We start from the raw sequence: 288358 nt of genomic DNA, 5'->3' as shown, positions 1-288358 counted from the left end.
AATTGCTGCTTGTCCTAAATCCCTCCAGTTGTTTGAACTGAGTGGTCCTAAGCTTTGTTACTGTAGATCCCTGAAGAATTGTTTATCAGAGTTGTAGTTGACCCCACTGTTACAAGGGACCCAACCCTTGTGGAAACTGGACATACCTTGAGCTTTGTTTTGGGCACATCCCTTATTTGCTTTTAGTGCATTTTCCTTTTGCTTTTTTTTTTTCCTCTTATAATCTCTAAGCTTCTTGCCTTTACTTTAGCCTTTTATCTTAGTCTTTTGACTTTCATTTTAATATTTTAATCTCATTAACTGCTAATCTCCTTCCCTTCATTTTAAAGCCCAACTATTTTGTGTTATTATTTTTAGCCCAAAGTTTGGGAATAAAAAGTTGACTTCCCTGTGGGCTAGTCTTTCAGTTATTAGTTCTCACCAAACTCATTTGTGAACAGAACCATGAGGAGCTGAATAGGAGACAGTTTACTTGAGAAACCTTATACTCATTGAGGTCTAAAAATAGTATTTGTTTGTCTTGTATCTGCTGCCCACTGTTCTCTAACCCCCTCCCTGATAAGTAACAGAAATTCTAATTATTCTTGTATGTGTCTGGTTAATATTCAATCAATCAATCAAAAATATTAGTAGTCATATGTACTCTTTGATGTTCTAATCCCTTTCCTTAATTTCCCTATTTTGCAGATGAGGAAGTTTGGGTTAAGAAACCTGCCCAGGGTCGCCCACTAGAAAGTCATAGAGGTAAGGTTTGAACTCTGGCAGTTTGACTTTAGAGCCAATAACCATTATAAAAAGCTCATTGAGAGAAACCGTTACTTATGTAAGATAGCTCTTAATATATTTAGTATATTCATTTTTCATCAAGGGCTTTTAGCTAACATACTTGAATAGGCCTCATGACTTCATAAAATCCTTGAATTTGAAGGAGACTTCTATGTGTATACAGTTCAATTCTTGATATTTGCAGTAGTTGTGCTTTATAAAGTGACCATGAACACAGAACTAGCAAATACTGAATCATTGCTCCTAGAGGAAATTTAGTGTTATTTTCCTTGGAAAAATACAGAGATAAGCTTTTGCAAGCATCTGGGAACATTTCTTATCAACTGATTAATACATAACCTTGTTTTATTGTGTTTTTGTTTAAAGACATCATATTTAATATTTATTGTTAATTTATTACCAATGAACTCATGGTCAACATCACTGTAAATCATTCCTGAATAAAGCGTATCTAACATACATTTTCTGCATAAGGCACATCCCAGCCTTCTCGTGCTTAGGAACATTAAACAGCACTTCAGCACCATGCTTGGGAGCATTTTAAATAGAGAAATCATTAAGAAAATGCACAAAAATGTGAAAAAAAATGTGGCACTAAAGGATACTCATTTACAGTTTGAGATCAGAAACAAAAAATCAAAGTGTCACCCATTTCCACATCAGCTGGGAATGTGCACATCAGGAAATTCAAAGTTTCTGATGCTTTGCACATGCATACATCTGAGAATGACTTTGAAAGGACCTATGGTCTTTGAGGTTACAGGTACACATTAGTGCGTAGGTAAATTCACAAATTGAGAATCTGTGAATAATGAGGACCAATTGTATATTATCTGCTGAGAAGGAGATGCTTAGTGATCAGCAGATCCTTAAAAAAGTCTGTGACCTCTCACTCCTTAAGGCCAAAACCAAGACCCGGAACAAGTTAAAGTTACTAGATTATTTGACTCAGGCTAAGCGTATTGAGGATATCACGAGTGAACAGTGTTATATTTGCACTTTGTATAATTCCTTCTACAGTATTTTGCTGGAGAGCAATGTTTCATACTGAGGACTAAGGAACTACCTATGTAAATACACCCTCATTTACAGGTGAAAACTTGAAATTACCTAGTGACCAAATGACCTATTATATTAATGTCACTCATTGACATTTGTCAATTTTGTCAACTTTAATCAGTAGAATTTCTAGGTTCATTGTAATGATAAGGATAAGGGAAGATTTTATTCCCATTGTTGTATAGAATCATATTTGTAAGAACACAGAGAAGATTTTCCTCTAATGCCAGGACAAAGTAAGCATTTTTATCTGAAGCTACTGGCTTAGTTTTATCAAGGGCACATTATAAATCTCACAGTGATTTTCTTTCTCTGCTTAATGTTCACTGCTAGAAAACTTAGCCAAATTTATGGTCCAACATCAGCATATGTATATATGTATATTATCCTTTTGATTTTATCTTTTCAAGTATTATTTTACATATGTTCAAATTTTCTCACTTTTCCTTTTTATATTTTATTTTATTGCCCCTTAAATCATCTCTTAAACAAGAATGAGTATATATAAATAAGTTCTGCATATAGAATTGTTTTCATTTACAATATTTTAAAATTCCAATGGGGAAATGATAGGTACCAGTATAAATGTGACTGCTGATAATTTCTGTCCAAATGAAAGGATCAGATAAATAAATTTCTTAGGCATGACATCAGACCTAGGGAATCAGTAACCCTGAGGGAGGGGTCCAGCAAGCTGGGTTTCAACAAGCCCTGTAGGTGTTGGGATGCACACTCCACATTACTCCATGGGAAAATAGGTATCACATGGGTCTCACTCACACTCTCTTTTGCCCTAAAAACAATCTTGACTGTGTGTGGGCAAGTTTTCAACCTTGATTGTGCACTGTAATCATCCAGGAAGATTTTTGTAATCATGATGTACCCTAGAGCAATTACATGAGGAGTTGAGAACCAGTTATCAATATTTTTTAAAGCTCCCAGGTGTTCTGATAGGCAATCAGAGTTGACAGCCAATTCTCTGACTCTAAAGACAGGTTCATAGTTCCAGTCATAAAATTAATGAATATTTTCGGCATCTCTGAGTAGTTCTTCAGGCTTAATCTCCCTCCAAGAAATCCAAACTGCTACGTAGCTGTGTCATTTTGAGAAATTAATAAGCTGCATTCCCATCTCACTGCAACATAAATACCATGCTAGTCAAAGATTTAAATGTTTAAAATATTGAGTCTATAAAAGTACTAGAAGAAAATATGTTGAAATTCTGCAAAATCTTTAGGTAAAAAAGGCCTCAGAATAAATAACCGTGGCATAAACCAGAAGCAGCAGCAGGAGGCCAGATAAATCCCACTACGTAAAAACATGGGTACGGAATGATAATGATATCAAATATGAGCATGCAGATTATTTCCTATGTTCCCTTTGACTTCTCTACAGTATTAACTTAAGCATGAGAACTGAACCTAGTCTTCATTGATACAAAGTGAAGAGACACCTCATGTTAGTCAAAGATAATTATGTCAGTTTCTTGGCCTTTCTGTGGCCCAATTTAAATACCAAAAAATTATGGTAGATAACTCTGAGCCAGTTTTAGTCTATCTAAAAGGAAATAAAAATTTTCTCAAAGGTAGGAGAAGGAGGTTTGGGGATCTAAGAGTGACGGGAGACTTGTACCCTCATTCTTGTCTGGAACACCAGGAGGGAAGTTCCTTCACAGGAGTTGCGATTGGCATCACAGCATCATGGGACCATTGAAGATGCAGTAGGAGAGCTGAGGCAATCCCACCAATTTCCTGTAGCTCCAGAGAGTAACGGAGGAGAAGATGAAATTACCTTGAAAAGTACATAGCTGTAAATTCTGAGAGAGACCTATGGGACCTGAAGAGATCTCATTGGTTGTAACAAGAGCATACACCAGCAGATGGCAGCAGATGGTTGTAACAATAGGAAACTAGCAGGTGGCTGCCACAGGGTTGGGGAACACAGCCATTTTAGTGAGGCCAGTCATCGGTGGATGTAATGGCCACCTCAGCAGATGCAAACAGGAGCAGAACCCAGGTGAGGGACCAATCATATCCCCCCAACACCATGACCCTCAGAGAACACCCAGAATTTACAGTATCCCCAGGGAGAAATAGAGGTAGAGGAGTAGAGGAAATCCTGAGTTGACCTTGTTTAAACTTGAAATGGATGGAGTTACACACTGGAGTGAATGCAGTTCACCTGTTATCACGTGAAACAGAGGAAGGGCTAGAGGAATGCCAAGAATATGAACAAAATTGAAGTACTCAGAAATGAAGGAAAATGTTATTTTTAATTTTTTATATACCTGAATATAGCCTGAGAAAATGATACCTTAGAAACTTCTGCAAAGCAAATAAATTATAAACTGTCAAAAGACAAACTTATAAAGTGAGAGCAAATATTTGCAAAACAAGGGGCTAATTTTCTTTTTCTTTTTTTGACAGAGTCTTACTCTGTCGTGCCCAGGCTGGAGTGCAGTGGCATGATCTCAGCTCACTGCAGCCTCCGCTTCCCAGGTTCAATGATTCTCCTGCTTCAGCCTTCCGAGTAGCTAGGATTACAGGCATGTGCCGCCATGCCTGGCTAAAGTTTGTATTTTTAAAAGAGATGGAGTTTCACCATGTTGACCAGGCTGGTCTTGAAATCCTGACTTCAAGTGATCCATCCAACTGGGCCTCCCAAAGTGCTAGGATTACACGCATAAGCCACCATGCCCGGCTAATTTTCTTGGTATACAAAAAACTTTCAGTACCTTTTAAAAAGTTTACTTTTTATTAAACAAGGAGAACTATGCAATAAGTACTGTGCAGTTCACCCACCTGGAATATGCCCTCATTTCTGGAATTTTACACTGGAATAAAGAGAGCAAATAAAGTGGTCAAAAATTCAATCTGTGTAAAGAAAAACATACCTAATTGACACTTCTATTACTGAGAAAACATTTGGCTGAAAGATCTGAATTTACAATATATTAGTTAAATCTTAGCATATCATCCTTTCTTCTTCCAAATTGCAGGGTCATAGAATTGACATACTAGCTGTCCTTTCCTTCTTTGCCTAGGTCATGGGAAACTCTGCATGCAAATCATTCTCTGGTTCCAAGAGTTTCCCCTCTAATAAGTCAGACTACAAAGAAACCCATTCTACCCACCCTTCCCTCCTCTTTCTCCCATTAATAATCAATATTAGCCAACCCCATTTAAGTTTAAAGAATCACCTTTGAATTATTTTTGAGGAATAGACAAAACCAACGGTAAGAGGACAACATCCTCAAAGCTACTGTTACATATTCCAGGCTTTAGGACATTATTCCTAAATGGCGTCCCAGAAGTCTAGATATTTTCAACTTAGGATGAATTAATAAACATTAATAAATTTTTTAGCCTAGTGTGGTGGGGTGTGCCTGCAGTCCCAGCTACACAAGAGGCTGAGGAAGGAGGATGGCTTGAGCTCAGGAGTTAAGGGACGTAGTACGCTGTAATCCCACCTGTGAATACCCACTGTGAAATAAAGAAAAAGTAAAGAAATTAAAAATTTTAAATTCATTATTACATATTTGCACCCATTCTTTAAATTATCAAATATTATTACTGTGAATGTATCATAATTTATTTATCCAGTTATCCATCAAACATTTAACTGGAATGTGTTTTTTTCTCGTTAATATACTGCTTAAAAAGGGGTAAACTTTTTTTACATATATTAATATATGTTATCTACATTTTTTCTATTTTTACCTTATTTTAACGTTGATATACAACTATACCCCTTTGTCATAGATTTAAGATAGTTCAACTTTTTCCCTGCATCCCTTACACCCTCAGTATATTCAAAGACTTTGCCCCTGCAATTATCTCTTCTCTCATTTGTATCATTAATTTTTCCTTCTCTATTCTATCATTCCCATCCTCACAAAATAACTGCTGTAATAACTCCTTTCTTTAAAAAAGAAAGATTAAAACTCTCTCCACAATTACACTTTATTGCTTCTAATTACACAACCACTCAAAATAATTTTCTTTGTTCCTTTTCCACATTTTCATCTCCCTCCCATTCTCTTTTGAATCCACTCACACTACCGCTTTCAGTCTACTCTGGTTAACGCCACCCATCATCTCCATATTATCAAATCCAGTTCTCTGAGTTCATTTACTTAAGAATGGGCCAGTCTTCAGTAAAAAAAAAAAAAAAAAAAAAAATCTTTATTTAGCTTCTGGGACTCCTAGTTTTCTTTGTATGTTGCTGTCTCCTCCTTCTTGATTTTCTGCTGGATTCACTTTCTCATCTTATATTAATTGTGGAGCCCCCTGAGGCTCAATCTTTTGGACTCCTCTCTATTTACACTCACACCCAGGTAATGAATTGCAAATATCATCTATAAGTTGGTGAGTTCAGTAGTTTTTATCTCAAGTCCCAATCTCTCCTCTAATCTCTAGAAACTTATAAACACAGCTTATATATAGATTGTCTCTCTTAGATGTCCTAGTAGGAATAACAAAGTTGAGATGCCCAAACAAGAACCACTGATAACTCCCCAACCATTCCAAACTATCCCCCAACTTGCTCTTCCTCCAGTATTCCATATCTTGGCAAATAGCACCAACATTTCTCAGGATGAAAACTTTGCTCCTTTCCTTGATGTCCCTTTCTCTCACAGTACGCATCCAATCCATCAGTAAATTCAGCTGGACCTACTCGCACAATTCAGAATCTGACCACTTAGCACAATCTTTACCACTCTCAACATGATCAAAACCATCAGTTTCTGTCTCTAGGAATTTTGCTAGCCTCCTAAATGATCTCCCTCCTTTACGACATCACCATGCCTCCCCTTCATTGTTTATTGTCCATTTGAAAGCCAGAGTAATATTTTTCCAGTGAACTAGGTACTCTCCTTCTCCAATAGCTTTTTATCATACTTATAATAACATTAAAATCCCATACAAAGGTTTACATGAGCTGGCCCCTGGCCAAATTACCAATTTCATTTCCAATTTATTCTTCCTCTCTCTCTTTGCTCTAGCCACACTGGTGTTTTTGTTTCTCCCAGACATAACCAGCATGTTCCTAATTCCAAGTCTTTTCCCTTACTATTCCCTCTACCAAGAATGGTCTTCTCCCAGATGTCTTTCTGGCTTGCTCCCTGGCTTCATTGAGGTCTCTGGTCAAATGTTCTCTTCCCTTACTCTCACTCCTCCCTATCCCCACATCAAACACAGAATCTTCCTTAACTTCTATCATCTTCCCCTACTTTAATTTTCCTCTTGATTCTTCTGACTACATGGTATTATTTCTATATCTACTTCTTTGTTTATTTTCTTTCCTCCACTGATCTTGAGAGATAAAGAGTTCTACTTTATTTAATCCTTTATCCCAAGCATCAAGACTAGAGTCTGGCACATAATAGTTATTCAATAAATATATGTTGAATGAAAGAAAGAATATTTAGCTCTCTAGTTTCACTGTAATTTATTTTAGTGTATAGTGTATTAAAAGAACCTAAATGGTGTTATTTCAGCATAGCTAACTAGGTTTATAAAATCCATTTATTATACACATTTTTCCTTCACAGTTGTTTATAATACCTCCTATATCATGTATTAAATTACATAATAAGTTATCTTTGGGGGCTGTTTAATATATTTCATTGTTTTCTATGCCAGTAGAACTTCTAAAAATAGTTATATGATATATTTTAATATTTGATAGAAATAATCTCTCCATATTATTCTGATTTACAAAATTTCTTAATTATAATAGCTTTTAATTCTTTCAGAGCACTGTTAGAAACACTTTACCAACTTGCAAAATTATTCATTGGGATTTTCATAAAAACTATAATTGATTTTGAAATGGTTGATAACTTAAATGTATTAATTCTTCCTAATATGATAAGCATCCCTATTTATTAAAAACTATCTAAGTGGAGCGTTATCGTATTCCTCATAAGAGTTTCACAGATTGTTCATTAAGTAGTTTCTTTGTAGTTTATTTTTAATGGCATTGAAAATGAATTTTCCACACTATATACTTTTTATTTATGTAAATAAAAATAAAAATACTTATTTACTTATTTTTATTATTAAAATATATAAAGGCTATTGATTTTGCCTTTTAAAAAGATTTTCCTTTGTGTTATTTTCATACCGTCAGTTGACACCAACCAATGAAAATAGAATTAAATTATTAACCATATCTCTTCATCACAGATGAGGCCTATTTTTAAATCAACTTTCTGGTGAAAAATAATAACAACAACAACAACAATAATAATAACCTCCAGTTAGCCAATGTGACAAAATAGCAAAAGAACTCAATTTTGGAGCTTCTTTAAACATTTTTTTCATCTTAAAATGCTACATAATTAAATATGATTGGATTGGACTTTTATGGCATAAAAATTTCAAAGTCAAACTCTCAATTCCTACTTGCTGGATTATCTGGAGAATGCTTTTCATATTCCACTTCCTTCCTTCCCCCTCCCAAAGCTCGCTGCCCTCTCTCCTAACCATTCTGCAGCCTGATGATATGCTCTTGATGATTCCAAACTAAGGCCAAACCAAGAAGTCAGGGACAGACTTGGGGGCAAGTGTGTTGAAAGCATAAGTGGTGGTGAGAAGTCATGGAAAAGCAGTGTGTGCATTTTTATTAGAATGAGCTTTTTGCTGAGTCTCTCCATTAAAAAAATAATGTTACTACTAAAAATGTCCCTCCCATGATAGATGTTGTTTATTTTACACAGAAAAACATTTCCTGACAGCTGTTTTTCAACATTTAATCTTGTGACAATAAGAAAACATGAGGTAAAATATCTTAAATACACTCAATATGCATTACACATCTCTGAATCACTATTTAATTTTACTAAGTGAACGCACAGTAATTAGTTTGATCCTCTTTAAGAGAACAAAGCACTGACTGATTTCATTGTGCTGGGTAAATCAGTCACTATATGCCTTTCATTCATGGTTAGCACATCTCATGTTGCCAGAGTGGAATTTTTTGGGGGCTTCTGAGTCTGTTCATCAATCTCATGAAATTGATGGGTTGAACAGCACTGAAGACAGGGAAAGAAAACTCTGAAGTCAATGAGCAATGTGGTGGACTACTCAGTGGAGGTGACTACAACCCCCACAGTTCTGGGCTCCAGCTCCCCAAAGGCAAGCAATGATGGGCAAGGGAGAATGACTTGGTAATCCAGTAACACGTGCCAAGTCTCACAAATAGTCAAAATTACCTTTGCAACCTTTATTGTAGTATTATTCATAGTTCCCCTTGTCATTTAATAAAGACAATTTTCCTCCCACTCTCAACCGCACCCCAAATAATTTACTGCCCATTTTAAACTGTCTAAAAGGTTTGCTGTCCACGTGTGTGTGTGTGTGTTTATGTGTGTACAGAGAGGGCTAATTTAAAAGCAAGACCTATAAGATGTCAGCATCATTAAATTCCTTTTAAACATAATTAAGATACATTTAAACTTCAAGATATGACAGCTTCTTCAATACAAAGTTTTGTCCTTTGCGTGCTGTCTCTACAAGTGATTTTCCTTAATATCTCCCAACAATAGAGAAGGAAACCCCCAGAGCAAGGAGCTATGGCTATAGCAGAAGCTAAGGTGTTGCCCTGCTCTTTCTTCTTCATTTGAAACTCATCTTCTTTTGATTGTTTGTTTTCCTTTAGTCATCTCTGAACTTCACCAGCAACCTCCTAAGCCATCTCGTAACTTCTGCATCCTCCAAAGTTGAAGATCTCAGATATTTAGATACTTTTGGTGTATCTGTCTTTGACCCAGTTGTGGTCGTATTTTACATATTTCTACATCATGTGTAGTCATTTCTGCTGGCAAATCAAACACACCTAAGTTTGAGATCTATTTCTTCTGCTTTTGCCTCCTGACATATTGCTTCCATTTGTTCATTATCAGAAGGTCAGTGGGAGCAAATGCAAAACCGGACCATAAATGTGTCTACTTTTCCGATTAGGATCCAAAGTAAAAGGCTATAATTTTGCAGATGCATCAACCCACCATTCTACATCAACGTGGTACCAGGATCTTCACTTTAATCTGCCAAAATTCCAAGTTTTAGGATGAGGACGACAACTTTGATGAAGGGAGTTCAGAATATGAGCTCACTCTGTGGCATGACACTCAGGACATGATCCATTTTCCCATGTTTACCACTAGTAGGAGCACCACTGGTGGGTGAGGAGTCCCCTAAGAGCTCAGTTTTCATAAAGATGTAACAGTAACAGTAAAAAGGCTTGTCTGGGTAGGTAACTTGTAGGATGGGACAGGAGGGCAACTGTGTATTCATCTGGCATTGGTACATCTTATTTTAGTTTCTTATTAATTCTTACAGTTTTTTGGTCATTTTTTTGTGTATATATTTGTAAGTAATTATATCATCTGAAAATAATAATAATCTTGTATTTTCCTTTCCAAAAATTATACCTCTTCTTTTGGTTTTGTATCTTATGGCTTTAAGGATTAGTGTTCTTAGGACAATTAGATAGCAGTGATAATAACAATTATTTTGTTTTCCGTCTGATTTTAATTGGATACTGTTAAGAATTAAGTCAGCTATTGATTTGAGATGAATATTGTTATAGAAACGTGTTAAATTTCATGTGAGTTCTAAAAATTTTTTTTAAATAAGAGTATATACTTTTTCTAGATTTTTTCTCATTTTATTGAAATTACCCAATTGCTTTTCCTTTTCTGACCTATTAGTAGGAGGTAATTTACTAATTGTTTTCTTAATATTCAACTTTGTATAATGCATGTGATTTTTAAATACAAAATGGAAAAACCAGACCACCCTCTGAGAAATGTTTAATCACTAAACACGTTGTATACATTTCTGTCCTATAAGAGATTCATATTTAATCAGGATCCCAGTCAGCAAGTGTCTCTTCCCACTAAAGGGAACAAATTATAACTTTTTACTGCTGCAGTAAACAGCAAACAGATTGCTGTTTACACAGAAAGAAGAAAAATAGACATAGGATAGAGCATGAAGATTAGAAAGAAACTATTCCCTCCTTAATACTAAGTAAATAGCAGCAGGCATTTTACAAAGCACATTAAAGGGAACAGACTGCTGCAGAAATCAATTGATAAAGACTTGTTAACTGAAAGCAAACTCTCAGCAATTATATTAGCAAGCAATTAGAATAATCTGTAAATGGTAGTAAGGACCCTACAACAAAGAAACCACATGGATTGCTGCCCCTTCCTTTTGTGCTCATAGTATTATTGGCTCGTTTCCATTAAACAGTAATATATTTAGTATTGAAAAGGAAATAATGGGACAATAGGACTTATGAGCTGCTGTTATGGCATTAAACAGAAAGTGCCCTTATACTGTGTAGTCAGAGAAAATTTGTCTCCAGCTGAGACTCCAGCAAGTAAATGACTATTCTTGCCAAGAGGAGATCTATTTAACTCTCTCTGTGCTAAAAGCATAACAGAGAAATTCGCAAACAGAAAGAACTCTGATCATAGCCAAAATGCAGCAGACAGACACATTGTGTAAAGCATGAGTGATTGGAGAGTACTGCATGGCACCAGCACCCTATAGAATATACTGAAGGCCAATTTCACAAGAAGTAAGTGATACAGATTTGGGAAGGGGTATCTTTTAGGAAAAATATGGTGGGATATAACACCAGAAAATCCTTGGTCTGAATCTTGGTCAAGATATACTATGTGGCCATTAGCAATTTTTTGAGACTATTTTTGTTTTATCTGTAAAATGGAAATATTAATAATCACCTTGAGAAGGTATCAGAACTGCATGAAATAGATGTGTGTGGCACAGGGCCCACATATGGTAAGGGTCCACTAAGAGATGGTTTGTGACTTTATTATTACTGAAGGAAACCTTGAGTAATATGACAGGGAATTAGAATAATATTTAGATAGAAATAGGGACCCTGACATAAAGAAGGGAAATTTTCCTGACAGAACATTGTGGGGCAAGAATGATGTAGGACATAGAAAAAAATGAATAAAACTTGAGAAAAGAGGACCCCAGTATGCATACAGGTAAGGTGTGTCTATCTCCTAAGCTTTGCTAACTCAGTCAAAATTGGTTCCTTAGGGAGAATGGAAATGTATATCAGAATCTACTTTTTTAGGTAATATGGTTTTATGTTCAAGTTAAGGTATTATGCATTATTTCATGTTGAACTATGAATCCACCATTCTCAATAAATCCTCTTTTGGTCTTTATGAGATTCCATGGAAAGTAATCATGTAAGAGATAACCTCAAAGAGACTCCAGAAATCTTGGAGATCAGCATGGGTGTGATGGATACTTTTCTGTGCCCGTTTAACTGGACCACAGAATACCCAGATTAAACATGGCTTTGGGATATGTCTGTGAGGATATTTCCAAATGAGATTGGCATTTGAATCAATGGACTTTGTCAAGGAGATTGCTCTCCTCACTGTGGTGAGCATCATCGAATCCTTTGAGGGTCTGAATAGAACAAAAGGTGGAGGAAAGAGGAATTTGGGTTTTTTCCTTCTACATCACTGCGTGAGATAGGACATCTCATCTCATCTCATCTCATCTCATGTCTTCTCCTCCTGCCCTTGGACATCAGCGCCCCAGGTTCTCAGGCCTTCTTAGTCAGACTGAATGACACCACCAGGTTTGGTGAGTCTCCAGCTTGCAGACAGCAGAGTGTGAGACTTCTCAGCCTCCAGAATTGTATAAGACAGTTTCTCATGATAAATCTCTCTTTCCTCTCTCTCTCTCTCTCTCGTGTGTATGTGTGTGTGAGCCTATGTGTATACAATACTGACTTTGTTTCTCTGACTAAAACAATGGGCAAACTAAGTAAGTCATACCTCTTACAAAATTATGCTTTAACAGTATTTATTTTTGCGTGGACAGATTATGCATCTTCAGACTTGCCCCATTATATCTTACATGTTTGCTTCTGTACTCGTGACTCTCATTTGACTATAAGTTCCTCAAAAGCAGTTATAGTTTTTTTCTCTTTTGTGTTCCGTAGCACCAAGCATGGCACACAGAACTGCCTTAGGGGCATTGCAGGGCTTAGATATTTTGTAGCGGTCCCACTCCATATCATTTGAAGCATATTAAATTTTAGTAGCCAGATTACGGCTCATTAAAAGATTATTTTTACCATAACATTTTAAAGATATTTGTAATTTTGGTTTTTGAAACTTGGCCATGAGCCAAATATTTTATTATTGGCTCTGACTTCTCCACAGTCTTAGCTTCATAATGCAGTCTTAGAAATTCTTGCAAAGGAAAATAATCCAAATTACACTTTTTTTCATTGGTCATGAAATGGTAATGGACATGAAACTTAACAATTCATGAAGCTGAAACAACATTAAAATTTGTAGACACTTACACACTGATTACTTTTACTTTTTTAGGCTTATTTTCTTTTTATAATTCAGAACCAATGGTATTTTCTTTCAGTTCTTAAATTGTCAATGGCCTTTGAAGAGTTCAAGCCCTAAGCACTAGGCCTATGGTGTAACATGAATTTACCTGCCTTAATGGCATACAGTAGATGGTCAATTAGTGCTTGTGAATTAGATAGGTAATTTGAGAGTAGACATATGCCACTGGGTAGGAGCCAAAGCATTAGCATAGTTTATGGTGCAGCTTTATTTTAATGGTGATGCCACTAAGCCATTTGACACATAACAGTGGCTAACTTTATCAGTCTCGTTGGAAAATTGGAAAAGTGGCATTTCTGGAATTGGAGGATTAAGCTGGTATCCAAAAAGGTGCCATCCCATAGTCTAAGTCATCCTATAGTCTAAGGACTATGATCCTCAGCAAGTGCAACCAATCTGAAAGCAGGGAAGCAGAAGTCAGACACCCTCAGGACTTCAGAGAGAGAAGTTAAGACTCACACGTGTTGGCAATATTAGAACCAGGCCATGTTGCTGAGTCTCATTAAGGGAGGGGATGCTGAAAAATGGGCTTAAAAGCTACAGATTCCTCTGACTCTCAATTCCCTAGAAAAGCTATCTTAACAAGCCATCTTCCCCAAACTGTGTGTGAATGTCTATAGTGAGTAGATAATCCTGAGCACAGGAGGACTTCTTATTCTTTTGATGTTATAGGAAAAAAAATTAACAATAACTTTAAGTAGTTGAGATGGACAGAGAACAGTTGGGTTGGATTCTTTTTTTATTATTATTATACTCTAAGTTTTAGGGTACATGTGCACAACGTGCAGGTTTGTTACATATGTATCCATATGCCATGTTGGTTTGCTGCACCCATTAACTCATCATTTAGCATTAGGTATATCTCCTAATGCTGTCCCTCCCCGCTCCCCCAACCCCACAACAGTCCCCGGAGTGTGATGTTCCCCTTCCTGTGTCCATGAGTTCTCATTGTTCAATTCCCACCTGTGAGTGAGAACATGCGGTGTTTGGTTTTTTGTCCTTGCAATAGTTTACTGAGAATGATGGTTTCCAGTTTCATCCATGTCCCTACGAAGGACATGAACTCATCATTTTTTATGGCTGCATAGTATTCCATGGTGTATATGTACCACATTTTCTTAATCCAGTCTATTGTTGTTGGACATTTGGGTTGGTTCCAAGTCTTTGCTATTGTGAATAGTGCCGCAATAAACATACGTGTGCATGTATCTTTATAGCAGCATGATTTATAGTCCTTTGGGTATATACTCAGTAATGGGATGGCTGGGTCAAATGGTATTTCTAGTTCTAGATCCCTGAGGAATCGCCACACTGACTTCCACAATGGTTGAACTAGTTTACAGTCCCACCAACAGTGTAAAAGTGTTCCTATTTCTCCACATCCTCTCCAGTACCTGTTGTTTCCTGACTTTTTAATGATGGCCATTCTAACTGGTGTGAGATGGTATCTCACTGTGGTTTTGATTTGCATTTCTCTGATGGCCAGTGATGATGAGCATTTTTTCATGTGTTTTTTGGCTGCATAAATGTCTTCTTTTGAGAAGTGTCTGTTCATATCCTTTGCCCACTTTTTGATGGGGTTGTTTTTTTCTTGTAAATTTGTTTGAGTTCATTGTAGATTCTGGATATTAGCCCTTTGTCAGATGAGTAGGTTGCGAAAATTTTCTCCCATTTTGTAGGTTGCCTGTTCACTCTGATGATAGTTTCTTTTGCTGTGCAGAAGCTCTTTAGTTTAATTAGATCCCATTTGTCAATTTTGGCTTTCGTTGCCATTGCTTTTGGTGTTTTAGACATGAAGTCCTTGCCCATGCCTATGTCCTGAATGGTATTGCTTAGGTTTTCTTCTAGGGTTTTTATGGTTTTAGGTCTAACATGTAAGTCTTTAATCCAGCTTGAATTAATTTTTGTATAAGGTGTAAGGAAGGGATCCAGTTTCAGCTTTCCACATATGGCTAGCCAGTTTTCCCAGCACCATTTATTAAATAGGGAATCCTTTTCCCATTGCTTGTTTTTGTCAGGTTTGTCAGAGATCAGATAGTTGTAGATATGCGGCATTATTTCTGAGGGCTCTGTTCTGTTCCATTGATCTACGTCTCTGTTGTAGTACCAGTACCATGCTGTTTTGGTTACTGTAGCCTTGTAGTATAGTTTGAAGTCAGGTAGCGTGATGCCTCCAGCTTTGTTCTTTTGGGTTAGGATTGACTTGGCGATGCGGGCTCTTTTTTGGTTCCATATGAACTTTAAAGTAGTTTTTTCCAATTCTGTGAAGAAAGTCATTGGTAGCTTGATGGGGATGGCATTGAATCTACAAATTACCTTGGGCAGTATGGCCATTTTCACGATATTGATTCTTCCAACCCATGAGCATGGAATGTTCTTCCATTTGTTTGTATCCTCTTTTATTTCATTGAGCAGTGGTTTGTAGTGCTCCTTGAAGAGGTCCTTCACATCCCTTGTAAGTTGGATTCCTAGGTATTTTATTCTCTTTGAAGCAATTGTGAATGGGAGTTCACTCATGATTTGGCTCTCTGTTTGCCTGTGATTGGTGTACAAGAATGCTTGTGATTTTTGTACATTGATTTTGTATCCTGAGACTTCTAAATTGAGATTTCTTACTTTTGCTTAGTGACCGCCCCCCTCCCCCACTCCCGTGGCAATCATGTTAGTCCTTAAAGAGCCTTTGCCTGTCCACTCCTGGACCTATAAGTCTCAGTCAGGTTACTATCTGCCTAGGAAACACCGACGAGTCCAAGGCTGCACTCTCATTTCTAGGCAAGCTGGGAATACAGTTGAAGAGCTTTAAAGCTTCAGTCTGGATGGATATCAATTCCCAAAAAATGTCTGAGATTTGCACATCACACTATTTTTTCAGGATTGTTTCTTCACTTCTGTCGAGGGTGAAGATTCTACATGCTAGATTTGGGACAGAGACTTTAGTAGGTGGTCATTTACAATTGAAAATTGGATTTGCCTTAATGATTACCCAAAACAGTTTAACAGTTGTATATCTAACTGTGAATTATGCATGTATTTCATCAAATATTCAACTTTTTTATTAAAATGTGTTGGATACAGAATTGTCAGTCATTTGTTGGTTTAAAGTTAAAAGTTGTACAAAGTACATCTTTCTTAGCAATATTGCCTCCAGGAAGTTGATAATGACATTCATGTCTGGATATTCTCTCTCACCAAGAGCTTTTGTGAGATGGAAAAATGGCAAGTATTATGTTAGAGCTGTTCCACTTTTGAAAAAATGACCATGTGCGGAAACAAATCTGACTAAAACAAAATCTCAAAGCCTTAGTGAGGAGGGTTGGAAGCTCACATATAATATCTATTATGTACTAACTTTGAATACAAAAATCTCTTTTAATAAGCATTGCTTTTGCAATGGTGTTTATCAGATTCATAACTCTGCCTTTTTTCAAAGCAAAATCTTGTAACATGAATTATATAAGAAGGCCCTGGATGACTTCAGAGCCCTTTCTTACCTGCTCAGTCATCCTCAATGGCACCCTATCTCCCACTGGGTCAAGTTTGAACAATTCTGAGGGCTTTCAAAGTCTTTGCTAATTTCTCTACATAACCAGCCAATTTCTCCTTCCTCCCCACAAATTTCCTCTGAACAATGTGGGTCATTCTTCTTACTAACCTGAAATATATTATGCTCATTGCCACCTCCAAGCGCCTTTTGTTCCTTTCTGTTCTCTATGCAGATGTCACCAATTTGTCAAGAATCCTTTCACAGTTCACATTTTAGCAGAGTTCTATGGCGAGAAGTGCTACAAGAATGTTGTTAAAACATAATCTTACCTATGGCACAGTCATTCACAAGTATGGACTTAAAATAATGATAATATAAAGAAGTCAGTAGACATGTATGGGAAAAGAAGCTCTGATGTTTTATCTCTGTAAAATGAAGTGTGTAGCTGATGTTGGATTGCAACTTCAAACTCTAAGTCCCTTGGAATACGAGAAGTGGCATTTTCCCTGGGACCTTAGGTCAACATATGGTTTTCAGTCCTCCCCTGAACTACTTGATCATAACATTGAAAAATTCAATTTTTAATAATTATCACGTTCTAAAGCACAGTCACAGTATTTGGTAGTGATACCACCTCCATAATAAAGTACCAGAATTGAAGGATAAATAAAATACCCAACTTCCTTTTATTTTCATGAAAGGAGACAGCTCTTCAAAAATGCTCTGTGCTTCAAAATAAAACTCATAGAGACTAATCATAATACTTTAGTTGATATTTTCTGTATAAGCAGGACAAGTAACCATAACTATCAGTCATACAACTCTCTAGGCTTGAGTAATGTTAATTGTTCAGCAGAGGTTTTCATGCTATGGTTTTATGAAAATAGAGCAGTTGTCAGGATATTTTTCTGAAAACTTTCTTATATTTAGGGTTTTTATAAGTAAAATTTTTAAAAAGTATTATTTTGAGATTAAAGGTAATGAGGACCAGATGAGATACCACACTTTTGAGGTAAATAGAAAAATACAGTACAATTACACATGTGAAATGGTCAGGTCAGGTTAAAATCATTGCATTTAATCTAAGATTGTTGATCTGATAAGAATTTCCTTTTATATAAATATATTGGTCAGGGTCCTCCAGAGAGACAGGACTGATAGCATATAGACAGAAATGTGAAGGAATTTATCAGGAGAATTGGTTCACTGGATTATAGAGGCTGAGAAGTCCCATAATAGACTGACTATAAGCTGGAGAACCAATGAAGTTAGTAGGTGGCTCAGTCCAAGTCCAAAGACCTAAGAGCGGAAAGCAAAGGGTGAGAGGTAGCATGGGGTAAAGAAACTGCTGATGCAAGTCCTGGAGTCCAAAAACTGAAGAACCTGGAGTTCTGATGTCCAAGGGCAGGGGAAGAAGGGCATCCCAGCTCTGAAAAAGAAACAGCAAGAATTTGCCCTTCCTCTACCTTTTTATTCAATCCGCATCCCCAGCCAATTGGAAGGTACCTGCCCACATTGAGGGCAGATCTTCCCCCACTCAGTCCACTGACTCACATGCAAATCTCCTCCAGAAACACCCTCACAGACACATCTGAGGCAGCCCACTCATTCTAATCAAATGCCAAACCACTTGGGCTTCGTTTTTAGCAAAAGAAGGATGGGCTCAGAGCCTACTAAAACATTGAGGATAATTAATGCAATTATTGAGAATAAATAATGTATTACCAGCTATCTGGATATGCCCTAATTCAGTTAAATTGATACCCAAAATCAATCATCACAATAAGCCAAAGCTACTTTTTGGTCAATAAAATCCAACAAGTATGCATTGCATATTTATTATGTCAGACCCTGTGCTAGGCTTTAGTGGCCAAAATCAAACATGGTTCCTGTTCTTATGGAGATTTTAGGTTTGTAAAGGAGACAGACAGTCATTATTCAAATGATCACACTAAGGATTGAATAAGCACAAATTGAGATAAGTGCTCTGAAGGAAAGGAAGAATGCTGTATGAGAAATATTCCTAAGAAACTCAGTTCTGAGATTCCAGGTTTACTTCTAGGCACCAAGAATGCAATAGTGAAAAACAGACATGTTTCCACCCTCAAGGCACTGAAATTACAGTTAGGGGGCAGACACTGTGTAAGTAAACAAATAAATCATTTTAATCATAGTTGTTCTCATGGAGAAAACATAGTGCATGGTGATGAAGAACAACATGGAGAGGGGCTGATTTAGATAAAGAGATAAGAGGAGCTTTTCTTGGGAGAAGCATGGTTGATATCTTAGAGATGAGAAGGATCCAGCTATTTCATATGATGTTAAGGGCCAAGAAAGCACATAGAATGGTCCTGAAGCAAACAAAAAGGAGATCTGTTTGATTAAAGGTCACAGGGTAAGCCACAGTAGCTGGAACAGAGAAGGGAAGAGAAGAGAGACATGAAATAGGATTATAAAAAGTAGACCATGGTGAAATCATCAGAACTTCATAAGAAATGGTAAGTTTGGATGATATCCTAAGTGCAGTGGGAGGGCACAAAAGGGTACTGAAGTGATTGAAAGTTTAATATGTTCCTTTTGGCAACTAAATAGATTGTTAAAGAAGGAAGTTTGGTTGGATACTAGTGCTATTCTCCGAGCAAGAAGGGATGGTACCAGAGCGCTGGCAGGGAAGAGAGAGACAAGTAGAGATTTGAGGTATATTTCAAAGGGTAGACACAAATAATATGTTGATGAATTAGTTGTAGGAAGGGAGAAGGATTAGGAAAATTAAACTAATGATGACTTCCACGTTCCTGGCTTATCAACTGAGTGGACACTGTTAACCTTTACTGAGATGGGGAAGTTTGGAAACAACAAGTTTGAACTGAGATGGGGTGGAGTGAGGTGGAGATCTGAAATTCATTTGCATTAATGTGGAGTTTGAAATGCCTGGGAGACAGCTTATTTGAAATGTCAGGTGGGCAGTGAAATATGGATAAGAAGAGACATTTAAAATCGGCATCACTGAGGGGTCCTCAGTGTGTAGGTGTTACATGAAGTGATGGTAATAAGCATTATTACCAAAAGAAAGAATGCAAAGAGATAAAAGAGTGTGTAAAACCAAGCTCTTTGGAAAAAGTTAAAACTAGCAAAGGAGACTGACAGGAAGTGACCAGTGAAATCTGGAACACCGGACATATAAAATTTCAAACAGAGAGTGTTTCAGAAAATGTGTTTTTTTGTACTCTAGGCTTTTGTTCATCTATTGACAAATACATAGGAATTTATTTTAAAGGGTAAATGACATATCAAAATAACAGCATGTCACAGCAATAATAATTCATAATGGATACAGTTTATAAAGTATTTCTGCATATCTCATTTCATCTCAACAATAAGTATATTTTATCAGTGATCATATTATGAATTTAAAGATATTGGAGCTCATGGGAGCAACTGAAATTTAGTAATTCATTTATTTAATAAGTATTGTGAACTCCTGCTATAAGAGACATTTTCTAGACACTACGGATATAGATGTGAATAAAAGAGAGCATGTCCCTGAACTCATGACACTTACTTTCCAATGGATATTGTACTGTAGTGTTCATAATGTGCCATACAGGGCTAACACTTATTCAGAGGTGCAGGGTTTTGACGCAGACATTAATTAAAAAAAAAAACTTAATTGCTTAGTGTTATTTTAAACAATTAAGTAGTATTAAGTATATTTACCTTGTGCAGGCAGCTCACTTATTTGAATTCTTACAAATGTGATGTATCTAAACATACTTCTAATTTAATGAGTTTGGGGACATATCACATTAAGTAGACTAACCATACATGGTCACTACATATCTATATAAATGACATATTGAGGGGTCTATATCATAAACCTTTCAAAAATCTACCTATGATCTGAGATTCTTTAATAATATCAATGCTTGCCAAGGAGTTAAAAAGCATGAATATTTGTACTGTTTGTATCTAATAAAGTTTTTTGTTCACTTGGGCATACTACTAATATTCTATAAATGTAGTCATTGCAGTATATGAGTGTCCTGATATCCCATACATATTCTCTATTTTGTTTTCACAAATAAAGTAAGGTTTAGTACTGCTTTGACAAAACACAAGGTCGCCAAGTTTGCACTTTTTCAAATAATACAGAAGAAAAGAAATCTCAATGTATTTAATAGCACATACTTTATCTTCTTTTTCTTATTCTTTTTTGCTCTAGGAATTTATTTCTGTCTAAAGTAATCTATGGATGCCACAAAAAATGTGGCATCTTTATCTGTGAAGGAGGCAGATAACATTAGTGCTTGGTTGATTTATCAATGTGTCTGGCAGTTAAAAGATTTGTGTGTGGGTCATTCTGAAAGAACGTATATAATATTGATTTTTGTTGCTAGATTCATGCTAAACAGACTTGACTGTATAATCTTTGTAAGAGCCACTGACCCTCTAAAAACTGCTTTGCATTTGTGCTTGTGTTCCGTATAAAATCCTTAGTTTGGATTCTTTTACTCTTCAAAATGACCATGATGGTCCCATGCTTATTTTTTTTCTTTTTTCCCTTTTGGAATTTACACTGGCTGAAGAACACATTCTTTTTAAGAACTGAGCTTCATTATTGCCATGGCTGAATCATTCTTAAAGCAACTTCGGTTTTAGAGAGAGATTTGTATTTAATGTCCTCCCTGGCGTTTCATAAGGTTAAAGAGGAGCTTAACCATAACCTTCATGTACAGCAGGTAGAGTCTGTAGTCATTGCTATATGAGTGCAGATGAATAGCTATATTATTTCCACTAAAGAGAAGAGAAAAAAATAAAACTTGACTGAAGCAAGTTTGAGCCAGACTAATGGTTCTCCATGTGGTGATGCCCCCCTATAGAAGGGATTTTGGAAAGGCATGGGGTATTTTTGGTTATCATAAGAGAGGGCACCACTTGCTTTTCACAAGGGAGGACTACATATTCTGCAGTGTGTGGAGGAGGCCTACCGACCAAGAATTGTCCCAAATGACTTTTAAATGTCCTGCTGGTCTCTTGTGTGGATGAAAAAATATTTATAATCTGAGCTTAGAATCTAACCACATTTTACAATAAGCATAGTTTTCCCTAAGATAATTTTTCTGGGAATGCCAGTCTTTGCCAAATGGTGGGAAGATTTTACTTTGCTTTATCTGGATTTTAGCCAAAATTTGTTTGCAATTTTGTAAAATCATGTCCCTGACAGCAGTGTCACTTGGTGAGGGTTGAGTCACCCTGTACAACCAGTTCAATACACCTACATCAATCTGGATTTGGAACAGTCACATTTCTGGAATTCTATGTGTAGTTGCAAGCATCTTACAACTTCACTTTATTTTCTTGTGTGGTCCTGACTGAATATTTACCTACTGAAATGTGTATTACTTCATTTAAATTTATTTCATTGATTTTTTATTTTATAATGAAATCAGATATATTGATTGTTAACAGCTTTACTGAGGTATAATTGATACCCAAAGAGCTGCACATATTAAGGAGTACAATTTGATGGGTTTGGATATATGAAAAACACCTGTGATACCATCCCCACTCTTATATTGATCTTTATACTACAAGTAAGATATAGTATCTAAAATTTCATCTTAGAATTAAAAAAGGGAGCACTACAAAATATTTGTTATAAAAAGGATCATTGACTAAACCCTAGAAAGAACAACAGTCTTCTGACTTCTAACACTTATGAGAGAAAGGAAATTGTAATATCTCCTCTCTAGAGGATTTAGATTGTGTTAATTTGGACCTCAAGTACAGTGACTTCTTTAGTCAACCATTTTGAAGAAGCACTGACTAATTATACTGGAATTACACAGGCCAGTAATTCAGCCTTCAACATCACTGTCTATTCAAATGCAAAGGTTTGTTTCATCATGGTCCTTAGCCTGAGAGCCCCTACCCAGGGCCCTTAGAACATATCATAGGATCTTCTTTGTGATAGAGTGAGTAAACATATCAGATGCAAAATTCAGGCTCATTCATTCAGTCCCATATTGTTCCCTGAATTGTACCTATTCCCCGTGTAGCCTGATGATCCTGTTGCCTCAGATGAGCCAAAAATAAAGCCTTTCTTCATAGATAAACATTATGTCCCCCCCACCCCACCCCCATAGAAAACTTGTACCATTGATTTGTGAAGCTTGTAATCTGTTGGCACTTCCACTGGGGCCCAAGCTGGTATTCGTGCCCAGGAAAATTCAGCTAGGCCATGTACTCTTAGCTCCCCTCTTCCTACACCCCGTCCCCTCCCTCCAGAGGTTTTCAAGACCATAGACAAATGTGCCCTCTGGTGGCTGATGATCATCTCATTGTTTTTTGACCTAGGCTCAGCTTTTCACTATACACATTGAACTTTTGATAATCTGAAATGCGCATAATAAGAAGTAACTATCTTTATATAAGGCTGTGGTAGCATCCTGGCCAGAGACAAGAAAGACTTTTTTAAAAATCACCCTAATGCATCAAGGCACTCTAGTGTGTTAGTTTTTTTGTAGACTCTGGACCCAGAATTTTTTGGTTCAAATACAAGCTGTGCCATTTACCAGCTCTGTGACCTTGCTCTGTTATTTAACCTGTGTGTCTTAATTATTCTGTAAAATGGTGATAATAATACTACCTACCAAATAGGATTGTAATGAGTATTAGATGAGTTAATTAATGCAAAGGGCTTAGAACAACACCTTGCATATAGTAAGCACTCAATAAATACTAGTTATTGTTCCTAGAGTTGTGCTTCTATTTCCAGGGCTATTCACTTATACTTGAAAATACATATACTTTCCCAGGTGTTCAAGTCAGAAAGTAATCCAAATGCTCATCCTCAATTTCCTCTCATGCTTCATAAAAAGTAAGTTCTTTCTCCAAATGACAAGTATGTGAAAATTAAATACTTTCTCATGATCTCATGTACTTAAAAACGTGTAATATGCCTTCTTTACTGTAAAATTTGAACCAAGAAGGGATTTGGGCATGGCAAGCCGGAATAGGTCTATTTAGGGGTTTAGTAATTCTTATTCAAGTAAGTCCTGACTTCATCTGCAAACCAAGTAACACTGCATAGACTCTTGTAACCTTGCAGCATTTTTCTTCTTACAATTTTGAATATTTGTTTCTTCTTTGTTGGAGAATAACATTTCAGCCTTCTATTCACATTATTATTCTGATGTGTCTAATACCTCTTCATTACTGTTCACAGCACCAGTGATTACCACCTTGTCCAAACATCAATTAATGTCTGATTATGATTATGATGTTGATGTAGCCAAAATAGAGGAGCCTTTGATTACTCTGTCTCTGTGTCAGATTTCCAGGGTATATATAAATGAAATATTGAGATCATTCATTTTGATTGAATTACCTAATAATCAGTAAAACTGACTCCTCAAACTAACCGGAATTTACTAACAACTTTTGTCTGATTGAGGAGACACAGCCAGAAGGTCATAAAGATGCTACACTTCTCTCTTCTGTATAAGGTAAAAATACTAGGGTCGCCCTCTCCCCTTCTATATTTACGTTTAAAATATCTGACATGAAGATGTGGAAAATTCAACTACATTTAATTATTCCTCTCAATAGTTTACATTTGTTTATATTTACCTTTTTTTACAGCAATCACTGTGTGGTCTTTATTTCGAAATAATGTTATAGGCTGGATTCCAGTCAATTGGTTAGAACAGAGGGTTTTGATGACAGGTAAAGATAAGGGCTGCAGGGCCTGAAATCCTGCCCTCAGCAATTTTTCTCTTGTCTCTTAGGATCTATTATAAGACAATACCATTTCATAAAGTGTCTTATAATTTGTTAGATAACACTAGAAGTACACATTTAAATGTTTAAAAAGCTAAAAATAAATCTTTCATCCATATAGACATAATTAGAATGCTACATTTTTATGTCTACCCAAGTCCCTAGGATGCAATTGCCACATTTCCCAATAGAAAAGAAAACGAATCCTATAAAATCTGGCAGGGTGTCCCCAAAGGACATTCTGCTGCCTCCTTTGAAAGCATCAAATGTTAGAGAAGCTTCTAGCCTTCCATAGCTCAAAGAATTCCTTGCTTACAGACTAACACTATTGCTGCAGCACATCTCATGATTTTCTCTAAAAACAAAGGATTCAAAAGCAATGGAGAGGGCTCAGTAAGTTAGCATTATTTTATGATCAATTTTAATTAATCATTTAAGTAACGCAATCTGCACTACATACATCATATGGAAGAATTCATCACAGTGTCACTTGCTTATAATAAAAAATAACCCCCATTTTCTTAAAAGCTTCTTAAGATGGAGGAGGGAAGCTGTAAAAGAGGCTAAATGGAGAAAAAAGGAAAAGAGATGGATGGAAAGAAAATACATGATAAGACAGGGAAGCATTGTAATATTTAAATGCTAACAGTGTGTCTATCTTTGTTCACTTATCGTGCTTGACAGTGCAAATGAACAACAGAGTAGGGAAAGGCATGGTATGGTAAATTATTATGGATATGTCAGATAAGCATTTGTCGGATGTTTCCATCTCTGCTGGAAGGCAGGCTTAAAACTGTGTGATCTATTCTTTAGAGAGTCAAAGATAAACTCTACCAATTGTATAATTCCTCCTACTCTGATAGAGATAAATATGTTTGTATTTTTTCCAACTAATCTTCCTTGTTGGCTGATAAAATAAGGCTGCATCCACATGACATACAAAAATTAAAGATATCCAGACAAGTATCCAGCCATCTGCCCATTGGATCATGTTGTTATCAGGGTTTCTTTTGGATTAAACAGGTGTGTTGTAAGTTAATACAAAAATGAATCCAAAAACCTGGATCCTCTAAGGTAGTGGTGCCAATCCTTTGTTGTAAAACAAACAAACAAACAAAAAAAAACGCAGGGGAAAGTTTTGCAAAGTGCCAATATTCAGGTACTATTGAATACATATTAAATCATTCTCTCTGGGTATGACTCTGGGCATCATTTCTTTTAAGTTTCCATAGGGATTCTAAAAGTGCAAGCAGTTTTGAGAACCATTTTCTTTAAGCTTTAAAGAATACTCTTGGCCAGGTGTAGTGGCTCACGGCTGTAATCCCAGCACTTTGGGAGGCCAAGGTGGGCGAATCACCAGGTCAGGAGTTCGAGACCATCCTGGCCAACATGGTGAAACCCCATCTCCACTAAAAATACGAAAATTCACTGGCTGTGTTGGCACACGCCTGTAGTCCCAGCTACTTGGGAGGCTGAGGCAGGAGAATTGCTTGAACCCGGGAGGTGGAGGTTGCAGTGAGCCAAGATGATGCTACTGCACTCCAGCCTTATGACAGAGTGAGACTTCATCTAAAAAAAAAATGAAAATAAAAAAGAATACTCTTAACATGCTCAGGCACTCTTAATCTTAATACTCATTATGGTCAGAGTATTAATCCTAAGATTAAGGTTCATTTTAAGATTAATACTCTTGATGTGGTCAAATTTCAAGCAAATCTCATATTTTGTAAACTTTACAGGGCATTTTCAGTGTCTCAGAGATTGAGTCAAAAATATACGTATTAAAACAGACCAATAATGGGTTAGGAGATTAAACCAATAACCAAAAACCTCCCACCAACAAGAAAGAAAACCCAGGAATTACTGACTTCTCTGGTGAATTCTAACAAATATTTAACAAAAAATTAATGCTGATCCTTCTCAAACTCTTCCAAAATTTGAAAAGGAAGGAACAATTCCAAATTTAGTTTTTAAGGCCAGCATTACTCTGATAACAGAGCCAGGCAAGAATATGACAAGGAAATAAAATTACAGGCCAATATTCTAGATAAACAAAGATGCAAAAATGGTCAACAAAATACTAGTAAACTGAATTCAACAGCATATTTAAAGAATCATATTCTATGATCAAGTGGGATTTGTTCCAAAGATGCAAAAGTGGCTCAACATATGTAAATCAATAAATGTGACATACTACATGAAAATAATTAAGGATGAAAATCATATAATCGTCTCAATAGATGCAAAAATTTTTGACAAAATTCAACTTCCTTTCAACAAATTAGTTATAGAAGGAATATACTTCAACATAATGTAGGATATATATGAAAGCCCATAACTAACATCATACTTAATGGTGAAAAGCAACAAGTTTTTCCTGTAAGATCAGAAATATGACAAGGATGCCCAATCACATCACTTCTCTTCAACATAATACAGAAAACATTGAACAGAGCAATTAAGCAAGAAAGATAAATAAAAGACATCCAAATAGAAAAGAAGAAGTAAAATTGTTGCTGTTTGCAGATGACATGATCTTATGTGTAAAATATGCTAAGGAGTTCTTCAAAAAACTGTTAGAACTGATAAACCAATTAAGTAGAGTTTCAGGAAAAATATCAACATGTAAAGATCATTGCATTTCTCTACATTAACAACAAACTATCCAAAAAACAAAATTAAGAAAATAATCTCATTTACAATAGCAACCAAAAGCAAACTACTGTGGAATAAGTTTAACAAAGGAGGTAAATGATCTGTACACCAAAACCTATAAAACATTGATAATAGAAATTGAAGAAAACACAAGTAAATGAAAAGATGTCCCATGTTCATGGATTAGAATAATTGATTGTGTTAAAATGTTCATACTACCCAAAGCAGTGCAATGCCTATCACAATTCCAATGACATTTTTCACAGAAAAACCAGAAGGAAGCACAAAAGACCTTGAATAACCAAGGAAATATGGAGAAAGAACAAAGCTGGAGGCATCCACACTACTTGATTTCAAAATATAATACAAAGCTATAATAATCAAAACAATAGAATACTAACATAAAAACATATAAACCAACGGAACACAAAATAAAGCACATATACACAAATTTCACTCATATATGGTTGATTAATCTTCAATAAAGATGGCAAGAACACACAATGGGGGAAAAACAGCCTATTCAATAAAAGGTATTGGGACAACTAAATATCCACATGCAAAAGAATAGAATTATCTCACACCATATACAAAAATCAACTCAAAATGAATTAAATATTTAAATATAAGACTTGAAACTGTAAACTACTAGAAGAAAACATGGGAAAAAAGCCTCTTGAAATTGGTCTGAACAATGATATTTTGGATATGACCTCATGTATTATTCTGTTCTCATACTGCTATAAAGAACTACCTCACACTGGGTAATTTATAAAGAAACAGGTTTAATTGACTCACAGTTTCACAGGTGTACAGGAAGCATGGCTGGGGAGGTGTCAAGAAACTTACAATCATGGCAGCAGGCAAAGGGGAAGCAGCCATGTCTTACATGGCTGGAGAGGAGGAAGAAGGTGAAGGGAGAGGTGCCACACACTTTTAGACAACTAGATCTTGTGAGAACTCACTCACTATGAGTGAGATACATCCCCATGATCCAATCACCTCCCATCAGGCCCCTCCTCCAACAAGGGTGATTACAATTTGCCATAAGATTTGGGTGGGAGCACAAATCCAAACCATATCACTGTATGGCCTCAAATCACAGGTAACAAAAGGAAAACATAGACTGATAAGATTGCATCAAACTGAGCCTTCTGCACAACACGGGAAACAACCAAAGAGTGAAAAACAAACTATGGAATGGGGTAAAATATTTGCAAACCATACATCAGATGAGATGTTAATATAAAGATATATGTAAGAAACTCAAACAACTCAATAGCAAGAAAACTAATAACCCAATTTAAGAGAGGCCAAGGGACCTGCATAGACATTTCTCAAAAGACGATATGAAGATGACCAACAAGGATATAAAAAATGCTCGACATCACTAATCATCAGGGAAATGCAAATTAAAACCATAATGATATATCATCTCATACCTGGTAGAATGGCTTCAAAAAGGCAAAAGGTAACAAATATTGATGAGGATGTGGAGAAAAGGGAATATTTATACAATGTCTGTAGAAATGTAAATGTGTATAGTCATTATGGAAAATGTACGGAGGTTCTTCACAAATAGAAAGACCAACATGATCCAGCAATTTCACTTCTGGGTATATAGATATACATGTTTTAGTCCATTCTAGCATTGCTGTAAAGCAATTACCTGAGACTAGGTAATTTATAAAGAAAAGAGATTTAATTGCCTCACAGTTCCACAGGCTGTACAGGAAGCATGACTGAAGGAGGCCTCAGGAAACGTACAATCATGGCAGAAGGAGAAGAGGAAGGAGGCACAACTTACATGGCTGGAGCAGGAGGAAGAGAGAAGGGGAGGTGCTACACACTTTTAAACAACCAGATCTTGTGAGAACTCACTATCATGAGAACAGCAAGGGGGAAGTTTGCCTCCATGATCCAAGTCACCTTCTACTAGGCCCCTTCTCTAGCACTGGGGATTACAATTTAACATGAGATTTGGGTGGGGTCACAAAATCGAACTGTATCATTATTCAAAGGAAATGAAATCAGTATCTCAAAAGGTATCTGTATTCCCACTTGTATTGCAACATTATCCACAATAGCCAAAATAAATAAAGAAAATATGATATATATGTAAAATGAAATACTACTCAGCCATAAAAAAGAATAAAATTCTGTCATTTACAGCAATCTTGATGAACCAAGAGGACATTATACTAAGCAATATAAGCCAGGCATAGAAAGACAAATACTACATTATCTCACTTCTATGTGGAATCTAAATAAGTTGAATTCCTAGAAGTAGGGAATAGAATGGTGGCTTCCAGGGAATGAAGAGAGGGAAATATGTGGAAATGTTGGTCAAGGAGTACCAATATACAATGAATAAGTTCTGGAGATCTAATGTATACCATGGTGGATATAGTTAGTCACACAATACTGTGTTGTAGACTTAAAATTTACTAAGAGAATAGATCACAAATGTTTTTGCCCACACACACAAAGTAAAAACATTAACTATGTGAGGTAATGGGTATGTTAATTAGCGTGATTGTGGTGATCATTTCACAGTGTATAATATATCAAAACATTATGTTGTGTACCTTGATTATATACACTTGGGGGTTTTTTTAGTTTTGATTTATTATTTTTGGGATGAGTTCTCACTATGTTGCCCAGGCTTGGTTCCAGCTACTAGGTTCAAGGAATCTTCCTGCCTCAGCCTCTTGAGTAGCTGTGACTACAGGAAAGTGCCACTGTACCCAGTTTTCATTTGTCAATTATATTACAACAATGACGGGGGGATGTATGTTAAAAAGTGAGACATTAAACCAAATAGCAAAAGTAAAATAATTATAAAAGAAACAACTGTGAAGACAGGACATTGAGTTCAATTCAGCAAATGATTACTTGAGCACCTACTAAATGCAGCAGGTTCTATTTCAGTTGAATGATAAATGGAGGTAAATAAGGTAATTAAATGATCTCACTAGATAGGATTATTTTACCAAGAATAGTGACCAACATTTACATACACCTCCTCAACATAGGATGAAATAAGCACAGTATATGTCATAGGGAATGTAGGCAAGTGTTAACGAAAATATTTGGGGTGGAAGAATCTTCAGCCCTTAAATAGAAACTACTGAAGATTGTGACTCTCCTGAACTGGAATGTTTAAAATCAAGTACAAATGCATCTGTCTGAAACCACAGTGTGTTACAGCTTTACCATGCTGTGATTTTTGTTGTGGTTTCTGCTCCCAAGTTTCTTCAATTTCCCCAAGTCCTCTAATTATCTAGTGCTGCCCCCTGCATTGTTAAGAAAGAAGAAATTCTACTTGGTAAGTCTGAATCAGGACTCTGGGCTATTCTTCCCTCTGCACTTCATGCTGTTATCCTCAGGACATTTAGCCCTGAGCTAGAGCTAGAAACTGTTGTTGTTGTTCTTCATGTTTACCTAGAAGCAGAAATATAATGAAATGACATTTTTAAATTTTCTTGAAGAACGTAGCGTATAGTTTACTTCACCTACAGATTAAAGTAGATTTCATATGGTATATTGGCAAAACTTTCATTGCAATTGAGGCACTTTTTTCAGTCTCTAATCTTTAAGGAGTTCAAAGGACCTTGTAGATAAATTAGCCCTTATCCCCACAGAAAAGAGGGTGTAGATGTTCCATTGAATTTCTTCGTTCAATGGAACATCTTATCATGTGTTTCTTTCTCATTATTCACTCATTCAAAAAATGTATATTGTGCTACGAATGTGTGCAAGAAAATTGATTCTTGTTAACCATTACTGCTATAATTGCTTCTGGATTAAAAGCCCAATAAAATATAAATGAAATACAGTCTGATAGAGGGTGCTAGTGTTTCTCTATTCGCGTCTCTCCCTCAATTCCAATTCACTTCTACTTGTCTCTATGCCTGCGAATGTTGAGCCCTGCAGAGTGAATTGATGATGAAAATACCATCATGAAAAAATATTCCAGTAAAGATAAGCATACTTGAAACATGTAAATAAATAACGTTGGTTGAAAATAAGTCCAATGATTAAACTTAACCAGGGTGAAGGGATAGAGGGTCTGGAGTGGAAATTTTATCTGAAGCAAAGAGGGCCTGTATTAGTCCGTTCTCACACTGCTATAAAGAACTACCTGAGACTAAGTAATTTAAAAAGAAAAGAGGTTTAATTGGCTCATGGTTCCATAGGCTCTAGAGGAAACATGGCTGGGGAGACCTCAGGAAAGTTACAATGACGGTGGAAGGCAAAAGAGAAACAGACACATCTTTCCTATATGGTGGAGCAAGAGGAAGAGAGACAAGGAAGTGTGACACACTTTTATTTTTATTAATTTTTTTTAGACAAGGCCTCACTCTGTTGCCCAGGCTGGCGTGCAGTGGTGCCACCTCAGCTCACTGCAACCTCTGCCTCCCAGACTGAAGTGATCCTCCCACCTCAGTCACCCACAGTGCTGGGATTACAGGCGTGAGCCACCGTGCCTGGCCTACTACACACTTTTAAACAAGCTCTCGCGAGAACTCACTATCAGGAGAATATCAAAGGGTAAATCCACCCCCATCACCTCCCACCAGGGACCTCCTCCAACACTGGGGATAAAAATTTGACATAAGATTTGGGCAGGGACACAAATCCAAACCATATTAGCGCCTCTACGAGAATGTGAGCTTGGGCATAATGCTGCAGAAGTGAGGAGGCAAACAAACACTATTCCTCCAGACATTTCAGAGAAATATTTAGAGGAAAGAGCAAGAATGAAGACCCGAGGCAGGGGAGTACTCACTGTACTGGATAAATAATGAGAAGGGAGAATGCTGCAGAGGTGCAAGCAAAAGGGTTTGGTGTGGTGGATGGTGCAATAGGAATCTCTTTTTGAAATACTTCCACATGAAGAAATCAGCCCTCTTTCCTTCTATACTCTGTACCCTGACCCTTTCTGCTATAAGCAGGCATTTAAGAAAGACTGAGATTTCCTAATTTTAACCTAACAGAGTCTGAATAGAAGGAGAATTCATATATTAGTCAGTGGCCTGGCAAGAAACAGGACACACTCCGCTAGGATTGTTAGGAGGATTTGAGTAAGGGAGTATCTACAGAGGAGTGGGCAGCCAGCAGCTAGGCTAGCACAGCATGAAACCACCGCCTGCAGGGCAAGAGGAGGAAATGATATTATTATACAAGAGTCTCAAGAGCTGCAGCCATGCAACAGGAGTCAGTTGCTCAACAGGACCTGTAGTTGTTGATTAGGCAGCCCCTACCAGACTGGAGATACAGAAAGAAAGGAGAAGGGGATGCAATGCCCAGCCTCTCTCTCCCGACCCTCCTGTTTCCTGTGAGTTCCTCCTATTGGCCCAATTCACCTGGAAGCCAGAAGACAAGGAGCCCCGGTAATTTACACTGCAGGGCTCAACATCTGCAGGCACAGAGATGAGTAGAAGTGAAATGGAGTTGAGGGAGAGATGCAAATAGAGAAACACTAACACCCTCTATAAGACTTTATTTCATTTATATTTTATTGGGCTTTTAATCCAGAATCAATTATAGCAGTAATGTTTAACGAGGATCAAATAAATATGTAAGCACGTTCCAACTTGTAAAGAGTCAATATGATATTTTTCAATTCATTAAAAATTCAAATGCCTGTGAAGCTTCAAAGCAATTTAGATGTTTTTAATCTACCATTCCAAAGAGGGGGTTTGCATGTTTGTACAGACCATTTTTTTAAAGTGTACATTTATCTATGTCTGTTATATTGTCTTGAGGGTTTGAAGAAATTGCTATTCTATTCAAGTGAGTAGTCTCAAACATTACTTGCTGGTCTTTATTCCAGATCTCAAGTACTTTTTGGAGGGCCAAGATGCATGCAACTGTGCCTCATTGTTACTTAACAAGAAGTCACATACCTGACTATCCTGTACCTGATAGAGATCTCTGTACATTTCTCACTGGCCTACAAGTTTGCTGTGTTGTCTGAGATTGTGCTTGGAGCTTAGAGTCACAATTTCACTTCAAAACTCTTACTGGAAATTGCTAAAAATCGGAGATGATGTCAATTTACACATCTTCACAATACTCACTAGAGACAGTTTTGGTTGATAAGGATGTGAGGTGAATTGTACCATTATGCCCCAGGCTGTGACTTTAGTCAGACAGCATAGACCTTGCTTTAGCAAGAACGCATCCAGAAGGTTATCTGTCTTGCTTTTAAGAACATTCTTCTAATGTTTTTCTAATATTTTACAATCCTGTGCATGGATGTTAATTCAGATGATTTGCTGAACTATTTCCCAATCAAAGGAGGTTATTTTTGTGCACGGTTTAATAATTGTGCAAGATAAGAAAATAAGGTGAATTGTTTCTTCTTTTCCAGAGTTAAAGAACAGTTGAGATGAGAACGCTTACCTGCTTCCCAGTAACAAGGCCAATATGCTGGCACATATTCCTGGAGTTAGGAATCATTAATAGATTTATAGCCGCATTGCTTTAAGTAATTTGTCTCCCCATTCCAGTGCATGTACACTCAAAGGCAAAGGAAAACAATAGCTAAAGAAGAAAACTGGAATTGAATGACGACTTAGTTATGATCAGCCTGCATCAAATACCAAAAATGCCCAACATTAAAAAACACACAGAACATCTGAAGCAGAAAGAACTTACTGATAAAAATGATCCAATGGTCTTGACTACTCCAAAACAGAATTTTAGAGCTGGAAGGAAACAATGAGTGTCACTAATCTCCCTCATTTCATTAGAGAGGACAATGAAGCATAATGCCTATTACAGAATTGACCCCAATTCAAGGAAAAGGGGCTTGACTTTTGTATGCATAGGTCATTGTATGTAGGCCACCTGGAGGAGGAGGATAAGCATAACTTCCTGGGTGAGGCAGCTTTCAGGGCAGCTGTGAGCCATTTGCAGCCAACTCTGAAATTGAGGGCTGGTATACCAATCCACTAATGAGATTCTGGGCAGGCCACCAACAGCATCTTCCATGGAGTCAAAATTTAAACTCATGTCGCCAGACTTCTACAAACTTTCTTTATAGTATGCTATGTTCTCCAAAGGATACTTTCCCCTCTCCCCCTTCTCATTATACCTTAACTCAACCTCTTTTGCTTTCTCCCCTCTCATTTATTGTAATAGTAAGCCAGGCAAGACAAATTGAACCACATTTATTTCCTCTTGGCTCTTTGTTTCTTCAGCTGCTCGTAATTGTGAGAAGTGGTGTTGAGTGTTCCTGACAACATCAGGGCACTGCTTTGGCATGCTGCACAATTTTGTGTCCTTGAAGAAGTATAGATTTTAGGATTATGTCAATAATAATAGATCTAAAATTCACATTTTCAGCCTAGGACCTGGTCTCTTACTTCTTTCTGAACAGAAGGCAATAAACAAAGTATTTAGACCAAATGAATCCACTTGTAAACAACATATTGAAAATGTAAAGATAATAGAAATAAAAAGCTGGACCACAGGGGAAGATTCAAGTAATCACACACCTTCAATAACAGAAGTCTGTGAATTCATGCTGGCAGACCTAAGTAGGTCACCTAATCAGTTGTTTACTGTGCTGTTGGATTGGAAGCATGATAAACTAAGCAGGGAGGAAACTGTATGAGTTCCATCTCCATAACAACGAAGATGAGAACAATTACAAGAGACTCTTGCCAGCCACCTCCACAAAATCAGTTTTAACCTCAGAGCAATGAGGAGTGACATAGTAAACTACGTCTGATGTCTGAACAACACAGGGCATTGGGCCAGGTAAAAACTTGCCCTTTTCAGAGGAGTGAAGACTTTGATGCACAGACACATTTGCTGAACCAGATGATACCTTGAAAGGACTGAGCAAACTAATGCAAGAATAATGTAAAACAGGAGAATGAGGATTTTAAAAGTAATTTAATTTCAGTATATACTATGTAAAAGATGAGACAACAAAATATTATAGTAAATATTAAGAGATTGGTGCATTGTCGAGACTTACTATATTATCAAAGATATGTCTTATCTTAGACATGGTAGGGTACATGATAACTTGATAACTTGATATTAAGGTCTAAATAATGTTTTGAAATTAATTTTTGTTCCTTTTATCTATCTTACTGAATATTAAAAAATCTAAACTGAATTAAACCCTTACCTCTGTTTAATCATGACCTCAAGTCATGATTAATCTCGTTTAGTGTTTGCAACAGTTTCCTTCAACAAACTTTTCAAAGCAAGCCAGATAATTGTCTTATGTTTATTTTTTAAATGTACAAAAGCAACTTGCTTGAGTGATTTATTTATAGAAACTTTTGCCAGTGGATTAGGAATTTTATCTTTTCACATAAAATTGTCCCTTGCATCCAACTAATCTGCTCTTTAGAAACTGACCCTGAACATTTGGACTTGATCTTTGATTTCACATTTCTGGACATTCTCCAGATAACTTGGTAATTCTCTGAGGAATTTTGAGTCTGGATTATTTTTTCCAATATAGAATATATCTAAAAGGATTGCTAGTAGCAAATCCAATGTATCAGTAATTACTTCTCAATCTCGAACAAATTATTGCCAACAGGATTTGAACTTCTGATAATCACTTTCTCTCCTTCCTTCCAGCCCTAATTCTTTATTCCTTGAATTTCTTTAGGCAGGAAAGTGTCACTGTATTGAGCAGCAGGGACTGGTCATCTCCAACTGCAGCCAAATTCTGCAGATTATCGAGAAAACAGTTTGCAAAGGAGTGAGAAAATGTCATTCAAGAAAACTTTCCTGGCTTGGGTGGACATAGGCGAAGTGGATTTGAATATCTGTCTTTACAAGTCAAAATTTATACCAGGAAGCTCTAATGAAAATGGTGTCACTCAACAAATCTATATGTAAATTCATTCTAAACACTTAATGAATTCATTCCAAACATCTGGAACATTATTAATTTCCTTTCATTCTTTGCAACGTACATAATTAAATTAAGAAATTATAATTTAGGTCAGCCTGTTGTGAAGAGATTTTACTTAATCAGTCTTTAGAAGAGCCTGTTCCTAGTCACCTTTGTTGCCCTCTCAAGAACATCAAAGCACTATCTAGAGTGATGAAAAGCATGGCCTGTGATGCTGGTTTGGAAGCCCAGCCCAGCCTGCCCCTCCTATCACTATCTATGTGTGAATTTGGTAAATTGCTGAAACTCTAAGCATTGGTTTCTCTATCTTTAAAAAGGGGTCACAAGAATAGTAATAACCTCACTGGGCATTAGTGAGGATCTGATGAATTCGTGTGAGCAATGCCCTCTACCCAGTGCCTGACACAGTAACTGGTCAATAAAAGATTGTTTGCCATGTTTGAAAAGTAAGCAGTATAATTTTTTTACTATATAGTACTCTGTTGCCAAAATGTAACTATGTAACTAGAGTTAAATAGAAATGCTCCTATTGACAAAGAATTTTGAAATTTCTAGGATGTAAAGCTGATTCTACTTCGTTCTATAAAATCCTTCAATGGTTTCCCATAATTTTGCCAAAAGTGTGCAAAACCCTCATCGTGATACACAAGTTATCTCATCATATTCCCTGCCCTCACTCCATATTTTCCCAGCTTTGTTCACTACCACTCTGGGCTGGAATAGATGCATTAGACATATGACACTGCTAACTGCCCCTTGTCCATGGCCATGTTCCTTTGTCTAAGCTGTTGGCAACCCTCTCTTTGCCTTCCTTTACCTTCTGCCACACTTGTGCTCCTCTTTATTGACCCCAAGCATCTTTTCTTCTGGGTAGTTTGTGTTAATGCTTCCCATTCCCTAAGCAAAAGTAATCATTCTTTCCTTTTTACTCAATTCAATTAGCATACAAGAAATTAAAACCGTGTTTACACATCTGCCCCCATTAAGCTATGCATTTACTGATGGCAGGCACGGACTTTGTCCTGTTTGTTATTTCCCCAGCATTGAACACTCTACTTGACCCATGTACCTGCTAACTAGTATTTGTTTTAATGAAAAAATTCATAACCAAATATATTTATTGACTTTTTTTTTTTAACAGTTCTCACCACTTACATTGCTCCACCTTGATCCTAACCATCATTGCTTCCTAGCTGGTTTCTCTTCATCCATCTGCCTTCCCACAGTCTGTTACTGACATGGTTTGAATCCCTACCCAAGTCTCATCTGTAATTGTACTCCCCATGTGTCAAGGGAGGAACCAGGTGGGAGGTGACTGAATCATGGGACAATTTTCTCCATGCTGTTCTCGTGATAGTGAGTGAGTTCTCACAAGATCTGATGGTTTAAAATGTGGCACTTCCACTTCTCTCTCTCTCTCTATCTCTCTCCTGCTGCCATGTGAAGAAGGTCCTTGCTTCCCCTTTGCCTTCTGCCATGATTGGAAGTTCCTGAGGCCTCCTAGCCTTGCAGAACTGTGAGTCAATTAAACCTTTTTTTCTCCATAAATTACCCAGTCTCAGGTAGTTCTTTATAGCAGTGTGAAAATGGACTAATACAGTTACCAAAACACCAGGGATTTGGTCTAGGCCCTGTTGCTCATCAAACAGAAAGCCAGTCACTGAGACAACAAGTATTGCCAAGGAAGAAGGCTTTATTCAGGTGCTGCAGGCAAGGACATAGAAAATCAGTCCCAAATCCATCTCTTCAACTCACTAAAATTAGAGGTTTATACAGCAGGGAAAAAAAAAAAAAAAACGTAACCATGTGTGGGAAAATGGGAATTAGGGAGGGGTATGGAAGTAATCATGATGAATGAAGGGTCTGGAGTGTCATTGTCCAGATGCAGTGATCTGGTAAATTTCAGTTTCTTGATACTATCTGGGAGGCCTGATAATTGGTTTCCTGAGAAAGGAGCTCAGATAAGACAAATGTTAACTTTCTCAAGCTGTGAAACTCGGAGGGTCAATTTCTATGTTAATTCAAAATAAACCATGAGCATCTGTTCCATGGGACATTTGGGCTGGTTTTAAGTCTAGTCCCAGCAAAGCAGCCAGACTAATATACTTTACCCTCCAATGGCTTCTCAATACTTTCAAAGTAAAGCTCAAAGTCATTACAGTGTCCTCAAGGCATGAGTGATCAGGAGCCCATTGCCTCATGAATCTCATTTCCTCCAGCTCTTGTCCTCTAATACATCACTCCATTTGCACTGACTGTATTTTCATTCTTTGAATACACCAAGCATGCACTTGCTTCACAGCCTTTGCACTTACAGTTCTCACTGCCTAGCAATCTATTCACTCACACATCTGCACATCAACCTCTGCCACTTCATTTAGGTCTCTGCTTCAATACAAATTGATTATAGAACCCTCTCTGGTCACTCCATTTAAAATAACTCCACCATCAACAATATACTTCAGCTTTATTCTTTTTAATTTCCTCTCTAGCAATCATCTCTATCTCCTTTGTATGCAATCTATTTAATTTTGCATTTACTTATTACTTGTCTTTCCCATTCATATATATGCACTTAATAAATATGTTGTCTGAATTAATATTATATTTAATGTTATGCCCTTTATAGGAGAATAGTCTCTTCTTTTGGCTAATTAACAGTTTTAATTTACCTCCTGCACCCCTATCCCTATAACTTTTCTCTTCCTTTGTTATCAGGGAAAACTTGAAATGGGACAAAACTGATAAATACATGTAAGTTAAAGAGTCATACTTAGTAGGTTATTCTGTTTATAGCATGAAGGCAGGGGTCCTAGGAAACATTATAAAGTAGGAAATTGGTTTTTGAGCATCAGTTTTTTATTCCTACATACATCACCTTAGATACCTTTTTCATTTCCTGTAATCAGTACTCTGTATTCTTTTTCTTCAGTTTGATATTCTTAGTGAATCCCTTTCTGCTCACTGGCCCCTTCTTCTATATTAGACACTCATGGAAATATTTCTTGCTTTCTACCTACTGTGGAAAACTCTCAGAAAGCATCAAACATTCATGCATGCTAAATCTCGAGAGGATTTGAATTTTCTAGAGATTAAAATCTTAAAATAGAACACTAAAATTCTGCCATGGATTACAAAACATCAACAGGAATGAACAGGAGCTAAATTTTTTTAGGTTAGTCTTGTTAACCCTGAAATCGCAGTTCTAGGAGGTCATCTCCCCAGTGCTAGGTACTAAACAAAACCAAAAACTAATTAACCTTCTCAAGAGATGAGACCTAGCTTTTGTTAAATACCTAGAAGAGTGTCAGGCATATAGTATGCATTATGTAAATGTGTATTATTTCTTTTTTTTTAGATTAAAGATTTTTGTGGCTCTGTGGAATCTAATAAATTTTAGAAGAAAATTTTACAGAATTTCTACAGTTATAATTTTACTAAGCTAAATAGTTTCCTTGTTATTTTTCCTATGATTTTCATGTCTTTTTCTAGTACAAACTTCCTAGTAATTTTCTGCATATGTATGTCATAATAAAATGGCACTCTCTTCCTAAGGCAATGGGTGCATTTTTTATAGAATTTTTGAAAGTACTTTCACATGGTAACCTCAAGTTTCTCTTGGCCCTCATGTAGGGGAGTTGAGTGATTTGTCCAAGGTGACAGAGCAGGTTAGTGATGAATCATACCCAAGAACCATGTGGGAGGGCTCTTGGTGCTATATCGGCCTCATATGGAAAGGTGATGTTACTCACCTACCACTTGCAGGACTTATATTTTGATTTCCTTTTCCAGGAACAATGATGGATTTGCTTTGATCCACCCACAAATCCCTAGCTTCATTATGCCTGCAGAATAAGGTTTTTTTAAAATATTCAATTGATTATGTAAGATCAGCAATTACATAAGACCTAGAGGTGACCAAGCGTTTTGATGTTCTACAATAAGATGCTTTAACCAACTCATCTGAACAGAAATCTGGCATGCAGGACAGCAATCAACAGAGTACCCGGTAATTAGTTCTAGAAATACCTACCAATTAGAAGGGTCTGAACTTACAGTCCTAACAAATGTTTGGTTTTAGCTTTGGTTTTGCTAATTCTAGTTGTCATTCCTAAAATTTTTTAAAGTTATAATGTATTTTTATTACACAAAAGTTTCTAGACGAGGGGCAAAGATTTTCTTAAAGCAATTAATAAATGATGAAATTGTCATAAATATTTTATGACTGAATTTGATTAAATCAAAATTGCATTTATGCATTGTGTGTTTTTAAAGCAGTTTTTTTGAAACCCTAATTTAGTGAAGACTATAGGAAAATAAAGTGCTAATGAAATAGGGGAACTGAGGCAGAAAAGCTAATTCAGTGCTAAAAGACTCCTGATTGAATCACTGAACAGGTCAGAGTTAAAATATATTTTTCCTTCTCAAATCCATCCTTTACACAAGCCATTCATTAACATGGGACACTGATGTCACATTAGCCATTGTAGATTATGACTACTATTGGCAGCTTGAATTAAATTCCTATCAAACTTTAATTTAGAGATTTGTATCATATATTTTCAGATCTCTGGAGTTGCTCCTAGAGGTTCTCTTCTGTAATTTGGGTAGGTAGGGATACAAATGGCCCACAAAATGTCTTTATTTTAGGCAGTATATCTTACAGATAAGATATGCTGTGTTCTCAAGAAATACTTTATAACCAAAATATAACTTTCCCATTATTTAAATAAAATTATATTGAATTCTCAAAATACAAGAAGTACATAGAGTATTTGGAGGGGAGAATATTAATACTCAAAATAAATTGCTACATGCTTTTCTCTAACTACTCTACCCTGTTCTTTTACATTAAGAAATCAGGAGATGGTAAACACGCTATGGATGCAATCATTTCTTGATCATTGACAAAATATAACTTCAAAGTAAACCAATCTGTTCTTTTCTTACTCCCATAGCACTTAATTTACTTCTCAACTGACATATCATGCATTGGAATTCCTTTAGAAGACGATATTGTGATGCTAACTCAGTACTGAATACTGTGAAACACTGTATTGCAAAGTGTGTTCCATGGAGCAACAGCATCAGAGTCAGCTGGAGTAGCTATTAAGATGCAGGTTTCTGGGTCCCAGTCTAAGCCTTCTGCATCAAATTCTCCAAGGCTGGAGCCCAGCAACCTGCATTTTTAAAAGCTCCAGGCTGATTCATATGCTAGGGAATTACTAACTTGCTGTTATAACGCTCATTCAGTTCACTGCCTTAGAAACAGTAAAAAAGGAAAATGTTAGAGTAAAAGAAACCCTTCAACTATTGGCAAAAGCATTAGATAAGCAATGTTCAGTGTAGCAAGAGCCTAAACAATGTAATAATATTACAGGTATAAAGTAAGGCAACACTTTCTATAGAACATTGTTAAAAACATACACTTCCTGGTATAAAATACCTCCCTGAGAAGGGAAAAAATGAAAATGGAAAAGGTAGTAAAGAAATAAAAAAGCAATTGATCATTGATCACACACATACCAGCGATCACTTCCCCTACACATTTTTGTAAGTTTCGCTTTGTATAAATCATGAATGTCCTTTAATCATTGTATATTTTTTAAATTTGATTCCTGAATTTTTAATTGAAAATTCTAGCTGTGAAAATAATTAATATTTAATTGGAAAAATTCCCCATGTTACATCTTCAGTTAAGATAATATGAACACTTGGGCTGAGTTAAATTAAATACTGTGCATGAACAAAACAAACAAAGCAATGTGAGGGAGAAAAAGAGAGAAGCAGATTGAAAGAAACATAGACAGAAGTAGAAGAGTAAGCTTCCTTGAAAATATGTAACTCACATTGACCTGGCATAGGTTTTCAGAGCAATGTTTTTCAAAGATAAAACAATCCTCTTGAAATCTTTTCCACAACGAATGACACAAAAGAAAACTATGTGTGTGCATATAGGAGTGGTGGTCACCAGAAAACATCTAAGAAAATGAAACACTTTACTAGTTCTAAGCTCCTGCTGTAATGAAATCGTGACATTTATGGATTTAACATTCATAGTTTTGACTATTGTTGAGTGATGTGAGTCCCTGGCATGCAGTAATCTGTAATTTTAATAAGGCACTATTTGAATTGCATGTGTTGAAACACTGAGGTGTCAGACACAGTCCTGCAGTCTGTTTGAGCACCTAAGCACTGCCTGGCAATGATTGTTGCTACACATGTGTAATAATGCTTATGCAGTGATACAAACTGCACCACCTTTCCTGACACCGAAAAGTTAGCTTTAGAGCTGGTGACAGACATAAAGAAAAAGTCAAAAAAGCAAAAGAAACAGATAGCTCTATGAGAAAGCAGAATTTCGAAATTAAAGAATTGCATATCTTTCTCATGCCTGTAATCCCAGCACTTTGGGAGGCCGAGGCGAGTGGATCATAAGGTCAGGAGATCGAGACCATCTTGGCCAACATGGTGAAACCCCGTGTCTACTAAAATACAAAAAAAAAAAAAAAAAAAAGAAAGAAAAAAAAACTTAGCCGGGTGTGGTGGTGCATGCCTGTAATCCCAGCTACTTGGGAGGCTGAAGTAGGAGAATGGCTTGAACCCGGGAGGCGGTGGTGGCAGTGAGCTGAGATCGCGCCACTGCACTCCAGCCTGGTGACAGAGCAAGACTCCATCTGAAAAAAAAAAAAAAAAAGAAAGAAAGAAAAAGAAAAAGAATTGCATATCTTTGATAAAAGGAAACTCAGTTTGTGATACATAAAGAAGAAAAGAGCCTACCAGTTAAGCATATGAACTTTGGAGCCACACTTCTTGATCCTAATCAAACTGATTTCTGATAAATTCTCAGAAGTGAGAGCCTTAGTTTGTTTCTCATCAGTAAAATGAGGATAATGATAGTGTATCTCTCAAAGGCTTATTTATGAGAGTTTAAACCAGTAAACATTTATAAAGGACTTATAAATAAGTACTTACAAATAAGTAAATATTTATTTACTTTATTTATTTGGACTTTAAACGAGTTAATATTGGACTTATTTGGACTTTAAATGAGTAAATATTTATAAAGGACCAATAACGTTTGGTGCAAAAGTAATTGTGGTTTCGGACCATGAATTTTAACTCATTATAACTAGGCTCAAAGATACCTTTATTAATCAAAATAGGAACCATTACAATCAACACATTTTTGCCAATAAGAAGTAAATTTGTTTATTCCTGTAGCATAGAAATCTGTGCTTCGGGATTCAATGAACTCTTGGAAAGCATTTTCTGCATTCTGCTGTTTGTGGAAGTGTTTTCCCTGCAAAAAGTTGTCGAGATGCTTGAAGTGAAGAAGTGGTAATCGGTTGGCCAGAGGTCAGGTAAATATGGTGGATGAGGCAAAACTTCGTAGCCCAATTCATTCAACTTTTGAAGCGCTTGTTGTGCCACGTGTGGTTGGGCATTGTCCTGAAGAAGAATTGAGCCCTTTCTGTTGACCAATGACAGCTGCAAGCATTCCAATTTTCGGTGCATCTCATCGATTTTCTGAGCATACTCCTCGGATGTAATGGTTACTCTGGGATTCAGAAAGCTGTAGTGGTATAGTGAATCAGACTGGCAGCAGACCACCAAACAGTGCAAGGCTGTGTGTGTGTGTGTTTGTGCACGTGCGCTTTTGGGAAGTGCTTTGGAGCTTCTTCTGGGTCCAACCATGGAGCTGATCATGGCTGGTTGTCTTATAAAATCCACTTTTCATCCCACATCACAATCTGATTGAGAAATATTTCATTGTTGTTGCATAGAATAAGAGAAGACAACACTTCAAAACAACAATTTTTAAAAAAAAATTCGGTCACTCATGAGGCACCCACTTATTGAGCTTTTTCACCTTTACAATTTGCTTCAAATTGCAAATGACCACATAAAATGGTAGACGTTGAGTCCTTCAGCAGCTTCTCATGTAGTTGTAAGAGCATCGGCTTTGACGATTGAATCACCACTGCACTGTACATTCATTAGCGGTTTCTGGACCAAATGTGTTGTTGATGTTGTGAGTTGTCTCTGCTGCTTGAGGACTCATTTTCAACTTGAGTAAGAAAATCACTCAAATGGCCGGGTGCAGTGGCTCATGCCTGTAATCCCAGCCCTTTGGGAGGCTGAGGCGGGTGGATCACCTGAGGTCAGGGGTTTGAGACCAGCCTACCCAACAAGGTGAAGCCCTGTCTTTACTAAAAATATCAAAAAAGTAACCAGGTGTGGTGGTGGGCACCTGTATCCCAGCTACTCAGGAGGCTGAGGCAGGAGAATTGCTTGAACCCAGGACGTGGGGGTTACAGGGAGCCGAGATCATGCCACTGCACTCCAGCCTGGGCAGCAGAGTGAGACTCTGTCTCAAAAAAAAAAAAAAAAAAAAAAAGAAAAGAAAGAAAGAAAAAGAAAATTACTCGAATTTGCTTTGTGTCTAACATCATTTCCATAGTCTAAAATAAACATAAAATAAACAGCAAGTAATTAGTCATTAGCAAAAAAAAAAAGCAAGAAATGCCCATTAAAATTATATATAACATAACCACATTTATTTAAGAATGTATTCCAATATCAAATGGCAAATTCCAACAAGGCAAAAACTGCAATTACTATTGCACTAACCTATAGAAGTGTCAGGGACATGGTGCCGCATCAGTGTTTATTTAAATAAATTCAGATAGAATTAGTATGACTGTTTCAGGGCATGTTCTAGAAAGGGCATCTAGAGAAAGACAGATGTTCTCTCTCTCATCAAGTGAGAGAGAAAGACTTAGTAACATTTGCAAAGACAATTTGTGTAGGAGGCATGTGTATCTTGAAGGAAATATGACTTTCAAAAATGACAGGAGTGAATAGACAATATCATTTTTCTGATTCTGGAAGTTTTTACAGGAAGAATCCTCTCTGAAGAACAAACATTTACTTTATTTTATGTTGAATTGATAAGGACAATCAATGATTTCAATTGAGAAAAGTTTTATGTGCTAAAAATTATGAAAAGAACTTCATGGAATACTCAAGTTGATTAAAAAATGCATACATCTGCCTTGAGGATGAATAAACTTTATTTTTTATTTTCCTGGAACAACATTATTTAGGAGACACACATATTGTCTTGAGCTTCCTCTTTTTGCTTTGTCAAGTGCATTCCTTGGCACTTGACAAATAAATGAAAATAACTATAATAATAACTTGACGCTACACAGTCCATTTTTTTCAAGAAGCTGTATGAGCATAAAGCATACATTCTCCCCGTCCATTCTGCCAGCAAGTCAGTGAGGCTGGCCTTTAAATAGGACTCTGGTGCATTCCAATTTGCAGGTAAGCATTACTTGTTGTTGGGAATGCTCTCCAGAGATGAAGGTTGCAGGTCCTGTGCTATGTGAAATAATAAAGCAGATTTCAAAGAATGGTGATATGATCCAGCAAACCGACTATCATTAGACTGAAATAAATGGGAGCAGTTCAATTAAACTCACAGTCTGAAAGGTAATTTAAATTCCTCTTTCTCCAGATTGCTGTGTATAAATGCTCAATTTTTATTCTTAACTTTGCTAGGATTAGTAACATCAATACATAATAGAGGTGGCAGCTAAATGCTTCATTTGTTCAGGACAGAGCTCTACATTCATAAACCACTGCACCGAGCCCCCCATGTCCAAATGCAATTTCCCTCTGAAGCAGTTCACTTTAAGATAATGATTTCCCTGCAGTTGTGTTTAAATCCTAGTTTTAACAGGTCCATGTGGCTTGTTCTAAAAAAATATGTAACTTGAGATATAAATGATATGTGGTGGCTGATCTCATTGATCTTCATAACCAAGGTATCTCATTGCTCTGTACAAGGAAATGTAAACGTCATGTGAGATCAGTCACCCTAGATTCCCCTCAGCAGTCAAGGGATGCATGCTGTTCCTGCTCCTTCTCTTCTCCAGGACTGAAATACTTTTAGGAGAATATTCTGAGTGACATACAATCAGAAAATGATTCAAGCTGTGATCCCTGGCTAAATTCTTGTTACCATCTGTATGCAGTTTAATAACTAGCAGCAGGGCCCAATAGCTGTCCTCTCACCGGGCTGTTGGCCACCTACCTGATTCCACTATTGCCAGTAATATGCTGTTGGAAAGACCAAAGTGGTAGCCAAGGCCACCCTCTCCTTCAAGATTTACATAAAATTAAAACTGAAATTGAATATTTTCCCTATATTTCTGAGAATTTCTAGGGCCTAAATCTTTGTGGCCACTTCCAGCTCTGAATTTCTTGTTTCCTATTGGTTCCAAGACTTATGTCTTGTAGGCATTCCTTCTGCTCTGTGAAGGTCCAGATATGGAACTGAGACCCTTTCTCTGATTTGTCCCAACCTGTTGCACTAAAGGTTTGCAGCACCAGGGGTTTTTATTCAATTTAGAATGTTTACATTTTAGTATAGACACTTAGACACTGCTCAGCCTCCTCTCTTTTAGAAAGCTCTCTCCTTTCTCAGATGCCCCTGTTTATTATGTACAGCGTTTAGCTTACCATTCTGACTCAATCCAACATCTGACACTAGATGTCTACCAGTCCTGCTAAGTGTCTTCCGCTCCAAATAACGCAAAAGAACTAGTAGATGGTTTGAAGTTTTGGAATTTCCTTTTTTTCATAGTAGTCTCTGTACATGTTTCCCTGATTACTTCTCCCTCCTATACATATTCATACTGAGCCATTTACAGCAGGGGTAATAAGTAATACCCTTTAGGGACATTTGAACTAACAAAGAGTTTTGAATCCTTTGACTTTAGTGTCAAGTCTGCTGTAAAAATATTTTAGGTGGTCCAAACTAATTGAGTCAAACAACTGACTACCTTCCTTCCTTCCACATGTCCTTTTTCTTCCTTCCTCCTTTTTTTGCATAACCACTAAAACCACTTTTCAAATTTTATTCCAATTTGTAGGAGCGGAGGAAATCTGGGTCATATAAATGTATATCTATAATTTCTAAAATCCCAGATCCTTTCAAGAATATTACTGTAAATGTGTTTCTGTAAATGTATAGAGCCCAGCTTTTTGTTATTGTTTCATGTGTGTTTGTGAATTGAACTTCAGTTTCTAACTCCAAACAGACAAAATAGAATTGGCATTGTTCACACATATAATAAAGTATTCAAAATTGCACATAAATTTAATGTCTTATATCCTATGTTTTCCCAGGCCAGGGCCAACAAAATGGGATCACAGTAATATTGGCAAAAATATAGTATCTCTAGTTCTGCTCCTATTTGCTTGACAAAAACTCTGTGTATCTCAAATGCCTCCTAAATAATTCCTAAAGTCATATCTCACCTTTTTCTCAGCAACTACCTGAACAGGGACCATTTTCATCCTCTCCTGCTCAGGTCTGGGTCCCTGAAGCAATGTCTGCAACTGAGGATCCTGATGCTACAACCAAAGGTACCATGACTTGTGCCTTGGCTTCTTGCTCTGCTCCATCTTCTTTTGATTCTAAATGGAGATAAGCAAGGCTTCCCGTTCAGGCTGTCCTGAGCTGTACTCCTTTTCCTATCTTTAGTAAGCCTTTGTGACATGATCAGCAAGTCAGGTTTATTGCCTATGTTTTCTCTGTCTTGCTGTGATTTTAGTAAAACAGCTCTCTTTTTATTATTATTCTCACATGTAATCTCCTCCTTCCAAAATGTACAGTGTATTAGACTGGAATACAGGTATTGGTCCTGTTCTCAGCTCCAGCTGGCCCACTGCTTATTTTGCTGCTTCTCTAGGAAAGTCTTCTGCTCTTCTGAGGTCCCTAGAGATCCTCCTCATGGGACTTTAAAGATGTCCAGATCTTGAATTAATGAGCCCACAGAGCAAGGCTTTATTACCTTTAGCACCGCAGGATTAGAAAAAATGGTAGGAACACTACCATTTGACCCAGAAGTAGCATTACTGAGTATATGCCCCTGCCAATATCTAGATAGATAGATAGATAGATAGATAGATAGATAGATAGATAGATAGATAGATATGTATAGTTCTACCAAAAAATGCACTTGTATGTTCACCACAGCACTATTCATAATAGTAAAGACATAGAATCAACCCAGATGCTCATCAATGGTGAACTGGATAAAGAAGATGTGCTACATACACATCCTTGAATACTACACAGCCATAAAAAAAAGAATGAAATCGTGTCCTTTGTAGCAACATGGATGCAGCTGGAGGCTAATTTCCTAAGTGAATTAACGCAGGAACTGTAAACCAAATACCATATGTTCTCACTTATAAGTGAGAGCTACACATTGAGTACACACCAACACAAAGATGGGAACATTAGACACTGGGGACTACCAGGGCAGGGAGGGTGGGAGAGGGTGAGGATTATAGAAGGTGGCTTGGCAATCTTAGGTGGTAGGTCACAAATTCTTTTTTTAAATGTTTAAACAGTATTTAAGTATTGTTAAATGTGTAAATTTATTAAAATGTTTTACTTCTAATTTCTTATATTTTGGACTATGCTCACTACCTGGGTGACAGGATCATTCATACACCAAACCTGCATATGTGCCCCCTGAACCTAAAAGTTGAAAAAAAAAATCATAGGAATATGAAGTTGCCTCACACCCGTTTTCAAACTGTTTCATATAACCTCAGCATCATTGTGCAACTGTTTAAACCACTGAAGTTATGAGGGAGGTTACCTTTGTGATGCTATAAGGTGTCTATATTTCTTCTTCATGGTCAATGTACATTGAAAATGTTTTAAAATAATGAAATGTTAGAATCATAAAAATGTTTACTATTTTATTTCATTTTTTTCTGTTTTCATCTTGGCAATCTGTTCAGTGCAGTGTGGTCTCTGCATATTTACAATATCCATTTACAATATCCTTGCTTTTCTCTTTAGTGTCCCAAGATACTGTAATAGAGCCTATGTCTACACACACCAAAGTAAGTGACAGATTAAAAGACAAATGTTATCAGATGTTTGAACAACTGTTTACCTGTGCCAAAATGAACTGATTAAATGGCCATGTTCTTTAAAAGAAAAAAATGCCAAAGTACAAAAGCTAAGAGAGTCATAAAGAAAGAGCCATTTTCTATTTCCTAATATTGCTTTATACACATAAGCAGTGGTAGGACAAAAGATGTGTCAAAAAGATGATTTCTATGTAACATTTTAAAATGTAAATCTGGGGATTATCTGAATATTCAATTTTTTTTTTTTTTTTTTTTTTTGAGACGGAGTCTCGCTCTGTTGCCCAGACTGGAGTGTAGTGGCACGATCTCGGCTCACTGCAAGCTCCATCTCCCGGGTTCACGCCATTCTCCTGCCTCAGCCTCCCACGTAGCTGGGACTACAGGCGCCTGCCACCACGCCCGGCTAATTTTTTGTATTTTTAGTAGAGACGGGGTTGCACCGTGTTAGCCAGGATGGTCTAGATCTCCTGACCTCGTGATCCGCCTGCCTCGGCCTCCCAAAGTGCTGGGATTACAGGCATGAGCCACCGCTCCCGGCAGAATATTCTACTTGTATGTTCAGGAGACAAAGAATTATTTTCTCCACATTATATGCTTTTGTCAATGCCATTAAAATTGATCTCCTCCTGTTCACCTAATGTGACTAATAATTTAAGGTAGCTCGATAATAATTACTTCTCCTATGTGTAACTCCTGAATAAAAGATATACAGATTTTCAAAAAGATAGGTAATAGTAAGTTTATGGTGGAGAAACCTGGCAGACAGTTCCTTAACCAAGTAATAAGACATCCGACAGCATATGTCCCCTGATATGGTATGAAGCAAAGGGCACAACACCTGTGTGGCTTTCTTCTTCAAACTATAACTTCAGAACATTCATGAGAAAATATAAGGAAAAACCCAAACTGAGAGACATTCTACAAAATACTTGACCAGGACTCTTCAAAAGTACCAAGGCCATGAAAGGGAAGAGCAGGAAATTGTCACGAATCTGAAGAGACTAAGGAGGCATAATGACTAAGCGCAATGTGGTGTCCTAGCTATCTAGGAAAAGAACACGGTGGAAGAACTGTGAAATCTTAATGAAGGCTAGAGTTTGGTTAACAGTATTGTGCCAATGTTCATTTCTTAGCTTTTATAAGTTTATCAAGGTTATGTAGAAAGTTAACATTAGAGGAAGCTGGGTGAAGTGTATAGAGAAATACTCTGTGCTATCTTTGCAACTCTTCTATAAAGATAAAATTATTTCAAAATAAAATGTTTATTTTAAAATGAACTTGTAAGTCTGAGAGATTATTTATAAGTTTGTTAATTCATGATAACTAAGTAAAATATCAAGAGTGGGATGCAAGAATTTCAGTTCTGGTATATATCTATGTCTATATCATCTATATCTACCCCTAAAGATAGAGATAGACACACACAAATAGTCACACACACACACATGAGCTTTTTTAATAAGCATGACATGGCAGGGATGGGAAGTGTGTTCTGCTTTAGTGCAGGCAATAAGATGCACATAAACTTTAAAGTCCTGATGAAATCTAACATTTCTGTGTAATATTTATGATAATTTTTTCTTTCCTAAGCCCATTAGCTCACTTCTCCATATTGCATCAGTTCAGAGTGACATCTATAAAAGTGTTTCTTGCCAGATTTTTCCCTCTAAAATTCTTATTCCTTATCCCATCTGGCTTTGCAAATACATAAAATATATATGTTGCATCGCATTATTTAAAGCAGCTTCCAATGACATTCACTGACTGCAAGCATGGCTTAACTGTTCCAACATCTGATGCAAATGGCTTCTTTAATTCTCCTTGGATCAAGCCACTCATCTTTGGGTCTGATTGTTGCTTATCATCATCTGTGGAGCAGTCTGCTCTACTTTTCTTCCGTCTGTTCAGGCTTAGGCAAGCTTACTGTTGAGCAATTCCATTTCTTGCCATTGCCAAAATGGGTTTTATTTTATGTAATTTTACACAGCCGAACTGCTCTCCTGACAGTAGCCACCCCACTAGATCCAAGCCCGTCAAACTCACTGTAATAGCAATGGAAGAGATAAAGCCAAGACTCTTTAAGTGTTGATGTCAGGACACAAAGATGCAAACCCTCAGAGTACATGTTTCTGTTTGCTTACCATCCAGGATTAGATGACCAGTGCAGAAAAAGTGGAGGTACCACATTATCGTCTGTGATATTCATTCAGTTAAATTTAAAATCCCATTACAAAGATAATATTTGATCTTAACCATAAATACCATATATCTCCTCATGTTTGGGGACTATGAGGTAGTAATGGTTTTTAGGATATACAAATCTCTCGATGAATATCAATTTAAGATGAGCTTATATCTTTTTTTTCCTTTTGATGGAGGATGAAAGTGACTGCTCACTTTTTGCATTACACTTTGCAGCTTTCAAAGTGATTTGATAATATGTATGCATCCAAAAAATTGGGAATAAAATATTTTAGGAATTTACCAAATGACTAGCAACTTTGAGAGAACATACTGATGTATGGCTGTTCTCTTGTACTGATATTTAAAGGAAGAAAAATGGGGCAGTTTTGTATTCTTCTCTGAGACTGGGAAGGAGACATTGCATTATTCCTTGTTTTCTCTTAATAAGATTATGTGGGAAGTCTGAGACCAGATAAAAATATGATATTGTCATTTGTGAAATATTCTTTTCCTTTATCTACATCACATCTGAAAATAATGATACTGTGAATGTTATTTGTTTTGTGTTTTGTCTTATATTTTTCTCTTAAACTCTCATGTGATTTTGATCTAATAAAAACATAACTCAGGAAAATAAATCAATGGCAATATTCATTTCATCAAAATGAACTTGTGATACTTTACATAATTCAATAACTTTCTAGTCAACCGCAGAAAGACATAATATTCCCATGGGCACAGATTCACATTCTTAGAGTAAGTGCTCACATAACTGATAGGCAACACAAAGAAACACACTAAGAATGTTCCTGGGGAAGAGAATATCCCAGCGGTGTATGGTCTTATGCACTTGGCCTGTTTTACCCAGAAGAAAACAAAATGGGCCTGATGTGCCCAATATATAATTCATCAACAGTGAGCACTTCATTTCTAATCTCTGCCAAAGCAGAAACAACCAATCTGACTACCATTCCTTGCTATGCCTTATAACAGAAACAGGGTAAAGTAGTCATCTGTCCTCTAAAGAAATGATATAAGAGGTAAATTAGAAATAATATAAAGTTATTAGGAGACTGGTAGGAAAATGTATAAATGTATTGTTGACATTAAATAAAAGAAGCTTAATATGTATAGATTGTTATGCAGAAATTACATTGAAGTAATGAAGTGCATATTTCTGTTACACTGTAGGTTAATGTGGCACAGATGGCTAGTGTCCAACAAAACTTTATACTCTTTTCCATATGGAAAATTCAGTACTATAAGCTATTGGCTCACCAAAACACTACATTTTCAAGACTGCCCTTACATCCAAGAATCATATAATTAGTTCTCCCCAGTGGAAGTCACTTCCATGCTGGGATTAAAAAACAAAATTATCCACCATCTCTGTCTCTTGAACTAAGAGTCCCCAAGTGATGTCAAAGGCACAAAATGGAAGGAACCTAGATCCCTGATTTACTACACGGAGGAAACTTCCTACCTCCAGGACCACCAATGTAGAATTGTTAAGCTTGTTGGGAATAAGCTTTTATCACATTAAAATGCTAAATTTACAGTTAAGTGTTACAGCAAAAATCATTACCCTATCTTACACAGTCAGGTATTGAGATAGGTATAAAAAAGTCAGCATCATCGATAATTATATCCTATGAAAACTCCAGTGTAAGGGAGATATAATAAGCAGAAGACAAACTCTTTTAATTTAATAAACATATAATTAAATATAGAAGCAAGAAAGATAAAAATGCCATTAATAAATATGCCATCACATGAGGAAAGTGCTTAAGCAATATGACATTTAAATGTGGGTTCATAAAAACCTTTGCCTTTTTTGAAAAGAGATGTCTAAATTATCCTTTATATGGTGGGAAGAATTGTAATCTTGGACTTAATACCTAATTGCCTGATGCAGACTTGTACCAGATACGATATGCTATTTTAAGGATCAATGATAGAAGGAGCTGGACTCCCACTACCTAAATCAGCCCTCCTAACTATTCTGAATATTTAATTTGCCACCTGGCCACTGTGATTAATCCCCCAGCCCACAGAGTGTCACTAATTTGGCTACTTGGTAACAATCTGGCTTTCTGTTTCCCAAACGATCATTTTGGTCATTTAACCCACACTAAAAGACAGAACACAGATCTCTTTGTCATTCTCTCAATATCACTGTCCTCTTTTCTCACATTTTCTGCAGAGACCATTGTTGGCAAAGTCACCTAAGATCTCCAGGGTCTAAAGCAAATCCCTTATTAAAAAATCTATTAAAGAACAATTGGGCAGAAAAATATGAACTCGATGTGTAAAAGATCATGACTTCCATTTCTTGAACTATGAGGACTAAGCACGAGGTGTAATAATTAATCTTTCTTGTGGGATCTCTCTTTGGTTACTCAGGTTCCTACTTTAATTTTTCTTCTCTGATAAACATCAAGAAACAATTCAACTCAGATTTCCCTTAACCTAGCAATTTCTAATTCCGCAGAGACTACATCCTTTCACACAGGCCCCAAACTCTCCCCATAGGCTTTAGAGGGCCTAAAACATGCCCAAGGCTCCCTGGAGTCCATCTTGCAAAGGAGAGAGGTTATTTCAGAGTTAAGGGGCCAAGATGGAAGCAATGCTTTAAATAGTGAAAAGAAGGACCATCACCCCATTCTCCCTACCATACTCTGCTCTTTCTTTTCCCCATCGCATTGATCATATTGGATCACATCACACCATGCTGTCTACTGTCTCTTCCCCTACTGGAATGCTAACATTATAAGGGGAAACGAAACATCTTACTCCGTTTGGTTCACTTACATATCCCAAGTCTCAAGTGTGCAGATTTTCCCTAGCACATAGTAGACACTTAACAAATGTTTTCAGAAAGAATAAATGGATGAATGTCAAAGCAAGCACCATTCACGTCACCACAATTTCAAGAAAGGGCAAGTCATATTCCCATGAGCAGGTCTATTCTAGTCTTATTAAGACTAATGTGGTAAGATGTTTATTGTTGTGTCTCTGAGTTCCTCCTCCACCTCTTATTTCAAGCCAAAAGAAAAACTTCGTGATCTTGCTTTCTGGAATTTGGCACAGGAGAAGGCAACAAAAGCCTGTAGTCAATAGCTTGGCTTGTTTTTTGAAAATGCATCAGGGCCATTGAAGAGAGTAGGCCAGATGCCCCGGCGGAGAAGGTCAGAGGAAGGACAGCCTCAAGGTAGAACAAAGTGAAATTCCTTAGGTTGAGAAGGGACTAAGTTCTGCGGGTTCTAGGATAAGCAATGACAAAAGAGGTTCACTCAATGGCTTGGCATCTCTTAAAACACTGAAACATTGGCACAACATAAGAGGGTAGAGGCACACCAGCTGCATTTGATTTTTCCCTTTAGTTGAATAGAGATTTAGAGCTAAGCTTTTTAAGTAAATAATATGAGATTTTTTGCATACCTGAGATTATGAGCTCTAAATTCTACTACACAAATATTATGCTATCTTAGCTCTTGAGAACCTAAGAACTCAAGGTTGATTTGGCTATTTTCTGGATTTCAAATGATTTATCAAAGGCTAATGACCTAGATAAACATCTAATGACCTTTTGGTCTAAAAAAGCCCCTTGCATTTGTGATTAGCTGAAATCTATGACCTGGAAGTTCTAAAACTAGCTTAATCCCTCCAGCGTAATTAACCACAGAAAATATCTCATGTTGGCAACCAGAAGACATTAACAATACCATCTGCTTCTCTTTACATTCTCTTCTCATTCTGGTACTCAAGGTTCACTAAACTGGCCTGGCCTAAAAGGAGAAAATTAGAAGTACAGTAGCAGACACTAAGAGGAATGAATAAGACTCACAGATAACTTTTCTTTTTCTTTCTTTCTTTTTTTTTTTTTTTAAGATACAGTCTTACTCTGTCACCCAGGCTGGAGTGCAGTGGCATGATCTTGGCTCACAACAACCTCCACCTCCCGGGTTCAAGCCATTCTCCTGCCTCAGCCTCACGAGTAGCTAGGATTACAGTCGTGTGCCACCATGCCTGTCTAATTTTTATATTTTTAGTAGAGATGGGGTTTCACCATGTTGGCCAGGCTGGTCTCGAACTCCTGACCTCAGGCGATCTGCCCACTTTGGCCTCCCAAAGTGCTGGGATTACGGGCGTGAGCCACCACGCCCAACCAGAAAACTTTTAATTATATAATCAGGTACTTGAATTTAATGCCAAAAACAACTCAAAATGTTTAAAAAGGATACTGATATGTTTAAGTGGGAAAAAGATCTTTAATATATATTCAGACCATTTTGGGGAAATGTACAGGCAGTTGGACTGGTGAGAAATATTCTACACAAGTTCTTACAAAAAATGTTAATGTTTGTAAAATATATTAGCAGAAAGAGTGAGGAAGAGAGAGTGAGAGAAAAGGTGAGAGATAGAGAATGGGAGAGGAAGGAAGGAAGGAAAGAAGGAAGGAAGGAAGGAAAGAAGGAAGGAAGGAAGGAAGGAAGGAAGGAAGGAAGGAAGGAAGGAAGGAAGGATCTTAAGGGACTAGACTCAGTTTTATACCTGATTTTCCAAGTAGAAGAAAATGTATGAGTCCACAATTACTGGACCTGAAAAACATTTGAAAGAATGTTCTTTCTGAGACAAGAAGGAAAACCAAATGTGACGTTTTCAGAAGGGAATAATTTAATTACATTAGAAATAACAGCTGCCGTCATTAGGAAATTTCTAAAGGCAAGGAGTATTAGAGAATAATTATGGAAGAGAGTTTAGAATAACAAGGACTAACCCCTGTAGTCCATCCCTGTAGATTTCACCACCTACTCATATATATTCCCAGGACCAAAGGAAGCGTGGGGAGCCAGAAAGGGGAGGGTATCCCTGATTCCTCTTAAAGACTGAATCTCAGTCAAAGAGAACTTTCTTTCCTATTAAAATATCAGCTCATGGGTGAAGCGTTCCTAATTTCCCCATATTTTTCCATGCACTCCCTCCTTCTACACACTTTAGGTTCCTTGGTCATCCATGGAACTTTGTGTAGGCCCCTATTCAGCAATAGCAATTGTGGATAGGCCCTCTTCTAGGGTTCCTCTCTCACCCAGCGGTGGAAGCTTGAAGACAGGGGCCATAACTTATTCCACTCTGTATTCCCAAGAGCCATTTACTTATAAAATACTTATGAAGCATCGATTATGTGCCAGACCCTCTGCTAGGTAGGGACAATGGAATGGCAAATAAGACCAGCAAGATCTCTGGCCTGCTGAAGATTACATTCTACAAGGAATAAACAAAAAAAAAGAAAGAAAAATAAAGAAAAACATTGAATTATTTTGAATTACAATAATTTGTATGATTTTTTTTTAAAAAGGCCTGGAGTGTTGGCTTGGTGGCTTACACCTGCAATCCCAATCTTTTAGAAGGTTGAGGCAGGCAGATTGCTGGAGGCCAAGAGATTGAGACCATTTTGGGCAACGTAGCAAGACTCTGTCTCTACAAAAGGTGAAAGAAAAAAAAACACTAGCTGGATATGATAGCATGCACTTTTAGTCTAGTTACTCAGGAAAATGAGTCAGGAGGATCACATGAGTTCAGGAGACTGAGCTGCACTCCAGGCTAGGTGACAGAGCAAGACTCTGTCAAAAAAAAAAAAAAAAAAAAAAGGAGAGAGAGAGATAGAAATGAGGAAATGAGGAATTGCAAAGGAGCAGAGCAAAGGACCGACTTCTTTAGGTAGTATAATCAAGGCAAGTCTCTCTGAGAAGGAATAATTTAAACTGAGATTTGAAGAAAGAGAAAGAACTGTCTATGCAAAAGGTGTGTGCACGTGGGTGGTGGGGGGCATCTAAGCAGAAGAAAGAGCATGTACAAAGGCTCTGAACAAGATAAAACTTGATGTGCTTATGTAATTAAATGCCAGTGAATATGATCAAGGGGAGTGAAGAGAGCAGGGCATGGGATAGGGTGGGGAGGTAGACAGTCTTGGAAGTCATGGTAAGAAATTTGGATTTTATTCCAAGAACAATGGAAGACCATTGCAGTATTACAGGCATGAAAGTGACATTATCCAATTTGGATTTTGAGAAGAGCACTTTTGTATGAAGAATAGATTTGTATGGGAGGCAGATTTAGGAGGTTTTTAAAAATATCCCAAAGACAAATGTTAAATTTTTGAACCAACAGGTAAATAACAGAGATGGAGATAAAAAGGCAAATCCAAGATATATTTTAGCCATTAGCTTCCCAGAGTGTCCTGAAGGCCTGAATATAAGCATTGACAGAAAGAGTAAGGAATCCAAGATGAGTCTCAGGCTGAGCAACTATTTAGAACATAGAGATGGGAAGACATTTTTATGGTAGTAGAAGGAACAGATGGGTACAGGCTGGGGAGGGTAGAGTGGAAAGAAGTCAAGAGTTCCATTATAGTAATTTGACAAACATGTGAGCCATCCAAGCGCAGATGTCAAGCAAACAGTTGCATAGGCTGGTTTGGAGCAGGGAGGAAATTTAGCCTGGGTGGAACATTTGGGGTCACCAGCATAAGATGTAATTGAATTTATAGCAATTACCCAAATATAGAATATATGAAAAGAATTCAGTATGTTTCAGCTTGCTTACTGCACATTTGTTGAATGAGGACAAGAATCTGGACCAATAAGGTAAAAGTTCCTGCCTCCATCCCTGGCCTTCTGCAACCACCCTCCATTCAACTTTCTTCATGCCAGTCACCTACCTTGATTTCCACATAGTATCTGCTACTTAACTTCCCAGATATCCCATTAATTCAGTTCAACTCTTTCATATCATGTCCTAAGGAGACCCTGCAGAACAAATAGCCTTACTCCCTAGTGCCAGGATTCCTATCCTTATATTTTGATCTATCTTGCTGACAGTGGGTTTGTGATTCTTATAAGAACACAAGCAAAAATATATTTCCAGATGGTTCTTGAAATTAAGGGAGACGGTGAGACCATTGGCAAGTATGTTTAAAGAAAAATAGATAAATAAATAAACAGTCTAGAATAGCCAGGCATTTGCGTGTGTTTAGATAATTAAAGGAAAAAATATTTACAGGTCAAAATATAATTGAATATACCTAAAAAATTCTATATGTTGTCATTTTTTTAAAAATTAAGGATTTTGAGATCTTAAAAGTTGTCCTCCACTTCCCAATCAAACATACTATGTGTTTAAGGAAACAAAATATGATGCATGTAAATTATTTAATTTAAAAGAACATCTCATTCTTTACTGGCATCATACTTCTTGTTAAAAACTTCACTGTAAGTGATCTGAATTTTCGAACATTAGCTTTCCCTCATTACCATAAAATCATGATCTTTTAAAGGCAATTGAGAGCACAATTAACCTTAAGCAAAAGATGTCATCATGTTCTGATTGATTATCCCAGCTTTCAAGAGTCAGTCATCCAGAACCAGTGTTTCTAATAAAATAAATTTTTCAGAAATGAGATGTGATCTATATTTTCTTGGCTCTCTGAATACAGAACAGACCTTGTGGGATGCATGCCTAATGAGTCATCCTTGTTTTTCATGAAAAACATGATTTTCCAGTACTGTAGCATTTTGCTTTTTACTGATGCATTTGCATAAAATGAATATATTACAACTTGGATGTTGTAATTTAGTTAGTTTAATTATGAAAGTCACACCCATGCCTTGATAATTTCATGAGTCTGGAGGGTGCCCAAGTTTTTTACGGGTCTTATTCTGATATTATGTCTCTGTAAAGTGAAACTTTCTTAACTGTATTTGATTATGTTAATATTCTCCGAGTCTTGGAATGGGCACATGTTTACCATGAATACAAACACAAATGTACAAGGTCTCACTTTAGCAGCAATTCTGCCATGGATGAATATAGAGCACACACAAAAGAATAATATGAACTAATTAAACATACTATTAGATTACCCTTCCCATTGAATATGGTTTAATACTCATACATTGGTTTTCATTTAAGGCACTTAGAATTAGTAGTCACCAATTCACAAGTTCAGTATTTTTATACCATGTGTGTCCATAGGCACTTACAGAGTAAAAAATGAAGTCACTGACCCAGTTGTTAGTATCATCAGTATGCTTGGAATATCTCTCCAAGACCCACTTACCTCTGTGTTCACCCAATCACATATTCATTCAGTTAACATTCTTTCAGTTATATACTATGTTCTAGGCACTGCCATAGGACTGAAAGTATAACAAAGAATAAGGCAGCCACAGTGCCTTCTCTCATGCCACTTATATTCTAGTGGAGCAGACAGAATACACAGCTTAACAAATTAAGTAATAACTACTTTTATAAATGTTATGAAGGAAATAACTGGAATGCTGTGATGGAGCATAATTGTGGCCAATATCACCTTAAGATTTTCTTCAGCTTGCCTGAACTTTACACGGGTTTCTGCCTGATTATAGGTCCCCTCCCTCCCTTTCCTTAGAGCATTTACTTGAGAAAACTTGCCATTGTAATTACCTTCTCTACTTCTTTGAGATGCAATCTTCCCCCAGCCTTTTGACAGTTTACTACCCAGGAATATCTTTCTGAAGGACCTGGGGCAAAGCTTTGAAATGTAATAATCAAGGACGGTAGGGCCCCTATTTCCCAGTCTCTATGGGAAGGTAGGAGCCTAACTTAACCAATTAGTAAACATAGACGATCTAATCACATTGAGAACCTCCCCCTCAACACTCTATAGGACTTTTCCACTAGCTCACCTTAGTGCTTAAACATTCTCTGGATTTTTGTTTCAGTGGTGTTGCGTTCAGTCTGTCTCCTCTATTGCAATAGTCTTAAATAAGTCTTCCTTGTTTAGTATATTTGCCCAGGGCATTTTTTCTTTGACAATTGAAGAAAGAAAACCCTGCCATTTTACCTTAGGTAGGGGTGAAGAAAAGGCATCCATTCCATAAAGAGATGGCATTTAAGTTCCAACCTAAATCATAAGCAGAAGCAATGAGAAGAATAATGAAAGAGTACTTCAAGCAGAGGGAGCAGTGAGCACCATAGCCCTGTGGCTGGAAAGGGCTTGCCATGTTCAAAAGACCAGGGTGACTGACATGGGATTGAAGAGAGAGCATGAGACTGGTACACAGGCAGGGCCAGGTCATGCTGCCACTTGTAGGCCAAGGTTGGACATTTATATTTTATTACAAGTGTAATGGGAAACCATCACAAAGTCTTGAGCAAAAAAAAAAAAAAAAAAAAAAACTATGACCTGGTTTGACAAAGAAAAAAATAGTCCAGCTGGAGCTGCTCTAAGGACTGGATGGGGTTAAAGTGTGATTCCCAGACATGAAGTCAGCTTATCAATCTTCAGTTTGAAAAACAAGTGTTTGTATTTATGTGTTTACTTATTTGACCTGAGATCTTGCTTTGTCACCCAGGCTGAAGTATAATGGCACCATCATAGCTCACTGCAGCCTCAACCTCCTGGGCTCAAGCAATGCTCCCACCTCTGCCTCCTGAGTAGCTGGGACTAAAAGTGTGCACCACTATGTCTGGCTAAGTTTTTAATATATTTTTAGAGAAAATGTCTTGCTACATTTCCCAAGGTAGTCTCAAATTCTTGGGATCAAGCTATCCTCCTGCCTCAGCCTCCTGAGTTGCTGGAATTATGGGTGTGAGTCACTTTGTCTGGTTAAAACAGGTGTTTATAAAGATTCCAAATTTAGGAAGTATAGATTTGGTAACTGGGTATATTAGCCTGTTCTCACATTGCTATAAAGAAGTACCTGAGACTGGGTAATTTATAAAGAAAAGAGGTTTAATTAACTCACAAGCTGTACAGGAAACACGGCTAGAGAGGAATTAGGAAAGTTACAGTCATAGCAGAAGGCAAAGGGGAAGCAGCCATGTCTTACATTGCTGGAGAAGGAGGAAGAGAGAGAAGCAGGAGGTGCTACACACTTTTAAACAACTAGATCTTGTGAGAACTCACTCACATAACGAGAACAGAAAGGGGGAAATCGCCCCCTTGATCCAATCACCTCTCACCAGGCCCCTCTTCTAACGATGGGGATTATAATTATAATTTGATGGGAGATTTGAGTGAGGACACAAATCCAAACCATATCACTGGGAGTCCTGAGAACTGAAAATAAATGCAAGATTAGAGTATTTCCCTAAAGAAAATATACTCAAGTACATTTGTTCTTCTAGATAAAAGGACAGAGAACAGGTATAATAATTAAAAGTTTCTTTTCAATGCAAGAAACCAAATGCATTGATAAACTACTCCAGTTACTTTGCCTGCCTGCCTCTGTAGACTCCACCTCTGGGGGCAGGGTATAGCCAAACAAAAGGCAGCAGAAACCTCTGCAGACTTAAATGTCCCTGTCTAACAGCTTTGAAGAGAGTAGTGGTTCTCCAAGCACAGAGTTTGAGATCTGAGAATGGACAGACTGCCTCCTCAAGTGGGTCCCTGACCCCTGAGTAGCATAACTGGGAGGCACCCCCAGTAGGGGCAGACTGACACCCCACATGGCCGGGTACCCCTCTGAGATGAAGCTTCCAGAGGAATGATCAGGCAGCAACATCTGCTGTTCAGCAATATTTGCTGTTCTACAGCCTCTGCTGCTGATACCCAGGCAAACAGGGTCTGGAGTGGACCTCCAGCAAACTCCAACAGACCTGCAGCTGAGGGTCCTGACTGTTAGAAGGAAAACTAACAAACAGAAAGGACATCCACACCAAAACCTCATCTGTATGTCACCATCATCAAAGACCAAAGGTAGATAAAACCACAAAGATGGGGCAAAAACAGAGCAGAAAAGCTGGAATTTCTAAAAATCAGAGTGCCTCTACGCCTCCAAAGGAACACAGCTCCTCACCAGCAACTGAACAAAGCTGGACGGAGAATGACTTTGATGAGTTGAGAGAAGAAGGCTTCTGGAGCACTAAACATGTATTACCTCAACTGATTTTCAGTGTTGATGGGGCTTTGTCAGAGGATTATGGACTTGGCTGAGTCATGTAATTGTGATTTGCCAGAGATTCAGACATACCTCTCTTTCCAATTTCCTCTTAACCGTATCACTAATCTTACTAACGAAATATAAAGGAGTAGGCATTGTTAGCACAGCAGGTCTATATAAACTTATTCATTAATTTAAGAACTGTAAACAGCCAATCAGCTAAGACTTAAAACAAATGCATCAAAGCTGTGGTCTATCCTGCCTTATGATGCCTTTCAAAGTCTCATTCAAAAGTATTTGCAAAAGGCAAGATTTTCCTTTATGTCATTGCCTCTAAAATTTAGACCTAAATTTGACCATTTTAATTTCTCTAGTTGAGACAATAAGCCATAATTGTATGAAGTAAGAATTTGATGACAATTAAGTGATTAAATGAATGAGTGAGTAAAGTAAATAATACCGTCTTTCAGATATTGGGAGTATAACATCCATCCTCTATAATTAGAAATTGTCAACCAACATCTACTGAGATTAGCCACTCACAAAGAGGTTTTAATGTATTAAAGAAATATTAATTGTCTACTTCAAGATCAGCAAACCTTTTCTGTAAAGGACCAGATAGTAAATATTTAGACTGTGAAAACCATGTAGTCTCTGCTGCAACTCCTCAACTCTGTCATAAATAACTGTACTAAATGCATTCCAATAAAACTTTATTTATGGACACTGAAATTTGAACTTCACATCATTTGCACTTGTTACGTAATATCCCTTTTTTTCTATTATTTTCAAACATTTCAAAATATAAAAGCCATTCTTAGTTTGCAGGCAGTACAAAGCAGTCTCTGCCTAGGGTTAGCATGGCCCCTGTTTGCTGACCTCTGATTTCCTGCATGTCAGGCATTGGAGAGACCAGGATAAGAAAGAGAGTTTTATAAAGTTGTTGATGATGAAACTAAGGGATCCACCAAATCCAATTTACATGACTAAGGATGACGTTATGGAAGACCAGTCTAATGTAACCTTGAAATTTTTGCATGAAACTTGTCCAGCATGTGACATTCTCTTCTTTTCTTTCTTTTTTGTTGGGACAGGGTCTCACTATGCCACCCAGGCTGGCATGATCACAGCTCACTGCCACTTCAACCTCTAGGTCTCAAGCAATCCTTCCACCCCAGCCTCACAAATAGCTGGAAAGTCAGGTACACCATTACGCCTGGCTAATTAAAAATTTTTTTGTAGAGATGGGGTCTCACTATGTTGCCCAGACTGGTTTTGAACTCCTGAATTCAAGCAATTCCCCTGCCGCTGGGCTCCCAAAGTGCTAGGATTACAGGCATAAGCCACCATGCCTGGCTAGTCATAACATGCTTGAAGATCAGGAATAAGTTGGAGAAAATTCATTTTCATGGGCCTCTTAAGGAGAAAGCGCCCTTACAAAAGAAGTCCTTTTTTAGAAAGGAAAGATATAGAGTAAGCAAAAGCAAGTCTCCAGGCAGTTCTACTTATGAATGAAACATCCCACAATCTATTCAACTCCTTTGGCTCTGGCGTCATGCTTGTTAGGAAACTTTGATTTCCCATTCAGTTTCCCAGGTACTTTGATATTTCAAAGGTAATGTCCTGAGTAGCAGATATAATTATTCCTACCACAGGAAATGAAGTTCCCCACTATGAATTAATAAACTGGTAAGCTTAGATAGTTTCAATCAATTCCCCAGAGTCTGATAAATAAAAATAACTTTCTGAACAAGGAAAACTGAGTACCAGACCTGGTGTCTTGCTGAGCCCCCCAAGGTAGAGGCTTCCCTTGAGGCTCTGACTATACCGCAGGCACACAGTTCTTCACTGCCAACTTCTCAGTCAAGCAGTTTGCTTCTGTCCTGCCAAACTTTCTCTTGAGCACCTTGAGAATGTATATATTTATTTTTTATTTTCTCTGTGAATATTTCAGTATATTCTCTATAAGGACTTTTGTTAATGCCACAATTCCATTATTATCCTTAAAGTACATTTATATTAATTCCATAATATCAACAAATATGCAGCTAATGTTAAATTTTCACCATCTCACAAGCATTTTAAATTTAGAGTTCTGTTTATCTTTCTTTTTATCATTCTATATCTGCATGCATTTACTGGGAAGCAAATGATTACTTTCTATGGTAGAAAATAGAGCTTTTAAAAATTCAACCTAAAGCTTCCTTTTCAAACCTTAGCAAGAGCCTCTCTCTATAGTAAACAGAGCACTGGATTGAGAATCAAAAGATCAATTAAGTTGTGGATCTTTCTCTGCCACTTAAGTGATAAGACAGGGACTCCACAGAACTTGTCTGGGACACATTTCTTCACCTGATGAAATAAGAAGGTTGAATAAGTGAATGCTCTCCAAAATCCTTTTCCACACCACAATTTGTGAGTTCTATAATTCTATAAAGGTACCTTGTCTGTATCCTTTGTAATCATTTGGATAGGTGATATCTTCCTCAAGTCCAGAACTTAGTCTATTGAAAAATGCAAAATTGTGTGATCAATCTTTAAATGGAAACAGTCACATTCATTTGAGAATTTAGGCAATTCACATAGACTGCATATCTTTTCCAATTTATCAGATAATTATTCCTCTTGCTCCTTTGTTTAGACAACATACAAAGATCTATTCTAACAAAAACATCCAGTGTTCATGCTTAAAATATTTGAATCCCTTTCTTAAAAGTAAAGAATCTTTCAGCTTGATGATTTTTTTTTAAAAAATAGTGTTAGACAATATCTGTGTTGAAGGCCTTCCCTTTCTTTGAACATTACTAGGTTAAATAAGTAGCAGCCGGTTGTATAAAATAACAATGATGTATGATGCATCACAACTAACTTAGTACTTGCTGAATTTGTATTTAATATAGACGCATCAAACTGATGTTTCTCTCTTGTGGTTTAATATTCTTCTCTATCACCTTCTTAGAAGGTAAAGAAATTTATCTTTTAAATGTAAAGGTCACTGGTAGCCCAGAGGCTTCAAGAAATCAATGTTCCAATGATAATTAAAGGTTACAATTTAGAAGAAGACTTACAACATAATAAGTTAAAACCCAGTAATGACGGTATGAGAAGTGGTCTAGATAATAATCAAAGCTAACATTTATAAATGTAACTAATAAAAATAGTTTTCAGGCCGGGCGCGGTGGCTCAAGCCTGTAATCCCAGCACTTTGGGAGGCCGAGGCGGGCGGATCATGAGGTCAGGAGATCGAGACCATCCTGGCTAACACGGTGAAACCCCGTCTCTACTAAAAATACAAAAAATTAGCTGGGCGTGGTGGCGGGCGCCTGTAATCCCAGCTACTCAGGAGGCTGAGGCAGGAGAATGGCGTGAACCCGAGAGGTGGAGATTGCAGTGAGCCGAGATCGTGCCAGTGCACTCCAGCCCGGGGGACAGAGAAAGACTCCGTCTCAAAAAAAAAAAAAAAAAATAGTTTTCAAAGAGCTTCTAAAACATAAAAATTTTATTATGATTTAACATTAGATATAAATGTCTAATGTTAGTCTTTAAGTCTCTTCCAATCACTAACCGAATTACACATGTATTTAAAAGTGATCCCAACCAATTGTCCATGTGTATTTCTGTGTTCATATAGAATATTTTAAAAATGACATCTGCTTTTTTTCTCATAAAGTTGTATGCATTTTTTTCTTTCTTTAACATAGTCCTTAAATTTAGAAGATAAACAATAAAAACTTGACTAAAAAGTAATTTGGCCAATTTGGTACAATACAAGCAAGAACAAAGAAACACTCTAAATATATATATACATATTTGCAAGGTGGAATTCATTCCTCTCCTGTATTAAGTGGGACAAATGGCCGTAGAGAAACCATACTCTCCATTAATCTAGAGAGAGACATCATCCTTCATGATCTGCTGCAACTACATCTGAGCAAATATATATGACACAAAAATGTGGCAAGCAGAGACAATTTAGGATTAGATGGACAGAGCCAAATAGCATTCATCAATGAATAAATAGTAACCCTATAATTCCAGAGTCATTGTGGTGGCAGGGCAAAAATTAAGAATAAGGTTATTCCATCCAACAGCACAGCTCACAAGAAGATGAAATATTAGCAGAATGATGAAGTTCAAAAATGTCCCTGCATTTTCATTTGCTCAATAGATGTAAAGCACATCATTTGCCTACGTCCATATTTTCTATCATATGATTCCAATTCTCATCACCCCCAATAAATTATAGGTGACCACAGAGGGATGGAAACCTAATCCAAAATAAGCCATTCTATAGGCTGGTAGTGACTTATATCTTAAGAGCCACATAGGGTGGTATGAACAATTGAGTGAAAAAATTGTTTTTTTTTTTTTTAGAAATCTGGAATCGAAAACCAGGATCGTGAGGAAGTTAACAATAAGAGCACAAGCCAAAAAATTGCATCCAATGACGTCCAGCTGTAGATTCTGTACCAAATGAGCTGTGGCAATCCAAAGTCATAAGGAAGATGGAATTCTTTGAGGCCTATGTGGAATCTAGTCCCTGGAGCTGTTTTTGTTCTTGGTGCTTTTACTTAAGCAGCTAGAGTGAGCCTCTGTTCCTAGTAACTGTGTAAAACTCACAGACACCCAGCAAAGCTACCCCTCTCAAAGTCATCTCCTCTTAGGTTACCTCTAGTTTGAAAAAATCTAATGGTTATTCTATTTTTGTTCACTTGACTTATTGGCATTTGATAGGGTTGAGCATTTCTTCCTCCTAAAAGCATTTCTTTCCCTTGTCTTCCAAAACCACCGTCTCTTGGTTGACCTCCTCCCTCACAGGCATTTCCTTCTCAATCTCCACTGCCAGTCTCTCTGGCTTCTAAACAAAGATGTCCAAGGTTGGATTCTTGGTACTTGCATTAATTCCTTCTCATACTGCTACAAAGAAACACCTAATACTGGGTAATTAATCAACAAAGGAAGTTTAATTGGCTTACATTTATGCAGGCTGTACAGGAAGCATGGTGGTGGCATCTACTTGGCTTCTAGGGGGGCCTCAGAAAACTTATAGTCACAGCAGAAGGCAAAGAGGGGAGCAGCCACATCACATGGCCAGAGCAGAAACAAGAGAGCCAGAGAGGACGTGTTACCTACTTTTAAATAATCAGATCTCATGAGAACTCTTTCAGTATTGTGAGGACAACACCAAGGGGGGATGATGTTAAACATTCCTGAGAAATCCACTCCTGTGATCTAATCACCTCCCACCAGGCCCCACCTCCAACATTAAGAATTACAATTTAACATGAGATTTGGGCAGGAACACAGATCTAAACCACATCAGTTCTTTCTTGTATCTACACTTACTCACTTGGTTATCTCATCTAATTTCATGGCTTTAATTTTTTTTTTTTTTTTTTTTTTTTTTTTGAGACAGAGTCTCGCTCTGTCATCCAGGCTAGAGTGCAGTGGCAAGATCTCGGCTCACTGCAAGCTCCGCCTCTTGGGTTCACACCATTCTCCTGCCTCAGCCTCCTGAGTAACTGGGACTACAGGCACCCGCCACTACGCCCAGCTAATTTTTTTTGTATTTTTAGTAGAGACGAGGTTTCACCATGTTAGCCAGGATGGTCTCGATCTCCTGACCTCGTGATCCGGCCGCCTCAGCCTCCCAAAGTGCTGGGATTACAGGAGTGAGCCACTGCGCCCTGCTGGCTTTAAATATTTTCTATTGGCTCATAACTCCCAAACTTATACCTCCTGCTAGAAATTTTCCCTGAATCCCATACTTTTATTCCAACTGCCTACTTGGTACCTGTACATATCTAAAAAGCATCTTATACTATTCAGAGCTAAACTCCCAAGTATCCATCCAAAATGTGCTGTACTGGTGCTCATCCCCATTATGTAAATGACAATTTTATTCTTCCAGTTGTACACACCAAAAATCATGGCATAATTCCTGACTCCTCTTTTTATATTGTACCTCATATTCAATCCACCAGCAAAATTTGGCCTTATCTTCAAAATATGTCTAGAATTGGACTACATCTCACTGTGTCCAAATTATCACTTTCATCCGTGTCATCATCATTTCAGTACTTTAGCTTCTGAACTGGTCTCATCTTATACCATTGCCCCTTACAATATATCCCGAGCACAGCAGCCAGAGTAATCTTTTTAACAAAGTTTGGTCATGCCATTTCTTTACTCAAAATCCTCCAGTGGTCTCCCATATTACTCAAGGTAAAAGCCAAAACTACTTGGCCAAGTATACCCTGGATAGGTCTTTGACTCCATCTCTCTACTTAGGCACTGTGAAAAAAGAGAGTTAATATAGCAGGACTGAGACTGTTATCCTTAGAGACACCTGCTTGCGAGGTTGACCCTCAACTGGCATCTGGGAACTTAGATTTGGGGAAGATTCTCACAACCCTCCCTGATAAAAGTATCTCACTGTGCATAAACTGACTGAGCAAACAATATGATTTATGATAACCATCTACTTTCATTATGGAAGTCGGGAATGCTAGGCAAAGGTTGCTTATATGACAAACCTCCCAAAAAACCCTGGGAACTGAGTTTCTAATGAGCTTCCCTGGAAGATGACATTTTACACATTACAATTCATTCCTGGGGTAATTTAGCATGTCCTATGTGATTCCACCTGGAAAGGACTCTGAAAACTTGGGCTGAGTTTTCTCCAGATTACACCCCATACCCTTTTCCCTTTGCAGTTTTGGCTCTGTGTAGTTTCACTGAAATAAATTGTAGCCATGAGTAAAACTATATGTTTAGTCCTATAAGTACTGCTAAAAAATCATCTAACCTGGGAAGAGGTGTTTTTGGGGGGCCCTGATTGAGCAATCATTGAACTCTTACTGAACATCTACTATGCGCCAAACATTGTACTTCAATTTTATTGAGCCGAGTTAGACCATATATGACTTTGTTTAGCCCCTCTTCTTTAGGATATGGGGTGTCCCCCACCCCAAAACTGATCCAACCTGCATTCCACTCCATGACTCCTTCCTTAGAGGCATCCCCTTACCAGGAAACACTTCTAGGCACAGTCACATGATAGAACCGGTAAAGAAAGAAACCCTATGGAAGAGAAGAATCCACAGGAGCCCAGAGCACCCAGGCTCCGAGCTCCCTCCATTGTAACTTCTTTACAGCTTTCCAAAGTGAACAAATCGGAGACTCTTGACATAAGACTGTAACTCTTTTCCTGAGACGTAAAGAGATGTCTTTTCAAGGTTCTAGTACTGGTTTTTGGAATCTGCTATTAATACTGTTTCTTGGATTAGAAATATTCAATTGTAATATAAGGAAGAGAGCTTGCATATATAAGCTATCCTACCAGAAGCACAATAGTAAATGTAAAAGGCATATACCACAAATAACCTCATGCTGCAAATAACAACTTATGACGTAAATAACCACGTAAAGCCTCATTTCTACTTTGTTCACTTCGGAAAACTACACTACCTTTGTCTACCACATGCATTCCTATTCAAGTCTAATCACTGTTCTTCAGGAAAAATGTTTTTAAAAGACCAGCAAAAATAATCAAGGAGGGCCGGGTGCGGTGGCTCACACCTGTAATCCCAGCACTTTGGGAGGCCTAGGTGGGCAGATCACGAGGTCAGGAGATGGAGACCATCCTGGCAAACACAGTGAAACCCCGTCTCTATTAAAAAAATACAAAAAATTAGCCGGGCGCGGTGGCGGGCGCCTGTAGTCCCACCTACTCGGGAGGCTGAGGCAGGAAAATGGCGTGAACCCAGGAGGCGGGGCTTGCAGTGAGCCGAGATAGCGCCACTGCACTCCAGCCTGGGCAAAAGAGCGAGATTCTGTCTCAAAAAAAAAATAATAATAATCAAGGAAGTGGACTCACTGCCATATGCAAATGGACTAAAGTGATTAGGATCCTTGGGACTAAAAGTATAAAGGTTTAACAAATATATTAAGTGCTATGAATAATTCATTTACCAAATTCCTAAGCAGTTAGCAGTGATCACATGAATTAAAACTAAGAGCTAAGTTTTGGATAAAATAGCCTGCTCTAAATTCTGTAGTATACAATCAACTTTCGAAAATGATCACAATAAGTAGTACAGGTTGGGATTTTTCTATTTCTTAAAAAATCTGTATTCAGTTTCTGTTGCTGTGTAACAAATCACAACACACTTGGTGGCTTAAGGCAATATCCATTTATTGTTCCCATTTCTGTGAATCGGAAGTCCAAGAGCAGCTCAGCTGGACTCGCCACTTAGAAGTTCACACTCAAGGCATCAGCCAGACTGTGATTTTATCTGGAGGCTCTGGAGAATAATCAATCCACTTCCTAGCTCACTCAGAATGTTGGCAAAATCCAGTTCCTAGTGGTTGCAGGACTGAGCTGCAACCTAGTCTAGCAGTTGCTCTAGGGTCCTGGCTGTAGTCTAGCAGTTGGTCTAGGGTCCTGGGCCATTCCCTGCCAGGTAGGCCCCTCCACTCTCAGAGCCAGCCACAGAGAATCTCCCTTGCATCAAATAATTCTCATGCGTCCAATTTCTTTCCAGAAAGAACCCACTCTCTTTTAAGGGCTGGCGTGATGTGATTACAACCACTGATTAAAATCTCCCTGTCTTAAGAACATCTTAATATTTTCAGACTTAATTACATCTGAAAAATCCCTTCACGTGAGCACCTAGGTTCGTTTCTTTGAGTAACTGGGAGAAGATACACATACCGCAGATGGAAACCATCCTAGGGGTTATTTTAGAATTCTATCCACCACAAAATCCTTATATACATTTCAGAAAGTTGGGGTTTTGTCAGTGTTTCTAATCTTTGAGATTAATATCAAATAAGAATACTCTCTTTACTCATCATAACATGGCCCTGTGTCTGTGTTAAAAACAAAACTGGGGCTGGAGAAGGCACAGTGGGAATGATTGTTCATGTTCTCAAATTTTCTCCTAACTCTAGTAACTTTTCTTCACATTTTTCTTAATGGCTTTATCAGCTTTACCAATAATGGATGTCTCTTTTCCTTTCTGTATTCTTTTCTCCCCTGGTTTAGTTAGTAATCAAACTTAATTGACCAAAATTCATATGGATAGCTATCACAAGCATTGGGAAGAGACATTTTCCAACAAAATAAAGGTGTAGGACATCCTAATGAAGTTAGAGCTGTGGTAGGCAGTGAGGAAGATTTATTCAGAAATTACAGTGACAAGTAGACTGCTCTTGGGGAGGACAACTCAACTATTCCTCTTAGTTTCAGAGAGGAGCTTTAGGTACTAGGTTTTGACAAAATTATAGAATAATATTAGAGAAACACCCAAATACTGATTTCTCCAATCTAATTATTTTGACAAGCACTTAAAATAAAACACCGTAATTTTAATTTTTCAACTAGATCATGACATGTTTATTTTCTAGCTATGTCAGATAGATTTGTGCCTTCACTATAAAGCAACAGCAAGGACAAATCAAGAGTTCAAGTCTTTAGTCTCTTCAATTTCATCACCTTTAAATCTTCAGTAAAGACTAAAATATTCAGCACAGTTTGACTCACCAGAAAGCCTATCCTTTTTACCTAACTTTAAATTGGTCAGTCAAAAATTAAGTTGATTGGTTTGCCAATGGTCTAATATTTGATGTCTACCCCACCATAACACATGTATAAAAATATGACCCATCTATGTACCTGTGGACTTGAGAGCAAGTGAAGTCTAACAAATTATTTTGTATGTTAATTTAAAAATATATGCCATATAGATAAATTCTCACATGCCATAGCAAGGCCTAAAGCAGAGTTTGCTGCCAAATTTTAAACTCTTGAAGGTAGTCTCTTTTGATAGAATCTAGGACACAGAGTACCATTTTGTTCTGCATCTTCCCTTTTAATTCAATGTCCACAGCAAAAACTTCAAAAAGGACCCTTTCTCCTAGAATAGGTCATGTTCTGCAAAGGAAAGCAGAGCAAAAATCAAGTTTCAGTGATTTTTATGCAGAAGTACAGATATGCAAAAGCAGCAGTAGAGTCGACCCGATTATTTTAAAGATTAAGAGAAGAAACTTGATGCTGACAAACTAGCTTTCTACAGCTTTCATTAAGGAACATGGACCTCAGGGCCAGATATTCCAACCACTGACAGGGACCAGTTTACTTAAATTTAATCTGTAAAATGGAAATAATATCTCTTATGTATTAATGTTGTAAAATGAAATAAAACATGAAAAATTCTTCACTGTAGTTTGTGGTACAGTGTAACTGCTAAATAAATATTACTATCCTTATGTTATTAGTAAAGAAAATACCCTTAACAAATTGACACATAAGTTGCAACATTTTGTGGGGCAGCTAAATTTAACTATATTGCTAGGTAGTGACCTGTAGTTTGTAAGCAGGTTAGCTGCCATTTTTCCTGAGCTCGTATTTTCACTTCAAAGTATACATAAACCTGCTAATAATTTATGTGCTGATCATTTACTATGAGCTGTAAAGTCAAGGCAATAATTCAATAGGGGAAAAGTGGATTTGCGAAGGTTAATGTTGAAGTAGCTGTTTTAGTTTACCCATTTAATATGCTGGGCAGTGTGGAATGATCATCTCTATTAAGGAGTTTTGGTACTTCATCCTTAATTCTGTCCCAGTTTAGAACTTCAACCTCTAGTTCCCTTTATTCATTTCCTAATGCTGCTATAATAAATTACTACAAACCAGGAGGGTAAAACAACACAACCTTATTATTTTGCAGTTCTTAATGTCAACAGTCTGACATGGCTCTCAGCAAGCTAAAATCAAGACGTTGGTAGGGCTGGCTTTTTCAGTTTTTATTATTCTAATATTAGAATTGTTTTCTTTCTATAAGCAAATATCAACAAACGGGCTGGAGAAGAAGTAGAGATGCTTCCCAAGCCTTAGAAAAAGACATACATCTAGACTAAGCATTTATTAAGATGGTTGTTCATCTCTCCATGGGCAAGGGCTCACCATCATATTTCAGTGGAAGAAATTGGTAACTGTCTTTGTGCTTGAGAGTAACATACTTGAACTATAATCATGATCTCTGAAAATTGCTATTTTTTTCTTCATTTACGAAAAGAGGTTTCTGTAATTTCCACCTTAGATTCTTTCTTCTCAGCTATAGCTGAAGTGTAGCTTCATGTGTCGACACCGCATGTTAAAGACATAAACAAAACCGAGCTTTTGCAGTAGAGTATTAATAGGGACATGAAGAGACTCAGAACACAATTATATCTGGAGAAGTTGGAGAAATTTTGAATATTTAACCAAGAAAAAAGTACTTAATGAGTCTGGAAAGCAAGAGAATGAAAATAACTTTTAACTGATTCAATATAAACTTTATAGGTGCTTACTATGTGCCTGGGATCCTGCCTCAGCTGTGAGAGTACTACAGTACTTAAGATCCACAATCCTCTCTCTTGTGGAAATGGAGACATAATTAGATAATTTTAAAACAATATATCAAGACCTGATTTCAAGTTATGTTTATGACAGTTGCTTTGGAAATTTACGTTCAGACTGTCATGAAGGTGCAAGATTCATTGGCTTAGTGCCACTGTAATTTTATGATCTCTAACCTCAAAAGGATCTTTCCACCAGTTCTCTAAACCCTTTTGATTTTCTCTTTGGAAATGAATCACCTTTGATCCTTTCATCTCAGCATAATCTTTCCCATCAACACGTGAACATGTTCAAGTCCCACCCTTCTTCAAACAAAATCCTTTCTGAATTCATATTCCTCTAACTTATTGTCCTTCTCACTCCCCTCTACTTTATACACCAAATTCTCCAAAGCATATTCTACATGCCATGTCTCTATTTTTCATCTCTGATTCTCTGCTTAACCCATCACATTCTGGCTCCCAACCTCAGCAGTTTCCACAAGAAATTGAGCCATTACCACACTCATTAATAATTATCTCATTGCAAAATGCCATGTTTAAGTTTTAATTTTTACTGTATTTGACCTCTTTGCAATAGTTGACACAATTATCTACTCCTTCCTTTATAAAAACAAAACAAAACCAAAAAACTCTTTTCCCCTTTATTGCATGACATCACCCTACACGGAGCTTCCCCCTCCCTCAGTAGCAGGATCGTTGTCTTCCTTTCCATCTCTTAAATTGGGCGTCCTGGCCCTCCACTTCTCTCACTTTATAAATTATCCCAGAAAATGCCCATATATTCTTATATCTTTCATTACTATCTATATGCGGAAATTGCCAAACCCAAAGCTAATGCCAAGAAAAATTCTATGAGTTCCAGACTCGTATATCCATCTCACTACCTTTGATATCCCATAGATAACTTGAAATCAGTATGTCCAAAAATGAACTCATTATCTTCTTCCCACCTAATACCATATCTCCTCCTGTTCTCCCTAACTCAGTGAACAGGATGACCATCTACCCAGTAACTCAAACCAGAAACCTGAGTATCATCTTTGAGGGCCCACTCTGTGGCTTGCTTATGGCTATGCAAGGACAGTCTCTCCAGCTGTGCAGTGCACAATCTGCCTTCCATTCCCATAACCCCATATATCCTCAGACTGTCATATTGATTGTCCTCCCAAGTATCTTCTGCTTTCCTTGCATCCCGTTACCACTGCTCTGGTATTATTTCCCATCATTTTTTGGCTGTATCACAGTGAATCATAACTGGCTATTCTGCTTCCTTTTTTGCACTCAACTAAACTTTCCACTGAAATAAGTTTGTTTCTAAAATGTAAATAAGATTATGTCCTCTTCACAGTGATATTCTCCTTTAAGTGGTTCCCTGTTTTCATAAAAATATAGTCTGAAATCCATCAAGACCTACCTCTCTTTGCTTCTCTGGTCCCCAACTCACATATTCGGTCATGGGGAACATTAGTTCACCATACTTCCTTTTCTCTGGACCTTTGCATATTTTCCTCCATTTCATCTGTCTGCAGTGCTTTCAATTGCTCGGCTATTACTGCCTTCAAAGAGCTGAAGGACACTCCCTATGATTATCCTTATATTATTACTATTAGACTCTGTGAGGGCAGGAAATTTGTCTGTCCTTTGCATATTGTGTCTCCAGTGTTTAGCATAGCCTGTGGAATTTAATATATGTTCTGTATATAGGTATGTATGTGTGTGTATGTATATATATATATATACTGATTTTAGAAAGCGAGACTCCATCTCAAAAAAATTAATTAGTATATAATAAAATATGTATTAATTTTTAAATTACATATATAAATATAAATATATTATCTATTTATATAATATTATTATATATTATAACATATTTAATATATTTATAATATATTCAATATTATATATATACATTTTTAAAATTAAAAAATATGAACCCAATAAGTGAAACAAAAAATTACAAGTTTATATTATGACAGACATTCACTGGCTTAATATAAGAGAATTGGGTTCTCTTGAACAACTCAATTGTCCAATACTGGCATAAATAAATAAATGGATAAGAGATAATGTATTCAACACTTTAACTGTTGCTGCACACTTCAGGATCACCTGGGAGAAATAGAGGCCTGGAGAGACCTCTTTCTTCTATGAATCAATCGTTCTAAGTTAAAAGGTTTACTAGCTGAATGAATGTATGTTAAAACTTTATAGTCTTTATAGTCTATCTTTAATTATGAATTATAAATATGTAATTATAAATTTCCAGAGGGCAACTGAAAATCAAATGGGCCCTGTGTAGTCATTAAATTTATGACATGGTTAGTAAGCATTTTAATGCAGAAAATGTGTTTAATGCATTTTAAAACTGGTCCCTAGATTCCACAAATAAGAGAACATACAAAGTTTGTCTTTCTGTGTCTGGCTTATTTCGCTTAACATAATGACCTCCAGTTCAATCCATGAAACACAGACAACTATAAATGAAATTGTCTAAGTTCTAAATTCTCAATGTTGAGAATAAGTCTTTTAAAAAAGCTTTTACAAGGTAGATGTAAAAGTTAAGGTAGTCTCTGTCTCCTTGTAATAATAAAAATTGCTCTATTGCTTCCTAATATTTATATTAATAACTAAGATATTTTCATAAAGAGGACAATTAGATAGGAGTCAGACCTGGAGGCAACTTGTGAACATGCTCTGCATTATCCTAAAAAAAAAAGTTTTATGCATGTTTAGCAGCAACTACTGTAATTTATAGTATATGGTTTCAAAAGAGCTTTTGCAATTTTTCCTCTGCATGATCTCTGTTGAGTAATTATTTACTTACATTAAAATGGTCAGAGGATAACACAAGTTAACAAGTAACTTGCAAGGATAAAAAAAGAAGTGGAAGCTAACAAAAATAAGATTTTCAGGTAGAAAATATCATCTTTTTTTCCCCTTTCTCAATAAAATATAGTACAGATCACCCCACTGTCACTGTGCAAAAAATTAACGCATTGACTTAATTCTTTTCAAGCACAGAATGTTCTGTGCCTAAACAAGTGACTTGAGCATTTTTACTCTAAAGAGTCAAAATGGCATGACTTTAGCAACTTTACAGATTTAAATATATATATAATCATTTGCAAAGATAGAGATAATTTTTCACTAGTTCAAATTTTTTGTTCAATGAAAATGAGTGAACTTTGCTTTCAGAGAAGCAGTAACTTTGGGGGAATCAGGTGTGGGCTTAAATAATAGTCCATCTTCTCACTGGCTCTGCAGGCAGAGATCTTAAGTCTGATTCTGGGAGAGGGTAGGCCTAGAGGTCCCCAGCAAAGGGTGAAGGGATGCTGATGTTTACTTCTTCTAGATGTTGATGCCTAGAGAAGCAAGAGAAAACTGGAATATTGACCCTGAAGGTCCTTTAGAGGGCAAATTCTGGAATCAAACAAAAGTAAATGAATCAGAGAACCAGCCAAAGATTTGGAGATTCCTTAGAAGGATCATAGAAAGATTTTTGAATTATAACTATGCCTACATAAATAGCATAGTGTGGAAGGCTGCTATTGAGGATGAAGATGCAAAGAAGGAAGAGAAGTAATGCCAAAACTTCAAGACCAACAAGAAGTAAGTATACAAAGAAGAATTCAAGATGCCTGGCTTAAACAATGGTGCAGGTGATGAAGTCACAGTGGGATACAGAATAATGAAGAGAAACATACAAGGCAAGAGAAGGAAGTGAGTTTAGTTTGGTTAAATAAAGCCTATGCTTCCTCTAAGACAAGCAGGTAGATTCCTAAGGGATGATAAAATTTTGGGATCAGTAAAGGCAATAACAGATACTGAAATTGTTGAGAAAGGTAAAGTAGGCATAGGATACTAGAGACTCAGTAGAGAAGCCATGTGAAAAAAGTTTGTCCAATGCAGCAGAGATGATTGGCAGACTTCAGATTATAAGAGGTCAACTAAATTGACACAGGCTGATCTCTAGTGACTTGTGAGAGCAGTGACAGGACAGTGATGAGTGGCAGTCAATCATACTGTGGTGAAGAGCAAAGGAGGAGCTGAAAAGTAGGGGCAAAGTGTGCACATTGTCCATTAAGATGATTGACAGGAAAGAGGTGCCTTGGTAGCTTGAGATATTGACAAAATTAAGAACATATCTCTGAAGACTGACAAAATTTCTTGAGCAGGTTTTATCTTAAAGCTCAAGAAAAAGAATAGGTAGAAAAAAATTAAGGTACAAGAATATGATTGGCAAGTCTCAGAGAAATGTAGAGATTGGTAACAAGAATCTAGCAAATGAGGTCAAGATAGAATAAGACTAGGAGAAGCTCCTGCCCTGAGACCAAAATAAATGTTACAGAAATATATGTAAGTGTAGGATCAGCCTCTTATTCTTTACAATGATTTGTCAGTGATAAAGAATATCCACAATGTTTAATTGATTTAACTTTTTTATTTGTTCCTTTATTAACTAATAGTTTAGACATACTATGTTTTATTTCAGTTTAAACAATGAACATATTAATAGATGTATGATTTTATAATGGTTGCCATAGGTTAATTTTCCAAAATAAACAACCATTCTGGAATCTTTGAAGTTATTTTAATCTCAATAGTTCGAGGCTTTTAGAAGAATTTACCAGCTATCCCTTAAATACGGTTTTTTTCTGTTAATGCAATAGAATTTTAAAATAAAGAATAGCTTCACTTCCATAAAGATTGCAAAACTAATTTCCTCATTACTTATTGCCATTAAAAACTCTCATTCTCCTATATCTTAAATTAACATTTTTTCCAATAAAAATACAGATAATGAGCAAGACTTTATTACAAAGTACAAATATCAGGAAAACAACCTAATGCTGAACTCTACTCACTGCTGCATGAATTTATTCAGCCCTGGCTAATTAACAGATGGATTTTCTATTGTCAATGTTTGTTATAATATTCTGTGGGCTAAAATGGGTCAGTATTTTACATGCCATTCCAACTAGAAATATAACCAAAAAGTAAAAATGTACTTAATTTATAGTTAATTAAAATTCCACACTAACACTCACTTTCTCATTTTTAAGAGTAAATGAACATTTTAAAGTCTATATGGATTAAAATTAGCATATTTCCCAGGCATGTTTTACACGTGTTTGTTCCATTAGAAAGCTCTTAGATGAAATACTACATAATCAGATTCTAGAAAATATTTTTAAAGCTTATATTTGCCAGGCACTTTACTCATTAACTCGCTTATTCTTCACAAAAAAAGACCTGAGGGAGAGCCTATTACTATCTCCATTTTACAGATGAAAAAGTGAGAAAATAAGGTAACTTCACCAAAGTCACACACAGCTGGGTGACAGAGGAAAGATTTGAAGCCAGGCTATCTGGCTCCCAAGTCCAGCATCAGAACCACCATGCTATTCTGTCTTCACTGGTTTTGACTAAGGGTGGAGGTTTCTGGCTTAAGTTATTCTCAAATGACATAAAAACAATGCATTAACAATGGAATATTTAAATAATTAAACAATCTTGTCTACAAAATTTCAAACAACCTGTTTGAGTCAAATTACCACATACTCTGAAATCGTGTAGACAAGACTTTTTCTAGACCACAACCAGTGAAGGAAGGCTTCCCATTTCAGTAATTTTGTGTACCTGTGAGAATTGCATTCACTCCTTCAAAACCTAAGGAGTATCATTTAATAGGTGAACATGCTAGATCAGTAATTTACCTTCCCTGACTTTTTATTGATCACCATTCTAACTGGCATGAAATGGTATCTCATTGTGGTTTTGATTCGCATTTCTCTAATGACCAGGGATGATGAGCTTTTTTTCATATGTTTGTTGACTGCATAAATGTCTTCTTTTGAGAAGTGTCTGGTCATATCCTTCACCCACTTTTTGATGGGGTTGTTTGCTTTTTTCTTGTAAATTTGTTTAGGTTCTTTGTAGATGCTAGATATTAGCCCTCTGTCATATGAATAGACTGCAAAAATTTTCTCTCATTGTGTAGGTTTCCTGTTCACTCTGATGATAGTTTATTTTGCTGTGCAGAAGCTCCTTAGTTTAATTAGATCCCATTTGTCAATTTTGGCTTTTGTTGCCATTGCTTTTGGTGTTTTAGTCATGAAGTCTTTGCTCATGCCTATGTCCTGAATGGTATTGCCTAGTTTTTCTTCTAGGATTTTTATGGTTTTAGGTCTTACGTTTAAGTCTTTAAGCCATCTTGAGTTAGTTTCTGTATAAGGTGTAAGGATAGGGTCCAGTTTCAGTTTTCTGCATATGGCTAGCCAGTTTTCCCAACACCATTTATTAAATAGGGAATCCTTTCCCCATTGCTTGTTCTTGTCAGGTTTGTCAAAGATGGCGATCATTAAAAAGTCAGGAAACAACAGACATTGGAGAGGACGTGGAGAAATAGGAACGCATTTACACTGTTGGTGGGAGTGTAAATTAGTTCAACCATTTTGGAAGACAGTGTGGCAATTCCTCAAGGATCTAGAACCAGAAATATCATCTGACCCAGAATTCCCATTACTGGGTATATACCCGAAGGATTATAAATCATTCTACTATAAAGACACAGGCACACATATGTTTATTGCAGCACTGTTCACAATAGGAAAGGCTTGGAGCCAACCCAAATGTCCGTCAATGATAGACTGGATAAAGAAAATGTGGCACATATACACCGTGGAATACTATGCAGCCATAAAAACAGATGAGTTCATGTCCTTTGCAGGGACATGGATGAAGCTGGAAAACGTCATTCTCAGCAAACTAACACAAGAACAGAAAACCAAACACTGTATGTTTTCTCTCATAAGTGGGAGTTAAACAATGTGAACACATGGACACAGGGAGGGGAACATCACACACTGAGGCCTGTCACCGGGAGGGGAACTAGGGGAGGGATAGCATTAGGAGAAATACCTAATGTAGATGACTGGTTGATGCGTGCAGCAAACCACCATGGCATATGTATACCTATGTAACAAACCTGCATATTCTGCACAAGTACCCCAGAACTTAAAGTATAATAAAAAAAAATTACCATCCCTGTCCTCAGAAGTATTTGAAGAGAAAATCTAAAACCTAGTTCATTGTGTATCCACACCATCGTAACTCCTTTCTAGGGAGAAGCTTTTGAAACTCTCAAACACTATCAACTTTCAATGGCGGATTTTTTTTTTTTTTTATGTACTCAAAGAAAGATCCCAGCTGGGGGGGTGGAGCCAAGATGGCCGAATAGGAACAGCTCCGGTCTCCAGCTCCCAGCCCGAGCGACACAGAAGACGGGTGATTTCTGCATTTCTGCTTGAGGTACCGGTTTCATCTCACTAGGGAGTGCCTAACAGTGGGTGCAGGACAGTCGGTGAAGCGCACTGTGCTCGAGCTGAAGCAGGGGGAGGCATTGCCTCACTCAGGAAGGGCAAGGGGTCAGGGAGTTCCCTTTCCTAGTCAAAGAAAGGGGTAACAGACGGCACCTGGAATATCGGGTCAGTCCCATCCTAATACTGCGCTTTTCAAACGGGCCTGGAAAATGGCACACTAGGAGACTGTGTCCCGCACCTGGCTCGGAGGGTCCTATGCCCACGGAGGCTCGCTGATTGCTAGCACAGCAGTCTGAGATCAAACTGCAAGGCAGCAGCGAGGCTGGGGGAGGGGCGCCCGCCATTGCCCAGGCTTGCTTAGGTAAACAAAGCAGCCAGGAAGCTCGAACTGGGTGGAGCCCACCACAGCTCAAGGAGGCCTGCCTGACTCTGTAGGCTCCACCTCTGGGGACAGGGCACAGACAAACAAAAACTCAGCAGGAACCTCCACAGACTTAAATGTCCCTGTCTGACTGACAGCTTTGAAGAGAGTAGTGGTTCTCCCAGCACACAGCTGGAGATCTGAGAACGGACAGACTGCCTCCTAAAGTGGGTCCCTCACCCCTGAGCAGCCTAACTGGGAGGCACCCCCCCCAGTAGAGACAGACTGACACCTCATTTGGCCAGGTACTCCTCTGAGACAAAACTTTCAGAGGAACTATCAGACAGCTGAATTTGTGCTCTCACGAAAATCCGCTGTTCTGGAGCCACCACTGCTGGCACCCAGCCAAACAGGGTCTGGAGTGGACCTCTAGTAAACTCCAACAGACCTGCAGCTGAGGGTGCTGTCTGGTAGAAGGTAAACTAAGAAACAGAAAGGACATCCACACCAAAAACCCATCTGTACATCACCATCATCAAAGACAAAAAGTAGATAAAACCACAAAGATGGGGAAAAAACAGAGCAGAAAAACTGGAAACTGTAAAAAGCAGAGCACCGCTCCTCCTCCAAAGGAATGCAGTTCCTCACCAGCAACAGAACAAAGCTGGATGGAGGATGACTTTGACGAGTTGAGAGAAGAAGGCTTCAGACGACCAAACTAATCTGAGCTACGAGAGGAAATTCAAAACAATAGCAAAGAAGTTAAAAACTTTGAAAAAAAATTGGAAGACTGGATAACTAGAATAACCAATGGAGAGAAGGGCTTAAAGGAGGTGATGGAGCTGAAAGCCAAGTATCGAGAACTACGGAAAGATTGCAGAAGCCTCAGTAGCAGATGCGATCAACTGGAAGAAAGGGTATCGCTAATGGAAGATGAAATGAATGAAATGAAGAGAGAAGGGAAGTTTAGAGAAAAAAGAATAAAAAGAAATGAACAAAGCTTCCAAGAAATTTGGGACTATGTGAAAAGACCAAACCTACATCTGATTGGTGTACCTGAAAATGATGGGGAGAATGGAACCAAGTTGGAAAACACTCTGCAAGATATTATCCAGGAGAACTTCCCCAATCTAGCAAGGCAGGCCAACATTCAGATTCAGGAAATACAGAGAACGCCACAAAGATACTCCTGGAGAAGAGCAACCCCAAGACACATAATTGTCAGATTCACCAAAGTTGAAATGAAGGAAAAAATGTTAAGGGCAGCCAGAGAGAAAGGTTGGGTTACCCACAAAGGGAAGCCCATCAGACTAACAGCTGATCTCTCGGCAGAAACTCTACAAGCCAGAAGAGAGTGGGGGCCAATATTCAACATTCTTAAAGAAAAGAATTTTCAGCCCAGAATTTCATATCCAGCCAAACTAAGCTTCATAAGTGAAGGAGAAATAAAATACTTTACAGACAAGCAAACGCTGAGTGATTTTGTCACCACCAGGCCTGCCCTAAAAGAGCTCCTGAAGGAAGTACTAAACATGGAAAGGAACAACCGGTACCAGCCACTGAAAAAACACGCCAAATTGTAAAGACCATCGAGGTTAGGAAGAAACTATAGCAACTAACGAGCAAAATAACCAACTAACATCATAATGACAGGATCACATTCACACATAACAATATTAACGTTAAATGTAAATGGGCTAAATGCTCCAATTAAAAGACATAGACTGGCAAACTGGATAAGGAGTCAGGACCCATCAGTGTGCTGTATTCAGGAAACCTATCTCACATGCAGAGACACACATTGACTCAAAATAAAGGGATGGAGGAAGATCTATCAAGCAAACAGAAAACAAAAAAAGGCAGGGGTTGCAATCCTAGTCTCTGATAAAATAGACTTTAAACCAACAAAGATCAAAAGAGACAAAGAAGGCCATTACATAATGGTAAAGGGATCAATTCAACAAGAAGAGCTAACTATCCTAAATATATATGCACCCAACACAGGAGCACCCAGATTCATAAAGCAAGTCCTCAGTGACCTACAAAGGGACTTAAACTCCCACACAATAATAACGGGAGATTTTAGCACCCCACTGTCAACATTAGACAGATCAACGAGACAGAAAGTTAACAAGGATATCCAGGAATTGAACTCAGCTCTACATAAAGTGGACCTAATAGACATCTACAGAACTCTCCACCCCAAATCAACAGAATATACATTTTTTTCAGCACCACACCACACCTATTCCAAAATTGACCACATAGTTGGAAGTAAAGCTCTCCTCAGCAAATGTAAAAGAACAGAAATTATAACAAACTGTCTCTCAGACCACAGTGCAATCAAACTAGAACTCAGGATTAAGAAACTCACTCAAAACTGCTCAAGTACATGGAAACTGAACAACCTGCTCCTGAATGACTATTGGGTACATAATGAAATGAAGGCAGAAATAAAGATGTTCTTTGAAACCAACGAGAACAAAGACACAACATACCAGAATCTCTGGGACACGTTCAAAGCAGTGTGTAGAGGGAAATTTATAGCACTAAATGCCCACAAGAGAAAGCAGGAAAGATCCAAAATTGACACCCTAACATCACAATTAAAAGAACTAGAAAAGCAAGAGCAAACACATTCAAAAGCTAGCAGAAGGCTAGAAATAACTAAAATCAGAGCAGAACTGAAGGAAATAGAGACACAAAAAACCCTTCAAAAAATTAATGAATCCAGGAGCTGGTTTTTTGAAAAGATCAACAAAATTGATAGACCGCTAGCAAGACTAATAAAGAAGAAAAGAGAGAAGAATCAAATAGATGCAATAAAAAATGAAAAAGGGGATATCATCACCAATCCCACAGAAATACAATCTACCATCAGAGAATACTACAAACACCTCTATGCAAATAAACTAGAAAATCTAGAAGAAATGGATAAATTCCTCGACAAATACACCCTCCCAAGACTAAATCAGGAAGAAGTTGAATCTCTGAATAGACCAATAACAGGTTCTGAAATTGTGGCAATAATCAATAGCTTACCAACCAAAAAGAGTCCAGGACCTGATGGATTCACAGCTGAATTCTACCAGAAGTACAAGGAGGAACTGGTACCATTCCTTCTGAAACTATTCCAATTGATAGAAAAAGAGGGAATCCTCCCTAACACATTTTAGGAAGCCAGCATCGTCCTGATACCAAAGCCTGGCAGAGACATAACCAAAAAAGAGAATTTCAGACCAATATCCTTGATGAACATTGATGCAAAAATCCTCAATAAAATACTGGCAAACCGAATCCAGCAGCACATCAAAAAGCTTATCCACCATAATCAAGTGGGCTTCATCCCTGGGATGCAAGGCTGGTTCAACATACGCAAATCAATAAATGTAATCCAGCATATAAACAGAACCAAAGACAAAAACCACATGATTATCTCAATAGATGCAGAAAAGGCCTTTGACAAAATTCAACAACCCTTCATGCTAAAAACTCTCAATAAATTAGGTATTGATGGGACGTATCTCAAAATAATAAGAGCTATCTATGACAAACCCACAGCCAATATCATACTGAATGGGCAAAAACTGGAAGCATTCCCTCTGAAAACTGGCACAAGACAGGGATGCCCTCTCTCACCGCTCCTATTCAACATAGTGTTGGAAGTTCTGGCCAGAGCAATCAGGCAGGAGAAGGAAATAAAGGGTATTCAGTTAGGAAAAGAGGAAGTCAAATTGTCCCTGTTTGCAGATGACATGATTGTATATCTAGAAAACCCCACTGTCTCAGCCCAAAATCTCCTTAAGCTGATTAGCAACTTCAGCAAAGTCTCAGGATACAAAATCAATGTACAAAAATCACAAGCATTCTTGTACACCAATAACAGACAAACAGAGAGCCAAATCATGAGTGAACTCCCATTCACAATTGCTTCAAGGAGAATAAAATACCTCGGAATCCAACTTACAAGGGATGTGAAAGACGTCTTCAAGGAGAACTACAAACCACTGCTCAATGAAATAAAAGAGGATACAAACAAATGGAAGAACATTCCGTGCTCATGGGTTGGAAGAATCAATATCGTGAAAATGGCCATACTGCCCAAGGTAATTTATAGATTCAATGCCATCCCCATCAAGCTACCAATGACTTTCTTCACAGAATTGGAAAAAACTACTTTAAAGTTCATATGGAACCAAAAAAGAGCCCGCATCGCCAAGTCAATCCTAAGCCAAAAGAACAAAGCTGGAGGCATCACCCTACCTGACTTTAAACTATACTACAAGGCTACAGTAACCGAAACAGCATGGTACTGGTACCACAACAGAGACATAGATCAATGGAACAGAACAGAGCCCTCAGAAATGATGCCGCATAGCTACAACTATCTGATCTTTGACAAACCTGACAAAAACAAGAAATGGGGAAAGGATTCCCTATTTAATAAATGGTGCTGGGAAAACTGGCTAGCCATATGTGGAAAGCTGAAACTGGATCCCTTCCTTACACCTTATACAAAAATTAATTCAAGATGGATTAAAGACTTAAATGTTAGACCTAAAACCATTAAAATCCTACAAGAAAACCTAGGCAATACCATTCAGGACATAGGCGTGGGCAAGGACTTCATGTCTGAAACACCAAAAGCAATGGCAACAAAAGCCAAAATTGACAAATGGGATCTCATTAAACTAAAGAGCTTCTGCACAGCAAAAGAAACTACCATCAGAGTGAACAGGCAACCTACACAATGGGAGAAAATTTTTGCAACCTACTCATCTGACAAAGGGCTAATATCCAGAATCTACAATGAACTCAAACAAATTTACAAGAAAAAAACAAACAACCCCATCAAAAAGTGGGCAAAGGACATGAATAGACACTTCTCAAAAGAAGACATTTATGCAGCCAAAAAACACATGAAGAAATGCTCCTCATCACTGGCCATCAGAGAAATGCAAATCAAAACCACAGTGAGATACCATCTCACACCAGTTAGAATGGCCATCATTAAAAAATCAGGAAACAACAGGTGCTGGAGAGGATGTGGAGAAATAGGAACACTTTTACACTGTTGGTGGGACTGTAAACTAGTTCAACCATTGTGAAGTCAGTGTGGCGATTCCTCAGGGATCTAGAACTAGAAATACCATTAGACCCAGCCATCCCATTACTGGGTATATACCCAAAGGACTATAAATCATGCTGCTATAAAGACACATGCACACGTATGTTTATTGCGGCACTATTCACAATAGCAAATACTTGGAACCAACCCAAATGTCCAACAACGATAGACTGGATTAAGAAAATGTGGCACATATACACCATGGAATACTATGCAGCCATAAAAAATGATGAGTTCGTGTCCTTTGTAGGGACATGGATGAAACTGGAAAATATCATTCTCAGTAAACTATCGCAAGGACAAAAAACCAAACACCGCATGTTCTCACTCATAGGTGGGAATTGAACAATGAGAACTCATGGACACAGGAAGGGGAACATCACACTCCGGGGACTGTTGTGGGGTGGGGGGAGTGGTGAGGGACAGCATCAGGAGATATACCTAATGCTAAATGACGAGTTAATGGGTGCAGGAAATCAACATGGCACATGGATACATATGTAACAAACCTGCACATTGTGCACATGTACCCTAAAACCTAAAGTATAATTAAAAAAAAAAAAAAAAAAAAAGACAAAAAAAAAAAAAAGAAAGATCCCAGCTCACTGTTGCTCTGGTAACCACGGACCCCAATGCAATGTATTCTTGAGGAGAAAGCGCAGTACTCTGTGGCATTTCCTTTAGCTGGGATAGTGTTGCACTCTCTGAGCAAGTTGACTCCCATTTGCATGTGGTCTTAAGAACATGAGCAACCAGATTTTCTAAGAATTCCCAACCAAACAGCTCTGTCTCAGATCTCTATTAGTCCTGCACATGGGTTCTATTATTCCATTTTCCAAGAGTCCTGAACAAGGTCATTGTTATTTAATCTTTACTCCAGCTGTTTAAGGAACATGAAAAGAGCTGCCATGTGTCTTTAGCTCTTAATCATTTGATTGAATTTCCCAGGCTTTTTTCTCTTATCTTCCCCATTTATGGTCTAATATTGACAGCACTACCATCACTTCAACTAATACTATTTAATACAACAGAAACGTTATTAGGTTGGTACAAAACAATTGCAATTTTTGCCATCAAAAGTAATGGCAAAAACCACAATTACTTTTGCACTAGCCTAATATTTAAATCTATGAATTTCCCTGTAGTAATTCTCTCTATTGTGGGAGAGAATTTAACTCATATTAATGGCATAAAATCTCTACATGCTCCTTTCTCTTTATAGAGACAAATAGGAAAGAAAGAAAATAGGGGGCTCAGGGCTAAAAAGCTGATGTTGAGCAAAGCATTTCACCAAATCTGAATATAGTAAAAGAGGTCAAAACTGAGCTTGAAGACTGGGGGTTAAGGGTTCTGAGTTACTCTAATAAGAATAAATCAGGCTAGATAACAAGTTGGCAAAAAAAAAAAAAAAAAAAAAGACTGCTTTTTAAAAAAGATAGAAATGTCTGGTGCTCAAGCCCTGTGGTTTAAAACCCTTTCCACCTCTTCAAAATGTCAGTGTTCACTCTCTACCTCTAAAAACCTCATCTAAAGAAAATATGTTAATGTATGTGTGTAATATAAGGAAAGGGATGAATATCTTTCTGGGCATGTCATACAGCAAAAAAAGGAAAGCATATGTGAGATTTCAAATAATCCTGAACAGAGTAATCCATTAAGAAAAAGATCTTGCGAGGGCCGGGCGCGGTGGCTCACGCTTGTAATCCCAGCACTTTGGGAGGCCGAGGCGGGAGGATCACGAGGTCAGGAGATCGAGACCACAGTGAAACCCCGTCTCTACTAAAAATACAAAAAATTAGCCGGGCGTGGTGGCGGGCGCCTGTAGTCCCAGCTACTCTCGGAGAGGCTGAGGCAGGAGAATGGCGTGAACCTGGGAGGCGGAGCTTGCAGTGAGCCGAGATCGCGCCACTGCACTCCAGCCTGGGCGACAGAGCGAGACTCCGTCTCAAAAAAAAAAAAAAAAAAAAAAAAAAAAGAAAAAGATCTTGCAGCCAGAGATGTCTAAGAAAAAGATAAACAGTCCCTTTGGGATTCCGGCACATTAAATTTGGATTTTAAAGACCAGATCCTCTTGGAAGTTATCTAGGTGACCTCACAAAATTCTATGTTTATAGCTTTACTGTCTCACCTGCTACAAATTCGAACTACAAAAATACCTGTGTGCCCAACAGCAGTATGACAAACAGTTATATTGTATTTGTATTAATCAATTCTGATTGACTATATTCTTAAAAGAACACAGAGCCACATTATATAAGAATAAAAATATAAAGTTATATTACATTCATTTTAAAATCCATCCTTATTTCTCTAGCCTTTAATATTACTTCTTTCTTTCATATAGAGTATTAGAATTCAGAAACAAATAATCCTGTTATATAATTTTAACTATTTTTAGACAAATTAAACACATTCCTTCTGAAGCCTCAGCTTAATTCACATATATTTATATGTGTTGAAAAGCAAAGCTTGGAGTGATCTAAGCACTAGTAGCCCCATCCCCTAGGTTTTTTTTTTTTTCTGTTTCAAATACATATATTTTGTGTTTTTTTTATTTTATTGTTATTATACTTTAAGTTTTAAGGTACATGTGGACAACGTGCAGGTTTGTTACATATGTAGTATACATGTGCCATGTTGGTGTGCTGCACCCATTAACACCTCATTTAGCTATTTTCTTATTTTATTGTGGAAATACTCATTAACTACATACTATATGTCAGGAAGATTATACATCACTGTAAAATAGATCCAGAATGGGTTGTCACTGCGTATAACCAAGACAGAACTTACCTCCCTCTCACAATCTTGACTCTACCCAACTCCATCAAGGTGGACCTCACACCTCCTATACATTAATCTCACGTTGTGTTAGGTTTCCACAAAAATTTCTCTAAAAGAGACTATTGGAAGTGTCTTAAACTATCTTTTCCACCTCCTCTGCTTAACTATGATAAAGATTTAATACTTTTGTGTTTAATCTTTATGAAAACGTACCCTTCTTATGGCCTTCATTTCATTTGGTTCCCAAAATCATTGAATTATTTTAGTACATACTTTCAGATATCATTTCAAAACTGAACAGTGACAATAGAATAATTACATGTTTATATAAGAGAGCCATTTAAAACTGTGGACTATTTTACTTCTAGATAAAGGAAAAAGTAAAACTCATTAATCATGTTCTGTAGAAGGTCATTATTACAGATGCTGCAGTGAGTTGCCATAGTGGCAGAGATATTTTCAAGGTTTTTGAAAATACCAATTACAAGATATAGTTGGATCATTTAAAAATGTTGTTTGGAACATTTTCAGAGGGCTGAATGTTTTTTCTGGTTCATGTAATTACCCGAGGCAAGTGCTTCCTTTAGTGGTCAGTCAGGTGAGCACAATCCTGCCCACACGAACAGGGTGGTTCATGTGTATAGGCCTCCATTAAGACAGAAAAAAGTCAATGTTTTACAAAGCCGAAATTACACTCATTTCTCTCCCTCTGGAAGTAGTCAGCCTGTGCAAGTGCCTTTTGCTTCTAGTCATTGTGTAAAAAAAGTGACAAACTTTTCCTTTACGATTTGCAAGGCCTGGAATATGCTAACATAATTATGTCTTTTTTCCCTAATCTTATTCAGCAAGATTGATTTAAATAAAATTGCTTTTGCCTAAACTTGTTACTACGATGGTCTCAGAAAAAGGAAAAAAAAAAAAGGTTTTTACATTTTGACTACTGTTTTTGACATATCAGTGGTGATCATTTGGAATAAGTTTCCCACTTAAATTTAGTGTTATCCATGGACACATAGTGGTAAATAACACACACTGGGGACTACTGAAGGATGGAGGGTGGGAGGAGGGAGAGGATCAGGAAAAAATAATTAATGGATACTAAGCTTAATACCTGAGTGATGAAATAATCTGTACAACAAACCCTCATGACATGTTTACCTATATAACAAACCTGCACATGTACCCCAGAACCTAAAAGTTAAAAAATATAAAAATACTAAAAAATAAAAAATGTTATCTTTTATAAACATATATTTTTATTACCATTGTGGTAGACAGAATAATGGCTTCCAAAGATGACCACATCATAATTCCAAGAATAGGTGAATATCTTACCTTACATGGCAAAAGTGACTTTGCAGATGTAATTAAGTTAAGAACCTTGATATGGAGGGATAATCCTGGACTAGTCCAATAAAATCACAAGGACTTTCATAAGAGGAAGGCAGAGGATCGGAATCAGAGAAGGAGATGAGATAATAGGAAACAGAGGTTGGGGTAATACAAGTACATGAGCCAAGGAATGAGGGTGGCATTTACAAGAAAAGTCAAGGACAAAGATTTTCCTTTAAAGTCCCAGATGGAACAAAGTCTCACCAATCTCTTTTACGTTTCTGACCTCCAGACCTATGAAAGAACAACTTTGTTCATTTAAGCCATTAAGTATGTAGTAATTTGTTAAAAGCAGCCATAGAAAACTAACAGAACCATACTCAATATTTTTTTTAAATAAAAGGATGAATTCTGCTGTCACATTTCTAGGAAAATACTATAGATTAATATTTATGACAGAATAACTATTGACATCATAGTGGGTAAATTAGTTTTACCTAGCCTAATTTAATAAATCATCTGATCATCTGTATCAGTCACAGAAATACAAGTCCAATTGGTACCATTTCTCTTCATTTTAAAGAAGAAATAATAGTAAACTAAGAATTTCTGATGGCCTATTCCTTTCCCCAGGTCTAGTAGTAAAAAAAGGTTTTCATTTGAAAGGAGGGAAAAATTTATGATTCATTGGGGAAAAAATTAAAGCATTTGTATATGACCACTTATTTCTTTAGAATGAGTGTAATAGACTCTCATGAACACAGTAAATGCATAAATATGTCTTCACAAAAGGAACCAAGATTGGTAGCCCTTCAAAAAAGTCTGTATTTATTGCAGTGACGGTAAAATGTTGCCTAGACTTGTAAGAGCTGGGATAATATTGCTTTACATATGTATGTTAAAGCGCTGTGAGCATGGACAGCATGAAGGGAGTCACAATCACAAGAGCAGACAGCATTCATCCCTCAAATGCTCCAAGTAAATGAAAAAGAAAAGAGATTCTAATATCTTGAATGTGTAGGGATATTTTTTCAGGGCAGCATTGGAAAATGTTAGAATGATGATACAAACGAACAAAGATGGAATAATTCCTTGCCATTGGTAAGGGAATTAAAAAGTACTCGGTTAAGAGAAGCAAGTGTGTTTCCCAAAGTGAATAATCACTCTGAAATTTCATAGTCAAGCTGGCAATAACCAGAACGGGTCACAGAGAGTAGGCAGAAAATTAGCAATGCTTTGAAAGGCTACTATATTTTTCTGATTTTTAAAACTAAATGTAACTCAGTGCTTTTATAACTATTTCTTTGGTAGCAGATATACTGTTGCCACACAGGGCAATGCCGTTATGTTTCTGCAAGTGGAGAATACATTCTCTCCCTAGTAACCAAAGAAAGAGTTGATCTTTAAGGTTCTTTCCTTGATTGACATTCTACAATTCTATGCTTCTAAGTTACCAGTTAAGCAAAGAGCATCCCAGTTGAAATATATTACTTTGGTCAAACAACAGAATTTGAGAGTGTAAGTTAGGAAAGGCTTAGCCATAAATATTCTTTTGTATTTACTCTTATAGAATGGCCCCTTTTTTGTCCTTAGTCCCTATTAGAAGGAAATGCAGAGATAATCAGGACATTTGGAATAAATATGGAACTAACATGGAAATCAAATTCTACAGAAAGGGAAAAAATCTAAAATCTTAAATTGGTATATCGCCATTACAGAAACTGTTTGCGACCCTGAGCAAATTACAAATCAATTATCGGGAATTCTCTCAATATACCTCAAAAAGTGCATTTGTACGTGAAATACAGGAGTCAACCAAGCTGCTAAATATAATTCTTTTGTTTACACAGCATTTTTGCCTACGTGATTTCAACAGATTCTCATAACTGCCTTCTTAAATGAGTATTACTAAACTTAAAGAAACTGAGACCCCAAGATCCTAAACAAAAGTCACACATCCAGTAATTGGAAGAATCCAGAGGTAAACTCATGTCTTTGTACTTCGGGACCAGTCTTCAACTTTCAACTATTCTTTTCATTTGACTAATAGGTTATTTTGATTTTGAGGCATATAGCCAGAACTACCAAATGAAAATGCCAACAAAAACCACACAATCCCAAAGTTACTGAACCTTACAGAAACACTGTGAGAAGTAAACAAAAGAGGTGAAAATGATGTGAACGTTACAGTGCCTAACATTGTAGCCCAACTGTCAGATGGACTCAAGATCAGAAGCAGAAAATTGATTTGAATAATTAAGACAGGTTGCTTTTTCATAGGTGACCTGAGAAGAATGCTATATTCTGATATCACAATAGCTCTTCACCATAGCCTTAAGCCCCATCCATGACATTGGTAATGGCACTGAAAAGTGAAAAACAACAGAAAAAGTTTGTTTTATGGAAGAATATATTCTACTGAGTAGGACTGATGCTCTGTTATTAATAGTCATTGGAAGGTGAGATGGATCAATTGTGGAAAATTTTGCTGTGGGTCAGCACCAAACCTGCCAGGTGACATTGAGATAGTGACCAAAAAACTTCACAAGAGGGAGTACAAACTGTGATTGGAGATGGTGAGGGGGATAGATCATTTAGAAATATAGTTATTTCATCTATTTGTCTCCATGCATTGTTAGGATAAATAAAAATGAATGTCACAACTGATTTTACTCAAATAGTTTTAAAATAAACACTCTATTCTGAAAATACTTGCAGAAGGAGCCTGCCAATTAGTGAAAAAGAAAGAAATTAAAAGGGTCATTTGATAGGAAAGCATTGCAGTAATTATCACAATGCATAAAATTATCTTTGTCCATTACTAATCACTGTTCATTCTGGCTGGTTCACTTAACTGGCTATATTCAATCACTACATCTTTTTTCAAAATTAATTTAAGTAAATGTAGTGACGTCAATTATAAGCAGTGAATCAGGGAGAAACTAATGATTATAGATAATGCAATTGTCCTGGTTAGTTGCTCTAAGAGAATATCCTAAAGCTTATAAAAAGGAAAGCACGAAGGCAACAGTCAGTGGACATAAATATGCTAAAAAGCCTTATGTTTTATTTAACATTGATTAAGTGTACAGAGGGTACTAGTATCTGGTCAGAACATGTAAAATTGCACAATCTTCACCAGTAAGGACCACAAGGTGCCTAAGTCACAGATAGCTATCGGTTTTAAGCTTTTATTTCTAAAAGTTAATGCAGGCTGGGAGCGGTGGCTCACACCTGTAATCCCAGAACTTTGGGAGGTCGAGGCTGGCAGATCACCTGAGGTCAGGAGTTTGAAACCAGCCTGGCCAACATGGCGAAACTCCCTCTCTACTAAAAACACAGCAATTAGCCAGGCGTGGTGGCAGGCACCTGTAATCCTAGCTACTTGAGAGGCTGAGGCATGAGAATTGCTTGAGCCCAGGAGATAGAGTTTGCAGTGAGCCAAGATCATGCCATTGCATTCCAACCTGGATGACAGAGCAAGACTCCATCTCAAAAAAAAAAAAAAAAAAGAAATAAAAAGTAAATGCAGTTAAAAATGTCTGTCAGGTGTGGTTAGCAAAAGAGCATAGTGACATTAGCATAAGATACTACTAATTAACAAGGGCATCTGGCATAAGTATGGAGCTGAATTTTTCTGAGAGAAAAAAATATTTTAATACACTGGCTTCAGCCACCATACAGATTCTCTCTGTTTTTCTACTTCAATAACTTGCCTCAAATCTCAAGTTAATCATTTGATAAAAGGGGGAGTCCCCACTCCCTGCTGTCCTGATAATATTTTGCCAGAGCTGGGGGTAAGGTTGGCTGAGTCCTCTGTAAGTTGGATTCATGCATATATATTGGCTCCAATAAAGCCTTCTCAGTTTGAGTCATTAGTAGCATCCTGTCCTTTATATACACAGCTGCAGTTCTGATTATATATCAGCAGAGCAAGCTCTCAGAATCGATTTTCTAGTAGAGGCAATACATTTGTATTAACCCTGACTATACTTTCTCTCCCAAGCAAGGCAGCCAACCAGGGTTGGAAATCCAATTCGTGGTTTGCATCAAGCCAGCAAATATGTTTTGACTGAAGTGCCAACTGCAACGACTCAATATCAAGCCCAATTGGAAAATGCTCCATAACTGATTATCATTGTCTGACAGAAGCTCAGGAGGGGTGAATGATGGCAAATGTACAGCACAACTTTTTTACCATTCCTGCTGAGAACCCAGATTGCTACACTGATATTTTTATACAGTTTTAATCAGCTGAACGTAACAGTAACTTCATGAAATAACCAACTAACCAGGAAAAGACAAGAGGGATCCCCGAGAATATTGAAAAACTAATCATGATTTTTTATATGTTAATTTAACATTTTAAACAACTCAAAGGAGACATAACCTTAATTTTCTTATAGAAATACTAGGGAAAACAAGAGTTAATTTTGATCAAATGGAAAGAACAATCAAATTTAGTCCTAAAGATTACCCTTTCATTAACAATACTAGCATTACTAATCTTTTTTTAATTACTTTAAGTTCCAGGATACATGTGCAGAACATGCCGGTTTGTTACATAGGTATATGTGTGACCTGGTGGTTTGCTGCACCTATTGACCCATCCTTTAAGTTCCCTCCCCTCTCCTTCCACCTCCCAATAGGCCCTGGTGTGTGTTTTTCCCCTCCCCATGTCCATGTGTTCTCATTATTCAACTCCCACTTACTAGTGAGAACATGCAGTGTTTGGTTTTCTGTTCCTGTGGTAGTTTGCTGAGGATGATGGCTTCCAGCTTCATCCATGTTCCTGCAAAGGACATGATCTCATTCCTTTTTATGACTACAAGGTATTCCTGGTGTATTACGTATCACATTTTCTTTATCCAGCCTATCGTTGATGGGCATTTGGGTTGGTTCCATGTCTTTGCTATTGCAAATAGTGCTGCAATAAACATACCTGTGCATGTGTCTTTACAGTAGAATGACTTATAATCCTTTGGGTACATACCCAGTAATGAGATTGCTGGGTCAAATGGTATTTCTGGTTCTGGATCCTTGAGGAATCACCACACTGTCTTCCATGGTGGTTGAACTAATTTACATTCCCACCAACAGTGCAAAAGTCTTCCTATTTCTCCACAGCCACACCAGCATCTATTGTTTCTTGACCTTTTAATAATTGCCATTCTGACTGGCATGAGATGGCATTTCATTGTGGTTTTGATTTGCATTTCTCTAATGAACAGTGATGTTGAGCTTTTTTCATATATTTGTTGGCTGCATAAATGTCTTCTTTTGAGAAGTGTCTGTTCATGTCCTTTGCCCATTTTTTGATACGATTGTTTGTTTTTTCTTGTAAATTTGTTTAAGTTCCTTGTAGATTCTGGATAGTAGACCTTTGTCAGGTGGGTAGATTGCAAAAATTTTTTCCCATTCTGTAGGTTATCTGTTCACTCTGATGATAGTTTCTTTTGCTGTGCAGAAGCTCCTTAGTTTAATTAGATCCCATTTGTTGATTTTAGCTTTTGTTGCAATTGCTTTTGGCATTTTCATCATGAAGTTTTTGCCCATGCCTATGTCCTGAATGTTATTGCCTAGGTTTTCTCTAGGGTTTTTATGGTTTGGGGCTTTATATTTAATCCATCTTGAGTTATTTTTTGTATAAGGTATAAGGAAGGGGTCCAGTTTCACTTTTCTGAATATGGCTAGCCAGTTTTCCCAGCACCATTTATTGAATAGGAGATCTTTCCCCATTGTTTATTGTCCGGTTTGTCAAAGATCAGATGGTTGTAGATGTGTGGTGTTATTTCTGAGGTCGCTGTTCTGTTTCATTAGTCTGCAAGTCTGTTTTGGTACCAGTACCATGCTGTTTTGGTTACTATAGCCCTGTACTATACTGTGAAGTCAGGTAGCATGATGCCCCCAGCTTTGTTCTTTTTGCTTAGAATTGTCTTGGCTACTTAGGGTCTTCTTTGATTCTGTATGAAATTTAAAGTAGTTTTTTCTAATTCTGTGAAGAATGTCAATGGTAGTTTGATGCAAATAACATTTAATCTATAAACTACTTTGGGCAGTATGGCCATTTTCATGATATTGATTCTTCCTATCCATGAGGATAGAATGTTTTTCCTTTTGTTTGTGTCCTCTTTTATTTCCTTGAGCAGTGGTTTGTAGTTTTCCTTGAAGAGGTCCCTCATGCCCCTTGTTAGCTGTATTCCTAGGTATTTTATTCTCTTTGTAGCAATTGTGAATGGGAATTCATTCATGATTTGGCTCTCTGCTTGTCTATTGTTGGTGTAAAGGAATGCTTGTGATTTTTACACATTGATTTTGAATCCTGAGACTTCGCTGAAGTTGCTTATCAGCTTAAGAAGATTTTGGGCTGAGATGGTGGGGTTTTCTTTTTTGTTTGTTTATTTGTTTGTTTGAAGTTTTATTTTACCTTTAGTGGACACATAATTGTGCATATTCATGAGGTACAGTGAGATGTTTTGATATATATATAAATTATGTAATGATTAAATCGGGAATTAGCTTATCCATCTCCTCAAATTCTTGTCATTTCTTTGTGATAAGAATATTCAAAATCCTCTCTTCTAGCTGTTTTGAAATATATATTATTGTTAACTATATTCCCTGTTGTGCAATAGAACATCAGAACTTGTTCTTCCTATTTAACTGTAATTTGTATATTGGCCAACCTCTCTCATACCCCCGCTTTTCTCCCTGGTCTCTGAAAACCACTATTTTAGTTTACCTCTTATAAAAATCAACTCAAAATGGATTAAAGACTTACATGGAAGACCTGAAACAACTATGAAACTACTAGAATAAAACATACCGGAATGCTTCATGACATTGGTCTGGGCAAGAATTCTTTGGATGAGGCCTCAAAAACACAGGCAACAAGAGCTAAATAGACAAATGAGGTTACATCCAAATTAAAAAGCTTATTACAGCAAAAGAAACAATCAACAGAGTAAAGAAACAACCCACAGAATGGGTTGCAAACCATGCATTTGACAAGGGCTAATATTCAGAACATGTAGGGAACCCAAGCAACCCAATAGCAAAAAAACAAATAATCAGATTAAAAAATGGGGAAAAGATCTGAACAGACACCTCACAAAATAAGATATTTAATTGGTCAAAGTATATGCAAAAATGCTCAACATCACAAATCATCAGGGAAATGCCAGTCAAACCACAATGATATATCATCTCACTCCAATTAGAATGGCAATTTTCTTTTTTTTAATTATACTTTAAGTTCTAGAGTACATGTGCACAACGTGCAGGTTTGTTACATATGTATACATGTGCCATGTTGGTGTGCTGCACCCATTAACTCATCATTTACATTAGGTATATCTCCTAATGCTATCCCTCTCCGGTCCCCTAATCCCACGACAGGCGCCAGTGTGTGATGTTCCCCAATGATGGGGTTTTCTAAATACACAATCATGTCATCTGCAAACAGAGACAATTTAACTTCCTCTCTTCCTATCTGAATATGCTTTATTACTTTATTCTTGCCTGATTGTGGTTGCCAGACTTCCAATACTATGTTGAACAGGAGTGTTGAGAGAGGGTATCCTTGTCTTGTACCAGTTTTCAAAGGGAATTCTTCCAGCTTTTGAGCATTGAATATGATATTGGCTGTGGTTTTGTCATAAATATCTCTTATTATTTTGAGATATGTTCCATCAATACCTAGTTTATTGAGAATTTTTAACATGAAGGGATGTTGAATTTTATCAAAGGTCTTTTCTACACCTATTGAGATAATCATATCTCAATGTGGTTTTTGTCATTGGTTCTGTTTATGTGATGGATTATGTTTATTCATTTGTATATGTTGAACTAGCCTTGCATCCCAGGGATGAAGACGACTTGATCATGGCGGACAAGTTTTTTGATGTGCTGCTGGATTTGGTTTGCCAGTATCTTATTGAGGATTTTCACATCAATGTTCATCAAGGATATTGGTCTGATGTTTTCTTTTTTTGCTGTCTCTTCCAGGTTTTGGTATCAGGATGATGCTGGATTCATAAAATGAGTTAAAGAGGAGTCCCTCCTTTCAACTGTTTGGAATAGCTTCAGAAGAAATGGTCCCAGCTCCTTTCTGCACCTCTGGTAGAATTCGGCGGTGAATCTATCTGGTCCTGGGCGTTTTTTAGTTGGTAGGATATAAATTACTGCCTCAATTTCAGAACTTGTTATTGATCTATTCAGGGATTCGACTTCTTCCTGATTTAGTCTTGGGAGGGTGTAAGTGTCAAGGAATTTATCCGTTTCTACATTTTCTAGATTATTTGTGTAGAGGTGTTTACGGTACTTTCTGATGGTAGTTTGTATTTCTGTGGGGTCAGTGGTGATATCCTTTTTATTATTTTTTATTGTGTCTATTTGATTCTTCTCTCTTGTCTTCTTTATTAGTCTATCTAGCATTCTATTTTATTATTTTTTGTAAGATACAAGCTCCTGGATTCACTGATTTTTTGGAGGGTTTTTAGTGTCTCTATCTCCTTCAATTCTGCTCTGATCTTAGTTATTTCTTGTCTCCTGCTAGCTTTTGGATTAGTTTGCTCTTTCCTCTCTAGCTCTTTTAATTGTGATGTTAGGGTGTCAATTTGAGATCTTCCTAGCTTTCTGATGTGGGCATTTATTTCTATAAATTTTCCCCTTATCACTGCTTCAGCTCTGTCCTAGAGATTCTGGTAAGTTGTCTCTTTGTTCTCATTGGTTTCAAAGAACTTATTTAATTCTGTCTTAATTTCATTATTTACCCAAGAGTCATTAAAGAGCAGGTTGTTCAATTTCCATGTAATTATGTGGTTTTGAGTGAGTTTCTTATTCCTAAGTTCTAATTTGATTACACTGTGGTCTGAGAGACTGTTTATTATTAATTCCATTCTTTTGCATTTGCTGAGGAGTGTTTTACTTCCCATTATGTGGTTGATTTTAGAATAAGTGCCATGTGGCACTGAGAAGAATGTATATTCTGTTGATTTGGGGTGGAGAGTTCTGTAGATGTCTATTAGGTCCACTTGATCCAGAGTTGAGTACAAGTCCTGAATATCTTTGTTAATTTTCTGTCTTGTTGATCTGTCCAATATTGATAGTAGGGTGTTAAAGTCTCCCTGTATTATTGTGTGGGAGTCTAAGTCTCTTTGTAGGTCTCTAAGAACTTGTTTTATGAATCTGGGTGCCCTGTATTGGGTGCATATATATTTAGGATAGTTAACTCTTCTTGTTGCATCGATCCCTTTCCCATTACGTAATGCCCTTCTTTGTCTTTTCTGATCTTTGTTGGTTTAAAGTCTTTTTTGCCAGAAACTAGGATTGCTTTTTTTTTTTCACTTTCCATTTCCTTGGTAAATTTTCCACCATCCCTATATTTTGAGCCTATGTGTGTCTTTGCATGTGAGATGGGTCTCCTGAATACAGCACACCAATGAGTCTTGACTCTTTATCCAGTGTGCCAGTCTGTGTCTTTTAATTGGTACATTTAGCCCATTTACATTTAAAGTTAATATCGTTATGTGTGAATTTCATCCTGTCATCATGATGCTATCTGGTCATTTTGCACACTATTTGATGCAGTTTCTTCATAGTGTCATTGGTCTTTATATTTTGGTGTTTTTGCAGTGGCTGGTATAGGTTTTTCCTTTCCATACTTAGTGCTTCCTTTAGGAACTCTTGCAAGGCAGGCCTGGTGGTGACACAATCTCTCAGAATTTCCTTGTCAGGATTTTATTTCTCCTTCTCTCATGAAGCTTAGTTTGGCTGAATATGAAATTCTCAGTTGAAAATTCTTTCCTTTAAGAATGTTGATTATTGTCCCCTAATCTCTTCTGGCTTGTAGGGTTCCTGCTGAGATGTCTGCTATTAGTCTGATGGGCTTTCCTTTGTAGGTGACCTAGGCTTTCTCTCTGGCTGTCCTTAACATTTTTTCCTTATTTCAACCTTGGAGAGTCTGATGAGTATGTGTCTTGGGTCAATCTTCTCATGGAACATCTTAGTGGTATTCTCTGTATTTCCCATGCCTGGAGATGTCACTCAAGGAGACTGGAGAACAGCAAAGATAGGTGCCTGCTCCTTCTTCTGGGATCTCTGATCTCAAGGGACACCAACCTGATGCCAGTAGAATTGCTCCTGTAGAGGGTGTCTGACAACCCCTGTTGGAGGGTCTCACCCAGTTGGCTGGCATGGAGAGCAGGACCCACTTTACGTAGCACTTTGACTGTCCCTTGGTGGAGGGGGCGTGCTTTGCTTGGGGGAAACCCACTCGTCTGTGTTTCCCAGATTCCTCAGAACTACCAGGAGGAAAAGCTAAATCTGCTGGTCCACAGAGACTGTGGCCACCCCTCCCACTGGGGGCTCAGGCCCAGGGAGATCAGGGCTCTGTCCCTGAGGCCCTTGCTGGAGTTGTTGGAGTTCCTGCAGGGAGGCCCTACCCAACGGGAAAGGATGAGTTAGGGTCAGGCTTGAAGAGGTACTCTGGCCACGGTGTGCCACAGCTAGTATGTTGGGCTGTGGGGGACACCTCTTGAGACCAAGCTGACCTGCCTCCCTGGCTCCAGCAGGGGGAAAGCATGGCCTGGAGCTATAGAGATGGCTGCCGCCCTTCCCCTGCCCAGGGAACTTAGCATATTGGGCAGTTATCAGTCCCAGTGCTGGCTGCTGCCCCTCCCCCAAGGAGCTCAAAGGGCTTAGATGGCAGGCAGCCACAGCTGTGCTTCTGGTCACCCCTCCCACTGGGAACATGATAGGCTCAAGCAGATTCTAGCAGAGAGGCTGTTGAGAATCTGTGCAGCTCCAGGGTTGGGACCCTAGGCCTCAGTGGCATGGGTTCGCGAGTGGGATTTTCTGACCTGTGGGTTGCACAGTTCTGTGGAAAAAGCATGGTTTCCCTGGCTGGGTAGCATGCTCACTCACCACCTTCCTTGACTTGGGGGTGGGGGCTCCCCTGCCCGGTGTGGCTCTCAGGTAGGCCGCTGTACCACACTGTTCTTCCTTCCTGTCCTTAGATCATGCCAGCTGCCTAGTCAGTTCTGATGAGAGGACCTGGATACCTTGGATGCTGGTACAGTATTCATACACTATTATGGTTCTTTTCAATGGGAGCCTCTGATGATGGCTGCTTCTAGCTGGTCATCTTGGCCCTGCTGTGCTAAATTTTTATTCTTGTTTGTGTATGAGTGTCTGTGTGCTTTTCTAACGCTCAGACCATCACAAGTAGCACATATCACAGTCAAATAAAGTATTATAATTCAATTCTAAGTAAGGATTTTGAATTCTTAGGAATTAAAAAAATCGTAAATGTTATTACTGCACCTGATAAAAGTATACAATCTGAAATGGAGAAATATAACAACCACCCAAGGGTAGTTTTCTAAATGCAGAATTATTTTTGTAACAAAATACAGATAATACAGATAATTTTAAATACCTGCTTTAATTTAAATTTGAGAAAGAAATAGAAATTGGTGTTTTATTTAAAGCTAAATGAGTCTTTTGGGGATTTAAAACTTTCTCTGCTGCCTTCCTTTGTTGCAAACCATGTAAGTAGTTGCTGCGTGTTTTATTTTCCAGTTATCCATTTTTTTTCAATTTCCACAGCCCCATAAAATTGCTCAAGGCAAACAAGATCTTTGTACATCCAAACAGACCTCAATTCTCAAATTTTACTCCTAAGACTATCATAAATTAAAAACTACAGTCTGAGGACCTAAAGAATTTGCCAGTACTCTAGTTTGTTTACATGAATGATTATATGAAAAATATAACATAAAAACATGTATCTTGTCTATGATGACAAAAAAGCATAAAAGCATATTTAGTAGAAAAAACACTAGGAAATATACAAATGGCATTAGTTGCATTAGATATTAAGATGTAACACCTTAAACATGTCTTGTCTTTGTAAAGCACCTGTTACACAGATTTCTAATCTTCCAAGACTCTTCATCGACAATTAACTGAGGTGTGTAGCTTTTGATGTAATTAAACTTTCTTACAATGATTGAATCATCGACAATTAACTGAGGTGTGTAGCTTTTGATGTAATTAAACTTTCTTACAATGATTGAATAAAAACAAATTTCATTAACATGCCCATATGTATGGATGCATGTGTGTTTGTGTGCATGTGTAATTTTCTATTTCTACAATATTTTCAAGAGTTTGGCAATATAACCACATAGGCTATCACCTGTAACAATTTTAGCCAGACAATACAATGTCTAGTTGAAAAAAAAAGGCAATATGAAGATACTGAATGTTATTATATTTAAAGCCATTCACTCCAAGGAATTTGAGACTCTCTAGATCAGTAACTTTTTAACCTGTTAGACCACCTTATAATTGATTTTGACTTTTTTTCTAAAGCAATTTGACTACTAAAATTGCAATACTGTGTTACCAAACACATTTTAAATTGTAAAATACATTCTAGGTAACATTATCTCAGAAATCCTGTCAAGTTGAGTCTGTTTGAGTTTCTTTTTTGTACATATTGACTCATTAAAGCGACATACTTTTGCTTCCCCCTGACCTCACCATTTAATATACATGCTTCTCAACATATAATGGGCATCCTGATAAACCCATTATAAGTACAAAATATTGTTAAGTTGAAAATGTTTTTAATACACTGAATCTACCAAACATCATAGTTAGGCTAGCCTACCTTGAATGTACACTTACATTAGCCTGCAGTTGGGCAAAATCATCAAACACAAACTCTATTTTATGATAAAGTGTTGAATCTTATAATTTATTGAATACTATACTTAAAGTGAAAAGCAGAATGAGTGCATGGGTACCCAGTTCCTATTGCATGCTTATTGCTCTCACTCCACTATAAAGCCAAAAAATTGTAAGTATAAGCCATTGATAAGTTGGGGACCATCTGTATTGTTCCTTCCTATCCAAACCAATGTTATAAAGTCACCAGATCTCAATTGGAAGCAATTGAGTTAGTTGACTGTCAGAATAGGCTCTGCTGAAAAATTAGGATGGATCTATAAGCTCTTAACTAACCACAGTCTACCTACAAGGACTTTTCTACCAGAAAAGGTATCACACACTAAGAGGAAATGAGAATTATGAGGTAACTAGCTTTCATTGCAGGTCAAGAAAACCACATCTCTTTCCAGGGAATGCCCAAGTCCTCCACTCATTTATTAAACAAACTTTTCTTAGAAACTTACTGTGTGCCAGGCAACATGCAAGATACTGATGAACAACAAAACTAAGACTGACACAGTTCCTGCAGCAACACAGGTGAGACTAGTTGAGAGAGACAGACATAGGGAATAAGAATATCAGCAGATGCATGAAATAATGAGGGTACACGGTAGGCGCATCTTACTTGGAATTACAGAGTTACCCCATCCTAGAACATTTTTAGATGACTAAGCTGAGAATTAAAAGATAAGTAAAGTTAGCCAATCATGGAAAAGGGATAATTGTTTTCAGAGAAAAGAAACAGAATATCCAAGGGCCTAGATAATAGAGAAAGAAAATGGAATCTCAGGACTCTAAATGCACTATGCCAAAGGGAAAGTTAAGCTTGGGAACAAAATCTTGCAAAAACTGCTTACCTTTGTCCCCAAACAGATAGCTATAATTTCACATGTTTACTTTATCTTATGTAAAATGTGGATGTACCGTGTGCAAGATGACTGCATGATTGACTTTTTCCTGTACTTTGTCTTTTCACATGTAAAATGTAGATTTGCTGAGCACGAATCAGAGCCTCTCAAGAATGCAACCACTTGCCTCATTGCCTACCCTCACTCCTTTTTCTTCTTCCCCTTCTGCTTGCTCTTTCTCATTTTTAAATATTGAAGTTCCCAAAAGTCTCTTTGGAAAAAGCACAACTCACAGATCCTCCTGTGATGTGTATTTCTTTTTCCTCGATGTGTCTACAACCTTGGCAGAATACACCTCGAATTGATTGATACCTGCTTCCAACACTTTCTGGTTTACAGGAGCATGGTACAATCAGGAAATTTCCAAATTCTAGAAGAGCTCATGAAAGTGGGCCACCCAGGTTTTCATCATATTCAGGGGTTTGTGACCTGATAGATTAAACAAAGAACTAGGCAACCATGCCAAGGCTGTGGATGACACCTGACCCTTCCGTATCCCACTAATTAGAACAAGTAAGGCTCTTCATTGCAGAAGCAATTTTTTATTGGTTCAAGAAATAAAAGGAAACAGCCTAGAGTTGTTTAGTAAAGGACCATGGCTTGGGTAAGTACTAAGGAATGACAAAAAAGCAACATCAGCAATCATCCATTAACCAAAAGATTCAAGTCTTGCTGGTGTTTTCAATACTGAGGCAGAAATTTGAGAGGTACAGACCAACTATCAACATGCCCCAAAAATATGAGTTCATTTGTTCCTTTAAAATACCAGAGTCCTTACAGAATCCCTTAGCTAGCCTTCCAACAGCTAGGTTAGTTTCAGAAGCCGTGGCATTTCAAACCTTGATAGGTCTCAGAAGACAGGATGAAGCCTCTTTTCTTCCCTAATATTTGGAATCACAGACTTGTAGGGAAGCTATCAAATTGTAAAAATTAAGTATCTTATGTTTAAAAAAAAATTGATCGGCATACTAAAATCATTTCCAGAATAAAATAGTCCATTACAAGGAAAAAAAACACAACATATTCTCTTTGTCACTATTTAGCAACGAAAAAATAAGATAGTGATATATTGAGGTACAATTTAGGCTTTGGGTTTTAGTCATCTAAATAAATATATGAATATAAAGTATAAATATAAAATATAATAAAAACATACATTAAAATATAAAACAATACTTCAAATTTATTTTTATATACACCATGTAGTTATTAAAAACATTATCAAATAAGACGTCTTCATAAACTTTTATCACCTCACGGAAGTAAACCAAATACTTTAGTGACGTGTTTAGCTTCTGAGAGATGATTGTTAAATTTTAAGAGCTTTCGCATGCTGGTTAACATCAGCCATAGTGGAGCAAAATTGTCATATGCTACAAATCAGAATTTTCTCCACCCTGAGAGCCACATATTAAACATTTACTAGCACATCACTAGTAACATTCATGAAAAAGTATAAAACAAAGCAAATCACTTCAATATTATAAAGTTGTTTATAAACACATGTTAGTGTATAAAAAGTGTATTCTCAATATCTTTCTGAGGTCACATTGTAAGATGGAATCCAATTATTTTCTTATTGACTAATGCTCCCCCCCATAATTGTGTGATATGGAAAATAGATGATGATAGTTAAAGCTAAATAGCTTGATGCTCAGATTTGTTTTTTCCAAATATTGGCCAATGTGATTATCACAGTTTTGTGTAGTTAACCTATGTTTATCTATAGTTTTAAAGCTATTTAACTGCCTATGAAATAAATATGAGCTCAGGAAAGAACAACAACTTTTTTGCCAGCTTGCCATATATATGTATTTGTGTGAGTGTATACATATATATTATTTTATAGATATTCAAAATTATATGGATATACACACAACTAAATTTTATAGATTTAGAGGTTATTTTATATATATATGTATATTTTTATATACTCTATATATGTATGTTTTATATATAAATATGTATATTTTATATATATGTCTTTTATATACATATATTATTTCATATATATATAAAATAACTTCTAAAGCTATAAAATTTCAACTTGGCAGTTCTTCAGATCTCAGTGAGTAAAGAAAATCAAGCCAACTCTTAGTAAAGCAGTTGAGTAATTTTTAAGCAATGGAGTTTTGAAATGATGAGATGAGCTTATAAAACTTTTTTGCTAAGTTTCAAGGTCAGCCAAGGAGGTAGCATTGCAGTTGAAACATACATTATACATAATAACACAAAGCATAGAAAGACAGCTATTCAGCTCCCCTGGACTCAGGCTAGTTAGAAGTTCAACAAATGTTTGATGGAGAAACTCAAGTCTTCATTGCTTTGGTTCCATTCATTCCTCACAAACTCATAGTGTGGGGCTGAGATCAAGCTATCAAGGTCACATTCAATAGATATATACCAATTCTTAGAATTATGAGCTTTAGAAATTCTCCTGGAGATGAATTGCCCCTGGAATACAGTGAATAAAAGTTAAGTGCCTTGCTGCCTATAATTTCAAAGGCTCCTTTTCCTACATGAAGTTCTTTAAAGAAAGGCTTTTAAAAACATGATACATTTAAGAAGCCACACCTATACTGCCCTGTAATACTGACACTGGATGAAAAGGTCACCTTAATATATACCAATGTTCAAGGATCGGCTCCCGTGAGACACATTTTGCACACACATTCTCATTCCTTTGGTACATCTTGTCAACAAAGAAATGTACAGGTCTTCATGGCAGGTCTTTATAAAAACCATGTAAATATAGCAGTAACCCTGTCTACAGGTTCTCAGAAACAAAGGGAGCACTTACAATTTGACCCAGATTCACTCTTCAAGTATGAATGCCATTTTAGGGAAAAAAAATCCACCTAAACTTTGCTGAGATAAAATAAAATGAGATTGACAAGTGTGGAGGAAAGGGTTAACATCAGAAATAAAAGGGAAAATTTGTAACTGTTAATGTATATATTATTTTCTTTAGTCCTCACAACAACCTCATGAAATAAGTATTTTATTACCATTTAATAGATTTTAATAGGTTTAATAATAATTAACAGTAAAAATACTGAGGCTCACAGGCTTTGGGCAAGGTGACAGAGGCAATAAGTGAGGAGCCAGGTTGAGCCCAGGCCTTTCTGTCTCAAAAACCTGGGCTCTTTCCACTATTGTGCTATGATTTACAAACAAAAGTGAATGAGGAAGTAAATATCAAGAGTTATTCTACGAGATTTTTAAGGAACTCCCTCATGTTTATTATTTTCCTTATTCTATTTGTTTCCCTAGAATAGTTAGTAAAAAAGTCCCTTAGAAATCAAAACATATGACCTTTGTTGTGATTACAATAAGAAATCTTTGTTTTGCAGCCTAGGTACTATTCTGTAGTTAAGCTTATAGAAAGAGGTCTTACCAAGGTGAAAAGCAGATGATAGTATAAATGAAGAGGATTTTTTAAAAGTAGGCCCATTTCTTAGGGAGTATAGCAAGGAAGCAGAAGAATGTGGGAATTTCATTGGGTCCTAGATAAGAAACCGAGTCAGGAATTAAAGTCCTATGTAAATTCCTCAACATAAACTTTACTGGTCCTTGTTTCAGCATCTCAGTCTATATTTAAGCTATTGATTTATGATTTGATCTTTGCATGTATCCATTTCTCCAAATCATTGCCTCTGTTACCCTCCTGATGAATTTATGTGTCAATTAGGCTTCTTACAGCCTTGGAAACCTCGCTTACAAAATTATTTCCTAGGATATCCCTCCCACCAAGTCTGTTCTGGATTCACAGCTGGGATACAAACAGATAGGTAGTAAGTAATACAGAAAATCTGACACTGGACTAAGGACCCTGATCCTCAGAATCTTAGGATTAATACGTTTCCAATTAGCCACATCTCCTGCTTTCCTCCCTGTACGTCATTCCATTGCAACCTGTTGGAGGAAAGGTAGAAGAGAGGAGATGAGAGGTAAGAGAATAAGAAAGTTAAAAATTCCTTCTCTATTTTAGCTGCTGTGCTAGACATGTTTATGGAATTTAATTTCATTTAATAGTCACAAAATCTCCCAGACTCCCCTTTTGTAATTTCCTTCCCTTTGTCTTCAAAATTGACTACAGTTATTTTAAGCACACCCCTGTTGTATAAAAAGTGTAAGTAGGGTAGGTGCTGATCAAGATAATAGAGTAAGTTTTTGCTTTGATAGTCCCCTATTCTATAATTACATAGCAATAATGGGTAAACTAGAAAGGGAAAATTGAAAGACATAACTGAGATCAATTAAAGGACAAACATCTCTGTGATAAAAACATAGAGCAGAAACACAGTGAGACAGGACATGTAACCTGCAGAGTTATAGAATTCAAAAACAAGCAGGGTTTTCCAAAAGTTCTATTCCCATAATAGGTACAGACCAACACGGGTAAAGCCAGAGGCATTAATGGAACCCCCATTATTCAAGAAAGGGAACTAGGAGCCAAAAACCTGCTTCCAAATACTGCCTAGGCCGGTGGCTCCTGGCGAGCTCTTTTCGTCTTTAAAACCATGCATTTGATAGGTCTCATTGTAACATTGGCTTAAGCTTCACCCTAAATAATACTGCAGTGGAAAATTATTCAAAATACTAAAGAAAAACAAAATCAACCAGAAATGTTATACAATGCTAAACTCTTGAGAGTGAGAGAAAATTAAAGACATATTTAGATATCAAAGACCAAACTGCTCACCACACACAGCCCTCCAACTAAAATAAGTTTTAAAGAATGAACTTCACCAAAAAGAAAAATAAACCCAGATGATAGAATGTAGTAAAAAAAGGCATTGATTGCTCAGACAATACATCATTTTGCCTCTTAAAAAAACTGATGAAATATAAGTTTTATTTTACTTTTTATTTTTATTTTTTAAGTGGTAGGATATTTATTTTTTAAAGTTTTTTAGGATCATGACTGAGGCCCAAGGAGGCTAAAAATACTATAAAACTTTAAAATTTGTTGGAAAGAATTATATAAGTATACATATTAAAACTTTAAAGACAACCACTATGCCTAGAAGTACCATGTATTTTTTTCATATCACCATGGGGGAAAGAAATGAATAAAATGATATAAATCAAACATTTAGCAGGAAATAAGTGGCAAAAAGCAAAGAAGAAGCATGGTAAATAGAAAACATGAGCAAGATGGTTGAAAGAAATCTCAATATATAAGTAATTACAAAAATAAAAATCACTGAAATTTATTTATTAAGAGGCAAGGACTATCAAATGGTATGGGAGATGCAATTTAGCTTACTAAAGACCATCCAAAAATAAAGGAATGAAAATGAACGAATGGAAAACATCTATATTTAAAAAAAGAAAGCTGTTATAGCAAAACCAACATCCCAGAAAATTGAATTTAAGGCAGAAAGAATTAATACAGATAAATAGGGATACCACATAATAATGATGGGAACAAGCCATTGAGAAGATATTTAAACTTACACATAGCAAATAATGTATCTTCAAAATATAGGTTGCAAAAATTTTTAGAATTATCAGGAGAAATTTATAAGCCCATAATCATAATGCATTATTTTAACTTATTTCAGAAGATAACTCAAGCACACAAAATGACTAAGGTTATAGTAACTTTACACAACAAAATTAACATGTGTGATCAAACAGATAATTATAGAACACAGTATCCCAAAAATACAAGATACATACATGTTTTCTAAGTACTGGAATGTTTTCAAAATATGATTATGAAATTAATTCATAAAGAAACTCCCAATAAGTCTTAAGGAAATACTAATAGTATATAAAGTATTTGGAAGCTTAAAAATGACTTTCTAAATCGTTATCAAGTTAAGGTAAAGTCACAATAGAAAACGAAACTATTTGGAACCAAAAGACAATGAAAGTACTGTCTATTAAAATTTATAAAATGCATTTCATACAGTTTTTGGAGGTGAATTTATACCGTCAAAGGCAATTTTTACTAAATAAAAACCACTGAAGATAGAGTTAAATATACATCTCAAAACACCAAAAAATATATTCAAAGAAAGTAGAAAAAAGAAAACTAGAAGGATATAGTAATAAAATAGAAAAGAAAAATCCACAAGAACAAATGCTAGTGCTGTCAAAACATAAAATAAAATCAACTTACCTCTGACAGATTAATGAATTTAATGTCATAAATAACTAATATTAAAAACATAAAAGAATATTACACATGCAGTAGTGATTAAATGTAAGACTAATACTATGAAATATTTTATGTAAAAATTGAAATTGTAAGTCAACTTTATTATTTTCTAGAAAATTTTAATCAACAAAATTGACATGAAAAGAAATTTAAAAAAATGAATAAACATAATTGTCATGAATTCTCAAGTATCTGAGCTCTTACCCTATTAACAAGCTAATTAGTTAGCCTGCCAGAGTTTCATAAATGTTGGCAAAAGACATGAGACTCCTGAGTCAGAGACAAGGGACAGTTCATTGCTCATAGCAATAGTAGTAGCCAAAGCATCATTATTTTCTTGCACAAGTTTCTTGAGTGACCAATTCCCACAGAACATCTAAAGACAGCTAAATAATACCTGTGTATGCCATTAGTTATCAGGAATGAACCCCTAGCTTAGGGAACCTGAAACTTATATAAGGGTTGCAAAGCAGGCTAACTCATGGCTCTGGAGGGAGACATGATTGTTACTATACTTGGAAGTAGAAAATGTGAACTTTGCTCCAGAGGAAGACAATATCTCTGCCTTCCAAAGATGTTTGCTATATAAACATCCATGAAAATATAGTCTGGGAGAAAAGGATAGTCAGTGTCTCACTGAAGGATGTACAAACACATGACAACAAAGAGGGGAAGCAGACCAAATAACTAGTCCACTGAAGGCAGCTGATGAATCCGTAAATATGTAACAAGGCTTCTCAGGGTAATGTGGGCCAGAGTGATAAGAATCACCCTGAGTTCTACCCGCTTAGTAGAACAACTACATTCACTTTTAGCAGCCACTGAGATTGAAAAGGAACAGCCACAGCAGCCCAGTGGACAATATTGAGTTGCAGCTTAGCTGAAACACCAGTCAATCAGGCTCAAGCTTTTATCAAAAAACCTGTCAACTGATGACTCCACCCAGTGAATTTGGTTCAAATGGTTGAATGAGGAATAAGGTTTCCTCCACAGCGATCTCTGCCACTTTCATGTAAAGACAAGATGGTTCCAAGGTCATCTAGCTATGCTCTTGATTGTATCATTCCCGTTTGACAAGCTAGGTTTCCTTGGCCCTTGCCACATTCTTATTTGATGAGTTTGAGTTGATCCACCCCAAAAATGGTAACATGAGGCCAGAGAGTTACCAGGCCTCCATAGCCAGGCATTCAGTTTCAATAAGAGCCTAGCAGAAAGCTAATAATTGCTTTTCAGAAATGGTGAACCTGATGGTCATATCAGGGAGATAAAGATTTCAAACCCCAAGATGTGCCTCTATTTGAAATCTGCCTCTTTTTTACCCAAGATTTTAATCAGCAAAATCATCAGTCCCAGTAATTTGTAGTTCAAAGGAGCCATTGCAGTTGTGGGAGCTCCCAATATAGAGACCATGAAACAATTCACAGGACAGCTTCCAATACAACCTGTAGTTTGGGCCCCACTTAAAGGATGCTGATCTGTGTGATAGCTGATATAAAATACCAAGTAGAATATCTAAATGAGGTATGTACTATTTCCAATATCCAAATTGTTCAATAAAGTGCAGGGCTTTCTTTTGGAAGAGTCTTCTTTCAAAGACCTGAAAAGACTGCAGTTTTTTCTTGAATGTTAAAGAAATTGAGCATTTTGAATCTACTCAGACAGTCTCTATAAACGATTTGGGAAGAAGATCCCTGAATTTTCTCAGGCTTTATCACGCTGGCAGAAGTGTGATAATACTATATAGTCTGGGGCATTTAGGCTGAGCCCTCTTACTTACCAACCAACACAATGTCATCTATACAGTAAATGTTTTTTGACATTAGAGAGGAGAGGCAGTCTTGCTAAACACTCAACTACTCACTGGTCACAAACCACAAGGGAATTCAGATGTCCCCAGGGAGTACTGAAAACATATACTGGAGACCTTGCCACATGGCCATGAATTGGTCTTGGTCCTTTGGTCACATCTGTGATGACATAACATATGCCGTCGGTCTGTGCAATGGGTCTGGCACACCTGGGCATTGGGAGCAACAGATGAATACAGTTGGTGATAAGCCTCTACCTCCTGTTATTCTTTTTGAGTGGCCACGTAAGGCTGCTATATTGATATATTGCATTTCTTGCTTTCAATGTACTTTTTTACTCTTAATTAACCAAAACCTTAATTAAATAAAGGCTTCCCTTTATCTTCCTAGGATTCTGTTTCCTTTGTGTTGGACCACAATGGAAGGAACAAAAAGACAGTTTGGAAAATGGTTTAAGTGCCAGAGTGTCAACATTTTTTGTGCTGGTTCCCTGAGCTCAGATGTTAATAAGGCAATGCAAAGACTGCCAGATAACACTTGAACATACAATGGATTGCATTACAGGAGAGGTGTAATTGCTTCACAGGGAAATGGTGTCTGTCTTTTAAGACTGATCTTTACAAACATCTTTTAAAGGAGAGTCCCAAGCAAAGACGTCACAGCCTTGCTTGCAGGATATTCAAAACATGAGGATCTTTGACTCATGTAGAATTTTCTCCCAACAAATATATGAAAGTTTCTCGATATCTCAGAACTTGTTGGGTAAATGAAAATAGAATAATATAATAATAATATAATACCCATTGGGTTAAAATAATAGAAGTCTAAAAGTAGGAAGAGTTGGCTAAGATATGGAGAAATAGAAACCCTCAAACACTGCTGCTAAGAATGTATATAGATCCTCTCACATTGGAGAGTAATCTGGCAACATTTAATAAAGCTGAAGATACTCATATTCTAGGATCCAGGGATTCCACCTCTTGATCTATATGTCTGTGAAAATCTTGCACATGCTGACAGTAAAAAAAAGTTGTTGTCAGTGTCCCTTGTGTGCATGACAGCATTGTGTGTAATACAGAAAAATTAGAATCAACTTATTTATCATAGGTAAGTGATTAGGAAAATTTTGGTCTATCCATAAAATAGAATACCCTACAGAAATTAAAATGAATAAACAAGCACTATAGGGAAAATCATGTACACTCCTCAAAAATATTTTAAGTTTAGCATGCCATTTATATAATTAATAATATTAATTTATATAAGAAATTCTAGAAGGTTTTAACTATACCTGTAATATTTTCTTTAGTTTTGAAATGACCTAAAACAAATGTAATACAGGATTAAATTTTCCAAAGCCTGGGTATAAGAGTAATTATTAAAATACTCTGTATTCTTGCTTGTGCATTTGAAATATTTTATTCTAAGAATGATTAAATCAGTGTGAGTTAATGGGTGCTAATTATTCGTTATTCGTATATACTATCATTTAGTCTTTTAGTTGAGAGAAGCAGTGTAGCTTTATGATTAAGAATCTGTACTCAAGCTAAAAATGCCCGAGTTCAATTACCAGTTCTATTTCTCCCCATTTTTGTGACCTTTAGCAAGTTAACTAACATTTTTTTCAGCTTTGGTCTACATGTAAAACTGGGAAAATAATATGCCTTACATTCTGTGGTTGTTAAAAAATGCTACATGAGGCAATAAATGAAAGTGGCCTCCCTAATCTGTAGAAAGAACTTTAAAAATTTTGACTGATATTTGACATGGGGAACAATTTAATGTATATTTCATCAGTTCCCTCTTTTATTTTTGGTCATAGCCATCTAATGTATCTTTACAACCTCTTTAGAGAAAAGATCTCTTTAATCAGAGGTGTGGCATATATTTTCTCACTTCTTTCAACACATTTTTAATGCCAGCTGTCCATTCATCTCACTGTCCCCCAAAGACAATCTGCTCAGTTCAGCCTAAGAGGCTATGATTATTCTGTTTCCTCAACATTTAATATCTTTCCATTCTCTGTGGTTTATCCAAGTCTTATTCTCCTTTTTAGCCTACCTCAGGACCCAGGTCCACAGTGAAACTTTCCTACATCTTACCACTATATTTTGCTCTAAATAGCCTTGTCTGAACAAAAACACAATACTATTAATAACCAACAATCATTTCTATGTTCTAAATTTTATGGCACTCTATAATTTTAAATCACTTACCTATTATGTCACTCAGGATATTCAGGTGAAGATGAGCTACTGTGAAGAACTAAGATTATATCTGCTGACTCCAGGCTTTGCATCACTTCACCTGTTAAGTACTAAGACCTTTTCCAAAAGTTCATTTTTAAAGATATACCTCACTACTGTTTTTAAATAAATATTTCTTCTATGTAAGACTTTCTTAAAAACTGAAACCCATAAACTGTTTTAATTGCAAGCATAAACTGGCTAGTAATAATAAAAGTGAGCTATTAACTATCTTATGTCTTGTCTGAGCACTGGGTTCAGAAGTTCTATTCTGTCCAGATACAACAGAATTCTGTTTTCTAATAGTGAATAAATGTGTAATAGATAGTTTCCATAGAAAAACTTGGAGAAGGTAAGAACATAGAAAATTTGTAAATGTATCTATGCTGCACCCCCTAACATCAAGAAATGATCACTCAAGTAAAATGTCCATGCAAGCTGATGGGAAGCTCCTATATAGAAGGATAACAGAAGCCTCTGACTCTCCAAGGGAGACCTGTTCACATTTAAATCAACTTGTAAGCCCGTAAAGTAGACACTTCGCATCAGTCTCGGAAGAACTAATCCTCTCCCTACTCACTATTTCTCTATCTGTTGGACTCACGTGACCAAAAACCCTGACCTTGGGGAGTTCTATTTGGCCTAGGATCAAAAAGTGGAGGTGATATGGACAAGGGAGAGATGAGAAAACCAGAACCAAAGTCTTTCTTTGTGGTTGCTTAAACCCTGCATATACACTTTGGTTGTAAGGCCCACATGTTAAGCCTGCTTAATTTTATCAATTCTATGTAGGTCAGGACAGACATTACAAATTTCAGCAAGTAGAGAGACCTAAAAATTTCCATTATCAATAAGGACCTAGCCAGGGGCCATTTCTTAAAAATATCTATTCCCTATTCTGCTTTACATTGTTGTTTGCCTAATCAGTGTGTTTGCTTTATTCTATTTCTAGCTAGTTTGCAATTTACTCAACGGTAAATCATATCCTTTATATTACATTAGCATCATCGATATTGCTAATGTAAAATTAGTTTAAAATGTGTAAATTTTTAAAATCTTTATTTTGTCTATACAACTTTCATTGTAGGAAGAGCATGACAATGTTTAATGTCAAATTAGCCATTCTGATGGTTAATTTGGTCTATCCATAAAATAGAAAACCCTGCAGAAATTAAAATGAATAAACAAGCACTATAGGGAAAATCATGTACACTCCTCAAAAATATTTTAAGTTTAGCATGCCATTTATATAATTATATAATTAATAATATTAATTTATATAAGAAATTCCAGAAGGCTTTAACTATACCTGTAATATTTTCTTTAGTTTTCAAATGACCTAAAACAAATGTAATACAGGATTAAATTTTCTAATGGCTAACTTGTGATGATTAAGAGTGTGACAGACGCCATTGCACTCCAGCCTGGGCGACAGCGAGACTCTGTCTCAAAAAAAAAAAAAAAGAGTGTGACAGAAAAAAATGAAAAATGAGTGGCTATCAGGTTTAATCTATGTCCCAGTGAAGGAGATAAAGTAAACAGTAAAGAAGAAAAAGGGAATAGGTAAGCCAGGAGGAAGAAAAGAAATAGCAGAGAATTTAGTGAACAGAACTGACTACATAAATGGATTCAGCCAAGTTAGATGTAAACACAGACCAGAAAGCTGAGAAATACTCTTTTGATAAATTCTTCATCTTGAAACAGGAAAAGTGGATCCAATTATGTCTAACATACTCAAGTACAGTTGTACTCTTACCATAAGTGATAAAGATTTGTGAACTATCCTTTCTTTAAAAAATAACAGATTCTAATGGAGATGAAGATATTATGTATATAAGAAGGGAATTATTCATAGAAGGACTATTGGAATACAAACACCAGGCATAATAGGCTTTTCTCAAAGTCCATAGATTAGAATTATGGCAAAGATAATAAGATAAGAAAATTCACTTTTGGGGAGCCACACAAGCATTCTGAACTGAGATCGCTTAGCCTTGGGATACTGAACAGAGCCACCCACAACTGAAAAAATCTAAAACTTACTTGAGAAGCTATACAAAGGTGAATTACATAACTATGCAGTTTTCCAGTCCCTTTCTCTTATTTTTAGATTGTAACTTATGATTCCTTTTTTCATGTGATTCAGGGTGTGATGATATTTACAACTGTCTGTTATGGAAGGAGCAGAGAGAAGTGCCAAATGATTATAGTTCTAAGCACTCAAAGAAGCTTCACCCACCTCTGTCTTCACCTCATTTTGAGTCTCTGGTTTTGGCAGAAGAATAATGAAAAATCATTAAATTAGTATGGTGTTGTTAAAAAAATTATTAAAAGATAAGGAATTTGGGTTTTAATGTATGTAGAGGTCCTAAATACACCTATTTCCTGGTGCCTGATGGGTCTAACACTTTAGAGAAGAGACTTTGATGAAAGGGGAACTCAAGGACACCAGAAAATAGACCCATCTCCTTCTGAAGAATGTTAACATTACCTACATTCAGTGATAGTGTCCATGAGCTTCCCTGGGAGTAACAGGGCTCAGTCTTTGGCATGGCTTCAAAGGTAAAGTTATCAAGTTTGCCTCCATATTAAAGGAGGCCAGTGACACCAACAAAACAGAACTTTCCATGGCCCTGAATTTTCACAAAGTCTCTACATGCAGTATACCAGGGATGACTGGCAAACTAAAGGGATAGAATGTACAGAAGTTAACAAATATGACAAATTGTGATAATTTAGGTAGGAATATAATCATAAAAAGTAGTAAAGATGGAATGGGGGATATGGTAAAATAATTTCGTTTCATACCAGGAAAATATTTTTTTCCTGTAGACTCTTAGGGGTTAGTAATTATTCTGAGTAGAATTACAGTATGATAAAAGCGGCATTTTTTAATGTTTAATTTATTGATGATATGTAGTACAAATTGATAATTATGTTTTAAATCACATAATTTATAAAAATATAACCTATTTTCAGTAGGACCTTTATACACATCAACTTTTGTCCCTTACGAGCCTGGAATTCATCCACAAATGTTAAACTTCCAAAGGATTTGTTTTTGTGATATTCTTACCTGTGCGGTCTCAAATTACGTATCGCCAATGATACTTGTACTTAATAGTATTAAAATTATTCACTTTAGTTTTATGAGATTATTACAAAGTGTTTCAGAGTATATTGACCTGGCATAAAGATTAATGAGGATAAGGACAGATATATAAATAGACATAAATATGCATATATATGGATATATCACTTATGTTCCTTATAAGTGAAAGAATTAAATTATCCATGTATTTGTTTTATAGTGCTGCTTCTCAAAACTTGGATAAAAAGTCAAGAGACGTTTTGGCAAAGTTAAAAAATAGTGATCATGAATATCTCTTTTTCTGATCTAATGACAGTTTCTCCCTTAGCTTTGGAATATTTCATAACTGAGTCTTTGAGGGAAAACTCTTAATTTGAAGAAAATGTCCTTTTCTTACTTAAGATTGCTTAGTAAGTCAACCAATCCAGACACTGTAAGGATGATGTGATGTCCTTTATTTGTTATATAACGGCATACATGTGTGGCAATGAATTCATCTTTTCTAAATTTCAAGTTTCGTTTCAGTAGATAAAAGTCTGATTTGGGCAATGTTCCCAGAAGTTCCTTTGGGGAAAGTGACACATTTCAAAACTGCAGAATTCCAGTTGTAATTGGTTAAAATAATTATTTTGAAATGATGGTTTTCTGTGTCTGTGTTTAAAGAATTGTTCTGTGTACATGAGCTGGTATTTGAGAGATGACAAATTATGTGGACCCCAGGATGTATAAAGCTGCAGCTAATAATTAGCACAGGTGTTGAGTCCTAACATCAGCCAAGTGTATCACATGACCTTATTTGACTTTAGGACACTACTCTGCTTATCAAAGATAACATAAACCAGATACCTAGGAAGCACAGCTGGATCTAGGACAAATATGGCACTGAAAAATACCTGCTTCTATCCTGAAGTGGAAAGTAATCTCTTCTTAAAACTAAAAGCCTCTTATAGCAACAAGATGTATAATTATATTGTGGTCTTAGTGCTGTATCCACTTCCACAAATGAGTTAAGTGAAACAGGAACGACTCTAGACTGAATATGATAAGTGAGAAAGATATAATTGTCTTTTTACATGACACGAGCATTTTTCACAGAAAAAAATATTGAAATATTTGTCAAAGATAAACAATGTTGGTTTAAATTCAGTGTTTGGCCCAAAATTGTTTTCTTTAAAGTTATGTGTAGAGTGTGACATTTCCCTGATAAAGTGGAATCATGATATTAGAAACACCCTTAAAGGCTTTTACTACACACACATAAACATCACTTAGAATGTATTATTAAACTTTGAACTCTTAACAGGTTCCAAATAAAACAAAAGTGGCAAAGCATTAGATTCATTTCTATATCTACTTAATCAAAATTCAGTTAAAATTATATTCTCTATTGCCAAGGGAAAAATGATGGTAAAGGAAAACGTGAAAAGAATGGATGACTCATGATGTCTTAATGAACTGTTAGCTCCTTAGACATAGTTTTAAAAAAATGCAGCTAAGAGGAGGTTGACACCAAACTTCATAGTATTAACAGTGTTACTCTTCCCGTTATGGATTCTGTTCCAACATTAGTGACGTTTTTCAACTACAAAATAAAGGCACTATTGACACTGAAAAAGAAAAAGAAAACTTTAAATAATTTTGACTTTTCTGTTTGAAATAATAAGCAAAATAATTATATTATATACATCCTTCTCTATTTCATACAATTAATACAATGAAAATCTTAACTTCACTCAAAAGATTTTTTTAACCAAGCTCAACCTCAGCATCAGTTCTCACCAAAGTGTGGATTACACACGAAGATCAAGCTTTCTTTTTTTTTTTTTTTTTTTTTTTGAGGCAGTATCTCACTCTGTCGCCCAGGCTGGAGTGCAGTGGAGTGATTTCAGCTCACTACAACCTTCCTCTCTCAGGTTCAAGGGATTCTTCTGCCTCAGCCTCCCAAGTAGCTGGGATTACAGGCATACACCACCATGCCTGGCTAGTATTTTGTTTTTACTAGAGATAGGGTTTCACCATGTTGGCCAGGTTGGTCTTGAACTCCTGGCCTCAAGCAATCCTCTCACCTAGGCCTCCCAAAATGCTGGGATTACAGGCGTGAGCCACCACACCTGGCCAAAATCAAGCTTTTAAGTACATATCTATTCAACTTTATGCGTTTTATAATTTATTTTTAAAAAATACACCTTGTTTCAAATACAGTAAATTTGGCCTTCATGATTTTATGGCTGTCAAAATTAATTTGGGTTGTATCTTTTCCATTCTGTACTATAGATTTTTAAAATACATTTCTCTTTCCAACCTTTCTACTACTGGTGTCTCTGGAAAAGGTCAATAGATATCAGTATAAAACCTTGTCAGTACAGGCTAAAATTATTCTGTCTTTTATCCTCTCAGTAAGCCCTAATAGTGACAGGGAAGTCTATTTATTAGTAAAATTCCAAATGGAGATATTTTGGTGAACTTTTTACACATGAATCCAATTAGAACACATTCTATTTAGAGTAAAACTTTGTGAAAGGTGTCATGAACATTATGGTGATCAAGCAAACATTTGTTGACTATCTTTTATGTGCCTTGCCTTGAAGGAATCACAAAATGAGTAAGATATAGTCACCGCTGTCTGGGGACCAAAATATTCTACAGACCTAAGAGAGGTAAAAATAGTTTTAAATAACAATGTTAATTTTATTAAAGAGTGTTTTTACCTATAATTCCCAAACATTTTAGACATGGCAATAGCAAGATTTTTTTCTGTTTCTATTAATATTTAGATATATTTTAAACATTCCTAGCAGTGGAAAAAAAATAGTGGTCATCATTTGTTCATTTTAACATATCTTTCAAATTATTGGAAAAGCCAAGGAGAGTTTTTATTTGACTTTGTTTCTCTTTACCATTCATCTCCCAGAATTAAGGCATTAATTTTAATGGGAATACCCCACTAAACACCAACTCACCTCACTAAACAGCATCTCAAAAGAGTATTAACAGCTTATCCTCTTTCATTAACATTTAAATTTATAAATGTAAGCTTTGTTTTTTTTTTTTTTTTTTTTTTGAGACGGAGTCTTGCTGTCGCCCAGGCTGGAGTGCAGTGGCGCGATCTCGGCTCACTGCAGGCTCCACCCCCAGGGGTTCACGCCATTCTCCCGCCTCAGCCTCCCGAGTAGCTGGGACTACAGGCGCCCGCCACCTCGCCCGGCTAATTTTTTGTATTTGTAGTAGAGACGGGGTTTCACCGTGTTAGCCAAGATGGTCTCGATCTCCTCACCTCGTGATCTACCCGCCTCAGCCTCCCAAAGTGCTGGGATTACAGGCGTGAGCCACCGTGCCCGGCCAGCTTTGATTTTTAAACATTTCTTGAAATCACTGAAGTGAAAACATGCCAAGAGATTTTGGTCCTTAACACAAATTATAATGCCAATAAAAACTACCAATGTGTTAACTAGAAAACCCTGTTAGAAATGATTACCATATGAATCCCATGTTAGATATATATACACGTCGTGGAACCTGGATCACTGAAACTTCTTGAACTGGATGAAGGTTAGGATTATCTTTCCCCTCTTTTTTATCATGAGATGAACTTTTAATTGTACACAGATTTGTTAGCTTTATTCAGAGCAAAATAAGCCCATGTTTCCAACTGCATTTTTGATGTTAGCCAGTAAATTAGTTTTCCTTAGGGAGATCATGTACAATATTCATTGCTAAATAATCAGTAGTTAAAATACCAGAAAATTACTATGTGTCACAGACTGTGCCAAGCATACTTTGTGGATTATTTCATTGAAATCTTAACAACCAGCCTATTTTTAGGTAGCATTTCTCTTCCTATTCTAAATGTGAAGAAACTAGGACTTAGCAAGTTTAGGTAACTTGTCTATGGTTCAAGCTAACAGATAGCAGACCCAGGATTGGAACCCAGGCCACCTGAGAACTGAGCTAACACTCCTAACCGCTATAATACAATATTTCCCCAGTGAAATGAGCATCCCTTTAATTGAATAAGCATTGACTATTTGCCAGTATATCATGCAGGAGTAGGTATTGTTCTTATTTCATTACAAAAGAGGTATTGCTTACTTTGTGTATACAATTGCTATAGACTCTAACCAATCCAGGTAAATTGGTGGAAGATTCCTTGGAATAATTTTTAAAAACAAAGATTTAGTTGAGAAAAACAGATCCTACATTATATAAATCTATATTTTATAGTTTTATAATATATAATTGAAATACACATGTACACACATAATAACATTTTTGAAAATAGGCTGTGATTCTGTTCTGAATCATAAGTTAATGGCTGGAGAAGCTTGTAAAATGATTTTTCTGCTCCCTAATGGAGACTCCTTAGTGATAGCTATTTCTACACTATGCCCAGATCCACTTCAGTACAACATACTACCCCATGGCTCATTGTAATCATTGCCAGTGCACACAGATCTAGTTATTCTGTTACATGAAACTTCATATACTAACTACAGTGAGGTATCATTCTACTGCTTTGTGATTGCTCTAACTTAAGTCGTTAACTACAGACTTCAGTGATTTCTGTTCCTGTTTGAAGAGCCATAAAAGTGCAATAGCTTCCAGAGGTATTGCTCTTATCCACCTTAAGTCTTGAATAATACTTATTGCAAAAATACTTCTTTGTATAATTGCAGTGAAACAAGTTTTTTAATCTTCTTGGGTAAGGGATGTAAGAGAACAAATTCCACATTGAACACTACCTGAGAGTTCCTCAGCATTCACAGCTCAAGTACCATGACTACCTGATTGTGATAATCAGTTGTAAGGTTTGTCACAAGCAGTGTGTAATTCTTAACAGTGAAAATTCTCAGAGAGTCCTTTCCTAATCATTCTAGCTGACACTCTTCCCTTAATTCAGTTTGCAAACTCTGGAGTATTTATTTGCTTAATTTCTGTGCATCTGTTCCATTAGACTACACTCTACTAGGTAGGAACCTGGCTAGCCCCTTAGTAGTATACACCTAGTGCTCAACAGAGTGCCCTTTCTCTAACAGTGTTCATGGAATAAAGAAAGAAAGAATAAATCTTGTGCCTTCTAGTTCTACCTTTCACAGTGAAGCCACAGTTGCATTTTTGAAATGCAAATCTAATCCTTTGGATTTTTCTTTAAACTTTCCAATGGTTTCCTGCTTTCTAAGGTTGAAGCTTTAAACTTTTAGAAAAATATGTAAAATCTTTCATTACTCTCTATCCTTTTCTCCCAGCTCTGCATACAACTTCTGCTCCATGATTACAGAAACACTGGTGATTCCCCCCAGACTTTGAACATGCTATCCCATATACCTTGAAAGTTTTGCTTTCCACCCAACCCTTAGCCTCTGACATGTGACTAGCAGATATCTACTCCCTCTTTAATAGGTCATTTAATAGTTCTGTGCTAATCCTCAAGGACCTCTTCCCTAGTATTTTGTCTTCCCGAATACTCCCAAGTAGAATTACATTATCCTTTGCCTATGTTCTCACTGCATTTTGTTCATACTCTCATTATGACGATTATTATATTACATTCATTGTTTATTTTGGCTTCTGGCTTCCTACTGGACTATAGTCACCTTAAGATCAGGAATGAATTTCATCTATGTATTTTTAGTTTTTAACAGAGAGCCTACATCAAAGAAGGCCCTCTATGAAAATGTATTTAGTGAGTGAGTGAATGAATAAAGGAATAAACGAATGCCTCATTGTTACTTAGTGCCCATGCTAGGATAGATGAAAAAATCTTTCTTTACTAATTTTTCTCTGTAGGATGGAAATAAACTCAACCTAACTCAGAGTATTATTCTAAGAAATGAATTTAAATGCACCCTCTAAATTGAATGTACTACAAATGCTTGTTCAAGACATTTACATATTAAAGGCAATTTATAGACATGAATTCAGCTTAGAATTCTAAATCAGAGAGCTTGCAAACAGTATTATTTTTAATTGTTCATCACACTATACAATACAGAAATGATTCTATTTTTTCTTCCAGAAAACATGCTACAAAAGACAGTGAAGCTTTATCACATTTCACTATTCTTGGTTCCATGCTGGGGAACTGCCACATACTAATACTTCAGTTAGAAAATCTTCTGGGATGGGATTTAAGATAAATTCTTCATCTACTAACTTCTTTAAGAAAACTGATACCAAAGAGTCATTGAATTTTACAGCTGGAGGGGTCTTTTAAGAGAAGGGCAAGCTTCCAGTATTCTTTCTTAAAGACATTCCAGAATTTGAAGGAAAAAACCCAAAGACAGTTTCTTTTATCTTAGGCAAGGAGTGGTGAATGTAAATACTCTGTGAGAATTAAACTGTGAGAATTAATTATATCAAGTTCCTTATCACAACTGTCAACTTATCTATACAAAAATGACTTTGTGGTACTGTAGCAACACATTTCTCCATTATTCCCATAACAAAATGGCCTCAAAAAAGGAAATTACACTCACTGTGTTTTTGAGCTGTGTAGCACAAACATGAAAGTGTAATAGATTTTCATGGCACTTAAAAGCAAAGTTCAGAAAAGATATTTTTTTCCCCTGGGAAAAAAGTTCTAAAACATTCTTCCATTCAATAGAATAATCTGCCGTTAATGTTGGATTTTTTTTTAACTAAATGCTCTTGAGGGGCTAGTGGTGAATGAAAACACTAGTAATGATTAGCCTAATCAAAATGCAAGTCCATTTCTCCAGTGTAGACATTAAGGGAAATGAAAAACTTCTTCACAGAAGAAAATCTTGTATTGTTCTCTAGAAAAATCTGAATTTAGAAAATAAATAAATAATGCAGAGTGTTTCTATTCAAGACGGTTCTCTGAAATAGCACATGGATTTTTTTTTTTCATTTGATGAAAAGTAGTGTCATTATGGACCTTGCCTTTAGTTAAATTAGTCCAATTCTGTGGGGTTATTTTTCTCTAATGGTTTGGAAATTATACTGTGTTATTTACAATGCTCTGGTGATTATCCTTAAATATTTAACAATCATATTTAAATATAGAGTTTTCCTACCAAAATCCCCTGAAGACCTTTCTATGAAAAACAATTAAAATTCTAGATTAAATAAACAGAAAATATGTTTAATTCTTCATTAAGATTGCAGAGAAATAAGCATCTATCAAAATTGATATGATTTCACTTGGGATGAGGATGTAAAAAGCCACAAAAGAACGCTGCTTTCACACTAATAATGAGGGAAAGACAGATCATCAACAAAATCATATTTTTTCTAGAGCCTTTCAGACAGCTGAGGTCTCCAGGCAACCAAGAAAACTGAATTCCATAGAATGACAAGCCTATAAAAGGAGAGACAGTGCACACAAGTCATTTCACTTATGTCAGGGCACAGGAGAAAGTGGTGGCCATCAAACACACAGACAAAAATAAATGAGCTAAAATGTTAACAAATTGTCAAATAACTAGAATGTCAGTGGTAATACTCAATGTCCCCAGAAACAGGGGTTTCTGCACTGACTCATAAGCTCTTTTCCATGCCCTTCCCCCACCACCCAAGTGCTCATAAAAAAAGACTGGTGCAAGAAAGGAAATGGGAGAGTACCCTCCCTGCTAAGCTTCTTTGCACTTTTTATTCAATAAATGAAAAGTTTTAAGTCATTTGAGGAAGACCAGCAAACTCTCTCATTCCCCAGAACCTAGGTAAAAATCTATTGTTTGGGTACATGTGTAGAATGAAAACTCACTGCCACTAGCACTGGGGCAGAAATAGTCATCAGCTTCAGGATACAAGCTAAGGTCCTTTGCTGCTGGGAGATGTATATAAGCAAAAACTCTATGCCCATTGGGAAAGGACAGAAAACCTTCTTGACTCCAGGATCCAAAACCAATAGCAAGCATGATCAGCTAACACTATGTTCTCTCTCATAATCTCATGAGAACAGTCTGTTCTCATGCTGCTAATAAAGACATACTTAAGACTGGGTAATTTACAAAGAAAGAGAGGTTTAATAAACTCACAGTTCCACATGGCTGAGAGGCCTCACATCATGGCAGAAGGCGAATGAGAAGCAAAGTCATGTCTTACATGGCAGCAGTAAATAGAGAGCATGTGCAGGGAAACTCTCCCTTATAAAACCATCAGATCTCATAAGCCTTATTCACTATCACAGGAACAGTACAGGAAAGACCCGTCCCCATGATTCAATTACCTCCCACCAGGTCGTTCCACGACATGTGGGAATTGTGGGAGCTACAATTTAAGATGAGATTTGGGTTGGGAAACCACCAAACCATATCACACTAGATAAAGGGCAAAAAAATTATCCCTGCCCTAGATCAACCACAAACACAATACAGAGTTCAGCTACCATGAGAGGGAAGGGGAAGGAATGCAAGCAAAGCTCCACCTTTGAGGCCTAGGAGCACAGAGCTTTCCAAATATTGAAGATAGACAAGAAAAGAGAGGGGGCAGGGGAGGAGGAAACATGACTTAATTCTTAACATGAGACTAATACCAAGTAATAAGCAATAGCAGTCTACTGCTAGAGAAAGAACAAGAGCATCACCCAAGTCTCTACTCCTTGGCTCAGATGTGAAGACATCTGTAAAGGTGAGAGTTGAGTAAAAACACTGATCAAAACACAAGGTAACCCCTGCAAACCACTGGAGAAATGTGAAGCCTGTGATGCACTGAAGGTGAATTCCAATATTACCACTACAAAACCAAAACTCTGCTCAATTGATGATTTCTTTGATTCATACTAATGTTCTGACAGAAGAACAGGCATTTCCACCACAAATATTGTTACCCTAAGGTTCTACTATTCTATACATTATGTCAGTATTTAATAAAAAATTATAAGACAAACAAAAAATGCGAGAACAATGACTCATTGGAAAGAGATAAAGCAGTCAATAGAACCAGACTTAGAATTGATCCATAAGTTGGCATTACTAGACAAGATATAAAAGTAAACTTAATATAATAGATATGCTAAAGGATCTAGAGGACATGATGGACCACATGCATGAACAGAGAGTGGATTTGGAATGGAAACTATAAGGAATGGAATGGAAACTATAAGAATTAGTGATAGCAGATTTCATCAGAGGAATGGAAACTCTAAGAATTAGTCTAATGAAAATGCTAAAAAAAATTTAAATCCCATGGCAACAGAGACAAAAAATTCCTTTGATGTTCTCATTACAAGACTGGAAACAAGGATTGAGTAAATTTGAAGATAGAGCAAAATAAATTATTGAAACTGAAATAAGAAAAGGAAAACAAACATGAAAAAAATACAGAATAGAGAAATTAAGAGCTGTGGGAAAATATCAGACAAACATACATTCCAAAAACAAAACAAAATAAAACTGGAAATATTATAGCCAAACTGCTGAAAATAAAAGATAAAGAGGAAACCATGAAGTCAGGCAGAGACAAACAAAGATAAGATTGACCACAGACTTCTTATCGGTAGCTAAGCAAGTCAGAATACAATGACATAATATCTTCAAAGTGCTGAAAGAGAAAAACCTCTTGATTCTGAATTCCATTCCCAATAAAAGTGTTCTTCAAAAAGAATAGCAAAATAAAGTACTTTTTTAAGGCAAATTAAAGAAGAATTCATTGTCAGCACGCATATACAATAAGAAATGTTAAAGGAAATTCTTCTAACAGAAGAAATATACCAAATGGAAATTTGGTTACACAGAAAGAAGAGAAGAGCGCTGGAAACAGTAAAGTAAGGGCAAGCATAAAATATTTGTTTTCTTATTTTCAATCGCTGTAAAGATAATTGGCTGTCCAAAGCAAAAAAAAATAGTAACACGATTGTGAGTTTATACAATGTGCAAAAGTAAGATGAATGACAATTGTAGCATAAAAATGAAAGGGAGCAATGTAACATATGTTGTAATCTGCTTAAACTATACACTAATTGGTACAGTAATATTTGGAGATTATCTGTGATAAGTTACAGATACACATTGCAAATCCTAGGAAAGTCACTAGAAAATAAGGGTATTACTAATATGCTTCCAATAGTGGAAATAAAAATAAATAATAAAAATAATGAAAGAGAAAGAAAAAAGCAAAGGACAGATAGGATAAATGGACAATCACCACCAGCATGGTAGATTTAATTTCAAAAAAAATAAATAACAGCAATTGCAGTAAATTCTGATGATCAAAAAATACTACTTAAAAGGCAGAGATTGTCAGATTGGATTATAGATAAGGACGGCAGTTTAGGTAAGAACCAACTATAGAAATTGGAAAACATTTCAAATATGAAGTCATAGAAAGGTTAAAAGTAAAAGGATGAAAACTATATGTCATGGAAGCAATATGCAAAAGAAAACTGAGTGGCTTTATTAATGTCAGATAAAAATAGACTTCAGAACTAGGAATATTACCAGGGCATACATAATTATAATTTATACAGAGGACATAACATTCCTAAATGTTTATATGTACATAAAAATAAAACTTCATAATACAGGAAGGAATAAGTGATGGAACTGAAAGGAAAAAATGGACCAATCAGTTACAGTGGGAGATTCAATACTCTTCTCTAAGTAAGTGGCAGAAAAAGTAGATGAAAATCTATAAAAATATAGAAGACCTAAAGAACATTATCAACTAAGTCAACCTAGTTGATGTTTGTAGAGTACCCTTCTAGTCAGAGCAGAATGCACATTTTCAGGTGCAATGGAATATTCACCAAGATAGATTATATTTTCGGCCATGAAACAAACTGCAATAAGTTGAAAAGAGTTAAAATCATACAAGACATATTTTCAGACAACAAAGGAATGAAACTACAAGTAAATAACAGAACCATATATAAAAGTCTTCCCTAAATATTTAGAAATTAAACAACAGACATGGGTCAAAGCACTCTATGGCTCAAAAATAAAATGTTTAGAATATAATGTAAGTAGAAACCCGATATATCAAACTTGTGGGCTGCAATAAAAGAATAAATTTATAATATTAAATGCTTGTGTCAGAAAAGAAAAATGGCTTAAATAATTAATCTAAGTTTTTATCTTGAGATAAAAGAGCAAAATAAATTCAAAACAAGTACAAGAGCAGAAATAAAAATAAAAGCAGAAAAACCAATGAAATACAAAAAAGAAAAACCACAGAAAACTCAGTGAATCATATTGTGGCAAAAAATAATTTGTTTTTAATATCATAGTGCTTAAATCAAGTTTGCACTTTACTACTGGAAGCAAGACTATAAAATGACATAACATTAATGTATTATTTTAATTTTCACTTATACTAGAATGTGCTATTTCTGCAAGACATACTTTGCAGCAATGTCTACTGACATTTTTCCAAACAATTATTTTAAATTGCCTCCAGATAACTTATCTTTTATCAGCTTCTTTCCACTGCTTTTATAATTACAATGTATAACACAAAAATAAATATAGCATCCACCATGTTTTATTGATAGACAAATTGGAGTTTATCTATCAGTCATCTCCTTTTGCCTTGATTCATTTAAGTTTTTTCCTTCACCCTCCTTTAGTCTTTTTACTTTCCTTTTTCTCTCTCTACTTTCAAGTACTTCCTCTCAAGTAGTTCTGAAGTTGACTCTTTCTTGGCTCTGAAATTATAATACAGCATCATGAAAATAAAAGGGTGCTGGTGCCTAGGTTTCTCCTTTACTAGTTCAGAGAATTTCTCTGAGCAGTCAACTGTTAATACCTCTGATAATGATTTACATTTATAATTCACTGTCAAGAAACAACTGTAACCATTGTCTACAAAGATTGATGCTGTGTGCCTGAGCAAAGCAAAGCAAGTGTGCATATTGGCTCTTTTTCCAAACGCACTGGAATTTTCAAGATATTTTCTTTCTCAAAGGAAGACATACATATAATACATGTGACCAAGAAACATATTTAAAAAGTTCAACATCACTAATCATTAGACAAATGCAAATCAAAACCACAATGAGATACCATCTCACACCAGTCAGAATGGCTGTCATTAAAAAGTCAAAAAATAACATGCTAGCAAGGTTGTGGAGAAAAAGGAACACTTACATACTGTTGGTGGGAGTGTAAATTAGTTCAATCATTGTGGAAGACAGTGTGGTGATTCCTCAAATACCTAAAAACAGAAATTCTATTTGACCCAGCAATCCCATTACTGGGAATATACTGAATTCCAGAAATTCTGTTTCACCTAGCTATCCCATTGCTGAGAATACATCCAAAGGAATATAAATCATTCTATTATAAAGACACATGTATGCATATGTTCATTGCATCACTATTCACAATAGCAAAGACATGGAATCAACCTAAATGCCCATTAATAATGATACACTGGATAAAGAGAATGTGGTACATATACACCCTAGAATACTATGCAGCCATAAAAAAGAATGAGATCATGTCTTTTGCAGGGACATAGATGTAGCTAGAGGCCATTATCCTTAACAAATGAACACAAGAACAGAAAAACAAACATCACATGTTCTCACTTATAAGGGGAACAACACACACTGGGGCCTATTGGAGGGTGAGGGGTGAGAGTAAGGAGAGGATCAGGAAAAATAACTAATGGCCACTAGGCTTAATACCTGGGTAATGAGATAATCTGCACAACAAATACCCAGGACACAGGTTTATCTATGCAACAAACCTGCACATTTACCCCTGAACTTAAAAGTATTTAAATAAATAAACAAATAAATTTAAAAATTTCAAAAAAAGAAAATGTAAATGATGGTTCACCTTGTATTTGATTTTCATGAGTTTGATTATAACATGTCTATATATGGCTCTTTTTGTCTTTACCCCACTGAGAAATATTTAGAGCCATTATATATGTAAATCTTTTTCTTCTCCTTTCTGTTGTTTTCTTCTTGGAATCTCATTACATATATGTTGGATGTTGAATGTTTTCCTACATGTCTTTGTATTTCTACTTTATTTTCCTTAAACTTTTTGTCTCTGTTCTTCAAACTGAATAATTTCAATTGACTTATGATTGAAGTCACTGATTCTTTTGCCATCTTACATCTGTTTTTCAGTCTATCTAGTGAGTTTTTCATTTTCAAGAATTCTTTTTTAACTTTTGAATCACCTCTCTCCTGGAGACTGCTGCTAACCCATGTCACAGCAGTCAATCTGTTATTTTCTACCACCGTCTTAGACAAATAGTAACTTCTCCAAAGTAAGGGTTATATAAGTCACTTTCTTTCATTAAAAAGAAAATTAGTAAATTTAGAATAAACCTAAATTCTTATGAAAGAAAAGAATCTAATGTTTACCAATAACCAATTATGTGTCACACATTTAGCAAAGCCCATCCACAAGCTTCCTTTTAGAACGTATCCTAAAAATAAAGGTCATCTACAACTGGCAACTCACTTGCCTTTCTTGCTTTGGCTTTAGCTACTTCCACTCTTGAAACATGACTTAAAACTAGACTGGGTTTCTGCTCACCCAAAATTAAACGTTATATCTTTCTGACTCTGGTCAGGATTCAGTCTTTCATATTCTTCCTCATATTTAAATGCTCATGTTTGTGTCTCTATACTTTCTTATTTATTACCTTCAGAATTAATCTCTATTTTTTGAATCCCCAAATCACAGTTTATATCAGCCTTACAAGGAGTAAGGATGTTCTTCCTTGTATCATAGTCATTTTTCAACACAAGTTGTATAACCCTTGTGGCAATATTCTCCCCATCTACCTTAAGTATTATGATATTTGAATGGATTATATTAATCCCAGCTAAATATTGCTTTCCCATCTTCCATTGACTATAAGGGTGGTCACGTGACAACCACCTCACCAATAAGATGTAAACAGAATTGGTGTGATAAATTTCCAAGTCATGACCTTAAAGAAAGTAATGTTCTCCTTCTGTCCCTCGTTTTAGCCTTCCATCACCCAGAATGTGATGATATTTGAGGAAGACTTTGGTCCTAGGATTGGTAAAGCAACTAGATGGAAGAAAAATGGGTCTCTGACATTGTAAATTCACCATACCAACCCTGAATTGCTTGTATTATATTGTAACCTGAAAAAGAAATGCTGTTTTATCTTGCTTCAGCCACTGCTATTTTGGTGTTTGTTATAGTACCTAAATCTCCATTAAAATTAATATGACCCAGATTTATAAATTCTTTGGGAGCAGGAATCACAGCCTATCTTTGCATTTTTTTTGCATTTTTTATATTCATCACATTGCTTAACCAAAAACCTTGTATGTATAAGAACTTAATAAATGTGGTTGTATTGAACACATTTCCCAAAAAGTACATTGAGTAACATCTTATGTAAGGGAACTGGCCTACAAAAGGATAAAATGAGATATTTTTTCTCCATGTAGTAGAGGAATGGAGATAATCCTTCTCTAAGCCTTGCCCAAATTGCAGATTTGACCCGGGGAAGGGGGTAGAAAAAAAAAAGAAAAAGAAATGATTGCTGTTTTAAGTCACTGAGTTTGGGGTGATATGTTAGGCAGCAATATATAACCAGAACAATCCTAATATTACCCCTTCTTTTTATCTTATTAAATAAGGTGACTTTTAAACATAAATACAAATGAATAATATGATTATTTTAAAGGTTTGTAGTCTACAGTTCAAAATCATGAGTTTGTAACAAGTGGTTTCCAGGCATGCAGAGGGAGGGGCAGGGTTGAACAGATGAAGCACATGGGAACTTTAACTATTTTGGATGACGCTGTTGTGGTGGATATATGACAGTACACATTTGTCAAAACCCATAAAGCTTTTCAGTACCTTAATGTATGCTACTTAAAAACAAAAACAGAAACATTTAAGAGGTTGGAAGATTCCAGGATAGAATGCAAAATGTGACAGAAGGATCCAGCTGTATTACAAATGTATGAAAGATGCATACTGAAAAAGGGGCAAAATGTCCTCACTTAAGTAACATTGGAAATGGGTGTAATCAGAAAAATTAAAGGCAAAAGATATTATATACAAGAACTATACTTTGTCGATAAATTCATATTCCACAGTAATACAGGTTAACAATTCTGAAACTACAATACATGTATACTGGAATCGAATAAGTAAATGGATAGTGGATGTTGCGAGCCAGGTTTCTCCCTGTTGGAGTGGGAAATAACAAAGGGAGACAGCTAGAATGATCTATGTGGTTGGTATGTGGTAATGAATTCAAGGTGGAGGCATTAGTGTGAACTCATGTATAACTTAATATATAGATAGTTGTTTGTACATAAATATACATAGATTTGTATATATACATATGTTAGTACACACACATATATTTCCTTGCCCTATCAGCTGAGAGGGCCTAGAAGCAATGACACCCCAATAGCAATGAGTGCACCTGACACCTAGATCTCGGTTTCTAATATATTCTCCAGTAAGGGAATTAGAGCTCATTAGAGAAATGGCTGATTCTAGGACTAGGGCAAGAAATAAAAAATAAGCCTAAAGCATTTTGCAGTGCCAAAAAGTAAGAAAGTGCTAAAAACAAAAATGATAAAAATATGTCAAAGACACACAGGACCCAGCTGAAGGAATTCCCAACAGCTAAAGCCAGAACAATTTGAGCAACAAAAATATAAAGTAGTATTAGATTTTAACGCAAAGTATAAAATAAATGTTCATCAGTTCATACAAAATAAATAAATAAAGATAAGAGACAAATGTCTCATAGAGAAGAATTCCAAATAATTTATGTAGACACTCTGCCCTTAAGGATGTGAAGTATAACTCCTCATTCCTTAAGTGTGGGCGGCACATTGTGGCTTTCTTCCAAAAAGTACAATATGAAAAGGAAGAGAGAAGAGTAACTTGACAGTGGTACAACTTCATGAACACTTCCCTAGCCTGATAGTGAAGCCTAACATCAACTGTGATAAGTCATGTTCATCATATGTATCCTTCATATGCTGTAATGAGAATTGCACTGTTCCTCTGGCCTTCCTCCCAAAAGTCCGTAACACAGTCTAATCAGAAAAAAAAAAAACTATCAAATCCATCCCAATGAAAGGACAGTCTTTAAATATGAGTACTCCTTCTAAAGTGCCAAGGTCATCAAAAACATAAAAAGTAAGAGAAATGGTCACATGCAAGAGAAGCCTAAGGAGATGAGACAACTAAATGTAATGGTATCCTGGGTGGGATCCTGGCACAGAAAAAGGACACCAGGCAAGAATTTTAAAAAGCTAAATAAAATGTTGACTTTAGTTAATAATAATATGTAAATATTGGCTTGTTAATTTTAATAAATGTACCAAAATAATAGTAACATGTTAGTAATATGGGAAACTGGGTGTGAAGTACATGAAAACTGTATTATCTTTGCAATTTTTCTGTAATTATAAAATAATTTTTAAACAAAAAGTGGATTTAAAAATATTACAATCATTATTGTCTCTTCTCTTATCCTCCCATCCCATATCCGATCCATCAGCAAAATCCTGTTCATTCTACTATCAAAATATAACCAGAGCCCAGTCAATTTTCTTGGCTTCAATGCTTCTACTCTGACCAAATCCTCTTGCTCACAATAGCTTCCTACTGATCTCTCGAACCATGCTTTTTTGTTCTCATTTGGTCTATTCTAAACATAGCAATAATGAGGATTTTTCTAAAGCTAAAAAAGTAAAGTGAGACCATGTCATTGGACTACTCAAAATCTTCAGTGTTTCCCTATTTGCCAGGGCATAAGCCATGGTACTTATAAAGATGTACTAAATCCCATGTAATCTGATCTAGTTTCTTTTTAAATCTTATTTCTTTTATTTAATGCTCAAAAAGTGATTATATTTTTATTTTAAAAGGTTATATTTCATGTCTTCTTTTTTTGAATTTTTCTTTTTTTTATTATACTTTAAGTTTTAGGGTACATGTGCACAACGTGCAGGTTAGTTACATATGTATACATGTGCCATGTTCTTATTGCTCTTCCTCCCATTAGCCCTACTCCTCATAATAGCACTAAATTCCGAGTAAGCTGCTGTCTCAAGATCCTGACACTTTCTGTTTCTTCTACTAGAATGTTCTTCTCTAAGAATTAGCATATTTTATTCTCTTTCTTCCTTTAAATTTTTACTCAAATATTGCCCCATTGACAAGTCCTTTCCTAGTGACCCCTCTAAATTCCAACCCCCTAAAACACTTGCCATTGCCTTTTTGTACCTTGTCTCCTTAGCCCTTTTGATCATCTATCATACTATTTTTACTTATTTATCTTGCTTATTATCTATGTCTTTTCATTAGACTGTAAAGCCCATGAGAGTCGAAAGTTTGTCAGTTGTGTATACACCTTTATCTTCCTACAAGAGTGCCTGACGTCCAAAGGCAGTGTTAATATTAATATTTATTGAATGAATTAGTGAATGAATAACAAATATACAGTTGGAAAGAAAGGTATGCTTCAGTGCATGTGACTGGCATATCTAACTTTTGAGTCCATCCTAGTCAAAACAGCTGATAACAGTAACAAGTATTATGACAAAAACATGTTTTTCTAGAGATCTATGTTTCATTTATTTTTGTAGATGGAGATTATTTTTATTTTAAAAGAATCATTTTAAGATACAGTGAGACCTCATTCATTTGAACTACACGAATTTAAAATTTATATTTAAACCTGGGATGTATACTAAGAAAAAGTGATTGTGAATCAAATTAATAATGTAGACAAAATCATTGAAGATATTGGATTTCTAAATAACCTAAGAATCATTTTTATCAATTTTTAACAAATGTTTATACAAATGCGTGTTCTTAATTACAAGTCAGTTTCATTAATGCTTTTAATGAAAGCCTAAGGAGCTCTTCTTGAAATAGTTCGAGAACAACTTGTTTAAATAACTGTGTGTACTTAAGAAAAACAAGACTGTATGTCTTCAAGATTAGCCTATTGTCCAGGCTTTTTATGAATACAGGGTAGCTGTTCTTTCTAATTAGTCCAAAATGTTGAGCCTTAAAACATTTGTCTGATTTTAGTTTCTCTGTTATGTGTTTGTTTTTCAATTTGCTTGTGTTGTAAAATGAACCTCCTTATGTTATTTTCATGACAAGATATTAACAACTCTCAAGGTACTGAAAGAGTCTAGAATTGATAAAGAAAAATTGCATACAGCATAACAATACTTTTTTTCTTCTTGTTCTCTAATTGCTCTTTACTTCATATCTACATAGAACAAAGCTTTGAAAAAACTATTATTTGTCGAACTGTTTTTAAAGTTATTTTCTAATGCTTCTTATTGATAGACAATATTGTACATATTTGTGGAGTACATGTGATATTTTGTTACATATATAATATGTGCAATGATCAAGTCTGGGTATTTGGAGTATTCATCACCTTGAGTATCATTTCTATGTGTTGGGAACATTTTAAGTTCTTGCTTCAAGCTACTTTGAAATATACAATACATTGTTGCTAACTATAGTTATACTACTCTGCTACTGAAATTTAAAATTTATACCTTTTATCTAACTGTACCTGTGTACCCACTGATCACCCTCTCTTCATCTCTGCCTCCCACCAACACACCCTTCCCAGCCTCTATTATCTATTATATCACTCTCTGTCTCCATGAGGTCAGCTTTTTTGTTCCCATATATGAATCGGAACATACACAATTTGTCTTTCTGTGTTTGGTTTATTTCACTTAACATAATGACCTCCAATGCAATCTATATCACTGAAAATGACAAAATTTCATCCTTTTATGGCCAAACAGTATTCAATGTGTATATATGTCACATTTTCATTATTCATTAGTCCCATTGAGGAACTCTTAAATTGATTCCATGACTTTGCTATTGTGAATAATACTGTAATAAACACGTGAGTGCAGATGTCCCTTGGATCTTTCCTTCAGATAAATACCCAGTGCTGAGTTTGCTGGATCATATGGTAGTTCTATATTTCATCCTTTGAGATAGCTCCAGACTGTTTTTCTTAGTGGCTATACTAATTTATGGTCCCACCAACAATGTATGAGTTGCATTTTCTCCACTTCCTCACTAGCATTTGTTACTTTTTTGTCTTTTTAGTAATAGCCATTCTAACTAGGGTAAGATGATGTCTTATTATGGTTTTGATTTACATTTCCCTGATGATTAGTGAGGTTGAGCATTTTTTTCATATACTTGCTAGCCATTTGTATGCCTTCTTTTGAGAAATGTCTATTTATGTCCATTGCCCACTTTCTAATGGTACTATTTGATTTTTTTAACTGTTTAATTGTTTGAGTTGCTTTTATATTGGGATATTAGTCTCTTTTCAGATGAATAGTTTTAAATATTTTCTCTAATTCAAGAGCCTGTCTCCTCACTTTATTGATTGTTTCATTTGCTATACAGAAGCTTTTTAATTGAATATAGTCCCATTTGTCTATTTTGTTTTTATTATCTGTGCTTTGAGATCTTAGCCATAAAATCTTTGCCTAGACTGATATACTAAAGGATTTTATGTTTTCTTTTAGTTGTTTTATAGTTTCAGGTTTTATGTTTAAGTCTTTCATACTCTAGATTAAAGTATCAATATATAAAAGAATTATACCACGAGAAGAGTCTAGTTTTATTCTTCTGCATGTGGATATCCAATTTTTCCACACCATTGATTGAAGAGGGTGTCCTTTTCTCAGTATATGTTTTTGGCATCTTATTGGAAATCAGTTGGCTATAAATACATGGATTTATTTCTAGATTTTATATTTTGTTCCATTTATCTGTGTATCTGGTTTTATACCAATAACATGCTGTTTTAGTTACTGGAGGCTTGTGATATATTATAAAGTGAAATAGTGTGATGTCTCCAGCTTTGTTCTTTTTGCTCAGGATCGCTTTGGCTATTTGGTCTACTTTTTGTTTCCATGCAAATTTTAGGATTGTTTTTCCTATTTATGTGAAAAATGATATTGATATTTTGATAAGGATTGCACTGAATCTGTATATTGCTTTGGCAGTATGGTTATCTTAATGATATTAGTTTTTCTGATCCATGAGTTGGGAATGTCTTTTCAATTGCTTGTGTCCTCTTCAATATTTTTATCAGTGTTTTGTAGTTTCCTTTGTAGAGGTCTTTCACCTTCATGGTTAAATTTATTCCTAGGTAATTTTTTGTAGCTATTATAAATGGAAGTGCTTTCTCGATTTCTTTCTCAACTAGTTCATTATTGGTGTATAGAAATGCTGCTAATTTTTGTATGTTTATTTTGTATCCTGCAACTTTACTGAATTTGTTTATCAGATCTCAGAGTGTTTTGGTTGAATCTTTAGGTTTGTCTAGACATAAGACCATATAACCAGCAAAGAGGAAAAATTTAACTTCTTTTCCAATTTTGATGTCTTCTATTTCTTTCTCTTGACTGATTACTTTGACTAGGACTCCAGTACTATGTTGAATAGGAGTAAAGTATTTGATTCTGAGTACATGCAGTATTGTAGTCTCTGTACTTGGCTATAAACAATGTTAGTGGTGTCTGTGATTTCCTTGGTGGGTTAGGGTTTGTTTATTAGTGGAGGTTATGATAAAGTTGTGCTGGAGACTGGGATGCCAGGTAGGCAAGTCTTTGGCCCAGTGGTGGTATCAGTGGCTGAGCATGCATATCTTTTTGCCCTACAGTGATGTGCACTGGCACTGGTGTTATCAGGTACAGGCAAGTTGATTCTTGGGCCTCCAGGTGGCTTGCTCAGGTTCCAGGAATGGCAGTGATGGTCTAGGCAGGTGGGTGGGTTTTGAAGTTCCTGGGCAGTGGGCATGGCATGAGCAATGGCAATCAGTGGTGGGACAACTCTCTGAGATCTAAGCTGTCCATGCTGGTTTTATTGATGGCTGCAACAGGCTGGGCAGGCCAGTCCCTGTGGCTACTAGTGGCCCATGCCTGTCCGTGATAGCTGTGGAAGTAGCAGCAAGTTGAGTGGACCCAACCTCAGACCTCAGAAGGAGTGCTCAGGTGCCAACCATGGTGAGCTGGGCTGGAAGATCACTAAGATCCTTGATGGAATGCTCAGGTGCGAGGTGGGGCTGGACCAGGCAGACCTGCCCTCAGGCCACCCTGTAGCACATGCAGCTGCTGTCTGTGGTAGCCAGGGGCAGGGTAATCCCCAGGCTTCTGGTGGAATTCTCAAGGGGAGCCAGTAGCATCTACACTCTGGTCCTGCCACGGGGGAGGATAGTGTTGGTTTCAGTGGGAGCAAACTTAGGCAAGTGGCTGGGAGGCATGTACTTCTTTTCTGCCTTCGCTCAGCATCAGACCACAGTGGTAGTGGTTGCAGGCAGTAGAATTTGTCCTCAGGGGTATATGAAAATTAGTGGCCACCCTTCTGCTTGTGGGGAGGGGTTGCTGCCAGTGGCTCCCACCTCAGCCCCAAGTACAGCAGCTGTGAGCAAGAAATGTCAGTGGGGCTCTATGAGTGGGGGCTTCGCTCTCAAAACGTCGCTGTGCTACAGCTGCTTAGGACTGGAGGCTTGTGAGACCCAGTGTGAGCTCTTTCTCCGGAGCAATGTCTTTACACAGTCCCCAGGAAGCTCCCTATGTTAGTCTCAGGGCCTGTGAGGGTCAAGGGGCTCCCCTTTAGCCAGGATTGCAGGAGTCTGTGGCAGGAATGTGGACTTCTGGGTGTATTTCACTTACACTTTGCCTGCATTAAGGAGCCTCTCCAGACTCCCAGACAATCCAGGCTGAACAGGCTGCCTTGCTTCCTTCTCCTTTCTTGCTTTTGGTGCTTTCCATCACCTCTCTGTTGAATCACAGTGTTTTCTTTTAGATGATCTATTTGAAATGTAATTATCTACTTAGTATTTTGGTTCCTCTCCTTGGAAGAGGCAACCACTATACGCATCTTACTCATATTAAAGCCCCTATCACAAGTTTTTTTTTTTTTTTTTGAGATGGAGTCTCACTCTGTCATCCAGGCTGGAGTGCAATGGCATGATCTTGGCTCACTGCAACCTCTGCCTCCTGGGTTCAAGCAATTCTCGTGCCTCAGCTTTCCGAGTAGCTGGGATTACAGGCACGCGCCACTACATCCACCTAATTTTTGTATTTTTAGTAGAGACAGGGTTTCACCATGTTGCCCAGGCTGGCCTCAAACTCCTGACCTCAGGTGATCTGCCCACCTCAGCTTCCCAAAATGCTGGGATTACAGGTGTGAGCCACTGCGCCTGGCCCCTCCCCCTATTTTCTAATATTTTAAAATTATTTTAGTTATTTTAGTGTTAGTCCAATCTGTTCTGCAGGTGAATCATGGAATATGAAGACCACCAACAGATTCATACTTTTAAAGACCTAAATAAATGGAGGAATATGTCATATCCATTAATTTTAAAACTCAATATTGTAAAGATTTCAAGTATTCCCAAACTGATCTATAAATTTAGTGATATTCCAATCAAAATCCTAGCAAATTTTTTTTAATTGGCAAGATAATTTCAAATGTTATTTGGAAATGTAAAGGGGTAAGAATAACCAAGACGATCTTAAATAATACATAGAACAAAACTGGAGGATAAACTAGATATCAAGACTTATTTTAAAACTATAGTAATTAAGGCACTGTGGTATTAGTGCAAGAATAGGCAAAACGATCAACAGCACAGAAGAGATAGTCCAGAAACAGACCTACACTTAAGAGTCAAAAGGTAAGCCACTGAGAGAATATATTTGTAACATTTATCTTATAAAGGACTTGTATCCAGAACATATATAGAACTTTGACAAATCAATAATTAAAAACAAATTAATCATTAGAAGAGACAAAATACTTGAAAAGGGACTTCAAAACAACAACAACAAATAGCCAATAAGCATTTGAAAAGGTACTCACTATTATTAGTCATCAGGGACATGCAAATTAACAGCACAATAAAATACAACCACACATCCGCCTTAATGACTAAAATGAAAAAGGATATCAATATCAAATATTGGCAAAGATGTAGAACAATTGATATTCTCAAACATTTTATGTAAGTGTAAATTGGAATAATCAGTTTTGGAAACTTTTTGGCAATGTAAGGGAAGTTGAACATATGTTTCCCTATGTTCCAGTAATTCTTCTCCAACAGAAATGCACACACATATGCAAACAAAGACATATAACAAATTTCATGGCAGCATTATTAGTGTCAGCCAAAAACTAGAAGCAACCCCCAAAACACTCAATATTAAAATTGGTAAATAAATGTATATGTTCAGGCACTGGAAAACTTTACAGCAAATGGAAATTTAAAATCCACTGCCACAAAAAAAATGGATAAACTTCATAATTATAGTAGTGAGTGAAAGATGCCAAACACAAAAGAGTATCCTACTATTTGATTCATTCTATTTATACAAAGTTCAAAACTAAAACAGTCAAATTAACCACCAAAATAATAGTTAACTTGAAGGAATGACTGAAAAAGTATACAAAGAACTTCTGGAGTTCTATAAATATTCTATTTCAGAAATATCACAGGATCCTTGGGTTGTTACTTCACTAGCTGGAAAAATCTGTGGCCAGTAGCACCTTTGCCCAAGTTTTGCTCAGGCCTGTTGGGCTCTGCCCACTCAGTCTGGTTGGCTATGCTCAGCTTGTGCTGTCAGCCTGGATCCCACACCTGCCGAGGATGAGCCAGGAATGGAGTGGCAAGGGGTGCATAAGCGAGCAAGCACAGGGTTGGCTACTGCACACAGCTAGGCATGCCGGCTGTGGTGGGGTGGGCAGCTCCAGGATCTCGCCCAGGTGTTAGTTCTGTGCAAGGCTGCAGCTGCACCATGTGTACCACAAGTGGCTTCCACAGTGGGCTCCAGGGAACACAGTGGCACCTGAATGCTTGGAGACACCAGGAACCATAGAGCCCCAAAGAGGGCGTCACAGCTCTGGCTCAGGAGACCTAAGGTCTGGGCTCCTCTCTGCTTCTTGTTACTTGCAATGCAGTGAGCAGGGGGGATGTGTTTCAGCCCTGTTTGTGTTACAGTTCTTTCAGTCCCACCATTTGGTGGGTCCTGTGTTCTTGTCCTGTGTCCAAGAAGAATTAGGTACATGAACAACAAGAAAGGCAAATAAGTGCTTTACTGAGTGACAGTACACCTCTTAGGAAACTCGAGCTCTTTCTGCAGACAGGTTGTTCCTATGTTTGTGCAGCCATCAGTGGACAGAAGACCCAGAGTGGGTAGCTCCTATCCACAGGAAGGTCATCCGAAAGTCTGCTCCAGTCTGGCTGAATCCAGAATTTTTATGGGCTTCAGAGGGGAGGAAGTGCATGCTGATTGGTCTATGGGTGGTCATGGGTGGACCTGGAAAAAGGCATCATAAGTCCTCACTCTGGTCTGCGGAACTGGTGGCTAGGCCCCCAGGCCTCAGGCCATCCCTGGCTTGAAGGTGGGGCTTCACCGGGAACCCTCTCTGTGAGGAGCCTGTCTGCCTCCTGCCATCATCAACCTAATGTTTAAGGCACCCAGGCTGTTCATGTCAAGGGGCACCTACAGGTTTACACCAAGTCATTTTTAGCCCCCTCATCAGCTTCCCTCCCATGCTGGTCAGCACCCAAAGTCGAGAGGATGCTGATGTGGCAAGGGGCTGGTATGTCAGCATCTCCCTGAGCACACACACACACCCAGCTGGGATGTGACAGCGCCCAAGCTTGCCCACAGCTGTGCTCTGAAATAAGAGAGGACTCTGGGAGCAGGGAGAACCCAGGCAGTGGGACCAGACACTTTCAAGCCTGGTTGGGCAAGGGGCTTGCTGGGCCCCTGAGAGCACAGTGATGCCTGGTCCACAGCCATGGCTGGGCAGCTGCAGCTTAGCCTGGAAGGGTGGAGCTTCTGCCCTTCCAAATTGGAAGGGGGCAGGTGGGGATCCCACCGGCTCTGTGGAGTGCAGCCCTGGCTGCATCTCCCCTACTGCAGCTGGTATCATGGTAGCAGTCACTTCAGACAGGGCGCCACTGCCATCAATATTATATTTTTGATCTGAGTAGTGATTACACACCTGTGTTCTCTTTGTAAAAATCTTTGTAAAATTTAATTGATCTGGAAACTGAAGATAAGTTTAATTTTTTCTATTATGTTATTCTTCAACAAAAAGTTTAATAAAAATGGCAGCAATTAAATGCTAAATAAGAATGCATGGAAGATAGACAAATATTTAAAGTTATACTATTCTAATGTGTTTTTGTTATCCTAAATGAGAACAGATTGATCAGTTTTCGATATTGTTAAGTATGCATATTAAAATTTAAGGATAACAACACCACCAAAAGAATAAGAATGAAATGTAAAACTTCCAAGTCTGGACTATACAGGGATAAGAAGAAAGTTCCATATGTACAATAGAAGAAAGAGAGCAGAAGATAGTACAACAGCCTGTAGGTGAACAGAGGCAATGATTTGAGCCAGGGTAAGGTGAAAACTCTCAAAGCTACAATCTCAAAATGAAATGATAAACTGGAAAAATATCTACCTACTGGCAAAAGTAAAGAGCAGGAAATCTATTCAGTCTTCTTGTGAATTTTGGGTCCAGGGTGGGTGTGGAAGAGGTCTCCCTTGAGTATTTTAGCAGTAGGTTTATCCTTATTAGTGGTAATTAATTTCTTTTTGTTCTTTTGATATGGAGTCTTGCTCTGTCGCCCACGCTGGAGTGCAATGGCACAATCTCAGCTCACTGCAACCTCCGTCTCCCAGGTTCAAGCAATTCTCCTGCCTCAGCCTCCTGAGTAGCTGGGACTACAGGCATGTGCCACCACACCTGGCTAATTTTTGTATTTTTAGTAGAGACAGGGTTTTGTCATGTTGGCCATGCTGGTCTCCAACTCCTGACCTCATTTGTCCACCTCAGCCTCCCAAAGTGCTGGGATTGAAGGCATGAGCCACTGCGCCAGACTGTGGTAATTAATTTCAAGGGCCACAGACTTGGGGTGCCCCAGAGAACCTTACTGAAGCAAATGTAAATACATTTTAGAGGGATTATCTCAAGCTAGGTCATTGCATCAGACATACTTAAACAGGTACTTACATTCCAAAATTACAAGACACATGAGGAAATCTGGCACCATAAGGAAGTGGCAGCAGAGAAAACATACTATGAAATCTCGAAGAATTCAGATATTAAAATTTTCAGAGACAAAATGTTAAATATGTTTAAAAGTATTTTAAAACATAATGGATGAAGTTCAAAACATAAAGAGCAGGAGGCTTTTTAAAAGATGTCTGGCAGATTTGAAAGAAGAATAAATGGAATTTCCAGAAAAATATAATTGTTGATGTTAAATATTTAATCAACTGAAACAAACACAATAAAAACAGCTGAAAAGAAAATTAGTGAATGAAATAATGGGATACGGTGAACCAAAAAGATGGAAAAAAGTAAGTAAAAAGAATTAAATACAATGTGCTTCAAAGAAGAAATAATTGGAAATAAACTCTCTTTGAATTTTATGCTACTTAAATAAGTTTGATGATGTTAAGGAGGGCTAGAACCAGGAGGACTCCCACCAAAATACTACACAAGCTAATAAGCTAGCCTTCCATAGTCCTATGGAAGGTAATAGAAGAATGCAAGACTCCTGGTCACAGAGAAGAACTTTAAGGCAGCACAAACAATACAAGTATTGTCAGCATAGTTGTATTGGTTTCACTGAACCCAAAATTGCACAGAGCAACAAAGAGGGCTAGGTGGAGCTGCACACACGGGAGTGTGCTGCATAAGGGAAGCTTGAGCTTAGAGAATCCACTGATTTTAGAGCAAGCTTGCCCAACCTGCAGCCCGTGGGCCACATGCGGCCCAGGACAGCTTTGAACGTGGCCCAACACAGCTTCGTAAACTTTCTTAAAACATTATAAGGTTTTTCTGCGATTTTTTTTAGCTCATCAGCTATAGTTAGCGTTAGTGCATTTTATGTGTGGCCCAAGACAATTCTTCTTCCAGTGGGGCCCAGGGAAGCCAAAAGATTTCACACCCCTGAGCAAAAAGCAAGACTATTCTTTGTCCAAAGGAATACCTGGTGTAGTGCAAGAACTGTTATGTTTTACCTCACATTTCAAAATTGCCTTGAGCATTAACAATTCTAAGAAGTGGCTTAATGAAAGAACAGCCAAAGTATATTAGACCATTTTCACACTAGTATAAATAATTTCCCAGAGACTGGGTGATTTATAAAGGAAAGAGGTTTAATTGACTCACAGTACCACACGGCTGGGGAAGCCTCAGGATACTTACAATCATGGCAGAAGGCAAAGCAGGTACATCTTACATGGTGGCAGGCAAGAGAGAGAGCATGTGTAAGCACAGGAAAAACTACCATTTATAAAACCATCAGGTCTAGTGAGAATTCACTCACTCTCATGAGAACAGCATGGGGGAAACTGCCTCCATATTCCAAACACTTACCTCCCTCAACATTTGGGAATTACAAGTCCCTCCCTCGACACATGGGGATTACAATTCAAGATGAGACTTGAGAGAAGAGAAAGAGCTAGACTGTACCACAAGGTCTTACAGTTTTGGACCATTGAGCAAGAGAATTAGATACACAAGAGGTCCAGAGAGGCAGATTCTCCATATGTCATTCTAACATGAAAAGAATTTGCCAGAAAATAAGGCACCATTCCTCTAATACAGCAATCATAATGAATCTTGGGAGTTCTGTTTCCATTTAGTCTTTTACCTACCTGTCAAATCTTAAGTTTCCTGTGAGATCAAGGTATTTTGTTTTGTATTGTTTAATCAAATTTTTTGGCATTTTTTGTTTATAATATTGTTTAAATAAACTTTTCATTTAATAACTTTTAGATTTACAGAAAAATTGTTGAAATAATACAAGGAGTTGTATCATTTTTGTACCTTTGTATTTTTGTATTTTTTGTTTATTTGTATTATGGTTCCTATATCCAGTTTTCCCTATTATTAATATCCTACATTAGTATGGCATACATTTTATAATTAATGAACCAGTATTGATTTATTCCATACTTTATTCAGTGTTTTGGTTTTAACCCAATGTCCTTTTCCTTTCTAGGATCCTATCGAGTATACCACCTTAGGTTTACTCATTGTGTTCTCTTAGACTCCTCTTGGCTGTGACATATCTATTAGATTAGTTAAAATTAAGGAAAATAAAATATTTAAATTTATTTTAACTTATTCCTTGTCCAGTGTTTTTCCTTTCTTTACATAGATTTGACTTTCTGACCTATATCATTTTATTTTTCCCTGAAAATGTTCTTTAAACATTATATGCAAGGCAGGACAGCTAGCAAAAAAATTCTCTCAATTTTGTTTGCCTGAGAAACTATTTCCTTCGCTTTTGAAGGATAATTTCACTGCATATATAACTCAAGGTTGGTGGTATTTTTTAACATTTCAAATATATTACTTCAGTCTCTTCTTGCTTACAAGGTGTTGTGAGTTGAATTATACCCGCTAAAAAGATACACTGAACCTCCAGTACCTGAGAATGTGACCTTATTTGGAAATAATGTTTGTGAACATAATCAAGATTAAGATGTCATAATGACATATGTCCTTATAAAGAGAGTGATATGAAGACACAACAAACACAGGGGAGAAGGCCATGCTATGGTGGGGGAAGATATTGGAGTGATGCAGCTGCAAACCAAGAAACCCCAAGGATTGCCTTCACAGGAAACATAGTCCTGTTGACATCTTGATTTCAGACTTCTAGCCTCCAGAACTATGAAAGAATAAATGTCTGTGATTTGAAGCTACCCAGTTTGTGGTACTTTGTTACTGCAGCTTTATGAAACAAATACACATGGGTTTCTTAAGAGAAGTATGCTGTAATTCTTATGCTTGTTCTTCTGTAGGTGAAATTCTCTACCCACACACCTACCCACCCCTCATGCCCTTGGCTTCTTTCGAGATTTCTCTTTGTCTTTTGTCTTTAGCTCTACAATTTGAATACAATATGCCTTGGTGTCAATTTTTTTGGTGTTTATTCTTCTTGGTACTCTATGAGCTCTCCGGTCTGTTGGTTTGGTGTCTGTCATTAATCCTACAAAATTCTTGGCCATTATTTCATTAAATGTTTCTCCTGCTCTATTATGTCTTACTTCTCTTTCTGGTATTTTGTCTTGTTTTGTCTTGCCTGTTGTTTTGGGGCTTCCCTAAGTACTCCACTCCCCCACCTTAAAGACAGTCTGCAACTCTCATCCTTTACAATTTAATCTCCTGTTATTACACAAGATCCCTCTTAGTAAAGTAGTAAGGTGTAAGCAAAAGAAGGCATTCCATAATGTTATCATTAAATATCCATTTCTTAGTGGGCCGATGTATCAGAGCCGTGACTTTCATACATGCTTCTTAGCTTTTTTCACCCCTTGGGAGGGACAGGAAATCTAGAGTCTTTTCTGGCTTTCGAAGGAAAAGCCTGGAGTGAGAGCCCTTGTGGGCTGGGATTTTTAAATATTGGCAACTCATTCAGATTAGTTATCTATTTCCAAACTGTTCGAATAACTCCAAATGCACTTTATTTTCGACCTGTGTTATAATCTATCAGTTGATTATTTCCCCTCTAAATTTTTCTACAACCACTCAAGTTGTAGCAACTTGGGGCCATCTGAAAATGTCTATCATTTGAGTAACTAGATACATATACAATACCAGATATATGGTCAATATCAGTAAGACATTACTTAATATTACTTTCTATTAAAATGATAAAAGATCTAAGTCTAAGATAAGTCTCTCTTGCTAAAGTTGTTAAGGTTTACTAAACCTCTAGTCAGTCTTGTGGCAATAAAAAATAGTTTACTTTATTCAAGGAACTGTTTATATCCTTAAAATAACTCAGTAACTCCTCTCTAAACCACAATCTCTTTAACTTTTGCGTTACCAATCTTTTTCTTCTACTTTAACAATTTTGTACTTCTTAGTAAGAATCCTTCTCAGTTCCTACACAACTCTTTCTAAATAGTGAGCTCAAGCCAGAGAAAATGGGGAATGACCTCAGGATTCACATTATGAGTCCCTATTTTCCAGCCTAATACTGATAGCAATAGGAGACAGACAAATTCCTACGCAGACAAGGGCTGGTCACCAGTAAGGATCAACCTGAGGAATGAGCTGCTTGTTCCACATAGAGTCCGCGACCAGAGTGAGAACTTCTATCCCCATCTTACTCACCCTCTCTGGACTAGCTCCTTCTGGACGATGCCTTTTAACCAATCAAATGCTGCTTTTTCCAAGACCACCCATGGACCAATCAGCATGCACTCCCCCATTCTAAGCCCATAAAAACCCCAGAGTCAGCCTCACAGAGGGCAACCCACTTTTAGGGTCCCCTTTCACAGCTGAGAGCTTTCCTTCTGTTGCTCAATAAAATTCTTCTCTACCTTACTCACTCTCCAGTGTCCACGTACCTTATTCCTCTTGGCCATGGAATAGGAATGCAGAACTTGCCAAGCTGAGGTCAGCGGGAGCAAAAAAGCTCTAACCCTCATGTTCGCTGAGCTGTGGGTGATGGAAGTAAATGGGCTATAATCCTCCCATTCACTGAGCTGTGGGTGGTGGGAGTAAAAAGAGTTGCAACCCTCCCTCCTACTCACTGAACTACAGGAGTTGCAACAATACCATAACTGGTTCTATATTGCAATGCTTTTAACCATACCATATATGTTTTAAATAAGCTGATACTGGACTTCAAGAGACAGTGAGAGAGCATCTTTATGAATAAATGAATCCTAGCAACCTTAGCAAGAGAGACTTATTTTTTATAAAGGTGGGGTCCTACTATGTTGCCCACGCTGGTCTCAGACTCCTGTGCTCAAGTGATCCTCCCACCTTGACCTTCCAAAGTGCTGGGATTACAGGTGTAAGCCACCACACCAGGCCAAGGGTATAATCTTATCTAGCTCTTGACTCTTAAGTAAAAAAAGGCAGACTAGTATGGTGGTTATATGCAAGGGCTTTGGAGTCAAGCAGGCCTTTGTTATAATCCTGGGTCTGAGCCTGGGCAACATAGTGAGACCCTGTCTTTACAAAAAAATAAAAATATAACAGAATTAACTGGGCATAATGGCAAATGCCTGTAGTCCCACCTACTCAGGAGGCTGAAACAGAGCCTTGGGCTGAGGATTGCCTGAGCCCAGGAGTTTGAAAATGCAGTGAGCTGTGACCACACCACTGTACTCCAGGCAGGGCAACAGAGTGAGACCTTATCTCAAAATACAGCAAAAAAAACAAAAAACAAAAACCTGGTTCTGGAGAATACTAATAAATCACCTTCACAAATTAATTAACTATATTCTCTTCCCTATAAGATGAAAACATAGACTTGTAGAAAAGTATATAAATGAATTAGCAGAGACTCTGGCCCATAAATACATAATAAATGAATAATAGTTATAATTAGTTATAAGAGTTTTCTTTTGTCCATAAATTTGTATTAAGCTGCTATAGGGGACCTCTGTGAATTTTAATCTGATTAAAGAAAAAGAACTTGCTAATTACCTTCTGTTTTCCCCCAGTGACATATATTCTATTTAATGAGTATGGATTTTGAATATTGGCTCTACGCTTAAAATTTTATTGCCTTGAGAAAGTACTTAACCTCACTGAGTCCAAGTTTTTTCATTAATAGTAAACATTACCAACTGATTTCCTATGTTTAGATTAGAGATAGTGTTAATTCATTTATTTTATATAAACTTATTTTTATTTTTCCACTATGTACCAGACTTTATTTTAGGAAATTTTGATACAAAGGATATCAAAATAACGAAGGATTCTAATGTCAATGAGCTTATAATCTAGCTATAGGAGAAAGACAATAAATAAGCAAGACAATTTCAAAGTGGGGTAAGTAATAGGAAGGAAGAATGATATTAGAGTATGACTGGGAGTGGAGGAGACACTTAGGTAAAGCAATCTGCAAATACCTCCCTGAGAGGAAATTTTCAGTAAATCTCCTAAAGGAGATTTACTAAAGAGTTAAAAAGGAATCAGCCACTATAAAAACAAGTACTTTTTTTTTTTTTTTTTTGAGACGGAGTCTCGCTCTGTCGCCCAGGCTGGAGTGCAGTGGCGCAATCTCGGCTTACTGCAAGCTCCGCCTCCCGGGTTCACGCCATTCTCCTGCCTCAGCCTCTCCGAGTAGCTGGGACCACAGGCGCCCGCCACCACACTCAGCTAATTTTTTTGTATTTTTAGTAGAGACGGGGTTTCACCGTGGTCTCGATGTCCTGACCTCGTGATCCGCCCGCCTCGGCCTCCCAAAGTGCTGGGATTACAAGCATGAACCACCGCGCCCGGCCAAAACAAGTACATTTTTTTTAAAGATGAAGAAAGCTTTTTAGGCAGAGGCTACACCAAGAAAACCCAAATGCTGGAAATATCTTGTATGTTTAGGAACAGAAATGAGCAAGGGCTTTGGAATGTTTTCAATGTCAAAAGAAGACTTGTCAGCTGGGCTGAAGTAAAAGAAACTCAGAAGATGATGGGGAGAGGTAGACAGGGCCATATGGCATAGAGCCTTGGCAACAGTTGTTACATTTGATTCTATTCTAAGTACAATGAAAAGAGTTTTGAGCAGGTGCCTTTAATGATGGACCTGTATTTCTAAATGTTCTCTGTATGGATAACAGACTAATGGCAAGAATAAAAGCAAGACCAGTTACAAGGCTGCTGAAGGAGTTCAGGCAAGAGGTGGTGGTGGCTTTTATGGGAGTGGTAGCTATGGAATGAAGAGAAGTGAAAATATTTAACGTATTTTGAAGATAAGATTAATAGCATTTGCTGGATGGGAAACAATTAAATCAAGGATGACACTTAGGCTTTTTGATAGATGGTGGTACCTTACATTGAACTGGGAAAACAATGAAAGGAGTTAAGTTTGGGGTGAGGAGTAACGAGCAGTTCAGTTTTAGGCATGTTGAGTTTAGATGCTTAAGACAAACCCAGATGGAAATATCAAGGAGATCCTGTATTTCTAAAGAAAGACCTGTACTGGAAAGACACTTAGGAAGACTTTGGCACATAGATGATATCTAAATGGTGATAAATGTGATCAATCACCTAGGAATGCATGTTGCTCAATAAAGAACTAGTATGACTTGCATCCAGAACTTTCATCCAGCATTTGGAGCTCTCGTAAGGAGAAGGTGCAGCAAAGAACATTGTGAAAGCGCCACAACAAAGAGCAGAAGGAAAATCTAAGTGGCTGATGTCCTGACAAATGAGAAAAAGGTGAAGAGAGGTCTCCTGTATGGAATGCCATTGAGTGGTTTCCACTGAATTAAACAACTAGGAATCACTGGGACATGGAAAAAAACAGTTTCAGTGGAGTGATGGGGCCAGAAGATGCAGTGCAATGAGTTGAGGAGCAGTCATAGACAGAGAGTAAAAATACCTCTGATCTCTATTCCCAGTAAACTTTCATGTCTGGAGAACACTTTGTACTTGGCTTCAAAATTACTAACCTGGTACCAATTCCACTACAGTAGATATTACAACTGAAAATATATGATCAATTTCTAAATTCAAGATGACTCTCCTTATAAGAATTCTAATTCTTCTCGTGTAAACCTTATTCATTACAAATAAAAAGAGATTTTTAAGGAGTCTACAATCCTATTATTCTATTTTTATGAGGTACTATATTCTAAATTAGAAATATTGCTTCTTCCTGCAGGGGGTATAGGGTGGGGTGAGAGGAGATATAAGTTATTCTTGAAATCTTGTCATCTCTGAAATTCCTTATCACTTCATTTGTGTGAGATTAAAGCAAATATTGTAGTAGGTTAAAAAAGTCATTATTGCTTTTAGTAAAGAAAGCAATAAATGAATGCTGAGATTAATTAAGAGCAGAAGAGAAACTGAAGCATTTAATCAAGATCTAGGGTTACTTGATGTGAATATATTCCAAAATGATCAAAATCATGCAAACCAAATGCTAGAAAAATCATTCTTGGTCTAGCAAAATCAGAATATTGTACACTGTTTTACCAGGATTTACCCAGGATTTAGAAGTTTGATGGTGTTTCTTTGTTTTACTGATGGGCCAGCAATGGGGTAACTAGAGGCAATGACTCTCCTCTCTGAGTCTTCTCCAGAAGATGGAGTCCTCACTGCCACTTAATCTTGTATAAACTTAAGCTCCTTATGTAATCTTTTTGAGCCTCAGTTTCCTCAGTTAAAATGTATATTTATGCAACAGACATTTGTTGAGTCTCTACAATGGATCAAAAGTTGGTATCTACATCATCATACTTATATCATGGGGTCATTGTCAGGGTAAAAGCTCATGACTCAGTACTCAGGCATCATTATCACCTCTTATTTCGTCCCTTTGCAAGGTCTTTGCTCATGTTTCCTCTGCCTGATGTACTCTTCCTCTCCTTACCATTCAATTTTGCTGGGCTAACTCCTAGGTATCCTCCTGATCCCAGCTTTCCCTGACCCTCTCACACTCTATGAGGCCCCTCAGTTTTACAGTCTTCTAGCATCCTATGCTTTTCCTTCATAACATTTACCACAATTAAAATTATTGGGGTGAATGTTTGCTTATTGTCTGCCTCCTCACTATTTTGTTGACATTGCTGAGGACATTATCTGATACCTAGAAGATGTTTAATAAATATTGTTGAGTGATTAAGTGTATGAATTGGAATTTCGTTAGAAAAAAAAAAAGGATAAAGTGGGAGAATTTAAAGATGACTCCAAGATTTTTAGATTGAATAATGGTGCCATTAATAAAAGAAAGCAGCAGATAATGGAGAAAAAAATAAAGAGTTTTTGTTTTAAGCATGTTGGAACTACAGGTATTGCAAGAGATGAGAACTGAAGATACATGTTTAAAAGTATGTATTCATTATGAGGTAGATCAGCCTTGGCGATAGCTGAGGGGAGCTAAGAACAGTATCCTGAAGAAAACAATAAAGTATAGGGGAAGAGCTATGTGATAGTTAATTTTATGTGTCAGCTTAGCTAGGCCACTCTAACCAGGTATTTGGTCAAACATTATTCTAGCTGTTTCTGGATGGGTATTTTTTTTATTAAATTAACCTTTATATCAGTGGATTTTGAGTAAATCAGATTGCCCTCTGTAACGTGAGTGGGCCTCATGCAATCAGTTGAACCTCTTAACAGGAACAAACTGACCTCCCCAGAGGATGCGAAAATTCTACCAGTGGACTGCTTCGAAATTGAACTACAATTTCTTCTCTGCATCTGCAATCTCCAGCCTCCAGCCTGCTGGTCTGTCCCATTGTGTGTGTGTGTTCATATCTATACACACACACACACACACACACACACAACCAAAGATTGAAAATAAAATAAAGGGATAATTGATTTAACATAATTCCAAATCACAAAAGAGGCAGAAAATAAAATTCAAAACATTGACAATTAACCCTCTGTGGCCTTGCTGAAATAAATCATGATTTTCTATGCATGTTTTCTATACCTAAATGCTTTTACTTTTACTGCTTTTGTGTAATTTAACATGAATTTGCTTAATCTGTCAAAATGATAAGACATTACAGAAAGCATGAACAATAGGCATAACAGGAAATAGGATTGTGATAGTTTAGGAGTCACGGTTCTTTCAAACACAGAATGACTGTTTCTTAGAATCTTTCTCGTTTTACCCTCAGAAAGTTATCTGCGGTTCCGAATTTTGATTTGCTGATGGTCTGTATCTGTGATAACATTAGTATGTAGGTGCTTCTTCAACAGGTCTTTCATGAAAACAGAAAAAAAGAAAAAGAAAGGGTTAAAGTGTTAGTTCGAATAATGAAATATTTACACACATCCCTGCAAGCCTCAGGCAAAAACAAGCAAGAATCCTGAAGACCACGATATAGAGTACTTTGTACCAGAATCTGTAATGTGAAGATAAACTGGACAGGAAAGCCAATAATGGAAAAATCTCAATTCCATTCAGCCACATTTCAACAGCAAATGCTGAGTCTGAAGGTCCTTTCTGTGCTGACCTTACCAGATTTCAACACGAAGAAGGAGGTAGGTGAATGTGGTAAGCCATTTTAAGACTAGAATGGAAGTTAATAATCATCTAATCTAACTCTTTTACATTCCTATAAACTAGTGTCCCAGAGAAGTTAAGTGACTAACCCAAGGTCTGACAGGTAGAACTTTTAGAAATAAAATATAGGATACTAGCCAGATCTTCAAAATAGCAGCCTTATATTACCAATAACGTCAGGTCAATCCCATATTAGCCACCACAGCATACAACTAGAAGAATTTATTTAACATGTTGTTAAGCCTAAAGCCCCAATGTCCTAATTCCATTCCAGTACTTTCATTGGGAATAGTTCGTTGCTTTAATAATATATACCTATTCTCTACTATTGAACAAATATATAAATGTATAATCTTCTACTTTACGAAAGACTTTATTTTACTTGATCTCATAGCAACATCCTGAGGTGACATATAATGATTCTCTTTCTAAGGTCACACAGTTCCTAAGAGCTGAACTGGAACCCAGGTTTTCCGACCTTTTCCAGCACCTTTGAACACATTCTTCTTTAGTCCTGAAGTTATATAATTAATTGGTATGTCAGGATAAGAACTCAGGCTTGAGCAGTGTCGGCAAGTGGTTTACCTTACTGACTGATTTGATAAGAAGACACAGATAAAAAACTACAACCACCAGTGAGTTTCATCATTTGGGTTTTGAGGTCTTCAACATCATCAAACAATTAAATACAAGACCCAAGCCTCTGTGTTTCTGATTATAAGAAGCCAAGGAGTAACTTAAAAAAAAAAAAAAGGTAATGAATACAGGCAAAAGCAAATTTGTGTCATGGAAGCATGCATTTATTATAGCATTCAAAATCTCATTTCAGGTTACTAGGAAATGTGAATTCATTTTTTAAAATTTTATTTAAGTTCTTCCTTTGTTTCCTAATGAAGCCATAAATCCTTTGGGACAAGGCATCCCCACAGATTATGACACATTGCCTTCAGACTCCCTGGCATTCTGATGAAACTGTCAGTATGTACAGTGATGACAGATGTGATAAAGAGATCATCGTGGCCCTCACTGCCTATATTTTATTGTTTGTTACAGCCATCTTCTATTTCTGGAAAACACTCCCAGCTGCCTGCAGCAGAGCTAGGAGCCAGAGATGGAAAATATGTTGTTTTTCTCACAGTTTACAACCTAACTTGCCTACCACTAATTATGCAGTACAGGTAGGTAGAAATAATACTAGAAAACATGTCTTGAACACTGGTTCCATTAACTGGTTTCATTACAATAACCTTATTTCTGATCTTTTCTATTTCAGGATTCTGGAAGACTCATTAAAAACGTTTTCTCTGCAGTGTTTTATAACCTTTTGACATTTTCTTCTTATACAAGTCATGCCAATTTTTTTTCTTAAAATCTATAAATAGGAAGAGTGAGTGGGAAGAAATGGATACATTAACCCCTTATACATCTATAGCCTGACAGATTTTAAGTGGATAAGTTATACCAATACCTTTGTTATTATTTTATTTTGATGATATGTTGTACAATAACTAAAACATTCTACATGAATTTTGTTATCTACTTTAATTACTGGTGAAGTAGCAAGCATTTAATATTTAATGTATCTACAACTGATATGAAAATAATATGGAATTGTGTTCTTCTGCATGACTTTCTGAGGACAATTTGGGCTGCTTTAAAAGAAGAGAGGAAGCCGGGTGTGGTGACTCACACATGTAATCCTAGCACTTTGGGAGGCCGAGGAGGGAGGATTGCCTGAGCTCAGGAGTTCGAGACCAGCCTGGGCACATGATGAAACCCCGTCTCTACTAAAATACAAAAAATTAGCCAGGCATGGCAGCATGCACCTGTAGTCCCCGCTACTCAGGACACTGAGGCAGGAGAATTGCTTGAACCTGGAAGGCAGAGGTTCCAGTGAGCCGAGATTGAGCCACTGCACTCCAGCCTGGTGACAGAGCAAGACTCCTTCTAAAAAAATTAAAAAATAAAAAAAAATGTCTCCCATTATTCTACGCTTTCCCAGGGCCAGGGAAGATGAAGCTATGTATGACTCACAGCCCTGGACCTTTTGATAACCTCTATATAAATCTAGTATACTCTTGTTAATTACTTATAATTGTTATTTTATATTTCTATATATTTCAGGGTTTATTTTTCCTTTTCATCAAATGATGACAAAAAGCACTATAATAATTTTATTTAGAAATTATTTGAATTTATTTGTAGTGTTTATAAATTTTCTTTTATGGTATAATAGAAATTATTTCATAAATAATCTATAAATTTAATGATAATCAATAGAATCAATAGTTAAAACCTCCAACCATTCATCCTTTACCATAACTACTCTCAAGTTTTAAAATATGCTGATTAAAATTTACTTCTTTTTATATCCATTGGCCACCATTTCTTAGGGGTTATATCTGATCAGACAGATGAATGAAAGAAAAATAATGAAGCAAAATACTCACACACTATTTAATAATCCCTGGTAAAAAATTTACTTTCATATAGAAATATATTAATTAAAAATTTATATTTATTATTAGGGTAACTTCTTTCTGAATATCACATTCTTTTCAAAGATTATCATATTTATTATAAGAACAGTATATTTTGTATCTTATAAATCATCCTTCTTGAGAAATAGAATGTGATAAAAGGTATCTATAATCTTCTTTTATAAATAGAGGCACTTTGACATATAAGAGTAAGTGGTGGTTACACATCAAAAAATGTGTGAAGAAGCTGGTATCAGAAAGTTTACTGAGTCTAGTATTTAAGTAATATAAACTGCTGCCTCAAATGATGAACCAGCCATAATTTAAGTTAGCAAATCTACACCAAATGTCATGCATGTGGTGGAAAATAAAAGATATTGCCATTAAGGTGGTGGTCTGTGATCATTTAAAGGTCTCTAGTATCTAAAATAACTGCCAAATTAATTGTAGGGAAGACCTCTCTCAAATTAACAGATAACAAAGAATGAAGCTTCTTGTGCATTTAAAATAAAGCAGTATTAAACTGAGGTCAGTAAAGGGATCAATTACCAATTTTTACTCTAAAAGAAAGCATCATTTAATATTCTATAATAGGTTATGGAATAATCTCTGAGCCCACCACAAAATATGCTGGAATTCTTTCCAGTATGACAAATTTGACAAACTTCCTTGTCAAATATACTTGTTACTTCTATCCTTACACTGAAGAAACAATGGTGGTTAACACCAGTTCATATTTCAACCCAAGAATATCTCTATTTTTAAATTTAATTTAAAAAAATTATTTTAGATTCAGGGGGTACATGTGCTTGTTTTTCACATAGGTATATTGCATACTGATGGGGATTTAGTTTCTAGTGTACCACTACACAAATAGTGAACACTGTACATGACAGGTATTTTTCAGCCCTTGTCCCATAGAGGTTGAACTAATTTACATTCCCACCAACAGCGTATAGGTGTTCCCTTTTCTCCACATCCATGACAACACCTGTTGGTTTTTGACTTTTTAATAATAGACATTCTCACAGGTATAAGGTGATAACTCATTGTGGTTTTGATTTGCATTTCTCTGATGATTAGTGATGTTGAGCACTTTTTTCATGCGTTGGTTGGACACTTGTATTTCTTCTTTTGAGAAATGTCTGTTCAGGTCATTTGCCCAGTTTTTAATGGAGCTGGGTTTTGTTTTTGTTTTGTTTTTTTTTTCTCTTTTTGAGTTTACTTGAGTTCATTTCAGTTCTTCGTAGATTCTGGATATTCGTCCTTTGTCAGATGCATAATTTGAAAATATTTTCTCCTATTCTGTAGGTTGTTTGTTCTGCTGAATATTAGTTTTACTGTGCAGAAGCTTTTTAGTTTATTTATATCCCATTTGTCTATGTTTATTTTTGTTGCATTTGCTTTTAGGGTGTTCTTCATAAATTCATGCCTAGGCCAATCTCGAGAAGAGTTTTTCCTAGGTTTTCTTCCAGGAGTTTTATAGTTTCAGGTATAACATTTAATTCTTTAATCCATCTTGAGTTAATTTTTATATATGGTCAGAGATAGGGATCCAGTTTAATTCTTTTGCATATGGCTAGCCAATTTTCCCAATACCATTTATTGAATAGAATGTCCTTTCCCTATTGTTTGTTTTTAACAACTTTATCAAAGATTAGTTGGTTGGTTGTAGGCATGTGACTTTATATGTAGGTTCTCTATTCTGTTCCATTGATCTATATGTCTATTTTTATACCAATGCCATGCTGTTTTAATTATGATAGCCATATAATATAATTTGAAGTCAGGCAATGTGATGCCTCTAAATTTATTCTATTTTCTTAGGATTACTTTGGCTAGTCAGAGTTGATGCCATATGAACTTTAGGATTATTTTTTCAAATTTTGGGAAAAAATAATGTTGGTAATATGATAGAAATTGCATTGAATCTGTAGATTGTTTTAGGCGTATGGTCATTTTAATGACATTGATTCTTCAAATCCACAACCTTGGGATGTTTTTCCATTTGTATGTGTCATCTACAATTGCTTTTATCACTGTTTTGTAGTTCTCCTTATAGAGATCCTTAACCTCCTTGGTTAAATGTATTCTTTGGTATTTTATATTTTGCAGCTATTATAAATGGGATTGAGTTCTTGATTTTGTTGTCAGCTTGAAAATTATTGGTGTATAGAAATGCTACTGATTTTCATACATTGATTTTGTATCATAGAACTTTATTTATCAAGTCTATGAGTCTTTTGGAGGAGACTTAGGAGGTTCTAGGTATAAAATCATGTCATCAGTGAGCAGAGATCATTTGAACTCCTCTTTTACAACTTGGATGCGTTTTATTTCTTTCTTTTGTCTGATTGCTCTGGGTAGTGCCTCCAGTATGTTGAATAGGAGTTATGAGAATGAATAACCTTGTCTAGTTCCAGTTCTCAAGGGATATGCTTTCAGCTTTTTCCCATTCAGTGTAATGAGGATGTGGGTTTGTCGTATATGGCTCTTATTATTTCAAAGTATGTTCCATTGATGCCTAGTTCGTTGAAGGTTTTTATCAGGAAAGGATATCAGATTTTATTGAAAGCCTTTTCTGCATCTATTGAGATGATCATACAGTTTTTGTTTTCAGTTGTTTCTGTGATTAATCATATTTTTTGATTTGCAGATGTTGAAACATCTTTGCACCCCCTCTTAAAGCCCACATTATCATGATGAATTATCTTTTTGATGTACTTTTCCCCCCAATCTTTTCTGGTTTGTAAGGTATCTGCTGAGAAGTCCACTGTTACTCTGATGGGATTGCCTTTATAGGTGATTAAATGCTTCTATCTTGCTGCCCTTAAAATTTTTTCCTCTACGTTGACTGTGGACAATCTGATTTGGTTTACTAGTATCTTATTAAGGATTTTTGTATCTAAGTTCATCAGAAATATTCACCTGTAGTTTTCCTTTTTATTGTGTTCTTTCCCGATTTAGGTATCAGAGTGATACTAGTTTCATAGAATGAGTTAAGGAGGAACCCCACCTCCTTAATTTTGGGGAATAATTTCAATAAGAGTGGTACCAGCTCTTCTTTCTATGTCTGGTAAAATTTGGCTGTGAATCCATCTGGTCATGGACTTTTTTGTTGTTGTTGGAAGATCTTTTCTTACTGATATGGTTTGGCTCTGTGTCCCCACCCAAATCTCATCTCAAATTGTAATCCCCAGATATCAGAGGTGGGACTTGGTGGGAGGTGATTGGATCATGGGGATAATTTCCTCCATCCTGTTCTCATGATAATAAGGAACATCTCATGAAATCTGGTTGTTTGATAAGTGTCTGACACTTCCTTGCTCGTTCTCGCTTTCCTGTCATCATGTCAGATGTGCCTCTCAAAGTGCTGGGATTACAGGCATGAACCACTGCGCCCAGACATTAATTTTGTTCTTTAAAAGTATTATCTCCAAATACAGTGACATTCTGAGGAAATGGGTGTTAGGGCTTCAACATATAAATTTTGGGGAGACACGATTCACCTAATAAATAGAGCCATATATTTTTAATATCAGTAATAAAAATTGTATTGTTTTTCAAAGTATTTCTTGAACTACTTTTTCAAATGATAAAATACTGGGTATGTAAAGGCATTCTGCAATTTTATTTTTATTTATTTTTCTTTTTGAGACAGAGCCTAATTCTGTCACCCAGTTTGGAGAGCAGTGGTGTGATCCAAGCTCACTGCAGCCTTAAATTCCTGGGCTGAAAGAATCCTCCCACGTTAGCCTCCCAAGTAGCTAGGACTACAGGCATGCACCACCATGCCCAGCTAATATTTTAATTTTCTCTTTTGTAGAGATGGGGTCTTTCTAGATTGCCCAGTCTGCATTCCACAGTTTTAAAGGGAAATGACTGCATATAGCAATAGGGTCAAACTGCAACACCATTACACAAGCACAATTTTCATCAAATTTTTAATTACAGGAGTTTTTTGCAGGTTTTTGTTTTATTTGCTTTCATTTGAGTATTTGGTCCCTTTTACAAGTTCCCATTATGGAATTATTTCCAATTTCAATTATTTCCAATATTTTTTCTAATGGTCAAGCATTATAAGTTCTTCAGTTCTTTTTCTTAAATGAGCATTCCTTTGCCACTTTGCAGGATGTCTTTATCTTTGACCTATAATAATGAACCTTTCCCATGGTCTGCCAGATGATGTTTCTCACCACCATACTTCTTATATATGACAAGTTTTCAGTGACACATTCTCAGAAGATTAGAATTGCTTGGCCACCTTACTTACTTGGCCTGTCCACTTTTGGCTACTTTCTTTTATGAGCTTTATGGAATTTATAGGTTATATATCAAAACTTTATTATGTGAATGAATTCAGGATTATAGGTGCAACATTAACTTACTACATTTACAAAAGAATATTTTCATTGGTATGAAAAATCAGATTAAATCCTGTATAGCTGAAGATGCCCATGCATTTGATTTGTATTGCACTTAAAGCTATATAAAATTGTCTTTCTGTGTTATTTACAGTGATTTGTTTATGTGTGGCACAAAGCATTTAATAGTACTTACAAGGTATGATTTTTTTACCTAGAAGATACAATTTTTTATTTATTCTTTGCCTGAAATTTCAGAAGTCACATTTGTTTAACCTCAAAACCTCAAACCATGTGACAGTGGAGTACACAACTAATTACTTTTTTTTTTCTTTTGATGGAATTTCGCTCTGTCGCCCAGGCTGGAGTGCAGTGGTGCGATCTCGGCTCACTGCAGCCTCTGCCTCCTGGGCTCCTGCCTCAGTCTCCCGAGTAGATGGGATTACAGGTGCCCACCACCATGCCTGACTAATTTGTGTATTTTTTTTTTTCAGTAGAGACAGGGTTTCACCATATGCGCCAGACTGGTCTCAAACTCCTGACCTCAGGTGATCCACCCACCTTGGCCTCTCAAAGTGCTGGGATTACAGACATGAGCCACCACGCCAAGCCGACTTTGTATATAGCATTATAACCATAATTTTGAGGGCCAGTGCATGAAATAAGAAAGGAAGGAATAAAAACCCTTTAACTTCCTGTCTGGTTTGTGATCTATTTGATTCTTCACTTCAGGATAGATTTGCAGTCCAGCAGGGTAATTGGAATTGATACTATGTTACAAAGTCAGTGCCAAACAAAGTCACCTGTGTTTTTCCTGCAGGTTTTGCCACTTAGAAAAAAAAATAACTATCTCCTTAAGTACTGGGAGATAGACTCTTCTAACACCATATGGCAAAGTATTTTTTATGAGTGAGATATTTCCTCTGAATGGCTATGGAAGTGTACAAATAAAAGGGGCTTCAGAAATATTAGTTGGAGGATACAGAGCCAATAAAATTACACTATAAGAAAAACATTTTATATAAGACCATTCTTGCATTGCTATAAGGAAATACCTGAGACTGGGTTATTTATAAGAAAAGAGGTTTAATTGACTTACAGTTTTGCAGGCTATACAAGAATCATAGCAGCATTTGCTTCTTGGGAGGCCTCAGGAGGCTTCCAATCATGGTGGAAGGCAAAGGGGGAGCAGGCACATCACATGGCGAGAATGGAGAAAGGGAGAGAAAGGGAGGGAGAGAAAGGGAGAGAGAGAGAGAGAGAGAGAGAGAGAGAGAGAAAAGGTGCTGCACACTTTTAAGCAACCAGATCTCCCGAGAAGTCACTCACTATTGTGAGGACAGCACCAAGGGAACAGTGTGAAACCATTCATGAGAAATCTGCCCCCATGATCCATACCCAAACTATATCACATTTTAAAGATTTTTGCAAGTCCTAATTACCTTTTCCCATGAATGATTTTGAAACATGAGAAAAATAAGCAAGAAGCAGTATGTGCTATGAAGACATGCATTTTAGAAGCTGGAACATGGTTCTGTCGTTTCTGCTTGACAGAATTTGTAATGGTAGAATAGCTAGGAATTTGCAACAACAAAAAAAACAATTTTGTTGTGATTTGTTTATTTTTGTTTGTTTTTGAATGTTTGCAATTAGAAGCATTGAGTTTTCCTTGCAACCACAAACACACAACCTAAAGAAATGGATAGCCAAGCACATTATAGTTTTAAGGGTGCCCAGTGGTGCTTTCCAGTCTAATGATTAATAAAAAGAAAGGATTCTCACCAAAATTTCTAATTTTTAAAAAATCTCTCCTGAGTTCGAATCAAGTGATAATTAGTTGCTAAGAGTTAACCCTTCCAACTATTTTCCAGAGTAATAGTTTTAAAAACTGTAAATTACTTTATTCTTTAAGAAAACATCCAAATTTGAACATTAATTTAAAATTCATTGTGTATCATTTCTATGTGTTCATAGGACCCTTGTGGTCCAAAGCATTTTAAAAAATTTCAATTGATCTTGACAGGTTCATATTTCTCATGAGACTCCAAAAAAAAGATGAAGAGCATCTTTTTCAGGAAAAGCAGAAGCAGATGCAGATCTGGGCACCAGCCTAGTGATGTCTATCCCTACTCTGGTGTGTTCTCACTTAACTACTCAGCTTCCTCATAAGACTTTGCCCCAGTGTTTTTTATCCTGTGTTACACCAAAGACACCAAGTGAAAGATATGATCCCCCTTGAGGGATGTACATAAACTTTTGCACATAATTTTAGGAGTTTGTTGAACTATAACCTCTAATCATGGGCAGCTCTCACTGGTTTCATGTTAGATATTCCTTTAGATTAAATTACTTATAATAACTGGTAACTTCTCTGTGTTTCAACTCAAGATTTTGATCAAAAGTAAGTTTCATTCAGCTTTTCTCTTCAAGGCAAATTCTTGAAATTCAAGATTATTGAGCAATCTCATAGCTTATTGCATATGTCAGGATTTCACCTCTAACCCAACAAATGATACCACAAAGTAGGGTTATATGGTGTTCCACCAGCTCAGTAAGGGCAGCGAGTGGTAGCAACTTTGCCAAAAAGGGGGAGAGTAAAGTAGGCAATACTGCCATCTAAGAGATGTTATTAAAATATCTATGATATAAAGTATTTTTATATACAAAAGAAAGTAGAGAATAATAAGTTATTAAACAACGATAAAAGACACCCATGACTCAACATGTAACTTAAGAAATGGAATATTGCAGATACAGCAGAATGTGTTTCTTGATCTTTATTTTCCAGCCTTCTTATCCCAAATTGTGTCTTAATAAATCCCTGAGTTTTAATTATAATTTTAACAAATATGTACATGTTTAAATATTAAGTTGTAACTCTTTTTGAACATATACATGTATATAACATGTATATGCATACATATTACAATACTGTGTGCCATGTTTTGTCCTTTTTATTAGATATTATGGTTCCAAGAGTAAACCATGTTGTTCAGGTAGTTGTAATTCATTGATTTTCACCATTGTACAATATACCACTGAATGAATACATGGAATTTATTTGTCTAATGTCAATAGACAATGAATCATTTTTACTTTTATCCTGTTAAAATTGCTGCAAAAATTATTTTTCTATAATTTTCTATATTATTGCTGCATATAGAAATAATGTTAATTCTAAGTACATAGAACCAAGATATTTTCAAATTATAAAATGAAGAGCAACATTACTGGATTGTAGAATAGGTACATCTTCATATTTAATAGACAATGACAAATTGTCTTCAAAGTGGTTGAACCATTTTACACTACCACACACTGTACAATACAGATTACATTGCTCGACAACCTCCAAACTTGATAATTTTTCCAATAAGTTTGAAATAAAATGGAAAATTCAAATTCAGGTTTATTGAGGTACAATTTACATAATGTAAAATTCACCTTTTTTAGGTGTACAGTTAATGGGCTTTTCCAGATGTATAATCACTACTTCAGTGAGACATAGAACGTTTCCATTACTCCTCCAAAGGTTCCCGTGTGTCCCTGGACTCATACTTCAAGCTCCTGGGAACCACTGATCTAATTTCTGCTGTTTTAGTTTTGTGTTTTTCCACACAAAATGTGAAATATCATGCACATAGAATCATACAATATATAGTATTTTTTTGTCTGGTTTATTTCACTTAGCGTAATGTTGTTAAAATTCACCTAGGCTGTTGCATATGTCAATACTTTGCACCTTCTTACTACGAAGAAGCACTCCATTGTGTGAATTAACACAATCTGTTTATACATTGGCCAGTGGATAAGTATTTTGGTTGTTTCCAGTTTGGGGTCATTATGAGTAAAGCTGCCATAAATATTTACACTGAGGTCTTTGTGTGGATATATGTTTTCATATCTCTTGGGTAAATACTTAGCAGTAAAATTGATAGGTTGTATGTTAAGTATATGTTTAGTTTTATTTAATGAAAAAAATTGCCAAAATGTTTCCCATAGAGGAAAACATTCCCACCAGGATCCTATGAGAGCTGCAAATGCTCCACATCCTCAACAGCAATTTGGTTTTCTTTTTTTTTTTCTTTTAATTTTCAGTTGTTAAACTTTTAGCTCTTCTAGTGTGCATGTAGTGTAGTGGTTTTAAAATACATTTTCCTGATAACTAATGATGTTGAATGTCTTTTCATGTGCTTATTTTTCACCCATATATCTTTTTTGTTAAAGTGTCTCTTCAAATATTTGGCCCATTTTAATCAGAATGCTTGTTTAGTTATTATTGAGTCTAGAGAGTTCATAATATATTAGAAATATTTTATATTCCCAATAGAATGCATTCAGATGAAAGTCTGTTTTCGGATATATAATTTGCAAATAGTTTTTCCCAGTCTGTGGCTTGTATGTCAAGTTTCTTAAACATACCTTTCAAAGAGCAGAAGTTTTACTTTTTCAGGAAATCCAAACTAACAGAATTTTTGTGGTTATTGTGGTTAATGGTTCATGCTTTTTGGAGCATATCTTAGAAAAAAGAAAAAGCAAAAAACAAGCTTAATCCAAGGTCACAATACTTGTTGCCTGTGATCCATTTTAGAAATTTTATGTTTAATTTTTACATATCATTTTATGCTCCACTTCTATTTTCATATGGTGCAGGTTAGAGTTGAGATTGATTATTTCCTCATGATGTTTAATTATTTCCCTATTGTCTTTGTTCATTCAGGCTGCTATAACAGAACACTAACAACAGACATTTATTTGTCACAATTATGGATGCTGGGAAATCCAAGATGAAGCCACCAGCAGATCCAGTATCTGGTGAGAGCACTCTTCCTGGTTTGCAGATGGCCATATTTTTGTTTTATTTTCACATGGTGAAGACAGATCCATCATCTCTCTCCTTTCTCTTCTTAGAAGGCACTAATCCCACTCACGCGGACACTATCCCCTTGACCCAATTACCTCCCAAAGGCACCACCTCCAAATATCATCATAATGGGGATTTAAGCTTCAAAATATAAGTTTTGGGATGACGAACATTCGAGGACTATTTTTTGAAAAAGAAAACTATCTTTTCTTTATTGAAGTATTTTGGCAACTTTGTCAAAAATTAATTGACCAATATATTGGAGCATGCTTCTGAATTTTATTTTCTGCTCCATTTATCTATATGTCTACCTCGAAGCCAACACTACACTCTCTTGATCTCAATGAGCCCACCAACTGTCTAGTCTAAGTTTTTTGTTTTTCCATATAACATATAGAGCCAGCTCTTAATTTCTACAAAAGAATTGTGCCAAGATTTTATTAGAATTGTCTTAAATCTGCAGATCGATTTTGGAAATATTGACATTTTAATGATAATGTCTTCTGATCCATGACCATGGTGTATCTCTTCATATATGTTTTCTTTAATTTTTCTCAACAATGTTTTCTACTTTTTGGCATCAAATTTGTATATATTTTATTAAATTTTCTCTAAATTTTAAAACTTTTTAGGCTATTGTAAATGATGTTAACTTTTACTAAATTGCTTATTGCTACCTTATGGAATGGAATTAACTTTTCTATAGTGACCTTCTATCCTTTGCTTTGCTAAACTCACTTCCTAGTTCTTGTACATTTTTAAGAAACTGTTCAGGATTTTCTACACTGATGATCATGTCTTATCTTTATTGACTAATCATGTTTATTTTTTCTGAAATGTCTGTTCACACACTTTGTGGTTTTTTCTTTATGTATTTTTTTACTACATTGATTTTATTCACATTGAGTTTTATGTATCTTTATACTAATTTTGTGGATCATAGAAATAAAATTGCAAAACATTCGCACAGTGGTGGACTCTTACTATGGTACTTTTAATGAACAGAATTTAATTTTTTCCAGCTTTTTTGAGGTATAATTGAAAAGTAAAATTGTATATATTTAGAGTGTACAATGTGATGTTTTAATGCATGTATACATTGTGAAATGATTATCAGAATCAAGTTAATTAACACATGCATCACCTCACATTGTTATCAATTTTGTGTATGTGAAGTGAGAACATTTAAGTTTTACTCTCTTAGCAAATTTCAAGTATACAATACAGTACTATTAACTATGGTCACTATGTTGTACATCAGATTTCTAGCAAAAGTTCTTAATTTAATATAATCAAATTTAACAATATTTTATGTTAAGATTTACTTCATGTGTTTTCTTTAAGAAAGCTTTATCTTTTAAACGTTTTTTAAATTTGCCTTTCATATTTAAATCTTTTTTCCACCTGAATTTGATTTTTATACCACATGAAGTATTGAAAAATATCATTTTTATATATAACCCATAACTATTTCTTGAATAGCTCCTTATTTTCTCATTCATCTGCAGATCCACTTTCCTTATATGCTTCATCATATAGAAATACATACCTGTGTTTTTGTCTTTTCTAACTATTACATTACATTCCTTTTATTGTGTTGATTTCTGAAAAGAACACCACATTGCATCAATTATTCCAGCTAGTTGTTGAAGCAAGCTCTTCAAACTTACTCTTATTTTCTAACGTCTTATTATGTCTTGAGCTTCTCTTTTTCATTGTAAGTTTAGAATTAAGTTGTAATATCATGTCTTTTGCAAGGACATAAATGGAGCTGTAGGTTATTATCCTTAGTAAACTAACACAAACAGAAAACCAAATGCTGCATGTTCTCACTTACAAGTAGGAGCTAAGTGATGAGAACACATAAACCCTTAGAGGGCAGCAAAACACACTGGGGCCTTTCGGAGGGTGGAGGGTAGGAGGAGAGAGAAGATATGGAAAAATAACGAATGGGTACTAGGCTTAATACACTACTGATGAAATAATCTGTAAAACAAATCCCCATGACACAGGTTTACCTATGTAACAAACCTGCATTTATACCCCAAACTTAAATAAAAGTTAAAATAAATTAAATAAATAAATTTACTCTCAAGTTTCACAAAGTGAAAAAAACAACATTAAAGACATTCGTTATTGTGATTGCACTTTTCTAACTTTTTAAAACAATTTTAGAAAATTTACCAACTTTATAGAATTAAATCTTTTATCCACAAACATGGTATATGTCTCTAGCTGGACAGTTTCAATGTCTTGCAGTGATACATTGTTACTCTTTTACTTTATAGTAAAAAGTTATTAAAATAAGAAAATGTTTTTATATTAACCCTTTTTGCCATTTCCAGTGCTTTTCATTTTTTTGTGTAGATTCTGCCTAAACATGTTATTTAATAATTCATATAGTTCATTTCTACTGGCAATGAATTTTCTCAGTTTGTTGGTAGAAGTATTTATCTTACTTTCACTTTTGAAAGGTATTTCCTCTGAGTATAGAATTCTAAGTTGAGAGTACTTTATAGATAACACTCTGGGCTTGCAAAATTTCTAAGAAGTTAGCTGTGTATAATATATACTTTTTACCTCTGTCTGCCTTCAAGATATTGTCTTTAACTTTTCAGCATTCTATAATATTTCTAAACATCTTTCTTTCTTTCTTTCTTTCTTTCTTTCTTTCTTTCTCTCTCTCTCTCTTTCTTTCCTTTCTTTTTTTCTTTCTTTCTTTCTTTCTTTCTCTCTCTCTCTCTTTCTTTCCTTTCTTTTTTTCTTTCTTTTGCCTAGGGTTCTCTAGACTTCTTTGGTCTTGGTTTTCTTTTCTTCAATTTGTTTTAAAAATCATCAGCTATTAACTTTTCACATATTCTTTGGCCCACTTCCAAAGTGTCATCTCTTTTTGAAACTGCACTTCCATTTTTGTTAGACTTGTTGACATTTCCTAGAGTTCTTGGATGTTCTGCTATGTTTTTATTTTTAAACTATTTTTTTTCTGTTTAGATCAATTCTATTAGTCTATCTACAAGTTTATTATTTCCTCAGCTGTATAAGCAGTACGTATAAAAATTTGTGGTACTCATTTAAAGCATTTCTTAAACAGAATTTGTCACCTATTTACATAATATTAAGATCTAAATATGTTCTCATTTTTACTAGAATTTATTGTTTTGATCTATGAATTACTAGCATGACATTTCTAAAGTATCAAATATGGAGATAATTTTAGCTATCTTCTTATTGTTGGCTTCTAACAATTGTCCTGGAATCACAGAATGTAATCTGAAAGGCCAATCCTTTGAAACATGTTGAGACTTACTATATGGCCTACTTTACAGTCAATTTTCCTTAAAGTTTCATGTGGGTATAAAAATAACATGTATTTGCTAACTTTCATCTGTAGGGTTTTATACAAACCTATTTGGTAAAACTTGTTAATTTCATGCTCAAGTTTATAACCTTATTGATTTTCAAAATTTTATTTGTTGGTGCATGTTCAATCTCCCGAATACTAGAAATAGAAACAGGTTTCTCACTCTTATGGCAAATTTATAAATTTATCTTTTTAGTTCTATAAATTTCTGTTTTATGTATTTTGAAGTTATTTTTGACATATATGTTCATAATTTTTACATATTTTTTAAGAACTGAAACTTAACTATTAAGTACTATTCCTTTTGTCACTATCAGTGTTTTTGTTTTAAAGTCTATTTTGTCTAATACTGATAGAATTATACTAGCTTACTTTTGGTTAGCATTAGACTGGTATCTCCTTTTCCATCCTTTGCCCAACTGTGCCTTTAAGTTTAGAGCATATATCTTGTAAAAAGCTATATAGTTTAAAGTCCAGTCACTTAATCTCTATGTTTTAACTTATATTTTATATAACTGTTATCTAGAGTGTGATTAGTGATATTTGGAATAGATTTCTGTTACCTTATTTTGTTCTTTCTGTTCATCCCACTTGTTCTATTCTTTCTCTCCTCTCTTACTTTTGAATTGATTTTTATTATTATTCATTTATTTTCTTTTTATTGATTTAAAAGTCATATGTCATAGCTTTATTATTCTAATGTTTACTCTTAAAATATTAATATGTAATGTGTGATTCTGGAATATATTTTTAATTTTGCTAAGAGGACATTTTTGGGACAATTACTAAACCATAATAAGATCAACACATTGGATAATGACGTTGTATCAATGTTCTGATTATGATACATTTTTGGAAATTATGTAAAAAAGTATCCCTAATCTTTAAAGTATATAAATATTTAGGGGTAATGGAACATTACAATACAGCTTCTTCTCAAATTATTCAGAAAAAAATAATAATAATATGTATTGGGGTGTGTGTTTGTGTGTGTGTGTGTGCGTGTGTGTGTTTTATGTTAACCAAGATCAAAATGTGGCCAACCTGTTTTTTCCTGTTTGTCAAATGACATCTGATAACACAGGCCCTGAAGGTTTCCTGAGCTGAGAATTTTTAAAAGGTTTAAAGGATTTGGAAGAAAGGAAGAAAAATAGAGAGATGAGAGAACAATTTTAGCATGTCATATATCTTTCCAATTTTACTTCTAAATTTTGGCATTTTATGTCAAATTTTAAAATTTATATATTAGCAATATAACCCCTTTTTCTTTAATGTACATTGCAAATATTTTTTCCGAGTTTTTCAATTGTCTTTTAACTTTACTTAACCAACACAAACATAAGTCAAGCCAGATTCACTATTTTGTCTTTATCGCATCTGAATTTTGGGTCACAGTTAGAAAATGTTTCTCTAATATCAGTTTATACTGGAATTTATTCTTATAGTACTTACATGGTTTTATTTTTTATATTTAGATTTCCAATGCATTTTAGTAATTACATATATGGGCCGGGCGCAGTGGCTCACGCCTGTAATCCCAGCACTTTGGGAGGCTGAGGCCGGCGGATCACGAGGTCAGGAGATCGAGACCATGGTGAAACCCTGTCTCTACTAAAAATACAAAAAATTAGCTGGGTGCAGTGGCGGGCGCCTGTAGTCCCAGCTACTCCGGAGGCTGAGGCAGGAGAATGGCGTGAACCCCAGAGGTGGAGCTTGCAGTGAGCCGAGATCGCGCCACTGCACTCCAGCCTGGGCAACAGAGCGAGACTCTGTCTCAAAAAAAAAAAAAAAAAAAAATTACATATATGTGTGGTATGAAGTACTAACCTAGTGTTATCTTTTCAGTAGTTTTTTTTTAAAGAAAAGATTCATTTATTGACCAAAAACTCAAATCTAACCAGTGTTTTTTATATTTTTTTAATTTTTAAAGTATTTTAAAAAATTCTTGTGGGTACATAGTAGGTATATATATTTATTGGGTACATGAGATGTTTTGATATATGCATGCAATGTGAAATAAGCACATCATGGGGAATGGGGTATCCATCTCCTCAAGCATTATTTTTTTGAGTTACAAATAATCTAATTACATTAAGTTATTTTCAAATACACAATCAAGTTATTATTGACTACAGTCACCCTGTTATGCTATCAAATAATAGATTTTATTCATTCTTTCTATTTCTTATACCCATTAACTATCTCTACCTCCACCCAAACCTCCCACTATCTTTCCCAGCCTCTGGTAATTATCCTCCTACTCTCTATGTTTATGAGTCCAATTGATTTGATTTTTACATCCCACAAATAAGTGAAAACATGTGATGTTTGTTTCATGTGCCTGGCTTATTTCATTTACCATTGTGATCTCCACTTTCATTCATGTGGCTGCAAGTAACTGGATCTCATTCTTTTTTTATGGCTGAATAGTACTCCATTGTGTATATGTACCAAATTTTCTTTATCCATTCATGTGCTGATGGACACTTGGCTATTGTGAATAGTGTTGCAATAAACACGGAAGTGCAAATATCTTTTCAATATACCAATTTTCTTTCTCATGGATATATACCTAGGAGTGGAACTGCAGGATCGTATGGTAGCTCTATTTTTAGTTTTTTTGAGGAACTACTAAACTGTTCTCTATAGTGATTGTAATAATTTACATCCTTGGCAACAGAGTACAATGGCTCCCTTTTCTGAAATTTCTCAGCTGCATTTGTTATTGTCTGCCTTTTAGATAAAAGCCATTTTAACTGAGGCGAGATGTTTCATTATAGTTTTGATTTGAATTTCTCTGATGATTAATGATGTTGGGCACATTTTCATATACCTGTTTGCCATTGGATGTCTTCTTTTGAGAAATGTCAATTCATATTTTTGTCTATTTTTAAATTGAATTATTAGATTTTTTTCCTATAGAGTTGTTTGAGCTGCTTATATATTCTAGCTATTAATCACTTGTCAGAGGGGTAGATTGCAAATATTTTCTCCTGTTCTGTGATTGGCTCTTCACGTTATTGGCTGCTTCCTTTACTTTTACTTCCTTTACTTTACTTTTACTAACTTAAAGTGCAGAAACTTTAACTTGATGTGATCCTGTTTGCTCATTTTTGCTTTAGTTGCCTGTGCTTGTTGTATATTACTCACGAAGTCTTTACCCAGACCCGTGTCCTGGAGATTTTCTGCAACATTTTCTTGTAGTAGTTTCATAGTTTGAGGACTTAGATTTAAGACTTTAATTCATTTTGATTGTATTTTTGTATATGGTGAGAAATAGGGGTCTAGTTGCATTCTTCTGCATATGGATATCCAGTTTTCCCAGCACCATTTATGGAAGAGACTGTCATTTCCCCAGTGTATGTCAAAATTAGTTCACTGTAGGTTTGTGGATTTAATTCTGGGTTCTCTAGTCTGTTCCACTGGTCTATGTGTCTGCTTTTATGCCAGTATCATGCTGTTTTTGTTACCATAGCTCTGTAGTATAATTTGAAGTCAAGGAATGTGATTCCTCCCGTTTTGTTTATTTATTTATTTTGCTTAAGATAGCTTTGGCTATTTTGGGTCTCCTGTAGTTCATATATACTTTAGGATTATTTTTTCTATTTATGTGAAGAATATCATTGGTATTTTGATGGGGACTGCATTGAATCTGTGGATTGCTTTGTGTCATATGGACATTTTAACAATATTTATTCTCCCAATTCTTAAACATGGATTGTCTTTCCATTTTTTGATGTCCTCTTCAATTTCTTTTATCAGTGTTTTGTAGTTTTTATTATAGAGATTTTTCACTTATTTTGTTAATTCCTAGATATTTAATGTGTGGCCATTATAAATGTTATTACTTTTTAATTTCTTTTTCACATTGTTCGCTGTTAGCATACAGAAATTCCACTTGTTTTTGAATGTTGATTTTGTATCCTGTGACTTTACTGAATTTATCAGTTCTAATAGCTTTCTTGTGGAGTCTTTAGCTTTTTCCAAATAAAACATTATATCATTTGCAAACAAGGATATTTGACTTCCTCATTTCCAGTTTGTATGTCATTTATATCTTTCTCTTTTCTGATTGCTCTAGCTAGGACTTCCAGTACTATGTTGAATAACAGCAATGACACGACATCCTTGTCATGTTCCAGATCTTACAGGAAAGGCTTTCAGTTTTTTCTCATTAAATATGATACTAGCTATGTGTCTGTAGTATATGGCTTTTATTACATTGAGGCATATTCCTTCTATCCCCAGTTTTTTAGGGTTTTTATCATGAAGAGATGTTAAATTTTATCAAATGCTTTTTCCAGTATCAATTGCAATGATCATTGCAATTGTCCTTCATTTTGTTAATTTGATGTACCACACTGATCGATTTGTTTATGTTGAATTACTCTTGCATCCCAGGGATAAATTCTACTTGGTCTTAATGAATGATCCTTCAAATATACTGTTGAATTTAGTTTTCTAGTATTTTGTTGAGGATTTTTGCATCAATATTCATCAGAAATATTGGCTTGTAGTATTCTATCTTTGATGTGTCTTTGTCTGGTTTTGATATCAGTGTAATACTGGCTTCATAGAGTGAGTTTGGGAGTATTTTCTCCTCCTCTATTTTTTGGAATAGTTAGAGTAGAATTGCTGTTAGTTCTTCTTTAAATGTTTGATAGATTTCAGCAGTGAAGCTCTCAGGTCCCAGGTTTTTCTTAATTGGAAGACTTTTTATGGCTTCAATCTCATTATTTGTTATTGGCCTGTTCAGGTTTTGGATTTCTTCCTGGTTCAATCTTGGTAGGTTGTGTATATCTAAGAGTTTGCCCATTTCTTCTAGATTTTCCAATTTACTGGTATATGGTTGCTCACAGTAGCCACTAATAATCCTTTGAATTTCTTCAATATTAATTGTAATGTCTCCATTTTTATTTCTGATTTTATTTATTTGGATCATCTCTCTTATTTTTAGTTAATCTTGTTAAAGGTTTTTCAATTTTGATTAACTTTTCACAAAACCAACTTTTTGTTTCATTGATCTTTTTTATTGTTTTTTCATTTTAATTTAATTGATTTCTGCTCTGATTTTATAATTTCTTCTCTTGTACTAATTTTGGGTTTGGTTTGCTCTTGCTTTTCCAGTTCTTTAAGATGTATCATTAGATTGTTTATTTGAAGTCTTTTTCTTATTTGATGTAGGCACTTATAGCTCTTAACTTCCCTCCTGAGTACTACACTTTTGCTGTATCCCATAGGTTTTCATATGTTGTTTTTCCATTATTATTCATTTCAAAAAAAGTTTCAATTTACTTCTTAATGTTTTTATTGACCCACTGGTCACTCAGGAGCAATTGTTTAGTTTCTATTTATTTGTATAGTTCACAAATTTTCTCTTGTTATTATTTTCTAGTTTTATTCCATTGTGGTCAGAGACAATGCTTGATATTATTTCAATTTTTTGAGTGCTTTAAGACTTATTTTGTAACCTAACACATGGTCCATCCTGAGAATGATCCATGTGCAAGGAAAAGAATGTGTATTTTGCAGGTCTTGGATGAAGTATTCTGTAAATATCTATTAGATGCATTTAGTGTATGCAGCATATTAAGTCTGATGTTTCTTTGTTTATTCTCCATCTGGAAGATCTGCCCAATGCTGAAAGTGGGGTGTTGGGACCTATCTCTCTCTTTAGCTCCAATAATATTTTTTTAGAAATCTGGGTGCTTCACGTTTAGATACGTATATATTTAAAACTGTTATATCCTCTTGCAGAATTGACCCCTTTATCATTATGTAAATGACCTTGTCTCTTCTTACCATTTTTGTCTTGAAATCTGTTTTGTCTGATATAAGTACAGTGAATCCTGCTGTTTTGGTTTTCCATCCCTTTGTTTTCAGTCTCTCTGTGTCTTTGTGGGTGAAGAGTGTTTCTTGTAGGCAACAGATCAATGAGTCTTTTTTTCATCCATTCAGTCAGTCTGTGTCTTCTGATTGGAGAGTTTAATCCATTTACATACAATGTTATTATATTATTGATAAGCAAGGACTTACTCCTGCCACTTTGTTAATTGTTTTCTGGTTGTTTTGTGGTTTTCTCTTCCTTCTTTCTTTTCTTTCTGTCTTCCTCTAGTGAAGGTGGTTGTCTCTGATAACATGAATTAGTGTTTTTATTTTTATTTTTTTCTGTATCCATTGTATGTTTTCTTGTTTGAGGTTCCCATGAGGCTTGCAAGTACTATCTTATAACCCATTATTTTAATCTAATAACAATTTAACACTATTTGCATAAGCACACACAAAATAAAAACTAATAAAAACTTGATGCCTCAACTTCATCCATCTGGTTTTTAACTTTTTATTGACTTTATTTATATCTTCTTGTATTTACATGTCTAGAAAAGTTGTAGTTATTATTTTTGATTGGTTTATTTTTTAGTCTTTCTACTTAGATTAAGGGTAGTGTACACACCACAGTTACAGTGTTATATTATTCTGTGTTTTTCTGTGTACTTACTATTACCTATGAGTTTTGGACCTTCAGGTGATTTCTTATTGTTCATTAATGCCCTTTTATTAATATTTCTTATTGAAGTACTCTCTTTAGCATTTCTCATAAGATAGATCTGGTATTGATAAAAATCTCTCAGCTTTTGTTTGTCTGGGAAAGATTTTTTGGTTCTGACTGAAGTACTCCCTTTAGCATTTCTTGTAGGACAGGGCTGGTATTGATGAATTTCCTCAGCTTTTGTTTATCTGGGAAAAGTTTTTATTTCCCTTTCATGTCTGAAGGATATTTTCACTGCCAATACTGTTCTACAGTAAAAGCTTTTTCCTCCAGCATTTTAGATATGTCACTCTCTTGGCCTATAAGGTTTCCATTGAAAAGTGTGCTGCCAGATGTATTTGAGCTCCATTGTATGTTATTTGTTTCTTTTCTCTTGCTGCTTTTCAGATCCTTTCTTTATTCTTGACCTTGGGGAGTGTGATCATTGAATACCTTGAGGTAGTCTTCTTTGGGTTAAATCTACTTGGTGTTCTATAACTGTCTTGTACTTGGATTTTGATATCTTTCTCTAGGTTTTGGAAGTTTTCTGTTGCTATCCCTTTGAATAAACTTTCTACGACTATTTCTTTGTCTACCTCCTCTTTATGGCCAATAACTCTTAGATTTGCCCTTTCCAGGCAATTATCTGGATCCGGTAGGAATGCTTCATTGTTTTTTACTTTTGTTTCTTTTGCCTCCTCTGACAGTCTGTTTTCAATCTGTCTGCTTTCAAGCTCTCTTTCTTCTGCTTGATTCATTCTGCTATTATAGAACTCTGATGCATTCTTTAGTATGCAAATTGCATTTTTCAACTCCAGAATTTCTGCTTGATTCTTTTTAAGTATTTCAGTCTCTTTGTGAAGTTTATCTGTGAGACTTCTGAATCCCTTCTCTGTTTTATCTTGAATTTCTCTGCATTTTCTAAACATGGCCATTTTGAATTCTCTGTCAGAAAGGTCGCATATCTCTGCTTCTCTAGAATGGTCCTTAGTGGTTTATTAAGTACATTTGGTGAGGTTATGTTTTCTTGGATGGTGTTGATGCTAATAGATGTTCTTTGGTATCTGGGCATTGAAAGGTTAGATATTTCTTGTGGTCTTCACTGGTTGGACTTATTTGTAGATGTCCTTCTTGGGAAGGATTTTCAGATATTTGAGAGGACATGGGTGTTGTGACCTAAGCTGTATCTGCTTTAGGGAGCATCTCAAGTGCAGTAATTCAGATAATTCTACCAGATCTTAAATAAATAGGGTAAAATTTGAAGGACAAAATTTGTGATGTTAATACACTTCTACCAGATCTCGTCCAAGATCATCAAGGTAGTACCTCTGCAAGTCTGCAAGAGTCACAGCATTACTGGATGGATCTTTTTGTTCTACCATCTTGCTCCACCCTCTGTCTCCCCAGTTATGTTTTATAAATGTTAGAAAAAATACACCTCTTGGATTTCTCTCTCCATCATGTATAAAAATAACCCCATATAATTAGATTCTGAAGTGAGATTATGAGGCTTGAATCCATGGATTGAAATGTTAGGGACATTCAGGATCTCTCTATGCTTTTTTTCTAATAACTGATTAAAAGAAAAATTAGGTGAAGTTATAAATTCTTTCTCAGAATGAGGTTTTTTACATGTATTTTAATACATGTAATACATTTATACATAATACATTATGTATAAAATAAAATACATAATATATGTATAAAATAAAATACATAAAATTAAAAAATAACCAGATAGATTGAAACATAATTATGAAATATTTTCAAAGTCATTTGTGACAAAGTATATATCCATCTTTTTTATAAAGGCATTAAGTAACCAGACCCAGTGGTAGGCCTAATAAGCACCACATTTTAAAGTAGTAGTGAATGTAAACAGTATTTTGTGATATTTGTACCACCTATAATTTGATACAAAAACATCTCTGATTTACAATGGTGAGAAAAATCATAATTACTGCTAATACTATTGTGGTTGATTACCCTCATTCACAATTTAATACTATATTATTAAAAAAAAAAGGTTTTTTTCCACCCAAATAAAGATGAATCCTATCTCTGGACCCCAGGTTAGTAATGTGTGCTCTAGATAAAGCACAACTAGCAAAATGTCAGCTGATAAAACAATTTAACCCAGAGATCATCTTCTTTAGACATCAGAATGTTGAAAAGTAAATACATTTTTAATGACTCTAGGTGAGTCCTTCACACTTCAGTATCACAACCATTCCTCCCTATGTAGTAGAATGCCTTATTTGCATAGCCTCTTACACTTTATATTTGAGTATAATATTCTTACTCCAGAAGAATATGGCACCATAGAAGCAATGGTGTCCAGTAATAAAAGGAGAGACAGCCTGACAAAAGTGAGTAAATATACACAGAATAATGCTAAGAACAGAAGACTAAGCAGTGGTTAAAGAATTTATTGATTGAAGAGACAACTAATCTTTTCAATTTCAATTTTTTCTTAGAAGTAAATTATAAAAATATAAAATGTTTTAACTTAAAATAGCATTGCAATATTTAAGAAAATATTGAAAAATTTTAAAGTGAATTAACCTTACAAATTTTGTCCTTCAAATTTTAGTCTATTTAAGTCACATAAGCCTTATATATAACTTCTACACTTTTATTACTTATATTTTTTCTTTTTCATTTGTATTTTTTACAAACAGCAATAAATGGAAAATCAAAAAAGGAACTAAAGCTTCTATAAAGTTAGAAAAATAAAAGCATTGCCTTAACTCAGTTACATTTCCTGAAAGAAACTATGCAAAGAATTATAACCTAGTTTTTCTTTATGCCCAAGGCTGAGTCATCAACTATTAAAAATACTTCTCTGCTATCTAGCCCATCAGTTGTCCTGAACAAAGACATCTCTTTCCAATTAAGGCTTGATTCTAACAATGATAACAGAAGCAACTTGTTTAATAATAGAAGTAAAAACAATGCTTGAAGTGATATTGAAAAAAGTCCACAACCTTAACTAAGCTAGAGAAAGCCAAATATTTATTTAGTATTCACTTTAGGTCAAATCTTCTAAACAGATAATCTAATTTCTATGAATTAGGAAATGTAATTTTTCTACTGTCATATTGATAGTAAGTAGCACAGTTGGGATTAGATTTATATATTATTTTGGAGTCCACTCATCTGACTCTAAAATCATTTAAAATCAGAATGGTTCACTTTAATCACTGTGTAGGAAATGAGAATAGAAAAACAAGATACAGCCCCTGTGCTAAGTCCATTACACTATACAGGAGAATAGTCAGGGAAACAGATCCTTTCAATATAAGCTCAAGTTGCTATGGGAACACAGAGCTTCCATATGGTTCTCCAGAGTCCTGTTTCTCTACATTATGCTGCCATTCACCAGAGAATATGCCTGCTAATGTATGCACTACAGAACACAGAGAATAAAAATAATGATGCCTCAGTCATAAGGTTCCTCCATAAGGTGCTATTCTTCTTAAGAATATAACACTAGTGATGCAAAATAGAAGATATGTACATTTTCATTTATCTCATGGCCATGAATAAATTTAATCAAATTTCTGATAATGCTTGAGAATAACAGCAAAATTAGAACTGTAGCTTACACATTTGCTAAAAGCTTTTTGTATAGGAGGCATTACCTAATAGTCTTTAATCATGGCAGATGTAATTTCTAAAACTGCAAATGATTCCATAGAAACATAATCTTTTTTGACATATCTTGAAGTATAGATTGTCTCCAAGACAGATGTCATACATGGAATCTCAAGTAATTTATATTCTAAGTAGTCACGCCCAATATTGTTATAAATGTATTTCCCTCTTTAATTTATAAATGATTATACTTTGATTTTCTTCCATTAAGAAGGTCTTGAGCCGGGTGCAGTGGCTCACGCTTGTAATCCCAGCACTTTGGGAGGCCGAGGCGGGCGGATCACGAGGTCAGGAGATCGAGACCACGGTGAAATCCCGTCTCTACTAAAAATACAAAAAATTAGCCGGGCGTGGTAGCGGGTGCCTGTAGTCCCAGCTACTCGGAGAGGCTGAGGCAGGAGAATGGCGTGAACCCAGGAGGCGGAGCTTGCAGTGAGCCGAGATTGCGCCACTGCACTCCAGCTTGGGCGACAGAGGGAGACTCCGTCTCAAAAAAAAAAAAAAAAAAGTCTCGAGATAATTGGCCCCTTTCTTACTCCAGTACACTAAATGGCATTTTAATTGATTTTGTTTGACATGTGAAATTAAGAAAAAGAAAAATGTACTGGTATTTGTTACAGATTGCCTTTCATCTGAGCATAGTGTCAGTTTATTTGTTTTGGCACAATGTTGAATTAAATGGAATATCTGAAAAAGCATTACCAATACTCCAGGAATTAATTTTATATACCAATAGAAGAGATTTCCTAGCAAATACATTTCTTCAATTAACTGAAAACCATACTTTATTCAAATTTTCTTAGATTTTACCTAATGTTCTTTTGCTGTTCTAGGAATCTATCCAAGATATCACATGACATCAACTTGTGATTTCTTCTTAGGCTTCACTTGGCTGTGATAGTTTCTCAGTATTTCCTTGTTATTGATGACCTTGATAGTTTGAAGGAGTATTGGCCAGGAATTTTGCAGAATTTTTCTCAGTTGGAATTTTTCTGATGTTTTTCTCATGATTAGACTTCGGTCATGAGTTTTAGGGAGAAAGAATAGAGGTAAAGTGCCATTCTTTCCATGTCATATCAAGAGTACATACTATCAACATGTCTTATCTCTGCTGACTTTATCTCAATCACCTGATATAATGCTTCTCAGGTTCTCCTTTGTGAATTTACTACTTTCTTCCCTTTATTATGGAAGAAAGCCATTATCTGCAGCCCACACTTAAGGAGTAGAAAGTCATGCTCCACCTTTTTGAAGGTGGAGTATCTACATACTCATTTGGAATTCTTTTACAGAGATCTGTTTATTCTCTCCTTTTTATTTATTTATCAAACATTTATTTATATTGGCATAGACTTATGAATGCTTCTGCAATCTTCGCGTAGTTCTCGATACTTGGCTTTCAGCTCCATCAGCTCCTTTAAGCCCTTCTCTCCATTGGTTATTCTAGTTATCCATTCGTCTAATTTTTTTTCAAAGTTTTTAACTTCTTTGCTATTGTTTTGAATTTCCTCCCGTAGCTCGGAGTAGTTTGATCATCTGAAGCCTTCTTCTCTCAACTCGTCAAAGTCATTCTCCGTCCAGCTTTGTTCCATTGCTGGTGAGGAACTGCGTTCCTTTGGAGGAAGAGAGGTGCTCTGCTTTTGAGAGTTTCCAGTTTTTCTGCTCTGTTTTTTCCCCATCTTTGTGGTTTTATCTACTTTTGGTCTTTGATGATGGTGATGTACAGATGGGTTTTTGGTGTGGATGTCCTTTCTGTTTGTTAGTTTTCCTTCTACCAGACAGGACCCTCAGCTGCAGGTCTGTTGGAGTTTGCTAGAGGTCCACTCCAGACCCTGTTTGGCTGGGTGTCAGCAGCAGTGGCTGGAGAACAGCGGATTTTCGTGAGACCACAAATTCAGCTGTCTGAGGTACAAGGAGGAACTGGTACCATTCCTTCTGAAACTATTCCAATTGATAGAAAAAGAGGGAATCTTCCCTAACACATTTTATGAAGCCAGCATTGTCCTGATACCAAAGCCAGGCAGAGACATAACCAAAAAAGACAATTTCAGACCAATATCCTTGATGAACATTGATGCAAAAATCCTCAATAAAATACTGGCAAACCGAATCCTGCAGCACATGAAAAAGCTTATACACCATGATCAAGTGGGCTTCATCCCTGGGATGCAAGGCTGGTTCAACATATGCAAATCAATAAATGTAATCCAGCACATAAACAGAACCAAAGACAAAAACCACATGATTATCTCAATAGATGCAGAAAAGGCCTTTGACAAAATTCAACAACCCTTCAAGCTAAAAACTCTCAATAAATTAGGTATTGATGGGACATATCTCAAAATAATAAGAGCTATCTATGACAAACCCACAGCCAATAGCATACTGAATGGGCAAAAACTGGAAGCATTCCCTTTGAAAACTGGCACAAGACAGGGATGCCCTCTCTCACCACTCCTATTCAACATAGTGCTGGAAGTTCTGGCCAGAGCAATGAGGCAGGAGAAGGAAATAAAGGGTATTCAATTAGGAAAAGAGGAAGTCAAATTGTCCCTGTTTGCAGATGACATGATTGTATATCTAGAAAACCCCATCGTCTCAGCCCAAAATCTCCTTAAGCTGATTAGCAACTTCAGCAAAGTCTCAGGATACAAAATCAATGTACAAAAATCACAAGCATTCTTCTACACTAATCACAAACAAACAGAGAGCCAAATCATGAGTGAACTCCCATTCACAATTGCTTCAAAGAGAATAAAATACCTAGGAATCCAACTTACAAGGGATGTGAAGGACCTCTTCAAGGAGAACTACAAACCACTGCTCAATGAAATAAAAGAGGATACAAACAAATGGAAGAACATTCCATGCTCATGGGTTGGAAGAATCAATATCGTGAAAATGGCCATACTGCCCAAGGTAATTTATAGATTCAATGACATCCCCATCAAGCTACCAATGACTTTCTTCACAGAATTGGAAAAAACTACTTTCAAGTTCATATGGAACCAAAAAAGAGCCTGCATCGCCAAGTCAATCCAAACCAAAAGAACAAAGCTGGAGGCATCACCCTACCTGACTTCAAACTATACTACAAGGCTACAGTAACCAAAACAGCATGGTACTGGTACCACAACAGAGACATAGATCAATGGAACAGAACAGAGCCCTCAGAAATGATGCCGCATATCTAGAACTATCTGATTTTTGACAAACCTGACAAAAACAAGAAATGGGGAAAGGATTCCCTATTTAATAAATGGTGCTGGGAAAACTGGCTAGCCACATGTAGAAAGCTGAAACTGGATCCCTTCCTTACACCTTATACAAAAATTAATTCAAGATGGATTAAAGACTTAAATGTTAGACCTAAAACCATTAAAATCCTACAAGAAAACCTAGGCAATACCATTCAGGACATAGGCGTGGGCAAGGACTTCCTGTCTAAAACACCAAAAGCAATGGCAACAAAAGCCAAAATTGACAAATGGGATCTCATTAAACTAAAGAGCTTCTGCACAGCAAAAGAAAATACCATCAGAGTGAACAGGCAGCCTACAGAATGGGAGAAAGTTTTTGCAACCTACTCATCTGACAAAGGGCTAATATCCAGAATCTACAATGAACTCAAACAAATTTACAAGAAAAAAACAAACAACCCCATCAAAAAGTGGGCAAAGGACATGAACAGACGCTTCTCAAAAGAAGACATTTATGCAGCCAAAAGACACATGAAAAAATGCTCATCATCACTGGCCATCAGAGAAATGCAAATCAAAACCACAGTGAGATACCATCTCACACCAGTTAGAATGGCCATCATTAAAAAGTCAGGAAACAACAGGTGCTGGAGAGGATGTGAAGAAATAGGAACACTTTTACACTGTAGGTGGGACTGTAAACTAGTTCAACCATTGTGGAAGTCAGTGTGGCGATTCCTCAGGGATCTAGAACTAGAAATACCATTTGACCCAGCCATCCCATTACTGGGTATATACCCGAAGGACTATAAATCATGCTGCTATAAAGACACATGCACACGTATGTTTATTGCGGCACTATTCATAATAGCCAAGACTTGGAACCAACCCAAATGTTCAACAACGATAGACTGGATTAAGAAAATATGGCACATATACACCATGGAATACTATGCAGCCATAAAAAATGATGAGTTCATGTCCTTTGTAGGGACATGGATGAAACTGGAAAACATCATTCTTAGTAAACTATCGCAAGGACAAAAAAGCCAAACACCGCATGTTCTCATTCATAGGTGGGAATTGAACAATGAGAACTCATGGACACAGGAAAGGGAACATCACACTCCAGGGACTGTTGTGGGGTGAGGGGGAGGGGGGAGGGACAGCATTAGGAGATATACCTAATGCTAAATGACGAGTTAATGAATGCAGCAAAACAACATGGCACATGGATACATATGTTACAAACCTGCACATTGTGCACATGTACCCTAAAACCTAAAGTATAATAATAAAAAAAATTAAAAAAACCTCTTCAACTCTCACCTGACCTAAAATCTAAGCATCTTATTTTCTTCTCCAATGCTGCTTGACCCCAATACAAACTCGACAGTAGTTCTGAATAGCCAGAAAACGGCACTTTCAATTTTTCCATCCTGCAAGATCTAAATAATTCTTGTCGTAAAATAGGCAAACGGTCTGAGATGCCTGACGTCCAGGCATTCTTTTACACATCGGTCCCTCTCTAGTCTCTGTTCCAAATGCAATTCCTCCCAAATCCTCCTTCTTTCCCTCCCACCTGTCCCCTCAGTCCCAATCCCAAGCGTTGCTGAGTCTTTCCAGTCTTTGTTTTCTACAGACCCACCTGACCCTCTAACCTCTCCCCTCCTCCTCAGACTGCTTGTCACCAGGCCGAGCTAAGTCCCAATTCTTCCTCAGCCTCCGCTGCTCCACCCTATAATCTTTTTATCACCTCCCCTCCTCACACCGGGTCCAGTTTACAGTTTCATTCTGTGAGTAGCCCTCCCCCACCTGCCCAGCAATTTACTCTTAAAAAGGTGGCTGAAGCTAAAGGCATAGTCAACATTAATACTCCTTTTTCTTTATCCGACCTCTCCCAAATCAGTTAGCATTTAGACTCTTTTTCATCAAATATAAAAAACCCAGCCCAGTTCACGGCTCGTTCGGCAGCAACCCTGAGACGCTTTAGAGCCCTAGACCCTAAAAGGTCAAAAGGCCGTCTTAATCTCAATATACATTTTATTACCCAATCTGCTCCCGACATTAAATAAAACTCCAAAAATTAGAATCTGGCCCTCAAAGCCCACAACAGGACTTAATTAACCTCACCTTCAAGGTGTACAATGATAGAAAAAAGTTTCAATTCCTTGCCTCCACTGTGAGACAAACCCCAGCCACATCTCCAGCAAACAAGAACTTCCAAACGCCTGAACTGCAGCAGCCAGGCATTCCTCCAGAACCTCCTCCCCCAGGAGCTTGCTACAAGTGCCAAAAATCTGTCCACCGAGCCAAGGAATGCCTGCAGCCCAGGATTCCTCCTAAGCCATGTCCCATCTGTGCGGGACCCCACTGAAAATTGGACTGTTCAACTCACCTGGTAGCCACTTCCAGATCCCCTGGAACTCTGGCCCAAGGCTCTCTGACTCCTTCCCAGATCTTCTAGGCTTAGCGGCTGAAGACTGACGCTGCCCGATCGCCTCAGAAGCCCCCTAGACCATCACAGATGCCGAGATTCAGGTAACTCTCACAGTGGAAGGTAAGTCCGTCCCCTTCTTAATCAATATGGAGGCTACTCACTCCATATTTCCTTCTTGTCAAGGGCCTGTTTCCCTTGCCTCTGTAACTGTTGTAGGTATTGACGGCCAGGCTTCTAAACCTCTTAAAACGCCCCAGCTCTGGTGCCAACTTAGACAATACTCTTTTAAGCACTCCTTTTTAGTTATCCCCACCTGCCCAGTTCCCTTATTAGGCCGAGACACTTTCACTAAATTGTCTGCTTCCCTGACTATTCCTGGACTACAGCCACATCTCATTGCTGCCCTTCTCCCCAACCCAAAGCCTCCTTCGTGTCTTCCTCTCACATCCCCCCAACTTAACTCACAAGTATAGGACATCTCTACTCCTTCCCTGGCAACCGATCACATGCCCATTACCATCCCATTAAAACCTAATCACCTTTACCCCGCTCAACGCCAATATCCCATCCCACAGCACGCTTTAAAAGGATTAAAGCCTGTTATCACTCGCCTGCTACAGCACGGGCTTCTAAAACCTATAAACTCTACTTACAATTCCCCCATTTTACCTGTCCAAAAACCAGACAAGTCTTACAGATTAGTTCAGGATCTGCGCCTTATCAACCAAATTGTTTTGCCTATCCACCCTGTGGTGCCCAACCCGTACACTCTTCCGTCCTCAATACCTTCCTCCACAACTCACTATTCCGTGCTTCATCTTAAAGATGCTTTTTTCACTATTCCCCTGCACCCCTCGTCCCAGCCTCTCTTTGCTTTCACTTAGACTGACCCTGACACCCATTAGGCTCAGCAAATCACCTGGGCTGTACTGCTGCAAGGCTTCACAGACAGCCCTCATTACTTCAGTCAAGCCCAAATTTCATCCTCATGTGTTACCTATCTTGGCATAATTCTCATAAAAACACACGTGCTCTCCCTGCTGATTGTTAATCTCCCAAACATCAATCCCTTACAAAACAACAACTCCTTTCCTTCCTAGGCATGGTTAGTGTGGTCAGAATTCTTACATAAGAGCCAGGACCGCACCCTGTAGCCTTTCTGTCCAAACAACTTGACCTTACTGTTTTAGCCTAGCCCTCATGTCTGCGTGCAGTGGCTGCCGCTGCTTTAATACTTTTAGAGGCCCTAAAAATCACAAACTATGCTCAACTCACTCTACATTTCTCATAACTTCCAAAATCTATTTTCTTCCTCATACCTGACACATATACTTCCAGCTCCCCAGCTTCTTCAGCTGTACTCACTCTTTGTTAAGTCCCACAATTACCATTGTTCCTGGCCTGGACCTCAATCTGGCCTCCCACATTATTCCTGATACAACACCTGACCCCCATGACTGTATCTCTCTGATCCACCTGATGTTCACCCCATTTCCCCACATTTCCTTCTTCCCTGTTTCTCACCCTGATCACACTTGGTTTATTGATGGCAGTTCTACCAGGCATAATCGCCACACACCAGCAAAGGCAGGCTATGCTATAGTACAAGCCACTAGCCCGCCTCTTAGAACCTCTCATTTCCTTTCCATTGTGGAAATCTATCCTTAAGGAAATAACTTCTCAGTGTTCCATCTGCTATTCTACTACTCCTCAGGAATTATTCAGGCCCCCTCCCTTCCCTACACATCAAGCTTGAAGATTTGCCCCCACCCAGGACTGGCAAATTAGCTTTACTCAACATGCCCCGAGTCACATAACTAAAATACCTCTTAGTCTAAGTAGACACTTTCACTAGATAAGTAGAGGCCTTTCCTACAGGGTCTGAGAAGGCCACCACAGTCATTTCTTCCCTTCTGTCAGACATAATTCCTCAGTTTAGCCTTCCCACCTCTATACAGTCTGACAACAGACCAGCCTTCATTAGTCAAATCAGCCAAGCAGTTTTTCAGGCTCTTGGTATTCAGTGAAACCTTTATATCCCTTACGGTCCTCTGTCTTCAAGAAAAGTAGAATGGACTAAAGGTCTTTTAAAAACACACCTCACCAAGCTCAGCCACCAACTTAAAAAGGACTGGACAATACTTTTACCACTTTCGCTTCTCAGAATTCAGGTCTGTCCTCGGAATGCTGCAAGATACAGCCCATTTAAGCTTCTGTATAGACATTCCTTTTTATTAGGCCCCAGTCTCATTCCAGACACCAGACCAACTTAGACTGTGCCCCCAAAAACTTGTCATACCTACTATCTTCTGTCTAGTCATACTCCTATTCACCATTCTCAACTACTCATACATGCCCTGCTTTTGTTTACACTGCCAGTTTACACTGTTTCTCCAAGCCATCACAGCTGATACCTCCTGGTACCATCCCCAAACCGCCACTCTTAACTCTTAAAGTAAATAAATAATCTTTGCTGGCAAGGCTATGCTGAACCTCCTTAGGCATGCTCTAATTAGATGTCCTAGGTCCTCCCAATTCTTAGTCCTTTAATACCTGGTTTTCTCCTTCTCTTATTCCATTTAGCTTTTCAATTCATACAAAACTATATCCAGGCCATCACCAATAATTCTAAATGACAAATGTTTCTTCTAACAACCCCACAATATCACCCCTTACCACAAAATCTTCCTTCAGCTTAATCGCTCCCACTTTAGGTTCCCACGCCGCCCCAATCCCGCTAGAAGCAGCCCTGAGAAACATCGCCCATTATTTCTCCATATCATGCCCCAAAATTTTTGCCATCCCAACACTTTACCACTATTTCATTTTATTTTTCTTATTAATATAAGAAGACAGGAATGTCAGGCCTCTGAGCCCAAGCTAAGCCATTGCATCCCCTATGACTTGCGCGTGTGCATCCAGATGGCCTGAAGTAACTGAAGATCCACAAAAGAAGTAAAAATAGCCTTAACTGATGACATTCCACCATTGTGATTTGTTTCTGCCCCACCCTAACTGATTGATGTAATTTGTAATCTCCCCCACCCTTAAGAAGGTTCTTTGTAATTCTCCCTACCCTTGAGAATGTACTTTGTGAGATCGACCCCTTGCCCTCAAAATATTGCTCCTAACTCCATCGCCTATCCCAAAACCTATAAGAACTAATGATAATCCACCACCCTTTGCTGACTCTCTTTTTGGACTCAGCCCACCTGCACCCAGTTGAAATAAACAGCCATGTTGCTCACAAAAAAAAAAAAAGAAAAATTTAATTTAGGAATCAAAATAATACTTTAAGAACTGTAAGGCAAAACTAATTTCAATTAACTACTAATATTTCCTACTATCCAACATTTATAAGATATAATAAGAAAGCTAAAAGACAAACTACATAGCCTCAAGTGGTGATATAGAAATCATCTAGCAAATCCAACTGGTGTGTAAGAAAAACACGTGATTCAAAGGTCAGAACAGAGGTTTGAGTGTGCTTTGCAAGTTTTGCCTATTTACTAATCAAGTTAACTTAGTAATTATCAATTATAACATTTATTTGGACAGCGTACAATAGATCAAATTCTATTTCATAACATTCAAATGCCACAAAATTTTACTGATTCAGGAAAGAAAAAGCATATCAAACATAATACGAAGGGGGCAGATCACGAGGTCAGGAAATCGAGACCATCCTGGCTAACACCATGAAACCCCACCTCTACTAAAAATACAAAAAATTAGCCGGGCGTGGTGGCGGGCACCTGTAGTCCCAGCTACTTGGGAATGGCGTGAACCTGGGAGGCGGAGCTTGAGCCAAGATCACGCCACTGCACTCCAGCCTGGACGACAGAGTGAGACTCCATATCAAAAAAAAAAAAAAGAAAAGAAAAGAAACTCACAGAAAACTTTAAAGTGTTATGTTGCTATTTATTTCAAAGATAGCTTGTATATTAAGTGCAAATGCCCATTTTGGGGTAAAACTACAAATTTCACTTGTTTCAAAGTATATATCTGTATATCCTAGAGAAATGTCTTAAAAAATAAAAAATCAATTGCTTGACTCAGAATTTGAAATGTTGTTGAAGGAATAATTACACTTTTGACCTTGTTGTTTTTTGAACTACTCATATTAGCCTGCCTCTCCTTTATGATTAAAATGCCAAAAAATCTGAAAACAAAGACATAATATATAATGTCCTACTAAATAAATTGCATGTTAAATTCAAATCTGAAATGGGATATCTTTTATAATGAAGGAACATGTGAATGACTAAAATTTGCCTAAAACATACATACATACCTCACTGTATTGTACATGAGTGCTATGTTGCTTACTTCTTATTTTAACTAATTTAAAACAAGTATTAATAGAGCACTGTCTACTATCACAATCACTTGAAGTAAAATATGAAGTAATGCTGAAAAGCAATTCTGAGGTTGTATGAACACTAGATGCTATACATTTCTGCAACACTCACTTTTTGGCCTCAAAGCATTTGTGCATCAAGGCCACAGTGTAAAATAAACAGCATCACCAGGTCCTCAAATCCTCTGTCAGCCTCAGCCCATGTAAATGTTAACTAGGATTTTTGCGTACAAGATGACTTAGCTGAAAAGCTGAGTTTTTTCTCATTCAAGACCTTGAAGACATAACCCCTTAGCTCTTTTGTCACAAGGCCTAGGCAAAAAACTGGCTTAAACAACCTTTTCAGTGCCGTTTCTGTTGGACCCCAACTTAGCTTTGACTCTCCAAAACATATCACTCAGATGATAAGGGGAGAAAAAGGAAATGTGGAAGATAATTTCTAACCTAAATATCCTGAGTCTCACACTATTTCCTTCTTCATCCTCACTTTTATCTCACTTGGACTTTAAGATGAAGAGAATTTTCTGAAATTAGAGGAAACTCTAGATCATTTAACCATGCTAACAGAATTAATATTTGAAAAAGGAGAAGAAAAAATGCTGGGAGTGGAGCCAAGATGGCCGAATAGGAACAGCTCCCGTCTACAGCTCCCAGCCTGAGCGACACAGAAGACAGGTGATTTCTGCATTTCTTTTTGAGTTACCGGTTTCATCTCACTAGGGAGTGCAAAACAGTGGGTGCAGGACAGTCAGTGAAGCGCACTGTGCGCAAGCTGAAGCAGGGCGAGGCATTGCCTCACTTAGGAAGTGCATGGGGTCAGGGAGTTCCATTTCCTAGTCAAATAAAGGGGTAACAGACGGCACCTGGAAAATCGGGTCAGTCCCACCCTAATACTGCGCTTTTCCAATGGGCCTGGAAAACGGCACACTAGGAGATTGTGTCCCACACCTGGCTTGGAGGGTCCTATGCCCACGGAGTCTCGCTGATTGCTAGCACAGCAGTCTGAGATCAAACTGCAAGGCGGCAGCGAGGCTGGGGGAGGGGCGCCCGCCATTGCCCAGGCTTGCTTAGGTAAACAAAGCAGCCAGGAAGCTAGAACTGGGTGGAGCCCACCACAGCTCAAGGAGGCCTGCCTGCCTCTGTAGGCTCCACCTCTGGGGGCAGGGCACAGACAAACAAAGATTCAGCAGGAACCTCTGCCGACTTAAATGTCCCTGTCTGACCGACAGCTTTGAAGACAGTAGTGGTTCTTCCAGCACGCAGCTGGAGATCTGAGAACGGACAGACTGCCTCCTAAAGTGGGTCCCTCACCCCTGAGCAGCCTAACTGGGAGGCACCCCCCAGTAGGGACAGACTGACACCTCACTCGGCCGGCTACTCCTCTGAGACAAAAGTTCCAGAGGAACTATCAGACAGCTGAATTTGTGGTCTCACAAAAATCCGCTGTTCTGCAGCCACCGCTGCTGACACCCAGCCAAACAGCGTCTGGAGTGGACCTCTAGCAAACTTCAACAGACCTGCAGCTGAGGGTCCTGTCTGGTAGAAGGAAAACTAACAAACAGAAAGGACATCCACACCAAAAACCCATCTGTACATCACCATCATCAAAGACAAAAGTAGATAAAACCACAAAGATGGGGAAAAAACAGAGCAGAAAAACTGGAAACTCTAAAAAGCAGAGCACCTCTCCTCCTCCAAAGGAACGCAGTTCCTCACCAGCAACGGAACAAAGCTGGATGGAGGATGACTTTGATGAGTTGAGAGAAGAAGGCTTCAGATGATCAAACTACTCTGAGCTACGGGAGGAAATTCAAAACAATAGCAAAGAAGTTAAAAACTTTGAAAAAAAAATTAGACGAATGGATAACTAGAATAACCAATGGAGAGAAAGGCTTAAAGGAGCTGATGGAGCTGAAAGCCAAGTATCGAGAACTATGCGAAGATTGCCGAAGCCTCAGTAGTAGATGCAATCAACTGGAAGAAAGGGTATCGCTGATGGAAGATGAAATGAATGAAATGAAGCAAGAAGGGAAGTTTGGAGAAAAAAGAATAAAAAGAAATGAACAAAGCCTCCAAGAAATTTGGGACTATGTGAAAAGACCAAACCTACGTCTGGTGTACCTGAAAATGATGGGGAGAATGGAACCAAGTTGGAAAACACTCTGCAAGACATTATCCAGGAGAACTTCCCCAATCTAGCAAGGCAGGCCAACATTCAGATTCAGGAAATACAGAGAACGCCACAAAGATACTCCTCGAGAAGAGCAACTCCAAGACACATAATTGTCAGATTCACCAAAGTTGAAATGAAGGAAAAAATGTTAAGGGCAGCCAGAGAGAAAGGATGGGTTACTCACAAAGGGAAGCCCATCAGACTAACAGCTGATCTCTCGGCAGAAACTCTACAAGCCAGAAGAGAGTGGGGGCCAATTTTCAACATTCTTAAAGAAAAGAATTTTCAACCCAGAATTTCATATCCAGACAAACTAAGCTTCATAAGTGAAGGAGAAATAAAATACTTTACAGATAAGCAAACACTGAGTAATTTTGTCACCACCAGGCCTGCCCTAAAAGAGCTCCTGAAGGAAGCACTAAACATGGAAAGGAACAACCGGTACCAGCCCCTGCAAAAACATGCCAAATTGTAAAGACCATCGAAGCTAGGAAGAAACTGCATCAATTAACGAGCAAAATAACCAACTAACATCATAATGACAGGATCAGATTCACACATAACAATATTAACTTTAAAGGTAAATGGGCTAAATGCTCCAATTAAAAGACACAGACTGGCAAACTGGATAAGGACTCAGGACCCATCAGTGTGCTGTATACAGGAAACCCATCTCACATGCAGAGACACACATTGACTCAAAATAAAGGGATGGAGGAAGATCTATCAAGCAAACAGAAAACAAAAAAAGGCAGGGGTTGCAATCCTAGTCTCTGATAAAATAGACTTTAAACCAACAAAGATCAAAAGAGACAAAGAAGGCCATTACATAATGGTAAAGGGATCAATTCAACAAGAAGAGCTAACTATCCTAAATATATATGCACCCAACACAGGAGCACCCAGATTCATAAAGCAAGTCCTGAGTGACCTACAAAGGGACTTAAACTCCCACACAATAATAATGGGAGATTTTAACACCCCACTGTCAACATTACACAGATTAACGAGACAGAAAGTTAACCAGGATATCCAGGAATTGAACTCAGCTCTGCACAAAGTGGACATAATAGACATCTACAGAACTCTCCACCCCAAATCAACAGAATATACATTTTTTTCAGCACCACACCACACCTATTCCAAAATTGACCACATAGTTGGAAGTAAAGCTCTCCTCAGCAAATGTAAAAGAACAGAAATTATAACAAACTGTCTCTCAGACCACAGTGCAATCAAACTAGAACTCAGGATTAAGAAATTCACTAAAAACCGCTCAAGTACATGGAAACTGAACAACCTGCTCCTGAATGACTATTGGGTACATAATGAAATGAAGACAGAAATAAAGATGTTCTTTGAAACCAATGAGAACAAAGACACAACATACCAGAATCTCTGGGACACATTCAAAGCAGTGTGTAGAGGGAAATTTATAGCACTAAATGCCCCCAAGAGAAAGCAAGAAAGATCCAAAATTGACACCCTAGCATCACAATTAAAAGAACTAGAAAAGCAAGAGCAAACACATTCAAAAGCTAGCAGAAGGCTAGAAATAACTAAAATCAGAGCAGAACTGAAGGAAATAGAGACACAAAAAACCCTTCAAAAAATTAATGAATCCAGGAGCTGGTTTTTTGAAAAGATCAACAAAATTGATAGACCGCTAGCAAGACTAATAAAGAAGAAAAGAGAGAAGAATCAAATAGATGCAATAAAAAATGAAAAAGGGGATATCACCACCAATCCCACAGAAATACAATCTACCATCAGAGAATACTACAAACACCTCTATGCAAATAAACTAGAAAACCTAGAAGAAATGGATAAATTCCTCGACAAATACACCCTCCCAAGACTAAACCAGGAAGAAGTTGAATCTCTCAATAGACCAATAACAGGTTCTGAAATTGTGGCAATAATCAATAGCTTACCAACCAAAAAGAGTCCAGGACCTGATGGATTCAAAGCCGAATTCTACCAGAAGTACAAGGAGGAACTGGTACCATTCCTTCTGAAACTATTCCAATCGATAGAAAAAGAGGGAATCCTCCCTAACACATTTTATGAAGCCAGCATCGTCCTGATACCAAAGCCTGGCAGAGACATAACCAAAAAAGAGAATTTCAGACCAATATCCTTGATGAACATTGATGCAAAAATCCTCAGTAAAATACTGGCAAACCGAATCCAGGAGCACATCAAAAAGCTTATACACCATGATCAAGTGGGCTTCATCCCTGGGATGCAAGGCTGGTTCAACATATGCAAATCAATAAATGTAATCCAGCATATAAACAGAACCAAAGACAAAAACCACATGATTATCTCAATAGATGCAGAAAAGGCCTTTGACAAAATTCAACAACACTTCATGCTAAAAACTCTCAATAAATTAGGTATTGATGGGACATATCTCAAAATAATAAGAGCTATCTATGACAAACCCACAGCCAATATCATACTGAATGGGCAAAAACTGGAAGCATTCCCTTTGAAAACTGGCACAAGACAGGGATGCCCTCTCTCACCACTCCTATTCAACATAGTGCTGGAAGTTCTGGCCAGAGCAATGAGGCAGGAGAAGGAAATAAAGGGTATTCAATTAGGAAAAGAGGAAGTCAAATTGTCCCTGTTTGCAGATGACATGATTGTATATCTAGAAAACCCCATCGTCTCAGCCCAAAATCTCCTTAAGCTGATTAGCAGCTTCAGCAAAGTCTCAGGATACAAAATCAATGTACAAAAATCACAAGCATTCTTGTACACCAATCACAAACAAACAGAGAGCCAAATCATGAGTGAACTCCCATTCACAATTGCTTCAAAGAGAATAAAATACCTAGGAATCCAACTTACAAGGGATGTGAAGGACCTCTTCAAGGAGAACTACAAACCACTGCTCAATGAAATAAAAGAGGATACAAACAAATGGAAGAACATTCCATGCTCATGGGTTGGAAGAATCAATATCGTGAAAATGGCCATACTGCCCAAGGTAATTTATAGATTCAATGACATCCCCATCAAGCTACCAATGACTTTCTTCACAGAATTGGAAAAAACTACTTTCAAGTTCATATGGAACCAAAAAAGAGCCTGCATCACCAAGTCAATCCTAAGCCAAAAGAACAAAGCTGGAGGCATCACGCTACCTGACTTCAAACTATACTACAAGGCTACAGTAACCAAAACAGCATGGTACTGGTACCACAACAGAGACATAGATCAATGGAACAGAACAGAGCCCTCAGAAATGATGCCACATATCTACAACTATCTGATTTTTGACAAACCTGACAAAAACAAGAAATGGGGAAAGGATTCCCTATTTAATAAATGGTGCTGGGAAAACTGGCTAGCCATATGTAGAAAGCTGAAACTGGATCCCTTCCTTACACCTTATACAAAAATTAATTCAAGATGGATTAAAGACTTAAATGTTAGACCTAAAACCATTAAAATCCTACAAGAAAACCTAGGCAATACCATTCAGGACATAGGCGTGGGCAAGGACTTCATGTCTAAAACACCAAAAGCAATGGCAACAAAAGCCAAAATTGACAAATGGGATCTAATTAAACTAAAGAGCTTCTGCACAGCAAAAGAAAATACCATCAGAGTGAACAGGCAGCCTACAGAATCGGGAAAATTTTTGCAACCTACTCATCTGACAAAGGGCTAATATCCAGAATCTACAATGAACTCAAACAAATTTACAAGAAAAAAAACAAACAACCCCATCAAAAAGTGGGTGAAGGACATGAACAGACACTTCTCAAAAGAAGACATTTATGCAGCCAAAAAACACATGAAAAAATGCTCATCATCACTGGTCATCAGAGAAATGCAAATCAAAACCACAATGAGATACCATCTCACACCAGTTAGAATGGCCATCATTAAAAAGTCAGGAAACAACAGGTGCTGGAGAGGATGTGGAGAGATAGGAACACTTTTACACTGTTGGTGGGACTGTAAACTAGTTCAACCATTGTGGAAGTCAGTGTGGCAATTCCTCAGGGATCTAGAACTAGAAATACCATTTGACCCAGCCATCCCATTACTGGGTATATACCCAAAGGACTATAAATCATGCTGCTATAAAGACACATGCACACGTATATTTACTGCGGCACTATTCACAATAGCAAAGACTTGGAACCAACCCAAATGTCCAACAACGATAGACTGGATTAAGAAAATGTGGCACATGTACACCATGGAATACTATGCAGCCATAAAAAATGATGAGTTCATGTCCTTTGTAGGGACATGGATGAAACTGGAAAACATCATTCTCAGTAAACTATTGCAAGGACAATAAACCAAACACCGCATGTTCTCACTCATAGGTGGGAATTGAACAATGAGAACTCATGGACACAGGAAGGGGAACATCACACTCCGGGGACTGTTGTGGGGTGGGGGGAGGGGGGAGAGACAGCATTAGGAGATATACCTAACACTAAATGACGAGTTAATGGGTGCAGCAAAACAACATGGCACATGGATACATATGTAACAAACCTGCACATTGTGCACATGTGCCCTAAAACCTAAAGTATAATAATAAAAAATAAATAAATAAATAAAAAAGAAAAAATGCTAACTCTGTTGTCACCATTTATTATTCAATTAATTATGTTTTTATTCTTTCTAATAAAAGCTCAAGTTCTTAGTAAAATTACTTATGTCTGAGTTATTTAAAAATTAATTTTGTCTTTGAATAATATCAGAGCAATATCATAGAAAGAGGTTTGGAAATGTTGATTTTTTTGTATACGACCAAGAATATCAGCAACATTCCTGATTCCTGTATCCATTGCTTATATACACTGTATGGAGTAAAACACTTAGTTAAAGAACAACTCATGGTAGTTTCTTCAAGAAAACCCACAGTTATTTAATGCTATTGTTGCTGTTGTGGTGGTGATGGTGGTAACAATCTATTTAAACAGGCATGTCCTACATTCACCTTATCCACGAAAATATATCTAAATAAAAGATCCACAAAATCATCAGTGTAACTCTCTAGTATGTCCTCCAGGATAAAATGATTACAACTAAATAAGATACTTGGCAGAACATAATTATTAGTGTTGTGTAACATCTACTATAAATGATTGTTTAGTTCTAAGTATATCTGAGATGCTTCTAGTACTAGCTAGTATTAAACTAGTTTTTACTTTGTGAGGATAAAATGAAATGATTTGTACATAAAATGATGTTGAATCTTCTCTTCCTTAAACCAAGGTGATTTATATTTCACACAGAAAAACAATAATTTAAAAATAAATATTTCATGGTAGCTTCAAATTCTAAATAATTTTTGAATAAGACACTTTTAATAGGTATGTGCATGCAATATAGACGTATTAGTTCATTTTCTTACTGCTGTAAGGAAATACCTGAGACAGGGTAATTTATAAATAAAAGAGATTTAATTTTCTTACAGGTCTGCAAGCTGTACAGTCTTCTGCTTCTGGTTAGGCCTAACGAAACTTACAATCATTGGAGAAGGTGAAGGGGAAGCAAGCATATCTTCAAATGCTGGCAGGGGAGAGAGGGCATAAAGGGGGAGGTGCTACACACTTTGAAACAACCAGATCTTCTGAAAATTCTATTAAGAGACTGCACTAGGGAGATGATGCTAAACCGTTAGAAATCACCTCCATGATCAAATCACTTCCCACCAGGCCCCACCTCCAACACTGGGGATTACAATTCAATATGAGATTTCGGTGGAGACCCTTGCCCCATCAAAATCTCATGTCCTTCTCACATTTCAAAGCACAATCGTACCTTTCCAACAGTTCTCCAAAGTCTTAACTCATTTCCAGATTACCTCAAAAGTCCAAGCCCAAAGTCTCATCTATGACAAGGTAAGTCCCTTCAGTCTATAAGCAAGTAAAATAAAAAACAAGTTACTTACTTCCAAGATACAACAGAGGTACAGGTATTGGGTAAATGCTCCTATCCAAAAGGGAAAGGTTGGCCAAAACAAAGGAGCTACAGGTCCCATGCAAGTCTGAAACCTAGCAGGGCAGTCATTAAATCTTAAAGCTCCAAAATAATCTCCTTTGACTCCATGTCTCATATACAGACTGCACTGACACAAGAGGTGGCCTCCCAAGGGCTTAGAGAGCTCTGCCCCTGTGGCTCTGCAGGGTGCAGGCTGTGTGGCTGCTTTCATGAGCTGGTGTTGAGTGCCTGCAGCTTTTCCAGTTATAGGGTGCAAGCTGCTGGTGGATCTACCATTCTGGGGTCTGCAGGACAATAATCCACTTCTCACAGTTCCATTAGGCAGTGCCCCAGTGAGGACTCTGTATGGGGCCCCAACTCCACATTTCCCCCTTGTGCTGCCCTGGTAGAGGTTTTCCATAATGGTTCTGTCCCTACAGCAGACTTCTGCCTGGACATCCAGGTATTGCCATACATCCTCTGAAATCTAAGTGGAGGCTCCCAAGCCTCAACCCTTGCCTTCTGTGCACCCACAGGTTTAACACCACACAGAAGCCACCAAGGCTTGTGGCTTGTACCCACTGAAGCAGCAGCCTCAGCTGTACCTTGGCCCCTTTTAGCCATGGCTGGAGCAGCTGCAATGCAAGGCACCATGTCCCAAGGCTACACAGAAAACTGGGGTCCCAGGCCTGGCCCATGAAACCATTTTTCCCTCCTAAGCTTCCAGACCTGTGATGGGAGGGGCTGCTGCAAAGGTATCTGAAATGCCTATATTAGTTTTTTCTCACATTGCTATGAACAAATACCTGAGACTGAGTAATTTATAAAGGAAAGAGTTTTACTGACTCACAATTCCAAACTGCTGGGGACCCTCAGTACACTTACAACCATGGTGAAAGGCAAAGTAGAAGCAGGCACCTTCTTCCCAGGGCAGCAGGATGAAGTGAGTGCAAGCAGAGGAAACGCCCGATGCTTATAAAAATACTGGTAGAACTCGCTCACTATCATGAGAACAGCATAGGGGAAACTGCCCCTGTGAGCCAATTATCTCCACCTGGTCCTAACCTTGAGACGTGGTGATTATGGGGATTACAATTCGAGGTGAGATTTGGGTGGAGACACAAGGCCAAACTATACTGATGCCTTTAAGGCATTTTCCCCATTGTCTTGGCTGCTAACATTCAGCTCCTCATTATTTATGTAAATTTCTGCTGCCAGCTTGAATTTCTCCACAGAAAATGGGTTTTTCTTTTCTACCACGTGGTCAAGCAGCAAGTTTCTCAAACTTTTTTTTTTTTTTTTTGAGACGGAGTCTTGCTCTGTCGCCCAGGCTGGAGTGCAGTGGCGCAATCTCGGCTCACTGCAAGCTCCGCCTCCCGGGTTCACGCCATTCTCCTGCCTCAGCCTCTCCGAGTAGCTGGGAGTACAGGCGCCCGCCACCACGCCCGGCTAATTTTTTGTATTTTTAGTAGAGACGGGGTTTCACCATGGTCTCGATCTCCTGACCTCGTGATCCACCCGCCTCGGCCCCCCAAAGTGCTGGGATTACAAGCGTGAGCCACCGCGCCTGGCCGTTTCTCAAACTTTTACACTCTGCTTCCTTTTTAAATATAAGTTCTAGTTTCAGCTAATCTCTTTTCACACACATATGAGCAAATGCTTTTAGAAGCAGCCAGGTCAGAACTTGAATGCTTTGCTGCTTAGAAATTTCTTCCACCAGATATCCTAAATAATCTCTCTCAAGTTCAAAGTTCAACAGATCCCTAGAGCAGGGGCACAATGCTGCCAGTCTCTTTGCTAAAGCATAGCAAGAGTGACCTTTGCTCCAATTCCCAATAAGTTCCTCATCTCCATCTGAGCTGCCTCAGCCTGGACTTCACTGTCCATATCATTACCAGCATTTTGGTCACAATAATATAACAAGTCTCTAGGGAGCTCCAAACTTTCCCTCGTCATTCTGTGTTTTTCTGAGCCTTCCAAACTGTTTCAACCTCTGCCCATTACAGAGTTCCAAAGTCACTTCCACATTTTTGGGCATCTTTATAGAAATGCCCCACTCATCTGGTACCAATTTTCTGTATTATTCCATTTTCACCTTGCTCTAAAATATTTGAGACTGGATAATTTATAAATAAATGAGGTTTAATTGGCTCATGGTTCTGCAGGCTATACAGGCTTCTGCTTCCGGGGAGGCATAAGGAAACTTAAAAGCATGGCAGAAGGTGAATGGGAAACAAGCACATATTCACATGGCCAGCAGCAAGGGGGTTGAGGGAGTGAGAGAGAGTGAGAGAGAGAGAGAGAGAGAGAACGAGCAGCAAAGGGCAAGGTGCTACACACTTTCAAACATCCAGATCTCATGAGAACTCTATCACAAGACTGCCCTAGGAGAATGGTGCTAAACCATTAGAAACCACCTCCATGATCCAATAACCTCCCACCAGGCCCCACGTCTAACATGAGGGATCCAAATTCAATATGAGATTTGGGTGGAGACACACAGCCAAATCATATCAATAGATGTACTGAGAATTAAACATTGACAGTAATTTATGCAATTATGGAGAATATGTAATATATTCTATACTTTGAAGAAATAATATAGAATTCTATGATGGAGTGGCAAGGATGAAGGGAGGAATTATATTTACAACTCATCCAAAAATGGCATCATGACAATTTATAAGCAAAAAAGTCTAGACCATGTATCTATTTTAACCCATCAAAAATTAATAGCTGCTTTGCCAAATACTGTTTTTACTGACATTCACTCTGGCATTAAAGAAAATGCAGGTTCATCTAAACATTTTTAATCCTTAATAAAGAGGAGGCCTGAACCGTGTTTACTACTGTATCCTATAAACTGTATTTCTACTATAAATAAACTCAAAGAAAAGATAGTAAACCATTATTTTGTTATTAATGGTGACTTATTTTTTTATAATCCTGTCTCTTTTTGTCTGTTTTGTAAATTAGATTTTTAAATATGGCCTACCTCTTACTATTTAGGCATATTTAATATAAAAATTATTTCAATCACTTTTAGGTTCCTTTGTTTAAATTCTGCCATTTTCTTTGAAGAACACACAAGTCCTTCATAGTATTAATCTGGTTGAAGGATTGTCCTCCCATATATTTACCAATAAAGACCACTGTAAGCTTCTCCCAGCTTCTCTATTAACTCAGGCTGCATATATACTAACATCTATACTAACAAAATGGCTTAACTGAGTTGGCCCGCCGGACTGAAAACTTTGTATGTAACTTTTTTGTAACTCAACCAGTTTACAATGAATAGTGCTTAAGTAGCAATATGAAGTTTATGCCCACACATACAAAAAGAAAGAAAGAGAACAGAGCCAACCCACTTATTACCCAAATAATCTAGGTAAAGTTTGAGGGAAGTCCTGACTTATTCAAGTGGAAATATTTTTTCTTCCTTTATAAGAGATAACTAAAACTAAGTTGGTATAGCTTTAAGAAAGTTTCAAAAACACGGAAGACATGGAAGTTATAATTCCTGTAGGGAGCAGTTTTTATTGACTATGCTTTTAAATCTAATGTTTGTAATAAGTCAAGAGATGTTAAGACTATACAACCATTAAAGAAACAATATAACATGATGTTTTTCTAATACCTGCAGTTTGAAATCCTGCATTTTTATAGCACATCTTATTGAAAATAACAAATCAATTTTCTCCAGCTCAAACCTTGAGCTTAAGATGAAACTAAATAGTTTGAGAAGTAAAATATGCTTTAATGTTTTATTGTATTTAAGTGGAAGCAAAGGTATATATCAGGAATAAGAAAGAAAAATAAATCTCTGTACAGTTAGGAATTAAATGAAATTTTCAAATTTTACATTGAATGAAAATTTAGATGTAATATATGCAAAGGCCATTAAATTTTTCAGTTAAATTCATCATATCAGTTTTAGTTTACCTTATTTCTCTGCATATCTTTTCTTTTTCCCTGTCAATGAGTTGGTAAGAATATTGCATCCATTCTGATTAGCCAGCAGATAAGCAATGTGGAAACTGATTTAAAGTCTCTACCACTGGAGATGTCAAAACAGATGTTACTTTTCTTCAGGATGACAGCGCTGGGCCTGAAATGTCAAACATAATTAAAAATTTTATTTTCAAATGTACTCCACAGTTTATACATACTGCAAGTATGTCTTACCTTTTGAACTTGTAGAGTGCTGTGCTCTGCAAAATGCGAGACGCTTTATTTTACTTTAGATGCCATTTGGGAATGAAATCATTTCATCAATTGGTACCCAGAGATTTCCTTCAGAATTTGGCATGAAAAGACTGGCATTTCATTAAAATGTGCTGACAACTGAAAAAGCAGTTTTAGCAGGACTGGTTTCTCTCACCCTTCTATCTATGAATATCAAGGTTTTTCCCAGTGGGTTATCCAAGTTAGAGAATAAATTAAGGTCTTTATCTTTAGGATGATATTGCTTATTTCATTCCCTAAAAGGGAAAAGTTTGGAAGTCCTATGTTACTTAGTCATATTTCTTTATTGTTTATTTTCTGTAATTTTTTGGAAACTTGAGTAATAAAATACCTGGGAAAAATATCTTTGTGTTTTCATGACGTATGTTCAAAACTACCAGTAAAAGTACAGAACTCACCATACACATCGAGAAAATAAGCATAGATTTGTACTCTAATAGCTATAATGAGGAATCCCAAAAGCATGGGTTCTCCAAAGAAGATTCTCTGCCACAAAATGTAAGCTGAGGGGCCCTGACCCACCCATAACCACAACCAAGTACCCTATATGCAGCCTTGAAGGGTCATTTGTTATTCCCATGTTCATCTCCTTTAATGGACAATAAGTTTCCCAAGGTCAAGAAAAGTGTCACGTTTATGTGTTTATCAACTATAGAGGCTTCATGATGCTTTGCACACCGGTAGCTCTCAGTAAATGTTTTTTGAATAAATGTAGTTGGAATGTTGGAAAGCCCTCTACACAGGACTTCTGCACTCTGAGAACAGGATAGTGTGCATAGTAGTTCAGAGCAGCAGTTCTTTTTTTTTTTTTTTTTTTTTGAGACGGAGTCTCGCTCTGTCGCCCAGGCTGGAGTGCAGTGGTGCAATCTCGGCTCACTGCAAGCTCCGCCTCCCGGGTTCACGCCATTCTCCTGCCTCAGCCTCTCCGAGTAGCTGGGACTACAGGCGCCCGCCACCACGCCCGGCTAATTTTTTTTTTTTTTTTTGTATTTTTAGTAGAGACGGGGTTTCACCGTGGTCTCGATCTCCTGACCTCGTGATCCGCCCGCCTCGGCCTCCCAAAGTGCTGGGATTACAAGCGTGAGCCACCGCGCCCGGCCTCAGAGCAGCAGTTCTTGCACTTAGCTGCTTGATTTTAATCTCAGCTCTACTGCTTACTAGTTTCTGATGTTGGGTAAGTTATGTCACACTGCTATACCTCTGTTTCCACATATGTAATATGGTTATTGTGAGGATTAAATGGGATCATACATATGAGATATTAGAACAGTGCCTGGCACATGGTTTAAGCACTCAATAAATACTAGCTACTATTGTCCCCCCTTAATGTGTCAGTGATATGATAACCTAGTAAAAGAATCACCTTGTACCACCAAGGTATATGCATAAATGCTTAACTTCAAAAGATCTCTAGGTAGTGGAGTTTCAAGCAGTGATTATTATGAGCTAAGGAATTTGGAGAGTTACCTGTTGGAAATCAAAGAGATGCAACAACTTTCATCATCCTGGATTAGAAGGGATTGCTGGGTTTGAAAGTGTCCTGGGCAAATTTTTGCCTAGTCACTGTTCAAAAACGGTTCCTAAATGCTCATCTGGCCCCAAATAGCTCCCAGGGTCTCTCTTTTCTTTCTCTAAATATGGATATTGTGCTCCTTCTAGATCTTCATGCCCTGAGGATTTAGGCTGTTTATTATTAGTAAACTGAATTCCCTCTTGACTTTTCCCTGATTTTAAAGAAAATACCACTAGGGATCTATTGTTAATACTAATATAAAATATTTATATTACATTATAATATATACTAGTGTATATTCTAATATGCATTTTGTTTAATATCCTAAAATTTTTTATAACAAATTTTTTACAACAATATTGCCATGTGAGATTGAAATTGGGCAGTAGGTTTCTTTTTTGCATGATCACAGTCAAGCATAAGTAGCAATATTATGATGGTTTTTCAAAACAGATCAGAAGGTTTTCTTATTCTTCAATGCTTTCAAAAGGTTTGAATAATGTCAGAGTTATTTTTCATTAAAAAATTAAAATAGATCATTCATAAAATTATCTCAGTCTAGAGTTTCTAAGGTACAATTTTGGACAATTTTCCCAATTGTTTATATTTATTAATATATTCGTCATTTCTATCTTTTCTTGAACCAATCTTGCTATTTTTATTTTCTCATTTCTTTGTATATTTCACTAATATATTCAAAGTTATACTATTGAAAAATTAATCTTATATACTTAATTTCCTCGTTATCTATGGTTACTTTGTTTTTACTTATTGCTACATTTATCTAATTATGGCACTTTTTTCTTCTACTGTTGTTTAATCTAGCTAATTCCTTTTTATTATTTTAAGTTTTTTAGACCAAATCTGTAACTAGTTTCTTAATTTTACTTTTTATCAATCTACCTTTTTTGCTTAACAACCCTCCTTCATAAATTTCTTTTTAAACATTTTATTTTAAATTGACAAATACAATTTTGTACATTATCATGTACAACATAATGTTTTGAAATATATAAACATTATGAAACAGCTTAATTGAGCTATTCTTCATCTAACATCTGCATTACCTCACATAGTTATTTTTGTGGTAAGAACATTTAAAATCTACTTGTAACAATTTTCAAGAATATATTGTTTTTAACTATAGTCACCATGTTGTGCAATAGATCTTTTGAACTTTTTCCTCTTCTCTAACTAAAATTTTGTATCTTTGGACCAACGTTTCCCCCATTCCTCCTCGTTCTATCAGCCAACCCCTGGCAACCACCATTCTATTTTCTACTTCTATGAGATCAACTTTATTAGATTCCACATATAAGTAAGATCATGCAGAATTTGTCTTTTTCCGTGTGACTTATGTCACTTAACATAGTGTCCTCCAGGTTCATTTATGTTGTCGTCAATGACAGGATTTCTTTCTTTGTAAGCAGTATAGTATTCCAATGTGTATCTATACGTGTTCTTTATCCAGTCATTCGCTGATGGATGCTTAGGTTGATTCTATATCTTGGCTCTTGTGAATAACGCTGCAATGAATATGAGATTGTGGATAATTTTCAACACGCTTATTTCATTACCTTTGGATATATACCCAAAAGTGGGGTTGCTGGATCATATGGTAGCCCTATTGTTACTTTTTCGAGGAAACTCTATACTCTTGTCCATGCTGGCTGTACCAATTTACATCCCCTTAAACTGTGTGCAAGAGTTCTGTTTTCTCCACATCTTGGAAAACACTTATTATCTTTTGTCTTTTTGATAATAGTCATTCTAACAGACATGAGATGGTACCTCATTGTTTTAATTTGGATTTCCCTGGAAAGTCAATTCTCTTTTAACTTAATACTTTCTCCTACTTTCCTTAGTTTAATTCATTGACTTCTGCATTTATCTTTGACTCTTTACTTCTGCTTTCTTAGATTTATTTTGTTCTTTTTATAACTTCTCAAAGGAGTGCTTCATTTATTGTTTTTACTTCTTTTTTATGTATTGAAAGTATCTAAAGTTATAAATATGTCCTCTGAGTATATCTTTCCTAAAATCCCATAAATTTTTATAAATAATTCTCTCATATTCATATACTGCATACAAGATGACATCTAAAACAATGTAATTCATAGGTTGAAAATAAAAAGGCAGACAAAGGACAACTAGAAATATACAAATAAAAAGAGAATAGAGAAATATCAATATTGAGCAAAAGTGAATACAATGTGTGGATCACTAAACAAAACAGAATATTGCTTTGTATGTGTGCATGTGTGTTTGTATGTGTCTGCGCACATGCATGAATGATTCCTTCTTCAGGTAGGCTTCTTAGAGAAAACACATGGGTGAAATATTTTGGGATCTCTGCATATTTACATTTATTTTTAAGGTACCTTTACACAAAAATGAAAATATAGTAAGTCAAATCTACACTGAGATAATAGTACCGACATGCCAGAATGATTCAAATGAAAATAACAGACATTACCAAGAATTAGGGAGAGCGTGGAGCAACTAGACTCTCTTATATTACCTATGGAAAGATAACCCTTTACCAATATTTATTAATACTGACCTTGCAGTTCCTCTTCTAGATATATATCTAACAGAAATGCATACATATGTGTCCTAAAGATGATAGTAGAACTATTTGTAATAGCCCAGAACTGGAAACAACCCAAATGTAGTAAATGGATAAATAAATTATATTTATATGTATATTTTCAATTATCTATGGTTGCATAAAAACTACTGTAAAACTTGATGGCTTAAAATGCCAATCTATTTTCTAAAATTCTGTGAGTTGGTTAGGACTTTCTTCTACTGTTCTTGTCTGAACTCACTCATGTGACTACCGTCATCTGATGTCTTCCCTGAATCTGCAGGCTGAAGATGGCCTTTGGAACATGGTACCAGCTGTCACCAGAGTACCTCCATTCTTCTTTCTGCAGAGACTTTCATATTGAGTAGATTAAGTTGGGCTTTTTCACAGCATTATGGTCAAATGGTCTAAGAGAACAAGAGACAAAATTGCAAGGGATTTTAGTGCTGAGCTGTAGAACTTGCATAGTATCATTTCTATCACAATCAATGTCAAAGAAATCATAAGGCCAGCTTAGATTCAAGATGATGAAGAAATAGACTCCATCTTTTGATAGCAGGAGAAGCAACATCACATTGCAAAGGGGTGTGTACACAAAAGGGCATGATATATTGGGAGGCGTTATTATAGCAATCTACCACAACCAATATACAGCAATGACAGTGAATGCAACAACAGGGGTGAACCTCACAATGTTGAGTGGAAGAAGCAAGTCACAGAAGAATAAATGTTTCATGTCCCATTTATATGAAATCCAAAAATGGGCCAAACTAATACATAGTGTTAGAAGTCAAGAGAGAGTATAAGAAGCACTTCTGCAGTACCATTAATGTTTTATTTCTAGACACAGGCAGTGGTTACATGGGAATTTTCACTGTGTAGTAGTTTGTTGATTTTTTGTTCTTTCAATTTATGCAGTTTTCTATATGTATATTTCAGAATAATTTTTAAAAGAAAACAAAATAAAAACAAAAACAAAATAATTTAGAAATCATGCCAGTATATTCTCATTAATTTAATATTTACCTGGGTACTATTCAATGCCTTTCCTAGAAAATGCACTAATGGTTACTGTATTAGACCACTTTTTGCATTGCTATAAAGAAATGCCTGAGACTGGGTAAAATTTAAGAAGAAAAAAAGGTTTAGTTGGCTCATGGTTTTGCAGGCTGTGCATGAAGCATAGTGCTGGCATCTGACTCTGGTTAGGCCTCAGTAAGTTTACAATCATGGCAGAAGGTAAAGGGGGAGTAGTAAGTACATCACATGGCAAGAGAGGAAAAAAGATAAAGTGAAGGAGTTGGTCCCAGACTCTCTTAAACAACCAGATTTCCCATGAACTACCAGAGTGAGAACTCATCTATCACTAAGGGGATGGTGCCAAGCTATGCATGAGGAATCTGCCCCCATGAGCTAATCACCTCCCACCAGGCCCCATCTTCAACATTGGGAATCACATTTCAACATGAGATTTAAAGGGGCAAACATTGCAACCATAAAATTCTGCACCGGCCCCCCAATTCTCATGTCCTTCTCACATTTCAAAATACAATCATGCCTTCATAATAGTCTTAACTCATTCCAGCCTTAACTCAAAGATCCTCAAGTCCAAAGTCTCATCTGGAGATGAGTTCCTTCCACCTATGAGCCTGTGAGATAAAAATCAAGTTATTTATTTTCATGATACTATGGTGCTACAGGCATTGGGTAAACATTACCATTCCAAAACATCAGCCAAAAGAAAGGGGCAATAAGCCCCATGCAAGTCTGAAACCCAACAGGGAAGTCACTAAATATTAAAGCTCCAAAGTAATCTCTTTTGACTCCATGTCCTGTATCCAGGACACATTGGTGCAAGGGGTGGTCTCCCAACGCCTTGAGCAGCTCCACCCCTGTGGCTTTGCAAAGCGCAGCCCCCATGGCTACTCTGATGGGTTGGAGTCAAGTGCCTACATCTCTCCCAGATTCAAGATGCAAGCTGCCTGTGGGTCTATCATTATGAGGTCTGGAGGACAGCAGCCTCCTTCCCACAGCTCCACCAGGCAATGCCCTGATAGAAACTCTGCGTAGGATCTCCAACACCATGTTTTCCTTTGGCACTGGCCTAGTAAAGTTTCTCTGTGGGGACTCTGCCCCTGTGGCAGGCTTCTGCCTGGGCACCCAGGCTTTCCACCACATACTCTGATACCTAGGTGGAAGCTGCCCAACCTCCTTCACTCTTGCATTCTGGGTGCCTGCAGGCTTAACACAATGTGGAAGCTGCCAAGGCTTAAGGCTTGTGTCCTGCAGAGCAGCGACCTAAGCCGTATCTAGGCCCCTTTGAGCCGAGCCTGGAAACAGAGTGGCCAGAATGTGGAGAGCTGTGTTCTGAAGCTGAGCAGGGCAGTAGTGCCCCAGGCCTGGCCCAAAAAACTGTTCTTTCGTTCTAGGCCTCTGGGCCCATTAGAGGAGGGGTTGTCTCCAAAATCTCTGAAATACCTTTGGGTCTTTTTCCCCTTCTCTTGGATATTAACACTTGGCTCCCTTTTAGTCATGATAATATCTCTAGCAAGTGGTTTCTCCACAGCCTGCTTGGATTACTCTCCTGCCACATGGCTAGGCTGCCACATGGCTACTCTGCAAATTTTTCAAACTTGTATGCTCTGTTTTCCTCCTAAATATAAGTTCCAATTTTTAAGTCATTTCTCTGCTACAGCATCTGATTTAGACTGATAGAAGCAGCCACACCACATCTTGAACACTTTGCGGCTTGAAAATTTCTTCCACGAGATGCCCTAAGTCATCAGTCTTAAGTTCAAATTTCCACAGATCCCCAGAGCATGGATGTAATGCAGCCAAGTTTTTTTTGCTAGAGCACAACATGGGTGACTTTTACTCCAGTTTCCAATAAAGTCCTCACTTCCATCTGAGCCCTCATCAGCCTGTCCTTTACTGTCTATATTTCTTGAGACAGCCTCCTGTGTCCTGTTCCCACCCCAGTATCACCCCTGCCCCCATTACTGTCCATATTTCTATCAGTATTTTGGTGACAACCATTAACTAGTCTCTAAAAAGTTCCACATTTTCCCTCATCTTCATTTCTTCTTCTGAGCCCTCCAAACACTTCCAACTTTTGCCCATTATCCAGTTCCAAAGCTGTTTTCATATATTCAAGTATCTTTATAGCAACATCCCACTCCAATTTTCTTTGTTAGGTTATTTTTTCATTGCTATAAAGTAATACCTGAGACTGGGTAACTTTTTAAGAAAAGAGGTTTAATTAGCTGATGGTTCTTCAGGCTATACAAACATGGCTCCAGCATTAGCTTCTGGTGAGGACGTCAGGAAGCTTACAATCATGGCAGAAGGTGAAGGGAGAGAAGACAATGTCACATGATGAGAGAGGGAGCAAGAGAGAATGGGGGAGGTGCCATGCTCTTTAAACTACCAGATCTTGCATGAACTGCCAGAGTGAGAACTCACTCATCACCAAGGGGATAGTGCTGCTGCCATTCATGAGTGATCTATCCGATAACCTAAATATTATACCTCCCACCAGGCCCTGCCTGAAACATTGGGGATTACATTTCAACATGAGATTTGGAGGAGACAAACTTCCAAACTATATCAGTTATTCATTCCCCCTGCTGAGGGAATGAGAAAGATCCAAAAGCTCTGGAAGCCAGTACTGGGTAACTTCGTGTCTATTCTTTTTCTCATTTTGTTTAAACTCTTATATCAGGATCAGTTCACAAGTCACCACTGTCTTCTGATTAGGTGATTATTTTCTTCTATTCAGATCCCCTTGTTTACCACTGCTAGTGCTGACCAAAGTAGTCATTCCTAGATTATTTCTTGTGTTTTCCTATTTTATCTATTGCAAAGTTGGAGCTTTCCAACCTCAGTCTTCAGTCCTGATTATCTAGGGAATTGGGAAACTTTTTTTACATTTTCCCTGGCAAGTCCGGTTTTTTACATGCTCCTAATTGGGGAATATTAATGGAATTTTCCAGAGATTCCTCCACCTAACTGCCTGCAATACTTGGTCACTCTTCCCAGAAATGCAAATTCCTACTTCCTCTCCCTTCCGCCAATTGGATTAAATTGTTTTTATGTATAGCTGATATTGTGATTAATAATATGGACTGTGGAAATTAAATGTCTGAGAATGTAACCAGAACTCAACTTTGCATTGGTTTACCTCCCTCTATGGGCTTCAATTTCCACATATATAAAATCGAGATAACAATAGGTCCTACCTCTTGAGTTGTAGTGAAATTTATATAAATTAATTCATGTAAATTAAAAGTATGCCTAGTACATCAAATACTTCATAGGTGTTTGCTCTTATTATTAAGACATAGCTATTAATGTTTAGGGTAGAACATTGACAAATTTTCATAATTTTCACACTGATGACTTTAGTCTTTGATATTTTACTTCTCTTTTAATCATTTCTGTTAGTTTTGTAAATCCAGATCCTACATTTTGGGGAGAGGAGGAAATCTGTTGCCATTTATTCTTAAAATAAAACAACCAATTTTAGGAAAAAGGTTTTATTGTTAAACTAACATTATGAAGTAAGATGGAGATGAGAGGAAAAAAGAATGAGATGATATGATACATGTCAAGATGTATTTGTGTTTTTTCCCATTCACTCTGCCTCAGATCTGATCTACATTTCAAAGCCAAAGCTTCTCCCTGGGTAACTCTTTGCTCCCAGTCCTTCTAGGTGCCATTCTGCTAGTCCTTTGTGTAGACTAACGGCAGGAGTGGAGAAAGTACACACAAGGTCATCCATTAGGAGTCAGCCCTAAAATTGTCCTTCTCTTCTTCATCCTCTCTACTCTTCTCCATCCTCAGGTACTACATGTATCTCCAATTGCTTATTTCTCCATTTTCTGAAATGGGGGTATGGGCGGAATACTTTTCAAGGAAAGACATCACTAAATATGAGTTTAAAAAAAATAAGGTGACCCCATATTCCTCGGGTTCCTCTAGAACTTTTGATTCTTCTCTTCTCTTCCTCTCCACCACTATTCTAACTCCTTAAACCACTCTAGATATGGTGCAAATAATTGAAACTCTCTAATGACAAGAATTCAGCCTTAAGGGTTTGGTTGTTTGATGTTTTTCAAAGCATGGGATGGGGTTCATTAAACTGTGATTCAAACATTTATTCTGGTATATGATACATTTTGTGACGTGCTCAGAATAAAGAGCTGCATCACACAGCTCTGATGAGTCTTACAGTTAACATGTTCCATGATTCTAATTAAATACAATCATGGATTATATATAATTCATCAGGCATGATGGAAAGGTTAATTACATAGACTATGTAATCAGTATATATCTGCATGTTTATCAATTCAGATGTTATCTGTTGTGTGTGATAAGAAAGAAAAAAAGATTCGTTGATGGAAGGATGGACTAAATTTATTACTTTGGCCAGCTATCATCTTGTTAAACCCTGCTTCTCTCCTAAGAAAATAAACTAAACTTACTTCAGCTTCATACATTATACAGGCATACCCTGTGTTGTGCTTTTTGAGAATTGTCCCATTTGGGGGAAAACAAATGCAATCAAACAGTGGTTATTAAACTTAGATGCAAATTAGAATCACTTGAGAAGCTTTTTAAAAAATCCTATTACTCATGCCACACTCCACACTAGTTAAATCAAAATTCCTGGAACTGGGGCCAAAGCATAAAGAATTTTTGAAGTCCCCAGGTGATTCAGAAGTGCAGCCATGGTTGAGAACCACTGAGTCTGAGCCTGTTAACTCCACTACTGTCCTTTGCAATTTTCAGACAGATTACTGATATTGATCAGACACTAGTCAATTAACCACTCAACTGACCAAAACGATACATTACTTCGTGTTATGTAGATATATTTTTAAGTTATTAAAAAGACTTCATGAAGTATTTGTTCAAAAAGTGTTTACTCAAGTTGGCTCTGAGTAATTTAAAGTAATTAAATATATATGTTTATATATACACACACAAAATTAAGTCAAATACCTAGGTATTTTTGGTAGTCCAATTCATTACTGTAAACATGATAAGAAACCATAACTTGTTAAGATGGCCTCTAGGAAAATAGAATTCTTAAGTGTTTCAATCAAACTTTTCTTTACCACATAGACCCAATTACTTTTATGCATTTTTAATAAATCTTTTAAAAGGAAATATGCCTTGGGTAAAAGATTTTGAAATCAAAAGAACATACAGCATTAGCACTAAAATACACATAGTACAACCTATTTTATAAAACTGGCCTTAAAGGACAGAATCAGCATCTACAAGGCAGTTGTCCATTTGAATAGGGACTTAAGGTTTGGGATATTTTAAAAACCCTTGTAACAACTTGCAAAAGTATGTAAAGCATGTGCGTGTAAGGGGCTGCCCACTGATGTGCATTTTTCTGGAGAGAGGAATCATGGCTTTGATGAGATGCTTACACGCAGTGAGGGGAATCCGCTCTCATTAAGGGTGGGATGTTGTTCTATAATTCATCACAGTTATTAAGCAACAGAGGTGGCAGTTGATATGCACCACATCTCCATCTCCATGGAGACAGCTGAGCATAATGCACTGATTCTAGGCTCAGACAATTTGGACTTAAGTGCTTGCTCTGTAACTTACTTGCTGAGTAAATGCAGCTTTTCAAGTTTCAGGTTTCTGGTCTATAAAATGGTGGTAATATCCATCCTACTTACCTCATAGGATTGTTATAGAGTTTAAAATTAAGCAACTGTTTGTGAATGCTAAGCTTCAATTCAAAGACAAGGAAAAGATTAGCAAAAAGTGCAAGTCCTGTGTTGAATAGACTGAGAGCTTCCCGGCCAGCACCCATGAAATCTTATTTAAGCCCAAATAAGAGAGATAAATGTTCAAACAATTGCTGAAAAAGGAGTTTGCACATGATGTAAGTAAATCTTTGAGAATACTATTGGCATATATTTGGGACCTTCTTGACAAGGTGTGGCATATAGATGTGTGTGCATTTCAGAGTATCCTCCTCTCTTGAATAGAATAACTTTAGTCCAGAGAAATCTTGCACAGTGGTGATTAGCAGAAGCAATAGGAGACAACTCAAGAATCAGAGAGGGCAACACACCTTTGTAAATCGTCTTGGTGACATCTCCAAAAGAAACATGGGCCGAAAGAAGAAGAAACATGGTGACTCTATGCAGTGGCTGAGAGGATCGATTCAGGAAAACTTATGAGATTATCTCTTGGGATTTGCAGAAACAGTTGAGGGCACTTTAAGTGTGTCTGTGGAGTGATGATGGTTTGTACTCTTTTACCAGGAAATGAGAGGGAGCAAGAAACTCTTGCTAAATCTGGTATTATCACTGAAGAAACAACAATTAGAATGTACTTTGTTCTATTTGTCTTTGACTTCATATCATTGGTGCATATATTTTTTTTCTAAATAAATTCGGTTGTTTATATACTTCCACTATTTACAGCCTAACCAAATAATTATGCATTTTTATACACAGTGAAGTTTATAACCTTGTGCAGATTATGCATGTTATATCTGCCTATCTCCTTCTTAAAAGAATATTTCTAAAATATATCTCTTTCATTTCTCTCTCTCATACACATACACACACACACACACACACGCACACACACAATTGAGTAAAGCACTAAGACGTTTGGTGATTGATTTTATATTCCCTAGATTAGAGCAGGATTTGTTAATAGCCATATTTTTAAACAGTATCTCTTTCTCACATTGCAAAAATGTCTAAGTTAAATGAGGTTTAATCTTTTTTTAAAATTGATTTTTTGCTTTTCTCTCAGGAAGAGATTTTTTACATAATTATTTTCATGCTTATAAATACTTTTGTTTTTCCTCCCTAATGTTTGGTAACAAAGATTAGGGAGGAAATGTTTGTAGGTGCTTTTACAAGATTATTATCAAAAATGTTGTAGTACCCATGTACATAGCAATCAAAAATGGTTCAAGAGCAAATGAATATGACTTGAAAATCTTAGTATTATTTTTGATCCCATTTTCTCCTTCCACCTCTGATTCATCAAGCATTGAGGATCTTCTGTCTTGACCTCTAATCTGCCTCATCTTTATGTCCACACTGAAACACTGTCAGTTATCCAAACAAACCACACTGCTGTGCCTTGGACTAACATTGCATCCTCTATGATAGAATTCCTCCCTTTGCCTGGTGAACACCATATCATGATTCAAAACTAAGTTTAAACATATGTCTTCTGTTGAGGTTTCCTGAATTACCAATTTCACTCCCAGGTCAGATTAATCACTCCTTCATCTGTACTTCTTTGTGACTGCCTAATCAGCAGGTGTCTCTGGTACAGGCAAAGCTATAGGAATTCCATAAGATGTCCTTGTTATCACACTGAAATATATTAACCTTCAGAGCCAACCAATAATTTGGCACTCCTTCAAACTGATATTATTTAAATATTTACTTTAAAAGAACAAAACTAAACTAATTTTCTATTAATAAAAATTGAATATACCTTTCTTGAAGTTCAAAATAAGTATACGCACATCAAAATTTTACTCTATTTCAATTGTTTTTATTTAACCTTCTCATCATTTATAATATTAGGCACTATACTAAGAATAGAGTTTACATCTAGATAAAATAAAATGCCTTGTCCAAAATATCTCTTAAAGACTTTTGTTCTAGCTTCTGTTCTGTTTTTTCAGCATACTTTCTGACTAGCCCATTTTTTTCAAAGTTGCATATTCAATTAATAACACAAAAGAAGATAAATAATTAATTTTTTATCAATAGAATAAATAAATAAATGGTTTTGATTTTATATACATAAAGAAGTTATGTATGCCATTATTTTCAGGATTCTTTCTGAAAATACATTTAGGTATTCACAGTAAGATATAACTCATACTTCACATACTGTTAAATGCTTAGATTTTTATTTAACAGTTTTCAGTACTGTTAAATCGAAGTGCTATAAATATGTAAATTAGTAAGTTATTCTGAGATAGTTACATCTTAAACATTGCCTTAGAGAAATTCAACTTTTTCTAATTGAATTTAACCTGAAATGTTGAAAGTCAATCTAAAAAAATTCTTATAGTAATCAGAAAGTTCATTCTATTCTGCGAAGTTTTCCATTTCACACTCCCTTGATGACCTTCACCTATTTCATCTCCAATACAAGTCTGGACTTAGACAACCTTGTGACAAGGTGATTAAGCCCTAGTGGCTTTCTGGGTTGGGGAGGAAGAGGATTCAGCAAACTTCTGTATCCTTCTGCTCCTTGCCTCCCATGACTCAATCATTCAATAATCAGGTGCATAACCAATCAGTATAATTCTTAGACTGGCACTTTCAAGCTTGCTACCATTGCTTTATTTTTCCCAGTTTAAACAAAAATAAGTATAATGTTTACTAGTATTACCTATTTATTATCCAGAGTCCTTCAAAATACAGCAGTCTCTCTCCATCTATTGATGAGTTCATCATCATCTTGATAGTTGCAATGTTAGAAATCCTTAGTGGCAAGGGCAGCCTCGCATTTGGCACAGATCCTGAAAACACCAGAAGAACCGATGCAATGGAAAATTACCTAAAAATTCAAAAGTACAAATCATAGAATTTTCAAATGGGCCTTAGTGCTTATCCAGTGCAATTCTGTGGGATATTTTGAGGGTATGAGGGGGGCAGCATCTGTGTCATCATTAGACTTTGATAGAGAGAAGGAGAGAGTGGTTGGAATGCACAGTTTTGAAAAAGCAGGTTCTAAAGTGATACAGTATTTTGGTTTTAGACACATAGTATTTTTTAAATATCAAAACAATGTTGAAGATGTACAATGTATATGTTTATCACTAGAGGTTTTTTTAAATTGGTGATTTTAAAGTTCAGTAATTTGGGGGAGCTTGTTTAGCTTAAATCAATATTATAGATTAGGAGACCAAGGCTTTGTAAGATCACAGCTTTCTCTCCTGAGTGATCTCAGAGATGCTAAGGACTGCACACCTGGGCTCCAGGAAGTACTGAGGAATGAATTACTCTGAGGAATGGATCTGCATTTTTCATCTTTCAACAGTCCTCTTCAATAGGTAAGACAATATGATTTTACAGATAGTACATTGTGGCCCCAGAGCAAGTAGACTATTGGTATATAATCAGAAAATGAATAGCAGAGCCAAGGATAGAACTCAGATTTAATGAGTCATTGTCAAACATCTAAAGCATAACTTTCCAATATAATAGTGACAAACGTAGTTTACACTAGATGTTAATGAAGATTCTTCGAGGTAAAAACGATTTATTATTTCTCATTTTGAAGACAGTAAAATGTAATCTCAATAGATTAATAAACGAAACGTAGCATATATATGTATCTGTATATATAGATATATATATATATCTATATATACAATGAAATATTATTCAGCCTTAAAAAAGAAAGTAAATCTTGTCACATGCTACAACATGGATGAATCTACAGGACATTATGCTGAGTGAAACAAACAAGTCACAAAAAGATAAATGCTGTATGATTCTTTTTATATAAGGTACCTAGAGTGGTCAAATTCATAAAAACAGAAAGTAGAATGGTGGTTACCAGAGGGTGGGAGAAGGAGGAAAGAGGAGTTATTTAATGGATATAGAGTTTCAGTTTTGCAAGATGAAAGAGTTCTGGAGATCCATTGCATAAAAATGTACAAATGTAAAAATTTATGTATTTTTATATATATATAAAATACATATATATAAAAAATACATATATATAGTAGATATAATATATAATTATATATATTATATATTACATATAATTATATATTATATCTACTATACATAATATATGTATTTTATATATTATATATAGTATATTTATATATGTATTTCATATATAATATATTTTATATATATAATATATATAAATTGAAATAATATACTGATTACTGAAAACAAGTAATCAGTCTGGTGTGATCACAAAAGCCGTCAGCCCACCAACTTGATCATTTTACTTTAAAATGGTAAATTCTTGTCATGGAGACATAAACATGGAAAGATAACACTTGCTAGGTACACAGCCATCACTGAGAAATAAAGCCTAAGAACAGGATTGACTCATGTGGTGAGAAAAAAAAAAAATTCTAACAGCCCTGAACTCACACCAACACTTTATCTGTTGGCACATTTACAAGGGAAGTTGTATTTATTATATATTTAATATATATAATATATTATATATAATTTATTTATATAATATATTATATATAATTTATTTATATAATATATTATATATTAATAATATAATTAATAATAATTATATTAATAATATAATTAATAATAATTATATTATTAATATATTATATATTATATATTGTAATATATTATAATAATATATTATAAAAGTCATGCTTCAGCACTCCTGTCGGAACAACCAGGAGTGAGTACAGGGTCCTTGAAAGACAGAGATTGAGGAAGAAGATCCCCCATCTTGTCATACTTGGAATCCAACATCCCAAGGGAAAACATTGAAACTACCAGTCTTTCCATGTTTATGTCTCCATGACAAGCCATCAGCCCACCAACTTGATCATTTTATTTTAAAATGGTAAATTCTTGTGATGGAGACATAAACATGGAAAGATAACACTTGCTAGGTACACAGCCATCACTGGGAAATAAAGCCTAAGAACAGGATTGACTCATGTGGTGAGAAAAAAAAAAAAAAAAAAAATTCTAACAGCCCTGAACTCACACCAACACTTTATCTGTTGGCACATTTACAAGGGAAGTTGGAAACCAAATAAAGGATAATTGCCTCTTCTCCACAGGATGTGGCAACTTTCATCTGTAATCCTTTATTTTGAGGCAGTGACAAGGCTTCCCAAATGAGCTAAATGAGGAATGATTTTGAGTGAGGATGATATTAAGGTCCAAGTTTGTGTTCCTCTCAGATTCTGGATTAATTACTGTAATATAAACCCACAGCATGATGTGTTTTACACTATCATCCACTTATCTGCAGGCCTGTCTGTGTTAACTTCCACTAATAGCCAAACTGTGCCCTGAATAAGTCACTGATTTGCACAAGATTAGTGCAGATTTGAAGAAAGCTTGTATCTGCTAAAGTTAAAGCTGAAACTATTGAGATTATTCCAATAAATGCTAAATGGATGCTGACAGTTTTCTCCATTCAATAGTAGGAGAAACTTGTTTAATCTGTCTAGAGTGCTTAGGTAACCTCACTTTTGTTACCAAGATTTGTCTTTGAGATCCACAGATTTTCTAAATAAGAGAGTAGGTCATGGTATAACTTTTGTGAGGACACAAAGTACTGTTGTGTGTTTTTTCATTTTTTTTCTAAAGAATCTCTACTTAGGACAATTTTCCCAAAAAACATTGCTTTAGTTCACGAAGCTGGGCTAAAAAGAAACCCAAGTAGCATGTATATGTTACATTCAAAATCAGCCTTCATCTCCAGCATTCACCCCATATTTTTGGACCAAGCTAGTGGGATGAAATTCTTTTTTATTTTATTTTTAATTTCAATAGACTTAGGGGTACAGGGACTTGGTTACATGGATGAATTGTATACTAATCACATCTGGGTTTTTGGTGCACCCATCACTGAAACAGTGTACATTGTACTCAATAAACAATTTACAGAATGGGAGAAAATATTCACAAACTATACATTTGACAGACGACTGACAGCAAGAATCTAGAAGGAACTCAAACAAACCATCAAGAAATTATCTTTTTAAAAGTGAATCTCTTTCTTTGGGAAACTCAGCTCCTCAAATAAATCTAACAACACTAAGCCCACCTTGCCAGACCTCTAGATATGTGAAGTACAAATACAGGACTTCTTTCTGGATGCTTCAGCTAATTTTTAAGCATTAAGAGGTTAATGAGTTTTTTAAGGCAGGCAAATCTGCTAGGAGAAATCAGAACTGATCAGAAAACCAAAAGCCTGGAGGTAAGGAGGCAAGTTAGTACTTTATAGTAGTAGCTCAAGAAAATAAAAATAGAAGCCTGAATTTAAATAGCGACAGTGGGAATGGAGAGGAGTAGATGGATAAAAGGGGTTATGGTAGAGAAAAAATTAATAGCCCTGGGCAAGCTAGTGAATGAGAAGGGCAACAAGTAAAAGAAATCTTGTCAGCATCATCTTCCTAAAGTGAAATTAAGATCTATTATTCACCTGCTTGAATACCTCTGATAGCTTCCCGATATACTTACAACCTCAACTCCGTACAGTGATTTACATGGCCTCATATAACCTGTCTCTGCTTTCTTCTTCAACTTCATTGCTATCCAAATTTTCAGTATAAAGCTCCAGAATTAATGGATTTCCTTTTCCATCTCAGAGTCTATGCACTTGCTAGTCCTGCATGGAACTCCATTCCCCAGACATTTGTGTGACTATCATTTTTTTTTCTCTACTGAGAAGAGCCCAGCTGGGTTCTTCTTCCACCTCCTTGTTGAAATGTTTCCTGGCCCATACCAGCAGTCATCCTCCAACCCCCAATAGTCACGCTTTAAATCACCATATTTGTCATCTTAGAAAGCACCTATCATCACCTGAAATTATTGTTTGTTTTTTTACATGACTTTTCCTTCTCTCTGCTGGAAGCTCAGGTCCCTCAGGGTAAGAATCCTCTTTATTACTAGTGCCTACCATGTAATAGGCTCTCAAATAATTACTTATTAATCAACTGATATCACAGTGTGTGTGATTTTAATAGAATTTTTCGGTTGTTGCAGGGAAAATATACTCTATGCTAAAAAGTTATGGTTTGAGATTAAAACTATTAGACTCAGATATCTTGCTACATCCAAGTGTGTTTCATGTATTGAGGTAAGAAGTATGAATTTCTAAGTCTAATGGTGGAATCATTACATAGTGAACCCTACAAGAGCTATAAATACTTTTGATAAGGGTGTATTTGATTGAGATAAGTATTCATTAGAAATATATTTCCAATTTTCAGCACCTAAAGAGAAACAGGCTGTGTCTCAATTTTATCCCAAGACTTTGGAAATTAAAAGTCATATTTTAGAGTCATCTTACGGGAAGAAGGGAGCTGGCATGCTCATTCCATTGATGCTGCAAACTGTTATAGTATTTGGTTGTATTGTTAAGAAATTAGATTTTTTTTCTAATGGAAATGGTAAGTATGTTTCAGATGAGACTAGAAAAATAGAAATGGCAATTACTAATAAAATATGAAATTATGAAAATTTATGCAAGGAGCTTTAATAAATGTAACACAAAATGCAAGAGTATGAAATGTATACTTCAAAAGACTGTATATATGTGTGAATGTTGTCTCAAGAAAGGCAGTTGTAGTGCATTTTTTCTGTCTTAATAGGAAGTATATGAATTGTATGCTGTATACTATTCAAAAGACTGGTGAATGTATACCCTCTAACGAAGTTAAATATAGCAAAGAGGAAAAAATAAGCTGTCAAAGTGCAAATATAGATAAACAGCGAAATTATTTAATGACAAAAGAAAGAAAAACCTTGAATCATATTTAAAGAAAGTAGAATGTCCCCACTTATAAAAATAGCATTTTTATGTTTCCTGTGTCATTATCTAGTACATTTCATCTTTTTGTCATAAAAGATTTTAGCTAATGGTTTTAATCATCTGCTCAATATTATGGTTCTGTGTTTGAGGCTGATTCTGCCTTGGAGAGGGAATAAAAGCGTTTGCTACTCTATAATATAAATGCAAGATAAAATAGACTAAATCTGTTGGGTCAAGCAACAATATTCATTAATAACTACATTATGTTCCCAACACAGGGACCTGTGCAACATATTTACTTAACATTTTGCCCCTTCCTGACTATTTTTGTTTTTACTACTCAGACTGTGAAGTATTAAATGGCCTCACAAAATAAGACATTCACATTTTTGAAAGCAAAAGAATCTCAAAACTATATATATATATATGTTCTCGAAACTATATCTATATATATGGATTATATATATATATATATATGTTGCTAATGCAACAGCCATATATATATTTCCCATCAATATTATATGTGATTTGGGGCCAATGGTTGCACAAAATCCAGCTCTGTTCAACTCCTAATGTTTCTCATTATAGGAAGACTTGCATGGCAATAGAAAAGTTATTTTTTTCCTATTGAACGCATACACACAGGCTAGTGATAAACTATTTAAGTTAAAATATTTCTCTTCTCTGGGTATATTGATCAGTTGAAAGAAAACAGTGCACAGTTATCATAACTTTCAGACTTTATCAGCATAAACTTAATTACATAAAATAATTCTAAATTTGGGTTAGCACCATCAAATCATATTTAATCCAAACTGGGTGATCATATTTATAGAAAGGGTAAAATTTATATTTATTTTGATAAAAGTGTGGTGGTTTTAGATGTTAGTTGTGATATTTAGAAATCATGATAGATGTTGCCAAGGCTTATAGGTTACAGGTTTTTCACAGAGGAAGAGAAAATTCACCATTATTTAGACCAATCTTTATTCCTCCAAGCAACAAAGAGTAAGTTATTATTACCTTGCTTTAAGTTGGCCCTTTTCTTTATACATCAAAGGATACCATGTCTACTTTCTCTAGACTAGAGCCTCCAAGGACTCATCTCAAAGGCTTCTGTCTACCTTTTCCTGGAGCTCTTATATAGTGCATTAGTTTCCTACTGCTGCTGCAATAAATTATTACAAATTTAATGGCTTAAAACAAGACAAATTTATTCTCTCATTCTGAAAGTCTGACTTCTGAAAGTCAAAGTTCCAAATAAAATTTATAGAGCTTAAGTCAAGGTGTCTACAGGGCTGGCTGGTTCATTCTGGAGGCTCTACGAAATAATCCATTTCTTACCTCTTCCAGCCTCTAGAAGCCACATTCCTTAGCTGCATTCTTTAGCTCATGGCCTCATTATTCTAACCTCTTGCTTCTGTTATCACATCTACTACTCACTCTGATCTGCTGCTTCCCTGTTGTAAGGACCATTGTAATTAGAGTGAGTCCACCTGGATAATCCAGGATACCCTCCCCATTTCAAGATCCTTAACATAATCACACCTGCAAAGTCCCTTTTAAAAAATTATTGTGGCAAAAGACACATAGCATTAAATTTATCACCTGAACCAATTTAAATGTACAATTCAATGGTGTTGATTATATTCACATTGTTGTTAAACAGATCTCCAGGACTTTTCCATCTTGCAAATCTGAAACACTATATCCATTAAACTCCCTTTTCCCACCTCTTCCTTGCCTGTGGTAACCACCGTTCTGCTTCTGTTTCTATGAGTTTGACTAGTTAGCTACCCCATATAAGTGAAATCACACAGCTTATGTCTTTTTGATTGGCTTATTCACTTAGCACAATCCCCTCAAGGTTCATCCATGTTGTAACTTGTGACAGGATTTCCTTTCTTTTTAAGATGAATAATACCCTATTTTATGTATGTATCACATTTATCTACCCATTCATTGATGGATATTTGGGTTGGCCATTGTGAATAGCACTGCTATAACCATGGGTATGCAAATATCTCTTTGGGGTCCTACTTTCAATTCTTTTGGATCTATATCCAGAAGTGGAATTACTGAATCATACGGTAGTTCTACTTTTAATTTTTTGAGGCACCTCCATACTGCTTTCCACAGCATTTGCATCATTTTACAATACCACCAACAACGCATACAAGTTCCAATTTCTCCACATTTTTGCCAATACTTATTTTCCATTTTTTTATAGTAGCTGTCCTAATGGGTGTGAAGTGATATCTCATTGTTTTTGTTTGTATTTCTCTGATGATTAGTGAGATGTTGAGCATCTTTTCATATGATTGCTGACCATTTGTGTATCATTTTTGGAGAAGTGTCTATTCAAATCTTTTGCCCATTTTTTAAATAAGTTATTTAATATTTTGTCAAGTTGCATTAATTTTTTCCATATTCTGGATATTAACCCTTCAGAGTCTCTTTTGCCATCTAACACAGCATTCACAGGTTGTAGGGATTGAAATTTAGATATCTTTAGAGGACCACTATTCAGCCTACCACATGTAGACTGTCAAGGCCTTCATTCCTCATTATAACACTGGCTCTTATCATGGAAGAACTTTAGAAATCATTAGTCCATAAATGTCTTCTTTTGAGAAGTGTCTGTTCATGTCCTTTGCCCACTTTTTGATGGGGTTGTTTGTTTTTTTCTTGTAAATTTGTTTGAGTTCATTGTAGATTCTGGATATTAGCCCTTTGTCAGATGAGTAGGTTGCAAAAATTTTCTCCCATTCTGTAGGTTGCCTGTTCACTCTGATAGTAGTTTCTTTTGCTGTGCAGAAGCTCTTTAGTTTAAATAGATCCCATTTGTCAATTTTGGATTTTGTTGTCATTGCTTTTGGTGCTTTAGACATGAAGTCCTTGCCCACGCCTATGTCCTGAATGGTATTGCCTAGGTTTTCTTGTAGGATTTTAATGGTTTTAGGTCTAACATTTAAGTCTTTAATCCATCTTGAATTAATTTTTGTATAAGGTGTAAGGAAGGGATCCAGTTTCAGCTTTCTACATATGGCTAGCCAGTTTTCCCAGCACCATTTATTAAATAGGGAATCCTTTCCCCATTGCTTGTTTTTGTCAGGTTTGTCAAAGATCAGATAGTTGTAGATATGCGGCATCATTTCTGAGGGCTCTGTTCTGTTCCATTGATCTATGTCTCTGTTGTGGTACCAGTACCATGCTGTTTTGGTTACTGTAGCCTTGTAGTATAGTTTAAAGTCAGGTAGCGTGATGCCTCCAGCTTTGTTCTTTTGGCTTAGGATTGACTTGGCGATGCAGGCTCTTTTTTGGTTCCATATGAACTTGAAAGTAGTTTTTTCCAATTCTGTGAAGAAAGTCATTGGTAGCTTGATGGGGATGGCATTGAATCTATAAATTACCTTGGGCAGTATGGCCATTTTCACGATATTGATTCTTCCAACCCATGAGCATGGAATGTTCTTCCATTTGTTTGTATCCTCTTTTATTTCATTGAGCAGTGGTTTGTAGTTCTCCTTGAAGAGGTCCTTCACATCCCTTGTAAGTTGGATTCCTAGGTATTTTATTCTCTTTGAAGCAATTGTGAATGGGAGTTCACTCATGATTTGGCTCTCTGTTTGTCTGTTATTGGTGTACAAGAATGCTTGTGATTTTTGTACGTTGATTTTGTATCCTGAGACTTTGCTGAAGTTGCTAATCAGCTTAAGGAGATTTTGGGCTGAGACAATGGGGTTTTCTAGATATACAATCATGTCATCTGCAAACAGGGACAATTTGACTTCCTCTTTTCCTAATTGAATACCCTTTATTTCCTTCTCCTGCCTGATTGCATTTATGCAGCCAAAAAACACATGAAGAAATGCTCATCATCACTGGCCGTCAGAGAAATGCAAATCAAAACCACAGTGAGATACCATCTCACAGCAGTTAGAATGGCCATCATTAAAAAAGCAGGAAACAACAGGTGCTGGAGAGGATGTGGAGAAGTAGGAACACTTTTACACTGTTGGTGGGACTGTAAACTAGTTCAACCATTGTGGAAGTCAGTGTGGCGATTCCTCAGGGATCTAGAATTAGAAATACCATTTGACCCAGCCATCCCATTACTGGGTATATACCCAAAGGACTATAAATCATGCTGCTATAAAGACACATGCACACGTATGTTTATTGAGGCACTATTCACAATAGCAAAGAGTTGGAACCAACCCAAATGTCCAACAACGATAGACTGGATTAAGAAAATGTGGCACATATACACCATGGAATACTATGCAGCCATAAAAAATGATGAGTTCATGTCCTTTGTAGGGACATGGATGAAACTGGAAAACATCATTCTCAGTAAACTATCGCAAGGACAAAAAACCAAACACCGCATGTTCTCACTCATAGGTGGGAATTGAACAATGAGAACTCATGGACACAGGAAGGGGAACATCACACTCCGCGGGCTGTTGTGGGGTGGGGGGAGGGGGGAGGGACAGCATTAGGAGATATACCTAATGCTAAATGACGAGTTAATGGGTGCAGGAAATCGACATGGCACATGGATACATATGTAACAAACCTGCACATTGTGCACATGTACCCTAAAACCTAAAGTATAATAAAAAAAAAAAAAGAAATCATTAGTCCAGCTTCTACCTATTTTGTCTAGTAATGCACCTTTATTTTAAATTTAATTAAACAATTGACATGGTTTTCTACTTTGTCCAGTTTGCCTGAGTATCAAACCTGTGTCATTCATAGTATTTATTTTTTATATTATAAAGATATTTGCTCAACAGATCTAATTATTTTCCATTTTTATAGCTCAATGTAGATGCTCCCGATTTTTGCAAGAGACCTTACTAGCTCAGCCAGTCCTGATAGAGCCTATTTTAGCAGGGAGAAGGAAATATTCAGATTCTACAAAATTGTATATATTTATGGTATGCAACATGATGTTTTTGTACACGTATATATTAAGAAATTATTAAATCATGCTAATTAATATATCCATCACCTCACATACTAATTTTTTTGTGGTGAGAATATTTAAGATCTGTTCTCAGCATTTTTCAAGTATACAATACATGATTATTAACTGTAGTCATTATGCTATCAAATAGATCTCCAGAATGTACATTTTCGTTACATATTCATCCACTTGGAGCCTTATGGGCCTAACCTCCACCCTCAAGTGTAAGATAGGCAGGGCACAGAATCAAAAAAGATGATTCTCAAGCCTCAAGACTTACTATGATTTGCCTTACTGGGTTTTGAACTTACTTGGTATCTGCTACCCCTTTCTTCTTTCCTGTTCCTCCCTTTTAAAATGGGAATGTCTATCATGTGCCTGTCCCATGGTTGTATTTTAAAGTACATAACCTGTTTGACTTCACAGGTTCACAACTTGAAAGCAATTTACCTCCGCATGAATTGTGCCTAGAGTCTCACCCATATCTGATTTAGATGATATTTAGATGAAACTCTGGACTTTAGATTTTTCAGCTGATACTGGAACAACTTAAGACTTCTAAGGCTATTGGAATGGAATGAATGTATTTTCTTTGTGAGAAGGACATGAATTTGGGGGGACCAGCAGTGGAATGCTATGGTTTGAATGTTTGTGTCATCTCCAAAATTTCATATTGAAATTTAATCCACAACACAATAGTATTAAGAGGTGGGCCTTTAGATGGTTATTAGAGAATGACAGCTGTGGCTTCATGAATGGAATTAGCAACTTATAAAAGCGCTGGAGGAAATGAGCTACACCCTTTCACCTATTGCCGTGTGGAAGACACAGCTAGGAGGCCCTCACCAGACTCTGAATGCCAGCTCCTTGATCTTGGAATTCCCAGCCTCTAGAACTGTGAGAAATAAATTTATATTACTTATCAATTACTCAGCTATGGTATTTTGTTGTAACAGCACAAGTGTACTGAGACAAGGTTCTTCGCCTATTTCAAAATTAGGTTATTTGTGTCCTTGTTATTGAATCGTTTGAGTTCCTTATGTACTTTAGATGTTAGCCCCTCATTAGATGTATGGCTTGCAAATATTTTCTCACATTCTGTAGGTTGTCTCTTCACTCTGTTTATTGTTTTCTTTGCTGTACAGAAGCTTATTAGTTTGATATAATCACATTTGTCCATTTTTGTTTTTGTTATCTGTGCTTTCGGGGTCATATCAAAAACATTATTGCCCAATTATTGTCAAAAAGCTTTTCCCTGTGTTTCTTCTAGCAGTCTTACATTTAAGTCTTTAACTTATTTTGAGTTGATTTTTGTGTATGGTATCAGAGAGGGGTCTAATTTTATTCTTCTGCCTATAGATATCCAGTTTTCCTGACACCATTTATTGAAGAGACTATTCTTTCACCATTGTGTGTTCTTAGCACCTTCAATTGACTATAAATCCATAGACTTATGTCTTGGCTCTCTATTCTGTTCCATTGGTTTATATGTCTGTTTTTATGCCAGGACTGTGCTGTTTTGTTATAGCTTTGTAGTATATTTTGAGATCAGATAGTGTAATGCCTCCAGCTTAGTTTCACCTCACAGGATTATCAAAAGGGTTAAAAGAGCTAATGTTATTTTTATCTATTTTAACTACATTCCATTTTCATATCATTTTTAGATTTGAAATTTCACTAAGAGTCCAACATGGATTACTGAAAATTCTGCATATCATCAGCACAGTCCCGTTACTTCAATGATTACTCTGTGCTAAATGCAGCATTGGAAATACTGGGATTATGAGGTAATTAATCATGACTCGACAACATGAATGTTACTCACTACCTACATTTCTTCCTCATTTACAAATTGATCATTTCAAAACCATTACAGAACTGGAAAAATGGTTCCTCTACAAGGAAAATATATTCCACCAAGAACTAAGTCTAGACAGAGACAATTTCTAATCAATCAGATCTATGGATCTCACCAGGGGGACAACATTCCCTAAGGCTGCTGAAATGGATGGGCTCATCACATGACTGAACAATCCTGCTGCCTCTTCTTATTACAATGCATCCTGTGGCTGGAGGGAACCTTTAATGCTTCGGTTTACCAGGGCTGTGGCATTAATAGCATGAAAAACATTAAATAATATGAGTCATCCTTGTCCTCAGGAAAAATTCACGGAAAATAAGCCTTTTCAGCTCTCTTTGATGGCATTTTCCATTTTTCCTCCAGTAACTAGATGTTGAGTACTAAGTCATGGGAAATACAATATATGTTGAAACAACTCCAAGAGGAGGCAGATCATTCTAGTGATGTTCCAATGATGCCAAATGAAAAAAAATACAAGATTATTAAAGATTTTTTTAAGTCATGAAATGTAATCACTTTGATAATTATCTGAACTATAATTCAATTCCATCATAGATCAGTACACATCATCATTAAACTAATTTTATAGGTGATGCTTTTATGGAAATGGTTAGTTATTAGATATCAAAAATAAAGCAAGGTTGTTAAAGTTGTTTGCAAACAAAAATAAAACGTTTTCTTTGCAAAATTTTCCTGGCATTTTATTCAAAGATATATTAGTTCAAAAAAATTATAAAAGTATTTGACTCTTCAGGATAAAGCGTTGGAAGGATATTTTTAAAATAAGATAATATTTAAAATAATTTAATAATAATAGCAATAGTATTAATGCCATGTCCTAACATGTTCACATATTGTCTGCCACATGAATTTATATTTACATCAATTATATAATCCACACATATTCAATTTCTTATATTTGACTCAGCATTACTCAAACATTTTCAGTATTTCTACATAGTCTTCATAATGTTCTGTTATTTTCGTTCAAGTTTTTCTTTTCACATATGTCAACCCCTTTTTAATATGGTTTTAAAATATAGATCTTGCTCTCTTTTTAATATTTTACAAGGAATTGAATTATTTTAATATAATTTAAATTAACATAACAATTCTAGCACACATTACTTACTGCTAATTATTAATGCATAACAAATCAAGCACAAATTTATTTTTATTCCTTTTATTTAAATAAAACGATTTCAATTAGGGTCTTTTTCTCTTTCTGAATCTCATTCTCCCAATGCAAATTTACTAGTTTGTACTGAGATTTAATATTTCCATATTAATGTTTTTATCTGTTATGTTCTGCTTTTGTTTTAACAGATAAATGAATTTGAAATAATTCACTTTATTATGGTCATAACAATAAACACTAACTCATCACACACACACACCTTTTATTGTGTTATCTCTAGAATGTATGGTTCTTTTCTTCCGTAATTATAATACCAATTTCCAGTAGCTTCCCTGATATAAACATCTCTTTCTTCTTATCCACATTCCCACCTACCTCAGCTAGGGTGTCATTTTTCTTCTAGATTTCTAAATAAACGTTGTTTAATAATATCTACATAACAGATATGTAGAAAATATTTTGAGTTTGATAATTAGAGAATATTTTTCAGTAGACTTCACCTATGAATAATGGTTTGATCATTTCTTTACTTCCCAATTTTTCCCCCACTTCTTCCCTATGTAAGATTGAGCCAATACTCATAGAAGTGGAGATCTCGAGTTTCCTTTTGATGAGTAATAAAGATAGATGTGAGAAAACAGGAGCAAGGGAGATCCATGGGATCACATGCCATGGAGCAATGACCCAGATGTTAAAAGGTCCTAGTGATTAAATCATCCACAAATGAATGGACCAGTGCTTCAAGGTCAATGCTTTATGTCCCAGACACATTGTCACAGGCAGCATGACTTTTTTTTTTTTTTTTGCTGTCAACTTTGCTTCTGTTGATTGTCTCCTTTATTGGAAGAGAATCAAGTGCAAGGAGGTGCTTTAGAGGTTGGTGCAGTCATTGAATGTACCTAAAATACCCTTGAAAAATCCACACATTCATTATCTCTTTTTCTCTCGAAAAAAGTCTTTGTCAAACAGATAATTTTCTGAGTAAGGATAAACTACTTTTAGCATTACTTTTTAACACTAGTTTTTAGTAGTGTAAGAGACTATGGCACTGCCCACTTCTTCTGCCATTAAACAGATTAGGGAAAAAAAAAAAACTGAACACAGAGATCTCATGAGGCGATTGAGTCATTTCTCTACACCCCTGATGACAAATCTTCAGTATGACTTCATACTTTTCTAGAACTTTGTGGATTCCATGAATACAAACTGTCTTACAAGTTAAATATAATGTACTTTCATTCCCAAAAGTTCTCAGAACTACAGGATGTCAAGTAGAAGGGATTTTTTAATTCATCTAGTCTCCTCTAACCAGCGTAAGTCTTGCTACAATAATGTGGATAAGTCAAGCCAAAGCATTTATTAGCCCAAATCACTTTACGTATATTTCCTATATCATCTACTTTGTTACACTCAATAAAAACTGAAGATCACACTAGAGCAGAAACAAAGATTTAAAGATAATTCTAACCTTGTCTGGACACAGTTCAAGGCAGAAAACTATGATTGAAAGAGAGGAATAAGAGAAAGCAGAGGAGGAGCTGTCCCAGAGAGGAAGCTATGGAAAGAAAGGAGACTCAGCAGAAGAAAGGGATGTTTGGCCACAACAACCAAAGGTGAGTGAAAGAAGCTCAGCACTTAAAAGTGCTTGAGAGTGAATTCCTCGAAAATTATTGCGTGGGAACCACTCTATCCAATAGTCTGGGACACTTGTACATTCCCTGAACTGAGAGTAAAGACATTAATGCCTTGTATTAAGGTGGCAATTTGAAGAGAAGTGACTCTGTCCAAAGTAGGCAGAAATTAATAATACTATTTGAACAACTTCCTAGGAGAAGCAACTATGGACACGTCACCACATTTTCAAACACATATATATTTTTTCATAGTTGGATTTGTATTGTATATAGATTCTGTGTACATTTTTGAACATAATAAACCTTTTTTCAGCATTAAAATTCCTTAGAAAACAGTATGCTTAGTGGCCATATAACGTTCTATCTCATCAGTTACTATAACTATCCCCTTATTTGGCTATTAACAAAAATAAAAGAATAAACATTTTAATACAAAAATACTGGCCATATTTTCAGAATATTTACACAAGGAAGAGTTTGGGAAACTTAATTACTGGATGGGAGAGAACATAGAATTTTATACCTTTTCTTTTTGCATTTATATTTTATGACTTATTTTTTATCTTTTTTTCTATATATCTTTTATTACACTTTAAGTTCTAGGGTACATGTGCACAATGTGCAGGTTTGTTACATATGTATACATGTGCCATGGTGGTGTGCTGCACCCATTAACTTGTCATTTACGTTAGGTATATCTCCTAATGCTATCCCTCCCCCCTGCCCCCACCCCACAACAGGCCTCAAAATGCCTATTGCCAAGATGCTTTCTAAAAAGGTCTGATGAAATTCTCCTTCCTCCACTGTTAATGTGAATGACCTTATTGCACATCATATGACGTTATATTTATGACCTTAACATAAACATTAACACTTTCTTTTAATATTGTTTATTTGTAAATCAAACTGGTGATTATTTTAGTTTTAACTTGTATTCCTTTATGTATTCACAAGATTGAGCACGTTTTTATATGTATATTATCTATCTATATAGAGAGATAGATACCTCTTTCCTGACATGCCTATTTCTGTACTAAAACTTATTGATTTGTCTGAGTATATCATATATGATAAAAATTCTTTGCCTATTTTTTGTTATAAATATTGTCTCATTTGTTGTTCAAACTTTATGATAATTTTACACTAAAGAGTTGTCTATTCCTTGATATTTTTTCTTTTTGATTCTTTCCATTATTTACGGAGACCAAACGAATAAATTCCTAAATAATCCTTACTCACACAGAGATCAAATAAATAAATACCTTAATTAAATTAGAGTTTTCACTTTTTTGTCATTTTATAGCTTGGAAAAGTTTTGGTGTATCACAGTTACTATTGCTGTATAACAGAACCTCCCCAGGGAAACTCATCTCCGCTCCACATAGCATCAGCTGGGGCAGTGGGGCAGATAAGGAGATGCACCACAAAGATCCTCCCCTTTCAAGGAAAAACTTGCTGTCCAGCTGTGGAGCGTGTGGGGTGTGTGGTTAGCAGACATTTCTATCTGTCAGCCCTTTCAGGATCTGTCTTAGATGCAGAGAGCTGCTTCATCCGGAGGTCACAACCTTTCCAGGGCAGCTCTCATCTGATGACTGAGCAAGGCAGGAATACAAAGGTCTGCTCATTCTAACCTGACACTGAACAAATTCGATGGGCAAAATCCACTGTAGAGCTTCACAGCTGGTTGGCAAGGGCTTTGTCAGACCTTCATTATGATTTAGATTTTTCCTCTGCTCGGTCCTGCGTTTCCTCTTTCTTTCACAGATGTGGATTTCTCCTCCCCACTTGTATTACCCACTCCATCTCAGTGTTTGCTTCTGGAGAGCCTAACCTGAAGTAGGCAGCTTGACTGGGTGCTGGAAAATCCTCTTTCAAGATGGCTTACTCCTATGACTGACAAATGGGGGCAGCTGGCCTCTGAGAGCTCAGATGGAGCTATGGACTGAGAGTTCCCATTTTTCTTGATGTGGGTCTTTTTACAAGATGTTTGGGCTTCCTCATGGCAGGGTAACTGGTTTTTATAATGATCAATTTGAAAATGTATACCTTTTACGAAGTACAAAGTTGAAATATTTCTCATCTACGTATCAGTTATATTGCTCAAAATCTCTATTTCCTTACATTTTTAGATTGCCTTGTATAAAATGGCGAATTTCCACTTTTCAGTTTTAGAATATATTTGATGTGCACATTCTCCTCTAATGAAATGCCTTTTCTGACAAACTGAGTTTACACACCATTATAAAGCTATGGCAAAACTCTGTTTGCTTTAGTTTTCCCCAGTTGCATATTTTATTTAAAATACTTAACTGTATTAGACAATAGTCTTAATGAGTTAATAAAAGAGAAATAATCTTTTTATTTCATTTCCTATTTAATACTCAACATGAATTATCCAAAATAGGTATATGAGTTTTTTCAATCATTACAGATCTTTGAAATCCCATAGCATGTGTAACTGAAATCTAATGAATATTCAGCAAAAGAGGTGCACACAGTTTGACAGGATGGGAATACCACTCCTAATGCTACCAGAGTATTACAAGGACAGGAATGCAGTCACTCTTCTTCACATGGGAATAGTTCCCCAGGATGATGGTTGTCATTTCATCATGGTTAGAACACAAAGGATACTTCATCTGCATTGTAACCAATATTATACTTGGGAATTTGAGATCTGAGCTTGTGGATGCTGCCATTATTTAGAAAGAGATTTAATTGGCACAATATTTTCAGGAATCTTGCAGGAAAAATTCACAAAATTGAAATATCAGTTGAGTTTTATTTCTTTAGCTCACAATATATTCAGGTTATCTCATTTAAGTATGTCATTTAACATGAGATGTACTCCAAGCATAAACCTTGCCTACGATTCTCCTTTTTAAGATATCCTTGGGAAAACGCTCAGTTTTTAAAAGCACCATATTACTGACTCATGGGAACTCTTATAGTCCATGAAGACTTTTCCATGTTTCCCTGAGGTTCTCGGATCTAGCTCCTAATTACTCATTTTACATTTATACAATGTGATTTTTGTTCTTTGAGTGTACCAGAGAACGTCTTTATATTTGTTTCTTGCTTATCAAGGTCTTTTGAATTTTGTTCTCAGTCTCCAGGGGGCTAGTGCTTCTGCCCACCACCACTCCCACACTCCACCATACCTTATCATCAAGATGTTCTTGCACTTAAAACTTAATGAAAGTACTTACTTACTTGGGCGTCAGCCTAATAATGTCTTTAGAGTACCTGCTGGGTACACAGAACAGCACTCAAGTTGGAAGAGCACACAAAGGAAACAAAGGATATAGCTCTGCTCTTCAGAAGACTATACTTGAGATGAAGAGAATGATAGACAGAAACTGAAGTATATTTTCCCAAGGCAACGTCTTCCATTATTTCCTAGTGCAGATTCCAAGTGAAAACTGAGTATACATTACATTCTACGACATTATTGATATCGTGTGATTTGTCAGGGCAGGTTATAATGCATGTTACTGATGTGGGTGTTGAAATTGGAGCAGGATGATTTCCTTTTCGAAAAACTACTTATCAAGCCCTGTTTCATTTTGACTTTGAACAATGAGTTGCAATTCTTCTTGTATAAAGCCCACACAATTGCATATCTATAAAATTATTCTTCAAGATTCTCTTATGCTATGGTAAATATGCAAAATGTATGTCTTCAAAGTGGGTAAGTCAAGAGGAATCAAGTAACAAAAATTAATTGTGAAAATTTCCTTAGAATAGCCTGTATACTAGGATAAATTACATAATATTGAGACATTCTGCTTAACTGTAATTTAGACATCCCGAATGGTTAAAAAAATCCTCTAACAGTGCTTGTCCTGCTGAGTCTCACTGATATTGCCTCCTGCAGCTCAAAAGTCAAAGGCTATAGCTGCATGAAGATCAGAGCATCTTCATATGTCAACTCAGTTAAAGATTTAGTCTCTAACTTAGTTAACTCCAAGGCTATTTAGTTTGGAGTTTGGAACTGTTTGCAACTGTAAAACAGGGGCCAGCCAGATCTTCTCATTGGATTATATGTAACATGGCAGTTTGTGAATAAAGAGTTCTGTAGCCCATGTAAGTTTGGAAATGCTGGATAAAATATTTTACCATTAGAGAACGACAAACTTCAGCATTTAAGGCTCTAATAAGTATCTCAGTTAAAAATAAAACAGTTTGACTCGGTTAAACACAGAATTTCCCAAACCTCCTTGACCATAGAACTCCATTTCATATAAAACCTACTGAAATGCTGCAGAAATAGAGTTCTGCAGAACACACATGAGGAAATATTGATCCATCAAACACCCCCTTGACCACTTAAAAAATACTTAGTAAGCATCTTCTTCATAAAGTTAGCACTTTTCGTCTATGCCATGAAGGCAGTAAAGATGAGCTAGGCATCACATCTATCTTCAAGAAACTTTCAAAGAAGTAGAGGAAATGTAAGATTAAAAGCTAACTGCATTTGCAAGCATAAAGAGTTCAGTGCTATGGTAGAGTCCAAAAGAACATGCAATTGGACTCCAAAGAAGTAAAGAAGACAAATGAGATCAGAGAAAGCTTGAAAGAGAATGTACAGTTAGAGGTCTGGCTTCAATGACAGGTGAAGTGTTGCTATATAGGGTCAGGAAGGTTACATTACATGGAGAGTGTGCCAAGGGAGAAGATCCCAGAAGTGCTGGGAAGTGTTGAGGAACAGGTGCACTGCACTGTGCACAGAAAGGCATAGAGTGGAAAACTAAGCCCAGTTAAAGCCAAATTTGTTCCAGCCCCTAACTTTCATATACTATGTAGTAGTGACTACTGGGAATAGCAATACAACTTAAAACAAGACCAGCAGTATAATCATAGTAGGTCAATAATTAAATCAGGATTTCCAATACATTTTGGCAAGGTTTTATAACAGTAAAGACAAAAATCTTTAAGAGCACAGAACATTAGTACCAAACATAGTCAAGTAATGCATCCTAGAGAATTCATAGTTGAAATAGGGAATGCAGAACTTTATTCTCTCCACCATGGGGAGCCATATAAGTTGTTTTTGTTTTTAACGGGTGCCATTGGATCAGATCTCTCTTTTCAGGAGATAACTCAGAGGCAATGTCGAAGACAGACTGAAAGAACAAACAGGAGGCAAGAGAACCAGTTAGAAGGCAATGGTAAAGGTTATTAAGCACCAAACTTTAAGAACAGTCAGCAATGGAGGAGAGGAAATGGATATTTTAAAAACTCAACGTGTCCTAATGACCAGTTAGAGGCAGAATTACAGAAGAGGGAAGAGGAAAGACATTTTCCTAATTTCCCATGATGATATAATCCATTAAAGAGCTAATTTTATTTCTACAACTACGTTGGAACAAGATATCAGCAGACATAGAATGTAAATGTTCAAAAGATGCAGAAATCATCTTCATTAAGAGACACATTGTCTCTACACACACACATGTGCACACACAGGCATACACACTCTTCTTTATAAACAGTACCCTAATCAGAGTAGCCAGTGTGTTCATGTTGAAGCAGAAGGCAACAGTATGGTGATTTCAGTGAAATTTTCTAAGAAGTTTTATTATCCCTAACCTTTCACAGAAAATCCATGAAGCTCACTAGACATCTTTACTTAAGAATCCCTTCCTTGCAAATACCATCAATTGATCACTGTCCAGTCATTGCTGCTCTGTTTGATTTTGTGAGCATCCTAGCTTTGTAGAATCTATTGTCCTGTTCTCATTTTCGCCCCTTCTTTCTTCACTCATTTTTTTCTCTTAAATATATTCAAATTTAGATTTTTGTAATCTCTTGGATGTAAATCATTTTTTCATTCTACTCTACTAACCATGACTATTAATTCATTCAGTGAATATTTGTTATTATGATTCACTAGAAATATAAATTCTGTCTATTTTACAATTTTCTTTTGGAATCAGACTTACTTGCTTAATGACATATAAATTGTTTTTTTAGGATATTGTGGGTCAGAAATCTGTCAAAATAAGAATTACATGAGTTAATTATTGTAAGGCAGTCTCTGGCTAATAATAAAAAGTCCTTACATCTTAGACACCTCCTGCTCAATAACATACTAAGCAACTAAGCAACGCTTCAGCCCTCTGCAAAAAATGGGGTTTCCTTCTCTACCCATATATCTAGGACACCAATGACTGGAAATACCAGCCGGCAAATATCCAGATAAAAGCAGACTACTGAATAATAACAACTATTAGCAATATTATAACAATATGGAAATATGAATTTATATTTTATGATGAAAGAAATATGGGTTCCAGTCTGACCTTTTCACATCTTAGGCATTGGCCATTAGTCAGTCTCAAAAAATGGATAATGGTGTCCTTGGAATAGAGGTAGGTAGCTGAGCTAATTAGAAAATATGTATTAGTTCTTCCCTTTTGTGGTATGTTTGCCCTGAGTCCCAGAGCCATGTTCAGTCCAGTTCAGACTGTAGATTAGGCTCTCCCTGCTAAAAATATTAAAGTCTTTTTAAGCATTAAAAATCTTTAGTGCCGTGTTATTGGCCTGTTTCCACTTATTAAGAAGAATATATATTCCTTTATTGTTTTCCTCTATAAAGTGGTCTACTTACCAGTAATAAGTTCCCCAGAGCTGCAAAATTTCAAGTTGTGGGTGGATGATCAGTATCAGCAGTGTTACAGAAAGAATTCCTGTATTATGCAATGAATTTTATTTAATGACTGCTAAGATCCCATTTGTTGTATGGTTCTATCATCTATCTTGTTTCTGGAAATTCAGAAACTTCTATTTTTCTCTCCCTAGGTTGCAACTCTTTTCTCACTCAGAAGTTTAGACCCGACAACTTTTCACCCTATATTCTTCACTAGACACAGATCCTCGCTCCTATTACATATACATTTAATAAGTACACATTTGTTCTTTACTGAATTATTTCCTTAAATCAACCTTTCTAGATCATGAGCTATAATGTTAAATTTTTAATGTTCTTAATATTTTTCTATTTCCTTGGAATTTTTCACTCTAATGTAATTCCATCTCATGAGAACCACGGGATAATGTGAGCAACACGGCGAGACATACTGGGAACTCTGCCAGGCAGATTGAAGGGACTAACTGGTTTTGAGAATACTAACTAGCATGAAGGAAAAAGTCATGACAAAATTTAGCTTACTTCTAACAGCATCACAGGATATTATCTGAGTGTAAGTCTGGAGATACAAAGCAATAAACAATATTCAAAAGTGGGTAAATATTATTACCTCAATTATGAAAAATATGTCTTCTCTGAACAAGACCTCAGCTAGCAGCACAAAGTAAAACAAATTAGATTCATTTCAATGGCAAGCATCAAGAAATGTGTTGAGACCATAGCCAAAAATGAATGGCTCTCACCTTAGCTGGAAACCAAGGCAGGTGCCCCAGTGCAGGTATGGCAATCCAGGGAGACACTGAGATCTGCTGGGCATAGGGCTATAACAGAGTCACCCTAGATGCCACGAATATTGTCTATCATAATTCCAATCAAGCAGCTCAAGCTTATCATGCACTCCCTGCCCTAGTAGAATTGACATAGGGCATTGCTCATGCCTGGGCCTGAGATGAAGAACATGTGACTACAGCTTTGTAGGAATGTTAAAAAAAAAAAATGGATTGAAAGTCTGTCCTATAATTTCACATGTTTGCCAAAATCAGGTTTTTAAGCCTTTTTTAATTCATTTTTCAGCATTTTTCCAGGCCTTCTCTTAGAATCCCTAATTCTGCCAATTCATGATTGCTTATGTGAAGATTTTGTTCCAATTTAAAATCCTCAAGCATTTCTCTGTTTGAGAAAAGGAAGTTAAGAATGACATCTGTTATGGTTGGCACTTCTACATGGTCTTTGCTCCACTACAGGAATTTACTGACAGGGTTTGTGACCTGCAGTATTGATTTTCCACATATGTTCCTATGGTAAAAAGGCTCTCATCAGCACCAAGTCCTATGCCTAGGAAGTTTCAACAATCTTCTCTGAAAAGGCTGGCTCATTTTTCTCCCTTTTTCATTTCAGACTGAAACTCCAACTATGAAGTTTCTTTTTCTTTCTCCTCTTTCCTACAAAAAGTGGGATTCTCTAAACATATTTCTCTAGTCTTGATAGAAAATATCATATTAGTAAAGATTTATATTCTTTTTTAAGTTAGACATTTCAGTAAACCTTCCATTTTTGGACACTGATGAAACTTTAGATTGCACATTGCTTATTAAATACTTTTTACATAAAAATGTATTATTATTCTCCTAAAATTACTGGTGGTGTGATGTTTAACCTCTTAACCTCTGTTTTGTTATCTGTAAAATGGGAATTTTGTAGTAGTGTGGCATTTGTGTAGCACCTATCTCAGAGTTGGTGTGAGCATTAAATGAAATAATGTAGGTAAAAGGGCTTAGCTGTCTATAATCTATGCTATTACCATTAGATTGATTAGGTGTATTTTTCTAACGGATAAACCAATTGGTTTTTCTCACCTGGTTCCCCTTTCCAAGTGGAGCACGAGGATAGGTTTACCAACCCAGTATGACTCTGAGATACTGAATAAGCATGAGAAAGTGACACTTCATGACTGAAATTTGGACGCTTCTCATGTGGAGCTAAAAACCCGAGCCACCTTTTACAGTGTTGCAACCTCAGTCCCAAGCAGCCTAAACTAAGAAGAGCAAGCCAAGAAAAGGACAGAAAAACAGGATGCTGATGGGTCTGCACTTTAGGGAGAACGGTGTGTGCTAAGCCCAAGAGGAAGTAGATGATCTTCTGATGTAATTCCTGCTCAGAAGTGAACATTTGCTCCATGCCATTTCTGCCACCAACACTGAAAAATTAGAAAAATACCTTGGGTCTCTTCATTATACAGAAACAACAGTGCAAATTTGTATGACCTAGATTGGAATAGGCCAAGGTTACATTCTGAGCTAAGCCCAATTCTTAGAAATATAACTCTTTCATCTTTAATTTTCTATTTCATTTGAGCAAAAAACTGTTGGAGATTTCAGAAGCACTCAGCAGGACTGAGGATTGTTGAATACTTTAAATTGCAACTAATTATAAGCCATTGTTTAGAAATTGTTATACAACACCATTTTTGTAATTGATTTGTATAAACAGATACCGCATTGCATTATGTTTGGTTTTTGTGGTCTGTAAATTCTTTAATTGCCACTACATTCTTCAAAGATTTCACCTATGACATTAACATCAACTTACCCATACTATGGTTTATAGTCTAAAATCTGATATATATATATCTAATTTGACTGTTTTTATTCCCCACATCACCCATGCATGAACATAAATACAGCAAGATTATTTTACTAAGTGGCTGGAAAATCAAGATCAGAACCAGACAAACATACCCAATCTTTTTCCTAAAACACAATTATTTTCTTACATTCTTATATCATCCATAATATGGGAAAAATGGAATATAAATCCACTCAAATACTTATCCCATTATATTACAAATGCCTGTCTTTTGTGCACAGTCTCTACTACCCTTTAAGATATTTGAAAATAAAAAGTCTTAGTCCCCAGGCCTAGCATCATGCCTGGCACTTAGTCATTATTCAACAAATGACTCAGTAAATTGAGAATGCAGTAGGGTCAAAATTGCTTCCAAACGATTAAACATCATTTAAGTATTTTAAATTTGAAACTATAATATAAACTCTAGAATTGGCATAAAATCGTGTTATTTATCTTATACTTGTATTCTTACATTATATATACCTAAACAGAAAAAAAAATTTACTGGTGAATACAGTTAAAAAGAAGAGACCTATAAATCTTTAAAGTATCTTAAGAAATTTACAGTTTTCATACTTTCATCTTTTTTCATAAAAAGTATCTCAAACAAGATTAGATATAAAGCACAGATAATCCAAAGATAGCCTTGCTATTCTCTTGCTGGGTACAGACAATGATGCCAAGAAATATAGAAGAAATAGAATCTTCCTGTTGATATATCAACCCAGTTTCAAGTGCATTTTTAAAAAGGAATCACTGCAGAGAGAAATCAATCAATGCTTTTCAGGTGAAAATTTGTTTCACCAGAGTTGAATTAGATTAGAATGGAATTCAAAATGCCATAACATAGATTTCCGGCACTTAGCACTAGATTGGCCAGAAAATTTGTTTCTTCATAGAGGAAAAAAAATGGGCCTTTAAAAATGTGTTTAAACAATTATTGAGACTACTATCCCTTTGTGTATCTTCTGTGACTGAAGGTGGTAAAGCTGACAGCAATGTTTCCACACGCCATTCAGGGCCACCTGTTTGGCTAGACAGAAACTTTTACCCCACGAGGAGCTCCAAAGAGCCTCCCAGATTATGTCTGCACTGTAAACCAAATAAATCTAGTCGATATTTACAGAACATTTCATCCAAGAGTTGCAGAATGCACATTCTTTTCCTTGCACATGGATCATTGTCAAAGATAGACCATATTTTACTCAAAAAATAAAATAATATCAGGCATCTTCTCTGACCACAGTGGAATAAAATTAGAAATTAATAATGATAAATTTTGGAAACTATACAAATATATGGAATCTAAACAATATGCTCCTGAATGACCAGTGGCTGAGCAAAAAAAAAAAAGAAATAAATTGAAAATTTTATTGAAATAGATGATAACAGAAACACAACATACCAAAACCTAGAGGACACAGCAAAAGCAGTACTACAGGGAATTTAATATCTTTAAGTGCCTACACCAAAAAAGAAAAAAAAGCTTCAAATGAACAATCTAATGATGCATCTTAAAGAACTGGAAAAGCAAGAGCAAACCAAACCCCAAATTATTACAAGAAAATAAATAATAAAAATCAGAGCAGAAATCAATGAAATTGAAATGAAAAAAATGATACAAAAGATCAATAAAACAAGCTGGTTTTTTGAAAAGTTTAACAAAATTGACAAACCTTTAGTCAGACTAAAAAAAAAAGAGAAGATCCAAGTAAATAAAATCAGAAATGAAAAAGATGACATCACAACTGATACTGCAGAAATTCAAAGGCTCATAGTGGCTACTATGAGCAACTATATGCCAATAAAGTGTAAAATCTATAAGAAATGGACAAATTCCTAGATGCATACAACTTGCCAAAAGAACCAGGAATAAAATATAAACCCTAAAAAAAGCAATAACAAGAAATGAGATCAAAGCCATGATAAAGTCTCCCAGTAAAGAAAATCTTGAGACCAGTAAAGAAAAGCTTGAGACCTGATGGTTTCACTGCTAAATTCTACCAAACATTTAAAGAAGAAGTAATAGCAATCCTACTCAAAGTAGTCTAAAAAATAAAGGAGGAGTACTAATTCTATGAGGCCAGTATTACCCTGATACTAAAACCAGAAAAAGGCACATCAAAGAAAAACAACTACAGGCCAATATTGCTAATGAATATTGATGCGAAAATTCTCAACAAAATACTAGCAAACCTAATTCAGCAATACATTATAAAGATCATTCATCATGACAAAGTGGGATTTATCCTTGGGATTCAAGGATAGTTCAACATATGCAAATCAATCAACGTGTTACAATACATCATCAGAATGGATCAACATACAATTATTTCAGCTGACACTGGAAAAGCATTTGATAAAATTCAGCAATTCTTCATAAAGCAAAAACTCTCAAAAAACTGGGGACAGAAGGAACATACTTCAACATATTAAAAGCCATACATGACAGACCCACAGCTAGTATCATACTGAATGGGGAAAAACTAAAAGTCTTTCCTCTAAGATCTGGACCATGACAAGGATGCCCACTGACACCATTGTTATACAACAAACTACTGGAAGTCCTAGCTAGAGCAATCAGAGAAGAGAAAAATATAACAGGCATTCAAACTGAAAAGGAAGAACTCAAATAATCCTTGTTTGCAGATGATATGATCTTATATTCGGAAAAACCTGAAGACTCCACAAGAAAACTATTAGTACTGATAAGTAAATTCAGTAAAGTTTCAGAATACAAAATCAACATACGAAAATCAGCAGCAATCAGATCAATGTGAAATCAGAACAATGTGAAAAAGAAATTTAAAAGTAATAACATTATAATAGCCACACAAAACATTAAATACCTAGGACTTAATCAAATATATAATGAAATCTATAAAACACTGATGAAAGAAATTGAAGAGGACACCAAAAATGGAAAGATAGTCCATGTTCATGGTTTGGAAGAAACAATATCATTGAAATGTCCATACTACCCATAGCAATCTACAAATCAATTCAATCCCTATCAAAATACCAATGACATTCTCCACAGAAAAAAAACAGTCCTAAAATTTACATGGAACCATAAAAACACAGAATAGCCAAGGCTATCCTAAGCCAAAAGAACAAAACTGGAGGAATTATGTTACCTGACTTTGAAATATACTACAGAGCTTTAGTAAACAAAACAGCATGATACTGGCATAAGAACAGATGCATAGACAATTGAAACAGAATAGAGAACCCAGAAACAAATCCATACCCCTACAGTTAACTTATTTTTTATAAAGGTGCTAATAACATACACTGGGGAAAAGACAGTCTCTTCAATAAATGCTGTGGGGAAAACTGGATATCCATATGCAGAAGAATGAAACTAGGCCCTTATCGCTTGCCATATACAAAAAACAAATCAAAACGGATTAATGACTTAACTCTAAGACCTCAAGCCATGAAACTACTACAAGAAAACATTGGGAAAAATCTCCAGGACATTGGCCTGGGTAAAGATGTCTTGAGAAATACCCCACAAGCACTGTCAACCAAAGCAAAAAAATGGACAAATGGAAAGACATCAAGTTAAAAAGCTTCTGCACAGCAAAGCATACAATCAAAAAAGTGAAGAGCCAACCACAGAACGGGAGAAAATATTTGCAAACTACACCTCTAACAAGAGATTATTAACCAAAATATATAAGGAGCTCAAACAATTCTAGGAAAAAAAAAATCTAATACTCCAGTCAAAATAGTGACAAAAGATTTGAATAGGCATTTCTCAAAAGAAGACATATAAATGGCAAACTGGCATATGAAAAGGTGCTCAACATCTTTGATCATCAGAGAAATGCAAATCAAAAATACAATGAGATATCATCTCGCCTTAGTTAAAATGCCTTATATCCAAAAGGCAGACAATAACAAATGCGGTCGAGGATGTGGAGAAAAGGGAACTTTTGTACACTGTTGATGGGACTGTACAACTACTATGGAGAACAGTTTGGAGGTTCCTCAAAAAACTGCAAATTAAGCTGCCATATGATCCAGCAATCTCATTTCCGGGTATGTACCAAAAAGAAAGGAAATCAGTATATCAATGAGATGTTGGCACTCCTGTGTTTGTTGCAGCATTGTTTACAATAGCTAAGATTTGGAAGCAACCCAAGTGTCCATAAACAAATGGATAAAGAAAATAGGATACATATATACAATTGAGTACGAATTCAGTCATAAAAAAGAATGAGATCCAGTTATTTGCAACAAAATGGATAGAACTGCAAGTCATTATGTTAAGTGAAATAAGCCAGGCACAGAAAGGCAAACTGCATCTTCTCACTTATTTGAGGGATCTAAAAATAAAAACAATTGAATTCATGGACATAGTGAATAGAAGAATGGTTACCTGAGGCTGGGAAAAGTAGTGAGGGGCTGAGGGTGTGTGGGGATGGTTAATGGGTTCAAAAAAAAATAGAAAGAATAAGACCTACTATTTGATAGCACAAGAAGATGCCTATAGTCAATAATAACTTAATTGTACATTTTAAAATAACTTAAATAGTGTAATTGAATTGTTTGTAACCCTAAAGGATAAATGCTTGAGGGGATGGATATTCCATTTTTCATAAAGTGCTTATTTCACATTGCATGCCTGTATCAGACCATCTCATACACCACATAAATATATACACCTACTATGTACCCACAAAGTTTTTTTATAAAGTAAAATAAATAAAGAAATTATTCACATTTTAAATTAGCTTAAATAAATAAATTTTAGAATGTTTTTCTTTTTTTTGTAAAGAATATCACTGATATTTTGATATGGATTGCATTGAACATGTAAATTGATTTGGATAGTATTGTCATTTTAGCAATATTAATTCTTTTAATACATGATTATGGAATATCTTTTTATTTTTTGTGTGTCTTCTATTTCATCAGAGTTTTATAGTTTTTATTGTGTAGATCTTTTACTTCTGCATTTAGATTGATTCCTGGGTATTTTATATTTTTGTAGCTAATGTAAATGGGATTGTTTTCCTGATTTCTTTTTCAGATTATTTGATGTTGGCATATATAAATGCTACTTATTTTTATATGTTAATTTTGTATCCTGCAACTTTATTGAATTCCTTTATCAGTTCTAATAGCTGTTTGGTGGAGGCTTAAGATTTTTCTAAGTATAATATGATCATGCTGTCTGTGAACAAGGCTAATTTGACTTCTTTTCCAGTTTGGATGTCCTTTATTTCTTTCTCTTACCTAATTACTCTGGCTAGGACTTTTCAGTATTGTATTGAATAATAGTGGTAAAAGTGGGCATCCTTGTTTTGTTCTAGTCTTTAGAGAAAAGGCCTTCAATTTTTCCGTTTAGTACAATGGTAGACATGGGTTTGTCATATATGGTCCTTATTATTTTGAGGCATGTTCCTCCTATACCCGTTTGATGAGGGTTTTCATCAAAAAGGGATGCTGAATTTCATCATATGCTCTTTTCACATCTACTGAAATAATTATATGTTTTTTTTTCTTGATTCTGGTAATGTGATGTATCACACTTACTGATTTGCTTATGTTAAACCATCCTTGCATCTCTGGGATGAATCCCATTTGACCATGGTTGTTGAATTCAGTTTGTTAGTATTTTGTTGAGGATTTTTAACATTTCATGTATTTATATTTGTATATATTTCTATTTTTTATATATTTATATATTTTATATATTTTTATATTTGTCAGTAATATTGGCCTGTAGCTTTCTCTGTTTTGTTGTGTCCTTGCCTGATTTTGGTATGAGGGTAATACTGGCCTTGCAGCATGAGTTTGGAAGTATTCTCTTTTCTAATTTTTTTGAAGAGTTTGAGTAAGATTGGTAATAACTTTTTAAATGTTTGGTAGGATTCAGAAGTGAATCCATGATGTCCTGGGCTTTTCTTTGATGGGAGACTTTTTATTAATGCTTCAGTCTCATTACTTGTTGGTTTGTTGGGGCTTTCTATTTCTTCATAGTTTAATCTTGGTAGATTGTATGTGTCCAGGAATTTACCCATTTATTCTGTTTTCCAATATGTTGTCATATAGTTGTTCATAATAGTTTCTAATGATTCAGTGTTTTTTTTGAGATTTCAGTTGTTATGTTTTCTTTCTTATTTCTAAATGTATTTATTTGAGTTTTTTCTCTTTTTTAAGTAATCTAGCTGAAGGTTTGTCCATCTTCAAAAAAACAATTTTTTGATGATCTTCTGTATTTTTTTAGTCTCACTTTCATTTATTTCTGCTCTGATCTTTATTATTTCTTTCTTACTACTAATTTGGGGTTTGGTTTGTTCTTGCTCTCCTAGATCTTTGAGGTGCATTATTAGGTTGTTTACTTGAAGTCTTTCTACTTTTCTTACATTAGAGTTTATTGCTATAAGCTTCCCTCTTAGTACTGCTTTTGCTGTATCCCATAGATTTTGGTATGTTGTATTTCCACTTTTATTTGTTTCAAAAAATTGTTAAATTTACTTCTTAACTTCCTTATTGACCCATTGGTCATTCAGGAGCATGTTGTTTAATTTCCATGTGTTTGTGTATTTTCTGAGGCTCCTCTTGTTATTGATTTCAAGTTTTACTCCATTGTGGTCAGAAAAGATACTTGAAGCTGGGCAAGGTGGCTCACATCTGTAATTCCAGCACTTTTGGTGGCCAAGGTGGGCAGATCACCTGAGGTCAGGAGTTCAAGACCAGTCTGATCAACATGGGGAAACCTTGTCTCTACTAAAAACCCAAAAATTAGCTGGGTATTGTGGTACATGCCTATAATCCCAGCTACTCGGGAGACTGAGGCAGGAGAATCGCTGGAACCCTGGAGGCAGAGGTTGCAGTGAGCCAAGATTGCGCCACTGCACACCAGCCTGGGTGACAGAGCAAGACTCCATCTCAAAAAAGAAAATAAAAAATTTTAAAAAATTTAAAAAAAGAAAAGATACTTGATATAATTTCTATTCTGGTGAAATTTGTGCAGACTTGTTTTGTGGATTAAGATATGGTCTATTCTGGAGAATGTCTCATGTGCTGATGAAAAGAACATGTATGCTGCAGCACTGGGTGAAATGTTCTATAAATGTCAATTAGGCCTATTAGATTTAGTGTGTAGTTTAACTCCACTATTTCTTTGTTGATTTGCTGCCTAGATTGAGAATTGGGTATTAAAGTTCCCTACTATTATTCTATTGCAGTCTATCTCTCCGTTTAGATCTACTAATGTTTGCATTACATACTTGGGAGCTCTGCTGTTGGGTACATAAAATATTTATAATTGTTATATCCTCCTGCTGAATTGATTCCTTAATTATTATATGGAAACCTCCCTTGTCTTTTTTTTTTACAGTCTTTGGTTTGTAGTCTATTTTATCTGATATATCTTCTGCTCTTTTTTTGCTTTCCAATTGCATGCAATATATTTTTCTACCCCTTTACTTTCAGTCTATTGAGTCTTTATAGGTTAAGTAGGTTTCTTGGATCTTGTTTCCTTATACATTCAGCTACTGCATGACTTTTACTTGGAGAATTGAGACCATTTACATTTAGTGTTATTATTGATGAGTAAAGACTTGGTACTGCCATTATGCTGCCATTTTTCTGGTTGTTTTGAGACTCTTGTCTTCCTTTCTTAGTGTCTTCCTTTGTGGTTAAGTGATTATATACAGTAGTATGTTCTAATATGTTGCTTTTTATTTTTACACTTTTTAACTTTAATCCTTTATTGTTAGATATGGAAGAATATTTATGATTTCATAATAACTCTTGTTTGGAATGTAAACAGAGTACTCTCTCTGTATTTACTTTCTTGGAATTATAGATGAATAAGATTACAATACTTCATGCAAAATATGTTTAAAAGATATTTGCTCTAAAAAGACATTGGTGAGAAAATTTTTATATGATGTAATCAATATAGCAATCTATGTATACAGAATCTTAAACATAGGTCATTCTCTATACTAATTATTTGTTAAGTTCCAGCACATATAATGTTCATAATATAATAACTGGTATGTGGTCCCTTTCGTCAAGAAGACTATACTCTTAATATTTAAGATACATAGACAGTTAAAAAAAAAAAGCAGCTGTATTTTTATGTTTGGCATGCTTTGCCTCCAAAGCACAGGTTTGGACCTGGAGTCCTCTATACATTTCCTTCTTGTAGGCTTAGTCACAGAGTCCAAGCTTCCTCAGCAATACATTCCTCTCTTTGTTACCTGTGCTAGAACTCTGGTTATATTGACCAGTAGCCACCGTGGTTTGTTTAGCTCAATATCAATAATGGCCACAAAATAGAAGACCTTGTAATTTCAGGGAAATGATTATACGTAGAAGCTGGAAGAACATGTGGGATTATTAAGAGTCTCAGACATAGGAAATCTAAACAGAACTTCTCTATGGCTTTTCACAATTTCTAGTTTTTCTGTTTTCAATAGCAGAAGCAACTGGACTCACATTAAATTTTTGCAAGCAAACTTTTTCTGTTTGAGATAGCAACAAAACTCTGTCTAGGCACAAAATTACTAATGGCCGCTATTTTCTTGTGTTCTTAGTCTTTAGGCTAGGGTTTCCTTTAGGCTAGAGGAAAAAAAAAGGAGTGGGCTAAAAAGCTGGGAAATGATAGTAACAATTAGCTGGCCAATATTAACGTAAATCATTATAGTAGTGGCATTATTACATAAACTACTGCTGGTCCTTATCAATTCAGAATAAGTACCTTGTAATAATTTCGTCATTTTTATATATGCAAAAATTTGCATACGATTGTTAAACATCTATTTTTATAAATAGAATATACTGTCAAAACACCAATCATTATGCCAAAGTCAACATGCTCGTGATACAAAGTCTTATTTAAATGAATTTGTATTTACCAAATTATGAATAACTGAAGAATGCACACTCTAATCTTATGACCCATTGTATTCCAAGGAAAAATGCATTGGACAGTTAAACAGGCAAGGAAGACTTTACTCATGACTATTGCAACAGGGGAGAAAGATTGAACTCAACTCCACTGAAACAAAAACGAGAGTGTTTAAGCACTTGGGTGAGTTAGTGGAAAAGTACTGGAAGACATTGAAGAGGAGAGGTTGTCAATGTGATTAGACCATCTTTGCTAATTGGTGATTATGGAAGTTAGCCTCCTTTCCCCACACAGAGTAGGAGACAGGGGCTCTATCTTCCTTGATGATTACATTTCAAAGAGATGGCTCCTTGAGAAAGACATTTCTCAGTTCTAAAACTGGCAAGAGGGTGGGGGAAGATTTACATCTCAAAGGAACTGAGAAGGTATTTACAAATGCAAGTTTTCTAAAGTAAATGCTCCAAGAAAAGGGAGGTCAGGGGCCTATAGTCAGGAAGAAACATGTCTGAAGTTTAGTCAAGTGAGGGGAATGTTAAAGCCTTCTTGGTCAGTAGACAGAAATAGGAATCTGGAAAAATAAGCTGCAAATTGGGATGCCACATGAAGTAAATATTTGTGTAAAGCAAGGGCAACTTATAGATACTGTACATTAAAGTAATGGGTTGCTGTTGCAATTCTTTTATCAACAGCTCAGAAATTCTTTACAGCAATTTCTAAAAGATAGTTCAGGTGAAACTGTTGAAAGGGCAGTTGGAGGTCAAATTTGGTTCAATCAGAGACATACAACAAGTAGGAGGCATATATTAAAGGATTTTTTGCAGGGGATTGGCTTATAGAAATGTGAGGGCCAACCAGGCAAATCTGAAATCTATAGGGTAGGGTGTCGGAAAAAGCAGGCTGAAAACTCTGTGGCATGACCTGAAGCTGCAATACATAGGTAGAATTTCATCTTTTTTAAAATGTCTTAGTTCTATCTTAAGACCTTTCACTGATTAGGTCAGCCCACCCAGGTATCTAGGATAATTTCCCTTATGTAAAGTCAACTGATAGGCCAGGTGTGGTGGTTCATGCCTGTAATCCTAGCACTTTCAGAGGCCAAGGCAGGCAGATTGCCTGAGCTCAGGAGCTCGAGACCACCCTGGGCAACAGGGTGAAACCCTGTCTCTACTAAAACACACAAAAAATAGCCAGGTGTGGTGGCATGCACCTGTAGTCCCAGCTACTGGGGAGGCTGAGGCATGAGAACTGCTTGAACCTAGGAGGCAGAGGTTGCAGTGAGTCGAGATGGCACCACCACACTCCAGCCTGGGTGACAGAGCGAGACACTGTCTCAAAAAAAAAAAAAAAAAAAAAAAAAGTCAAATGATTATAAGAGTTAATCACAACTACAAAATACTTTCACAGCAACACCTAAACTAGTATTTGATGAACAACTAGGGACCATAGCCTAGCCAAGTTAAGACAATATACTGATCATCACATAGGCTGAATTTAAGCACTATCATGCAGATGGAACAAAGGAATTAACAATACCAGTCAAAACAAAGTGGTTCATCATAAGGGTTCAATTAGTTTATGTAGGTAGGAAAGTTTGAATATTTTAATCAATTAATTTTAGAATTTGAGGGCATATATGCCAAATGGTTTTTATTGATTCTAGGCATTTATTTCCCAGAAAAAACTCATATATACACATATAAAAATATTGTAATATATAATATCTCATATATTCTTAATTATATAATTATGATTTTTAAACATATTTTTATTTGTGCAAATCTATAGGATAACCTAAATGTTCAGCACTTCAAAATATTTTCATCTCTAACAACAAAAATATGTAGTATGATATTTTAAACAAAATCTTATTGTAAAAATGAAGAATGAGTAGCTGCTAAAACATCATGGGAAAAATGTTATCCACTTTTACTTGAGAACAGCATTCAAAACTACTGAACATTTTATGAGTGAATCAAATATAGATGTGTATATAGTCTTCAATAATCACACATTTCTTTAATGCCAGCTCTTAATCATATTACAAGTTTTTCATGAGTTCACCTAAAATGTGACCATTTTTAAAATTTCATATTTCGCTTTGAGGACCATTTTTCCAGTATAACTTCTAAGATTTCTGAAATGTAGAAATGTAGTTGGCTTGATATTTTCTTTCATTTGTGCATTTCTTTAAATGTTAAATCTAAAAACTATTGTTAGAGTACGGAGGGTGGATCACGAGGTCAGGAGATCGAGACCATCCTGACTAACACAGTGAAACTCGGTCTCTATTAAAAATACAAAAAAAATTAGCCAGGCATGGTGGCGGGCACCTGTAATGCCAGGAAAAAAAAAAAAAAGAATAAGTATCCCAAGAAGGAAAATAATGTCTATGTCCAAGAGCTTCTCCTCTTTCTCTTATGCTGTATTATGCCAATATACTCAATCCCAAAATTCATAATCACATAGGCAACACTGACATCAGTGACTAGCCACTAACAAGAAAATCATTAAAAGATGTTATTTAATCAAATGCACTTAGCATGCAAAAAGTGTTATTCTGCATCTCCCGGTCTTTACTGCCTGTATCAGAATTCCTATTCAACTCATCCAAAATTGAATATTTTATAAGTTGAATTTTCATGAATCCTATTCTTTCCTCTTCTTGTCTAGATGTGAAAATTACCATTTGTCATGAGCTAAGGTTAGTCACATTTCTGATAAACAGAATTGGCACTTCGGTTAAGTGTTACTTCTGGCAAGCTCTTGTGTTTTCATTTTATATTATTTAGTCTAGAGCATTGCTAAACCCCTAGGTGTGCCCAGAGTAGGAGGAGAGGGGAGTTGAAAGCAATAGACACACACACACACACACACAAACACACACACACACATATTTATGGGGATAGTAAACTCCTGTGACCCTGGGAATGGAGTGAGAAAGAGATCGGGTTCATGTTAGATAGAGGCAAATAATCAGTCGTATGAAGGGGATGACAAAGACAGTCGTGAAGCTGAGGTAGCATTTATTCCAACCCTCTAACTCATTGGAAAACTGCCAGTGAAAACAAGGAAATTCATCTGAATCACTTTAAACCTCTTAGGGAAATGTGCTATAAAAATTCAAGACAGTGTTCCCATTATTAAAGCTATTATTGCTAACATTTCTCATTATGAATACAAAGTCAAGAAGAGGAAAAAAGGCTGGTAAAGAAATCGGATGGATAATGGGGAGGAAGGCTGACAATTATGATTCAGATAGGTAATGAATTTGGTAATGTCTAACCCATATAGTACAATAGAACTGTTATATTCTTTCTTAGATTGAGGGTAGTAACCATTTTTAATATAAATATAGGTATTTAAAATAAATTACTATCTCCAAGACTTGGATATTAAGTTTAGCTTTCATAAAATATGTGCTACACTATTATATGTACAATTTCTATTGAAAGAGATATTACAAAGCATGCTTTACTCTGATATCTAAGCAAGCACAGTAAAAAAAGAAAAGACAACCTCATGTATCTGTCCATTGTACCCCACTGGAGTTACAGTGTTTAGCAGATACTCTTCTTGCTATTAAACAAAACCTGTACAAATATTAAAGTCAATAACTCAAATGTTTTGTTAGAAGATTTCACTTTGAACATATGAGGGCAATTTAAAAACCAAATAAAATAAAGAGAAATAAAATATCTTACAAGTACAAACCCATGCATGGCAACAATATGACACAGGAAAGTCTAAGGAAGAAAAACAGCCACAGTGGAGGAATTAAGACACTTGGGTTTCCCCAAGTGAAAATCTCCACTCAATCTCTATCCAAGCAGAATTTGCTCATCGGTCATGCAGGCCCTGCCTCTTCCAAACAGTCAGATGTTTTTGTTTTTGCTTTTGTTTTTTTGTTATTGTTGTTGTTGTTTTTAAAATAGGTCTAAAGGGGAGAGAAAAATATCACTGGTAGCTAAGGACTCTGTTTGTAGCTAGCAAGATAACAATTTTGTGAATTTAAATTACTAACTTCCCAATTCACGCTTTTTCCTCTAGCAAAATATTTTCTGGTTACAAAATGAATAAAAGCTATATCATCACTCACCCAGAGTAAATTTCCATTTCCAAGTCATTTTATGTCTAAGCAGGATATACTTGCTCATCAGTGTACACTTTTTAAGAACTTTGTTGTAAATAGTAGGAGAGGCAATGAATCAACTGAAAAGAGAAAAGGCATTGGAATCAAATTCTAGCTCAGCCACTTACTACAGTGGAGACACTGGACAAATATGTGGCCTCTCTTCTTATGGTAGAATTGATTATTACTTCATTGTCTTATCTTAGTTTTTTCAATATGTTCTTCAAAACACCCTGACTCCAGTTGGTGACCTATCTGCCTCCCCACATCCTTTCCAACAGGACTTATCAGCTCCTCCTCTCAAAAGGTGGAGTCTGTTCCCCCACCCTTTGAATCAGAAATGCCCTAATGACTTACTATGGCCCGTAGAAGATGGTAGAACTGACAGCATTCTACTTCTAAACACAGGCCTTAAAATCTCCTTGCACTTATGCAATCTCTCTCTCTTACTCTCTCTTTCTCTATAATTCTCTCTCTCTCTCCTCTCAGCTCCTCTGTAAGCACAAAGCCCGGCTAGCTTGATGGAAGATGAGAAACCACGTGGAAAAGAGCTAGGTAACCCAGCCAATAACTAACCAACCAACCTTCAGCTGACACAGATGAATAAGGGAGCCCAGCCAATATCAGAACACCTAGTGAGCCCAGGCTACATTGTCAATGAGTGGATAATTTGTTACATAGCAAGAACCAGCTGATAGAGTTAGCCTCAGTCTCTTCAACTATACTATGAAAACATTATTAGGTCCCTGTTAGAATCACATGAGAAAAATATATTGGAAGAACCTAAGCACTATACTTGGCCTATTAAAGGAATTGAGTAAATAGTAGCTTTTTATCATTTTTTTAAACTAAGCCACATACATTGTCTTCTGAGTAATCCTTTGCACCACACTGCTGAGTGGTTGTTTGCAATTGACACAATTTAGGTCACCTCAAGTTATAAAGGAAAACAAAATAGCCCAGATAGATAACACCATGGCCTCTGGAGCATTGTGTTTAATTGTGCTAAGCTAACAGGTTCCAGATGGCTTTATGATTTAATACACAGACTATCAATTTTACATACCTAAGTTCTAAACACTGAATATCTCAAATTGTGAATTCCTTCACCTCTGAGCCTTTGCACATGCTGTACCCTCTCTTGATAGCATTCTTTTTTCCCATCTCTCCCACAGCCTTCTGTAGTTAGTACCTTCTCATTTTAAACTTCTACTTGTCAACCAACTGCAATCGCTTAGTGATCTTTGCACATTTTCACTAGATTATAAATTCTTTTTGGTCACCATACCAGGTACTTAATAAATATTTGTTGAATAACAAAACAAGATTTTTTCATATTTCATACTGCCCTCAAAATACCGATATTCTACCTACACATTTAATTTGTAACCTCTTCTTTATTCTGTTGTATAAATAGACTATCATACTTCTTACCTATTACTTCATTGTATTATCTTAGTTTTTCAACATGTTCTTAAGTTTTGACATTGAATATTAGGGAGGCCAGGTAAAATTATGATAATATATAGTGATGATTTTCACACAAGAAGAAACACTATAACATGGAAGCAGAAAGCCATAAAAAGCCATAAGAGGGTAGTACCCTAGATGAAATTGAAAGAGAGCTGAGTAAAATAAGAAAGAATTAAAAGAAAACTAAAAATGCAACACAGGATCAGTATCTCCACTAGGACAATAAATGGAAGTAGACACTGCAAAAACTTGGAGCTGTAATGTACGGGGCAATCTCAAGAAACTTCACCAAAAATATAGAAGAAAGGAAACATTAAAGTTATGCAAACATTGAGAATAAGACAAGAATAAAAAACAAAACTCCAACATAATAATTATAGGAAATTATATGATTCACTATTTCTAAAATAAGCAAAACAAATAGAAACAATATTAAAAATATAATAGAAAACTTTCCTGATTTGAAAAAAAATGAACATGCAAATAAATGTGTGAACCAAATCCAAACAAAATGAAAGAAAGGTATTCTATACCCAAATATTCCTGGAAGTTCTTTAATTAAAATATAAATAAAAATCTTCTGATAATCCAGGAATTTTCATTACATGGAAATTTAAAACTTCTTAAAATAAGCATAATGAAAATAATAATAATTATGTTATATTTAAACCTTTAGCTTTTTATCAGCTAGAAATGGTAGGGGAAGAGAGGGGAGAGATTTCAGATGAGGCTTCTAAAGTTTTGTAAAATTCTTCATCTTACTTTCAGAGGACTTCAAAGGTTCCATTTTGTTCTTGACTTTGATGACTAGATACATATAGCTCCAAAGAAAGCCCCCAATCAATTCCAAAAAGCAGAAACTGCACAGTTCACATTTTCTGACCATAATCCACTAAAACTTGAAGAAAATTTTAATATTTAATGGAGAAAATAATATCTTGATAAGTGAAAACACTCAAATACACTCCTACATAACTATTTGTTGACAGCAAAACTATAATGAGAGACTATTTGAAAAATGATAATAATAGAGCTATCGTATCAAAATTTATGATAAATTTTCAGGTCTGACTTCAGGTGTAAATTCAAAGTTTTAAATGTCTTTTCAGCATTATTTATAATATTAAAAATTAAAAACAATGTAACAATAAGGCAATGGTTGATATTCAAACATTAAAAGTTATATTTTTAATCTTTTTCTAGTGACATAGAAAAAAGTTCACAACATAACATTATGTGAAAAATGATCCAAAACTAGATATGGTTAAATGAGAGAGTATGTACAGTAACAACCTCTCTGAAAATTTAGACAGAAGTAGAAATAAGGATTAGAGAAATATTGACAAAAGTATATGTGAGAAAGGTAAAGTTTGAGGGCCAAGTATACTTTCCATAAGCCAAATCATTTTTAACTAAACAGTTCAGATCTGACTCATATTTTTAAAATATGTCTTATTCTCATTAATACAATTTTATAAATAAGTATATCAAATTTGTGGTACTTATAGGTTGAATTTTTTCCAATATGCTAAAATTACTCTGCTATGCTTGAGATCAAGCTTAGAAAGAACTACACATAGTCAATATAGAGCCATAATATGCACAAATATTAATAATTTGATCTCTATGACAGATGTCATTGCTTATTCTAAACGTAAATTTTAAGAATAAGAACTGAAAATAGGCTATATAAGGTAAACCTCATTCTATCTCTGAAAAATCTGAGGCAAAAGTAAAGTTAATAGTATAAATGAGTACAAAGAGAAATTGGATTTTCTAATGAAACAGAATTCTACAGTTTATATCAAACACGGTACTAATTTCACTTTGATTTGGTAGAAAGTCTTTGGCTGCTAAGAAATTAAATATGAAAATTACCACTACTTAACAAAGAATTCAGAATTCACAATAAACCTGGCTTTCAAAGTATTTACCAAGCATTGAATATTAAGGTCAATGTCGGCATACATCCCATTTAAAGCTGAAAGCTAAACCAGGTTTATTAGAGATCTGTGCGAATAGCACGCTTTGTGCTTTCCCGGGATTTTCAATGTTTATTTTTCCCTTTAATAGGTAGCAGCATAATTATCTATGAGTAAACTAAGGAATGGTAAGGGATACATAAAGCAGAAGGTTATTACAAAGTATTGTGAAAATCTATAGTTTGAAACCTTTCTCAGGAGTATATGTAGATTTTAGTGACTACAGCAGATAAATGTTACTTTTGTGGCTATTTGTATGGAACTTCACAAAAAAAAATTGGCCTGTGGGGAAAAAAAGCTTCAAAAACATGAATGTATCATTTGCTGGCATTATCCCTTCTTTTGCAGTTATTTAAGGGAATGCCCTTAAGAAAACTGACACAGAAAGGGCCACTATAGAAAAAGGAACACTTATACACTGTTAATAGGAGTGTAATGTAGTTCAACCATTGTGGAAGACTGTGTAGCAATTCCTCCAAGACCTAAAGACAGAAATACCATTCAACCCAGCCATTTCATTACTGGGTATATACCCAAAGAAATATAAACCATTGTATTATAAAGACACATGCACATGTATGTTCATTGCAGCACTATTCACAATAGCAAAGACATGGAATCAACCTAACTGTCCATCAATGATAGACTGGATAAAGAAAATGTGGTACAGATACACATGGAATACTATGCAGCCATAAAAAATGAGCTAGATTATGTCCTTTGCAGGAACATAGTTGGAGCTGGAAGCCATTATCCTTAGCAAACTACCACAGGAACAGAAAACCAAATACCACATATTCTCACTTATAAGTGGGAGCTAAATGATGAGAACACATGGACACAAAGAGAGAAACAATATACATTGGGGCCTATCAGAGGGCAGAGGGTGGGAGCAGGGAGAGGATTAGAAAAAATTAACTAATGGATACTAGGCTTAATGCCTGGATGACTACATAATCTGTACAACAACCCCCCATGACAGAAGTTTACCTACATAACAAACCTGCACGTGTACCCCTGAACTTAAAAGTTAAAAAAAGAAGGACCACTATATTTCTATGGTAGGCAGATAAAATTCACTCCTGACACTGGTTTCCTCTCCCTTCTGGGTGTGATAGACAGAATAATAAACACCCAAAGAACGCATGTCTTACTTTGAATATATTAGGTTACATAGCAAAATGGAATTAATGTTGCAAGTGAAATTAAGGTTACTAATCAGCTGACCTCAACGTGGGAAGATTATCTTGGATTTTCCTGGGGGTGGGGGACAAATATAGTTACAAGGTTCTTTCTAAGTGGAAGAGAGGGACAGGGAAGTCAGAGTTAGACATTTAAAGATGCTACACTGCTGGCTTTGAAGTTGGATGGGAGACATGAGCCAAGGAATGCAGGCAGTTGCTAGAAGCTGGAAAAGGCAAGGAAACAGATTATCTCCCAGAACATACAGAAGGAATCCAACCCAGTTGATACCTTGATTTTAGCCCACTGAGACCTGTGTCATATTTCTGACCTCTAGAACTGTGAGATAATAAATGTATGTTGTCTAAGTCACTAAATGTGTGGTAATTTGCTATAGCAGCAATGAGAAGCAAAGTGCTGATGACACTGAAGAAGGCATACTAATAAAAATCCTAAAGAAAATAACTCCAGCAGGAGAAGTTTGCCTTCTCCTCAAATACAAAGCATGAGAAAAAGAAATGAGTTTGTGGAGTTATGGCTATTTGGGAAAACTAAACAAGTTTTTAATATTACCTGAGATATTAAAGTACTGAAAAAAAAAAACATGTTTTGAAAAGTACACTTTAATTATCAATCTGTGTATTATCAACGTAAGGGCTTAGCTAAGGTTAAACTTCACATTCAGGGTCCCACCTCTAGGCAACAAATGGATTTCAAAGAAAATTGTAAAGTGTTACTCCAAATGCTTTTACATTTTACAATTTTGTATGTTTCTGTCACATTTCCCTGATCCTGTACATTTATGTCTTACCTTTAGCATTACGATGGCTAATTTTATGGGTCAACTTGACAGGGAAGTTAAGCATTATTTTGTATGTTTCTGGATGAGATTAACATTTGAATTTGCAGACTGAGTAAAGCAGATTGCCTTCCCCAATATGGGTGGGCCTCATACAATCCTTTGAAGGCCTGAATGGAATGAAAAAACTGAGTAAGGGAGGATTTGTTCTCTCTGCCTGACAGGCTTCTAGCTGGGACAGAGTTCTACTTCTTCAAGATTAAACTCAGAATGGAACTTACCCCATTGGCTCTCCTGGCTATCCATCTGGCTAAACACAGATCTTGGAATTTTGCCTCCATAATGCATGCTTCAACTCCTTGTCATAAATGTCTTTATAAATATTTGTATATTTACATTTATACAAAGAAATTATATATGAAATATTAATTTACATAAATATATAAAAATTATATATAATTATATGTAATATTTATTATATATACATAAGGCATATTGTATATGTGTATTGGTTCTGTTTTCCTGGAGAACCAGACTAATACAAGTATAAAACATGGTTCTTAGTTGCCACCAACCAACCAACCAACAAATAAACAAATTTTGGCAGATTTAAAGAGAAACAATTTATTAAAAAATTATTATCAGAGATAATTCCATTCATTGGTGCAGATACAGAACAAGGGCAACTCTCCTGCAGTGCTGGTGGAAATATTAACTGATAAAATCCCATTAGAAAAATGTTCTAAAACAGAATAATTCAACTCCTAGATATATACACCCAAAAAGAACACAAAAAAATTGTACATCAAAAGATATGTAAATGACTCTGTAAACAATATTCATTACCTGAAATGGCCCCAACCCAAATGTCTATCAACAATAGACTGGATAAGCAAATTTCAGTATCTTGATATGGTAGAATACACAGTTATAAAAATAAAACTTGTTTCACATGATAACCTAGATGAATCTTATAATCATAATGTTGAGCCAAAGAAGCTAAATACACACAAATGCATACTGAATGATTCTACTTATGTAGAGTTCAAAACACATTTATGGAACTAGAATAATGGTTCCCTTTGTAATGACTGGGAAGAGTATGAAGGAGGCCTCTGTATGTCTTGATCTGGTGGTGGTTACATGGCTAATTCACTTCATGAAAAATAATCAAGTTGTATACTTGGGATTTGGCATGCTCTCTGTATCAGTCCGTTTTCACACTGCTATAAAGAAATACCCGCCGGGCGCAGTGGCTCACGCCTGTAATCCCAGCACTTTAGGAGGCCGAGGCGGGCGGATCACGAGGTCAGGAGATCGAGACCATCCTGGCTAATACAGTGAAACCCCGTCTCTACTAAAAATACAAAAAATTAGCCGGGCGAGGTGGCGGGCGCTTGTAGTCCCAGCTATGCCGGAGGCTGAGGCAGGAGAATGGCGTGAACCCCAGGGGGCGGAGCCTGCAGTGAGCCGAGATCGCGCCACTGCACTCCAGCCTGGGTGAAAGAGCGAGACTCCGTCTCAAAAAAAAAAAAAAAAGAAATACCCGAGAGTGGGTAACATATAAAGGAAGGAGGTTTAATTGACTCACAGTTCCACATGGCTGGGGACACCTCAGAAACTTACAATCATGGCGGAAAGGGAAGCAGGCACCTTCTTCACAAGGTGACAGGAGGGAGTGAGTGTGAACCACTTATGAAACCATCGGATCTCGTGAGAACTCACTATCACGAGAACAGCATGGGGGAAACTGCGCCTATGATCCAAACTCCTCCCACTAGGTTCTTTCCTTGACCCGTGGGGATTATGGGGATTACAATTCGAGATGAAATTTGGGACACAGAGCCAAACCATATCACCCTCTCTCTCTCTTCATCTCTGTATCTACACACACACGTAAAACCTCAATATATAGTTAGAAAAAAGGAATATTGACAACTCAGAAAATTTGTGAGAATTTTCTGACCCAAACAACATTTGGATGCTATGAAGCAGAAACAACACCTAAAATCAAACTGAAAAGCTATTCCTATTGAAATGGGAAAAGTTCCCTTATCCCCCCTCACAGGTCCTGCAATGGGGGTGTGACTTGCTTCTGCAGTGCCCCTCAGCTCAAAGCCCCAGGGGGCGTGTGTTGGAGTGCGCTCTTTCAGTTTTGCCATCCGCTGGCGGCTTGTGTAAATCAGCTCAATTAGACCCTCTGCCTTATCACCAGGACAAAGGGCTTTCTGTATCCCAGGTTCTTCCCTTAGTGTACCAGAAAAATCGGATCACACGTGGGCTTAGAGAATGAGTGCAAGATTTTATTGAGTGGCAGTAGCTCTCAGTAAGGTGAATGGGGAAGCCAGAAGGGGAATGGGGTAGGAAAATTGTCTACCCTTGGAGTTGGGACACTCAGCGGCTAGACTCTCCTCAGACCACCCCTGCCGAATTCCACGTCACCCCACGTCAATGGCCCATCCGCATTAGCTGGTGCCTGTTGGTGTGCTCTTCTGCTTCTCTGCTCCTCTCGATGTCCAGCCGCCTGTGCGTTCTTTTGCCAGTGTGTTCCTCTCAACGTCCAGCTGCTCGTGTCTGTGCCTGCTAGACTCTTGAGTTTTTATAGGCACAGAATGGGGGCATGGTGGGCCAGGGTAGTCTTGGAAAATGCAATATTTGGACATGAAAACAGAAATGCCTGTCTTCACCTAGGTCTGTGGGCAAAGGCCCGAGGGTGGAGCCCTAGCCAGTGACCTGCCTTTCTTTACCCAGCATTTCCCTGCCCCCCTCCTATATCACTATGAAGACACACTCTCACTGACCCTGAGTACAGACACCAGAATTTAAAATGCCACCACTAACAATTCAGCTTTCTGGATGTTATTCCACAGAGCAAGGGCCACTACTGTCTCTGTGACCTAGACGCAGCTACTGCCTCTAACACCTGCTCATAATTGGTCCCAACCTCTGCCCCATATAAAAGTAGATTATCCAAGTACAGGAAGAAGTTTAAGAAACTGAGCACCTAAAAATCAACAAAGTGTCTCACATTTCTCCTACACCTTAAATATATGTATTCTGCAACTATCTAATTTTGGCCCTCTTTTTATATCAAATATCTATTTCTTAATACTCATGAAACTTCGTAGAATCAACATCCACCTCCTCCATACCGGTGGCTCCCAAACTTGTGCCTCTGGCTTAGCCTTTATGAGATAGAACATTGGGACAATCAACTCTCAACGTGGAATCTTTTTCAGATTAAGTATTGCTTTATGTAAAAAATTCCTGGCCCTGGCTGGGTGTGGTGGCTCACGCCTGTAATCCCAGCACTTTGGGAGGTTGAGGCGGGCAGAACACAAGGTCGGGAGTTAGAGACCAGCCTGGCCAACACGGTGAAACCCCATCTCTACTAAAAATATAAAAATTAGCCAGGCATGGTGGCACGTTCCTGTAATCCCAGCTACTGGGGAGGCTGAGGCAGGAGAATTGCTTGAACCCAGGAAGCGGAGGTTGCAGTGAGCCAAGATCACGTCACTGTACTCCAGCCTGGGCAACAGAGCAAGACTCCATCTCAAAAAAAAAATTCCCTAGCCCAGCCCAAAGAAGGTCATTTCCACATAGAGTTATAGTGGCCCTCTACTGAAGCAAAATACAAAAGGCTTTTCTTCTGCAAAATGTCCTGATCACTCATACACATATACCTAGAGGACATGGATCTCCTTTCAATTATAAACAGGAATTATCTATACTTCATTTCTCACTGGAGACCTCAGTCATTACTAGCCTGCTATCTGACTACTTTCCAAAGCTTGGCTGAGACAGCTAATATTTGAGAGAAACATTCAGAACTATAGACGAATATTTACTCTTTAAGATTCTCCAGACTTTATATTTAACTACCTACAACATTCTGACGTCAAGCATTGCTTTGGTTCGACAAGGCTAATTTTTAAAAAAACAATAATAATCACATGAGGAAATCTACTTTTTTGTAAAGCAGATATCAAGAATATACTTATTAAATTTATTCTATTCCACACCTGTATTAGTCTGTTTTCACATTGCTATAAAGAAATACCTGAGACTGGTTAATTTATAAAGAAAAGAGGTTTAATCAGCTCATGGTTCCACAGGCTGTACAGGAAGCATGGTGCTGACATCTACTTGGCTTCCAGAGAGGCCTCAGAAAACTTACAATCATAGCAGAAGGCAAAGGGAGAGCAAGGTATCTCACATAGCGGGAGCAGGAGCAAAAGAGAGAGACAGCAGGAGTGCTACACACTTTTCAACAACCAGATCTTGTGAGAACTCACTCACTGTCATGAGAACAGCACTAAGGGAGATGGTGCTAAGCCATTCATGAGAAATCTGCCCCTGCGATTCAGTCACCTCCCACCAGGCCCCACCTCCAACACTGGGTATTACAACTCAACATGAGATTTGGTGGAGACTCAAATCCAAACCATATAAACCCGCCTTCATACAAAATTTATTATGATAATATTTTCTCAGAATGTCCAGGAATAAAAGTTATTTCTTCTGATGAAATTTATGCTTGTTGCCACAACACAGTGAAAGTTATGCAACTCTGTTTACTCTGCTGGCCCAGTGCTCCACTCAGTTCTCAGCTGAGTTAGTGTTTCTCACCTGTTGTGTTGCTGTTTGTGTCTCCTGCCCTCCCTTTAATTCATAGTTACTATTTTAACTTCATATTTGATCAAAACTATTTACTGTAAATCTATGATAAGCCAAGCACTCTTCTAGGTGTTGGATATACAAATAGGAAGTAAAAAAAAATCTGCCATTGCTTACATTGTTTACATTCCAGTAGGGGCAAGATTGAAGATGAATATGTAAATACACAATATATGAGATGGTGGTAAGCGCTGTAGGGAAAAAGGGAGGAAAGGGAAGCTGAACATATGAAGCTTGAACACGAGTTTAAGCATGGTGGTCAACTGAAAGGTAACAGTGAGAAAAGGTTCCTGTGGCAAGAGTGGAGGGACAAGGTGGAAAGTAGAAAGAGATAAAGGAGGCCAGATCACATGAGGTCTTTTACTCTAAAATGAGGTAAACAGAGAAGTTGCATGGTAAGACTTGAGTTTTAAAAGAATTCATCTGGTTACTGTGTTGAAAACAATCAATCAGTGGTAGAAGAAAAGAGTTCAGTTAGGTGACTTCTGCAAATCGACAGTGGTTTGGATAACATAGAAGGATAGGACTGGCCAGGTGCGGTGGCTTACGACTGTAATCCTAGCATTTTGGGAGGCCGAGGCTGGTGGATCACCTGAGGTCAGGAGTTCAAGACCAGCCTGGCCAACATGGCGTAAACCCTGTCCCTACTAAAAATACAAAAATTAGCCGGGCATGAGGGCGGGTACCTGTAATCCCAGCTACTCAGGAGGCTGAGGCAGGAGAATTCACTTGAACCTGGGGGTAGAGGTTGCAGTGAGCTGAGATCGTGCCACTGCACTCCAGCATAGGCGAAAGAGCGAAACTCTGTCTCAAAAAAAAAAAAAAAGAAGATGAGATTAAGAGGAGAGCTGGATAAAATAATAATAATAATTAATGAAAATGAATGGGAAATTCAAGGACAAATAAGACTTGAGAAAAGAAAAAAATGTCAGAGACTAAGAATGGCATTAGATTTCTCTACAACACTGGAAACTGAGAAAATGGAGAAATGCCTTTGAAATTCTGGAGGATTTATTTTTTTCAAACTAATACCCTAAACCCAATCTGAAAGCAGAATAAAAGATCTTTAATATGTCAGAATTACCTTGCAGCCTTTCCTGCAGAGTGACTGGAGAACATGCTTTAGCAAAACAAGGAAACAAAATAGAAAGTAGAAGGCATGGGACTCAGAAAATGATGACCGGAACAAAGGGAGGGGTAAAGAAACCCCACAGCTTGACAGCAGCTTGGTACCCAGAAAATAACAAGTCCTAATTTAAGCAGGAGGAACAAGCTCTCCAAAGGTAAGTTTGCTGAAAAAATATAGACTTGATAAATACATGGTATGATAAATGCCATGGTGAAGTACATGGAAAAACAAGGGGCATACATGTAAAATAATTTAGGCAAATAAACACAAGGCAATTATTTATTGCAACTATACTACACTTCTCAACTCAATAAACAGTACTTACTTTGCCATAATGATATAAACACAGATTATCTCTTAAATAAAAATAGTGCTAGAACTATATTAAGAGCACGGGAAGAGAACACAGAATATAATCTTGGCAATTTTCATATACATAATACATTGATACTAGTTCTCTTCACCGTATTGTAATATAGATCTTTTGAACTTTTTTTTAAAATTTTTATTATTGTACTTTAAGTTTTAGGGTACATGTTCACAATGTGCAGGTTTGTTACATATGTATCCACATGCCATGTTGGTGTGCTGCACCCATTAACTTGTCATTTAGCATTAGGCGTATCTCCCAATGCTATGCCTCCCCACTCCCCCCATCACACAACAGTCCCCAGAGTGTGATGCTCCCCTTCCTGTGTCCATGTGTTCTCATTATTCAATTCCCACCTATGAGTGAGAACATGCAGTGTTTGGTTTTTTGTCCTTGCGATAGTTTACTGAGAATGATGGTTTCCAGTTTCATCCATGTCCCTACAAGGGACATGAATTCATCGTTTTTTATGGCTGCATAGTATTCCATGGTGTATATGTGCCACATTTTCTTAATCCAGTCTATTGTTGTTGGACATTTGGGTTGGTTCCAACTCTTTGCTATTGTGAATAGTGCCGCAATAAACATACGTGTGCATGTGTCTTTATAGCAGCATGATTTATAGTCCTTTGGGTATATAGCCAGTAATGGGATGGCTGGGTCAAATGGTATTTCTAGTTCTAGAACCCTGAGGAATCGCCACACTGACTTCCACAAGTCATGGTTGAACTAGTTTACAGTCCCACCAACAGTGTAAAAGTGTTCCTATTTCTCCACATCCTCTCCAGCACCTGTTGTTTCCTGACTTTTTAATGATGGCCATTCTAACTGGTGTGAGATGGTATCTCGTTGTGGTTTTGATTTGCATTTCTCTGGTGGCCAGTGATGATGAGCATTTTTTCATGCATTTTTTGGCTGCATAAATGTCTTCTTTTGAGAAGTGTCTGTTCATGTCCTTTGCCCACTTTTTGATGGGGTTTGTTTTTTTCTCGTAAATTTGTTTGAGTTCATTGTAGATTCTGGATATTAGCCCTTTGTCAGATGAGTAGGTTGCGAAAATTTTCTCCCATTTTGTAGGTTGCCTGTTCACCCTGATGGTATTTTCTTTTGCTGTGCAGAAGCTCTTTAGTTTAATTAGATCCCATTTGTCAATTTTGGCTTTTGTTGCCATTGCTTTTGGTGTTTTAGACATGAAGTCCTTGCCCATGCCTATGTCCTGAATGGTAATGCCTAGGTATTCTTCTAGGGTTTTTATGGTTTTAGGTCTAACATATAAGTCTTTAATCCATCTTGAATTAATTTTTGTATAAGGTGTAAGGAAGGGATCCAGTTTCAGCTTTCTACATATGGCTAGCCAGTTTTCCCAGCACCATTTATTAAATAGGGAATCCTTTCCCCATTGCTTGTTTTTGTCAGGTTTGTCAAAGATCAGATAGTTGTAGATATGCGGTGTTATTTCTGAGGGCTCTGTTCTGTTCCATTGATCTATGTCTCTGTTGTGGTACCAGTACCATGCTGTTTTGGTTACTGTAGCCTTGTAGTATAATTTGAAGTCAGGTAGCATGATGCCTCCAGCTTTGTTCTTTTGGCTTAGGATTGACTTGGTGATGTGGGCTCTTTTTTGGTTCCATATGAACTTTAAAGTAGTTTTTTCCAATTCTGTGAAGAAAGTCATTGGTAGCTTGATGAGGATGGCATTGAATCTATAAATTACCTTGGGCAGTATGGCCATTTTCACGATATTGATTCTTCCAACCCATGAGCATGGAATGTTCTTCCATTTGTTTGTATCTTCTTTCATTTCACTTATTCCACCAAAAAATGGTAAGTATGTGATGTAATGCATACATATGTTCATTAGCTCGATTTAGGCATTCCACAGTATATACAAAGTTCAAAACATCGTGTTGTACACCCATAAATATAAATAATTTTTATTTGACAATTTTTAAGATAAAAAATTTTTAAAAGAGAATGGGAGAAGGGGTTGAAAATACCATGAAATTAACTTACAAATCATAAAAAATACTCAATAGATGGCAAACAGAACCAACCAGTAAACAAACAGCACTTAAAACATACTGTATAGAAAAACATGGAAATCACAGGAAGAAAGAATTCAAAGCTGTTGATCCTGGAGACAAAATTTGGATGGGCTGTCACTGTTTTTTATTATAATTACTTTTTGTATTATTTAATTTATTTTAAAAAACCATGTGTATATATTAATTTAATAAAACTTTTATAAATTAGTTGTTAAGAAATCAAAACTCTCATATTTATTAAGCCATTATCCAATTTGACATAAGAAGTAGCCTTATTAAATATAAGGTTTTTACATGTTTATACACGTACACATTCACACACGTGCACACACACACACACTTTTAGTGTGCTACTTATGTGTGTTAATAGGGTTATTTGTATAATTGTTGCATCTTAAGGGGGTACTATCTTCCCCCATATACATAGTATAAACTGAACAAATGGATTTGATTCAGAATTTCTCCAGTAGTTATCTCTTCACAAGAAAATAATGTTTTCCTAAAAACCTGTAAGCTATTTTTAAAATCTCCATATGAATTTTTACTACCCTAGTATGAAATATTTAAAATGGAAGATTATTATAGAAATGCTACATGACTTTCTCCTATCCAGCAGTGATACCTCAGAATGATTTTTGCAAAAAAAAATGTATTACAGTTAAGTCAGCAAACTAAGTCATCTATTGAATGCAAATGCAGCTAAAAGCCTTGTATTCTTCATTTATTCTAGGAGGGCAAACATTCAGCAAGCCTCAGTAATACATCTTAATATCATCAAAAGCAGACTTGAAAAATCTTTCCTTTCCTTTAGAAAATTAATCCCTCCCCAATAGATCCTGTGGGTTTTCACATTGTAGTTTTGTAAATGTTACAAAAGCACAGCTGAAAGTAATCAGAAATCTAAAAAGACAACAACAATGAACAGCAACAATAAACCAATTTAAACAATAAAACAATGTATCGGATCACGTAACTGAAAGCCCAAAGATTAATAAGGTTCAGGGTCAACCTAATACAATGACTCTACTCTGTTGTCCTTCAGTTCTCTTGTGTCCACCCACCTCCCTCTCTCATCTTCATCCCCTGGGTGGTAGCAAGATTGTGGCATCAGTTCCAAGCCTCCCATCTCCAAAGGGAGAGACAGGGCAACAATTCCACAGCTGTTCCAGAAACTCAGATGTGCCATCCTTGCATGAACTGTGTGTCTCTGATTCTTTGACACTTTAGGACCTTGCTAATTCTGAAGAGACTGCTCTTCCCAAGGTTGCAATTCCTAGAGATCATAAAGGGCTCTCCTGCAAGCATGCCTTTGACATGCAAACCAGCAAATCCACAGTCCATACCCATAACCACCTCTCTTATCAAGCTCTTATAGTGCAGACCACTATCTACCTGCCCTAGTCACCCCAAGGGCCAGGTATCAAACAACTAGGGACAGTCAGTCCCTAAGCCCCACAGCCTATTGAAGTTATCGAAACTAGCCAATCCTTAACCTGCTTACCTTGCCTTACCTGGTATGTCCCATAGAACGCACAATATAGGATCTTGCCCACCTTTGGGCAAGAGCTCCTTCTGCCTCTTGACCAACACCATCCTTCCTCATGTAGCCTCCATGCAGTTGCATGCCCCTTCTCTTGGGATCTGTGAGTATAACAAACTGTCTTTTTGATGACAGTTGTCTCCTAACCTGCTTAACTCACCATATGTAAATAATAGCAAAATCTACATTTAAAACATTCTTCCTGCCATAATTGCCAAAATTAGACCACATATCTACCCCTAAACCAGTCAGTAGCAAAGAAAATAAAATTACACTTGGAGATGGGTTTTCCAAAACTGTGTGAAAGGACGCTGTTTCCAAAACTGTGTGAAACGGTGCTATAATAAACTCACAAGGGTATGCAGTAAATTTTAGATTTTTGAAGGAAATATAGCGATACTCAACATCTGTAGGACATTGCAAAAACTGTTAGCTCAAGGTCATTCGCAATTTCCACATGAGATGCCGAAACATTCCTTTCAATGATGATATACCTTTGAGAAGCCGTTTTTTCAGTAGCTGTTTTGATAAAGACCAAGTATTGCACAAAATCAATAAGGTTGAGGTAGTGAGGGTGGTGATGTACAATCTCAGCCCAGGTTTGAGAAGTTTTGAACTGCTAGGTATTTCTTTTGACCCAAAGACATCATAAATAGTTACTTGGGAGTGTAGTTAAACCATTGTGGAAGACAGTGCGGTGATTCCTCAAGGATCTAGAACTAGAAATAGCATTTGACCCAGCAATCCCATTACTGGGTATATACCCAAAGGAATATAAATCATTCTACTATAAAGGCACATGCACACGTATGTTTATTGTGGCACTGTTCACAATAGCGAAGACTTGGAACCAACCCAAATGCCCATCAATGATAGACTGGATAAAGAAAATGTGGCACATATATACCCTGGAATACTATGCAGCCATAAAAAGGATGAGTTCATGTCCTTTGCAGGGACATGGATGAAGCTGGAAACCATCAAGCTCAGCAAACTATCGCAAGGACAGAAAATCAAACACCGCATGTTCTCACTCATAAGTGGGAGTTGAACAAAGAGAATACATAGACATAAGGAGGGGAACATCACACACCAGGGCCTGTCAGGGGGTGGGGGGCTAGGGGAGGGTTAGCACTGGGAGAAATACCTAATGTAGATCACAGGTTAATGAGTGCAGCAAACCATCAAGGCACATGTATACCTATGTAACAAACCTGCACGTTCTGCACATGTACCCCAGAATTTAAAGAATAATTTTTTTAAAAAAAGTTACTTAGACACTAAAGACACAAGGAACCAAGAAATTTGGGAATCTCAGATTTAGAAAAATCAGACCCAAAGGCTGCTAGGGGTGAAGTCAGCTTCTTTTCGGGAACCTGGGCTTCATGGTTGATGTCTGAAGAAAATTGTGGCTCTATTAGAAAGGAGGTAGAAAGAAATGCTTACAGCAGTCTTCTGTCTATGAAATTACTATTATTTCTCTTAAAATCATCAGGTCTGTTTCTTCTGCTAGAGTGTTTCTAAAACACACACACACACACACACACACACACTTTATACCCATTTTTCAAGTTTTCTTAAACCAGTCTGAAAACTTTTCTATAGGTCAAAAATATTGGTTATCTTTTTATTACATGCCAATCACTTGTGATATTTTCCATTACTTCTAATTCCAACAATAATCTCAAGAAAACTTAGCCCAGTTAAGATTAAAATCATTTACCTAGCAAATGTTGGTGCAAGACTATCTGGTTCCAAATATGACTTAATGCTTTCCCATCTTAATTTTTACGTATCTGAAGTACTGGTTTGCTTTTTTGCTTCATGTTTTACCAATTCCTCTGTGAAATGCTATCCTCCCTTATCCTATGTGACCCCAAACTATTCTGATTGATTCTCCCTTTTAGTCTGTTTCATACTTTTGATTTTAATCTGTTATATTAAAAATACCTCCTTTATCTATTTATATGGCCCTCTTTCTTCCCCATTACCAAATGAAGATTTCTCTTAAAATGCCTCCCTCAGCCTTTTGCTCTCAGAACTTTCTAAGTCATTTCTGTGCATATGATTCTCATATTTCTAACATACATCCTATTCCATTCCATACTTCCTATTGGACATTTCCACTTGGATATCTCACTTTTGCTTCAGAATCACCATATCTAAACTGATACCATTACCAACCTTCCCAAAGCAGCACTGGTCTCCAAGCTTCCTTTTCATGTCCTCATCATCTAGACTTGAAACCTCAGACCCTCCACTGGCTGCACTGCCTCTGCCTTACATGCAGTTCTCTCAGATAGTCCTCCAGCCAGCTCCCTGGGTTACTCATTAGGTCTCGGTTCTGCTTCCTCAAAGAGGCTTTCCCAATTCGGCCAATATAAATAAGCCCCTTTCCCATCATTCTCTGTCTCTTGCTTTCTTTTTTACAGCACATGTTACTATTTATCCTTATGCAATATATTTATTTATTGACTGGTATGCCAACTAGAATGCAAGCTCCATGAGGGCAGAGATTTTCCTATCTTGTTCTCCACTGTACCATCAGTATGGAGAATTATATCTAGCCCAAAGTAGTCCTTTAATATTTGTTGAAGGAATTAATTAATAATTAAACATATTCTCTTCTATATAAATATGGTTTTTGCATTGCAAAGCACATTAAAAATACTAGGGGCTGTAAAATAAATGCACTCATAATATATAAAATAAAATGAAAACTGCACTCAATGCCCCCTTGCCTTGCTCTCTCCCCCAATTCAGCCTCACTGTGGGTTCACTAAGCCTTCTCTTAGAATCAACATTTTTTTCTCTTTATGTTTTTTCTTTATAACTTTTATCTCTCTTAATTTTATTGTTAATTTCATTGTAAATTATAAATTTTTTAATTTATAGTTGATTAAATATTTCTTCTATTTTTCTTACTTATTAATAGAGAAAAAAGGTTAAAACTTCTATCTACCTCTAGGGTTCATAACAAGCAGGTATAATTGTGTCATGACTCCAAAAATAGGTGTTAATTCCTACATTGACAGGGACCATGTGGACCACAGTTTAATTTCCTTAGAAATTATAGTAAACCTTTTTATAGATACAGATGATACAGATCTAGATAGAGAGTACTAAGCTATACCTGTTGAAAGAGTAACAGAATATAATTCATATTTCTTTTTTTAGGGTCCTTCAATTCTTTGAATTATGGTGTTCTATTATTCTTTTCTGCTTTCCAGCATTATTTTAATAAATATTAATGCAACACAAGTGTGATTTTAAATCATACATAGAAAAAGTTTAGTGATAATCTACCTCTGCCTAAATTGATAAGGTTGTCCTTTATCAAAATAGTTTTCTGCGTTATATTCTTGTTTTTGAACTGTCACCATTTTAACATTCTCCCAGTGATTGAATGTCTGTTTGACGACTGCTTTACAGAAATATAAATTTGTTTTTCTCACCTCACACTTAACTGCTAACTAGGTGAATGGATGCTGGGCATGATACTAGAAAATAGAAGTAGTCATTTGGTTTTTATAAATCTTCCAAAATGCACCTCATTCTGGTTATGGCTTAGTACAGTCTCCCATCAGTGCTATCATTAATGTGATAAATTAAATAATTAAATATTATTAATTATTTTTGCAATACAGAAATAGATAATACCCAGTTTCAGAGGGCCTAGGCTTCCTACTTCCTAGTGAATGCAGACGCTTTTTAATGCCAACATTTGTGGAATGGAAGTGTTGAAGGAGGGTTCTCTTTCAAGCTTTAACAAAGCCCAAATTTCAGTAAAATAAAAGTTAATGTCACTTTATTAATTATACATAGTTCATATTATCAACTTCTAAGACATATTTGAAGACATATATTTGAAGAAGTCAAATATCACCAGCTTATCCTTTAACACTATCTGCGCCCTTTTTAATTAATTACATCTTTAAAATATTGACTTCCAAAACTAACATAATTCTTTCAGGATTCTTCTGTACTGATCAGGGAATTAGACTTTGTATTTTTCATAATATAAAAGAAAAAAATGAACTTTGAGGTCAAAAAGATCATGTTTTTAATCCTCTCCTTTCCATTTAACAAGGCATTAATCAATTAACCTCTATGAAGTACACTAATGTTCTTCATATGTGAAAGTGTGGACAACACCCAGCTTCAATGGTTTGTGTGAGCATTATGGAAAACATTTATGACACAGGAAAGCACCCAGCATCAGCATTACCTGGTACTCAGTAGGCATGCCATAAGTATATCATGCTTGAAGGGATCACTGTCACAAAATGTGAAATGAGGTTACGACATAGAACTTTTTTAAAGGCTACAAAATAGCATAAAGCCAAATTTAAACCTCTGTATGACTTTATCTATGCATTTAATTTAGTCAAAAAGCATTTACTGTGTCTCTTATGTGTGCAAGTCTGGATTCTAGGTGCTAGGAATCCCACAATATCCATTTACTGATTTCAAGGGGAAAAAAAATGTAGTTGTAGGAATAAATGTGTGAGAATAAAATCACAAGAAAATGCAATAAGAATGTTTATCTAGATACTTTATGAAATTGACCAGATATTTTGTTTTTATGTGGATGTAGCCATGTCCATCTTTCTAATTCAGAATTCGCTTTATCTATGTATAGATTATGCAAACTATTGGTTCTCTAATTGGGCTCCTAAGTTGGTATCACTCTAGGGAACTACTAAAAGGATGAGAAGATCGGAATCTGGTTCATCACTCCTCACCCTGTTCTAAAACAAGCAAAGATGTCCTGACTTTAGCATTTTTACATAATGGGGTTCAATTCAACAGTTTATTAATTTAAAAGTTGTCCAGAGCAAACAAATAAAAGTTGAAAGTCACTAATAAGAATGATTGTTTCACTTAAGCCAGGCAGAGGAAGACAAATATCACATGTTCTCACTGGTATATGGGAGATAAAAAAGTTGATCTCATGGAGGTAGAGAGTAGAATGACGGTTACCAGAGACTGGGAAGTAGGGAATCTAAAAAGAGATTGGTACAAATGTACAAACACACAGTTAGAAAGAGTAAGTTCTAATGTTCAGTAGCATAGTAGGGTTACTATAGTTAATGACAATGTATTGTATATTTCAAAATACCTTTAAAAGGGGGTTTGAAATGTTCCCAGATTATAGAAATGATAAGTGCTCAAGGTGATGGACAACTCAAATCCCCTGATTTGTCATTACACAGTCTATGCATGTCACAAAATATCACATGTATTCCATAAATATGTACAAATATTTAAATTAATAAAAATAAGTAAAAATAAATCTTATCAGACAACTCAAAAAATAATTGTTTTATTAAAGCAAACTATTCAAATCTAAATATCATAGAATTATTGCACATATCGTCTCCAAATTTTATCAAGGGTGTTATAGGAAGCCCCTCTGCACATGTGATCTTTGAGCTCAGACAAGGGGAATGGAAAGAAACCAACTATTCCAAAAGCTCAGGGAATAGCATTCCAGGTAGAAGGAATAATTCCTGCAAAAGCTCTGAGACAGTAAAGTGTAGAAAACAGTTTCACTGAAGAAAAAAGGTAGCCTCTGTGAGCCAGTGTGGCTGACGTATCGCAGACAAAAAAGCAAGTGGAAGAAGATGAGACTTGAAAAGGAGGTAGTTTTGAGATTGTGCAGGCCCTTGTAGGTCATAGTAAGGAGTTTGGATTTTATTCTACATTCAAGGAAAAGTCACTGAAGGCTATGATTAGGAGAGTCTTCTTTAAAAATTGCTGTGGCTTTAGTATGATGATGAATTTGAAGGGAACAAGAGGAGAAAATGAACAAGTTTAAAGGTATTAGTATAGTGAAAGAAAGAGATCATGTTGTCTTGGATTAGAGTAATAGCAGCGGAATTGCAGAGCTATGGATATATTTTGCAAGTAGAATCTTCACAGACTTGCTGGTGGATTGAATGAGGTAGATATGGAAAAGAGAGAAACTGAAGATGATCCCTCTTTATTTTGTGAGCAACATGTGGTGCCATTTACTGAGCTGGTGATTTCTGGAGGGAAGACAAATCTGGGAAAACAACCAAGGGTTCTGCTTTGGACACACTAAGCTTGAGATGCCTGTTTGACAACCCAGTAGATAAAGTAGGTAACTAGGAAATAGAAGAAGGAGAAGAAGGAGAAGGAGAAGAAGGATGAGAAGAAGAAGAGGAGGAAGAAGAACTAAGAATTATTGGGCACTTTTACTGAGATACTGTCTGAAGTTCTTGGCATGTATTAAGCCATTTACCCTCAAAATAGCTTATGAAATAAGTACTTTTAGTATTATTAAGTACAATTACTAGTATTTCTATTGTATTAAAGTGGAAATTTAGGCACAAAGAGAGTAAGTAACTGGGTGAAACAACTAGTAAATGGTAGAGCTGGGAACCAAGTCCGCTCAGTCAAGCCCTTGAGCCCATCATCTTAACTTCTACACCCCATGGCTTCTAGGACTTGTGGCCTCAGCTGTAAATAGATATTTGTGAGTTCTTAATTAATAAACTTATTAATCCAAAATATATTGAGCACCTGCTATGTGCTCACAATGCATCAGATGGTAATAAAGGTTTTGATGAAAACTAACACAGTGTAAGGAAAGTAGGAGTGCCTGGAGTTGGGGTGGGTGTTGTGTAATACAGCATAGCCAGGGATGGTCCCTCTGAGGAGGCGATATTTGAGCATAAAGATGAAAGAAGTGAAGATGCAAGCTGTGCACATATCTGATGAGTGGAAGTGTCACAAACAGAAAGAGCAGTAAATTCAAAGACCCTGTGACAGAGGCATGCTTAGCATGTTTAAGTATCAGTGAAGAAGCTAGGGTGGCTGGAGTAGAATAAGCTAGGGAAAATATTAGCTTGATGCTGAAGAGATACTAAGTCATCAGATACTATTTAAGCCATCTAACTAGATAAGATCACGTATGGAGAGTGTTTAGAAAAAGAAAACCTAGCCCTGAAGCATTTTTTATTTAGAAGTCAGATAAAAGAAAAGAAACTGCAAAGATAGAAGGAAATCTCAGCAAACAGGAGAAAAAGCGGAAGACTGTGATGTCAGAAAAGCTAATAGCGGAGAGTATTTTAAGGAAGTGATAAATTGTTCGATGCTTCTGACAAGTCCAACAAAATGCAGATAGAGTCAGGTCCATTAGATTTGGCAACACAGAAGCTGTTGGTGATCTTGACAAAAGTAGGTCCATTAGAATGGTAGAATGAGGATGGGCTTTAATATCAAACTAAAGCCTAAATTCTTGTTTTACCATTCATAATTTCATGCACTTCCATAGGTTCCCTAAGGTGAACCTACTTTTGTCATCTGTAAAGTAGGGTAAAAACATTCCTCTTGGCCGGGCACAGTGGCTCATGCCTGTAATCGTAACACTTTGGGAGGCCAAGACAGGCCAAGGCACTTGAACCCAGGAGTTGAAGACCAGCCTGGGCAACATAGTAAGACCCCCATCTCTACAAAGATTCAAAAAATTAGCTGGGCATGTTGGCACATACCTGTGGTATCATCTGCGAAGGAGGCTGAGGTGGGAGGATTACTAGGTCCTGGGAGGTCACGGCTGCAATGAGCCTTGATTACACCACTGCATTCCAAACTGGGCAACAGAGTGAGACCTTGTCACATAAAAAAAAATCCTCTTACAGAATTGTGATGATTAGTGATAATGTATATAAAGCATCAAGCCACTCTCTGATCCTGGCCTTTTTGCACCAGCCTTAATAACTAAGCTTCTGCTTGTTTCCAAGGCCCAATTCTCATCTTGTGTTCTGTTAGAAATTGTGGGGATGCTTTTAAAGAGTGGAAATATGATGACATAGAATTAAGGACTCAGAAATACCTGAATATCATCATTGGGCCAGAATTCTCTCCAGGCTATGTCCTTGAGGAAAAGAGAGTAAAGCATCTTATGAGATGAAGCTCCTAAGGTGCTCAGAGGCCACACACCTCAAGTGGAGATGAAAAGGAGCAGGGCAGAGACATTCCCCCGTACCTCCCATGGCTGATTGGGGCAGTGGTGGAAGAGGGGAACTAGAATAGGGTTAGGTCCCGGCCCATGGAAGGATAAAAGCCTCTGAAGAGAGAAAAAATGGCTATAGATACTTTAAAGGAGCCCATGTCTTATCATGCTGGAAGGAAGAAACAAGGGAATTCATGCCCATCTGTGTTCTTTTCTTAAAAAAAAAAAAATAAAAAATTTTTGAAAGTTTTACCTTCTTGTACTATGATGGAAAGAGGGCCTTCGAATTGTATCTATCCCTGACAACATTCTTTCTTACGGTGAAACCTGTACTTGGGTATGGGAGCGAGAAGTGCAGGGGGATGTGGAGGGTGCAAGAATAGAAAAGAGCCTTGGACTCCCCCTAGAGGTCTATATGCTCCAGTTTGCTTGACCAGATTTCTGCCTTGTTCTATGACTAAATAGCTACTTTAATAATACTCTTAGAACTAGAAACCTGCTACACACTTTCCATTCTTTTCCCTTTCCACCAACCCCGCATTTAAATTTCCCCCAAAATCCAGCTCTGAAGCCATGCCTTGCATACTTGAAGATTTACTGGCAAACTCCTTAGATACCAACTGCCTGCCTGCCTTGACATCTGAGATTATTGATGCTGAATTCTCTCTTACTGCATATTCTCACTAATTACTGTTTTGAAGCCTCCAGAGAGGACTGTTTGCCTACGTATTGACAGAGATTCTAGATATCAATTCAGCCTCCTATGCTGGATTTCTTCCCAGCACCTGCTCCAATCTAATTTCAGATTTCTAAAATTCAATCTAATTTCAGATTTCTGTTCTTTCTATACAGCACTGTCCTGTTGCAGTGAATGTGCAAAAACTGACGATGTCCTAAGCTGAATCTGTGTTTATTCTTGCATTGGCTTGAAAATGTTGTTTGTCATTAATGAAAATGTAAAGCAATGATTACTTTAGACTGGGAGACCCTGGAGAGCAGGGTTATGTCTTAATTATCTTTAATCTCTAGGATCTAGCCCTGGAGCCCTAGCTACTGAGCATCTACCTGGCATATAGTAGATGCTCAGTAGATGTTTTTGAAGGAGCAGAATAAATTAATTCGCTTTCAGGCATTTATGAGCTAAGCTCAATGTCACAGGGATAATAGCACAGTTGTGTCTACCTGATTTTACTTTTGAAGTGGTTAATGTGAATCCAACAATTTTTCCAAATTTTCAACAATTAAACTAGCTTACTATAGGCTTTTTCTAGGGCTCTTTCTAAGAAAAATTAAAAAGAGAAGCCAGTCTATAAATTTGAGGTTCAAGGACAGTCACTAACATCCTTTGAGGACATGTCGTAAGTCATGAGGTGAAAGGAACTGAAAGTGAACCCTGGAATAACAAAATTGCCCACTTTTTAAGGAAAATGGGGCTTTCTCTAGTGTGGTAATGCCTTCACGACATTCCTTAGGCACTTGAATGATCATTTCTCTATGTCAAGGATTTCTCAAGAGGAAGAAAATAGGTCAATAAGAGAGCTCTGTCCATTTGGTAAGAAGTTACCTCAAATTCCATGTGAATGTTTGCATTTAAAATATAATGATTTTTAAATGACAATTCTAAATATTAATGTAAGATACTGGTAGAAAAGTAGTCAGTTATACTTAGATAATTTACAAAGTTATGTCACAAATTATGTGGGAAAATATCTTCACTAAAACTGGCAAAAACAGCAAAACTGCATCTACCTAAGAATTGCTATAGGCCTAAAATACCATATTGGTTGTATGAGTATGATATCAGCTACTGATGTTCAAAAATCATTAAAAGAATGACTTGCTATGTTTTTTTAACAAAAGTCCATTGATTTGCCTGGTTTTCTTTTTATTCAACAAATTTCACAAATACTTTGCTAATCGCTAATAATACAAACAGGAGAAGGACTGCCCCTAACCTTTAAGAGTTCTCATTCCAGTTGAGTAAAAATTTATATCTTGTGATTATTATCTCATATTTTACTAAATTAGCTAAGCTGACCAGCTAATTTGATGTTAAATAGACACAATCAGCTTGTGTCTATTTAAAATTTGTTGTGCAACATATGGGTTATCTATATTGTATATTTCTCCTTCTTCTTAGCCCTGCCTCTCAATTTTGTTATTTTACTACTTAGTAGCATACTCTTGAGACAACGGACTCTGAAAACCGTAAGGAGTTAAATTACTCTTCAACTGACACATTACAAAAAAAGACTTGCATGCTTAACTGATAAATACAAATGTATAAGATGCCTTTGGATTACCATAAGAAAAGATAAAAAGAAATGTGAAGGAAAGATATAAACCAACAACTCACAAAAGAAAAAGGTTCACCTCCTTAATAGTAAAATAGATGTAACTTTAAACGGTAACATGCCATGGATCACCTGTTCTGAAAATATTTTTCAAGATTGATAATGTCCAGTTGATAAAAATGTGGCAAGAACAGAATTTCATATATGATAGTAGAAACAATCAAGATAATGTTTTAGAAAGAGATTTGGGCGATATGTCTCAAAATTTTGAATTCATATGTCATGTACCCAGTAATTCAACTCTAGATATGTACCCTATAGAAATATTTGCACCAGCTTTCAGATAAGGATGTTCACTTGAACTTTGTTTCTAATAGCAAAATTGGAAATAATCTGAATTGTGATTTACAAAAAGGGAGATGACTGAATAAATTATTGCACAAATGATATAATACTAAGTAGCAATTAAAAGGAATGAGGTTAAACTATGTGTACTGACATGGAATGTTATCCAGCATGTAGTTTTAAGTAAATGGAAAGCAAGTTATAAGTGTACAGTATAATTTCATGTTTGTGATAAATAGAAACAAACAAGCATATATGTTCATGTGTTTGTTTATGCTTAGAAAAAGTCTAGAAGGATATTTATGATCATTAACATAGGTTCCTTCTGAAGAGTGAGACTGGGGTCAGAGTGGGGGAACAGCTCATGTTTGTATTGTTTGATTTTCTACAAATGCATATTAATTTCAATTTTTAAATGTTTTAACTACTCTCTTCTTCTTTATCAGCAGTTATGAAAAAGAAACATTTTAGAGTCTGGATTTAAAAATTCAAATACTGACTTGGCATTTTCTAGATATGAAACTACTACCACAGTCTAAAAAGTAGTAGCCATAATCTTTAGGTTCCATGTCTGCACTGACACATATACATGAAGCCTTTGTTCTAAAATCCCATAGTTTGAGACCTGAAGCAGAGAGTGTGTACCTGTGAACACTGTTTATGTTGTGTGTGGGGTGAAATGCTATATGCTAAGAAGGATACGCCACAGCCAAGGAGCCCCATCACACAATTCGATGCTACCAGAGCTCAGTAAGTAGAATAGTCAAGACTCCATCAACCCAATCTTTATGAAGCGTATTTGAGAACTTTGTACACAGATACATTATTTAACTTCGGGATTCTCCATTTAAGGTTATAACCAAATTGCTTCTGTGAAGTATTTTTGGGCTGCTAGATATTTTTGTCTAAAAGAAGTTACTTGTAAAATCTTAAGACAGACAAATTTCGCAAAAATGTTTCCATTAGCATATTGAAAAATGTCACATGTTTCCTCTACCAGATTTCATAAATTGACAGCCATTTTATTAAGTTAAATGACATCAGCTTTAATAATGTTTTTATTTGTCAGTCATTAGATTATTGTTCTATATTTATCTTCTTCCTGAGAGCAAAATGAACAATAAGTACCATGTATCTTTTGTCCAGAAAATGTCTTCCAGGATTTTATTGGATATTCTATAATAATTATAATAGTGACTGTGCTTCAAATTTATCGTGAAATTGCTGAATACCGAACACTGTTCTAAGTGCTTTACATAAATTAACTTATATTTAATCCTCATAACAAACCACAGAGGAGGCACTATTATAGTCCCATTTTATAGAGGAGGGAAATAAAGCATAAAGAAGTTTAGTAACTTCCCATAGTTATACAGCTGGTAACTGGAGAAGCCAGACTTCAAGTCCCAGGAGTCTGGCTCCAGGGTCTGTACTCCACTCCTGACTTCTAGACCATGTTGCCCAACTACCCACAAACCAGAAGTATGTGTGATTGGAAATTGCAAGGCCAGGGTTTGATGAAGGTGAGCATAGAGTGTTGGTATGAGGTATATCACAAGCCTTGCTCATCCCCACCTCTGCATTCTCCACACCCAGAAATTAACGGGGAAGAAAATATAATCCCTTTGCACATATGATCATTTAAAATGTCGCATTTTATGAAGAGTATGGTTTTGTCATTTTGATGCATATTTCCACCTCCTACTAATACAGCATTCACTGAAAAACAAAATTACTCTGAATTATACAGAAGTCCAAAATATGACTACTTATCGGATATATCTTGAAATCATAAAATAATAGTAGTAGATCAATTATTTTGATCCACACTAAGGCTTCCAGGACACCAGGCTGAGCATACACCCTTCCCAAAGGGAAAATTCCAGGAAATCTCTGACTCCTTGGAATGCTCTAAACCAGAGGTTGCTCATTCACACACCTATAGGGTCCAGAAAGCCAGGAAGGTAAATTTAATATGTAGATCCTGTGGAGTATAATATAACCAGCAGTGGGGAAACGTGGAAGTAACTGGAGAGGGCACACTTCACCCAAGAACATGCAGATTTAGTTTTTTAAACACTGAACTAGTCACATAAAATATGGCAGAAATTGTACTCTGCTCTAAACAGAATAGCATAGCAATGTGCTTCTTGGTCCGTCCAATCTGACCAGTTTATTCCATTTCCTGGAGCACTCCATTACTGTTCTTACTCTTCCTCTGGCCTCAGCTTAATGCCAATCTCTCAACAAATCTTCTCTGACACCCAGCAGACTGGATTAAGTGACTATGGTATATACTTTCCATTATAATTTTGTTAAATATAATTTTTATTAAAATTTTTTGTTCAGAAGCTTGTCTATTAACTATCGATCCACAGAATATAAGATCCCTGAAGGTAGGAACAGAGTCTGTCCTGTTCACTCTTAAATTCATTTTGTCATTCAAAAAATAGTTACTGCTCTCCTATTAAATACCAGGTACTATTATTCTAAAAACAAAACATACCAGTGAGAAGACATCAGGCAAATTCTCTGTACATAAGCCTCATTGGTCTTATTTTAGTGGGAAGATGTGGAATGAACGAGTGAATTAATTAATTCATTAATGTGTGCTTTGTTACATGGTGATAAGAAATATGGAGTATAATGTAGTTAGGGCAGAGGGTGTGCAGGTTGGGAGTAAGGGTTACTGTTTATAAAGGCTGGCAGAGAAGATCTCTCTAAGAAGGTGACATTTGAGCAAAGACATTAAAGAAATTATGAGTAATACATAAAGCTATCTGGGGGAGAGCTTTCCAGATAAAAGGAACATTGAGCCCACAAGTTTTTAAGCAGGAAAGTGCTTTGCCTGATTGAGGAACAGCAAAGAGCATTAGTTTTTGGAATATGCTCAACAAATGAACGAAGTAATTAATGTGTTCTCAAAGACAGAGCTGTTGAGAAGCAAAATATAATCATTTTAATATTACCTTCTCTTCCTTCCCTTATGATAAAAAATGCCAATAAAGAATGAAATGACAGAAAGATTAGAGAAGAGGGGCAGGAGGGATCTAGGTACTATAATACATAATTTAGTAAGGATGATTGCATGATTAACTCTTTCACATTTGTTCATTTACATAAAGGCCTAAAGTTTGGCATGGCCAAATGGTATGTGCACCACAGTGCAGATTTATTTAACACCAGTATGTGCACCATTCACCAATATCTAACCATAATTGTTAGACTATTTTTTTTTACTTTTGAAAAATTGTGCTTCACCTTTTTTCAAATGTTTGAGGTATAAACCTCAAACATTTATATGTTAATTGGCATTATATATTAGTAATTGATCTTTTCTATTCTTCATGTTTCTTATCATTTAAAATGCAGTAGTTACCATGGAAGCAATGTCATGGAGTAAGGGCAAACCCAGTGACATCCACAAGTGAAATATGAAATCAATTACCATAATGGCTGTGCAATTTATGGTAGTTACTTAGAAAAGGTTTAGCTGATCTAATGTGAAATAAATATCATAGAATGAGTGGGAAGGTGTGGTCACGCATCAAAGTTTCTTTCTCCCACAATCTCAGGTGAGTTTTATTATAAGCCACCCTCATAAAATGTATGTCTTATTTCAGATACATTTTTGTCACAGAAATCATCTCAGAAATGGTTCATAGTTTCAGTTGTCCTGAGAAAAGAGTGGCTATGAAATAAAACAGTTTCATTTCCTATAGCTTATTCACTGCTCTTCCACTCCAGGATCCTTGCCTCCTTCCAAGCTGCCCCTCATTCTGAAGTGCTGACCTCCATGCAGTGACTGCTCTGCAGAAGATGAGTCTGCCTCAGCTCAGGAGAAGGCACGACGTCGACAACCACTAAGATGGTGAGATTTTAGAGCACCAAGACGTATCTATACAAAAACATTACCCCTCACCTATGGTTTCTTGTGCATGAAATTCCACCACTTATTTCGGTTTGTTGAGTATCATCTTCCCCCTCAAAAAAAAAAAAAAAAAAAAAAAAAACCCTTACAAATTTCAGATCTGAATTTCAGAAATTTAAGACTAGAATGCATCTCAAAGATCCTCATATATTATGGCTGAGGAAACTTGAACCCTTCAGTGAGGAAATGGCTTTTTTAGGGTCAAATATCAAGTAAAGAGCCAAGCTAAATGAGAAAATGACTATCTCCTAACTCTCAACAATAAACCTGGAGCACTAAGGACCTGGAAGAGGGATGTTGGGAAAGCAGGAGAAATGGTTACAGGTAGTGTATTTGGAATCTAATTCCAATGAAATGGAATGAAGATCCAGAGAGATTAAAATGGGAAAGAAAGGAAAACCAATATAAGAATGATTCATGGGTGGTTAAATTTGGAATACTACACAACGGTGAAAAAAACAGCCACTAACACTTGCAACAATATAAGTGAACCCTCCAGAATAATATTAAATGCAGGAAATCAGGCCCAAAACAGTATATATAAAATTCAAAAACAAAGAGGGCACAAGGTAGACTTGTGAGGTGCTCAAAATAGTATATACCTTGATCTTGGTGGTGGCTACATGGATGTATGTATATATATGTAAAAATTCATAAAGCTGGCCGGGCGCGGTGGCTCACGCTTGTAATCTCAGCACTTTGGGAGGCCGAGGCGGGCGGATCACGAGGTCAGGAGATCGAGACCATGGTGAAACCCCGTCTCTACTAAAAATACAAAAAATTAGCTGGGCGTGGTGGCGGGCGCCTGTAGTCCCAGCTACTCGGAGAGGCTGAGGCAGGAGAATGGCGTGAACCTGAGAGGAGGAGCTTGCAGTGAGCCGAGATTGCGCCACTGCACTCCAGCCTGGGTGACAGAGCGAGACTCCGTCTCAAAAAAAAAAAAAAAAAAAAAAAAAAATTCATAAAGCTGTATATTTAAGATGTATAAGCTTTTCTATAAGTTATGCCCCAATTTTTAATCTATTTTTTAAAAACGTTTTATTGAGTTGGCCAGCTATATTAGTCTGTTTTGCATTGCTATAAAAGAATACTTGAGACTCAGTAATTTATAAAGAAAAGAGATTTATTTCTGGCTCACAGTTCTGCAGGCTGTACAAAAAGCACGGCACCAGCATCTGCTTCTGATGAGGGTCTCAGGAGGCTTTTATTCATGGCAAAAGCTGAAGGGAAAGCAGGTGTGTCACATGGCAAGAGATAGAGCAAGAGAAAGAGGGAGGAAGTTCCAGGCTCTTTTAACAACAAGCTGTCCCGTGAACTCACTCCATTAAGAGTAAGAATTCATCTATCATCATGAGGAGAGAACCACACTATTCATGAGGGATCTGCCCCCATGACCCACACACCTCCCACTAGACCTCAACTCAAACACCGGGGATCACATTTCAACATGAGATTTAGAGGGGACAAACATCCAAACTATATCACCAATACTACAGCAACTGATGCTCAATTCTGCCAGAACATTTAAGGAGTTGTTTAGAGTGAATCCTAAAACTGCTTACTAGGGGCATTAATTCTCCCCCGTGTGAATGAATGACAAGTGGATCCCCAGGTGTCTGCATCATGGACTCAGAAGCTCCAAAGCAGAAAGAAAGAGATGCAAAATTCATGCCAGTAAAGAGGCTCTGGCAAGATAAAGATGGACATCTTTGCAGAATTGTTCTCCATGACCATGGCTGGAATCCGAGGTAAGACCGAGAAGATGTGAAGCAATGACCAAGGTGTGTGTGATCCATATGGACTTCTCATAAATGCCAGGGACATTATATTCCAGGTGAAGTATATGAATGTCAAGTCTTGGTGGGTGTAAAAAGGGTGGCCTTAATGAAAACAATAGAAAAAGGACAAGGCAACATAGCTATGCCTCAAATAAAATAGATCCCACTGGTCTTGTGATGCTTTTAATTCATTCATTCCCAATAAGAAAAAGCACTGTGTGTATATGGGAATGGTTACAAAAGGGAAAGAGGGGTAGCACTGCATTCTCTACAGCCTTTCCTTTCCACAGTGAGACACCAGTAAGTCCATAGATGGATGGAGCAAGATCACTATCAATGGAGGTAAATGAACCCATGAAGAGATGCTTTTAATGACAGAGTTAGAAAGCCAAGAAAGAGTTTTGGATTAATGTGAAGATCTCCTTATAATCAAATGCCCTGCAGTGCAGACTCTGAAATGAAATGTTATTAACTACTTATAAAAGTCCCCTTTGCAGCAAATAACTTTGAGTGCTTTGTAACTTTCTTTACAGAAGGGAGGACTGAGGAATGTGGCCCTTAGTAATAAAATTAAGCACATTTATACTCATATATATTAGTCTCTCTGAGAGACCCCAATTATGTCGCTGACTTGACTCTCTATCAGAATTCAGCTGCTAAGATAACACTTTAAATTCCCTGTAGCAAAATTGACAATGGGCAGAGAAAGTAACTGAGGCTACATTAATTATACAAACCAGTGTTACAGATACTGTTGTTGCCTCGCTGCAACCAGTACCCGTACACTCCTTCCTCCTTTCTGTCAGGTAGTCCTTCCACAAAGATCTTAAATGCCTCAGTCCTGGAGTTGCTCTGTATGGCTCAAACTACACAGAACATTCCACTTTCCTAGCTTCGATTATTGATTCAGGGTGTCACATGACCAAGGTACAGCAGTATATCCTCTTCCTTGGGATGTTTTCCTGGGTGATCATAATGGTGAAAAACGAGGCTGAGGGTGAACCAAATGTATGGGGAAAAGCAGAGTAGAGCAATTCTCCAGTCCATAGTACCTCTAGACCTACAGATATGGGGTGCCAACAACTTTCCATATTGTTTAAGATAGTTTGAGTGGAGTTTTCTGTTGCTTGCTGATTCATTTATTTTTTTGTGTGTTTCTTTTTTTTTTTTTTTTTTGAGACAGAGTCTCACTCTGTCACCCAGGCTGGAGTGCAATGGCATGATCTCGGCTCACTACAACCTCCGCCTCCCAAGTTCAAGCCATTCTCCTGCCTCAGCCTCACAAGAGCTGGGTCTACAGGCACGTGCCACCACGTCTGCCTAATTTTTGTATTTTTAGTAGAGACAAGGTTTCACCATGCTGGCTAGGCTGGTCTCGAACTTCTTACCTCAAGTGATCCACCCACCTCAGCCTCCCAAAGTGCTGGGATTACAGGCATGAGCAACCTGCCCGATCCTGTTTCTATCTTTAATATTCTGAAGCTCCACTAAAGGCTAGATGAGCCAAATGCCAGGGGCCTCGCTGAAACACAAGCCCAACAACCTGGCATTTCCATCCTCTATTGAGGTTCATCATCATTTTCCATAATTCTTGAAGCTACATAAGATATTTCCAAGTTAATTAAAATAGAATATATTTCTTCTCAGATAAACTTACTTGCCTATGTACTCCTGTTTTTTGTGAATTTTGTTATGAATTCCAGCTTCAGTAAGGGCCTCTGATTCTACCTAAATTCATCCCAAATCAGCACTGAGGCCCTAGGGGGTAGCAACATATTTGCCTGGAATTTCATCTCAAGAAAAAATTAAAAGAATATAAGAAATTTCTTTTTTTCTCCATTTAAAAAAACAGAGCAACTAAACACATACAAACATGATTCTGAGTGAAAATTGTGCTTAAGGAGAAAGAATTGTTCCTTCTTCCTCTCTAAAAGCCTTTCACTCAGGAATTTTTTTAAATGCTAAATTGAAGTGAAACAAAACCCAAACAGCCTCGTAGCAAATCAAGTTATAAGGTTTGTGTTCAGAACTGTCTAGGCTTTTGATAGAGAGAGAGAGAGAGAGAGAGAGAGAAAGAGAAAGAGAGAGATACAACTGCTGCAGACCCTATGTATTGGAGTTGTTTTAGCATGGACACTACTTATCTGTTTAAAAGATTTAGTAAAACAACTAGCTTTCACATATTTTTATCATGGATCAAAATCTGGTCTACTTTCTTCCTCTGTGTTCTGAAATTCCCAACTCTGCCTTGATATTTTGGTAGAAGAGCAATTCTTGATGTCTTCAGGAGCCCACACACTCTCTCCTCACTTTATGTATTTCTCCAAATTATGCTCTTATCTTTTTATTCTATGGCAAGTTAAAAAGGGAATATTTTAAAGCAGATTTTTAGAAAGAAAGGTTTCCTTTGTCAATGATGTGCTTATCCTTTACTTTTTAAAAACTGCTCAACACAGTGTGTCTATTCTGCATATTTTAAGAAAGGTATTCTTTACTGTTATAACTGTGAGTCATTACTGCTTATACGTGGAAAAAAACTAAAATACTGACATAAATGAACATGTCAGTCATTTTTTTCTGTTTTCAACCAATTGTGTAAAATTGGTGAGTGTGATTGATAAGCTAGATTGTCTTTAAAATAAATAATAATTTCACTCTAGAGTTCAGCTTAGAAAGATTTCCTTTCTGACTTGTCAGAGAAAACACAAGCCACAGTTATGGTTAGGATAGACTAGGTTATGCTGCATTAACAAGCAATGCTAAAATCTCAGTGGCTCAAAAACAAAATCAAGGTTTATTTTCCACTCGTGCTACATGTCGATTGTGGATCAGCTGGGTCTGCTCTGTACTGTTTGCACTCAAGATCCTGGCTAATCAAGAAGTCACCATTTGGAACACTGTTAATCATTTTGGCAAAGGAAAAAGGAAAGTGTGGCAGATCACCCAGCGGCTCTAAAGGCTTCAACCTAGAAGATGTTGCCCACATTTGAGTGACCAAAGGAGTCTCATAGCCACTCCATGAAGGGAGGGAAGTGCAATCCCAAAATGCCCTGAAAAAAAAACCAGAAGGAGCTGGAAATAGCATTAAAGATCACCACACCATCAGATGTAAATGTCTTCACTTTCCCACTACAGATCTGTAAATTTCCTCCCCAGCCATCAGCTCAGCCTTCCCTACTCTAACCATGGAAGAGAAGTCCTTCCTGACTAAACTCCCTTTTTCTCCTCTGTTCCTGTTATCTGAGGACCCACTTCTATGAATTATCTACTCTTTCTCTCATCTTCAACTCCTGTTCTCCTGCACCTTCTCATCAAAATTCATATTTGTTTCTCCTATCTTAAAATGTAAAAACTCACCCTTAATTTTCTCATTTTCATTTCTTCCCAACTGACTCTGCTTCACTCCTCTCCTTTACAGACATATTAAAAAATATTTTTAGTTTTAATTGTTGTGGGTACATAGTAGGTGTATATATTTATAAGGTATGTAAGATATTTTGACACAGGCATACAAGGGGTAATAATCACATCAGGGTAAATGCAGTATTCATCCCCTCAAGCATTTATCCTCTTTGTGTTAAAAAAAAAAAAATCCAATTATACTCTTAAAATAACTACAACCACATATTTTAGAAGAACTGTAGACATCCCCACAGGTATTTCTTCAACTCCCATTCATGCCTCAACTCACTGGGTCTGTTTCTACCTTCACCACTTTCATTAAAGTCATCAATAACCCCTTTGTTGTTAAATCCCGTGTGTGCATTTTTGTTCTGTTGCTTAATCCTTGACAGGTCTGTCCACTCTCTCCTACTCCTGAAAATGATCTCTTCACTTGGCTTCTGTAGTACTACTTTTTTTACTTTCTTCTTACCTCCCAAGGGTTCTGTTTCCACTCACTTTGAATGAACCTCATTCTCTACCTGTTCTTTAAATATTGATGTTCTCAGTCTCATACTGTGGTCTCCCTTTTTTCACACCCAACCTTATTCTTACCCAACATGGATGATCTCAACCATCCCTATAACTTCAGTTATCATCTACGTGCTGATGACTCCCAAACCAGTCTGCAAAGAGCTGACACAATTTCAGCCATCCTGCTTAGGATACTATTCTTTCAGTCTCTGCCTGTGTCCATGGAGTACTGGCACCTAATTTCTAGATATACCAGGCTTCATTTATGAGCAAACAGTCCTCTTTGAAGCTAAAATTGACAAGAAAAAATAAAATATAGTATTTTATCAGCACTTACATAAATTGTAATGAAGTAAACACTAATCTGCATGTTTATTTGTTTAATATCTCTCTTCCTTTGAGCTATGAGGAGTGTGGTGGAGATTTTGTCTTATTTACCACTGTATCTCTAGAGTCTGGCACAATGGGTTCTCAATAAATAATAGTTAAACACTGATGCAATTTCACTTGGCATCTCTCACCTGAAAGGATTCTCAAGCATCCTTTCTGAGGGAATGTGGTATACCTGATTATATGCAGGTGCATAGGAGTGCAGGACCTACCAAAAGACCCGTCTCGTTAAACAAGACCATATGTTGCTGCTCAACTCAGAGTAAATACAAGCCATGATTATTAATCTGAGTAGACGGGGTTGTGCTGCATTAACAAGCAACCCTAAAATCTCAGTGCCTCAAAAATATCAGGTTCATTTTTTGCTCATGCTACATTTCTGTTGATGTTCTCTACCAACAGAAGCTGTATGAGAAGTGTTTTGGACTGAATTGTGTCCTCCAAAAGTTATATGTTGAAGCCCTAACCCCCAGTGCAACTGTATTTAGAGAATAAGCCTTTAAAGAGGTAATTAAGGATAAATAAGGTCATCAGGTAGGGCCCTAATCCAAGAGGACTAGTATCCTTAAAAGAAAAGGAAGGGACACAGGGGTGCTGGCACACAGAGAAAAGGCTGTGTGAGGACACAGCAAGAAGGCAGCCATCTGCAGACCAAGGAGAGAAGCCTCACTAGAAACCAAACCTGCAGGCACCTTGAACTTGGATGACATCCAGCCTCCAGAACTGTGAGAAAATAAATTTTTCTTGATTGAGCCACCCAGTCACAATATTTTGTTATGGCAATCCTGGTAAACTAATATAAGAAGTAAAATGAAGTCACTGATGCCAATAATCCTATTCACCTGGGATGCTATGCCTGTCCTAGGAAATTTCAAGGACCAATCAGAGGAGAAATTTTCATCCACTGCCAATTGGCAAGAATGTGCTGAAGGGCATGGCAC

At 36.5% G+C, this 288358-nt stretch overlaps 1 long non-coding RNA gene across 1 annotated transcript; it reads right to left on the bottom strand.

Annotated features, from left to right (window-relative positions):
- Nucleotides 1–152820: 152820 nt before the first annotated feature.
- Nucleotides 152821–274415, bottom strand: LOC134737036 (uncharacterized). Its single transcript, XR_010121584.1, has 5 exons — nt 274304–274415; nt 214592–214759; nt 205422–205587; nt 200775–200940; nt 152821–153135 (listed from the first exon to the last, which is right to left on the bottom strand). It is a non-coding gene; the product is annotated as an uncharacterized lncRNA (long non-coding RNA).
- Nucleotides 274416–288358: the final 13943 nt, after the last annotated feature.

This window comes from Symphalangus syndactylus, chromosome 6 (assembly GCF_028878055.3).
Source record: "Symphalangus syndactylus isolate Jambi chromosome 6, NHGRI_mSymSyn1-v2.1_pri, whole genome shotgun sequence".
Classification (NCBI taxonomy): domain Eukaryota; kingdom Metazoa; phylum Chordata; class Mammalia; order Primates; family Hylobatidae; genus Symphalangus; species Symphalangus syndactylus.
This window is presented reverse-complemented; position numbering and strand designations above follow the sequence as displayed.